Below are 267,595 nucleotides of genomic sequence, written 5' to 3' on the forward strand. Positions count from 1 at the left end.
GCCGGGGAAGGAAGGGTCATGGGTTGTAGGAGCCTAGCTCTTGGGAAGCTTTGGGTTAGTTACTTCCTTTTTTCTTTTTTTATTGAATTTATTGGGGTGACACTGGTTAACAAAATTATATAGGTTTCAGGTGCACAATTCCACAACACATCATCTGTACACTGTACTGTGTGTTCACCACACCAGGTCAAGTCTCCTTCCATCACCATTTATCCTCCCTACACCATCCTCCACTACCCAGCCCCCTAGTTCCTTCTTCCTGAAGCTCACCCCAGCCTGGAAAGTTACCTCTTTCCACCATGGGCCTCTAGCCCCTCCCCAGAGCCGTGCTTGGGAAGGCCCTTCGGTAAGCAGAACCCCTGAAGTCACCCCTGGATCTCTTTTAGGTCTGGAAGCTTAGGAAATTCTGATGAAAATAGATGTCCATTCTCTCAAGCATATACAATTGGTCCCCTTATATAATTTGCATACCCTTTAAAGGGGTTCATTGACCCCAGGTAAAGATTCCCTGAGCAAGTCCATTTCTGGAGGAGGACACCGAGGCCCAGAGGGGCCAGCCGCTCCCCAGAATCTCAGCATTGCATGAACACAAGCACCCGTCTTAGAGTCTTCCAGGCGTGGGAGGGTGTGACTCAGAGTGGGTTGCAGCAGAGGTATTGCGCACAGTGGCGGCTGCAGAGCCACGAGCTGGAAAAGGGGTGTAGGTCCCTCTTCCCAGTGCTCTCTCTGATGCTAAGAGAGGGACCGCCTAGGCCGGCTCCCTGCAAGCACGGAGGTGGGGGGGAGGGGGGGGGCGGGCGGCTGAGGCTGGGCGTGCACTGCCGTCTTCCTCGCACTCCTCAGTAGGTGTCCCACCCCGCCTGTCCCAGGCATTGGGAGAGATGGGCATGGGGAGGGGGGGTGCGGAGAAGAAGGTTGAAGGGACCAAAGGGAGTGTCTGGTGCTGGCAGAATGGGTGGGACTGGACAGAGAGGCTCACTCTGTGACTCCCTCCTCCCACCTCGGGTATCCATCTCTCTACCCTTTTAGGCCTCTCCTGTCTCTGGCTCCCAGCTTCCCCCTCCTTTTGCATCTCTCCTCAGCCTAGGCAACCTCTGTCCCCACACAGTTAAACTCAGGCCGAGGTGGGAGGATGCAGGGCACATGTGGGTCAGACAACAGAGCCAAACGGTGGGTTGGCACCACCAGCAGTTTCCTGGGTGTGCTCTGCCCCAGGCCAACGGCGCTGCTGGTCCAGCCACCCACTGAGTGGGCACAGAGGAAGGCAGAGGCCATAGTGAGGGCACCAGCTGTTCCCGGCCGTCAGGCTGTGAGCATGCTGTCAGTGGTTCAGCCACCCGAAAAAGCTGTTGTGCTCAGCAGTGCGGCAAATGGGCTGGGGAGGAGGCCTGGGTCCAGGCCAGCTGCTGGCTGTGGCAGATGCGAGTGGGGTGTGCAGGAGGGTTGGCTGAAGGCTCCCATGGTCTCCAGTGGAGTGGGGTCTTGATCCCCGGAGCCCCTGGCCCAGCATCTGGGGTGTCTCTGTTTCCATCTTGCTGGTTTAAGGCACCCAGAGACCCAGGGCCCCAGTGGGAGAAGAGCTGACTGGCAAGAGATTCGATTTCTCAGGGGCTTGACTCTATGCTGCTGGGTAACCTTGGGCAAGTTACTAATCCATCTGGGCCTCAGTTTCCCCGGGGGAACAAAAGGGACCCGGTTCACCAGGATCATCCCCACGACCTTGGAGAAGCCACCTTATATCTCAGGGCCTCCCCTTCTCCGTCCTTCCTCATCGGGTCATTGACAAGATTAAATAAAATCAAGTTCCTGGCTTGGTTCCTGGAACACAGTCGGTGCCTATTATGTGAGTTGCTCTCTCTGTAAGCCTTTGGACTGGATGTGTGACCCCTTTTTCCCCTCCCACCATCAGGGGTCCTCGGAAGAGGGGGTCATCCTCCTCCTTCTCCCCACCAGCCCTGAGGCCCTTCCTTGGGTGAAGGGCCCAGAGAAAGCCCAGGGCCGGGTCCCACCTGGCCTACCTTGCGTTGGGGGCAGGGCGCCGGGGAGCGGACCCGGGGGCGTGCCCATGGGGAGGAGCAGGTGCCCCGCCCTGCAGCACCCCAGCAGGTCCCGGCACCCCCACAGCCCGCCTCCCGCTGCCTCCCCGCTCCCCTCCGCCTATAAATAGCCCGGGACGTGCTCCCCGTGACGCGGCCGCCCGCAGGGCAGGGGGGGTGCTGTTCTGCCGGCGCAGGTGGGCGGGGATCTCCGTGCCAGGCTCCCGATTGAGTCATCTCCGGGCCCCCCTGTCCGCGACGGTCCCCGCCGCCAACGTGCGTAGCTCGGACTCGGGAGGCGGCGGGGGCGAGGCTGGTCCCGGGTGGACACTGAGCCCCGCAGGCCCGGGCTCGCAGGGCACCGCCGGGCGGGCGGGAAGCGTCCAGGCGCGCGGAGGTGTGTGCCGCCCCCTGCGCGACCCGGGCGCGCGGGGAACCGGAAAGTGGCCGCAGCCCCGCCCGCTCCCCCTGCCGCACCCCCAAACCTTGCTTCCCCCTTTCCTGGGGTCCTTCCCACGATCTTCTCCGCGTCGGCTCTCCGCAGCCCCTTCTCTCAAACACCTGCCGATCCCGCTGAGGCTGCTCGAGCGGAAGGGGGGGAAGAGGCTCGGGGACCCCTCCCGTGTCAGCCTCAGCTCCCCTCCCTGAGATCAGCACCCTCGGCGGCCTCCTCCCAGCTCTCCCAGCGCCCACCCCACTCCCTGCCCCTTTCTCCCTCGTTCCCAAGCACATACACAGAGCAGACCGGCCGGGACAAGAAACGTTTAATTAGGGCCCGGGGCTTGGCGGTGCCCCAGCAGACCGTCATGCAGCCGGATGTACAGTGGGCAACGGGCCGCCCCTGGGGTGTTGCTGAGGGGCCTCAAGGCAGCAAACAGGGCAGTGTGGCTTGAGTCCCCCTCTGCGGGGGGCGGGGGAGACGTGGGGCAGGGGCCAGTGGGCAAGACCGCGTGTCCGTCCTACCGCATGGGAGGGCATGACTGTGCCCAGGGCGGGGGTGGCGTCAGCTGGCACGATCAAGGATCAAGGACACTAGAGGAGGCTCTGAGCTGGGGGGAGAGGGAAGCTGGCACCAGAGAAAAGCAACCTGCGAGGGAGTGTTCATCTCAGTGTGCCCACCCGCCCTGGGGGTGCCTTCTCCCTGCCTTTCCTGGTGGCCACACCACCACCCACCTTCCCAGCCGCTCCCGCCCTCTTCCTCCCAGGGCTCTGTGTCCAGGACAAGGGAGCAAATGCAGCCAGAAAAGGACCCTCACTGCCGAGCGCAGAGAGAGGGGTGAGGGAGGCCGTTTGGAAGGCAGCCCTGAGGCTGGGGCTCCTGGGGCCTCCTGTCAGGCGCCCCTGGCTGCTGGGTCCTGCTGCTGGGGGGCTTTTCGAGTCCTGACAATGCAAGGGGTGTTTTGTTCTCAGTCGGGTTTCTGTGTTCAGGCTGCTCTTGGCCGTCCTTTTCCCGTGAGCCAGGGTTAGGGTGCGGCTGCTCTGTGGTGACTGTTCTCCAGGGGACAGTCTCTGATGTGCCATACATCCTCCCCAGCCCTCAGCCCTCAGCCCTCCCCTCCTCTGTCCGCCCAGATTTCAAGTAATGGGAGAGGTTCCTGCAGGACTTTCCTGAGAATTGATGGAGTGACAGAGGCAGTGAGACCAGGAGATGGACTCAGGACCCTCCCGTGGCCCCGAATCCCCTCCCACCCCTTCTGTCAGCGACACAGAGCAGCACTTTGGGGCAGAGGCTGAGAGGCCGGGAAGGCACTCACTGCCACGGGGGCAGCGTGGCCGTGGCCAGGCCACACACAATTAGACCCAAGCAGAGGCTCCGCGGGAGAGGGCGTGTCATGCAAAGCTGGTGTGGGCACAGGGAGGCTCTCGGGGAAGAAGCAGCAGGGACGTTCCCCCAAGAATGCCCCTCAGGGCTGTGCTCAGCACGGCAACTGGACTGGGGGTGCCTGGGCACGGGGTGGTCCTACCTGGAAGCTTCCCCATCCCCCCCATTCTCTCCTCCACCCCCATGCCCAAGTCTCAGAGGAGCGCATCTCTCAGGACACCGTGGGACCCAAGAAATGAAACCTTCCTCAGTGCAGAAGCCTCCCAAGCCATGGTGAATGGCCGCCAGGAGAGAGGCAGAGGGGGGAAGAGTGTGGGCAGATGCCTGCTCCCCTCCCGGGACCAGAAGCGAGGGCCAGGCACAGGCAGGGGTGGCATCTGGGTTCTCTTGGCTCCTCTCAGATCTCGGTCAGGGCGTCGGCTGGCACCAGGCCCCGCTTCTTGCCGCTGCTGACGCGGATGAAGCCGTCAGCATCCTTGCTCCTGCCCACGCCCACACAGATCTGAGCCAGAGAGACACGGAGCTCAGGCCTGGCACTGCCTGCAGCCCTGGCCCCGAGTCCTGCTGATGGCTCCCAGGGGGCCCGCTCCCGGGAATGAGGGAACGGGCATCAGATGTGGCTGGAGACCTCAGCTAGGGTGATAGGAGCAGATCCCATAAGGGTCTGGGGTGCAGCAGCAAGACCAGGACATCAGCAGACACAGAGCAGCACTTGGCAGCTGACTTTGAGATCAGCTGGTCTAACGCAGCCCCTCTGCCATATTGCAGAGGGAACAGAACTTGTCTGAGGTTACACACCAAGCCAGAGGCAGAGCCACCATTCGACCCCAAGCCTCTGGACTCCTAATCCAGTGCTCCTCTTCTCCCCAAAGCTGTCTCTCCTGTAATTCAGGCCCCTGCCTGTGGCCACCAACCCCAAGTCCCAGCAGGAGAGGACTAGAGGGCCCTGCAGTCCCACCTCCTGTCACCGCTGCAGGGCCCGGGCACTCACCTGGTTCTCCTTGAGGCTCAGGTAACCCTGTTCCTTATTCCCGGAGAAGGGTTGGCAGCAGCGCCAAACATTCTCGCCCGGCCTCACCCGCTGCACAAAATTGGCCGGGAAGAAGCCAACCCGGTCGCCAATCTTGCCCTGGGGATGAGGCTGGCATGAGCACCAGGGCCACCCCCCACTGCTCTCTCTAGACCCAGTGACCACTGAGAGCCAATGCCAGAGTCTGGGTTCTCGGTATTCAAGCCCCCAGTCGGGTGGCTTCTGCATTGGGAAGGGCATTAGGTGGGCAGAGGGACAGAGCTGGGGCAGCTTGGGGGGGGGGGGGGTTGGTGTCAAAGCAAGAGCAAGGTCTGAGGGTTGGTCCCAGGCTTGGCTGGAGCCAGTGGCTGGAGGAGGAGTGGTCTTTGGGGCCTGGAGAGAAGGTGGGGCAGTGCCCGTTGAGGGCAGAGGTTGGTGAGATGCCTACCAGGGTCCCTCCGTCTCCCACCCTGCCCAGTCACCTTCCACCAGTCCTCGTTAGAGTCATCCACCAGCATGATCCGATCTCCAGGCCTGGGAGGAGAGAGCGGGGCAGCATATGGGGCAAGGTGGGCTTGCCCCCTCTGCACCCCCACAGTCCTGGACCCCAGATCCCCTGCATGCCCCCCTCAGCTGAAGGAGGATTCCTGATGCCCTCAACAGGGGGACGCTGTGTGACCGCAAGGACAGCAGACATTGGCCAGGACAGAGCTGGGGCGGGGGCAGGAGCCATGCCATCAGCACCCATTCCCTCTTGGACCCGGGGCTGCCCCGCTCCTCTCTGGGCTCAGCAGTCTCAAGTACGCCAGGAGAAGGTTCCTGAAGGCCCCTCACACTCGTGTCCCAAGGTCTGGGAGTGCAGAGCACTGAGGTTGGAGCCAGGCGGCCACCGGGGGGCTGGGCACATGGAGGACTTACTGTAGAGCCAGGTCGTTGTTCTCCTGGGGCAGAAACTTGTAGAGCGCAACATAGGAGTACATGGGGCCCACGTCCTTCCGCAGCGGGTGCTTGGGGGGCTGTGGGAGGGCTGTGGGTCAGTGATGGGAGGGCCACACCCTCTTCACTCCACCTACTGGCCTTGACCTTGCTACCTGGGGGCTGGGAGGTGGGACACAGGCTCCTGGGTCAAGGATAAGGAGAGGTCAGCCTCTCCCATCTGCTGTGCTCACACACCCCAGGGAGTGCTGGGCCAGGACGGAGAGGGGGATACTGTGCTGCCTTCTGCACCCTGAAACTGCCCACCCTTGGGGAAACAGGAGTGGGAGCAATAGGCATTGGGTGAGTGGTGGGAGGGTAATACCCCTGCCTCCTGTGACCACTCCCCCGAGCATGGCCCACCCCTGTAGACTGCAGACTGAGAATAAATGATGGAGCAGTGACCCTCCCACTCACCCTGTTCTCACCCACCTGTGGGTCAGTGACATTCCTTCCCCACCTGGCCTCCTGGGGCTGGTGCCAGCATCACCTCACCTGCTGTCCAGGGCTCTTCTCCTCTGGTCCTGACCCTTCACTCTCTGCCGGGGCTGTGAACACTGCAGATGCCAGGGGCGGGAGACAGGGTGTGAGGCAGCAGGAAGCCACCGCACTGTGACACTGTGACCCCTTCCTGCCCCTGGGCCTTAACCTCCACTCACCATTGTCGCCAGGGCCCTCCTCGGAGCTCCGGATGCTGCTTTCCCCATCCTCCGTCAGCTCTTCCCGCTCGCTCTGGGGACAGAGAGAGGGAAGGGTTCAGCCCCTGGACCCTCCTCCTCAGAGACCCCTACCCCCGAGGTTCCCCTCTGGTGCCCACCATACCAGGCTCCGTGTGGGGGACTCGGAGGTGCTGCTGAAGCTGGAGCGGTTCATCAGTGCCAAGGAGGTGCCATAGCGGAGGGTCTCATAGACGGGGTCCACCTTCCCGCTGGCGCCTACCAAGGATCCACCTTCAAGGCCAGGCACCCAGCTGCTGGCCTCGCTCACCCCTGAAGCCCTGGACCGCAGCCCTGGCTGAACTCCGGTCTCCCCTCATCTGCCCTCCCCATTCTCCTTCCTCCTCCCATGGAGCCCATGCAGAAACCGTGGTGTCCTGGACCCCTCACTCTCCTCACTGCCCTTATCACTCCGTCATTTAGTCCTACCTCCCGAATGTTCTAGAATCTGCCCGCTTCCCTCCATCTCCACCGCTACCAGTCTGCTCCAAGCTCCCCAACTCTCTCTTGGCAACCATCACAACCTCCCCATTACTCTCTCTGCTTCCACTCCAGCCCCTCCAATCCACACAGCAGCCAGAATGCCCTTCTAAAAAACACAAAAAGTGTCCTTAGAATAAAGTCCAAAGAACAATCGTAAAATGGATCCCAAGGCCCTGGGCCCATGGCCCTGTCCCACCTTCTCACTCTCACTCCCTCAGTCCCAGCCATGCTGTCCTTTCTGTGACTGCCCCTTCCCGCCTCAGGCCACACCCTCTGCCCACACTGGCCTTCCCCAGATCCTCAGTGGACTAGCTCCCCACCCTTCACTTCTCCCAGTGCCTTTCCCAGTCTCCATGGTTGAGGACTGTGGCTGCTTTCTCCTCTCTTTATTTCCTATCCTTGTTTTAGGCATTCATCTGAATGATGACTCATTGATAATTGGTGTGATTATCTATTTCATGTCTATTACACACCAAGAACTTCATCTTCTTCAGAGCTATGTCCCTGTGGCTGGCACAATGCCTGGCACTCAGGAGGTGCTCAGTAAAGTTTTTGGTGACGGATGAGTGAATGAAGGAGCCCTGCATGCAGGACAGGAGCACCCACAGAAGGGAGCTGGTAGCCGTGCCAAGAACTGGCAGGGCCCGCGTGACACAGGTGCCCAGATGAGGAATGCATGGGTTGCTCAACACCCCACAACGGGATCAGGAGCAACAGGGGAATACTCACCAGTGGGTGGGGACTCCCTGCTTGTGGAACAGGCTGGTGGCGGCTCATGCACCAGGAGGGGGGAGCTGAAGTTGCGACGGAAGGAGGAGGACTGCGGCAAGAGGGGGCAGAGAGAGGGCCTGAGGATGTCACAGCCCAGGGAGTAATGGATCTTCCTCGCCTCACATGGAGAACCAGCCTTGGGGGGCACTCATTCCCCCACAGGCTGGTTCTGGGGGCTCTCCGCCGGCCATCGCCACTCACCGACTTGACTGGGCATTGCTGGTGGGAGATCTCCTCGGAGCACCAGAGGTGGACACTGGCTTTGCATGTCTTACACCGCAGGCCCTGCTTGGAGTTTCCTGGGAAGAATTTGGGTTCAGAAAAGGAGGTTGATCAAGAGAGGACTCACCCATGGGCGATGGAGCAAAGGAGGCAGGTGAGGGGTGGGGAGAGGGTAGGGGACCAGTCTCCAGGACTAGTATCTACCCCTCGTCCAGTCAGGGTGAGAACTTGCACTGAAGCCCGAGTTGTTAGTAAACACAGCAAGACCGGGCACCCCCCACCCCAACAGAGCTCATTTGTCTGCCCAGGGTGAGGGGCACAGTGAGCACTGGGAGCCATGAATAGCAGGACGTTCCATAGGCCAACTCCCCATGCCCACCCTGGCGCATCACCTTGCCTGCCTCAGGCACCTACCTACAATGAACTGGTGGCACAGCTCACAGGGGTTGGCTCGCTTGAAGACATGTTCCTGGAAGCTGTGCAGCCTCACTGGTTTGAGAGATGCCAGGGGACGTGGGATGGGGCAGGGGGAGGGTGCCGGGGTGGGCAGGCCCCTGTCTGTGGGTGCCCGTGGTGGGGAGGAAGGGGGCAGCGGGGTTGGCGGTGTCAGCAGCACCTCGGTGGGGCACTTGGGCTCAGAGCCTGAGCGAAGGAAGAAGTTCTCCACGCTCTTACTTCGGAGGATGGTCTTGAGGGAAAGCGAGCGCTTGAACCGCTGGAGCTGAGAGAGGAGGAGGGACTGTGAGTGGAAGCCCAAGAGGGTGCTGGCCTCCCCTCCCCCAGGATAGGTCTGTGGGTCAGCAGCAGCTGAAGGCTGAGGGCCAGAGGTGAGATGAAGGACTAAGAGGAAGGCTGCCAAGTTCCAGAAGGTGGCTCACAACCCCAGATGCCTACAGTAAACTCCGTGAGCAAAGCAGTTCGGCTGGGCAGGCAGACAGTGAGGAGTGGTGGGGACTGCGGCAAACTGAACAGCTAGGGAGCCACTGCTGGTGTCCTCTGGCCAATGGAGGCCATCCCAGGACTGTCAAGTTTTTCAATTTTCAAAAGAAATCTAGACTTTCATGGGAAATTGAATAGAAACACATTGAAAAGGTTTCATTTTTTTGTTCCTTTGCAAAAATGGTAGTATACTATTTTTCCTGTGCCTTGCTTTGTTCACTTAACAGTAAATCTTGGAAATCATTCCATACCAATACTTAAAGAGATCCATCATTCTTTTTTATGGCTACGCAGGGTTTCCTTGTATGGGCATACCGTTTACTCGAGTTAAAAAATACTTTGGGGGTCAAACAAAACACTCCAGGTCCCAGTTGTCCACCTGTGTTCTTGAACAGGGTGGGAGTGGGGGAGTGGTCACCCTCAACCCTCATCCTCAGGGCTGTTTTCCCCTCAAAACGCCTCTCCAGTCTGTCCCCTACAATCGCCTCATCACTTGCACCGCCCTGCCCTAATTCAGGCCACAGCACCCCCAGTCTGATTAAGGCCACAATCCTTTGCCTCTACCTGCTAAAAACCATATATATATGTGTGTGTTTTTTGATTTGAGAGAGAGGAAGGGAGGAGAGAGAGATAGAAACATCAATGATGAGAGAGAATCATTGATCGGCTGCCTCCTGCACGCTCCCTAATGGGGATTGAGCCCACAACCTGGGCATGTGCCCTGATCAGGAATCAACTATGACCTCCTGGTTCATAGGTTGATTCTCAACCACTGAGCCACACCAGCCGGGCTGCCTCCATCTGCTTTCCACACAGGGAGGTGATCCCTGACCTTGCTAAAAACTTTTCATGGCCCTAGCCAGTTTGGCTCAGTGGATAGAGCCTCTGCCTGCAGGCTGAAGGGTTCCAGGTTTGATTCCGGCCAAGGGCACATGCCAGGATTGCGGGCTGGATCCCCAGTAGGGGACGTGCAGGAGGCAGCCAATCAATGATTCTCATCACTGATGTTTCTATCTCTCTCTCACTCCCCCTTCCTCTCTGAAATCAATAATAATATATTTAACACAACCCCCCCCCCCAAACTTTTCATGGCTCCTCAGGACCCAGCAAAAGCCCTTGCTCCAGACATGAAACTCTGCAACTTGGGCAAACCTGCTTTTCCAACCCACGCCTTACACCTACCACCCGGGCACGAGGGCTTGGACTTATCCTTGCTTTATGCCTCTGAGCTATGGACTTATTTGTCCCCTTCTCTGCCTCATCCAATTAATACCCTCTTTATCCTTCAGGATTTCCAGCGACTCTTCCTCTTCCGGGAAGCTGTCCCTTCTGCAGGAATTCCATTTAGTGGAGCCACTCCCTCCTCTGGGGCCCGTCGCGCCCAATGCTGACTTCCGTTATAGCTCCAATCAGGTCTATGTTGTTATTCACTTCTCATCCTCCCGACGGACTGTGAGCCAGCCAAGGGCAGGGGCAGACGCCTCCCACCTCACAGGGCCTGCACGCATAGTAGCTGCTCGGTCAATGTTGGCTGATAAATGAGCAAGTGGCTGGAATCCTAAGTGGAGCCATTTGGAGTGCAGAGTGGATCCTGCAGGGAGGCCAGGGCTATTTCCACTGCTCACCCTAACGTACCATTCTTGAGTCTGCCCAGAGCGAGACCTGGAATCTTCTCTACCCAGATTCTCGCCCCACTCCCCTCCAGTTGAGAGCCCCCTTACCCCGGCCTACTCCTTTCCACCAGTGATAGAAAACGGGGGCCAGAAGCCTGGCCTCAGACAGGAAGACTTGGCCAGGGTTCCCAGCTGGCACACCGGGCAGCCTGTGTGCCATGGCAGCCAGCCTGGCAGTGGTGCCAAGAGGATGGAAGTGGTGGCCCCTCCAGCCCTGGGGAGGTCATCGGGCAGCAAGACGGATGAGGGGAGCAGAGAGGGAGATGTCTGGGCACACGGTAGGCCTGGTGTGCCACTGCCAGCTGTGAAGCCAGAACCCTGGGGTGTCTGGCACACCGAGCTGCTCAGCTCCTTCCAAATGCAGCTTCCTGGACAGCACTGTGGGCTTCTTTGTGTGCCTGTGAGAATTGGGGCCCCAGGCCCCGGATGCCTGCACGCTGAGGCAGAGGTGCAGGGCCAGAGGGACAATGAATTAGAACACGAATGTGATCTATGGGCCAAATGTGGCTCTGGGGGCTTTCACAGGCCCAGGGAGGCAAGGGAACCCACCACTGCCCAGAGGCGGTGGACATAGAACACACGAGGTCTCTGGAAGTCTATGCTGGAGGGGGGCGGGGCGGGGGGCGCAGAACTAAACCTGCTGTCTAAAGGCAAGTCACTTCCCTTCCTCTCTCCGAGCCTCAGTTTCCCCACATCCAAGAGGAAAGAGGTAGGACTACATGCTCTCTAAGCAATGCAAGGCTCTGAGTCCAAAAACATAAACTTATAGCTATAAGGGGCTGTCACTGTCAGTGAGCTGGAAGTGAGTTAGCACTTTTTATGCAGCATCTCATTAATCCTGGCGCTACCCTCTGAGGTGGTGACAATGACCCCACTTTCAGATGAGGAACCGAGTCTCATAGGGGTAAGTCACTGACCCATGAGTCCTCAGCTGGGAAGTAGCAGAGCCAGGACTCGAACCAGTGTCTTTAGCTGTTGAGCCCAAGTGAGCAGGAGCCTCCTGGCCCTCTGTGCCCTGCCTTGGCCCTCACCTCTGCCCCTCAGTTGCTCCATGGGCTTGTCTGCAGGCCGGTAATACCATTGGGTTAGCAGGGACTTGAAAGACTGGCTATGTAGAGCAGTCCCACCCGATCCCCCGCACGTCCCCTCAGAGTGGTTGTCTGGCTGTGTGGGTCACTCTGTGACAGGAAGCACATCTCTCTTGGGACAGTCACTCCATCTTTGGGCAGCTGCAACCACTGGAAAGTGCTTCCCTATATAGAGCCGAACCCTGCCTCCTGCCATTTTTGCCAATGGGCCCCTGTTCCTCCCTCCCTTGGCTCCAGAAAGAGCTACTCCCTCTAACACATCCTCCCCAGCCCTCAGCTGGGCACAGTCATGCCCTCCCATGGGGTAGGACGGACACGTGGTCTTACCCACTGGCCCCTGCCCCACATCTCCCCCCGCCCCCCGCAGAGGGGGACACATATCAGTCCTTCAAATATTTTAGGACATCAATCATATCCCCCCTCCCAAGGCCATCATTTTCATAGCAACCTCACAGGATTACCGTAATCCTCCCTATTCTCCTTTCCAGAGGCCCCCTGGCCTCAGGGCCACGAGCCACCTCTGTAGGGTTCCAGAGGCCTCGGGAACAAAAGGTTCCCCAGCACCAGGGCAACCCCAACTCTGTCTGAAACTCACTGGCTCCGTGTGGGCCCCACATAGCACCTGGGGTAGCTGGCAGATGTCAAGGGCTGTGGTTGGAGGGCAGGAAGCATCTCCCCTGGCAAATGGCTTGATGCCTGCTCGCTCCAGAGACATCGGCTTGGCTGCACGATGTCATTTTGGCCCAGCCTGGCCGAGGATTCCCATTCCTGGGACTCCTTGTTCCCAGAGATGATCTTTCCCCATCTCCCCATCAGCTATCTTTTCGGTGCCCGCACTGTTCCAGGACCCATTCCCTGGCAGGGGGAGAACTTGCCATGTACCCTGGTGAGCTGGGCCCTCTCTTGGATCCTATTCCTCCCAATGCACCTGGAGCTTGGCTGGCTTGGAGCCTGAACCACCAGCCCTATTCTTCTGAATTCCTCCTCACTTCCCCATACCCTAGACGAGGGGTGGGAATGTCAGGTCCACAGGCCGTATAAGGCCTGAAAAATCACTTGGTCTGGCCCTGCCAAGGCCTTAGGGGTGAGTTAATTAAATGTTTAACCAAATAGAGCAGGCTAATTTGATAATTTCGTATGGCCCAAGAATGATGTTATGAATATCCAAATGGCCCTTGGTAGAAAAAAGGTTCCCCACCCCTGCCCTTGACGGTCCCTTCTTTTCTCAATTCCCCGTGGTACCTCATCACTTCCTGCCAGCTCCTGAAAGGGCACCAAGCAGCTGGCGGTGGGTATTGGTGGACTTAGCACAAGCTGACTCAGATGGCAGAGCTGGCATGGCAGGGTCTTCCCAAAGATGGCACCAAAGGGGGTGACTGCGGGCCCTATGTGGTAGTATGGGATGGGGACCCAGAAAAGGGGATGCTGACACTAGGAAGGTGGCTGAGTAGCTTGGATACAGGGGTGAGACCCAACCTTAGGGTGGGCAGAAGGATGGATTTGGCAAGAAATGCCCAGAGGGCCCAAACACTGATAGATAAGCCTAGAATGTTGGCTTACTGCCTGGTGGGTACCAGCCCCCTCTGTTGTACCTGCCTCGAACCGAGCTGGGTGGACAGCAGCCAACCCTCTTCCTTTCCTCTCCCCCACTGCTACAGTCTAGAGATAGAAGTTTCTTTGAGACAGGTTGGGGGAGGAGAATGGAAGGAGGCTGGCAAGGGTCCTGAATTATTCTCTCTCTGCCCACCTGTGCCCTGCTGACCCCCAGCCCAGCCTGTTACTATTGAGTTATTACTGAGCCCTTCACAAGGGGTGGCATAGGGGAAGGGAGCAAAGGCACAGCGCGGCCAGGCCAAATGTGCACCCTACCTCCGTCCCTGCTCCTGGACTATCCAAGGCTCAGCCCCAGAGGTGCCTGGCATTGGAGGGTCCTTGGGCGGGGAGGAGGGCAGTGCAAACCTGCCAGGCACAGCCTCCCCCGGCCCACACAGCTGAGCTCGCAGCCTGCTGATTGCTGAGGCAGCACTGCCCAGGGTCCTGCCTGCCTTCACTCCTGCCTGCTTGTGGGAGCTCTTAAGGAAGGGGCAGAGCTGCCAGGCCTTGGTGTGGGAAGCAGACCCCCTGCTCCCTGGGGGGCCAGGAGGGGGATGGTGGATGTCTGTCCAGGGTGACTAGAGGCAACGGAGAAGGTCAGGGGCCTTGGACCTCAGGATGGGGCTCAGCTCCCGGGACGCTCTGCTGGAAAGAAGCTGTCACAAATATTCCACGCACTAGCCTCCTGCCCCAACACCTCTTTCCTTTCGCAATAGACACTTGACTTTCTGAGGGGGAGTTAACTCTGTGGTCTGAGAGCACAGGGTCTCATTCTCACAAGGGGCCAGGAGACGGTCAAATGTATATCTGATAAAACAACAACAACAAAAAGAATTTAAAAATGTCTATCTGAAGGCTTGGACATGAAGACCCACGGGGTTCCTCTGGTTTAGGGATGGGGAGCTTGCTGGGGTGCCTCAGCCAGACTCCACCCTGGCTTTACTCACCTCCCCCTGGTCACTCCCTTGATGACCTTGACCTTGAATTAACCTTATATCCTGGGGGCGGGGGTCAAGACGGAATGAGGAGGAAGATGGGCATGGGAGAGAACTACAGATGGACTGGAGGTACCAGGGGGAGCCAAAGACCCCTTCTACTTCTGGTCCTCACTGCCTTCCTCCTCTGGGTGACAGGAGCAGGGAGGAAACAGAATACCCAGCGGAAGGGAGAGAGGAGGAGGTCTTGGCCGCTCAGGTTGCTTCCCGCAGAACTTCTTGCGGGTCAGTTGTGAGCACCTAACAGTGGTTCTCAATCTTCTGGCCCTTTAAATACAGTTCCTCATGTTGTGTGACCCCAACCATAAAATTATTGTCGTTGCTACTTCATAACTGTAATGTTGCTACTGTTATGAATCGTAATGTAAATATCTGATATGCAGGATGGTCTTAGGCGACCCCTGTGAACGGGTCGTTCAACCGCCAAAGGGGTCGCGACCCACAGGTTGAGAACCACTGATCCTAGAACTTTGGGAAGGGAGCAGACAGATTATGGGGGGTGGGGGAGGCGAGGCTTAAATGTGAGCGACGCCCTCACCCGCTTCAGCGCCAGGAGCCTGGGCTCCGCCTGACTTCACTGGGGAATAATTTATTCACTGTGACTCCCACAGGAGTAACGATCATACATAATTAGGGTTAATTATGACATTCATTAATTACGATGACTTCTCTTTTTTGCTTGTTACGCGCCCTTTCCCACCCCCGCCCCCTCGTCTAGATCGCGGGGTCGGGGGAGAGCAGCCTGCCTTTCTGGTGGAGCCGCAGCCACAGCCCCGGGTCCCCGCCCGCCGGGCCGCGCTGCCGCAGCCCCCAGCGTGGACTCGGCCGCTGCGCACCCCTGGGCCGCGGCCTCGCGTCCCCAGACTAACCCGGTTGGGAGGGGGGACGCAGGACTGCGGCGGGTCGGAGACACTCAGAGATAAACACGCAGAGATGCCCGAAGAACGCGGGAGAGACGCGCCCCGAGATACCGAGACAGAGACAGGCAGGTGGCAGAGACACAGGCAGAGAGACACAGGCAGAGAGGGGGGCAGGCGGAGCTGCACCCCCAGACCCGGCGGACTCCACGGGGATGCGCCTCGCACGCAGCACACCGGCGCGCACACCGCTACACACGGCAGCACACTCCCCCCGCCGGCGCCGCGCCGCTTCCCTCCAACAGCCAAGGTGCCAGCTCCCCGGGGGGTCGCGGGTGCGTCTGCTCTTCACGCGCGCCAGGGCGTGTCGTGCGTGTGGGCTGGGGGCTCCTGGGGGCCCGCCGTCGCGAACCCACTCCCCCGCGCGGAGCCTGAAGAGTCACACCTGCCCCGACATTGCGACCCCAGGGCAGCTGAGCCCGTAGTGGCGGAGCGGGGCGTCCGGCCCGGGAGCGCCTCGGACGGGGAGGGGTCCAGGCCTCGCGCCTCCCCAGTTACCTTGGTTTCGTGGAGGACGGACGCGGTCCCCGGGGCGGTGTGGGTGGCCGCGTCATCCGGTTCGCTCTCCTTCTCGCTCATTTCGGTCATGGTTGGGGGAGAGGGGCCGCGAGGATGCCGAGGCCCGACGGTCCGCCCGCTGCGGGGCAGGCTGCGGGGGGCGGGCGTCTCTCTGGGACCCTGGCGCCCTCCTGCGAAGACTGCCACCCAGTGAACCCCGGGAAAAACGCGCCCGGACGAAGCAACCCCTCACTCCCGTGCGCGGGCGGAGAAAGTTCCCGGGGTGGCCGGGGAGGGTGGTAACGACACCGAGCGAGGGGAGCGGGACGACCCCGGGAGTGAGGACCGAGGGTCCGCAGAGGATGCTGCTCGGAGTCCGGGGAGGAGGGAAGTGGGGACGCGGGGATGAGCCGAGGGAGGGAGCCGTGGAGCTGTCCGGGTCCGGCCACCCCCGCCGCCCTCTGCGCCCGCCCCCCATGCTGCCCCCCCGCCCCGCGGGCCCCAGCCCCGCACCCCGAGGCCCCCTCCGCCCAGTCCTCGCCTCCCAACTTTGATTTAGGAGGTCGCGTGGTCCCGCCCCCTTCCCTCCGCCGCTCCCCCGCGCCGCTATGCAAATCTGCTTCTCAGCGATTGGCTACCGCGGGCGAAGGGGGCGGGGCCTGGGAGGGCTCGACAAGATGGGGCGGGGCTTGGAAGGGAGCGACGTGGAGAGGGCCGTTTTACATTGAAAACCTGGAATGGGTGGCGTGACTAGGTTGAGGGATGGCTCCAGAGGTCATATTAGAGTCTGGATGAGGCTGGGGGCGGGGTGGGGTGGGGAATAGAGATAGGTTACATCTGCAGAAGGATGGCCGAGAGTGGAATCCAAATGAGGACTTCCTGGTAGAGGTGGGGGAAGAAGGGGGACCCTTCTGCCCCATTCAGTACCGGGGTGTCTCTCTGCCCTGGAGGGACGCTCTCCAAACACACGTACCCCCCTGGGCTGAGAGGTGGTGATTTCCTCAAGCAGAGAAGGGACAACTTAACACCAAGCAGGCCTGACAAACTGCTTTTTTGTGGATGAAAAGCTGGACATTGTGTCACTTTCCAGTCTTGTCTGGACTTCAGCAGAAAAGAGAGCTGTGGCCTCAGGCCCAGCACCTGAGGTCCTCTAACCTTCTCCAGGACACGCCCCCTCCTGTAGAACCTGCCACAGATGGAGTTAGACCAGGGGGTAGGGAACGGTGGAGGGGCAAGCGGGTTCTTGCCCACTTGTCTGAAGGTATCTCTTCTAATGCATGCGTGTGTGTGTGTGTGTGTGTGTGTGTACCTTCTATTTCCCCAAGTCCTCCTCCCTCACCTCCCGTCCTGACCAAAAGGTCTAGCTTCCTCTCTTGGCCTGTCCAAGGAAAAGGAGGTAAATTCGGAGTTGAGAGAGTCTTTCCTGGGCCGGGGTGGAGAGACTTCTGGGTCTAAGTCTCCTTCCTCATCTGCTGTGGGTGATAAGATGGGGAGGGGGGACCTCAAGGAGGGCCTGCCTTTATGCCAGCCCTGGAGGAGGGGCTGAACCCTGTGTCTGCCCATGCACATAGCCATCCATGCGATCTCCCTCCTCCCAAGGATGAGCTCACCATTGGAGGACCGCTCAGGTTACTGTGTCCAAGAATAGAGATTCACTTGCCAGTGACAGAAGTAGGACAAGGGCAGACGTGAGGGTTCGTGATTGTGGGGGCTTAGTCCCCTCCCCTTCAGATCCACCCACTGCAGCCATAGACGCTGAGAGCTAGCTTTCCTAAAAGGAGCTTCAATAGAACCTGGCCCCAGTCCTTAAACCAGTCTCCCCAAAGACCCACTCATGACCAGCCTTCTCCCAATCTCCTCAGAGGGCTGCCCTCCTCCCTCTTGTCCAGCTGAGGGCACCCCAAAATCCCCTCCCTGGCCAAATGAGATGTAGAAATGCTTGGAGCACCCTGGTATAGAGTTGTCAGCCCCCTCTCCCCCATCTATCCTGGACTAGAGCAAACAAGGCCTTCTGCATTTAGAGACCTCCTGGGGGAGGTACCCCTGTTTCTCCCACATAGCAGAAACTCGGGGTTCCTTAGAATCCAGTGCCTGTATAGTCACTAATTAACTGTGACCCTGGGTGAGTAACTAACCCTTTGAGCCTTGATTTCTTCATCAACAAAATGGACATAGTGCAGTGTTGGGAGAATGAATGAATGAGTTTGCCCAGGGAAGACAAGCAGGGAAAATTAATTTTCTTCCTTGCCTCCTTTCTTTTGGGATATTTGCTCCTTCCCAGTGCTTTTCCCGAGGCAGAGAGAAGAAACGGCTCCATTCCCTTCACTTTCCTGAGTCATCTGGAGCCTGTTATTTCATGGGGGAGTCAACCCAGAAAAGGATTCTGATGAGACAAAAGGAAGAATTCCCGGGGGAATCGGTGGTACCAGTGACCAAGGCAAGCCAGGAAAGTTGGTGGGTCCTGGGTCTATCTGGTCTCAGCGCCAGAAGCCTGAGGTGGGGCAAATATGGAGGAGGCCAGGGGGCTGGATGCCATGACCTCTGGATGTCCTTTCTGGATGTGTTTCAGAGAAGTCTTTCATACACTAAGTCTGAGTCATTGTCTCGGTGCCAACAACTCCTACTGCAGTGGCTCAGAGACAGGGCAGGAACCGCCGGACCAGCTTCTCCTGGAAGAGGAACATTGTCCCATCTCAGATGCAGAGGCTGAAATAACAAGGGTCAAGGTGCCACGAGAGGATAAATGGCAGTCACACTCTCAAAAGAACCCCCTATTTGACCGGAAGTCAAAATACAACTACTGGAGTGCCTCTTAGTAGGAGAACCGCCTGAATGCCGGTGGGCACGGGGCTCTCAGGAGCCCGGGGACTGAGGGATGGCCCGATGACTTAAACCTGCCCGGGGCACAGTGTCCAGCACGCTGAGAGAGTCTGGTACTCTTCCCAGTCTGCCCTATTTTTTCTGTTCTTCGATTTTGGGCAGAGAGCTGTTCTCTGGAGGGACTTTCATTTCCTTCTTTTTAGACGGGCAGAATTGGACTAGAATAGGTTGAAATGGGGAGTTGCATTAAAATGGGGCAATAGTACTTGTTATTAAGAATTCTTAACCTTGGGCTTGCAGGCAAGCTTTAGGAAGCTCGTGAACCCCTTGAAACTATGTAAAATTTGGAGGAGAAGCACTTTCTGGGAAGAGTCAGAGCTTTCATCTGCTCCTCAGAGAATCTACGATCCCCAAAGGATTAAGATTCTTTGGCTTGAATGACCCCCAGGATTCCTCATGTAAGAGTTTGAGATTCGCTGATGTGAGGGATTGCTACTCCTTCCACAGGACGGACTTATTTTCCCCTTAATCACCTACAGCTCAAGCCCTTCCCGCTGTGGCCTCTGCCCCCAGGGATTGCCCAGGGCAGCCCAAGCTGAACACCTGAGTGCCTGGCCTTTCCCTCCAGCTTTAGAATCAGCACACCTGGGTGGGGTAGTCTGTGCTGCGCCAGCACGGCCAAGGGTGACCCTGAGAGGGGGGCGGTGAAGGATTAGAAAAGACAGACAAGAGAATAAAGCTGGGTCTGGGTGGGACGCTGCCCTCTCTGATGGAGAGAGACAGCGCCACGGACTACAAGCTGTGTCTTTGTTTTATAGCCAGATTCCGCACAAGGCAAAGTAAGGGCGTGGCCAAGCTGTTTACAACATTCTCGTGTATTTCGATCCTACTCAACTACATGCACCTGAACTCTATCAAGCCCACATGACTCAGGCACGTGGGGCCACGTGTTCAGACCATAGGTTCAAGCTCACAACCATAGCTGTTGGCTATCATTGTGCTGGGAGGGCTCTGCCCTCCAAGCTGGGACTTGCACAGTGGTTCTCAACCTTGGCTGCACATTAGAATCACCTGGGAATCTTTATAAAATCCTGATTTCTGGGCCTCATCATTAGTAACAAAGAAATAGAATTTCCGGAGGATGAGGCCCAGAAATCAGGATTTTAAAAAGATTCCCAGGTGATTCTAATGTGCAGCCAAGGTTGAGAACCACTGGACTTGCACGTGGCCATGAGAGGACTGTGCTCTCTCATTAGGTCGAGGCTGACCCTGTCCAAACACTGTAGCCGCTCTCCACAGTAGTCCATCATGGTTGAGGTAAAGTCTGGGCTCTCATCTCCTAGCTGGGGAGAGGAAGAGGGACCGGTGGGGCTAGGGATGCAGAGAACACCATGAGTGGCCTGGCCTTGTCCAGTCTCCCCCACCTCCCCCTGCCGGCCAGCCCACCCTGGGGCCCAGAGGCAGATACCACTCTAATGAGCTAAGGCCCATGGCAGGCCTCAGTAATTACGACTTTATGGAAATATAGAAGGCTCTTACGCAAGTGCCTGACACACTTCCTGTCTGTGGCATCTGGGACAGCCAGGTCCCCAGGGGCTGGAGGAGGGCCCCTCCACCCCCTGCTGCCACCAACCCCTGGAGCTCAGGACACTGGCATAGAGCCACCCTCCCGCTGCTTGTGGCATTGTCCCTAATATGCCTGCCCTGGGTGAGCTGTTCCCGCTCTCTGTGCCCCAGGCTCCCTGGAGGGGAACAAATTGGGCTCCAGTATATGCAATCCCTTCCCTGGCCCCTGCCAAGCCCAGGAGACCTGCTCCTGTGGGAGGGGGACGGTGGGGTTGGGGATGTTTCCCTTTCCTCCATGAAGAAAATCTCTCTTTCCAGGAAGATGTCCCCTTCTATTCTGTTCTTTTTCCCTTGAGGCTGGGGACATAGGGCTGACCGCAGCCATGGTGGGGCGGGTCAGCGCCCCTGGCAGCCCCTCCCAGGCCCTGCGTCAGTTTGCCCCCTACCCACCTCCCATGGCTCTGACAGTGTCCCGAAGCCACTGCTTTCTTTCTCTAGTCCATCCCCCCCCCCCCCCCACAAGGCATCTGTTACCAAGGTAACAGCAATGTCATCACTTTGGGGTGAATGAGGGGGTGGAGCCCAGTGGACTGAGGGTGCTGTTAGGGGTTAGAATTTTGGAGAGATGAGCACTGAGGGGTCCCAAGCTATTAAAGGAGGAGCCTTTTGCTGGAAAGGGGCTTTGGGCACAGCCTGGGATCGAGGCTGTTGCTGAAAGCTGGTGGGAAAGAGGGAGGATGACGTTTGGAAGCAACTGGATGCAGGGTTAGAGGTGAGGGTGGTGATGACAAAGAGACGTTGAGGCAGGGAGGGTGGACCGGGCCTGTAACTCCTCGCTGGGGTCCATGGGGAGAGGTTTTCTGGCTGGGAAAGTCTAGAGCCCGCTGAAAGCTGCATGGGAGCGCCTGGGGCAGGGCTGAGCCCACACCGCCCCCTGCAGGCCGCACAGAAAGCAGCATTGGATGCACTGCAAGAAAGCTGTGCTTAGCGGGGCCTTTGAGGGTCTATCTACATTTGAGACTTCTAAGCCTTCTAATTGCCCGGAGCGGTAACGGACATTGGGGCGCCCGATCCCTGCATTAGAGGTCTTACTGTAGATCCTGACCCAAGGGCGCAATAATTCAGGGGGCCCCTCTGGCCGACTTGGGGGTGGCCAGCAGTTCTAGGCAGAGGGAACAGCCTGGAAAAACGCGCAGAGGTGTGGAAAAGAACAGCCCGTTCTGGAAGCTGCAGGCAAACAAGAGGGAGGGAGGGTGGTGAGAAGGGAAGGCAGAGAAAAGTGGACAAATGGCTTTGAATGTTGGGCCAGGAAGCTGACTTTTCCTGTGCAAAGTGGCTTCTCAAACTCACTCCCTGGAGCCCCACTGAGCAATTCATCAGGGCCGTGGAGGAAGGGGTTGAGGGGGGCGGGGAGAGCAGGCAAAGTGGTTCACTCAGAACTTGAGAGAATTTTTTAAAAAATATATTTTATTATTATTGTTTTAATATATTTTATTGATTTTCTTACAGAGAGGAAGGAAGAGGGATAGAGAGCTAGAAACATCGATCAGCTGCCTCTTGCACACCCCCTACTGGGGATGTGCCCGCAACCAAGGTACATGCCCTTGACCGGAATCAAACCTGGGACCCTTCAGTCCACAGGCCAACGCTTTATCCACTGAGCCAAACCCATTAGGGTAGAACTTAGAGCGCCGGCCTGCGGACTGAAGGGTCCCTTGGTTCCATTCTGCCCAGGGGCACATATGCAGGTTGCGGGCTCGATCCCCAGTAGGGGGCGGGCAGGAGGCAGCTGATCAATGATTCTCTCTCATCATTGATGTTTCTATCTCTATTTCCCTCTCCCTTCCTCTCTGAAATCAATAAAAAATATATATATATATATATATATATATATATATATATATATATATATATATAAAAGATTGGGGGCTTAGAGCCAGGCCTATGCATTGTCCAACCCCAGGGGGCACTGTTCAGTGGGGTGCCCTTTGGAGCTGTGCACCCAAAATGCTCAGAGGCATTTTGCTGGAGGAGGGACTGCCTCTTGGGGGAGGGGAATTTGTGTGCACAGACACACCGACCACACAGGGGTTACCATATGGGACTGTCAGCTTCCTCTGTGTGTGCGCTCCTGTGTGCCTGTGCCTGAGATGTCTAAAGAATCATGCTCTCATCCCTTCCTTTGTAAAATAATTTCGCCTGGAACTCAGGGCCCAGGCCTTTTGCCCTGGATGGACAGGATTCCAGAGCCTGATACATAGTAGGCACTTCATAGCATTTTGTTGAATGCATGAATGAATGAATGAATGAATGAGTGATCCTTCTCCTCTCAGCCCCTCTTTCTTTGAGGGAGGGGTAGACCTCACCCTTCAACTCTCCCACTCTCCAGGTTCGAATGTTGCCTCGGGATAGAAAGCAAAACCAAACAAGACATTTTGGTTAGAGGAGAAAAAGGACATTGAATTGTTATTTCTCAGCATTTTTTTTTTTTTTTTTTTACAGATAAAAAGTTACTTCCTTGGCTTAAGAAGCCCAAAAGGGTATTATTAGGATTGGTTTATGCCATGGCCTAGAAAATGATAGAACATTTTGGGTGGGGAAAAATCCATTTAAAAAAATTGCACCCAAAAAGCTGTCCCTGAAATTATCTGTGTGGGGAAGTTTCTGGGACAGTCACGTCTATACCCCCCAGGACTGTGACCCTGGGGACCTTGCTGGTGCCCCCGGTACCCCAAGGGGAGCTCTTGGGAATTCAACCCTGGACAAAGATGCAGCGCCACAGAATGACCATTAATCCTCACTGCCACACCGGGTGGGAGGGAGGCCTTGCTCCATTCAGAAGGTAAAGAGGGGAGTCTGGGTCATGCCCCTGCCTTGTGGGGGCCTCACCCCCGCACCCAGGGCCTGAGAATCCTCTGAGAGTGCGGTGTCTGCACCAGAAGTGTCCCAAGGCCTCTCTGGGCTTGAGGATGAGCTGTTCAAACTCTGTTCTGTGTTGGCCCAGGGGGCACAGCGAAAGAGTAGGGTGGGGTTGGGGGGCTGCAAGTAGCTAGGTTCCAGCCACTGCCTCAAGCCCAGCTGAGGAGAGAGAGAGAGAGAGAGAGAGAGAGAGAGGGAAAGAAGAAGGAGGAGGAGGAGGAGGAGGAGGAGGAGGAGGAGGAGGAGGAGGGAGAGAGGACAGAGGAGAGAGAGAGAGCCATGGAAAACTAGGAACAGGCCCAGCAACATCTGAGTGGGACAGAGTGCAGAGGGGTGGGAGGAAGGACTAGCAGCCAGTATGGGAGAGATGAACTCAGGGGCGAGAGGGGAGGGTGCAAGCAGGTGGAGGGTGGCGAGAGGGCAGGGAATCGGGTGCTGGAGTTGGAGTCCCACTCCCAGGACCTGCTCTGGGGATTGTCCTCAAAGGGGGCCCACACCAGCCTCCACCTTTTCTACCCCCATCTGCCTGCTTCCCTCCTCTGCCCCACACCCTGCTCCCCCCAGGCCAGGACCAAGGTGGCCAGGACCCCTCCACCCCCTCCCTTCCTGGGATCCTGCTCTGTCCAACCTTGGAGGGCTCCATGAGGGCCTCCTTGCCTGGACTCCACCTTTGGGCAATGGGTGGGCTCTCCAAGTCTTGGGGTTCTTATCAGGGGATCTTGGGTACTTGGGCTCCTTTGGCACCCCTGGCAGGCATGTTCCCATCCCTTCTCCCCTCTTCCATTTTGTCTGGGTTTATGGAAAAGAAAGCAGGTTCAGGACCAAGGGCCAGGCACCTGGAGGTGGAGGTGCCCTGAGTGGGGACCCTTTGGCTTTCCCTGTCCCCAGGCAGGCCCTGCAGAGTCACCAAGCCTGGATAGCTAAGGTCTCATGAGCTCAGGCGATGTGTTGAGAGGCCTGTCTCTCTGCTCTCTGCAAGGCCCTTGTCTGTTTACACCAAACAGTAGTTGGGGGTTGGGCACAGGGGCCTGGGGCTGTCTGTGTACAGTGACAACAGGGGCTGAGCATGGGGAAGGAAGCCCTCCCCAAGGCAGACTGTATTTGTCCATAAACAGTCCACCCCGTACCCCAGGGCAGAGGAGGGGCAAAGAAACCAACCCCACTGGAACTCCTTTCCTTCTACTGCCCTGGGAGGGGTCACCCCCAGACACACCGCTCCTCCCCACAGGCAGGCTCTCCCTGCCAGCACCACGCCCCCGAGTTGTTTCCACAGCAAGCTGGACTATGTTCTGTAAACTCCAGCCCCCTAGCCAGGCAGCCCAGCAGAAGCACAGGTGTCCTGCCATCACTGCACCTGTGTGTTGGGGTCGGGGAAGAGGAGGGTGGGAGGCCAGCAGGGAGCAAAGACCCTTTGTAGGTGCATGTGATGCAGCACGCCTGCTTGTCCTATCCCCTGGGAGGGGTCAGGTTCCTCCCATGGGGTCATGTGAGGGGTCCTAGCCTATGAGTCTCTGGGATTCTACACGGCTCATGGATCTGGGGCCAATCTTGAAGCCTAAGGGTGTCCCCTCCTTGTCCCTGGGCCTCTTGGGGACAGTGGGGGAGTGGATGTGCGTCCCTGTGACTTTGTTTTGCTGTACCACCATCTCCCCTTCAAGTTAATGATTGGTAGGGAGCCCTGGGGACACCATTCCCCCACCCCCTCCTCCCAGCTTAAGCTGCCTAATAGGTCCAGAGTTTCCTAGAGCCCTGGGTGCTCAGCCAATCAGAGGCCCCAGGCCTGACCCCACCCTTTAGTGGGTTTGCTTCTATAAAGAGAGGCTGAGGCCCCCGGTGGAGGCCCAGTGGGTCCAGCCCCACCCAGTGCTGACCTCTCTCTGTCACACACCTGGCCCGCTCCCTTTCCAAGATGCTGTTTTGGCACAACCAACTGGAGCACCTGTGGCCCGGTCCCGGGGAATTGTACCCCGGGCCGCCAAGCAGCTTGCTCAGGTAAGCACCAGAGCCCCTTCCCTCGGCCCCTAGGGAAGGCCCTGGTGCGAGCTGCGGTGGACAAGTAGGGCCTCTGTTTCAAGTAGAGGGGGATGGGCTTCCTGCTCTTGGGTCCCTTTGGGGGTGGGGATGTGGTCAAATGTACCTGGGTTTAGTGGGTCCCGGGACATCTCACAACACCCTGAGCACCACCTACACAGGACACTTTGGTGGGGCATTGACTTGGTATCAGGCAAGCCCTGAGGTTGCACATAAGCAATTGATGCCAGATGTTTGTCGATGCTTGGTAGTATCTGGGATTTGCATCTTAACGGAGGTCTCCCAGAGGCCAAAGGAGTTGAATGGGGGCCCCTTTGGCCCTGGCTGCTGCTGGGGTGCCTGCTACAGGAAACTGGAGGCTCCCAGGAGATAGGACCTGGCAGAGAGAGTCAATGCCCCATAGGGGGTGGGGTGGACAGGGCAGAAAGCTGGCAGGGCCTCCTCTCCCTGCAGGGAGTCCCTGCCCTTGCCCTACCTGAAGCAGGAGGAGCTGCCCAACATCCCCAGCATGGAGCCTCCCTGCCCCTCATTCCAGTACGTGCTCTGTGCTGCCACCTCACCAGCCGTGAAGCAGCAGGAGGAGGCCCTGACCTACCTGAACCAGGGTACGCTGGGCCTGGGAAGGAAAGGGGTCAGTGGGGGCAGCAAGCCCTGGAGGTTGTGCCAGGGTGGGCTGGGGAGGCAGGCACCACCTCTGCCCCTCGGAGTGGGGCTCACACGTCCCCCAATCTCTCCCAGGCCAGTCCTATGAGGTGCAGATGCTCTGCAACGCCAAGCTGGGTGACGCCACCCAGTGGCCACGGCTGCTGAAGGTAGGTGCATCCCCTCCCAGATCCGGCAAAGGCTGAGTCTGACTGTCCCACGGGGCAGGAAGCCAGTGCCATCCCTGTGATGTCACTGTTGGGTAGCACCCTCTCAGGTCCACCTTTTAAGGTGGCCTTCACGAGGTGGGCAGGAATGGTGCAGGCAAGAGGCACAGAGAGGTTAAGTATTTTTCCATGAAACAGAGCCAGTAAGTAGCAGAACCGGGATATAGAAATATTAGTATATTACAGCCCTAGCCGGTTTGGCTCAGTGGATAGAGCGTCGGCCTGGAGACCAAAGGGTTCCGGGTTTGATTCCAGTCAAGAGCACATACCTTGGTTGCAGGCTTCTCCCTGGCCCGGGGCCTTGGTCGGGGCTCATGCAGGAGGCAACCAATCGATGTGTTTCTCTCACATTGATATTTTTCTCTGTCTTTCCTTCTCTCTTACACTCTCTCTAAAAATCAATGGAAAAAATATCCTCAGGTGAGAATTAAGAAAGAAAAGAAAAAGGGGGGGGGGATATGTGTTATTCACACACATAATTACTTCTCTCAAAAAATTATCCCTTTAGCCCTGGCCGGGTGGCTCGTTTGATTGGAGCATTGTCCCATGCACCAAAAGGTTGCAGGTTCAACTCTGGTCAGGGCACATGCCTAGGTTTCAGGTTCCATCCCCATTCTGGGCATATACCAGAGGTAATGGACCAATGTTTCTCTCTCATCTCATCTCTCTCTCTCTCTCTCTCTCTCTCTCTCTCTAATAAAAAAAAGAAGGGAACATGTCCTTGGGTGAGGATTTTAAAAAATTATTCATTAAGCTCCCATTTATTCCCAGAAACTATTCTCTGAGCTAGAGATTCAGCAGTAAAGAGACAGATGTAATTCCTTTCCTCAGGGGGCTTGCATTCTACTGAGTGAGACAAACTTGTAATTACACAAATTATATGCAATTACAAGTCGATTTACAAATTGCAAAATGATAAGTGCTGCAAAGAAAAGACTGCTAGCACCCCCCTTTCTAGAGCGCGCCTGCCTTTCTCCTCCCCTCTTCTTCCCGCACAGGCCAGCTACCCTTGCCTTTCTCTCCTAAGCTCCAAGGGCCCCTCTTTTGCCTCCATAACTTGTTTCCTGAGCCCACACCGCCCAGCTGGTTTGCTTCTTTCTACCTCTGTGATCTTCTACGTAAACTTTTGCTTATCGTTAGAAAATATGTAGAAAAGAGCCCGGTAGAGTGATTAAGAGTGGGAAGGGATTAACTTCCTTATTTTACAGATGAGGAAACTGAGGCTCAGGGTCTCTAAATTACCTCCCCAGTTTCACAGAATGGCAGGTGGGCATCTGGACACAGATCTAGCGATTCTAAGTCCCATGTTTCCTGGGAGTGGGAAGCAAGGTGGGGAGAGGGTGGGAGGGTTGGCCTACCCCAGGTATGGGAACTGGTTCCCAAATGCCTACGCGCGCCACCTTCCTGTGACCACAGAGTGTGGTGCGTGTGGTGTTCCATGACCGGCGCCTGCAGTACACGGAGCAGCAGCAGCTGGATGGGTGGAGATGGAGCCGGCCTGGGGACCGCATCCTGGACATCGGTGAATGGGGAGGGACCCTTTAGGGCCACCATCTTTCTTGAAAGCCCTTACAGGTGGGGAGGGCTGAGCCTTGCTTCCTGCTTGCTACTCTGTGTCTGCAGATGTGCCATTGTCCGTGGGGGTGATAGAACCCCAGGTGCTGCCCTCACAGCTCAACACAGTGGAGTTTCACTGGGACCCAACCAAGAGGACCTCTCTCTTCCTGCAGGTGAGCCTGAAGCCAGGAAAGGAAGGTGAGTTTAGGTGGGGGTAAGGGGACAGTAAAAATCAATCACTTCCAGAAAACACCATGGGGGAAAAATATGGATAAAGGTTTATGGACTCTCACCATAGGGAAGGACTAGTTAAACATTAAAGCAATGGAAGAAACTACAAAACATAGGACTTAGCTTCTAAGAAAGTCATGGTCTGCAATACCTAGGCAAAATTAAAAGGAGACCCCAAATGGGAAAAATAGTTGCTAGTGTGTTATAGCCTTAATAATAAAAAGTTATCATCCTATATAATGAAAGGGTAATATGCAAATCGACCAAATGGCAGAATGACCGGTTGCTATGATGCGCACTGACCACCAGGGGGAGTGCCGCTCAGCCACAAGCCAGGCTGATGGCTGGCAAGCGCAGAGGCCATGGTGGGAGGCCGAACTGAGGAGCCCTCCCTTCCCCCTCAGTGCACGAATGTTGTGCACTGGGCTTCTAGTATATCAATAAGAAAAAATAGAAGAGAGACCAACAGAAAACAGGCAAAGGATATAAGTAGACAATTTATAAGGATACTAAATGTAGACAGGTCAACCTCATAACATGCTAATTAAAATGTCCTATATATCATGGGGAAGTAAAGTACAACATAGGGAAAGAACCTAATAAAGTTACACTTGAAGAATAGACGCTGCTGACAGGTGACAGGCAGGCCGCAGGTTTTAGGTGCAATCCCCCTGGAAGGTAGGTGGGGCTGGGAGTCACACTGCTTCCTCTTTGTTTCTTCTCCGCCTCAGGTTCACTGCATCAGCACTGAGTTCACTCCTCGGAAAAAGGGTGGAGAGAAAGGCGTCCCCTTCCGCCTCCAGATTGACACTTTCAAGCCCAGTGACAAGGGGCTTCCACCTGAACACCTACATTCAGCCGGCTGCCTCATCAAGGTGTTCAAGGTGCAGGCAGCACCGGGCCCCTTCCCCTCCCCCTCAGGGCTTGTCACCCTGCCTCGCTGGCTGTGTGGATTCTGGCCCTGCTTTGCTGTGGATCCTCAGCCTGCGGTGCCCGCTCTGGGTCTCTTTCCTTCTCTGTGCACAGAGGGATGGGGCTGGATGTCTTTGTTAGAGCCCCTTCTGTGAAGAGAAGTGTGCAGGTGAGGAGGGGGCCTCTGAGATTTCCATGTCTCCCTCCTGTAGCCCAAAGGAGCTGACCGGAAACTGAAAACCGACCGGGAGAAGGTTGAGAAACAGCCCCTGCACGAGAGAGACAAGTATCAGGCTGCCTGTGAGAGCACGGTCTTCGTGGAGGTGCGTGTTGCGGGGGCAGGTTTGGAGAAAAGGTCCTCATTTACACCTGGGAAACTGAGGACTCAAGGGCTGTGCCTGCTTCAGGATGATCACAGCCCCCCCGGGATTCCACCCGTTTTCTGCAAAGACCAACTTCAAGACTCCCTGGAGCGGCCACCTTCCAGGCCGCCGCTCCTGTGCTGCCATCGCTGCCACCTCACTGCTGCTCCCTCTGCCCAGAGCAGCTGCTTTCCTGCTGCTGCTTCTGCCAGCTCCACCGGAAGCCTGCCCAACTCCCCCAGGCAGCCCTGCAGGCTAGTTTGCTCTCTTGCTTAGTGTGGAAACTAGATCTGCTTGTCAGCTAATTTTGTAGATGCCAACATTTAAAAAAAAGTGTTTTTATTGATATTAGAGAGAGGAAGGAGAGGGAGAGATGTTTCCTGCACAGCCCTCCCAGGCACGTGCCCTGATCCCTGACCAGAATGGCCGAACTGGCGACCCCCTGGTGCATGGGTCGACACTCAACCACTGAGCCACACTGGCCGGGCTTTTGTCAACTCTTAATAGGCAGTTGGAGGGAGGTGAGGGACAGCTGCCACTGCTCTCCAGCTGTCCATGCCGACCTTACTGTTTGCCCACAGTGTTCACCGTGGCCAGAGCCCAGTGCAGAGCCCCACCTGCCTCTCAGCCCTCAGGCTCTGACCTCCCCCCACTCCTGCAAACTCCTGTCCCCAGAGCGGTGAGTGGGGATGCGCACCTCCCATCAGCCCTTTGGGGCGCGAGTGAAGAGCTCCTCAGCCAAGGCCTGGAGGAGGGGACTGAGAGGTGTGCTGAGGCAGGGAAGAGGCTCAGCCCGGCTTCTGGGGAACACCTGGGATGACACCAGGCAAGCTCTGCCTCCCAGGGTGGGAGACTGGCTGCACTGCACCCAAGAGGCCCTGACTCTCTGCTTCTCCACAGGCTCTGCTGCTCACCACCATTCATCTTGGACACTTTGGGGGGCAGCCCAGCTGAGGTGAGTCTTCCCTTTCCACACCCCCATCCCCGTCCACTCTCCCAAAGCCTCAGCAACCTCATCTCTCGCTCCAGAATAGGGCGGCCCTGCCCCCTGGTGGACAGATGTGGTATGGACCTAGATCACAAAACTTCCCTGCATGGACCCGCACTTCCCACCAGCAGAATGAGCCCCCCCCCCTCAGACTTGGGCCCCCCAAGGGCAGAGGTTGTTTCTCTTCCCCTTTGTTCTCAGTCCGTGGGCTCATGGTGTCCCCTGGACTGCCCTCTCCATGCCTCAGGATCTGAACCCTGGAGCCTCCATCCTGGAGACGCAGCAGTGGTTACATCGCCACCGGTTCTCCAGCTACTGCCGGACACTAGCCAATTTCACAGGTGAGGCTGGGACTCTCAGCAGGAAGCCTGCCTCTGTCCTGGCTTTTGTGTTCCCTTCAACTAACTTTTATTTTAGGACTAAGAGTTGCCAGGCACCATGCTTGCTAGGTTTTTTTTCTCTCATATTATCCTATATAATTTACACACTCGCCCTTGAGAACAGGGCTCAGAGAGGTTCAATACGTTGCAGAAGGACACACAGCCAGCAAGTGGCAGAGCCGGGGTGTGGCTCTAAGTCTACCCGGATATACTAGGGCTATTGGTAGACTCATGTTGGACTGTGTCCCTTGCCAGCCTTGATCCCAGGCGTCTTCCCCAATCTGGCTCTGTCTGCCTCTGCAGGCACCGATCTGCTGAAGCTTACCCGGCAGGACCTTATCCAGATCTGCGGGGCTGCCGACGGGATCCGCCTTTTCAATACTCTTAGAGCCAGGTGCTGGGCACTGCCAACAGGGTCCCCTGCCCTCTGTAGTGGCACCTACCAATTCAGCTAGCAGAATGTCCAAGTCAAGAGGCACCTTGAAGGCCACTTATTCCCCGCCCTCATTTTACAAAAGAAGAAACTGGCCCCAAAAGGACACTGATCTGCCTGAGGTTACAGACTGGCAGGGCTGGGCTAAAAAATTAGGCTCCCGTGACCTCTCCTGTGACCATCCCATCTGCATCACCGTTTTTGGGGACAGATTTTCCTATCTCCTCTCCCCCGGAATCTAGCGTTCATTACATGCTTAAGAAATGCGTGGCGATTTCTCTCCCTGGAGACCTGGGAGGGGCGGGGTCTCTCCCAGGGATGGGGGCTCCAAGCGGGAGCTGATGGTCCAGATAAGAAGGGCTGAGACTGTTTTCCTGGCCCAGGCCCATCCGTCACCGGCTGACTTTGTATGTGGCTCAGGAGGCCTCTAGACAAGAGAAGGAGGTTCCTAAGAACCCGGAACTAGGTGAGGTTCTGGCCTCTCTCCAGAAGAAACGCAGGTGTGGCCGCATGAACCCTCTTCTGGCCTGGGGAAAGGGTGGTGCCCCACCATTTCTGGGACCTGCATGCCCTCCTTGCATTCCCTGCCTTCCATGACCAGACTAGTCCTCTCCTTCCAGGATGTCTCCCTGGGTTTATTCCTCCATGCTCTCTCCCTAACCCCTTCTGATTTTGTCATTCTATTAGCATGTGGGATTAGAACATTATAATCTTGTTCTTGGGTTTCGGTCCTTCATATGTAGATGTCCCATCTCCTCTTTCAACTGGGGGCTCCCCTCAATCTGAGGCCTCCCCAAAGTTGAGGAATAGGAGGTGAAGACTAAGTGGGTTTATAAGCCTTTTTCTTTCTTTACTCTCTCCCCTCACACCCACCATGAGGCTGTTACCGTGCCCTCTCACCCTCCTGGTATCTGGGGCTCCCTCTAGACCCCTCTCCCCACTGACCCCCTGCTGCCCACACCCCAGGCTTTTATCAAGAGATTTCTCTGGATGAACTCAGCGCCATTGAACTGATGGGAAAACTGGCAGAGCTCTTGAACCTCCCAGCCAATCAGATCCTCCGCCTCTTCCACCAGGGCCCTGGGGGTATCCTCATTCTCCTCAGCGACCAGGTAAGGGGTGGTGGTTCCCTATAAGGCTCCACGAAGGCCTGGTCACTCCTTTCCCTCTCCCTACCTACCCTAGCTTATTCCGTTGGGCTATAAGAACGGAATTGTCTTAGTGACCCCTTCTCCCTTGCAGGTGGTTCAGAATCTTAAGGATGAATCGTACTTTGTGGCCGTGGTGAAAAAAGGTAGGAGTTTTAGAGGGAGACAACAGCTGTGTCAGAGACAGAGATCGTATAGCAAAAAGACAGCTTTTATTGCTCAGGAAAAACGTGACTGAATAAATGCATTCTCATAAGTGTATTACCATGGAAGGTAAGCCCCCCCCCCCCTTCCCCAAACCCCACAAACTGCAACAATCAAACGGAAGGGCAGGTGCTTGCTGACCAGTCAGCTGGTAGTCCTGGTTATCTGGATGCCTGCCCAGCCCCTCCTGTGATGCTCCAGTGCACAGGGAGGCTTCCTAAAAAGGTGGATTGGAGGTGAGGGGAAGAACACCTGGGTGTGGCAGATGCGCTGCAGGCCGCTCATTGTTGGGAGTGCATCCTAGTGGTGGCTGGGGGCCAGCCTCACCCCAGTGGTGCCCTTTTTACTGCTTTCAGTGCAGAATCCAGATGGCTACTACCTGGTGCTGACCTAAGCCCAGGGACGCCCTGCTGCAAGAGGAAAATGATGCCGGCCTGGTTCTCCAGAAAATCCTCGATGCTTCTCCAGGCTCCAGGTGAAGAGCCGAACCGTCCTGTATCCCTCCCCTGGGGAGGCAGCAAGCAGCCCAGGCTCACATTTCTTACTGCTCGGCAGCAAATTATTAGAACCTGGGACACAGCTTCCCAAGATGAGCTAAACTGGCCAACCCTTGTGAGGCAAGAAACCTGGCAATATGGATGAGCTTCTGCCCCAAGCAGTGCTGCTGAACAATGAGTCAATTTGTGTTTAAAGTTCTACTCACCCCTTCCTTTTTTGCAAATTGATTTTAAAAGGTATATATACTTAATGCTTGTTCTATTTTCTTGATGATATGGTCCTCTCGAGAATTGTCTTCTGCCTAAACTATAGACTAGGGCAAGGGATAGAGTCTGGGATAGGAATAAATAAATCTGGCTGGATTTTTTTTTTTAATTCCAATTAGTTAGGGCAACAACTATTCACTAAAGCCTCCAAAAGACCATTCAACTATCAAATCGCTGTGCTTATTCAAACTGCAGTTCTAGAGACTTGGGAAATTCTGTTACTCTTCTTAAACACTGAGGCCATGGGGTCTTATTTTTAAAATGCAGTTGAACTTATTAATCTTTTAATTTTTAGGTCTTCCCCTATATTAAGGTCATAAATATAAACAAACATTTTCAAAGTTTAAATTTTTGCATTTCACTTTTAGGTCAATCCACCGGAAACTGATTTTTGTGTGTATATTTTTCCATGCAGGAAACCGATTTTATATTAAGTGCTTTTTAAAACGTGATGTTATTCTGCTTATTTTTTTCTTTTTCAAAAAATACATTTTATTGACTTTTTACAGAGAGGAAGGAAGAGGGATAGAAAGTTAGAAACATCGATGAGAGAGAAACATCAATCAGCTGCCTCCTGTACACCCCCTACTGGGGATGTGCCCGCAACCAACGTAACATGCCCTTGACAGGAATCGAACCTGGGACCTTTCAGTCTGCAGGCTGATGCTCTAGCCACTGAGCCAAACCGGTTAGGGCTGCTTATTTTTTTTCATTCCCTTCCCTCAAAATTTTATCACCAAAAAAAATAAAAAATACTGAAGAGAGAAAACCTATATGCATGGATTGGAAAACAGGCCAAGGCACCCTCTGCTTAACCCCTTTTTAATCATTTACTGGTCATCTTTGGGGAGTTTTAAACCAGGTAGCCTCTGGCTAGCGAGGGCAGGAAGGAAGAAGGCTCTGAACACTGGCTGGAATGGGGATCCTGGCCGGTGGTTAGAGCTTCAGTTCAGACTGAAGGGTCACGCTATCAATTCCAGTCAAGGGCATGTACCTTGGTTCCAGGCTGGATCTCCAGCCCGTCAGGGTGTGTGGGCTAGGGAACCAATCAATGGGCCTCTCTCACATTGATGTTTCTCCCTCTCTGTCTCTCCCCCTCCCTTCTACTCCCTAAAAATCAATGGAAAAAATATCCTTGGGTATTAAAAAATATATAGCCGAAACCGGTTTGGCTCAGTGGATGGAGCATCGGCCTGCGGACTGAGGGGTCCCGGGTTCGATTCCGGTCAAGGGCGTGTGCCTGGGTTGCGGGCACGTCCCCAGTGGAGGGTGTGCAGGAGGCGGCTGATCGATGTTTCTCTCTCGTCGATGTTTCTAACTCTCTATCTCTCTCCCTTCCTCTCTGTGAAAAATCAATAAAATATATTAAAAAAAAAAAATATATATATATCCTTGGGGAAGGGGAAGTCTGTTTATCCTTGTAGACCTAAAAAGTATCTCCCTCAACATACAGGGCTGATCCAACATGGACAACTGCTTGTACCCCTGTAACCCCTGTGGCCTCACCCAAATTACCAACCCAGACCAGGCCTTTACCACGTGCAGACTGAGTGGATTTCAAGAGAGGTCTATGAATCCACAGGTTCCCTGAGGGCGTTTCATGGCAGGATAGACACCCTGAGATGTAAATTTTGATTGCAGATTTGGCTCCCCTGCTCATCTCCACCAAAAGGATAGGGGCCCCATTTCATTAACCTTTGTGTATCTCTCAACTGGAGCCTCCAGCACAGACCAGACACTGAAATATTTGCTGAAATGAAGGGAATAAAGCAGGTAACATGTGAGTGCTTACAATGTGCCATCATTACCTCTTTTAACCTTTACAGCTCTAAAGCAAGATGAGGCAGCAGGTCACTCAGTCATTTGGGTGGAGGTCAGGCAATGCCTTGGGAGCTTGTGTTTAACCATCTTCACTCCTTCCTAGGCGAGGTAAGGGCAATGGTCTGCACAGATAAGGAACTCAGGATGAATTGTTATATCAAATTAAGACAAGAATTTTAGAAATCCTTATTTATATTATGTCTTCTGTTTTTCTTAGACAAGTAGAGCTGTGCATTAAAGAAAGGCTACTAAAAATTTATTAACTAAAGGTTATTAGTTAAATTCTATTAAAAAATATAAGGGTGCCAAAAAGAAGCCCCTTCACTGAGCCTCGGGAGCCTGTGCAGCTCTAGGGTTCAAGAAAGTAGAGAATCACAGCTCCAAGTCAGGCTATTTCCGCAGCAAAATGAAAAGTCTTCACAGCTTATTTCCTTTAATTACATCATAAAACAAAATTAGAACATACAGGAAACAAGAACAGTTACATAACAATTTACTTTATGTATTTATATATAAAAAACATTTCTTTTTAGTCCAAAGATTTTGAAGCAGAAGGAATCCTCTACTGCCACCTTGGCTTTTATTTATTTTAAATAACCCTCCCTCCCCCGCAATCTCAAGCGCCAAAAGTAGTAGTGGAAACAGTCACTTGGACAGCGAATGGAACCTGGTGTCGGGTCACCATGTGGGGAGCTGTCGATGCCAGGGACTGGCTAAGCGCTGGGCAGGCCTAGTGGAGAAGCAGTAAGCAGCAGCTCCCACACACTGAAGCACTCCAGGGCAGGCCAGAGGCTGGGGGAGGCTTAGGCACGCCAGATAATGATGTTTGGTACCAGACCCTGCCAGTCAACCATCCTCTGCATTTTATCCCCTCAAGGGCTGGGAACAGGAGGGGGCCACCAGGTACAGGGGCGAAAAAGCCTGGCTTGAAGATAAAAATTTCTCCCACAGCACCATTTACCCATCCATCTCTGTCCCCAGGCAGAGTCTGACGGGCAGGGGTAGTCCTCACAGTTCTCTGAGCTGTGCACAGGCCGCATTTCTCAGGTCTGTGCTCTCAGGGTCACTGGAAGGTGGGCAAAGGTGAGGAGAGCAGTTGGGAAATGCCCAAGGCAGGTTACTTGGAAATGATTCCTGGGAGGAAAAAGGAAGCGGCCAGAGTGGGAGACATTTGAAAGTTGAGTCATAAAACAGGAATGGAGAAAGGCAAAATTAAGAAGTAACCCTCAGTGCTGGCAGCCACAGAGCCTCAGGGGCCAGCTCCAAGAGAGGCACCCCATCCCACAGAGGCTGTAGAGGTTAGTGTGTAACTTGGGGGTAGGGTGAGGAGGGGAGTAAGAGAAGAAATGTCAGGCTCACCTCTCCTGCACTTGTTAGAAATTAACAGTCATCAGAGAAACACAGATAAATTATTCTTAAGGGAAGAAGAAAACTGTTGTAAACCCAGGGAAATAGCAGCAAAGGTTTCACTTATTACAGATCTATCACAGCACTAGGAAAGAAAATCATTCAAGTCGTTAGGGGGGAAAAGGTAAAATAATCAAACCGCGCCGATTAGAGACTCCTTTTCAAGTTAGGATTTTCTAAGACTTTAGGTTCTCATTCACTAGTGCCATAAAAAAACAAAAACAGAATAATGACTTCTGGTGCTTGGGAAGAGTTAGGCTAAGATAAGAACCACATACACGTGTGTGAAACAGCAGTGTGGTACGGATCTGAATAAGAAACAGTAGTAAGAGACAATGACAAGCGAAATTCAGTGGGGCAAACTTCTTCTTCCACTTTAATATAAAGGTATGTGTCTGGACACCTCTTCCCTCCCACCTCTTCCTGGGTGGGGATTCGCATTGCCTACCTGCTCTTGCCCTGGCGAACACCGTGCCCAGAGCAGCTGGGAAGCCCTGGGTTTCTGTTAGTGGTGCCAATCCCCATTGGATGACTCTGGTTAGGTGTGTGTGGGAAGCAGAAGGAAAAAGGGCCTGGAGTTCATTAGATGGAGAGGAAAGTAAATCTACTCACATGTGAAGCAGGTGTTCCTACATATTCAGGACAGATGCTTGTACCTGAAGCAAAGTACCCCACATTCCAGAACTGATTTTCTCCTTTACTTTGAATCTCACCTACCACTTCCCCACCCCAATTCTTCAAAACAAGACACTGAAAAACAGAGAAAATACACAGGGTCAATTGATACAATTCTGGTCACTCATGCTTCTTTTTCCTAAAGGGCAGTGAACTACCATGGCTGAGCAAGCACTAATCCTCAGCACCTGGGAATCGAACCGTACCAGGGTCTTACTCAAAAAGCACATGCAGCAGGGATGGAAGAAGTGCACTATGGAATTTCTCTTAACATCCCCCATGTGAGCTTGTCCAACACATGTTTTTCCACTGAAAATTGAGTGTAACTCTCTTGGGCTCCAAAGATTCGCTCAGACTTAGCTGAGAGATTTTTATTAACTTTCCTAAGGACCAAAGGCTTCAGAAATGTACAACTGATGTGCCTAAGAATAAAAATGGACAAAATAGGGAGACTTGCCTGAGGAGGGAAGTGCAGAAGCCCTTTCTTGCAGAAAACTCACTTGCCTCAAACGGTAGTGTCTGGCAGGAAGAAGGTCCCAAGTGAAAAGGCAAGCTTAGAGAAGCATGTGTTTGCTAGAGAACCAAGATGGTAAGTCAGGGCACCTGGGTATAGCAAATACAGCCCAACTTTATTACCTGGTTAATTATACACGATTGACACGGTCTTTCACAGTCTTTTGTGTCTTTCAATCTTACAATTAAAATTTATGATGGAAATAAAGGTGAGGAGAGGCTGAGACTCCATATGTCCTCTCACCCTCCTACTGCTTTAGGGTTCTTTGGTCCCAGATCATAATCATTGTAAGGGGACGGACAGGCTCTGCTTAAAGACCAACCAAACATCCTAAACCTCTTCTAAAATAAAACTTGGCTAATTCACATTGCTTTGGTCTGAGGTGGTTGAAGATCCTAGAACTGGTGGGCAGCTAGAGAAGGCAATCGTTTTATAGAATGTTCCAGAAGCTCAAAGCATACCACGGAAAGAGTGTCAGCCAGGATGCACAATAGGGATAGAAATCTAACCTTAAAGTATGCACACAAGCAGGGAAAAGGCAGACTAGACCATTTTCCTCTCTCGTTGGTGGTGACTGTCATGAGCAGTCTGTGATTTTCAGCACAATAAATATTAATTGGCCAAGGGTCTGCAACCGTGATCCACAAGTGTTCCTCCTTTTCAAAACAACAGGGTCGCCTAAGGACATGCTGCCAATACAGGCAGGCAGGCAGGCAGGTAGCCACCCTCTTCTTTCCCATAACACGGTCGCATTTCCTAAAACTTCAAACCAAGATAGGCTCCACGGCATACTTTGTGTAGCCCCTATGGCATTAGTGGGCTATTAAACCAGTAACAATGCATTTTACAAGGCAATTAGAACATAAGCACTTGACTGCTGTAGCATTATAGCTACATTGAACTGTTCGGTTTGGAAAACCCAAAATAAAGCATCATAAAAACATTTACCAGGTTTCTCTCTAAAATGTGTGATCTAAGGAATATATGAAATTTCTGATTTATATGTCTGCTGAATCAGCTTAACTCATGAATGTGGAAATACACACACATACACACAAAAACATTTAAGAAATACTTTTACATCCACTAGAGAGCAGAACAGGAGAAAACTTTTTACATGAAGTACAATGTGCTTTCATATTCCAAATATTGGAAAAAAAAAATGAAGCCAGATCCCCTTTACCGCTCATATCCAAGTTTGATTTCTAATTCAGCAAGCAAATGTCAAAGACCACCCTCAAAGACCATCTGGTGAAAAATGGCCTGAGCCACTGACAGTCACGGATTCAAGGCTGCCCAGATGGTTTGCCTCGATCAGGATAAGGACCCAAAGTGGAAGCTAGACTGGAGACATTTCAGAATCAGTAGCATCATTGGGAGTGAGATGGAGGCTTTAAACAGACAGTGAGGATGGGTGTAGGAGAAAATGGGAGGCGTCAATTTAAAAAAAAAAAAAAAAAAAAGATGGGCCCTGGCTGGTGTGTTCAGTGGTTAGAGTGCTGCCCCATGCATGGAAGGGTCGAGGGTTTGATTCCCAGTATGTACCTGGGTTGCAGGTTTGATCTCCAGACCTGTTGGGGCATGTGTGGAAGGCAACCAATCTATGTGTGTCTCTCTCTCCCTACTCCCTTCCTTCCATTCTCTCTGAAAAGCAATGGAAAAAATATCCTTGGGTGACGATTAAAAAAAAAAAAAAAAAAAAGCTGATGGGGCCAATGAAGAGGATATAAAAGGTACTGATGTAGCAAATGATACTGAGAAATGTAAGGGGAGAAAAGGCTGCTTAGAAAAAAGATGATCTGGATGTTGAATAACTTTCGCCAGAGGACACTGCAATAGTTCCTCCTGGCTATCGGCAGGTTTACGGCAATACCTTTGAGGGTACCTTCTTCCTTCTCCCAAATCTCCTCTCTTCGAGCTGCACCTTTTCATTACAGAAGGCATATTGTGGAGGGGCTGTGCAGCCAGACAATAAGCTTTCCCTAGGGAAGAGTTACACCTGTGAAACCTTACTGACTTTTCAAAAGTGTTCCTGATATTGAAACAGGAAGCACTGTGTCCAGGTGACAGGACCCTGTCCACCTGACCAAAACTTACCATGTTCTGGGTTTTCAGTCCTGGTACATTTCATCAGCTGGCGTGGTTGCAGACTGGCATAAAAAAAATATTTCATTCCAAGCTTGATGGGCCTGAAGTTTTCTTGAGAAAGGAACAGCCTCCTGCCTGACCACATACTGCTGCACATCCAGGCTTTTACCCTCTCACTCCACTCTGTTCTCAGCCCAGACAGGCAGGGGTTGCCTGCGCAAGTCCACATGGACCTGCACGTGGGAACACTCTTTGAGGAAAGAAACAGCATTTCCAAGACACTCATGTACTGGTGAGTAGGATCTTTTAAACAAATATATATATATATTTTTTAAAGTAAAGAAGTACCCTTAATAGCCTCATCTATTGGGCAATTCAAATCCACACTCACTAATCAATCAGGGTTTTATGGCCAATTTGTTCAGGCATTATAAAAAAAATTATACATTAGAGCAGATGGGCCCTAAATAGTTCTTTTTAGTTTTGTTTGAATGAGTGATCTGGGGATCTGAATATTATGAACTACATCTGGAAGTGTGTGTGCGCACATGTATATATTTATAAGTGTGGGGTACAGCCAGGAGAGTGAGTCTCACTTTAAAAAGTATATTCCTTACACTGTAATTTGAAAAGGGGAAGGGGGAATTAAAAAATACAATTTTAGTTTTTAAAAGGGAATAATTAAATAGGATCTAAAATAAATGTAACATATTAAATACTGGTGGGTTGTACACATTTATGGGATCCTTTATGTGAAGGAATAAATCACACGTAATTCTTACAAAAGTCATCCTATTTTAAAAAATCACACATGGTTTTTTAACCTTGGGGTTTAGAAACCTACTTCTACTACTTTAGAAACTCATTTAACTCACTCTGCAGGATTTTGTGTGTGTGTGGGGGGAGGGGAAGCATCTTTGAGTCATGGGCACTGAATACCCTCCCAGCCCTCAGCTCTGATGACCAGGCTGGGCAGAGGCACTGAGACCCCTACTTCCTCTTCCTCTCAATGTTTTCTTTCTGCTGCCCCAGTCCCTTCACCTGGCTACTCTTGTGTTTCATTCATGGGAAGTCTGGAGAACAGGAGATACGGCTGACAGGTTCCAGTCCTTTGAGGCTCCGATATTAAATATGATACCATCAACACTCTCATACAGTTGACCAGCTTTTACAGGGTCCCTGACAGGCTGAAATAGGGGTGGGGGAGAGACACTGATTAGCTAGATGGCACAGTGCCTCTAGTAGCATTTCTGCTAAAATAAAACAACCCCAAAGACACAAATCAGAGATGTCACTGATCACACCTAGATTTCAGTGAACATACAACGTGCCTGAGTGTGGGTGGGGGGTGTCCAGGCTCAGTTTTGGGATTTGCCATCCCACTCTTTACTAATAATGCGTTTTGTTCACCTCATTAAATTAGCAGAGCCTGATGGAAGGAAAAATGTGCAGGGAGTATTGGGCATATCATGCATATTATCATGTATCACAAGATATAACAGAAACCAAAAAGCAAAGTTTACTATCATCAAAATAGTTTTAGCTTAATTTCTTCTCATAACTTTTCTTGCTTTTATAATTGTTTCCCTTCAGACTGGCAAAGATTCAGGCAGGGGCCCCTAATGGTAAAATTTAGAATTAAAAAAATATTTATTGATAATGTCTCTTTTAAAAATGTTTGGTAACCCCAACTAATCATCCAAAATGCAAACTGTAAACACAACAACAGCAAGAGAGTAACAATTGAGTGTGAGTAAGCAGACTATGAACAGGTGACAGACTGGGCAAGAATGCAGGAGGGAGCAACAAAGGACAACAGGTGCACAGTGTGCTACAGACAGTGACAATTTGAGTGAATAAGTAATCACATTTGGACCACAGTAATTTCAATGTGACCATTTAGGAAACCACTGGGCCAAATACTAAACAGGAGGCGGAATGGAGGAGCCTTCTTTGTGAGCATGCTCAGCATGTTGGCATGGGAACGAGGAAGCACAGAAGCTGTGTAGTCATCTCACAATGGATGGCTACCATTTATAGGATGCAAAGAAATTTTCTTTCTGGTCCCTGGATACAACGTATATTGTTTTTCTCTATGCTTTCCTTGACCCTGGAGGACTGCAGTTGCTGTTCCAATATCACCAAATAAACCCCTTAATAAAATAAAGAAACCGTAGTAGCAGTTAACACTGGGTTTGCTGGAACAACCCCTTCCCCCTACCTTGCCTATGATTTTCTTCTGGGAACGTCCAACAGGAATGGCTAAGTTTTATCAATCCACTTGATAAAGCCAGCACAATCTTCAGTCCCCCGTCACAGAGCTAGAGTGGATGGGTATGTATATGTACGTGTGGCTCTGGGAATCTGGACGCTGCCTCACGTTGTAACCCTTGCCCAGAAACACTGGGTCGCTTCCACTGGAGACTCCGTGGTAACTCTAGAAGTGTCATTAAATACTCAGTTCGCCACGGCTGCCACCTCCACTGTCATAGGATGATGCAGCATCTGCAGAAGCGCTGTCTGCTGCCCCCGACTGATGGGGGTGGAGTGACAGGTGCGAAGTAGGCGTGGACTTTAATATTGGGTAAATGGGTCTGAAACAAGACAGAAACATTACTGAGAGAGAGGGCTTAAACAGAAAGAGCAATGTTGCTTTTCAGAACAAACACTGAGTGGCCATGAAAGCAGGGCAGAGGTCGACCACCAGCAGCCAGATGTTGGAGAGGCCTGGGTTCTACTCTGTACCATCCCACGTTACTCTAAATGACTAAATCAGCTCACATAACTTTGGTCCCTGCTTCCATAATAATACAAGTGGGGAAAAACTTCATATTCATTTCTTAACCTGTTCCCAAAGGGATTCCTAGTTTGATTCTCATAGTTGAAATAAACTATATTTCCATAGTTGAAATAAGCTTAAGATTTTTTTCCCAAGTCACTGTGGACAGTCTTTCTTCTGATGACCTGTGGCTCTCCTCTTTGGTGTAGAAGAAATACGGCTGCAAGGACTCCCCACTGCAGCTATGCTCTCAGTCCTCTAGGGCTGAAGGGAGAGGAGGAGCTGAGGCCAAGAGAAAATCAAGATGTGGTTGGTGTTCCTTTATGTGCTCAGGTGCCATATGGTCAACATGGAGTTTTTAGAGGTTGGCTATAAGGGATAACAAGCACAGTGCCTTTCCTACAGCAGGTGTGAAGCAGAAGTTCCAATAAATGTCTTTTGAGCGGAATAATCTAATATATAGATCCGTTCAGCCTTTTATAACCTCCTTTGCTGGCAACCTGTCTTCTAGTCATTTGGCTATGCATGGGTCTCTCTACTACAGGGCAGGGGGGGCGGGGGGGGGGGGTGTGCGCAAACAAAAAAAGGGAAAAAATTACTTGATCCATTTGTTGTCTTAAAAAAAAAAATCCCACCTGGCCGGTGTGGTTCAGTGGTTGAACATGGACCCATAAACCAAAAAGGTCAATTTCTGGTCGGGGCACATGCCAGGTTGAGGGCTAGATCCCCAGTGGGGGAGTATAGGAGGCAGCCGATCAATGATATTTCTCTTTCTTCAATCTTTCCCTCTCTCTTCCCCTCTCTCTAAAAATCAATATGAGCATATTTTGAAATAAATAAATAAAAATCCCAGCAAGAGGGGTTGATATGAAAGAAAATATAAATTAAAAATTTAAATCCTATTTAATTAAATATTTTCTTTGTTATTCCTTTCTTTCCTTTAGAACCAAAATGTGGCATATGCGTCTGACTCCAGGCATGTTATTAAACTCTGGACATTACTGGAGAAACTGCTGAGAGGAGACCTACTTTTCTTCCCTCAGTGGGTATTTTCCTACTACATTTCCACCTGAAACTATCTTCCTGTACGTTTGCTTTCCATTTCTCCCATCTTTGCTAAATGTCTAAGTAAATTTAAAAATCAAAGGAATCTAAACCTAAAAAAAAGAAAAAGAAAGGGTGGTGAGAACACTAGAGCTGGAGGGTGACGCAGCCATCTTTACCCTGAGTCTCTTGATTCCAGCCCGTGAGATCTGCTGGCAGTCATAGAGTTCTATCCGCTCCAGGCTGTGACAGCTCTTCAAGTGCTCCAGGGATGCGTCTGTGATTAGTGGGCAGTTGTCCAGTTCAATCACTTCCAGCTGGTCATGAGCGCAGGCCCCATTCCCCAGGTGACGAATTCCATCGTCTGTGATCAGCTCACAGTGAGACAGACTCTGCAGCCAAAGAGAGCAAGGGAGGACACTGACATATCTTATGGCATTCTTCCAGCAAGAGGCCTGTGTACCATCAGAGAGACCTTTCTAGTTTGATGTTGATGCATAAGGAACCATCACTAGATCCATGTGGTAAATTAAGAAAGCAAATTAGAGTTGCTGGGGTTCTGCTTTTGACAATCAATGATAGACATTTCTCTTTCTGATCGTAAATATACTTTGTGAATTTATGTAATGACTATGAAATAGTTCATAAACAAAATAAAATGCTACCTATTTGCGCGCCCCCCCCCCCCCCCCCACACACACACAAATGAACACTTTTCTTCTTTACAGGGACAAGTGGGGCTCAAGCTTTTCCTGAACAAAAATTCCTAGAATTTGGACTACATATTGATTACCTGGTATACAGGGGGAAGCCAAGTTAATTAAATGAACTTGATTCTGATAGCTGTCAGATATAGTTATCTCTTTATATAAATCTCTTCACTGTATCAATTTTCCTTAAGTTCCTGGTTCCTACACGTGAAACTCAGAACCCTTGACCCAATTTGGATAGCAAGGTGCCACCAAATACACCAAAAATGAACCTAGATACAGAATGATTAAACATGCCCGGCTGGCGTGACTCAGTGGTTAAGTGTTGACCTATGAACCAGGAGGTCACAGTTTGATTCCCAATTGGGGCACATGCCTGGGTTGTGGGCTCAAATCCCCAGTGTGGGGTGTGCAGGAGATAGCTGATCAATGATTCTCTCTCATCAGTGATATTTCAATCTTTCTCTCCCTCTCCGTTCCTCTCTGAAATCAGTAACAAAAAAATATATTTTAAAAAAAGAATGGTTAACCAGAATGCTTTCTTTCCCATAGTGTTACAAGGAACAGTAACAGAGAATTCTCCCTAGTAAAAGCCTTGATTGCTTCTGTTTTGGTCTGAAGGTGAAGCAAACTGTATTTCTGGCCATCAACTCCCAGGACCTCTGGAAATTTTAACACCATTCAGGTTGGAGTTCAAGTGGGAGGGAGAACTCATACTTTCCACGTCAGTTTTCAATTTCCAAGTATTGATAAAGAAAACATCTAACATTTCTTAATTCCTCTCTTGGTCCTCTGTAAGTTGACAATTTGGAGAAATATGCTTTCCCAAAATGGTAGCCAGTAACCAAGAGGAAAGTAAGAGCTGGGCTTTGATTAAATGTAAATATAATAAATAGCCCTGGCTGGTGTGGCTCAGTTGGTTGAGCGTCATCCCATGCACGGAGAAGTGGCCAGTTCGATTCCTCGTCAGGGCACATGCTGTTTGCAGGTTCAGTCCCCAGACGGAGTGTGACAGGAAGCAACCAATCTACCTTTGTCTCTCCCCCCGCTTCCTCTCTCTCTAAAATCAGTATTTAAATCTGGTAAACATATAAAATTTTCAGAGTCACACTCACCAATACTTGAAGTCGAGGACAGTGTATAGAAAGTTGGATTAAGGTGCTATCTGTTATCTGAAAGAAACACATAAGCTTATTTTAGGTATAATTCCAAGAAAAAAAACTCATGGCCCGTACCTCACTCTTGACTATACTTGTAATCTAGACTGATATCCTGATATCAATTCTCAAATAACAAAATCTTGAGGTTGATATCCCAATGGATACCTGAATCATTCTTTGAGAAACTAGGCTTGAATATATCTAGTATTCTCTAGTCTTCATCTTTGAGCAGATTGGTTGAAAACTGTTTTGTTTTTTAAATGAATGAAAATCTGTCTCCTCATAACTTCTACCCACTATACTTTGTTCTACCTCCTTCAAACCATCACAGAAAACAACAAGGAAGATACTGCTCCATGAAAAAAGATTAATGTTATCTTTTGGGTGCCAGTTATCTTCCCAAAGGTGGCACAAAGGGGCTGCTGGAATCTGGGTTACCTACTAACATTAAGGAAGGAAAAACTCCTAAAAGGGAAAACAGTCTTTTATAATTATCTTAGGACAAAAAGTAAATCAGTGCTCCTTTTCAAATTCTTCCAAATCCGAGGTATTATATTATTCTGATATAGAATGTCAAGGGGATGGGGACCTGGAGCAGACAGGTGTGTGCACATCACTCAGGACTAACACTGGAAAGGACACTAAGCATGTGTAAGAGATAAGCGGGCAGAAACAAATTTCAGTTTAAGAAGTAATAGCTGCTAAGTAGTGTCGGATAACAGTAATTTAGAAAAAATTGGCCTCAATAGACCCAAGTATCTTCTTTATTTTGACCATTAATAAAATTCATTATTCTATCTTCTTTTTAGGAGTCTCCCATCAAAGTTTCTCCTCAATCAACTAATCTCAAAGCTCTTAAAATTGGTAAGAAAAGATATTGCTATTAAGGAAGTATCTGGTTACCTGCCTGAAGGACAGGGCTCCATACAGACTCAGGTCTATAGGGCTAAGGGGTCCAGTGTCCAGTTAAGCTAAAAAGGGCAGGGCTATTTATCAGTGTGATGGGGCTTTAATTATTTACTAATATCAAAACCCTGTAGGTCTAAGGAAATATCTTATGGCTTGAATGGGCTTTCTTCCTTTCCAATGGCAACCTTACTGATGACATACATTTTCCCCAGAACACAGATACCATGAGTCCTCTGCTAGGTGTGCCTGGAGAGTCAGCAGTGGAGAGCCAGCAGTGCTGCCAGGCACTGCGTTACACCAGGGGGAGGGAAGCCAATGTTCTCGTGTGCATGTTACATAAGTTTCTATTATATTGTACTTCTGAGTAAAAATCCACAATCTTACTTGAACACACTCTTCCAGGTCCATCTTTTCAAGCTCATGGCAATTCTATAAAACACAAAACCAAACATTACAATACAAATATTTAAAATATGGGGAAACTTTAAGGCCAGAAAACTAAGTGGTGTTCAATATCAATCTGCCTGAAAGCAAAGGTCCTTCCCCTTGTTCCATACATTGGTCAAAGACAGTTATAACTTTAAATACTATAATTATACAAGCTAGTAGCTGTGGCATGAGAACGCTCTGGAACATCAGCCACAGGGAAGTTCCCCCACAACCCACACACCCTTAGTTCTAATGCCATTCCACATCTCCATCCTTGCTCATTCTTCCGAAATAAAAATCCCAAACAAAACTTACATAGAACCTGGAGAAAATACTCACCCTGGCCAGAGTGGTAAAGCCTACATCCGTTAATTGAGAACACCTTGCCACTTCTAATATTCTGTTAAAAAAAACAAAGAGAAAGTAAAGTCCTTGGTCCCTGAAAACCACGTTTATTAAAACAGCAAGAATTTAAGAAAACAACCTCCTAGTCCCTAAGGATTACATAATATAATGACATTAATAGCTAAGCAAGTCTGTATAGAGATCTTGCTAATCATATTCATGAAGTCATCATAAAGTGGTCCTGTAAATACAACACTGCAGATTTATGCAATCAGAAGAATGTAAGAGAAGCTTGTAGTTAATGCCAAAATGCATTTAAAAGACTTCTCCACAGACAATAGAGTGCTGAAGGCTGGGGGGGGGGGGGGGGGGGGGGGAGGGCAGGCTGAAGGGGGTTAATGGGGGGAAAGAGGGGACATATATAATACTTTCAACAATAAAGCATTATTTAAAAAAAGAAGAAAAGCAACGAACAAGCAAAATAATAATAATGATAATAATAAAATAAAATAAATGAAAAGGCTTTTGATGGCATATTGCTTGCACCCAGAGGACAGCCTGCTTCTAGAAAACAAGGGAAATGGACATGGTACTCTGTTAATCTGTTGCTAAAGAAAATTATTCTCTTTTCCTATTTTACATGTAGGCCCACTCAGATTTAGATAGATTTTTAAAATGTTATAAAAGGACTGGTTAATTACAGGCCTATCCCAAACATGAAATTCCATACTTATGAAAAAATAACCTTATGTTTCCTGGCTCCTCCCACATGTTCCCAGGGAGGCCAGTGGAGAGGGGAGCTGAGCTGGCAGCCACTGACCTATTCAGGAATTGCTACACAACAACCTAAATACCAACCACAGGACTGAGAAGTCAAACATAGCTTTTCTGTGAAAAGTTTGGTGGCATCTGCACTATGGTACTATAGAATATTTATGTTTGCTTACAAATTACTTACAGAAGTATAAGAAATCATTATCAACTGACAATCTCTAGAGGGGGTGGAGGCAGGGTGGAGGGAATCAATGGGGGAAAAAGGGGGCAACATGTAATACTTTCAACAATAAAGATAAATTAGCTTGGCCAGTGTGGCTATGTGATTGAGTGTCGGCCTATAAAGCAGGAGGTCAAGGTTCGCTTCCAGGTCAGGGCATATGCCCAGTTGTGACTCGATCTCCAATAGGAGATGTATAGGAGGCAGCCGATCAATGATTCCCTCTCCCTTCCTTTCTGAAATCAATAAAAATATAAAAAAACAAAAATAAAAAAGATAAGAAAAGAGAAGTGAATGCTGTGTCTAATGGAACAACATGAACTGATTGAAGTATCACATCTGAGAGCCTTTCTGTTCTAACAATAAGATAAAACACGAAAGAGGAGGAAGCTGAACGCCCCTCTCTTTAAAACAAAAAGGGACCACGTAAGCCCCAGCTGATTTGGCTCAGTGGATAGAGCATCAGCCTGTGGACTGAAGGGTCCCAGGTTCAATTCCGGTCAAAGGCACATGCCCGGGTTGTGGGCTCGATCCCCAGTGAGGGGCGTGCAGGAGGCAGCTGATCAATGATTCTCATCATTGATGTTTCTATCTCTCTACCTCTCTCAAATCAATAACATTTTTTTTTAAAGGGAATCCTATATAATAAAACCCTAATATACAAATCGACCGAAATGGCGGAATGACAGGTCACTATGATGTGTACTGATCACCAGGGGGCAGACTCTCAATGCAGGAGCTGCCGCGGGGTGGTCAGTGCACTCCCATAGGGGGAGCACCACTCAGCCAGAAGCCGGGCTCAAGGCTGGCGAGTGCAGTGGCAGTGGCGGGAGCCTCTCCCACCTCCACGGCAGTCCTAAGGAGCAGCAAATGGAGTAGTAAGGAGCAGCAAGCAGGTGGGTGGTAAGGAGCAAGGGGTCACAAACTGCAAGAGGGATCCCGGGCCTAAGCTGGTAGTCGGACATCCCCTGAGGAGTCCTGGACTACGAGAGGGCACAGGCTGGGCTGAGGGACACCACCCCCGCCCCCGGCCCAGTACACGAATTTCATGCACCGGGCCTCTAGTGGGTAATATTTTTAGACAGGAGTTTGGCTACCTCCTTAGCTCCTGAATAGAATTCTACTCTAGGCTTCTGATATTACTTATTTTGACAAACAAGTCTATGATCTATTAAGGAATTTTGATACTGTAGCCAGATTTTCTTTCACTAATTACAGTCAGGCCCATGGCCAGATGATTACAAAAAAAGTTTAATAAATGATTATTCTATGTCAAACAAGTGGTTTCTGGAGCCAGACTGCCTGGGTTTGAATCCTTGCTCCTGCACTTACTCTAGCTGTGAGACCTTGAACAGGTTACTTGACCTCTCTGGGCTTCAGTTTTCTTCATCTATAATATGGAGATAATAACAGGGCTTATATGGTGTTTGATGATTAAGTAAATTAATATTTGTGAATCACTTACAACAATGGCTAATATGTCTAATATATAAATATAATATGTTTTATTTTTTTAAAATGGTATATGGAGATAAAAACAGTGTGTTGTGTGCTCTTACAGAATCAACATGGGTTTGATACCATGTGCATGTCAACACAGCATTCTTAATAAATATTTAGCCAAAGAGGTGGAGCCATGAAGAAATAAGGCTTGCTCCAAAATACCATTAATAAGCATAAAGGAGGTTCTCCTATAGGGCTGTTTTTTCTTTTTAAATACTTTCTGCTATGTACCTAGCATCATTATTACAACATAAATGACCACAGAACAGGCCTTCAAAAACTTTCTTCAGAAAGGAATTACAGATACCCCTTGCCTTGTGATGGAATTATGTCCGGACAAACCCCTCAAAAGTAGACAATATTGTTAAGTCAAAAGTCCATTTAATACCCCTAACCTCCCAAACATCATAATTTTAGCCAAGCCTACATTACATGTGCTCAGAACACTTACATTAGCCTCCAGTTGGGCAAAATCATCTAACACAAGCTTATTTTATAAAATGTTGACTATCTCATGTAATTTATTATGTGTATCACCTTCCACCATCATAAAGTCAAAGAATAAGTTGGCCCTGGTTGGTTTGGCTCAGTGGATAGAGCATCAGCCTGCGGACTGAAGGGTCCCAGGTTCGATTCCGGTCAAGGGCATGTACCTTGGTTGCGGGCACGTCCCCGGTGGGGGGTGTGCAGGAGGCAGCTGATCAATGTTTCTCTCTCACTGATGTTTCTAACTCTCTATACCTCTCCCTTCCTCTCTGTAAAAAATCAATAAAAATATATTAAAAAAAAAAAAAGAATCATAAGTTGAACCATTGTAAGCAGGGGACCATCTTACATATGAAAGCATTAGTAAGAGAAAATGCCTCTTTATTTCTTTTCTCAAGTAATAAAACAAAGTGATTTTTTTTTTCTAGTATGGCTAGCAAGAAGTAAAAAATGGAGACTATTATCCGCTGATTCAGGCCAATTACATGTAAATCCAATAAAGTATAAAGCAAGAGGGCATCTAAAAGGGTAGTGGCCTTGTAGTGTCTACCTTAAAAATTTCAAGGTTCCAAGTGAAGGAGTCCTCTGTTCTCTTCCCAATATTTTTAAGCTAAACAAGAAATGTTGCCCTGGCTGGGTAGCTCAATTGGTTAAGGTGTCATCCCGCTATGCCAAGGTTTCAGGTTTGATCCCCAGTCCGGGCACATACAAGAATGAACCAATGGCCCTGTCTGGGTGGCTCACTTGGTTGGAGCGTCGTCCCGTATACCAAAAGTTTGCAGGATGGATTCCTGGTCAGGATAGACACCTAGATTGCAGGTTTCATCCCCGGTTTTGTGTGTATAGGAGGTAACCAATCGAAGTTTCTCTCTCACATCAATGTTTCTCTCTATCTATCTTCCTCTCTAAAATCAATAAACATATCCTTGGATGAGGATAAAAAAATAAAAATGAAAATAAAGAATCAATCAATAAATGCATAAATAAGTGGAACACAAATCTGTGGTTTTTTTTCTCTCTCTAAAACCCAATGCATTTTAAAAAAGAAAAGAAATTTTACCTAAGCCGTGGGCAGTTCTGACCCAGAGCATTCAGGATGGCATCCGTGATGTTGGAGCAGCCGGAGGCACAGAGGGACTGTAACTTATGGCACCCTCTACATATAGTAATGAGACCTTCATCTGTGATTTGCTAAAAAAACAAGAGCAAAAAATCCCCATAGATATTAGTAACTTTGCAGAAAAGGAAAAATGTCACCTGTGAAAAGAAGTACCAAAAAGAAATAAAAGCAGATTTAATATTAATCAGGTAGCAGACCTAAAGGAAAAGGAACACAATTTGTTTTTTTCCTCCCAGTTTCTTTTGATTTAGTTTGCAAGAGAATCTGTGCTCATTTCGGGGACAAGAAGCTATAAAGGGATTCTTTTAATCTAATCAGTTGGGAACTGCATGGGGAGTGTCATGGTGTACATTCAATTAAATGGTTTTAAAACCTAGAAAATCAATAAAAATGGCAGTATTTTAATAGTTTAAACATACTAACAAGTTCAAAATTGATACTAAATTACTAAAAACTTATTTTAAAACACAAAACCACCCGTGGATGACAACTGCAGTCTCATATCAACCACAGATTCATTTATTTCTATATTTTTGTTTTCTAATAAAGAATATTCTAATTTATGGAAACAGTTGTGTCTAGCTCAAATATAATTTTGTAGGTTTCAAATTATTTTAAAATTAAAAAGAACAAAGATGTGTCTGGCTGGTGTTGCTCAGTGGTTGAGTGTTGACCTCTGACCCAGGAGGTTGTGGGTTGATTCCCGGTCAGGTACATGACAGGGTCGTGGGCTCAGTCCCTGGTAAGGGGAGTGTAGGAGGCAGCCAATGGATGACTCTCTCTCATCATTGATGTCTCTATCCCTCTCTGCCTCTCCCTTTCTCTCTCTGAAATCAACAAAAATATATTAAAAAGAAAAAAAAGAACAGAGATGTTACATGGAAGCATGGAACCGAGTCTGGAATCTCTGAGGGAATGTGGGGGAGGGTAGGTGGGTGGGAGGTAATCAACCAAGGACCTTGTATATGCATGGCCCATGGACACAGATAATGAGGCAATGAGGGCCTGGGGCAGGGGGCGGAGTCGGGCTGGAGAAAAGGGGACATATGTAATACTTAACAAAAAAAGAATTATTTAAAAAAAAATCATGCCCAGCCAGAGTGGTTCTTAGTTCATAGGTCCATGCTCAACCACTGAGCCATGCTGGCCAAGCCTTTTTAATATATTTTTTTAATTGAATTTATCGAGGTGACATTAGTTTATAAATCATTTTTAATGTTTTAAAATCTTTAAGAAATTACAGAGGAAGGAGAGGAGAAAAGTAAGTCATATTACCATTACTTTGAATTTTAGAAAGTAAAATTTACTAAAATTCTATGTTTTTAAATGAGTCAAGAAAAAGAGAATGGATCAAGAATGTACTTTTGTCACTTTAATTTGGGCAGGAACATGAAATCTCATGAATATTAAAGCATCACATGGAAGGAATGATGAAGGAGTCACTCATGTCCTAATATCTGGGGGAAGGGAAACAGTAAAATAAATACATGATAGAACTGGTTCTTTATGCTTCTCAACTGTGTTTTTTGCCTGCTGGAAGGGTAAAGGAAATGAAACTACAATGGTAAATGGTAGGTATGGTATATGTGTATGTACAAATGTATATGCAACATATATATACAAATATATACAGAATGTATGCGTGTATATGCATATAAAAATCTGAAGACGCTCAAGAACAGTTTTTTCCTATCATTTTAAGATGATGGTTTCATGTTTACCATAGTTATATAAGCTCTTTCTCTCAGGTCAGTTTCATGAATAAAATTAGGCAAATCTGGTAATGAGCAGCTATGGCAATCGAATTAAAAGGAAGGGGTGGTCAGAATGGAAAAGAATGTCGTTTCTTTAACTCAGTCCCCAGAAGCCTCCTAAGCAGAAGCACCATCCCTAAGGGCTGAAGGGCAAGTTGCTGAAATTGTACAAAATGTGGCAGTTTTAAACTAAAATATCATCTTTAAACTAAGCAGCCACTATGCTCTCAAGTTTTAGGTGATTAAACAAGAAGGGGAGAGTATAATAATCAAAAGGCCTAGTAAAAACAAGGAAAACCCTCATCAACTTTTTTTCATTGCTGAGAGAGGCTCTCATTCCAAAGCAACACACACATGTACTTTCCAAGGCAAGAGAGAAAAGCTAAAGGTTCATTGCCAATGTTCCAGGATACTGAAGTTTCAGCAAATTCTTCAAGTAAAATTGAGGATTTTGGGATAGAAACAAAAAAGTTGATAGTCTAAAGAAACATATGTGAACTGCAAATACTATTCGTGTATAATTTAAAGGGCACATTTTGCTTGCCATCTGTTTAGATCAGTGGTTCCCAATAGTTCTGACTTACTGATAGATCTTAATCAATGGGACTGCGATGAACTTATCAAAAATATTTTAAATACTGAAGCTTGTGAATGATTTAATTCTATATAGAGTAGTCTTATATAAAAAAGAAAGGGAGGAAGTTATAGGTTAGCCTATTTAGAATTTGGAATTCTGAATAAACTACCCATTTATCCATGTCAAAGCCCCTGGGAGAGCCCAGCCAATGTGGCTCAGTGGTGGAGCGTCGACCCATGAACCAAGAGGTTACTGGAACACTTTCCCAGTCAGGGCACATGCCCAGGCTGAAAGTTCGATCCCCAATAGGGGGCAACCAATAGATATTTCACATCGATATTTCTATGCCTCTCTCTCCCTCTCCCTCTAAAATCAATAAAAACATATTTTAAAAATATATTTTTAAAAAGGCCCTGGACTATCGTTAAGTAAAGAATCATCTGACTACTGTGTCCCCTGGGTTAAAGTGGAAAAACTACTCGCCTTGATGACTGAAACTATTATAGTAATAACACAGAAGTCAATTAGTAATACAGAAGAGCTGTAGGAAGGACTGCTTACCAAGCAGGTCTGCAAGTTCAAAGTCACCAGCTCAGGACAGTGTGCACCTATGTACTTGAGAGCTTCATCTTCTAGCTAGAAAGATTAAAAAGAGAGAAAAAATAATTCAAAGGATAAAAGTTTAAGAGAGTACACATTCATCAATATATTTTAAATATAGCCAACCAAGTTCCACTGTTCAAAGGAACAATGAACCATGGTCACATAAAGATGTAATTTATATGATCAGTACATTTTATTTTTTTATCAGTTACCATATCGAATTCTTATTATCATGAAATCAAGAAAAAAATAAACACTGCCTAATGTTTGTGGGTTTTTCTTCTGATAAATATGCTTTACAGCATTTTGCTGAGCATTTATGAACCTAAAAGAATTTTCACATTTCTACAATCCCTGTATTTTTGGGAGCAGGAGCTAAGAAAGGAATCCACAGTTTATCTGCTGCTGAAAGATGAGTGCTATGAGTACAGTGCTGAGAACAGATGGCAAGTAATTGATTGTAATGATGCATTCCAATCAATATTTTTTAGGATTCCGTAAATAACCAGAAGCACAAGCTGTTGTTTGAAGGTAGTCATACTTCCAAAGCTCTGTTTCAAACAATGGAACATCTCCCATCGTGGTGAAAAAAAATGAGGGCATTTTAAATGGAATTCAAGGAATGGTTTGAGTAATCATTAAAAAAATAAGGTAATGAGAGTCAGTCACTTCCAAACCCACTCTTGATTATTCCCATGCCAATGCCTTCCAGTAATGACAAAATATGTTGAATTTGTAATGTGACTGGCAGGAAATAAACATCAACACTATAACATGTAGGCTGCTGTATACTTGGTACGTTTAAGAAAAGCTTCTGGTGGTTTAAAAACTAGTGAAAATTTTCAAGATGGTCTTCCTTGCCTATTTAGTTCAAGGTCTCAGGCAGTAACAATACGCAAGTTTTCTTTTCAGATTAAACTGCATGAAATCCTTCCTGCCTATGGTGCTTGCTCAGTATGATTTTTGTCTCCCCAGTCTGCCTCCCCTCAAAACAAAAATTTATCTTTGGTCAGATGTTCCTTCTTCTTCTCTTCTCTCTCTCTCTCTTTTTTTACTCTAAGGAAAACGGTAATTTTTGGTAAATATGTCTTTGGTCAGTAACACAAAACAATTACATATTCTTTAAGTTTCTCTATCATTCACAAGCACTACATAGAGTATTACCTGTGTGCAGCCTTTTAAGAATAAGGCTTTGAGACCCCCACAGCCTCTCACTAGTGCTTGGATGCCATCCTTGGTTACTTGGTCACACCAGGAAATGTTCAATTGCTCCAACAGTGGACATCCCTCACTTGGTTAAAACAAAATGAAACAAACATATGACTAAATCCAATTCCAAAGGCACCAAAGTCTCATTTTATTGGCCCTTTAGTTGGGAAATGGATAAAGCCCCATGATCTTCCAAGAATATACATATTTACTTAACATAGATTTAGAACACCGGCAATCTCATAATCGCAAAAGTGGGTTTATCGATGTCTGTGGTGTTCGTATGGAACTCTATCACTAGGAGGGCTAGCTCAAATCCAGCTTAGCTAACAAACACCAAGCACAGTATTATTTCCAGATATATTAGATTTTAATGGAAGTTTATACTTTTCAAGTTATATTCTTTTTGTATTTATCACACATTTATAAGTTCCCTAGATAGGAAACAAAAATTAAGTGACTTGTTCAAGTTGAGCAAGTAGTTAATAAAGTTTAGAGTCAAACTCAGATTCTCCATCAAATAATTCTATTACTTATCATAGTACTAATGAGGACATTTAAACTTTTACTTTAAAAATTACAGTGGATCTATAAATATTCCTTATCTGGGAAGCATCTAGAGTACTATTTCTATAAGCTGAATTTAAAATATATTGTATTTGATCTCTGGCTTTACTAGCTTTATCTTTGAACTTTGATTTCCTATATGATCTATGGAAGAATCCAAGCTCTATGACATTCTTTGGAAAATATTGATTTAACTGTTTTACAAAATAAAGCCAGGGGATCTTGGTTCAAGCCCATTCTTCAACATTAATAGTGTGACTTCAAGCAAGTCACTTCAGGAAGCCTGCCTGAATCTCTTTTAACCAAGATTAGACACAGGCACGTCTATGTTCTCCCCTAACTGCTGACCGTACTTCTATCACAGCACTGTATTGCTTCTATTACCACACTGTAACATGATGACATGTTTAGTGTTTTTTTCTCCCACTAGACTCTGAGAAACTTAAGGGCAGCAACAATATCTTATTCAGTTACATGCCATGGTTGAATCACATTACCTGGTATTCAAAAAAGTTTTAGATTTTGTCTGTAAAGTAGACACTATCTATATCTACCTCACAAGGTTATCTACCGCACAAGGTTTTCAAATAAATGAGATCATTTATGTTAATATTTTGTAAACTCTAAATGTTATTATTTTATGCTATTATCCTACACAGCAAACAGCCTTAGATACATATGTGCTTAATATTCATAAGGAAGGTCTAGGAGCCACATTTTTAGATTACTTATACTCTACTTAACTAAATCTTTTAGATTAATTCTTATTATTCATAAATGTAACCAATATATGGACCATAAAAGGCTGATAAAAAATAAAGTTAGAAAGAGAACGGGCATCTCACCTTCCTTTTAAGATACATTTTCTGTATGTATTTTTTAAAAAATACAATACCATTAAAACAATGATAACTTATTAAGTGCTTACTATATGCTAAGCAATTTATATATATTAAGTTAAAACACATGAAACTGTCATTTTTATAAGACAAAAGCTGCTGGAATATTGACAACTTTATATGGTTTGGCTTAATGTTATCAAATAATGATAATACGGTTTAATCCTAGTAACAAACCTGAAATGACAAGGAAAAACTCACAAGGACTACATTTGTTCAAGGTACCTGATTAATGACCTAACTCCAGAGCACTGCTTTAATCACTAAGTGACATTCTGTGTCATTTTTGGGGAGAGGGGAGGAAGCCTCCATAAAAACAACTAATCATTCATGTATAAATAAGCCTTACTTACCTCTAGTCATTTCACCTGTCCTATAATTTGGGCAAGCGGTAAAAGATCTATTCTGAACTGTTGTACATATCCATAAAACACAGTTTCCTTCAATTTCAACTTTATGTCAGTTATTATTTTTTTAAATAAGTTTTTGTTCTGATTGTTGGACAATCTTATCTTAAGAAATTTACCTCAGAGCTTTTAGAGACATGTTTGTTATTGATGTACAGGAAGCCAAGTCAAGGTGCCTGAGTTTGGAACAGAACTTGCTAAGGCTAGTACATGTACTGAAAAATGGAAAAAGGAGAAAATAATAAATAAACAAATAATAACACATCCTTACTATATCATACACGATTTTCATTAAATACATGTACATACTTAAGAACTGTAAAATTTCCATACCCCCAATAAAAGCAGCTATCAATCCTGGAACCTTTCATGTTGAGGAAGAAAACCAGTGGCCTTTATAAAGGATAAAAAAGGCTGTGATGTGTATGAGAATTTGCATGAGGGGAAGATGGTGCTTTATTCACATTTGGAAATATTAATAGCTACTAAAAGCAAACTGCATATGTGCTGATAAATGCACTTTGCAAATTCAGAAACATCAGAAAGCTGCTACCTGCTAGCAAGAGGGGAGACATGAAGACTGAAAGCTCTGTCTCTGCTCTTTCACTGAAATCTCTGCTCAAGATAACCTCTTGCACGGCAGTAATATAATAATTGAATTTTTGCAAGAAATACAGAGGATGGACCAGTGCTGGGCTGAAACAAGTTATGTAACATTACTTCCTACTTTATGAATTTCTTAGAGGCTCTTTTTACAGTGGTGAAGGCCTCAGTTTAATTTTTTTAATTTATGAAAAATTTCAAATATACACAAGAATGAATATCAGAGAAAGCACATGTACCATCATTATGCTTCTACATTTATCAATATTCTATTTCACCCATTTCTCTCCTTTTTTGTTCCAGTATTTTAAAGCAAATCCCAGACATATTTCACCTGTAAATATTTCAGGACATATTTTTAATAGATAAGGGCTTTAATTCCTTAATAACTGATATCACTATATTTAATTTTCCCCAATTCTCTCATAAATGCTTTTGTCAAGTTGATTTGATCAAATTAGGATCCAAGTAAGAACCATACATTCTATTTGGCAGATATGTTTCTTAGGTTTTTGTGTGGACCTATACTTCCATTTCTTCTGGCTAGATGCCTAGGAGAATTGCTAGGTCCTATACTAAGTTTGACTTTTTAAGAAGTTGCTAAACTGCTTTCTAAAGCGGCTGTACCATTTTAGATTCTCACCAGCAACCTATGAAGGCCCCAGTTTCTCCACATCTTTGCCAAATACTTGGTATTGGTCCCCCCCCCTTTTTTATTATAGCCATTTTAGTGGGTATGGAATATAATCTTCTATTGGGCTTTTATTTTGTAATTCTGTAATGAATGGTCTGCATTGGTCAGAATCTCCAAAAGAATGTTAAATAGAAATGGCAAGAGTTAACATCCTGGCTTCTGACCTTAGGGCAGTGATGGCGAACCTATGACACACGTGTCAGAGGTGACAGGCGAACTCATTTTTTGGGTTGATTTTTCTTTGTTAGATGGCATTTAAATATATAAAGTAAATATCAAAAATATAAATCTTTGTTTTACTATGGTTGCAAATATAAAGAAATTTCTGTATGTGACACGGCACCAGAGTTAAGTTAGGGTTTTTCAAAATGCTGACACGCCGAGCTCAAAAGGTTCGCCATCACTGCCTTAGGGTGAAGCATTCAGTGTTTCACCATTAAGTATGATGGCTAGCAGTAAGTTTTTCATGGACACCTTTGACCAGATTGAGGGAATTCCCTTCTATTCCTAGTTTGTTGAGAATTTTTATCATGAATGGATGCTGGATTTTGTCATGTGCTTTCTTATCTAATGATGTACTAGTTATCTATTGTTGTATAAGAGATTGCCCCAAAGAAGCTTACAACAACAAACACTTATTATCTCACAGAGTTCGTGGGCCAGGAATACCTGCACAGGCAGTTTAGCAGGGTGCCTCTGACTCAGGGTCTCTCACAAGACTGTAATCAAGGGATTGGCCACAGTTGTAGTCATCTCAAAGATTAACTGAGTACAGATTCCCTTCCAAGCTCATTTAAGCAGCTTTTGGCAGACCTCGGAAGATCCAACTGGAGGTTCACTCATTTGGTTTTGGTAGGCTTTAGGTCCTCACTGGCTCTTGGCCAGAGACCTCACTTCTTAGCCACAAGGGCCTCTCCACAGAACTACTCAAAACAGGGCAACTTGCCCTGCTCCCCCCGCAAGTCAGAGCCCTGAGAAGTAGAGCAAGACAGAAGTCACAATCTTTTTGTAACCTAACCTCCAAAGTGACACCCAATCTCTTTTGCTGTTTTCTATTGTTAGAAATGAGACCTTAATTAGGTCCAGTGCATGCAGGGGACCTTCACAAGGGTGTGAATACTAGGGAGGTAGGAACTACTTGGGGGCCTTTTTAGAGGCTGCCTATCACACTGGATGATCATGTGGCTTTTGTTCTTTTTTTCTAGAGGACAGTATATCTCATCAGTTACCTACTGTTATATAGTCCAAAGTCAAGAATTGTTCTGACATTTTTAAATGTCAGAGAGAGTAAAGGAGAAAGAGAAACACGGATTGGTTGCCTCCCCATAAGTACCCTGACAGGGATTTAACCCAGACCTGGATATGTGCCCTGACCAGGAATTGAACTGCCACCTTTCAGTGTATGGGAGGACACTCCAATCAACTGAGCCACACTGGCCAGGGCAAGTCACCCTGGCTTTGAACTATGTCTGAGCATCTGTGCTTTGTCTCAGTTTATTTTGTTCATCTCTTAAGGTGTCCAAAGCTTCATTATTTTATATAAATTTGGCTTAAGAAAGGTTTCCTAGGGACACTTTCAGATAGCAAGGGAAATCTGTATACGTATTTAAAGCTATACACTTTTCCCTAAGCACTTCACTGCCTTTGGTGCATTTTACAAGTCTCAATGTTGTGTCTTCATTATCACACAGCAAAACATATTTTCTAGTTTCCTTTGTAATTTATTCCTTGATCCATAGATTATTCAGAAGGTGGTATTTAATTTTTACATTATTTAGATACTAGAGGCCCGATGCACGAAATTCGTGTAAGAGTAGGCCTTCCTTCCCCCAGCTGCTGGCACCGGCTTCCCTCGCAGCCCTGGCTTCATCCGGAAGGTCTTCCGGAAGGACATCCAGTCTAATTAGCATATTACACTTTTATTATTATAGACGTGTTGTTGATTTCTACTTAAATATTGTTGGTGCTATAGAACACATTCAATAGGATTTCAATTCTTCTAAATTTATTGAAATTTGTTTTATGGCCCATTACTTGGTGTGTATTATTGAGTATTCCAAGTGCACTTGAAAAGCTTATTCTGGTGCTTTTTGGTATGGCATTCTATAAATGTCAATTAGGACAAGTTCGGGGGGGGGGGGGCAATAAAATTTATATATAAAAAAAGGACAAGTTCACTGATAGTGTTGCTCAAGTGTTCTATAATTTTACTGGTTTTGATATACAAATTTAATCATTTACTGAAAGATGATGGCACCACTTAGTATCTTTTGCATCCACTCTTCTTCCTGAAGTTTACATCATCAGCTGATATTAATAACCACTTCAACGTTTCTGTGACTAGTGTTTGTAATAGTATATCTTTTCCCATCCTTTTAATCTCTATATTATCTTTAAGTTTTCCTTAAAAATTTTTAGCATATTTGTAACTGCTATTTTCAAACTCTTTATTGTTCAATTTTATAATCTGTCATTTCTGGGTCTGTTTCTATTGGCTGGTTTTTCTTTCTGGCTCTTCTTCTAGTATCATTTCCTGCTTCTTTGTGTGTTGTAATTTTTGACCGAATCTGAAAATTCTGTATGTGTGGGAGGGTTGTTTTCCCCAGGGAGACCACAGAAGGAATAGAAAGAACAGACCCAGCCTTTAACTTTTAGAAATGCATACTTATTGATTAAATAATATAATGTCTAAGATGTTTTTCAAAAGAAGATAAATGAGGGGGTAAGGTGACACAAGACTAGCCATTAAGTAATAAATTCTCAATTATCAATTTGAAGATGGCTGATGGGTTCAATTTTGTCTACTTTGGCATATGCTTAAAATGTGTTCTAAGAAGTCAAAAGTCAGAAGTAGTAATTTCTCTCTGGTTGTTATAGCTTCAATTTGGTATGGCTGGGTTCATGTGTTTTGTTTTTGATTGTTAGGGACTGCTTTGATTTTAGCTTAATTCATGTTTTAATTATGTAGAACATTTACATGGCTATTAAAGTATAAAACATGATACTTCAGAAGTCTCTTTCATTCCTGTCTCTTGGTGTTCTCTCTCCCACATAGGTAACCATTTTTACTAGTTTTTGATTATCTTTCCATTGCTTCTTCTAGAAAATAAGTATGAATATATATTTGTATTATATCCCCTGGCCCTACAAAAGGTATCTTATTATACAAATTCTTCTGGAGCTTGCTTTTTTAACAGTATGTTCTGTCAATCACTCCAGTGTACTATATAGAAAGATTCTCCTCATTCCTGGTTTTTTTGTTTGTTTGTTAATCCTCACCCAATGATATTTTTCCATTGATTTTTAGAGAGTGGAAGGGCGAGGGAGAGACAGAGAGAAACACTGATGTGAGAGAGACACATCTATTGGTTGCCTCCAGCATGCACCCAACCAGGGACAGGGAACCTGCAACCAAGGTACATGTATCCATTGAGCCAAACTGGCTAGGGTTCATTCCTTTTTTTTAACCAGACATCTACTAATAGACATTTGGATTGTTTTCTGTCATTTGCTATTAAGAATAATGCAGTAGTGCCCAGCTGGTGTGGCTCAGTGATTGAGCGTCGACCTCTGAACCAGGAGGTCACGGGTTCAATCCCTAGTAGGGAGTGTGTGAGAGGCAGCCAATCAATGTTTCTCTCTCACCGATGTTTCTATCTCTCGTTTCCTCTCTCTAAAAATAAAAACAATAAAAAAATAATGCAGTATTTGCTATTACAAACAGTAAAAATGAATAGCTTTATACATAAATCGTATTAGATTTTTGCCAGTGTATCTTTGGTATATAAATTCCTAGAAAAATGTGTAAATTATATGTCACTTTTTAGATACCAAGTGGTCAAACTCTTAATCTCTATTACATTAAGTATTCAAAGGAAAAAATAAACAGGTAATTTATCTAAAGTAAATGTTGGGCTACTGGTATAAAGTAATGGTTGGAGGAGGGGTTAGTAAATTGTCTCTCCTATTAAAGATTTCCAAATCAATCCATAGGAGTAATACCTGTTAATAACCATAGTCCTTGTCTTTCAAATACTTTCTATGTTAAAAGTGAACAATGTTGTGACCTCAAAGAAAGAAATAAAATAAATAATGTTCCCCTGTGCTTGGAGTGTCATCCACTTTCCTTCATTCAAGCAATTCTAAAAATATCTCTTTTATGAGGACTTTTTGAACAGGAAAATTCAGTGAATAATTCTGGCCCTTTGCTGTGAAAACATAATTTGCCAATGGTTTCATTTCACCTCACAATAGGCAACAACTTCCCTATCTAATATGTAAATGTTATTTGATACATGCTATTACCAATAGATATTCTTGAGCTATAAAAATGTTTACTTTTGATGTCTATTGTGTCTGTGATGATAAACTCTCAAGGATGAAGGATCAGAATTTATTTCTTTTATATTATGACCAATACAAACACAGTACATTCAAAGTCATTTAATCAATACTCTCAATATTGATTATCACAATGTTTAGTCCCAGGTGTAAGATTTTACATGTTTTTATAAAATTATCTGTTTACCATGTCTTCTAAATGACAGCCACTAGTATCTTCTTGAAATATAAGTTGTCCTAGTAATTTATATCATTATTATCCCTACTGCATATTCAATGATTACTGTTTTTAAGTTTCACTTAAAAGATCAAGATAGGATTTGCACCAGATTCCAAAATAAATGCCTTATTTCATTGCTACTTTAATGTTACTTTCTCCTTTTAAAATATCTTTCTTTTATAATACCAAAATGAAATTTGCTAAATGTACTTAGTAGCATGCATTTAAAGCCTCTATAGGCAAGACACAAAGGGCTATGATTTACCCTTCTAAAACACAAAATACTTACGCGTCTGTAGTCTTTGTACACCCATTTAAATTTAGTACTTCAATGTTCCTACAGTTTTGTGCAAACGTCCTTCACAGGAAAAAAAACAAAAGGTTTGAAATGAAACAGGCACAATTCTGGTATTCAAAAAGTAATAAAGGAGCCGTAACCGGTTTGGCTCAGGGGATAGAGCGTCGGCCTGCGGACTGAAGGGTACCAGGTTCGATTCCGGTCAAGGGCATGTACCTTGGTTGTGGGCACATCCCCAGTAGGGGGTGTGCAGGAAGTAGCTGATCGATGTTTCTCTCTCATCGATATTTCTAACTCTCTATCCCTCTCCCTTCCTCTCTGTAAAAAAAATCAATAAAATATATTTAAAAAAAATAAAAAGTAATAAAAGATACATATTGTAGGGAGCGGCTATAGGGTTAAGCCTTGGACTGACCTATTGGCAAAGCCACAAACAAGTCCCAGCTTAGAGGGCACAGCCCTCTTAGAATAATTAGGCTTAACCTTATGAGCTCCCTAGATCTTACCTGGATAGCTAATGGGCTGAGGGAGATGCAGCAAGTGCTGCCAAAACAAGTGAAACTCACAAGAACATTTTAACTATGGTGACCACTACCCTGTTTACCTCTGGCTATAAAATAAAGGCTCAGCTTGCTGTCTGGGTCTCTCTCTATGGCCTCAGCCAGGCATAGGAAGATCTAGACCAGTGGTTCTCAACCTTCCTAATGCCAAGACCCTTTAATGCAGTTCCTCATGTTGTAGTGACTCCCAACCATAAAATTATTTTCGTTGCTACTTCATAACTGTAATTTTGCTACTGTTATGAATTGTAATGTAAATATCTGATATGCAGGATGTATTTTCATAGTTACAAATTGAACATAATTAAAGCATAGTGATTAATCACAAAAACAATATGTAATTATATATGTTTTCTGATGGTCTTGGGCGACCCCTGTGAAAGGGTCGTTTGACCCCCAAAGGGGTCATGACCCACAGTTTGAGAACCGCTGACCTAGACTCAGCTTATTCTCTGTCTTTTCTACATCCTTCGCCGCGCCCCCCTCAGACTCGCCGAACCCTTGGCTGTGCTGACACGGCACAATATGTGTGTGTGTGTGTATATATATATATATATTATTGGTAATATTGAATATTGGTACAAAAGTAGTTCACAATCACAAATAAATTAATTTTCAACCATAAACACTTTTTTTGCGGGTGCAGAGGGTTAAACCTCACCTGAGGATATTTTTCTACTGATTTCTTAGAAAGAGTGGAAGGGAGGGGGAAACAGAGAGAGAAACATTGATATGAAAGAGACACACTGGTTGTCTCCTACAAGCACCCCAACTAGGGCCATCCGGGAATCAAGCCTAAACCAAGGTATGTGCCCTTGACCAGAATCGAACCCCATGACCCTTCGGTCCAAGGGCTGACATTCTATCCACTGAGCCAAACCAGCTTGGGCTCAACCACAAACTTTTAACATTGATCTTTTTGTCAACCAAGGTTAAAATTACCTTAACTTTGAGAAAACAAACAAAAAAACCCAAAATTTACTCAAGGCTTCAAAAGAACTATTTATGATATGGGGAATTTGGCTTTTTTGGAGGGGGCACTAGTTCTTGTTTTATTCTCAAAACCCTATATCCCACTACTGGATATCTTTGTGCTATAAGCAATGTATGTGTTTCTGAGTTCAGAATAGCTTAAAGAAAGCAGTAACTTTCTTTATAAAAAGCTTAAAACCATTTTAACCTTTTCTAGATGAGATGGTGCTTTCTTTACTTCAGTTATGGAAGACCAGTTAATCAATAGTTATGTTCTTACCTTAATGCATTGTCTCCTACTCCAAGACACCCACGAAGACTTAACTTTCGTAAAAAGCCCCCACATCTTTTTGAAATATTCTCCACTACTCGGCCCTGTAAAATATAGACAGGTAAACAAAAGATAAGTCATCACATTGATTTGGAAAAGAATACATACTCATTTAAAATAATTTATAAACATAAAGAAGAGGCTTCTATTCATTTTAAAGACTGAGTTATTAATGCAATAGGAAAATTTCAACTTCCTGTGAAAAAGCTTCCCTGATTATCGCATCTACTTGAAACGTGCCTAAACAAACTCCATATAGCTATTTACTTTACACAATTTGTAAGATACTCTCTATTTGAGGAACGGTACTCTATAGTTCCCTTATGCCTATATTAAGGTATATGTCTATGTAAGGTCTTATGTGTATACTAGAGGCCCGGTTCAAAAAATTCACATATGGGTAGGGTCCCTAGGCCTGGTCAGCGATAAGGGCCAATTGGGGCCTTCTGGCTGCCAGCCAGGGCCTTCCTTTGTTCCGCACCGCCCTCTGGTGGTCAGTGCATGTCATAGTGAGTGATAGAATTCCCGGTTTCCCAGTCGAGCTCCCGCGGGGACACTTTGCATATTAGCCTTTTATATATATACTAGAGGCCAGGTGCACAAAAATTTGTGCACTGGGGGGGGGGGGGGGGTCCCCTCAGCCTGGCCTGTGCCCTCTCGCAGTCTGGGACTCCTTGGGGGATGACCACCTGCTGGCTTAGGCCCGCTCCCTGGGGGGATTGGGCCTAAGCTGGCAATCAGACATCCCTCTGGCAGCCCAGGACCCCTCGGGGGATGTCCACTTGCCAGCGGGGAGGAGGCCTAAGCTGCAGTCGGACATCCTTAGCGCTGCTGAGGAGGCGGGAGAGGCTCCCACCACCACCGCTGTACTGGCAGCCGTCAGCCTGGCTGTGGCTGAGCAGAGCTCTCCCTGTGGGAGCTCACTGACCACCAGGGGGCAGCTCCGGCATTGAGCATCTGTCCCCTGGTGGTCAGTGTGTGTCATAGTGACCAGTCATTCCCAGTCGTTCTGCTGTTGGGTCAATTTGCATATTACCCTTTTATTATATAGGAGTGCCTGGCCAGCCTGGGTGAGGGGCTGATGGCTGTTTGCAGGCTGGCCACAACCCCCAGCCACCCAAGCTCCCAGTGGAGGCTGGCTGGAAGCAGGTATCTGAGATTTATTTGTCTTCTATAATTGAAACTTTGTTGCATGAGCGGAGGCCTCAGCCGGCTCAGGGCTGGCAGGAAGCTTGGCTTCCTCCATAGCCCGAGCAACCAAGCCCTCCCGCTTGCTCCAGCTCCATGGCTGCCGGCCGCCATCTTGGTTGGGTTAATTTGCATATAGTCGATCTGATTGGCTGGTGGGTGTGGCTTAGGACGTAGCAAAGGTACGGTCAATTAGCATCCTTGTCTTTTATTAGTGTAAATAAATAAATAAATAAATAAGCAAGCAAGCTAGTGGCCCGGTGCACGAATTGTGCACGGGGGTGGGGGAGGGGTCCCTCAGGCCAGCCTCCACCCTCTCGCAATCCCAATCCGGGACCACTGGCTCCTAACCACTTGCCTCCCTGCCTGCCTGCCTGCCTGATCGCCCCCAACTGCCTCTGCCTCTGCCCCCACCACTGTGGCTTTGTCAGGAAGGACGTCTGGAAGTTCGTTCAGCTGCCCGGTCTAATTAGCTTTTATTATTATAGATTAAGGTAGACTGCCCAAATGCCCTTCTAATTAAACTGCAGCCTCTGAAAGATATTAACTCTATTATTTCTGTATTCTTTCTAAAGTGCTTCCTACAGTATTATAATTACAGCAGAGACTCAATGAACACCTAACAAAAGCTTGCTGAATGATTGTGTGGGCCATGTTGCTTTAAACAGTCACTTCCATTAGATTAAATAATGGTGAAAAACATAAAAATACAGTTTAATGTCAATGGATAGTATTTTAAAGGCACTTTTAAAGATAAGGGAAAGTTCATGTGAGGCTTTTTAAAAAAATCTTTACATGGATCTTCAAGATAATTAAGTTCCAGTGAAATTTATTTAATTCTTATAATACAATGAGGACTCTAATTTCAGTTTAAGCGATTATGCTTCTCCATTTTAGAAATAATAAACAATACTAAGAGATAAAATATGGGAGAAAAGGGGGTGGAAAATCTCTCTCCAACAAAATAATTCAATAAATGACTTTGACTTTAACTATCTATAATCTTTCCAAGAACCAAAACGCCCATCTCAAGAAGAATTTATGCAAATATCATAACTCAACAAGTTAACTGATTCTTCAATAAATATAAAAAGACTTCCTTAAAATGAGTAAATACAGGCTATTTTCACCACAAAACTTTTTAAAAATTGCTTTTTCCTATTAATACAAATAGTATTATTTCAATTAAATAATTCTGTTCATTCTCAAAGACTCAAAGAATAAGTTCTTGGGAACATTACAGGCTCCCATGAAGTTCATATGCACCAAAATTAATACTTTGTCTCTCCAGGGAAAGAAGATTTATATGGTTGCACTAATCTGTTCCATGCTGTAATTACATCTTAACAAGAGAAATGGGGCCACACACCACATAATTATACCTCAATATCCCTCTGGAAATCGAACAGGTCAATTCGCTGCCAGTTACTGCCATCCAGAGCCAGAACATTCCAGGCCTATTTAGAAGAAAAAGAGACAGAATGAGCAGGAGCTGGAACAAAGGAGAAAACCCAGCAATATTCGTGTTCACAATTCATTCTACTAATGACTGAAACTGACGGAAACATTTCTCAGTCCCCCACCATTAACTCCCAATAAGCCTGCCTTCTTATTCATACTTTATTCTCCAATGAGATTATCTCATAAATGAGTGGGTAGAGCTACATTAGATTTTAGGGGCTTGGGGAAAGAACAGGCTGTAATATGTATCATAGCCAGAAATTGTTTTCTAACTGGAAGATTCTAGTTTCTCATCCCAAAGAGATAGTTCAGCTGATGAAAAGTAAGCCCATTATTCTATCTCTCAACAAGGATCAAGATGAGGGTGAAACCAAAGAAAGAGGATAGTACAATGAATACTGCTATGTTCAATACCTATTTGCTATCCATAGCATCACTTGGTCAAACTTGAAACTGTGATATGGTAACCTGGGACTTTGAAAAGACAGCACAATTTCTCTGTATACCTGACAGAGCCTTAATGCTTTCCTTGAGACCAATTTGCTCACTCAGGCGTGTTTTTCAATTGGTCACTTTTCCCTCTAACTAAATTCAGTGAACACTGCAAAACAGTGAAAGTTTAAGACAGTGGTTCTCAACCTTCTGGCCCTTTAAATACAGTTCCTCATGTTGTGACCCAACCATAAAATTATTTTCATTGCTACTTCATAACTGTAATGTTGCTACTATTATGAATCGTAATGTAAATATCTAATATGCAGGATGGTCTTAGGCGACCCCTGTGAAAGGGTCGTTCGACCGCCAAAGGGGTCACGACCCACAGGTTGAGAACCGCTGGTTTAAGACTTCTCATACATTTCTTCAGTAAGCTAAAGGGAGGTAAGAAAGTTTCTAAACTTTTCAACTTTTCAGGATCTGGTGGAAAATGATTCAGAGTTAATTTGCTGTATTTTAATAAGAAAGTCTTTAAAAGTTTTCCCTATTGAATTTAAAGTGTAAACAAAAGTCTTAATATTGTTGAGCTATAAACTTAGAATATCATCTCTTACTATAACATTCAAGACATAGATTTATATTGAAATTTTTAAAAACTGTGGATACACTTGACCACAGAATAACTGTCACACAATCAGTAAGAAATAAGTCAGGGATATGAAAGTAAACAAAGTTATTATTCTAGAAATCTTTAAGGTTTTCTCGGGAGTTCAATGTTACTTTTCTTTTTGTAACTTCATATTTTTCCAATGGTTTCTTAAATGGCTAGCTATGGGACATAACAGATAAAACTTTTAAAGTTCATATGTTTACTAGATTCTTGGGCTAAATATACTGATTTGGTTTGATATTTCCCATTTCCTTACACTACACTTTCTCTAGCAATAGGAAACATGCCAAACTGAGACTGAAATTCGGAATGACAGGTTTCCTTCTAGAGTCTTGTTTTTTTTTATCAAATTAAATACTTCAAGTACAGAGAATAAGGTAACTACTGATGTACTAACTATCCAGATTTACTGAAAATGGGCATTGTGCTTTACTTCTTTTAAATTAAAACATATTAAGAGGGAAGAAAAACCTGTAAGTGAAAACAATTAAAATCCACTCAAGTCAACATTGCTAAGATTAGATGCAGTAAGTAAACAGGTTTAGACACTGGTCTGAGTATTTTGTTTCTCAATGATGACCTCAGATTCATATGGAGACAAAAAGCCATGTCACTCAAGTCCCAGGGACAAACATATCATAAATCACCAAAACACTACTGATTGTTTCAAAAATAGCTGATGCACAGATTTAGTGTATGGCTTTTAGGATGCAGAAATTACATGAAAGATAACAAGACAAAGTGAATTTTCTACGGCAAGTTTTGTGTTTTGTTTGAGAGTGGTGTTGGCAATTTGAAGAAAAGCCTAGGTCTACCCACAAAGATAAACACAATACTGGATGGTATGACATAAACGTATTACATATCCAGGACCTGGGATTGTACCACTGTCCAGTTTATAAAAAGATGATAATTCTAAGTACACATTCCTTTTATTAGGTTAATTATTATAAATCTGTATTACAATAGAGACTAGGAATGGTTCATAAAGCAGTTTTTCCACAAAAGGGTTTCTATTCTTTATATTAGTGGCAGCCAACAAGATTATGATGTTTCACTGTTTTGTCATGGCAAGTCACTTGGCAAAAATGGGTAATTAAGTATAATGTAAAAACTGACTTTGAGGATGGAATCTGGTTTGCTCTACAATTTAAAAAATCTAGCTATTATCTTTGAGAGAAAAACAAGGGGAGGTGACATGCAAATCAGAACTCAAGAGCCTTCCATGTGTATGTGTGTATAAAATTAACTAGGAAAACATAACGAAACACTGTTTTATTACAATTCTCAGTAGAGACCAATCTTTTAATTTGTATGTTTAATACTTTTTCCTGGAAAATGTTTCCTGTTTGTATTCTACAAATAGTTAAGACGGTACATGTAGTAGAACTGTAGAATTACATAGATTTGGGTATGCCATGGGTGAAACAACATCCTTTGAAACCCAACATTCAACTAACATTTAAAGTAAATAGTTTCCCTACTACAGAAGCTGATTATTATCAGTGTCAGGAAGGGGTACCCCTCTAATTATGTCAAGCATTCTTACCCTGGAGACCTGAGCACAGCGACACAAGGTAACAACATCCAGAAAAGAAAATATCCTAAAAAGAGATAGAGACCACTTTATTATAAGATAAAGTATAGCAATTTACAAAAATAATACTGCCCATCCAATTTAATAATGGACCGTATGTGCAAAGCTTATAAATTCTCTAAAATAAAGAATATTACAAATAACATTTAGGGTTAGGGGAAAAAATCCTGAACTACAATACTATATACTATACCAAAAAGAAACCTGTGCCTCAAATCTTATAGTACATTTGAATCAAAGACCTTTTGTCACCCAGTTGGCAGTGGTTGAACATTGATCTATGAACCGGGAGGTCACGGTTTGATTCCTGCTCAGGGCACATGCCCTGGTTGCGGGTTTGATCCCCATGGGGGGTGTGCAGGCCATTGATCAATGATTCTCTCTCATCATTGATATTTCTATTTCCCTCTCCCTCTCCCTTCCTCTCTGAAATCAATACAAATATATTTTTAAAAAACACCTTTTGTCTCTGTTCACAAATGGGGAAACAATAATCTCTTATCTTTCCCTCACTCCCCTCTTCTACCAACTCACACACACATAGTATATACTACTACATGATAATTATGTCCCAACACTTCCAACAGTTGAAAAAATAATGAAAAGTATTGTAGATTCTTTAAAGTAATAATAATCCTCATTCTGAAACTGCTTTCATAGCTAACTTGTTTCATAGCTAAAAGGGCATGTGTGGGCTCAAGCAGCCTTATCCTTCATGTCACTTTTACAGTTATCAATATCATCGTCAGAGGAAATCTCTGAGGAAAAGTCACTTTACAGTAGCTCTTGGAAAATACACAAGACTCTTTGTCTTATAAACACTGACATTCATTTATCAAGAGGCACTCCTAAATAAATGCATATGGCTTTGCTCTGAAAGGGAGTACAGTCAATTCTGCTAACTGATTTCACATTATGCAAACAGTGGATTCCAGCTTGCTACCACATTAATAATAAACTTTGTTTTAAAAGGGAAGGAAGAGAATCAGTAAGTTAAAGTTAAGAGGAAACAAGAACACTTGCTTAATTCACTGGTAACTTGGCTGTGGCCTTGCATTTACAAGGAAATAGTAGGGTCCTAAGAACACAATTGTTCTCCGTGTAAGTTAATATATGCTGGAATCAATGATGTATGATGTAACTTAAAATCTAACCAAACCAAATGCTGTATAATATTTATTAAACTGTATTTTTTAAAATCCTCACCCAAAGATATTTTTTTTCATTGATTTTTAGAGAAAGTGGAAGGGAGAGAGGGAGGGAGAGAGAGACACATTGATTGATTGCCTCCCACATGCACCCAACTAGGTCTGGGTGCCCCTTGACCAGGATTCAAATCTGAGACCCTTCAGTGTGAGGGGCTGACACTATAACCGCTGAGTGACACCAGCCAGGGCTTAAACTGTATTTTAACAGAACCCCTATATAGTCTCAATATCTCTCCCCACAAGATATTTATCAATAACAAAGAAAAATAATTTCACAGTGGAGAAACAGAAAAACACTATCTTAACTAAGTGATCAAAGTTAATATCACCAGTAATAAGCATATTAACATATGTGCCTCCTATTATGATAAATGAAGAAGGGCACAACACCATTTTTGTAATATACCTGTCAAAGTGCATAACCTAATCATAAGAAAACACCAGACAAAGCCAAATTGAGGGAGTCTATAAAGTAACAGTTCAAAAGTATCAAGATTATGAAAACTAAGCAGACACGACAACTGAATGGAATGTCTAATCCTGGAATGGATCCTGGGCAAGAATAAAAGATATTATTGGGACAACTGAGGAATTTGAATAGGTCTGTAGATTAGTTAAGAGTACTATATTAATGTTAATTTCCTAATTTTGATAACTATTGTTTAATTATATAAAATTTCAGTTCTTAGGGAAGGGTATTCTCAAAACTATTTTTGTAGCTTTTTGTAAGTATGCTACTATTTCAAAATGAAGAGTTCAAATAAGAATAGCTAAAAGATACCAAAAAAGCCTAATAAAAAGTAAGCTTTCCTTCTATTCCTATCTTCCAGTTATCCAGTTTTCCTTCCCAGGCCATCTGTTGTTTCTGGTCATGCTCTGTATTCTTTAAACAAAACTTAAACTTTATGAAATATCACATTCAATAAATTACAAATACCCTAATTGAATTTATTAACATTTATATTGATCAATTATCTGCTTGATGTAATGTCAAAGATATCAAAAAAGCCTCTTTTCTATTTGTCTTAATGCTTTAAACAAAATCGATGTTTTATATGCTTAAATGCATTCATAAGTAGTATGGTTTTATGGTATCTAGTCATTTCCTTCCTTCTCAGGATATCAATTTCACTGTCTCCAATTTAGGAATGGACTTGTTCCCATCAGGAAGTACAGATCGACTATTTGGAACTCAAGCTCATTTCCTCACAGAAATCATTGGTAGGTAGGTTTCCTGTTTAGGTTAGAAAGCAGTCAATTTAAACTATAATGCCAGATCATGAGGGGTCTTATAGGCCATAGTAAGAAATTTGGGTTTCATGGCAAAAACAGAAAAACATAAGCCATATATGGTATGGCCAGTTAACAAGGAATCAAGTAATTTCCCTAAATCTTAGTGAGTCTTAAGGTAAACTACAATAATACAATGTAACACTGAGCATTCAAATAAGTGTCATTATAAAAAAAACCTAAAGAATGCCTTAGTATACTCAGCTTACAACAGCAGTTAAGAACATAACCTACCTAAAAATATATAGCTAAAATTTTGCTGAAATTTGAGGGATACTCAAGACATTACTTAATATATTCAGGATTTTATATTCTCCAATGGCCCTGGGCAGTCAAGGGTGTATTGCTATTAACTTAAGCTTTAGTCAACCAGCATGTACATAAGCAACGCTTCCAGGGAAAAACTCATTCCAAGTTCAATTCTGTTATTTTTTCTTAGTATCTCCAATGTTTAAGGTACTACATAAATATTTATAGGATACTAGAGGTCCAGGGTCCCTTGGCCTGGCCTGTGGGGATTGGGCCGAAACCGGCTCTCTGATATCCCTTGAGGGGTCCCGGATTGCGAGAGGGCAGTTCTCGGGTGACACACCCCGGAATCGGGCTCCCTCCTCTCTGGTTTCAGGTGTGTCAGCTGAGAACCACTGCTGCCAAGTCACCATAGCTCGGCAGCTCCTGCGCTGAGTGTCTGCCCCCTGGTGGTCAGTGTGCTTCATAGCTACTGGTTGGAGCGTCTGTCTCCTGGTGGTCATTGCACGTCATAGCTACCAGTCAGATGGTCGGATGGTTGCTTAGGCTTTTATATATATAGACTAGAGGCCCGGTGCACGAAATTCGTGCACTGGGGGATGGGGTTCCCTCAGCCAAGCCTGCCCCTCAGTCTGGGAGCCCTCAGTGGATGTCCTACTGATGGCCACAGTCTGGCAGCAGAGGCTCGGTGCAACCGTCCCCATGTGTGTGTGTGTGTCTGCTGGGGGCACATAGGCTCCGAGCAGTTGCCAGGTGTGTGTGTCCACTGGTGGTCTGCTCCCAACCACATTGGAAGCTCAGAGTGGGCGCTGTGTGTGTGTGTGTGTGTGTGTGTGTGTGTGTGCGCGCGCGTGTCTGCTGGAGGCCTACCACCAGCCACACCCTGAAGGCTTCAAGCAGGCGCCCCTCTCTGTTGATCACTCAGGCTCCTGGCCTCCACTGCATGTTGTACTCTCCCCTGAGCTGTCGCCAGGGTGGGGCGCCCTTCCCTACTGTGGGATCCCCAGGGCTACCTAGGGAAAGGCACACAGGGGGGCTGGCTGCAGGCCGCCCTTTCCTGCTCCATGATCGCTGCTGCATCCCACGGGCAGGTGCACACAGGGGCTGGCTGCAGACCGCCCTATCCTGCTCGTGATCACGGCTGTGATCCCAAGGGCAGGTGTACACAGGGGCTGGCTGCAGGCCGCCCTTTCTTGCTAGTGATCGCAGCTGTGATCCCAAGGGCAGGTGCATACAGGGGCTGGCTGCAGGCCGCCCTTTCTTGCTCTTGATCGCGGCTGCGATCCCACGGGCAGGTGCACACAGGGGCTGGCTGCAGGCCACCCTTTCTTGCTCGTGATCGCGGCTGCGATCCCACGGGCAGGTGCACACAGGGGCTGGCTGCAGACCGCCCTTTCCTGCTAGTGATCGCGGCTGTGATCCCAAGGGCAGGTGTACACAGGGGCTGGCTGCAGACCGCCCTTTCCTGCTAGTGATCGCGGCTGTGATCCCAAGGGCAGGTGCACACAGGGGCTGCCTGCAGACCGCCCTTTCTTGCTCTTGATCTCGGCTGTGATCCCACAGGCAGGTGCACACAGGGGCTGGCTGCAGGCCGCCCTTTCCTGCTCCGTGATCGCGGCTGCGATCCCACCGGCAGGTGCACACAGGGGAATGCGGGTCCAGGGCAATCCGCCAGGCCCGGTCTGCCAGCGGGTTGGGGGCTTGAGTGAGGGCGATCGCCCCCTTCCCCCACCCTCTCCCCGCTCTCACGGGTTGGGGGCGTGACTGCGGGCGGACGCGGCAGCCGCCCCGCCAGCCTGGGTCTGCCCTCGGGAATTTGGGTCCCGGGCAACCCGCCAGCCCCAGTCTGCCAGCGGGAGCGGGTTGGGGGCGATCAGGCAGGTTGGGGCATGAGTGCCCCAGCCTTGGTCTGCTGACAGCAGCGGGTCTGGGGGGCGTGACTGTGGGCGGAAGCCGAAGCCGCCAGGCCAGCCCCGGTCTGCTGGTGGGAGAGCCCGTTGGGGTCTTGGCCAGTAGGGGACAGCTGCGGTCACGCCCGCCAGCCCTGGGTTGGGTTGCCCGCCATCCAGGTCACAGATAGCAGGCCTGGATGGCGGAGGGGCAGGCACGATGGCGCTGCCCCATCCTGCCGGCAATATGCAAATTAGCCGCCATCTTGGTTGGCGGTTAACTGCCATCTTTGCTGACAGCTAATTTGCATATTGCCGGTGATTAGCCAATGGGAAGGGTAGCGGTCGTACGCCAATTACCATGTTTCTCTTTTATTAGTGTAGATAGTCCCTGTTTACAGAGATCTTACAATATAGTGGAGGACTTAAGACATATAAATCCTGAAGCAGGGACAGGCTGGTTATGGGCTGGCTAGACTTTGTAGCAAGCTAAGAACAAGAAGTGATACCTCTCAGCATAAATAACAACTTCTTACAATTGCAAGTGAGAATACACCTTTCTTTCTCAGTCATGGTATTTCACATAAGTGAACAAAGAATGGTGTGATTAAGTGCCCAAATGATGGATACTGAAAATAACTTCCCTAATGCCTGTTTCTTCCTAGGTGATTCCTAAGTCAGGTATGTAAATCAGGAGCTGTGTGTTTTATGTTATGGGTGACCCCAAATGTACTTTCTAAACATTAAAAGAAAGGTAAAATTATAAGTGCAATATAGGAAAAGAAAGAGTCTCAAATAGCTTTTGCCTTTCTATCAGTAAAATAAAGGGTTGTAACTCTTCTATACAGCACCTCAGTACATGTAATATTTTGTTGCAAACGTAAGTATAGGGAAGGGATGGATTAAAATGACTCTTCAAAAAAAATCAGTACTATACTAAAATAAAATATGCTATCTCTTACATTATCTAAAAGAATAGGGCAAAGGGAAAATGAGTAAACAAAATCATATATAGGTTCAAATTGGGTAGGAGAAAGTTTTCTAGATTAAACATTCAAAAATATTTATATCTAGAAAAGACAAGATTATTTAACAAAAAATCAATAAATTTATAAATTCAGATAATCCAGATATTACTAATATAGGAAAAGCATAAATTTTTAAATAGACAAATATGATACACACACACACAAACATAAAATTAGCATTCAGACTTACCGTAATAGGAGTTCTTTGGGAAGCTTTTTATTGATTACAGCTTCATCACTATTTGAGAACATCTGCAAAAATAAAATACCGTGTCAAGTGTTATACTTAACATTTTATTATGCTCAACAGTTTAGAGGTAATCCTCTTAGGAGAGAGGTGAATAAGTATAGTGGGTATTATAAGCTATAGTCATATTTTCAGAGATTCTTTAGGCTGAAAAACATCTTTGAGATACTTAATTTGTTCCCTGTCTTTAGCAATCTTAAACTAATAGCAGTCAGTTTCATGTATTAATGTACTGAATCTTCACATTACCCCTAATCTTCATTTTACATATAAGAAAACTGAATCACAAAAGGTTTACTGCTTAAAACCACATCACTACAGAACGACTATTTAAAAATGCCATTAAGGCCCTAACTGGTGTGGCTCGGTGGATAGAGCGTAAGCCTACGGACTGAAGAGTCCCGGGTTTGATTCTGGTCAAGGGCACATACCCGGGTTGCGGGCTCGATCCCCAGTGGGGGCAAGCAGGAGGCAGCCGATCAATGATGTCTCTCTCATCATTGATGTCTGTCTCTCTCTCACCCCTCTCCCTTCCTCTCTGAAATCAATAAAAATGTATTTTTTTTTAAAAAAGCCAATTAGGAGCATTTGAGATCTTGCTCTCTGGTATATGTCACCAGTTTGACTAAAATAAACTCTTAAAAAAATTAAAATGCCATTAAGGTGCCCAGCCAGGGTGGCTCAGTGGTTGAGCGGCACCCTATGAACCAGGAGATCACTGTTTGATTCCTGGTCAGATCATATACCCGGGTTGTGGGCTCGATTCCCAGGGTGGGTGCGCAGGAGGCAGCTGATTGATGATTCTCTCTCATCATTGATGTTTTTCTCTCCCCCGCACCCTTCTCTGAAAACAATTTTAAAAAATTTAAAAACAAAGAAGTAGTAATTGAAAATTTGAAGGGGTAGAGAAGTAGTGAATGTACTTTCCCCTCAATCTCCGACATCCAAACAGTATCCACAATTGAGCACATAGCCTGATACATGTTAGGAACTCATTAAATCTAATGAATGAACTGTTAAGTGGATGGTGGGGTTAGGTTATGAAGGAAATTTGAAACAATCATTTTGAGAAGAGACACCTAAAGAAATTAAACTCTGGACTACGAAGAGGATAAGCTAAGAATATACTGAAATTATAGTTCAAGTAAAATATGATGCAGGTCTCTGTAAGGTTCCAGGGACAGTGGAAATGAAAAAAAAAAAAAAAGAGGAGAAAAGAAGAATTTTAATTTTGTCGGATATAAGTATGGCTACACCTGCTTTTCTGTGGATGCTATTTGCTTGGAGAACCCTTTTGAACCTATTTTTATGGTTGCAGCTTAGATGTGTGTCCTAAAGGCAGCATATGGTTAGATTTTGTTTTTTGATCCAATCTGTTACTTTGTGCCTTTTTATTGGTGAATTCAGTCCATTAATATTTAGGGTAATTACTGATGTATGAGGATTTCCTATAGCCATTTTATCTTTTGTTTTCTGGTAGCTCTGTGCCTACATTGGTTCTTTTTCCTTTGTGTTTCCGATTGTTGCTTTATTTGGCAGTATTCCATACTTTTTCATCTGTTTCCTCTTTTTTTAAGTTATGTGTCTCAGTTTTTTTTTGTGTGTGTTTACCATTAAGTTTATGAAAAAGTAAGTGTCATATATACAGCAGTCCTTTTTCTTTTGAATGCATTTGGGCTCCATTCTCCTTTGCAAATTCAGTCCTTTATCCATCCCCTCTTATGTTTCTGTTGTCACAAATTATCCCTGTTTATGCTGTAAGTTTGTTGATGATCTTCCTTGTAGTTTTATGACAGTTTGTTCTTTGTTTCAGGTACAATAACCCCCTTGAGTATTTCCTGCAATGGAAGGCTTCTGGTGATAAATTCCCTCATCTTCGGTATGTCTGGCAAAGTCTTCATTTCTTCTTCATATCTAAAGGATAACTTTGCTGGATATATTATTCAAGGCCAGTAATTTCTCTTTCAGTAGTTTGAATATTTGGTTCTACTCTCTTCTAACTTGCAGTTTCTGCTGAGGAGTCCAATAACTAACAGATTTTCCTTTATAGACTTTTCTTCTTTTCCCTGGCTAAGGACTTAGTAACAAGTTGGTTTAACTACTAAGCTTCAGTGCAGCAAACACTACCTATCCTATCTAATAATAGACAAACATGGTAATTAACCGTAACTTCGCTACCTTTCCCATTGGCTAATCAGGGTGATATGCAAATTAACTGCCAACCAAGATGGCGGCCAGCAGCCACGCAGCTGAAGCGAACATGAGGCTTGCTTGCTCCAGGGATGGAGGAAGCCAAGGTGCCCCACCGCCGTAGCCCAGCTCTGAGCTCCAGATGCAACAACGTTGCAATTATAGAAGCTAAACAAACCCAGAAACCTGCTTTCAGCTGCCAGCGGACTCAGAGCTTAGAGCGCCAGTGATGGCAACAGAGTTTCAATTATAGAAGCTAAACAAACCCAGATACCTGCTTTCAGCCAGCCACAGCCTCAGAGCTGGAGCCGGCTCTCAGCTCCAGTGACAGCTATAGAAGGTAAATAAATCCCAGAATAAAAAAAAAGAAAAAAAAAGAGGCTGGGAGCTTCAGTCGCCCACCAGCCTGAAAACGGCCCTCAGCCCCTCACCAAGACTGGCCAGGCACTCCAGTGGGGACCCCACCCTGATCCGGATCACCCTTCAGGGCAAACCATCCGGCCCCACCCGTGCACCAGGCCTCTATCCTATATACTAAAAGGGTAATATGCAAACTGACCCTAACAGCAGAACGACTGGTCACTATGACACACACTGACCACAAGGGGGCAGACACTCAATGCAGGAGCTGCCCTCTGGTGGTCAGTTGCTCTCACAGCGGGGAGCTCTGCTCAGCCACAAGCCAGGCTGATGGCTGCCAGTACAGTGGTGGTGGTGGGAGCCTCTCCTGCCTCCTCAGCAGCGCTAAGGATGTCCAACTGCAGCTTAGGTCTGCTCCCTGCTGGCAAGTGGGCATCCCCCAAGGGCTGCCGGGCTGCCAGAGGGATGTCTGATTGCCAGCTTAGGCCCAATCCCCCGGGGAGCAGGCCTAAGCCAGCAAGTGGTCACCCCCGAGGGGTCCCAGACTGCGAGAGGGCACAGGCCGGGCTGAGAGACCCCTTACCCCCGAGTGCACAATTTTTTGTGCACTGGGCCTCTAGTATATATATAAAAGCCCAAGCAACCATCCAACTGTTTGACCGGTAGCAATGACACGCAATGACCACCAGGGGGCAGATGCTCAGACTGGTAGCTATGACACACACTGACCACCGGGGGGCAGAAGCTCAACACAGGAGCTGCAGAGCTACAGTGACTTGGCAGCTGTGGTTCTCGGGTGACGCACCCGGAACCAGAGAGGAGGGAGCCTGATTCCAGGGTGTGTCACCCGAGAACTGCCCTCCTCCAATCTAGGACCCCTTGGGGGGATGTTAGAGAGCCAGTTTCGGCCCGATCCCCACAGGCCAGGCCGAGGGACCCCACTGGTGCAAGAATCCGTGCACCGGGCCTCTGGTCTTATAATAAAAGTAATGTTATTGCCCTGGCTGTGTGGATCCACTGGTTGGAGCATTGTCCAGTATACCAAAAGGTTTCAGGTTTCATCCCTGGTTGGGGTGGGTACGGGAGGCAATCAATCGATGTTTCTCTCTCTCTCTCTCTCTCTCTTCCCCCCACTTCCTCGCTCTCTAAAAATCGATAAAAATATATCCACCAATGAGGATTAAAAATAAAAGTAATGCTATTGCCTGACAATTACATGTTTTAGAAAATTATCTGATATTAAAGAATAATCTGCTTTCCTATAGAAGAGAGTTCGGAATCTCCCAGGGAAGGCAGGGGAGGGTGGGTGGGCAGAAAGTAATCAACCAAGGACCTTGTATGCATATATGCATGGCCCATGGACACAGACAATGGAGCAGAGAGGGCCTGGGGCAGGCAAGAGGGGGTTAATGGGGGGGAAAAAAGGGGACACGTAATACTTTCAACAATAATTGTTTAAAAAAAAAAAGAATTATCTGCTTCCCAACAATATCTACCCATCAGTGGAAGGTATTTTTTTTTTAAAATCATCTCTCTCCTCTTCTACAACTCTAATTATAAAAAGGAACAAAATTCACATATAGCTGCTGATTGCTTTCCTTGCTTCAGTCTATACCAGTGGTCGGCAAACCACGGCTCGCGAGCCACATGCGGCTCTTTCACAAAATACCACATGCGGGTGCACACATACAGTGCGATTGAAACTTCGTGGCCCATGCGCAGAAGTCGGTTTTTGGCCTGGGCGAAACAAGTATACAAGACGAGTGTGGATGGGAGAGTTGGAAGGGGTCGACCTCAGCAAACGTACCTCAATCAGATTGAGGACGTTTTTAGCAAAGGCCAGCTTAGGAGTACCCTAATTAAGTTAATAAGAATGTACCTACCTATATAATTTAAGTTTAAAAAATTTGGCTCTCAAAAGAAATTTCAATCATTGTACTGTTGATATTTGGCTCTGTTGACTAATGAGTTTGCCAACCACTGGTCTATACAAACTGAATGCTGCTGTCTCTGTGGGAACATGAAGTCATGTGAAGGGAAAAAGGAATACACAGTACCCTGAGAGGATCTGGAAACACCAGGTGTATAGGTCATCTGTCCAGATTTATATTTCCCTTATCATCCTACTGCACATATGGACCCTACTCCAATTTTGCAAAAAAGGCTAAGATCAGTGGTTCACAACTGTGGTCACCTGACCAGCAGCATCAGTATCAAAAGGGGGCCCTGTTAGAAAAGCAAATTCTTGGGCTGTACTCCAGACCTATAGAATCAGCATCTGGGGTTGGGGAGGAGGTGAAGGGAAAGAGGGGCAATTTGTATTTAACAAGCCCTCAAGGTGATACTGATGCTTCCTTAAAGTCTGAGAAACAATTGACCAGATAAAGTGGATTGAGGATCTCAGAACCCAAGAAAGTACAGTTCTCACAGATAATCAGAATTATTTTACTATTTAAGTGACACAGCAATGGAGTTTAGAAAATAATTCTAGAGGCAGATATACAATAATTTTAGATGTTTTCTAGGAAAATCAACTGGCTTCTGCTAGTTGATGGTATTGTTATAAAATAAATGTTTCACAGAAGCAATCGAATACATGTTTTAGATATTTTAATATTTCAGCTGAATCCAAACTCTAGGTTTCTCATGCAAAATACAAAGGATGTCAAAACTATAATGAATTACAACAAATTTGACCAAAACTATAATGAATTATAACAAATTTGTGAAGGGTTTAAGCTATAACTGTTGTAGAGGAAATGACTGTTCAAACATTTGACCTTCTTAGGTAATCTGGTTTTATATTAACATGGGGCTATACCATTATGTATTTTTATAATCTATCCACAAACAATTACAAGGATATAGTCAGAGAGGAAAACATGAGAGCAACTAAACTGTTCTCTTGCTATATGTTTCAAGATAAGACACCAAACTCTTAAAAAAGCAAAGAGACATGGCTACAGCCCTTCTTCTAGGATAGGACATTCTTAAATTTAAATTATCACTTAAATAAGTGACTTGGTTTGTCAAACATTAGCACTTATTGTTGCTTTACATAACACTGTAATTGTTTTCCTATAATTACAGAGCTGAAAAATAGAACTTTAAATTACAAATTATAATTACATCATCTAATAGAGTCCCTGAATGGTAAGAAGCATTTTTTGTTGATTTAACCTTTTGATCAGTTTTTTGAGATTTATTATTTTAATCAGTCTGAAATAAAAAATATGAAATGCGCCCTAACCGCTTTGGCTCAGTGGATAGAGCGTCGGCCTGTGGACTGAAAGGTCCCAGGTTCAATTCCAGTCAAGGGCATGTACCTTGCTTGTGGGCACATGCCCAGTAGGGGCTGTGCAGGAGGCAGCTGGTCGATGTTTCTAACTCTCTATCCCTCTCCCTTTCTCTCTGTAAAAAATCAATAAAATATATTTTTAAAAAAATATGAAATGTTTCACAAATTTGCATGTCATCCTTGTTCAGGGGCCATGCTAATTTGTATCGTTCCAATTTTAGTACATGTGCTGCCATAGGAGCACTCTGCTCAGTTTTTAAATCTTACTTTGGCACATTTTGGGGATTAGTTTACTAACATAATGAATTTAAGTACTTAATAGCACACAAACAAGACCCAGGAAACCAGTTCAAGAAGTTTTAAATCCAGGATCTGGGAGAGAAATAACAGGTTGAACAAAGGAAAAAAAAAAAAAATACTTGCTCAACAGTGACCCCTGCTGATAATTTAATTAAGAGTATAGTTACCAACTCCAAAAGATATTAAAAGATCTGATCTATTTTATTCAAGCTTTCTAAGAAATACAAAATTTAATGAGTATTTTGGCAGGGAATACTAATTATCCCCCAATATCCATTTTCCTCTTTTAGAGTAACAGAATTCCCAATTTTTGGCTAGCACAGGGCAGTGTGAAAAAAAGACTATTTCCTTTGCAGTTAGATAAGGCCATGTTACCAAGTTCTGGCCAACAGAATGTAAGAAAAAGTGATGTTTGCAATTTCTGGAGTGTCCTTAAAAAGAGAGGGTATGCCCTTCTTTACTCCTTCTTCAATTATACTGCTTGAAATGTGGTTAGGATGACTGACCTTGGTCTTCTATCATAACGTTGAAGGCCAAGTTGTAAAAATAAGCAGAAAACTAGAAAAAGCCTAACGATGATGACTGTAGAGACACCATGACCCTGGGCTTTATATGAAGTCAAAATAAACTATTATATTTAAGTCACTTTTAATTTGAATCTCTGATACACATGCAGCTAAATTTATGAATATACTTTTAGATTTTACAAAGATATATTTTGTTTTTGCAAGATGAAAGTTCTGAAGATCGGTTGCCCAACAGAGTGTGTTATACACTTAAAAATGATGAAGATGGCCCTAGCAGGGTTGGCACAGCAGTTGGAATGTCTGCCCGAGGACTGAAGGGTCGCAGGTTCGGTTGTGGGTTCCCCCGCCACCTGTGCGGGAAGCAACCAGTCAATATGAGAAAGACATATTGATGTTTCTCTCCCTTCTTCCCCGTTCCCTTTCACTCTCTCTCTATAAAACAAACAAACAAACAAAAACAATGAAAAAAATCCTCTGGTGAGGATTAACAAAAAATAGATGATGGCAAATTTTATGCTATATGTATTTTTTCACAATTAAAAAAATTTTAAGGTATTTTTTTCATTTTAACAATTCTGGAAGCATCTTAAAATGAAAATCTAAAGCTTTTTGTGGTTTATAAAATAATGGTACATTTAATAATTCACAGCAACTTTTAATTATATATAGTAAATTATAACCAATAGGAGAAAAACAGAAATAAAGTAGAACTTAAGGACCATTTGCTTCTCCTCAAACAGGCGCTGAGCTTTTGCTCACGTTATTTTCTCTGAAGTACCTGTAACCAAACTTGCCTAATCTGTCAACAGAAATAGAGTAATGTCCACTGGACATGCTCTCTATGCCATGAAGTCTTTCCCAATCTTCCTAACCGGATGTGCTTGGTTCCTTCTCCTATGAAACTCCAACTCACCCCAAAGCTCAGAATACCAGTTACCAACTAAATGTTACATTAAATTTAGTAAATAAGACGCAAATGACACCAGCACAGTAACAGATTGAATGTCTTTACACATACTTAAATTATATGAAGAGATGTAAGTTTGGAGACTCAGCTTTTGCCCCATTTATTTAAAAGGACATGAACTACATTAAATTTGTTTTATAAAAGTTATAATAATTGCTAAGTTTCACCATCATGGAATTTCATCTGCATATAGCACTTTTAAACAGCGTTGTTATGGTATAATTCACATACAACATTTATTGGCTTTAAACGTACACTTCAGTAATTTGTGTGCAACCATCATAATTCACTTTGATGAGTTTCCACCACCCCCAAAATATCCCTCATACCCCTCCTGCAATCAATCCCTGTGCTGATCTCTAACCTCAAGCAACCACTAATATGTTTTATGTCTCTGTAGATTTTCCTTTTCGGAACATTTAAAAAAATGGAAACAGAAAATGTTATCTTTCATCTGGCTTCCTTTATACTGCATAATGTTTTGTTTTTTATTGTTGACAGCATTACAGATGTCCTCCATCCTCGCTTTGCCCCTCTCCACCCAGCCCTACCCCACCCCAGGTCTTCCCACACTACTGTCTGTGTCCATGTGTAATGCATTTATGTTCTTTGGTTAATCTCTTCCCATTTCCTCCACCTCTCAGATCTGTCCGTCTGAACTTATTTCACTGAGCCCAGCCAGCGTGGTTCAGTGGTTGAGTGTCGATCTATGAACCAGGAGGTCACGGTTCGATTCCTGGTCAGGGCACAGGCCCAGGTTGTAAGCTCGATCCCCAGTGTGTAGCATGTAGGAGGCAGCAACAGCCAATCAATGATTCTCTCTCAATCCCTTTCTCTCTGAAATCAAGAAAAATATTTCAAATAAATAAATAAAAAATAAAAAGTTTGACTCATGATCTAAATTTCATGGATTTGAATAAAATTTAAGACATACAGCCCTAGCTAGTTTGGCTCAGTGAATAGAGCGTCAGCCTGCGGACTAAAGAGTCCCTGGTTAGATTCCAGTCAAGGGCACATGCCCAGGTTGCGGCTCGGTCCCCAATGGGGAGTGTGCAGGAGGCAGCGATCAATGATTCTCTCTCATCATTGATGTTTCTATCTCTCTCTCTCCCTCTCTCTTCCTCTCTGAAATCAGTAAAAATATATATTTTTAAAAAATTTAAGACATACACAGGTAACCCAATATAAGTCAAATCTTTCAGTGGGAGGAAAATTTTAGGGATAGATTAAGGATAAATTTTTATAAAGAAATCCAAAGTTGAAACTGCAGAAGATTTTTTTAAAAACTATTTTTATTTATACTTTTTCTAAGTAATTTTTACTGATTATGCCATTCCCTAGCTAAGCCAACACCAAATGTTTTTCTGATTGGCTGGTTTTCTTGCTAGGGTCTAAAAGGAAAAACGTTTTTGCATGGCTAAATAAACATTAAAAAAAAAAAAAAAGTCTATTGCCGAAACCGGTTTGGCTCAGTGGATAGAGCGAAGGCCTGCGGACTGAAAGGTCCCGGGTTCGATTCCGGTCAAGGGCATGTACCTGGGTTGCGGGCACATACCCAGTGGGAGATGTGCAGGAGGCAGCTAATCGATGTTTCTCTCTCATCGATGCTTCTAACTCTCTCTCTCTCCCTTCCTCTCTGTAAAAAATCAATGAAATATATTAAAAAAAAAAAGTCTGTAATTCCTCCACCCAACATCTTGTCCCTAACAGAAACATAACTGCTTTTTAAAAAGAAACTACTGCCAGTGTGTTATCAGCTTATGACTAAACTAGTGGCCCAGTGCACATTATGTGCACATTGAAAGGAAATTAATTAGAAGAAAGATTTGTGCAGTAATTACATTACTGCAAAATATTACATGTCAAAATAGTATATATAATATAGTGTTACAAAATTAAAATACAAAATATTTTAATATCGCTATTCGCCCTTTCTCTATAATAGAAGTGGTGCCAGTGAGAGCTTTATATGTATCAATGTTTATTTTTAAATTGCCAGTGCGCGTCATATGTACTGGCCTGCTAGTCGGTCAGTCAGACGGTCAGTCACTTAGCCTTTTATATATATAGAAGATTTATCGTAAGAAAGAAATCCCTAGATAAAAACCAAGGAAGGGGTACATTTAGAAAACAAACACAGTACTTACTAGGTCAAACTTTCTGCTTTGGACATCTTCTAACATCTACCTCAGTATTCCAAGCTTTCTTTTATCCTGACTTCTGTTTACTTAACCAAAATCTATATCCACTACCAATTCCTTGCTCTCAGTCTAAAATAAGTATACACTTTTATTCTATTCTCTGTCACCTACTAAATTTTAACTATACTCAGCAACATTCCAGTGCTCTGAGGACTCCATGAATTTGAAGAACCACTGGATATGACTGCTCATTCCTAGAAATTGTGAATGAATAAAGGGAGCTATGTAATAAATATGACAAGTGCAGTGACTGAAGTAACCTCACAGAGTGATCTGATCATAAATTCCAAACTGGGCAGGTCATGGTGGGTAGCCACACCCTAGGCTTATAATTTCTTTAGTAAAGATCTATCTTTGCTATAAGCAAGCCCTACCCATTGTTCTTGTGCATCTAGGTTATAACTGTGAAATGCCAGAGTAATCCTTTTTTCAGATCTCTCTGAGGTGTAACCACCCTCAAGGGAACACATGATCTTATTGCCTATGTACCACCCCTATTCACTATAAACCTTTTTATCTTGTACCGGCAATGTAAATGTATATCTCTCCATTTTACTCTTCACTCAATCATAGATTCCTTACTTCCCTCCTCTGATTCAAAATGTATTTTAAAAACCACAAAACTGCCCTAACCGGTTTGGCTCAGTGGATAGAGTGTTGGCCTGTGGACTGAAGGGTCCCAGGTTTGATTTAGGTCAAGGGCATGTACCTTGGTTGCGGGCACATCCCCAGTAGGAGGTGTGCAGGAGGCAGCTGATCGATGTTTCTCTCTCATCGATGTTTCTAACTCTCTGTCCTTCTCCCTTCCTCTCTGTAAAAAATCAATAAAATATATATTTTTTAAAAACCCCACAAAACTGCCATTCTCTGGAGCATTTTGAGATCTTGCTTATAGGCATGTCCTCAGTTTGGCTGAAATAAACTCTTTAATGTTCTATAGGTTTGGAATTTCTTTCGTTGACAAAATTTTCCATGTCCTACTGAAAACTTCTTTTTAAGTTTGAAGTGAAAGGAAAGAACTGAAAATTCAAAGTAGCAATATATGTCCTTCTCTCCTCCTCCACTTTCCCCAGTCCCACCTCATCTAAATACATACAAAAGAACTAAGAAGTAAATACTGCAAGTCACAGGGTATTTGATGCAGTAGCAGGTATTTAACTGAATTTCATATTCCAAAATGCCACAGGGATTGGTAAATAAGAGAAAGCAGGGTTTGATTTCCTCATGTACAAATTCTAATCAATGTGCCAGAAACTGAAAATTGGCAGAATTGGTGGAATTTTCCAAGACATATGTCAGATAGTAATTTTACAATTCACTCACAAACACACATTTTAAATCATCTTACTGCTATAGAAACATTTCCAAAGCAATAGGATTTTAATGTAGCCATGTTACTTATTTGTAGAAAAAGCATTCCCCTATTTTAGATAAGAAACAAATAAAGTACATAGTACCCTAGATATATTAACTGCATTCCAGAAATTATATTTTAGATTTAAAAGGAACCAAAAAACACAATGTATTAAACTGGAACAAGGATTTATTTTTTTTATATTTTTAGGACATAGATTTTTTAAAGTGGAAGGGAAGAAATACCTTAGTAAGAAAGTCATTTAGGAAAGTGATACCAAGTTAATGGACCAAAGAAATCTATTAGACTTAGGTCATGATATGAACAATACAATGGTGCAATTTAGAAGGAAGCCAGTTAAACGAAGGATACATTATATAGCTAGATATTTGGCTGGTATTAATTAACTGATAAATATCTGGAAAGAGGTTTCTATAATATGTCATATAACAACTGAATTCTTATGTATAAAAAATCAACCACAACAAAAGGACTTGGAAAACACCATATATTCCTATCTCTATATTCTACTGAATCTTCTAGAACAGAGATTTTCAACTGGTGTGCCACAAGAATTTTTAAAACATGCAATTCCTGACTATGTAGTCAAGGGCACTGACCTCTTTTCCCTTAAATTGTCAAATATAAAAACGACAACAGCCAACACAACAATAGCTGTCCCGTGTGAATGCCTTGTCTTGAACCATAAGTAGTGGTTAAAAATAAGTAGTACAGCCTGGCTGGCGTAGCTCAGTGGTTCAGCATCGACCTATGAACCAGAAAGTCACAGTTCCATTCCTGGTCAGGGCACAAGGCCCAGTCAGGGCCCATGTGCCCACAGGGCTCGATACCAGTGGGGGGCATGCAGGAGGCAGCCAATCAATGATTCTCTCTCACCAGTGATGTTTCTATCTCTCTTTCCCTCTCTCTCTCTGAAATCAATAAAAATATATTTAAAAAAGTAAGTAGTACTTAAAAATGATTAGAAAACACAGCCTAAGCACTGGTTGTGGTCACTCTCCTACAGAATAAAAATTAGAAATTGAAAAAGTACATTTCTAATATAACTGGACTATTTTAACACTAGGGAGCCAGAAATGAGTCTTTTCAAGATTTGGATCAAAACTGTACTTAGAGACGACATCAATGAAAATGGCAGAATATGCCCTAACCGGTTTGGCTCAGTGGACAGAGTGTTGGCCTGCGGACACAAGGGTCCCACGTTCAATTCCGGACAAGGGCATGTACCTTGGTTGTGGGCACATACCCAGTAGGGAGTGTGCAGGCAGCTGATCGATGTTTCTAACTCTCTATCCCCTCCCTTCCTCTCTGTAAAAAATCAATAAAATATATTTTTTAAAAAAGAAAATGGCAGAATAAGGAATTTTGAAATCCCACCTCTCCATAAAATTAACCAAAATAATGGTCAAAAAAATTTTTTTTTGAACTATGGAAATTGACCAAAGACTTGCAACAATCCAAGTAGTGCATATTCAAGGAAAAAAAAAAAAAGTTGAATCCCATTAACAACAGAGTTTGTGGCATTTTCATTTACCCCAACTCCCAGACCAGGAACAGCCCTGAAAATAACAGCTTGCATTGCTGGTAATTGAGGAACCAGAACAGATTTCTTTTTCAAAGTGATGTAATTATTTGTCTACACCTGTCTGGTTGCTTCCTGAAAGACCAACTCAAAAGGCTTGTCTTTATTTTGCCAAACTCAAAAGGGGCCCAATGCTAAAGAAACTACCCCACTTTGTCCAAAACAAATGTTTTAGTCACAGCTGCCTGAGGGACAGGTAACAGTTGGAGCAAACAATGAACCAACCATATGGGAGCTTGGGAGGAAAGGGCCAGAAAATGAGATGTCCATAAGGGCATTGAAAGCTCCCATATATTCCTGGGAATATAGAAGGCCACACACACACACCCAGGGATGTGCACATGTCCAGGAAAGACTTGAGAAGGCCCTAACCTATCACATCTGGTTGACTGAAGCTTTACAGAAGCAGGAAATGAAGGCTAAGTAAGGCATAACTGTAAACTGTCTGGCTAAGCATTTAAGGGATACCCTCAATGTACAAAAAGAACGCAATAAAGAGAATTTTTGGTTGCAAGTATTTAAGGAAATCTCTGTACAATCACTTAGCTGATTATTAAGCTAATGGAACAAAAGTTTCAGTGGCCGTACAAGAAAAAGAATACACATTTTACAGAACTAGTTCAAAAATACACTAAACAAACAACACTACAAAAAGCAGCATTGACAAACCCGGGAGAAAAATGAATAGAGTTGCCACATTTTAATATTCAAAATGTCCAGTCTAAAAAAAAAACACAACGTATGCAAAGAAGTAATTTGCAAATAATATATATAGGGATCTAGTTATCCACAATAAAGAACTCTTATAACTCAACAAATAACCAGTTTTAAAATGTGCGAAGAATTTGAATAGACATTTCTACAAAGCAGATACAAAGGGACAAAAAACACATAAGATGCTCAACATCATTAGTCATTAAGGAAATACAAACCAAAACCACAATGAGATACCCACCAGGATGCTATAATTTTAAAAAAGGAAAACAACAACTGTTGGCAAGGATATGGAGAAATTTAAACCACTGTACATAGCTGTGGAATGTAAAACTGTACAGCTGCTGTGGAAAACGATTTGACAGTTCTTCAAAATGTTAAACACAAAATTACCACATGACCCAGAAATTCCACTCCTAAGTACATACCCAAAAGTATTGAGCCCTCCTTGGCTGCTTAAAGATTGGCTGCCAACATGAACAACACAGTAACTATCCGAACCAGGAAGTTTATGACCAGAAGACTACTTTAGTGGAAACAAATGGTCATTGACATCCTTCACCCTGGGAAGGCAACAGTACCCAAGACAGAAATTCAGGAAAAACTAGCCAAAATGTGTAAGACCATACCAGATGTCATCTTTGTATTTGGGTTCAGAACAAATTTTGGTGGTGGCAGGACACCTGCCTTTGGCATGATTTCTGACACTCAAAGAAAAATGAACCCAAACAGACTTGCAAGATACGGCCTATAGGAGAAAACAATGCCCTCTAGTCCCCTCACTACAGCCATAACATGTAAAGTATAGAATTAAACTGAATTGTAGGTAGGGAGTATTATTGACTGAAAAGGTAATGTATGAGTTAATTACACATTTTCACCATTTGAATATGTTTGTAGTTAGTAGTGAAGATAGATCTTGGCCATTACACCTTATATTTCATGGATGGGATCAGTTTAAATGCAAATCTGACATTATTGAAATAAATCATTTAAATACTCCAGAAGATGATAATATTGTTTCTTGGTATTCTTTCTTTTCTTTTTTAAAATAAAAATATTTTTATTGATTACAGAGAGGGAGAGAGAGAAACATCAATGATGAGAATCATTGATCAGCTGCCTCCTGCACGTCCCCTACTGGGGATTGAAACCCCTCCCCGGCTACCAGAGCATGCTCTGACTGAGAATTGAACCATGATCTCCAAGTTTATAGGTTGACGCTAACCACTGAGCCCACTGGCTGTACAAATATTTATAAAACTTTTAAAATAAATATTAAAAAGTCTCACTCCCAGTCTTCATGAGGAAGAATTATAGCAAAAAAAGTAATCAGATTAGTTTTACTTGACATATGGATAATATGCTAACAGCTTTTGAACCAATGGTTACTTACAGCATAGGTATCTGAAAGGAAATTACTACTTGGTATGGTTTACACAGAATATCTGTTCATGGTTGTTTGAGAGAGTTACTTAAGTTGGTTAATAAGTATGGCTAATAAGCCAAAGTACCAGTTAAATTCCCATACTTTGCAGTCTCCACAAAATTAACTTAGCTCAATTCTATGGTCACAAACCAAGTATTACTCAATCCTAACAAAACATCTTATAAATGACTGCTATGGTTCAAAAGAAGAAGAATGGGTAAATTGTTCAAAACAACCTATTCTCAGCATACCCTAGAGGCAAGTATAACAGACTTCAAGTCAACTAGATTAAAGTTCTGGCTTTTATACTTAGATATTTAATGTTGGGAAAAATAACAGCCTTACAGGGCATCTGCTTTCTATAAAATAGCAGAAAAATATCCTGTGCCTAACATACAAGATTCTTTTTAAGTCCAAGTGAAACAATAAACGGGAATATGCCCTTTAATGTGTAAAACACTATATTCATTACTTGAGATAGTTCAATGTATCTGACCTAGGGGTTATATATATAAGGGTCATACACACACTCAAACCTACTTTTGCTCCACCTGGTATAATGAATTCCTGAAACTACTGCTGACTTACTTCCCTATTCCTCTTTTTCTAACCTTGTTTAATTTCTGCTTAAGTCTCTCAGGGATGTTGCTTTAGAGAGGAGGGGTTACTCTGATTAGCTCTATCATTGGTAGTACTGTTTCATTTCCCTAAAGATTTCTCAGTAGAACTAAAGAAATTACTAATAAAAACCTGCAGATTTTTTCCTTGGTCCTTCCCTGTAAATATGGAGAGAATGTCATAGAGAAGGATAATTCATACTCCTATGTTTAAAAATAAATCCTTACGCCTGAGAGTAAAGTGGTAATATATTTTTTTTGTTGATTTGAGAGACAAACATCGACTTGTTGCTCCACTTATTTACGCATTCATTGTTTGATTCTTTTTTAAATATATTTTATTGATTTTTCACAGAGAGGAAGGGAGAGGGATAGAGAGTTAGAAACATTGATGAGAGCTACATCAATCAGCTGCCTCCTGCACACCCCCTACTGGGAATGTGCCCACAACCAAGGTACACGCCCTTGACCAGAATCGAATCTGGGAATCTGGGACTCTTCAGTCCGTAGGCTGACGCTCTATCCACTGAGCAAAACCGGTTAGGGCCATTGTTTGATTCTTGTTTGTTCCCTGCTGGGGGATCAAAGCCACAACTTGGGGCATTGGGACCATGCTCTAATCAACTGAGCGACTCAGCCAGGGTTTAAAGTGCTAATATTTTTTGAAAGCAGGGTCAATGGATTTTGTTTTTCTTTAAAAGCATTAAAGTAAAAAGAAATTTAGCCCTGGCCTTGTAGCCCAGTTGGTTAGAGTGTCATCCTGATATGCCAAGGTTTCGGGTTCGACCTCAGGGCACGTACAAGAAGCAACCAATGAATACATAAATAAGTGGAACAACAAATCGTCGTCTCTTGCTCTCTCCCCTTCCTCTCTCTCTCTCTCTCTAAAAATCAAAAGAAATAATAAAATAAAAGCATTAAAGTATAATGTATCTCTTATAAGCAGTCTGAGGATAACAGAAAGTGTGAATGCTTTTCATCAAATTGGTTTTTATCACTCCCATATATCTATCTGCATTTACTAGAACCCACTAAATTATTTTTCTTATGTATCTTCCTTCCTAACTAGACTACAATCTCTCTGGGGCAGACAATTTTTTGGAACAGCTTTGTACTTCTAACACCTATCAATATCTAACACATAATTGGTGCTAAATAAATTTCTAACAGAACTGAATTCCTACCAATAGCATGCCTTGGTTTTCTATACCCAGATTTTTCTGAGCCCTGAGCAAGGTCAGATAAGCTTTGCTGAGCTCTGACACATATCTGTTTTGGGGAGGATGAGAGGCTGTATAGTGTGGTGTGATGGTTTCATTAGTGAAACAATGTACTAGATCACATAAAATGGACAAATTGTAAAATAACTATATTTTAGGTGCTGTACATTTGATTGATTAGGTGCAGACCTTGTTTCTAGGGCTAAACATCTAGGATAGAATAGAAACCTGAGAAAAGGGGTACTGATTTTATGATTTCAAATTCATGATATGTAAATTATTTCATGGAATTCGTTGTAAATATAAATTATCTTTGTATTCCCTATTCGTATTTCTTTAACAGAAATTTTTATCACTCTCTTAGGAAACTTCCATTCCCAGATCTCCCATTCAGTGGATGACAATGGTTTCAAGGGATTAATACTGTGCAAACACTTCACTAGTGAGTCTGACAGCCATTCAGGTTGATACTTATTAATCTCTACGACAGAATTCAGTTGTCATAGTGAAATTTAGTTTTATTTACTCCTCCTTAATAATGTCTGTTTAACTCAGGGGGAGTAGTCTTAAAAAGTAAGAGCTCTGGGTTTATTAAATCTGACATACATTATATTAAATTTAAATCTTTAACATGAATCCAGTTTGTGTTAAAATAGAGAAAGACAACTAGAGATCTCATTTTATTTAGAATTGTAAAGATAGAGAGATGTAAATGGTTTTTCCTGGGGCTCAGTGTGAGTTCACAGTCTGTGTGGAGATCTTGATTCCTAATTTAGAATAAACTTTTCTGTCTGGACCAGAGACTGATGAGTGCAAATAAAATTTATGTCATTTAAGGCCTACAATCCATCTTTTGAGGATTTTAATCTCAATATAATTATTCTTTCTTAAGGAATGTGTTGACCTCAGTAAAACTGCATTTGTTGTTGCTGCTGTGTAGATTTAGACTTGGGAAGTTTCTTTGGTATAAATCCAGTCAGCTTTGACAAAGAATACTGAATATTAAGTCCCTTATCTTCCCGAAGTTACCATTCATGATGATATAAAAAGTTCTAGTATTAAATAAATGTGTAATGGAGAATTCTAAGATATATCAGGTTTCTTTCCTACAAATGGGTTGCAGAAATAAGTTATGATGCAATTTTTTTCAACATAAGCTTCTTTACATGAAGAACATGTAAATTATTTTTAAAAAAGGACACGAATGCATGTGGGGAAAAGGTATTAGCAATGCAGTGTTCTTTTTCAAAAAATAAATGCATCGCTACTTGTGCATGTTCAGTCATGCCATAGCTTAATTTTCTACAAATCAAAAAATGGAGTTTCTGGGGTAAATGCTGACTGATCTAGTGTTTTAAATGTCAACTTACAACTGGGTGCCAGATTCTCATCTTAGGAGACATTTATCCATATCTGCCTAACAATGAATACAATAATGGTTACAGTATAAACTCCAGATTAAAACACTGCTAAATTATTACCATTCAACTAGGTTGATTAAAATTCACAGCAGTTCCTATTGAACAAACCCAATATATAAAACTAAATCAGATGAACAAAGAGATAATGTTACATTCTTTTCTTTATAAGAGAAATTTTCCTTTAAATAGTAAATTCCAAAGCATTGAAAATGATTTATAAAAAGTCTACTTAAAAACATTTCTACTCCACAAATATAGTAATAGTTATTATTTATTGAGCCCTACTGTACAGTAGATAATTTGCTAAATGCTACACGAACATTACAGAATTTAATTCTCACAATCCAGTGCAGTAGGTAGAACACCCATTTTGGATAGAAAATTTGAGACTTGGAGACATTAAATAGCTTGTCTAAGTCACAGAGATGGTAAGTGGCAAGCCAAGGTTCAAACTTTCAAACTGACTTCAAAGCTAATACTCTTAAATAGGGTATAATACTCTATAAATCCTAAGAATTTCAATTTAATAACAGCACACTATTAAGTACAGGATATCACACAACCATTATATATCCATTCCTCACTCCCTTGGCAAAGGAGTTCATTTGGACAGATATTGCACAGTTGTTTTTTAATTCTAGTGTCTCCCTCCATTTTTACCAGAATTCAAGGCAAAAATAAACAGGAGTCAAAAGCAGAATATAGGTTAAGATCACAAAGACTGTCTTTATGAGCAGTTTTATGTAAAGAAATATAAGAACACTGGCAATAAGTTGAGTATCTAATTGCTAACCTACAGCAAATTGGGAGACTCATTTACAGAGAATCATGGAATTACCATGCTCGAAGGAACTTCAGAGCTGAGACAGAGGTCCAGAGAGGTAACTTACCCAAGGTCACATAGATACCAGTACATAGATATGTGTGTTTATGAAAAATTAAAATATATATGGAAGTACTTATTTCATAGTTCAGAACTGAATTATTTCCCTTTGTAAAATCCTTAAGATATCGCCTTCACACTTTCATTCTTTCCTTACTCAAATTAATTTCAAAATTAGAACATTAAATATATAAATGATCTGGTTCAAAAATAAAATGACAAAGGATGACATATTCTAAAAGGGAACTCTAGAAAACCTTGCAGTTAACATTTATAAATTAACATTAAATTGTTAATTTGCAGGGAACTGCAAATCCCTTCTTTCCTTTTTCTTCTCCCCACTCACCTTCAAAAAGGAAAACAAAAAACCAAAACAGGTTTTGTTGGTAACTGCAATTCAGGATATAGTGAGTTGGTAATGACCTTCCCTGGACCTAAACTGTCAACCAAGAATGACACATGCATAAGAACAGGTATTCCTCTACATTAAAAAACCTGCTTTAATCTAGAAATTTTACTGTTTTCTTTTTTCCTGTCCCTCCTGCCACATAAATCCCCTTTCTCGGTAGACAGTAAAGCATACTTGAAGCACCCAGAATAGCTAAACCTGTGGCATCCTTCTTATTGTTGCAAATTATAAGAAAAACTAGTAACACTTTTCCATTCTTTTTACTTTTAATTATGAATTACCTACCTGCATCCTACAGTTGATCAGAAAGTCACAGTCGCCAACAAATACCATAATAGTATTTGATTATATAAAGTTATATAATTAAGCAAGCTAAAACACAAATACCTTTGCCTAGTTCAATACCACCACCTATTGTTAGCTGCTATTAAGTTAGCATTTTCAAATGAGTCCAAGTGCATTAAGACATAAATCTGTAAAACCACATTTGAATGTCTCCATTTTCCTGAGTCAATTTTGGGTGGGAGTCTGACCCAAGAATTCACTAAGTCTGGAAGGTCAAGTAGGAAAACTGTAAAGACAACTATGTGAAAGCAGCTAAATTTGGTCAGTTTAAGGGCATTCTTTCTTCTTCCTCCCTCCCTGGGATTTTCCTGGTGTAACGGAATATTTTATTTTGAACATCTAAAAATACCCTTCCAAAACCACAGTAGTAGTTACTAAAATTTTAATTCAGTTTCCAATCTGTCACCAGTTGGGAAACAGTAATCTAAGGGCTAGGCATGGAATCCTTAGCTGTAACAAAAGTACTTATTAATTTGTAAAAAAGGAAATGAGACCAAGACTTGAAAAGACAACTCTGGAAATGAAAATGGAATTTTTACAGCCCTGGCCTGGTGGCTCAGTTGATGGGAGCATCCTCCCATACACCAAAAGGCTGTGAGTTCGATTACAGATCAGGGCACATACCCAGGTTGCAGGTTCAAATCCCCATGGGATGTGAACAGGAGGCAAGCAATCAATGTTTCTCTCTCACACTGATGTTTTTCTCTCTAAAATCAATAAAAATAACCTCAGTTGAGGATTTAAAAATAGGTTTTGCTCTAGCTGATGTGTTCAGTAGTTACAGTGTCAGCCTGATCACCAAAGGGTTGAAGGTTCGATTCCCAGTTGAGGGTACATACCTGGGTTGCAGGTTAGATTCCCCCACCCCGGTCAGGTGTGTTCAGGAGGCAACCAATCTATGTGTTTCTCTCACATCAATGTTTCTCTCTCCCCACCTCCCTTCCACTCTCTAGAAATATCAATTGGGGGTGGGGGGGAGGAGAGGGAATTATCCTCTGGTATTAACAACAACAACAACAAAAAAGAATATGTTTTGTAAAGTTTTTGCCAAGCTAAAATATTTTAACAACTTAATGGAAAACATGCATAATGGTTTATCCCTATGAAGACTACAAAGATACAAACATGTTAATTTTTAAATAATGAACTACCACGTAAGTACATGATATAATGTTATTGTGCTTCAAAAAGTAAAAAAGGACCCATGATTATACAATAAAGAAACATCAATAACACTATTCAAAAAGGGCAGATTGTCTGAATGCGCCTATAGAGCATAGACTTCTAATTTGGATTTTCTGTATTAGATTGCTTTCAAACCAATCTCTAAAGTGTTAAAACAAAAAATAATAAAGTGTTCAAAACACTTAGTATTACTAGTACTCTTTCTCATTGTAATGCCTTTCAAATAGAGTGAAATGACTCTCGCCCACTAGAAAAATATATATAATTTTCCACATGCACCGAATTGGAAAATATGGTTATTTACTATGCAAAATGTCCTTTAAAAGATGAAACCTTAAGGGGGAAAAAGGTTATTATTGCAGGCTTAACAGTACTGTGCAACTCAGACTACAAAATTTTCTTTTTGACTGTTTACTGATAGCCATTTTTTTCAAATAAATCTTGCCCTAACTGGTTTGGCTCAGTGGATAGAGCGTCGGCCTGCAGACTAAAGGGTTTCAGGTTCGATTCCGGTCAAGGGCATGTACCTTGGTTGCGGGCACATACCCAGTAGGGGGTGTGCAGGAGGCAGCTGATTGATGTTTCTCTCTCATCAATGTTTCTAACTCTCTATCCTTCTACCTTTCTCTCTGTAAAAATCAGTAAAATATATTTTTTAAAAAAGTAAAAAAAATAAATCTTTATTACTGAAAGTATTACATATGTTCCTCCCCGCCCCCACTGCCTTCTTCCACCTCCCTCCCCCTCAAGCCTTCACCACCCACTGTCTGTGTCTTCCAGAGTTCATTGGTTGATCTCTCTCCCCTCCCCCAACGCTCCTGTCAGCCTACAAATTTTAAAACAAAATATCACGAGTGGCTGTTTGGTTCAGAAGAAATGGCCAAAGAAATATGGTCCTCTGCTTTTATTCAAAAATTCATGGGATTCTGAAACAAAGGAAACCTTTATAATTGATTCTAACTCCCTTGTTTTGCAGAGAGAAATGATCAAATCAGAAAAGTGAAAAGAAATGACCAGGCCCTGGCTGGGTAGTTTAGTTGGTAAGTGTTGTCAGTATATACCAAGGTTGCAGTGTGATTTCCAGTCAGGGCACATACAAGAATCAACCAATCAATGCATAAGTAACTGGAACAACAAACCGATCTCTTTCTCTCTCAAATCATGACAAAAATTACAGTTAGTTGGTGGCAAAAATCAAGACCTACTATCCAGTTCTCTCAACTCCCACTGTAGTATGTTCTTTCTGCCATACCACCTTTTATGTTTTTTCTTATTTTGGACAAACTGAATTAATAAAGTGAGGCAAGCTATAATATTATAGATTTATCACAGTAAGCAGTGAGGTATAATCCTATATAATAAAAGGCTAATATGCAAATTGTCCCCTCGACCAGCAGTTCAACTGAGAGTTTGATCAGGGGTGGGCCGGCCTGATGGCCCTGATCGGGGCGGCTGGCCAGACCCTAACCGTGCACGAATTCATGCACCGGGCCTCTACTTAAAAACAATAATGAATAACACTTCAAAATACCCAAATTAGAGCATATCACTTCCTAACTGTATGAGGTATAATGATAAGCAATAATGAACAATACTTCAAAATACCCAAATTAGATCTTATCACTTAACATCTCCAGATACTAAATAAACTATAAGATGACATATGTCAGGTAATATTATCACTATAACTTTTTAAATGTTAGATTTTTAAAATATATATATTTTTATTGATTTCAGAGAGGAAGGGAGAGGGAAAAGGAGAGAAGCATCAATGATGACTGGCTGCCTCCTGCCCGCCTCCTACTGGCGATTGAGCCCATAACCCGGGCATGTGCCCTTAACTGGAATCGAACCTGGGACCCTCCAGTCCACAAACCAATACTCTGCCCACTGAGCCAAACCAGCTAGGGCAAATGATAGACTTTTTAATAAACCCAAATAAGATAGAATTTTTCCTCTGTGTTCTCATAATGGAGCTACTAAGATAAGAGCATGACAAAGTAGAGAGGTTTAACAACAACAAAAAAGATTTAAATGTACACGCCTGTCACTAATCTCACTGAGTGTTAAGATAACATTGTTTACAGAACTTAAGATGAAGGGTAGTTTCATTCTCTTGATAGCAAAGACAAAATAAAATACAATAGATGAAGAACGTTAGAAAACTCTTCCCCACACATTTTATGGGCTTTTATGCTGTTAGGAGAAAACATGGAGCAGAATGATAAAGTGGAGTCAAAAAATGCAGATTGGAATCTTGGCTCTCCTACTTACTGGCTGTGCAACTTGAACACTTTTCAGGCCTCAGTTTTCCTCAACTGTAAAATGGAATTGTGAGAATCAGAAGTAACTGAGGTAAAACACCTAGCTCAGTGCCTGGATATGTAGGAAGATGAAATAACTATTATTAAATTTGAAATTATTAAATTTGCTGAAAAACAAAGTTTACTATAAGTAATAAAATAAGTATCTGAATGATGAATTTCAATTAAGAGATTAAAACAATTGGGCACACATTATGTTAATGTTTAAGATTTATTATTATATCGATTTAGTGCCAAAGGGATAGAGCAACGAACAACAATAATTTTCACATCTCTGTATCTTTTAACTTTTCTATCCAACAATCATCTACTTTGGCTATTGACTTATGGGATGCTACATATGTGGCTAACAGGTTGTGCTCTCTCTTGATTTTAACTTAAAATTTTTTCCTATACCTCTATCCCTGAGTGTGAGATTTAAAGTTTGTGGCCTTCTGGTACAACATCCTAAAGCATAATACATAGGATATCCCTATAAAAAGATGTTAATGAATCAACTATAAAAAGATAAGCTTTGGTTATCTTCTCTCTGCCAGGAAAAAAAAATGTGGCCAAGAAAAAGGCAAGAATTTTTCACTTTTTATAATAACCATAACTAATTTAAAATGTTATTTGCTATAAAATTTTCCAGCACTCACAAAAATTCTCAGGTGTCTGCTTACAATCATAAAATTATCAGTCCTTTAAAAAGCCTGCTTTATCTTATCTGCATCTTCTATCCATTGAAAGTGAATATTTAAAATGTTTTCAATGAATTAGCAATGTATATTACTTCATAAAGGATAAAATATTTTATTGTTTTACTATTTATAAATTAGGAGAGTAAAGAAATGATTTTAAGAAATACTGCCCTGACCTGTTTGGCTCAGTGGATGGAGCGTCGCCCTGCGGGCTGAAGGGTCCGGGGTTCGATTCCGGCCAAGGGCATGTACCTTGGTTGCAGGCACATCCCCAGTCGGGGGTGTGCAGGAGGCAGCTGATCGATGTTTCTCTCTCATCGATGTTTCTAACTCTCTATCCCTCTCCCTTCCTCTCTGTGAAAAATCAATAAAATATATTAAAAAAAAGAGAAATACCCAGATTAAAAAAGAAAGGATGAAACCCAGTAACATACACCAATTCCAGCCCTTTTCATTTGTATTCTGGCATGGAACACTTGGCGTAATAAAAGAGTAGCTTTTGGTTTACAAACACTTTAATCATGAACACTGTACAAGGAGGGCTTCTCCCCCCGCCGCGCCCCCCCCCCCCCCCCCCTTATTCTTGGCTCAGTGGATAGAGCATCAGCCTGTGGACTGAAGGGTCCCAAGTTCAATTTCGGTCAGGGGTGCAGGAGGCAGCCCATCAGTGATTCTCTCTCATCACTGATGTTTCTCTCTCTCTCTCCCTCTCTCTTCATCTCTGAAATCAATAAAAATATATTAGAAAAAAACGTTTAGAAAGCTGTAACTGCTAGTTACATATCAATCAAGGTAAATAGACATGCTTAATAAAGCAATAAATTTTCTTATTAATTTAGTACCATGACTACAAGTAAACTACGAATTAAAATATAAATTATAAAAAAATGCAATTTTAAAGCACATACTACGAAAGAACTCTTTCCAACAGTTACTCACACAACCTAAAAGTGAACAGCAAAATGAATGATACAGAGCTGGTTGCAATGGCAAAAGGGTATTCCCTACTCAAATCGTCAGTATTTGAGGGCTTTCAAGATTCCTGGTTCAGTAATTTTAATGACAGTCCCAACTTTTACAGCAGTACTGAATACGAAAACACCAAAAATTAGGTTTATTGGGTCTCTCTACATTAGGACGACATAAATTAAAAACCAAATCATAGCCACTATAGTGCTTTCTTCCTGTGATTAAGTTAAACATTAAAGCACTGAAGAGACCAATTCCTTAAAATTTTCTCCACTCCTCGCTTGCAACATGGTAGTCCTCAATTTATACCTCCCCCAAACACTTCCTACCTTGACATTTGTGGATAAATTTAAAAAAAAAAACAACACAAAAAACCATTTCCCCCATAACCGTAAAAAGAAATCAAGGAATAGACTAAACTTAAGACCTTCGGGGAGCAATTTCACCCTCTGCACCTAGTTGGCAAGGTTTCCGCCACGTATGTCTCACCGTCTTACAATTTCATCCTTCAAATGGAAATGAAGAAAAACACCCCGTGCGATGTACACTGAGCCGCGAGTGATCCCAGGTCAGCCTGACGCTCTGCCAGAAAAGGCCAGGTAACGCCTTCTCCTCCGGTTGTAGACGCCTCTCTCTCAGCCCCGGGATAGACCTCCTGGTCAATGCGACCGCAACTCATTTGCAAGACTTCGAGACTTGTAAATGACAAGTGACAAGACTTCCCTTCCCGAAGGAATCCCTTCCCTGCCTCCTCCCTACAGACGCCCTTCGGCCGTTTCCTTATTTCCTCGCCCATTTCTCCATCTCAGGGCCACACACCTCTCTCGTCAGAGAAGTTCTCAGAGACGGACAGCCCTGGAGGGGTTTCCTGACACCCCCCAGGCCTTCGCCCCCATCTCCACGCCTGTGCAGCGTTCACACACGTCGAAGAGTTAGTTCCCAGAAACAATGAGTGACCGAAGAGGAAGTTCCAGAACAATGCCCCGGCCGCACGCCGCACCAGAGCCCGCGTCGCCTCCCTCGCCCCCGCCGACCGCCCCCACGGCCCCGCTTCACCCCCGGTCTCCACCGCTCCGACAAACGGCCCCCCGGCCCACAATCGGGGACCCCCCCTCGCTCCGCGAACAAGGCGGCAGAAGGAAAAGCGAGCTCCGGTCGGTCGGAGCTGGGATGCTTTTTCTCCCGGGCGGAGGGAGGCCAGCCAAGGGTTGTGTAAAGAACTGAAAGCCGAGGGGGGCGGGGAATTAGGGCGCCAGAGCTAATCCCCCGCCCCGAGGCCCACGAGTGCAAGAGGCGGGAGGCGGCCAGCTCGGAGGACTCGGGGGGCCGGGCTGCACTAGGCGTTCGGGCCGCGGGGATGGGGAAGAGTCTGGTAGCGCCAGCGGCCGGCGGGTGACGGCGCCGGGCAAAGGGAGGAGGCTCCGTGTGGAGCGAATCTGGGGGGCCCGGGAGGAGGAATCGCCTTCCTCACGTCGCCCTAGCCCCCCCAAGCTCACACCTCAAACCTGCTCTTGGTCACTCCGTTCACGTCCCTCCTCATGAGGCCGGCGGGTGCGGCCGGGGCCCGGCGCTGCGGCGAGCGGAGTGCAAAGGCGAGGGGCCCCGGGCAGGCCCGGGAGTTCCGGGGCTGGAAGGAGGCGGCGGAGCGGCGGGCGGGGGCCGTCGGCGGGGAGAAAGGACCCTCGACTCCGGCTGGGCCTCCTCCACCTCCCGCGGCGCCGGCGGCGGCGGCGACTTCTCGTCGCTTAGCTCTTCGCTCTCCTCAGCCTCAACTTCAACCCAAAACAAAAACACTCTCCACCTGCCAGCAACGCCGCTCCTCATTGGGCAGCGCCGCCCGGGCCCCGGAGCAGCGTGGGGAGGGGGGAGGAGGAGCGCTCGGCGGCGCGGGACCACCCCTCCCCCACTCCCGGCGCAGCCCACAGCGGTCGGCCCGGGAGGCGCCGGGGCGCGGGGCGGCGCACGCCCGCTCTCGCCTCCCAGGCCGGCAGGCCCCCCGCGAGCGGGAGGGGCAGGGAAGTGTCTGTGTGTCGGTGTGTCGTTCTGTCTGGGAGGGGCTGTGAGGGGGTGCGTGTGCGCGCGTGCTCGCGGGTCCGGGAGAGCGAGGAAAGCAGGACAACTGCCCGCAGCACCGGAGCCCCCCGTTCGCCTCCCCTCCGCGGGCACGGAGCACGCCTGGACCCACCCAGCACTTGAGCTTTCTGTCTGGTTCCTCCCCCGCCCCCTACGTCTGGTCGCTTCTCCCCCAATAGCCTGTGTTGCCACACACGTCCTTCCCGGCCACCCAGCTCCCTTCCCCTATCACTCACTGTCGCCTTGAACCCAAAGTGCAGCAGGCGGTCCCTGCTCGGAGCCATTTTCCTCTTTCTGGTTGTCGCTAGATTGGGACAGTGCTGTTGTTGCTGCCGCCGCTGCCGTAGCTACCGCTGCCGCCGCCCCCGCCCCCGTGGATTGCATTACCGGGTGTTGCAGGGAAGCCTGGAGGGCCGCTGCGGGGCGTGGGTCGCCCTGGGCATGGATCAGAAGGGCAGGGGGATCATTGTGCTGCCCACTGCTCCGGGGATATGCAGCGAGGCCGCACCTCGCACCTTGGGGTCGGGGGGCTGGAGCGGGGAGATTATCCCTTTAGCTGGGGGAGGGGTGCACTTTGGTGGAAGTGGGGGCAGGCGAGGCGAAAGGGCCTCTGGATTCCCCCTCCTCTCCGCCACGACCGCCGCTGGCGCCCAATGGGCTCACTGCCTGCCCGTCCTCCAATCAGGGCTCTGGTTGGTGAGAACCTGATCCTGACGCCACTTTGGCGGGAGAACCAAGCGTGTCTGGCCTGTCTGGCCAAGTAGGCGGGGGCGCTTACAGAAAGGAAACTGACATATATCTGACTCCTCAGGTTGTGTCATCGCGTTATTAAGCTTTAGCAACTCCAGTCCTCAAGGTCTGGAAATTCATGATCGAAATTTACATGAGTTAAGAGTTTACCCTTAAAACAACGACAAACCACAGAATCATGTCCCAAAGATAAATTAGAAACTATCAAATTTCAGCAGGAGTTTGTCTTCATACCTCCTTTAATTCGCAGTTTTAGTGACCAACTTGTTATGAATCTCATTACAAGCTGACGAACAAATAGTGCTGGAGAGTTTGTAAAAAAATTGGTGTTTTAGCTGTAAGGCTTATTACCAAACTCTTCAAGCACTTTTATTTTCATTACCCTAGAATGGGCTTCCTAAGCAAGAAACCTCGGCTTCAGAAACTCATTCTTAGGCCCACAAACCCAGATCTAGCTGTTATGTTCGCTCCCCTCACAGGTACTTTTAATGTTATTGTTTCACTTCAGCCAAAAACAAAAGAAAAGAAAAATACAGCCTTTTAGTTATGGCTCACCTAAGAACAGTTTTCTCCTAGCAAAAACTGATTAATTTGGTAACTAAGGCCTGCAGAAAATAGTAAAACTGGCTCGAGCAGATATATCAAATGAAACTTTCACAGGTCTGTTTCCCTGTTTCAATTATCTTTTCCAATTAACCTATTTCAAGTTATACTTACTGGAGGAAGACTTTTACTTTTTGATAAAATTTTAATTGACCAAACTTTTAAAAAGATGAATACATTTGCCGGAAGCCGGTCCATCCTTGCTGCTTGACACAGTCGCTGCAGGAAAGAAACATCTGCACAGCATATGTTTCAAGGGACCTGGCATATATAGCATATTGTTCTTAATATGTTTGCTCTCCTTAGCTCTCCTTGTTTTAACCAAGGTCACCTCTCTGAGAAAGGTTGTTTCCCCAGGTGGGGATTTTCCCCTGAGGTTAGGGAGGGGATACAACCCCTTAACTAAGTGCCAGACGGGTAGTTAATCACTTTAACTACAAACAATCACGCTTAAACTACATAATCTTTACTCCCTGGAATGGAGATAAGAAAGCCCTAACCTTTGCAATAGAAATTGACAGGATTGAAATCGACTGGTATAAATACAGATGTAACAAGACATTAAACATCAGATCCTGATCAGATCCTAACAAGAACTTGGCTGGAGATCCCGACCAGAACTTTGGCTGGAGATTCTCCGTGTCATTCCTTCTTCGCTGACTCCGTCCACACCTTTGGGGACCCCTGGACCTGCTGGGGCTGGACCCCAGCATACATGAACATTATTAAAAGGTTAAAAACTTATTACACATAGGCATATTACTTTTTATCAAAGAAATTTATTTGCATGTAAATAATCAGGTTCTTTTGTAATGTTTTGGGGGGAAAATCCCAAATTTTTATCTTTCAAAAAAATGAAAAACCCCAAAGTATTTACAGAACAGCCATATACACAGAAAATCAAATCAAAGATTTTAGAAAAGACCCTCCCCAGCTGCTCCTGATGTACATTTTTAAAACTCAAAATTTAAAGCCCAGCTTTTACAGCTGAACCTGTTTCCCAACCTAGTTTCTGAGATGTTAAGCACTTCCTATCCCTCAAAAAACTAACTTAAGGGTAGAAATAAAGGAGGAAGAGGGTTGAAAAGAAGGGGGAGAGGGGGGAGGTAAGACAATGAGATTGCCCAGGGATTGTGGATAATGAGTTTCTTATACTGGCATCTGCTTTAAGTAACTTGACTGAATACTGTATGACTCACAGACTCCCTGAAAGATTTTGTTTCTGTTTTCTGAGAATTCATGATATTGCTGCACTAAATTTTTAGACGTAGGTCTTAAGAAAAATCTTTCCAAGAGCTACCAACCTCAAGCCTGGTTTTGGCAATTACATCCTGCTTCATCCATCCACCCCCGATACTTATTTTAAAACATACTGATTTTGAACCTGAAATCTTCATGTACATCAGAGCAGGTTTTAACCAAGAACCCCTAACATGAAGCTAAAGACAGAAGAGAAATCAAGTCAAAGAATACATTAAGACACCAGCAGCAGAAAACAGGTAGAAGTTGACTTCATGTCCTTGCCGTCTTTTGAAACAGGAGAATGAGTACACCTAGACAGGAGGGAGGTGTCCCAGGCTTGGATTATTCTGCCTCTTCTCCTCCACCCTGTGGAGAAATGCAGTGCTCCCTGGTTCTCAGGCAGGGTGAAGCAGTTTAGCCCCGGCTCCCTGTTAAGCAAGTTCAGATGCTGGGTCAGTGTGTGGGGTGTGCCCATCGACAATTCAGGGGCTTATCCTTCATCCAGATCCTAACTCGGGATCCTTTGATCTGGGATGAAGACAGAAAGAGAGAAAAAGCTTCCCAGTTTACTCATTTTGGTATTTGTTGGCTCTGCTTGGGGGAGCTGAGCCCCTGATACTATGCAGTACATTCCCCATAAGATCTTCCCCACCCAGAACAAAAATACCATATAACTTTTTTTTTTTCCTGCAGAAACCAATGGGACAGGATTCAAAACTAGGTGAGAAACTTGTGAGAAATCCAACCTGGTTGTATGTCTGAGAGGCTGCTACTGTATCAGCATCACAAGATAAAGCACTCTGGTATCACCTTGCCCATGTCCTCCTTAGTGTCACCCAAGACATTTGACTGATACGGTAACGGATAACTTTTCTTGCTCCACTTTGCAATGTTTCGTTTCCTACTTCTTATTACCTTGGGACACAAAAGTGGCAGAGTTGTTGAGAGCTGATGACCAGAAAAGGGAGAACACTAGAGGAAATCAGAGACAGTCAGGAAAGAAGCCAAAGCTGATTTTCCAACTCTATGCTAACTCCAACCTGCAGAAAGAGCTGAATATAGAAATCTTCTTCAATATCTGATGAAGTCACTCCATTTATCACACACATACATAAATAAATCACCTGGCTTTTCTTTTTTTAATCCAGAAGAGTTGTGCTGGGGACCATGCCCCGTCCTGCTGATACAGGTCCTGAATGGAATCATCAGGAATGGCACAGTGCAGGTGTCAAAAATCAAAGTAAGGCCGCAGAATTTTGAGAGGACCCTCCAAATACTGAGAACTTGTGTTGCACTCAAATGGTCTCCTGGATTTTTATATTTATGAGAAGGGCTTCTTATTGATGTCCCCCAGAATCCAGACTCAGACCTATTCCTCCAAAAAGGTCCAATTGTGTTGCTACACAGTAGCAAGGGTTTATCTTCATGCCCACCTAGCATTCCAGGCTCCCTTACTTCAAGTGAGCTTGAAATTGTTTTAAGTGAACTATGGCTGCACATTTTTTTTTACTGTTTTATCTAAGGGAGCATGAGTGATTCAAGTCTGGACTCCTCCTTGTCAGAAAGGAGCCCAGCTCTCAGGAATGGCATCTGTTCTCCTACAAACAAAATGCTGGGGTGTAGACTTTTGGCACATTGTGGAAATAGGAGAACTATTAATTCTGCAATGGTTTTCATGCCACTGGGTCAGGGAAGCTGTCCCACATTAAACCTTACTGCATCTGAAAACATGTTTATAACCCAAAAAGCCAGCCCAGCTTTTTTTGTAAAGGAGAGGCTATAAATCAATACATCCACACGGAGGTAACTCCTAATATTCCTATGATGCCTGAATCCCAAGAAAAACCTCCTAAAACAAAAAATACCATTTTGGTTTTTCTCAACTTCAGAGATGGGCTCTAATTTGCTTGGGCTTCATGCTACGGTACCAGCACAAGCTACAAGCTCCCCACAACCAAATAAGCCTTGTTCTTCTCTACCTCCTATCATTTTGAACCCTGAACCTCATAGAATTAGAAAGGAATACTGTATAAAAACAGATAAAGGGTTAAAATATTACAAATAAATAGCTAAAATTACCTTCCCTCCCCTAAAATACTCCTAAGAAACAGACACAAAACATTACTTAAGTGTCCAAAGTAACCATAGTCCTTCATTTGCCCATGTCTCTAATGGACAACTACCCAAAGGTGAACACCTTCATGCAAATGCATCAAGGGATGTATTGCTTTTTCACTTTCTGCCCAGCCCTTCACATACATGCACTAAAATTGGGTTTAAAACATGGCCTAAAAATGGAAAAAGGGAGAAAAAATATATATGAATATTTCCCACAAAACTGTTTTCCGCCCTCCCCTTTCCCTATGCCCCACCCACCCGCTCCCTTTTATAAGCAAGTATTTTAACTTTTTTTTTTCTGGCAAAGGAACAGTGATTTTTAATAATCAAACCCATGGTCTCTTTTAGTAGGGTCTGGCTATGCTTTTCTAAATTCACCCAGCTCAGTATCAAGGACATTTCATTTAACATTCTGCAACACCACCTGTCCGACTCACCCCGATGGTGGTTTGCCTATAAACTTATTAGTTTCGCTCTGGCCATGTTTTTTGTCTTAAAAAGTAAGGTTCCTAATTGCCAATCAGGGCCACATCCATAAGATCATCATCTTCCTCCCCAATCATAAAGTCAGGGCTGAGCCTTGAGGGCCTATCGGTAGATAAGATTGTGTTACTTGTCATCGACAAGGACTGGTCTGAAGAGATGGGTGATTTAGACCAACTCTCTGGCTTGATGCTATGAGATTTTTTCTTGTCTCGGTCTTTGTCCCGATCCCGGTCCCGGTCTTTGTCTTTTACTTTCTTCTTTTCTTTTTTGTGCTTCTTATGCTTCTCTGTGCTGTACTCTGGAAGTGGTCGGATACCATCATCTGAGCAGGGACTGTTCTGATAAGATTTCTCTGCTATGGAGGAACCTGACTCACTTTCACTATCCAGATTCTGAGGGGTATATGCTGGTGATTTACTATGGCTGGGAGAGCCACGCTCATGCTTTGGAGTGGAACCACTGATGAGTGGAGAGCCATAATTTTTGGAAGAGGCCATCTGAGGCCTGAGCCCTTCTCCACTACTTTCCCCAGGTTTCTGCAAAGTCACTTTGGCTTTAATGCTAGGGGAACCCCCATCATGCTTGCTGATGATAATTTTTGCCACACCTGTGCTCCCCACATTTTTTGACTCTGAAGTCTTCTTAGATGAATCCACTGAGCCCCCCGAGGTGGAAACCTTTGATTTATCTTTATCACTTTTCTCACGCTTGCCCTGAAACTCTCCTCCTGACATGTTATGTTTGGAGGACATAGGATGGCTAGAATTTGTGCTCACCCCCACCTGGCCATCCATTGGGTCTTCACCTCCAGGGCCACTGGTGACAACCCCATGCTTCAGTTTATCTATGACAGCTGTTAAGGACGGCTTCTTATTTCTGCTGGGAGATTTTCCTTTGGAACTCCCATGCTGGTTCTGAGAGGATGACATGGAAGAGCCACTTGAGGAAAAGGAAGAAGAAGATGCTGTACAAGAATTAGATGATGGGGGAGTTTTCAAAGAGCCTGAGGATCCTAACCCTGAAGAAGACTTCATGCCAGTGCTTGAACCAGTTCCAGACATATGAGAACCACTAGAACCTGAACTGATAGGGGACTTGGCTTTAGAGGATGGGGGAGTCCCAGGAATAGACTTCATTGGAGAGGCAAGCTTATCAGAGCCTCCCGGTGGCCTTGAATGAGAAGGGGATATGTTTGGTTTACTTAAAGAAGGATTCATAAGTGATGATGGCTTCCCTTGGAGTTTCATCTTGGTGCCACTAGAGCCACTGCTCAGCCCATGCTTGGTAATGGGAGAGGAGCCTGGCTTCCCACCAGACTGGGATGAATTTTTGGACTGGCTAGACCCAGAAGACCCTTGACTAGAATATATACTGCTACTTAACTTGGAACTTGAACCTTCTGATTTACTGCTTTTCATCTTGCCTGAGTTGGAAGCAGATGAGGAAGAGGAGGAAGAATGGCTATGGTGGCTTTTACTGCCTGAGGAAGACACAGAACCACTGCTGGTATACTGACTGTGAGAAGAGGGCTTGCCCACCATCACGGTTCCCTTCGGAATCTGAATAGTGATTTTGGGAATGGGTGGTGTGGCAACACCTGGGGGAGTCTGAGATCTTCCAGAACTGCCTGGAGATTTGGATCCACCTGTACTGGTAGGTGGGGTGAAAGGTCGGTTAGAACTGTGAGACGGAGACTTTCCCTCAGTGTCTGCCTTCTTCCGCTTTGGAGGCTTATCTTTGCTTTTGCCATCATTAGAAGGGGTCCGACTGCGCTTTCCTGGTTTGCTATCTAATCCTGGCCCTGTCAGACTATTGCTGGTGCCATTGCCTTCCTTTACTCTCTTTTGAGTCTTGTCTTTCCCTAAGTCTCCAGTGGTCAATAAAGGACTCTGGCTACCACTGTGATGCTCCATAAGATCTGCAGAACCCAAAGCCTTACCAGCCACTGCTATAATACTGAAATCAACTGTGTCAGCTTGGCTATTGCCTTTAAACTTAGTCTCCCCATTATCACCTCCGAGCATTGGTACCCCCAAAGTATTTAGTGCCTGAGATGTAAATCCTTTGAAATCATCATTATCTCCACTTTGGCTGCTTTCATCAAAGTATTCTTCCCCAAAACCACTTTGGCTCTGGCTATTCAACAAATCAGGATTGAAATCTACTCCATCAGGAAAAAAATGATTGGTAGGAGAGTCACTACTGGGGCTTCCAGCAGCATCTGCAATAAGGTCAGCTGGATCAGTGTATGGATTTTCATTATTATTGGCTTGAAAGACATCAGGGTCAAAGAGGGCACTCTGAGAATGCCCAGAGCTTGAAGAATCTCGAACAGGGGTGCCAATGGGTGGGCAATCGTCACTAGTGCTGGGAAGCTTAGAGGCTTCTTCTGCAATGTCTGAAAGGATATCAGTTACATCTGGGCCAATGCTGTCTGAACTGGATAGTCGGACCATCCTTTGAATACTGGGTTGGGGGTGAGGTACTGGTTGTGGGTAAGTTGTTGGGGGAGTACTACACTGGCTTGGAGCTGGAGTGATGTGTGGTGTATCCAGCGTGTCAGCTGTCATATTGACATCAAAGATAGGGTTCTGAGAGTCAACATCCATTGAAAATAGCTCCCTCTGAAAGTCATCTTCAGTCTGGTGCTTGGGTTTTTCAGGTAGTAATCTTGATGACTTCTTCTTCTTTGTCTTGTTGCTTCCCGAGCACATTTCCATCCGGGGTGAGCCGGAAGAGGAGTTCTGCCTTTCTAAAGGGCTGCATCCATAAAGGGTTGAAAAATCCTGGGCAGGATTATCTTTAAGAAGGTTCATGAGCATCGGGTGATTCTTGGTGTTGCCGGCCATCGAAGAGACAGGTGGCGGCGTGTGATGAGGAGGGGTCGGACTCGAGCCAATGGTAGACCCCCCGTTCCCTGTGATTTGCAACAAACTGGTAAGAATTGGGTTCTGAGACACCTTGCTGAAGTCCTCCCCATGGCCCACCGACTCATGCCGATCTTTGATGCTCATGCTCATATTAAACAAGGTGGTAATGGGACCCCCCGGAAAGGTGTTGGTTGGTGTAGTGGTACCACTCATTGGGTTGTTGCCTGTGGTCATGCCATACCCTGGGCTGCTAGCCGGGGGCAGGTTCTTTTTCACCATGTCTTCAACTGTCTCTGCAATGAGGGACAGTGCTGGGGTGTCGGCCTGAATGGTTTCAGCCTTCCTCCGAATAGCCCTCATCGTCACAGGGATGGACATACATCTGTAAGATAAGACGGAAAAAGACAAAATTAACAATGCACTAGCTGCTGAAAGAAACCAAGTTTTCATTACAGAAAAGGGGCTTTAATTTTTCCTGAGATTTGGATATGTCCTCAGAGGTTTGCAGTAATGCAATTTTCAGGTAAGGAAATAACCTCAAAGGCAGGAACAGTTCTGTGAAATGCCAGAGCTTTGGGTAAAGAGAATCTGGGCCAGTAGGCAATCGTCAATCTCTTTTGAAGCATCACCAAAAACAAACGAACCATAAACAAGAATTCAAGAATTAGATATTATAATGAACTAAAATAAAACTGTTAATAATTAACTCAGTAACAAAATGCCTTCCTTCTAGAGCTTGACATGTGATTAATGGGATACATGATTTATCTTAATCAACCACTAGAAAAATCTCTTGACCCATCTAAGTTCTAAACCAGTGATGGCGAACCTATAACAGGCGTGTCAGAGGTGACACGCGAACTCATTTTTTTGGTTGATTTTTCTTTGTTAAATGGCATTTAAATATATAAAATAAATATCAAAAATATAAGTCTTTGTTTTACTATGGTTGCAAATATCAAAAAATTTCTATATGTGGCACGGCACCAGAGTTAAGTTAAGGTTTTTCAAAATGCTGACACGCCGAGCTCAAAAGATTCGCCATCACTGTTCTAAACCTTAATGGCTTAGATCACCCAAAACAATACTGTAAGAAGTGCTACTACTGGTATGAAATCTTGTTTATTTTAAAGCAAAGCACTTTCTATCTTTTAAACATATTTATAAACCTATGTTTGAAAACATTTGCTCTAGAACATGTCAGCAACCATTCTTAAAGGTCCAACTAATAACAATTTAGGCTTTTGAAGATCATATGGTTTCTGTCTAACTACCCTGCCATCTTAGCTGCAAAACCACCATAGACAATATGTAAATAAACAGACATGGCTCTGTTCCAATAAAATTTATTTACAAAATGGTAATTACACAATGTTTCTGGAAAGCTAACTGGCTTAAGTATCTTCCCACTCACTGTCACTGACATGTTACAAAGAGGATAAGTAAAAAAAGACCTACATCTTATTTCAGCTCTCTTCCTCCTACAAGAACCCTATTGCCAGGCTGAAGTTACCTACCTTACACCCTATTACTCTCATGATATTTTAAATGATATTTTAAAAACCAAAGCTCATATTGCTTTAGAATTGAAAGCAGAGAAGAGTGAATTCAAAGCAGTGACTAAATGTTTTCCTTCTAAACTTCCAATTCACTCTAATACTGAAAAACACACACACATCACTATACACCTCTTACTGGGACTCTAATGGAAAAGGGCCAGTGCTACCTTTGAACAACTTTGGCAATGAAGTCATCTGTGCAGATGAGTGCATCTGACAGCCCCTTGTAGAGTTTACAGCTCACATGTGTTGAGTCCTGCACATCCATTACCACTGAAAGACAAAATATATAAGAAGTATTTGAGTTAGATTCAGCTTCTGAGTTTTCAAAAAGAGATGAAGAAACCAAACTGCTGCTCTGAGAGAGATGGTAGCCACCCATACAACTCACCACACACCAGGGAGTCATTCACAGGGTGTTGAAAAGATACACTGAAGCGGGACTCTGAGAGGGGACACACTTCAAATTGAAGGAGCCCAGGAGAATCTAAAAGGCAAAGAAAACATCATAAAATAGTAATTATAAGACTTGAGACAAGTAAATAATCCCTAAGTGTAAAGAATGAAATTTTTTCTTTCCTTGGAAACTAAATCCCACACCTACTATACCATTCACAGGTAATAAAAGGAATCTGCCAGTTTATGTTATAAATACTCTGAAACAAAGAACTAAATTTCAATTTTCTAAAATGAAGGCATTCGCCCTAGCTGGTTTGGCTCAGTGTATAGAGTGTCAGCCTGTGGACTGAAGGGTCCCAGGTTCGATTCCAGTCAAGGGCACATGCCTGGGTTGCGGGCTCGATCCCCATTAGGGGGCTTGCAGGAGGCAGCCAATCAATGATTCTCTCTCATCACTGATGTTTCTATCTCTCTCCCCCTCTCTGAAATCAATAAAAATGTATTTTAAAAAAATAAAATAAAATGAAGGCATTTAATCCCTAAATTGTTAAAGACCTTGAAAGATATAAACACCCTGCCTTAAAAGTGAATTCTGAATATAAATGTGGCCAAGAGGAGTTTCTCATTCTGTTTGATAAGCAGACATCCAGAACCACTGCCATAAACCCTGCTTTCTATCAGTGTCTGCAGCTGTTAGCTGTGCAACCCATAATCTGGTGAGCAAGGACATCGGGTTACAATCTAAAATGTATAGTTATACCAAATACACACATATCTGTCATCATATGTTCTTAAGCTAAACATGCTGGCAGCCCAGAATCAAGGATCACATACTTGCTTGGCAGAAAGCAACTCTGTATGACTAACTTCATAACTACCATACAAAAACTCATTTTTAGGTGCCCTGAAGCTCTTTGAAGAATTCTCCTACGATTCAAATACATGAAATAGAAGGTCCATAGGCATACTTGCATATGCTCTCTAAAATTTCTCATTTCTAAAGCAGTTCTTATTCCCATAAAAAGTATCTCCTGATTTACCTTCCGTTTCTTCTTGCCTAGCATTTGCACTGATACATCTCTTTCACTAAAGTGTTTTACAACTAAGGTAAAAAGTAACTGTGGTTAACTAGACCAGCCAAAATTCATATCAAAGCTTCTAAACGCTGTTTGAAAAATACCAGCATTCCAGAATCCTGGGAGAAAAAGGCACAGGTTTCATTCTTTTGTAAACTATATGATTAAGTTCTCCAAAGAATGGAGGGAGGAAATATACTCGGGACTAAACGCTCTTAACAACCTAAAATTTAGATATCAAGAAGTCCTTTCACCTACAGCATCTTAAGTTCTACTTTATATTCAACTGCAGGGTTCAGGCCCTTAGTTAACCAATTATATCACTGTATGTAGAGAAAGACTAAGTCCATTGCAAACACTCCCCCCACCCCCACCCCAAAAAATAACCCACAGTGGTTTCCATATGCTAATTCATAGATTGGTTCCATCAAATTATTTGTGGAGCTTCAACTAGATTCCCAACACCTCCCACTGAGGTTCTAATTCAGTTCTTCAGTTCATGTGGATATAGAAACCAAATAACTGTCTTTTTTAAAGTTCCATAGATAATATGATGGGCTACCAAATTAAAAACCACTGGAGTTATCAGTTTCCATTTATTAGTAAGGAAATCAAAAGGAAAGACAGTACCTTCTTTCAGAATAGTTCTTTTGACACAGCTTCCAATTAGGGTATTATAGGCCACTTGGTGTCTGATTAGATTTAGGATGAGAGGAACCCGGCCAGGGTGCTGAAAGGTGATTTTGCTAACAAGGGTTCCCTGTAGACTTCTGCCATCTGGGAGAGGAGCATCCTTGTTAAGGAAATAGCAGTGCTGCTGACCTGGAAGAGCCTAGGCAAAAAGAACAAAGGAAATGAATGCTACTTACTCACACGTTATTCTCCAACCACAACTATCCTAAAAACAACCTACACCTCAAAACTCAGTGAGTAATAGAACTCCATTGAATTCTTTGGTCAGCTAATGTTATAAATGCTAATTACCCACTTGGCTGAACAGACCCTTTTTTTGTAAATGTTCTGCTAGTGGTTTCCTAGCCTAGCTAACATGAAAATTACCTCAGAAATCTGTATAAAATCTGTACTTTTAATAAAATATTCTATATAATATTATAATGCAGCCAGAATTTGGGAACTACTACTTTAGTCTAAACATTCCAACAAATTCAAGTGAAAATGAGGTTTTTGAAACTTCCCTTATTCACTCCAGCATTTTCCTTTTTTAAAAAAAAATATTTTCATTGATTTTTAGAGAGAGAGGAAAGAGACAGGGAGCAAGGGAGAGAGAGGGAGAAAGGGAGGAAGGAGGGGGGGAGAGGGAGAGGGAGAGGGAGAGAGGAAGAGGGAGAGGGAGAGAGAGAGAGAGAGAGACAGACAGATGACACACACAGACAGACATCAACTGGCTGCCTCCTACCAGGGCTTAAGCTTGCAACCCCGGCATGTGCCTTGACCGGGAATAGAACCGGCAACCTTTCAGAGCACGGGACAATGCCCAACCAACTGAGCCACACCAGCCAGGGCATTCAAGCACTTTCTTCTCAGTATGTATCTGAATAAAGGACCTTTCCAGATTATAAGCTTATGGCACTTGAAAAATTAAAGAATAAGAATATTTAACACCTACTCATATGCTTGTAAAAGTCCAAATACCATTAAGGAACTTTCATCTGAAACTTTAACAATGAAATGTATGTTGTTTCCTGACTTAGAAGCTTATGCTCTTTCTTCAGTATGTTCCAGAGATTTCTGTAATTTCCTGCCTGACTGAGGAAATAGGATATGATCCAGCAGTCCAATAGAATGTTACTTAACCTCAGTAATCCTATAAAGGAAGATTCTCATTTTGGGTCCAAATATAACCTACAACAGCCCACAGAGTCTTACTTACAGCATAAAATCGCATGTTGTGTTTCAAAGGTATGGGGTCAGGGTCCTTTGACAGCTCAAACTGAGTGATCAGTTCATAGAGGGGTATATAAGTTGGTGGAGTTTCAAACAATGGAATTCCTGGGGGAAGGGGGGAAAGGACCAATATAATGATCACAATAAGATCAAAACGTTGACAGCTCAGTTTTCCTTTCATGACTTCTACTTCATTTGTCCATTTATTCAAAAAGTACTTCAGTACCAAGTACCATAACATCTATACCCATCAATACTTTTTTGAGGCCTACAAGACCAAAAGAGGTCTAAGATAATCTGAATTTGAAGCTTGCTTTTTCATACTTATAACAAGATTAGCTACTGATACTTATAACTCACCTGTGCAATTCTGAAGTTTCTGAACAAATGCTCTAGATACTGGGATTGGCTGGGGAAATTTCAAGAAGAAACACGCAGGAAGATCAACACTATTGGCACTGGTAATTGAGGAAAAAGATGGGGTCCTTCAAATAAAAGAAGAGGTAGGGTTGGGTTTCTATTTGATATGAAAATGAAAAATCTAAACATACATTCTTAGACATGTCTGCTTCATATAAACACATACTCACAAAGCCTATCAAAACTTTCTTCCCCCAATTCTGAAACATCCTATTTATTAACCCTCAAGTATTTAATCAAACATGTATCCTGAGGCATGTTCTCTAGTTATTGCTCCAACGTAACTCCAAACCAATGTAAGTCCCATGAGAGAAAAAGGAGCAATCATTTAAAAAGAGGAATCAGCACAATTCTCTTCTTTCTCTCTCAGGACAGAGAATGTGTTCCATGAGCAAACTTCAGAGGAACATTAAGATAAACATTAAAAAAAGAATTTAAATGGATAAAACAAAAAGCCAATCTCTGGAAAGTCAAGTGAGGGAAGAGCCAAGTGAAACTGGCTTAAAACTGGGCTTGACGGTAAAAAATGGACTTTGCTACCCTAGGATTAATTATATTTAACTTACCATTTGTTATCAACTGGATGTGACCCCATAATTAACGGTGCAATTGGGAGTTTATACATGGCAGATGTTCCTTCAATTGTCACTGATGCATTCATGCCCAAAGATCGAGGAACTGGGAAGAGAAAATAAAAATGATATTTTCCAAAGTAACACAAATTATAAGGACCCTAACATTAAGAAAACAAAAAAGCAGGCTAACTTCTGCATGGTTTGTCAGACCTGTTTTGTTTCACAGATACTGTAATACCTATATAACTTAGAAATGCTAGAAGTTACCTTTCTAACCAACCAGTGTTTCTGTCAGTAAATAAAACAAAATACCGGAAATAATGCAGTCCAAGGAAAAAAAATTTTTAAGGCTCATTACTGATATTTGCTTATTTTCTCCAACTTCAGAATGTATTTAAATAGAATTATGTTTATAGGGTAATCAATGATTGAAGTTATAAGGGGACCAAATGAGGTATTAGGCCATTTCTCATTTTGTTTTAGTGTATTAAAGTGCAAATAGAAAATAACATCCATTATAATAATTCCTTAGTAAGATGGTCAATTTCTTCACCATTAAAGTAATGATTAAAGGGGATTATTTCAAGTCAGGGTGGTTTATATATTTTAATTCATTCATTTACTTATTCACATATATATGTGTACGTATTTATATATGGAGATATGTATGCATGCGTGTGTGTGTGTGTGTGTGTGGGTGTGTGTGTGTGTGACTGTATCAGTAGCAAACTTTAACAGGGATGGCAAACTTATTACAAGTAGCAAACCAGGAAGTACAAGCAAACCCAGGCATTCAAACTTAAAAAAAAATTTTTTTTTAAACACTGATAAAAACCTTCAGTTGCTCTAAAGTCTTACCATTATTCTCATGCAAAATGATGGGAGATGTAGTCTTATCATCCAGCAGGTCAGAAGGAGAGGCATAGTACTTCAAATTCATTAAATGACCTATGAAAAAGAAAACTTATCACTACATCTTTACCAGGTAAATTACAAATAAAGAAAAACATTCCCATTTCTATAAACCTATATACAGGAAATAATTTCACAGACATGAAGACTCATGCTCCAAAGCAGCTTATGAAATATGACAGAAGCGTAAGTATTGATTCTAGTGGCAACAATTTACTTCACAATTAAAAATATAAAATGTAGGGAAGACAGGTGTTAATACCTTAGAAATGACAATTTTCTCCCTCTGCTTACAAACCCAAGGGGACATTTAAAAATATATACATATTTTTATTAATTTCAGCGAGGAAGGGAGAGGAGAGAGAGAGAAACATTAATGACAAAAGAGAATCATCGATCAGCTGCCTCCTGCATGCCCCCCACTGGGGGATCGAGCCCATAACCTGGGCATGTGCCCTGACCGGGAAAAGAATCATGACCTCCCAGTTCATACCACTGAGCCATACCGGCCTGGTCTAAGGTGAAATTTTAAGTAATAACCCCTCAACAAAAATTAGACATTTTTCTAAATAAGCAAAATAGGATCACATACCCCCACTTCTTGGAGTGAGATAGCCAACACTTCCATGAAGAATCTTATCTAAGGGACCAGCGTTGGTTGCTTTCCTGCAAGACAAATGATCTATGTTTGCTTGTATTTAAAGCCTGAAGGTATCAGTACACATTGTGAAAATGACTTCAGCTCTTAAAAGACATATAATTAATGGCTCTGTCCTGTACTTGGGCACATAACAATTGTATTTCATCTTCAAAGTGAAAGGATTATTTCCAAGTATACAGCAATATATAGTGTGGCAAACAAAAATTACAACTAGACTATTATTTATTAGATGGGGAGCCAGGTTTGACAAGACTTCAGATAAAACCCAGGGAATACCAACCATCAACTTAGGGGTACTGACAGTCAGAAAACGGAATGCAATCAACATTTGGGAAGTGAAAAGAGATGGACAAGATGTATAATATAGGTAAAATACAGATGTATAGTAATATACATGTGTCATATAAATATGTACAGGTGGGGCAAGAGTAGGTTTACAGTTGTGAGAACAAAAACAGAGTTTATTCTTGTATTATTTATTAATACTTGTATTATTTTCCATATGAACAACTGTAAACCTTCTTTTGCCCAACTCCATATAATAGAACCCTGGCAATGCCCAATATAAAAAAACTTTAAGAATGGGGTACTCAGAAGGGTCATAGAATTGACACCTGAGTCAGTCTTACCAATACATGACTGCCATTTTAGATAGATCCTGTTCTAAGGATTGGAGAGCCAAGTACATTTTAGTCTTCAGTTTGCTAGAAAGTAGATGAAGAGAACAAGAGATAAATAATTAAAACACACACACACACACACACACACACACACACTCTCTCTCTCTCTCTCTCTCTCTCTCTCTCTAATACAGAAAGCCTAAAGGGCAAGTCTATATTGAAGGCAATTAAAATATCCATTTAAAAAAAAACAACACCACCAAAAAACCTTAAAAATGTTTTTCTTTTTTAAATCCATAGTGAGGCCCAGCCAGCATGGCTCAGAGGTTGAGCATCGATCTATGAACCAGCAGGTCACGGTTTGATTCCCAGTCGGGGCACATGCCCAGGTTACGTTACGGGCTTAGTCCCCAACATAGGGTGTGCAGGAGGCAGCCAATCAATGATTTTCTCTCATCATTGGTGTTTCTATCTCTCTCTCTCTCCCTTCATCTCTGGAATCAGTAAAAATATATTTTTAAAAATAAAAAAAAAATAAAAATCTATAGTGATATTCCTAGTGCCAAAAGTTCAACTCAATGTATATACCCCAAAATCCATGCATTTGTGCTCTTTTTTTAATGGTGCTTTCAGTAAAACAGCCAGCCTCTGCAAGTCCATCTATGTGTTCCTTAGGCATTCTATCTTTGCTCAATTGTTGAAGGATGGTGGTTTATCTTATAGTTTTTGTATTTGAGTATAATGCACATTCTAACATGATAGATGCAATGTATTAGTGTATAGCCATGGTTTTCTAGAGAAGTCAGTATTTTAGTAACTGTATTTAGATTTTAATTAAAATGTGTTTCTAAACACATTTTAATTAAAAGCAAAAAAAATAATCCAGTGATCTATCAAAGCTAATTTTTATCTCTATTTAAAAGAGCCAAGCAGGTTAACAGAATCCCAAGTAGGATAAAAGTAAAAATGACAAGCCAGTTCTACAACAACTAATTTCTTTTAGCCCGGAAATCAATATGTTGAAGACACCTCAATGATTATAGTCTCTTTTAGCATAATGCATTAATGCAGATATTGTTAATTTAAAATAATTTAAAAACATAGAGTTGGGGGGGGGGGGGCGGTAAGAGATCAACCAAAGAACTTGCATGCATGCATATAAGCATAACCAATGGACACAAGACACTGGGGGTAGGGGAAGCCAGGGGAAGGTCAAGGGGAGAAAAAAAAAGGAGACATATGCAATACTCTTTGTAATACTTTAAGCAATTAAAAAAACAAACAAAACAAAACAACAAAAAACATAGAGTTGGAAGGTGAGCTCTAGATTGTCAGTACTATTAGAAATCACAAATGAGATAGGGCAAAAGCCTTGGCAAACTTCTAAGCACAAAATAGTTTATAGATTTATATTGTTTTTTTCCAACAATAGCAAAAAATAAAAATACTCACTTGTCTCCTGGAAGGTTATAAAGATTAACAAGACCCTTAAGGTGCTTAGAAAATTCCTCAAAATTTTTTTCCCTATAAGGAGTTAAGGGAAGAGGAGAGAGGGAGGAGAATAAACGATATATTTACTACTCAATCTTAACAGCAAAGTGCCAAAAATCATGACTATATAAAACTAATTTTCATAATTTGCTCTATTCTTTCCCCCCCAGCCAGGTTTCTAGAATTAATCAAAAATAGCAAAAGAGCCCTAGCTGGTTTGGTTCAGTGGATAGAGCGTAGGCCTGTGGACTGAGGGGTCCTGGGTTCAATTCTGGTCAAGGGCATGTGTCCAGGTTGTGGGCTCAGTCCCCAGTAGGGGGCGGGCAGGAGGCAGCCGATCAATGATTCTCTCTCATCATTGATGTTTCTATCTCTCTCTCCCTCTCCCTTCCTCTCTGAAATGAATAAAAATATATTTTTAAAAACAATAGCAAATGAAAGATTTTCCTTTTTCTGCCCATTTTTTTCTGGATGTGTTAATAAGCAGTATAAAAGATAGTTAAGCCCAGCCTTAACCGATTTGGCTCAGTGGATAGAGTGTCAGCCTGCGGACTGAAGGGTCCCAGGTTCGATTCCAGTCTAGTGCATGTACCTTGGTTGTGGGCACATCCCCAGTAGGAGGTGTGCAGGAGGCAGCTGATCAATGTTTCTCTCTCATTGATGTTTCTAACTCTCTATCCCTCTCCCTTCCTCTCTGTAAAAAATAAATAAATAAATAAAGATAGTTAAGCCCGCCCGGTGTGGCTCAGTGGTTGAGCATTGACCCAGGAACCAAGAAGTCACCAGTTCGATTCCCAGTCAGGGCATATGCCTGGGTTGCAGGCTCAATCTCTGGTGGGGGGCATGCGGAGGCAGCCAATTCATTGGTGTTTCTATCTCCCTATCCCTCTCCATTCTTCCCTCTCTAAAAATCAATAAAAACATTTTTTTAAAAAATATAGTAAAAAAGAACTGATAATTTATATTCTAATTTGCTCTTAAGTAATAAGCCATTTATTTATTTATTTATTTCCTCACCTAAGGACATTTTTCCCATTGATTTTGAAGTGGAAAGGAGGGAGGAAAGGAGGGAAGGAGGGAGGGAGGGAGACAGACAGAAAGAGAAACATCATGTGAGACACATCAATTGGTTGCCACCCTCATGCATGCAGACTGGGGCCTGGGATCAAACCTCCAACCCGTGTACGTGTCCTTGATGGGGAATCAAACCAGTGACCCTTCAGTGCACAGGCCGACACTCTAACCACTGACCCATACCAGCCAGAGCAAATGAGATATTTTAAATCACTTCCTTTCCCTTTTTAAAAAAAAATATATTTTATTGATTTCAGAGAGGAAGGGAGAGGGAGAGAGAGATAGAAACATCAATGATGAGAGATAATCAGTGATTGGCTACCTCCTGCATGCTATCTACTAGGGATCAAGCCTGCAATCCGGGCATGTGCCTTTGACCAGAATCGAACCCAGGACCTTTCAGTCAGCAGGCCAACACTCTATCCACTGAGCCAAACTGGCTAGGGCATACCTGGAGATATTTTTGATTGTTGCAACTCAAGAGCTACTACTGGCAACTAGTGGAGAGACACCAAGGATGCTGTTAAACATCCTACAATGCACAGGGCAGCCCCCTAGAGCAAACTATTTTCCAATCCAAATTATTAATACTGCCAAAGCTGAAAAACCCTGGACTAGATTGAGTAGGATAAGAAATCAAGTTAAGTCAGTTCTGAAAGTGAACAAGTATAGGCTCTGAAAAATCTTGACCCAAGAAAATAAATTTGTTCCCCAGGAAGGTAACTTTTGACTGGCCTCAAAACCTAGCTATAAAGAACAGCATTGTCTGCCAATATCAGGGACTATGTCATTTGCTTACCTGAGCTGCTGTACAAGCTCTGGACAGCTCTGAAATTAAAGAAATTATGTTAAAATATTAAACTACTTTAAGATCTCTGAAGACACCAAGAATTTTTCTCTTATTAGCACACATGCCATTAAAACTTCTATAGAAGTTCCTTATTATTAAGATATCAAAAAACATCTTCCTACTTGGTAAACCATGGGATTGGGAAGGGAAATTAAAGATCAAAATATATGAAATAGTTTATAAAAGAATCAACTTTCAGTAGCTTGTTTAAAACATCAGGACCTCTCTTTAATGCCACCCTTGAAATCCATATCCAATTGTCTGGTTACACACATTTTAGACTCATCCTTTTATAGGATTTTTCAGAGACATCAGCTATATACAAGATTATCTGTCCATCTAGATTATGTTAAGTTCTTTGAGGATAGAAACTTTATTAATTATCTCTGAAACCCCAGCACCTATTGTTCAATTGCGGCTCATGTTTGTGTATATGAAATGGAAAGGGTTCCTCTGGTGCAGGGGTCCTCAAACTACGGCCTGCGGGCCACATGCGGCCCGCCAAAAACATTTATCCGGCTCGCTGGGTGTTTTTGCCGCCGCTGCCTGTTGCTGAATTTCTTCATAGTTTTTTTTAAAACTATAGTCCGGCCCTCCAACAGTCTGAGGGACAGTGAACTGGCCCCCTGTTTAAAAAGTTTGAGGACCCCTGCTCTGGTGTTTCCACTTGTTAAAGCTTGTCGATGATGTAGAGATGGACCCATGTTACTCTAAATCCCATTCTAAAGCTACTGATGTTGTAGCCTATCACATCACCTCTACAGTGGCTCATGAAAACACTAAACCCAAGCTATTTCAAACCCCAACAATTCATTTTAAAAGTAATGTCCCTAAGTAAACCCCACAGATTCCAGTGAAATATCGACAACACATACCATAGGATTCTCCCCATGGTGAGCCACTTTTACATCACAAAGCTGTCCTGCAGGATCTAACTGCACTTCCACATAGAACATATCTGACGTGATGTAACATTCAGTGCCACTGGCACTGAGATGAGAGCCCAGTCTAGCAGGAACAAATCAAAACAGAAATTAATAGAAGACACATAAATAAAGCCACCCAAAGTCAACACTAAGTTAAACATTTCTGCCTACAGATAGTCTGTCTACTTACCCATTTTGTCTTGCTATAGACTCCAAACGATCAGTCATTGCGGGTAAAGATGTTACTATGAAAGGGTGAAAAAAGGAAATCACAAAGGATGCTCCAAATAACTTAAATTGTATTCTTCAAAGACCATCCTTTCAAAGTGGTAAACACATTCAATAGTTCGAACGCTTACAATCTGCACAAAGGTCATTGGTAAGGGTTAGCTATGGCCTATGCAGTAATAAAGGTAAAAAAAAAATCTATTTGAGCCCTGGCCGGTATAGCCCAGTGGGCTGGAGCATCATCCAGTACACCAAAAGGTGGCAGGTTCAATTCCAGGTCAGGGCACATACCCAGATTGAGGGTTAGATCCCTGGTCAGGCGCATACGGGAGACAACCTATGGATGTTTATCAATGTTTCTCTCTCTCCCTTCTTCTCTTTAAAGTCAATTTTTAAAAATATATTTGAAAAAACTAATGGATCTTTCTCTTCTCCCTTTTTCATTACTCATTTGGGACAGTTACCTTTAATTTAAAGAAGATACAGTTATCTGCTAATGTTTGAATAAGGAAGATTAACATCAAAACCAACATAAAAACAGGCATTCTTCCTCTCAGGTGTGCATTTCCTAAACTCTTAGGGTCCCCACAATACTTGCCATCAGGGGAGCAATGGACAGCTAACCCCTGAACCTGTCTCCAAGCCCCTTTTCTCTGACTTTCCAGTGAGCCAAGTAGCCCCACCTAGGCTCATTTCGTTCCTATGACATTTCTGGAGAACAAAAGCAGCCCCACCTACACTCTCTCCTATTGCTTCTTCTATCCTAAGCCCTTCCTTGTTTCACTGTCCCCAGCTTTAATAAACCCACTCTTTAAAATAAAATATAAAATAAATAATAATAAAATAAAACGATATAAAAATACTCAAGTGTTTATAGCAGCAATATATACAATAGCCAAAAGGTGGAAATAACCCATGTGTTCATCGATGGCTGAATAGATAAACAAAATGTGGTATACACATACATTAAAATATTATTCAGCTTTCATAAAAAGGGAATTCTGATAAATGCTACAAAATGGATGAACCGTGAAGACATTATGCTAAGTGAAATAAACCAGTCACAAAAGGACAAATACTTTATGATTCTACTATTATGAGAAGTCAAATTCTTACAGACAGAAATTAGAATGGTAGTTGCCAGGAGCTGGGGAGAGGAAGAAATGAGAAGTTATTGTTTATTGGGTACACAGTTTCAATTTGGGAAGATGATAAAGTTCTGGAGATGGATGGTGATGATGGATACACAACAATGTGAATGTACCTAATGCCAATGAACTGTACGTTTAAAAGTGGTTAAAATTATAAGTTTTATGTTATGAATATTTTACCACGATGAAAAAATAAACCAATATTCAGCTGAGTAAGTTTCATTTGTGGTGCATCAGAGGAAAATCTTTTTTTACTTTCATTTCTCCCAAAAAAACATGAGGTAATTATAAGCATGAATAATCAAGCTCACAATTTAAATTTTATATTTGCTTTCCTGAAAACATTGTCTATAAACACAGCAAAAATCTTTTAGCGTTAAAATGTCCATTTTCTTATTGAAAATTAATTAGAAGAAAACATGTAAAGGTGAAAAAAACAACTTTCCCCTGCTATCTATAGTTATGCTTCATCAATTATCTTTTGAGTCTCTACCAGCCTCTAAAATAGGATCAAAATAAATGTTTCAAAACATCAGGTAAGAGCGCATCTCAATTCCATAATAAAAGCAAAACCAAAACCTAGCATAGAAAGTTGACCTATTTCAATTTATATTTCTAGTGTAATTGTAAAATAGTCTTTCTTAAACAGGTAGTTTTAAGAAATCAGCATATTTCAAAGATGATTACAAACCTTTGAGAGCTTTTTGCAATGTCTCCAAACAGCTGACCAAATGTTGGTGCCCTCCAGAACTCATCACAACCCTCTTCTCCTGTATTAAGTGGGAAAACATTTGAGGTAAAAATTAACCGAGCTAACAGTGTTTTAGATAAGCATATATATTATCCTAGTAGTAATACTTCGGGATACTCTATAGACTGTATCTACTTGAGCCCTGGCTCAAAAATATCCTATATATTTGAATATGTAGAATATATTCTATATTCTCTCTATACTCTAGATCAGTGGTCGCCAACCTTTCGGACCTCACGGGCCACCAGTGGTCCGCAGACTACTGGTTGGTGACCACTGCTCTAGATAGACTATAGACTTTTAAAAAATATATTCTTAACCGATGCTCTGTCCATCCAGCCAAAGGAAGAAAGTTCATATAGTACATGGATACATCCATATCCATATACAGAAGAAAGGAAAAGGTATTCCCAGATCTAAAATAAGTTAACCATGCCCTGGCTGGGTGGCTCAGTTGGTTGGAGTGTTGTCTCATACACCAAAAGATTGCAGGTTCAATTCCTGGTCAGGGCACATATCTAGGTTGCGGGTTCAGTCCTTGGTTGGGGCACATATGAGAGGCAACTGATCAATGTTTCTCTTTCTCTCTGAAAAATCAATAAAAAGCATATCCTCAGGTGAGGATAAAAAAAAAAATAAAGTAAGATAACCTTCAAGGGGGAAATTAGGAAGAATCAAAATGTAATAAATGAGATCAGCCTCCTGTACAAGTAACTACATCCTAAAATTTACTCAGTTAGCCCTGGCTGGTTTGGCTCACTGGATAGAGCGTCGGCCTGGGGACTGAAGGGTCCCAGGTTCGATTCCGGTCAAGGGCATGTACCTTGGTTGCAGGCACATCCCCAGTAGGGGGTGTGCAGGAGGCAGCTGATTGATGCTTCTCTCTCATCGATGTTTCTAACTCTCTATCCCTCTCCCTTCCTCTCTGTAAAAAAATCAATAAAATATATTTTTTAAAAAAATTTACTCAGTTAAATGGGGTGGCTCATAAGATTTGGCAATTCCCAAATTATTCTAAGAAATACAACCACACAGTAGTCAAAGTATCAGATTGCGTAGTCCAGAAAAGGTATTCCCAAAGAGCAAAACAAAACAAACAAACAAAAAAACTGGCATAGATTTTCTAACCCCATCCAGGGAAGAAGCTTTTCTCTGCACATTAGAATCCCCAGAAATGTGAACAGTTTTATGATATAAGGATAGCTTTTCAGGCTTTTCCATGCCCCAATTCTTCTCTTTAATCTAATTCCAATCTCACAAAACAAACATCTGATTAATTAATAATCTGTCTTCCCTTGCACCTTGAATATGCAAGGAGGCGCTCTAGACAATGAATATAGTGTTTTGGTAACTGGAAAGATAGACCCTCTGTTGTAAATAAATAAATTGGCATTCTGATTTACAGGTTAATCTTTTGAGATTTTGTTAGTATGTCAGTTGTAAACAATTCAAAATCTTGATATACCAGTAAAATTATGTTTCTGAATCTGCAAAAGTGAAAAGTAGACAACAGAAGTTATGGTAACCAAACCAAGAATCTGGTACCCCTATAAAAGGGGTGACCACCGGTTGGTGATCACCAGTGGCCACCTGAAATTCCTCTATCTCATAATGTCTCTCTAATGCAGCGGTTCTCAACCTGTGGGTCTCGACCCCTTTGGGGGTCAAACGACCCTTTCACAGAGGTCACCTAAGACCATCAGAAAACACATATATAATTACATATTGTTTTTGTGATTAATCACTATGCTTTAATTATGTTTAATTTGTAACAATGAAAATACATCCTGCATATCAGATATTTACATTACAATTCATAACAGTAGCAAAATTACAGTTATGAAGTAGCAACAAAAATAATTTTATGGTTGGGGGTCACCACAACATGAGGAACTGTATTAAAGGGTCGTGGCACTAGGAAGGTTGAGAACCACTGCTCTAATGACAATATCATTTACATAGCACACATTTCAAACTAGAATATGGCTGCCTTGTACTCCCAGTAAAAATAAAAAATGACAATCTCTGAGTCCTAAGACTGTAAAAATTGCCATTCTTTTATTTAAACATTTTAAAAAATATTTTTATTGATTTTTAGAGAGAGAGGAAGGGAAGGGAAGGAAAGAGAAACAACAATGTGAGAGAGTAACATTGATTGGCTGTCTTCTGCACGCCCTATACCAGGTATCAGTCCACAACCCAGGCATGTGCCCTGACCAGGAAATCGAACAGGCAATCTTTTGGTGCACGAGATGAGGCCAAACACTGGCCAGGGCAATTTAAATACCTTTTATGTACACAACCCTGAGCCAGAAGATGCACATATATTTGTAGAATTTAGTTAAAAAGTAATTTAGCAACCCGACACTTTAATATCCATTATCTGATCTGATCCTTACAACAGAATTATAGCAGGTCCTCAAGTAACTTCATCTCATTATAACATTGAGAAAACAAAAATCGATTCCTGGCTGAGACCACTGTGTGAAATTTGCACATTCTACCCATGTCTGTGTGAGTTTTCTCTGGGTTTCCACCTATGTCCCAAAGGCACATTAGATTAACTGCCACGTCTAAATTGTTCCCATCTGAGAGTGTGAGTGTGTAAGTGTGTGTAAGTGTGTGTGAGTGTGTGTGTGTGTGTGTGTGTGTGTGCGCGCGCACTCTGCAATGGAAGGCCATGCTGTCCAGGGTGGGTTCCCACCTTGAGCCCTGAGCTGCTAGGATAGGCTCTGGCCACCCAAGACTCTGAATTTATTCCAGCAAATTAGAAATATTATCTCACTTATTTTCATTACTGTTTCTTAAATGGATGTATAGCTCACATTTATTTCGATGTTTAATATTTTTTTAAATGTATTTTTATTGATTTTAAAGAGGAAGGGAGAGGGAGAGATAGAAACATCAATGATGAGAGAGAATCATCGATTGGCTGCCTCCTGCGGAGGATCGACCCCACAACCCAGGCATGTGCCCTTAACCAGAATGGAACCTGAGGCCCTTCAGTTGGGGCCCTTCAGTCCGCAAGCTGACGCTCTATCCTCTGAGCATAGAGAGCTCTATCCTCTGAGCATAGAGAGAGCGAAACTAGCTAGGGCTCGACGTTTAACCCTTTGAGTGCCAACCAATATCCTAGGAACTATGCTAAAATTGCCAAGGCATTTTTGCTGATTTTCCTTAGGTGCCATCTGTCAATAAAGAGTGAACTACTAGCATCTAATAGTGACACTGCAGGAGGAGCGCGATAGCGAAAGACACCTTTGGCGAAAGACAGGAGGAGCGCAATTGCGCTCCCCGGCACTCTAGGGGTTAATATTAAAAGTGTTCTGGGTCTTTATTCAGAAGTTCAGTGATATTTTGTGACTAGAACTATGCCACAGGAACTTAACTCTTATGTATGCCAACTAGCCTATGATAATATTGGTTTCACTATACATCATTTTGCTTCAAGTTGCAGTTTCCAAGAACCAATAAATGTTAACTAAGGACTTAATATATGTGGAAAAGCAAACTGGTTTGTGTGCCTCTATTTTCCAAATGAGAAAACAAACTCAGATATCTATATATATAAAAGCCTAAGCGACCGTCCTATCGGTAGCTATGACACACAATACCACCAGGGGGCAGACACTCTGACCGGTAGCTATGACACGCACTGATCACCAGGGGGCAGATGCTCAATGTGGGAGCTGCCGAGCTGCAGTGACTTGACAGCTGCGGTTCTCGGGTAACACACCCGAACCAGAGAGGGGTGAGCCCGATTCCAGGGTGCGTCACCCAAGAACCGCCCTCTCGCAATCCAGGACCCCTTGGGGGTGTCGGAGAGCTGGTTTCAGCCCGATCCCCACAGGCCAAGCCAAGGGACCCCACCAGTGCACGAATCCGTGCATGGGGCCTCTAGTATTAAATAATTTGTCCAAGGTCATATAAGTAATAATCACTTGTGTCAAGCCTAAAACACAGGTCTTTTGATAACAAATTCAGTAATTTTGCTGAAGAGATCTATGAATTATCACAAAGTAAATACATCCATATAACTATTGCCCAGGTAAACGCATAGAAGTAAAGTTTTCCTACATCACTTGATTACCACAGAATCATAAGGATGAACTTTTAACATCCAGCCCCCATCCTCCCCAACTCCCTGCCTTCCATTTAACTAACATACTACTGAATGCTGAATGACTAAGGAAGGAGTAGTACTACTGCAGAAAAAGAGGTTGACGGAGTGAAACTAATTAAGAACAAATTGCAAAAAAAAAAAAAAAAATGAATGAATTGCAAACTCAATTCCTAGCATAGAAACAATGAAAGTACTATCACATTAGTATCAAGGAGTTTAACAGGAAGTGAAGAATAAATGTCTCTATCCCAGTCTATCACGTGTGTCTCTTATTGGTGTGTTTCCTAGCATCTTTGCCTAAAGTACCTCAGTGTACTATAACTCATGATTAATACCATTTTATAAATATGTCTCCTTAGGTAGACTCTTTAAAAAAAACAAAAAACTTATTTTTTTATTGACTTCAGAGAGGAAGGAAGGGAGAGAGAGAGAGAGATAGAAACATCAATGATAAGAGACAATCATAGATTGGCTGCCTCCTGAACACCCCACACTGGGGATCGGGCCCACAATCCAGGCATGTACCCTGACCTGGAATCGTACTGTGATCTGGTTCATAGGTCAGCGCTTAACCAGACCCACAAAGGCCAGGCTTAGGTAGATTCTTAAAACACCTGAGTACATGGTGGCTATCAACTTTAGGATAAATAAAACAAAATACACACTATATTAGTTAGTTTGAAAAATTTGACACAGGGAACATAGCTTATTAAATAATTATCAAAGCACACACCACAATCCTCACCATGACTTGACGCACAAGCTTAATGGTTTCACTCCAAGGCCTATTTTGGTTAAATTTTGCATGGAGCCGTTCCAAGAGAGAACTCATCTTACTCAGCTTTTCCGACTCTACAATATAAATCAGAAGATATTGTTAAAAACTCTTCTTTCAAGACCTTATAGTTTTTCTTGCAAACAACCCTCCCATATGACATCCTGGTAAGAACTCAGTTAAAATATTTTTCAATATCATTTACTTCAAAACATACAAAGAATTTATTTTTAGTGACAAGAAGACACATAAATTATGGGCCTAACCTAATGAACACCACAGAACAGGACTGCTTTCTATTCAAACTTTTAATGAAAACCAAAAAAGAACCATCTCTAACCATGTTTCAAGATCAGAACTACAATTTAGTGACAAAATTATTTCATGATATGTATAATATCCCTTGATGAGATATTTAGAGCACACATTTGAGTATGGCCTTACTATGGTTAGTTGATTTTCAATGTGAAAAATATAAACTTTGTTCATCTTTTTACACAATTTTAAGAGATCAATTTATAAGTATTATCAAGAAAACAGGCTTTATTTGTCATTCAGATTTCTCCTATTTGAATTCAAACTAAAACTAGAGCGAGAGGGAAGATGTCAATAGCTTAAGAATTAGTTTTTAGCAGAGTTGTAAAAGAAAGGTAGAAAAGACTGGCTCCTGAAATCAGTGGGTGAGCAAATCTCCTTGCCCTTAAACTCGCCTTTCGAGAATTCTTGTACTGCTTAGTATGAGCAAGGGTCTATGCTAGAGACGACTGGCAATGCAAAAACACAATATGCCTGAGATAACATCTGTGAAAGGGTGTGGTTAAGTAAATACGGAAATAACCATCACACAAAAGCAAAATGAGATACACTCTTAAAAACAGATACACAGCTGATCTCTTGTGGGGAGCAGGCCCAAGCCTTTCCCTTCCCTTTCTTATCCCTCCCCACCCCCCAGGCCCATTGCTTTTGCCTTTCCCTCTCCTAAGCTCCAAGGGTCCTTCTTTTGCTTCTGTAACTTGTTTCCTGAGCCTAGCAGCCCAGCTGGCTCACTTCTACTACTACTTCTGTAACGTTCTAAATAAAATTTCTCTTATTAAAAGAAAAAAAACACACACAAAGATGCATTACTAATTGAAATTCAAAGGAGAAAAAGTTTATTAGTTGTGGAATGTTACAGAAAAGATGTCATTGAAAAATGAATAGGCCCTAGCTGGTTTTGCTCAGTGGATAGAGCGTCAGCCTGCGGACTAAAGGGTCCTGGGTTCGATTCCGGTCAAGGGCACATACCCGGGTTGCAGGCTCGATTCCCAGTAAGGGGTGTGCAGGAGGCAGCTGATCAATGATTCTCTCTCATCATTGATGTTTCTATCTCTCCCTCTCCTTTCCTCTCTGAAATCAATAAAAATATTTTTTTTTTAAAAATGAGTAGAATGTTAGCAATCAGAGTTGAGGCAGTGACATCTTCTAAATCAAGATTCAAGCTCCTCCCTCTAATGCCCTCTTCTTCTGGAAAACTGGTTTGGGGGCTATTTCATCCAGTTTACAGTTCTGGACACATTTCTAGGAATTGCCACTTTCGGAATGACTCATTCGTTCAAGCACTATTTTATGTGCTGGGGGCTATGGCAGTGAGCAAACTAGACAAAATTCCTGCCTCTGCACCCAAGGTGTAAACCTTTCTTTGTCCTCTCCATCAAAAAACACCCCCCCTTCTTTCCCTTGAGAAGCCTGATAAATATCATTATATGAAAGCTCAAATCAAACATTTTTTTGAGCAACTATTTATGTCCCAGGAACTCTACAATGAGAAAGGCAAGGTCCCTGATCTACAAAGCTCAATATAAAGTGGAGAAGGCAAGTACAAAATCATACAGTGGGCAGTATTAGTAATAGAAAACTATGTCCATAATACGAAGGAAGCACTTAAAACTGGAGTAACTTGAGAGAATCAAAGTAAGGTTCCACAGAAAAGCTGTTTTTCAGTTCTGAATCAGTCCAGTCATTGAAAGGATGAAAATCAACGCATATGCCAGAGGACGAGTTCTGAACACGGTGACGTTCTAGGGAACTGCAGGCTTTTCATATCAGAAGGACCTCCTGGCTTCACTCACGCCCAAACATCCCCTGGTACTCCGACACACAGCTCTATTACTATTCTCAGGCCATTATTCACACTTTTGAGAGTCACTCGCCTGGTCTTCCACAACCTGAGGATTACAATGCCCTGAGACCCAACTGGTTGCCCCGAGCTAAGCAGGAAACCTTCACAGAAGTTGGGAGTCCCCATCACCACAAAGTCGGAGCTCTCCACCATCAGGGAAGGCACGGTCAGAATCCGAGACTCACACACATCCCGCCTCACGGACTCCGCGCCCACGAGAGAGTGGCCTCCGCGAAGGCATCGGACCCCCAGCTCCTTTCACAGATTGGCTCCCCCCAGATGTGTCGCGCCCCCCTGCTTCCCCCTTCCATCACTCACCCTCGGTTTCCCCCTGAGCCTTCATCCTGACAGTGGGGAAGGCCTGAGTCCTACACAACTGGATCAGCTCTTCCCCACCACTATCGGGGGGATCAAGTGGGCTGGGGCTCCCAGGACGCGGTGCACCAGCAGTCCCCACTCTTCCCGAGAAGGCTCAGTCTGAAGTCCCCGGCGGCAGGAAGAGAAGGGTGCTCCCGGCCGCCGCCATCTTCCCCAACGGAACTTCCCAAAGATCGCGAGATTAGCCGTGATCCTGCGAGAGAGAGGAAGAGGGAGGGACGCCGAACCATCGCGAAAAAGGATTAACGGTGTGCTTCTCGCGAGATTTTTCCAACTGAGCCTTCCCTTAGCTGTCGGTTGTTTAGACTTTCTGCAGCTAGGTATGGTGTTTGGCAGGTGGTAGGTAGCCCACCCAGCTGCTGACACATCTCATAGATACCATGCATATTGTTGGGATAAATTGATAGGGTTGCCAGATAAAATACGGAACACAGTTAAATTTGAACTTCAAGAAGTAAACAAATATTTTTTTTGGTATAAAAGTATGTTCCAAATCGTATATAATATAAGCCTAGCAACCTTAAAGTTGATGGAGTACAGAGAGCATTTATCCAAGTGAGAATTCTTCTTTTATATATATATTGATTTCAGAGAGGAAGGGAGAGAGAGAAAGAAAAAGATAGAAACATCGATGATGACAAAGAATCATCGATTAGCTGCCTCCTGCACAACCCCCACTGGGGATAGAGCCCGAAACCTGGGCATGTGCTCTTGACCAGAATCAAACCCGGGACCCTTCAGTCCACAGTCTGACGCTCTATCCACTGAGCCACACCAGCTAGGCCCAAGTGAGAATTCTTGTTTTGTTGGTTTTTGGTTGTTGTTGTTTTGAGAGTGCATTTATTAAAGTTGGGGACAGTGAATCATGGAAGGGCTTAGGATAGAAGAAGCAACTGGAGAGAGCCTAGATGGGGCTGCTTTGGCTCACTGGGAAGTCAAAGAAAAGCAGGCCTTGGAGACAGGGTCAGGGGGGTTAGCCCAGAAGAGCTGCCACTGCCCATTACTCCTTTGGCTGCAAGTCTCCTGGGGACCCTGAGATGGGGAGAAAAGGGATGGGTGTGCTTCTGGGAGGGAGAGTGCTGAGAGTTCATATTTTAAATGCTAATTCCTTTTCTGTTGTCAAAGTGTTCTTCATTCAACAAGCATCTATGGAGTCCTAGTACTTGTGTATGTTAATATAATATAAACATGAAAACACAGCCTCAGCCTTTGATGGGCTTATCTGATTTAGAGTTCTGACAGTGGGGAAGGCCTGAGTCCTACACAACTGGATCAGCTCTTCCCCACCACTATTGGGGGGATCAAGTGGGCTGGGGCTCCCAGGACGCGGGGCACCAGCAATTAGTCACAATAATCATAGGTACTCAAAATTTTTTGTTAATTTATTATGCCAAAAGTATCAATGTTAGATACACAGCTTCTTCATGGAACCTCCCTGTACATATAAACAATAATGCCTGTACTAAATATAGGTAGAAAATTTAAACCTTACAAAGCTTGAAAATAGAGTAAACTTTAGCAAATTTTGGTCACAGAATAGAATGTTACAATTTCTCATCTAAAAATAAAAATGAAATGACATTGTTAGAAATTTGTACTCAAAAAGATAGGAGAGACATGTCATTAAACAAGAAAAACATAGGAAGAATCATCCTATATGGCAAGAAGGGGACAATGGGCAAATTTTAAATGACTAAGCTTTGAGGGTGACTTCAGAGGACTCTTTAAACCTAAAATCTAAACTAACAAATTGGTTTGTGGTGGATAGGAAATTATTATAAATTTAGTTAAATCTTTCTTTTTTTTTTCTTTAATCCTCACCAGAAGATATTTTTCCATTGATTTTTAAAGAGAGTGGAAGGGAGAGGAGAGACAGAGAGAGAGAAACATCAATGTGAGAAAGACACATCCATTGGTTGCCTCCTGCACATACCCCAACTAGGGCCAGGGATTGTGCCTGCAACCCAGGTGCGTGCCCTTGAACAGAATTGAACCAGGACCTTTCAGTCTGCAGGTCAATGCTCTATCTACTGAGCCAAACCGGCTAGGGCAAATATTTCTTTTGTGTACAGATTTATTGAGATATAATTGATAAAGAGCAGCTTTCTCAGTTGCTTTGGGGATTTACAGGGAAAATATAGTAATCACCTGACTGCATCTCGGGGTTCATAGAATTGCCCTGGCTCCCTGCCCTGGGAAGAGATGCAAATAAACTAAATCATGCAGTCTTAGGAATTTCTGAGTTTAAAGTTGTGAGTGTTTTTAAATATTTTTTTTGTTTTTTTTGAGAGAGAGAGAGAGGATGGGAGAGGGAGAAAGAGAAACATTGATGTGAGAGTTGAATATCCATCAGCTGCCTCCTGCCTGCCCCTACTGGGGATCAAGCCACAAGTACGTTTGTGCCCTGACCAGAAATCAAACCCACAACTTTTTGCTGCATAGGACAATGCTCAAGCAACTGAGCTATACTGGCTCCAGTGAGTTTAAGTTTTTCTGTACAGTGAAGCAACCTTTATTTTACAAAATCACTGTTCATACCAGTTGTTAGGCCAAACCATGCAGTTTACAGAAGATTTTGCATTTTATTTTTTAAAATATATTTTTATTGATTCCAGAGAGGAAGGTGAGAAGGAGAGAGATAGAAACATCAATGATGAGAGAGAATCATTGATCGGCTGTCTCCTGCATGCCCCCTGCTGGGGATGGAGTCCACAACCAGGGCATGTGACTTTGACCAGAATCGAACCCGGGACCCTTCAGTCTGCAGGCTGATGCTCTATCCACTGAGCTAAATAATTTGATATTTTCTAGAATAGATTTTTTCCAGCTTTATTGAGATATAATTTATATTAGAGTTGAATTTTATCTACCAAACCCCAAAAGTGTAGTGCAATAGAAAGAGTGCTGGCTTAGGATTAAAGAAGGTCAGGGTTCAATCCTGTGGGGGCACGTGCCAGGGATGCAGGTATGATTCCCGGAGTGGGGGGGGGGGGGGATGCCAGAGGCAGCCAATCAATGATTCCCTCTCATCATTGATGTTTCTATCTCTCTCTTCATCTCCCTTCCTCTCTAAAATCAATAAAAATATATTTTTTAAAATCTCAGATAAATTTGCTGGCGGGGGGGGGGGGGGGAGAATGAATAAGCTTGGAAAAGTCATAACTTTCCTGTGCCTTAGTTTCCTATCGTACACAACCCTATTTCAGAGGTTTGTTGTGAAAATGGAATGAATGAGTTAATGTGTGCAAAGGAGTTTCAAAAAGTAAATAACGAGAGGCAGTGTAATATACTATTTTTTCTTTTTTCTTTTTTTTTAAAAATATATTTTATTGATTTTTTTACAGAGAGGAAGGGAGAGAGATAGAGTTAGAAACATCGATGAGAGAGAAACATCGATCAGCTGCCTCCTGCACATCTCCCACTGGGGATGTGCCCACAACCCAGGTACATGCCCTTGACCGGAATTGAACCCGGGACCCCTGAGTCCGCAGGCCGACGCTCTATCCACTGAGCCAAACCGGTTTTGGCTATACTATTTTTTCTTGTGCACAATTATTATGCTTTTCTCATTTGTAATTATAATCTGTGTGAAGATAAAAGGCTAAATAACTCCAGAAGAGCCATAGATGATCCCAAGAGGTGATGAGCTTTCAGGTTGTTAGGTTTTCAGTAGACTGGAAAGAAGGCCATACAATGAAAGAGTTTATGCTTTAGTGTCAGACATGAATGTGAATCTCATCCTTAGCATTTTCTAGACTAGCTTTGTTACCCTGAGTAAGTTATTTAAACTTTTCTGAGTCTGAGTTTCCTTATCTGTAAAATAGGGATAAGGATATCGTGTTTTGCAGGGTAGTATGAGAATTAGAGATAACGTATGTATTATATACGCTGTATAAGTTATATGCTTAGGAACTTGGGTTGAAATGCCCCCACCTTTGCCCTGTTGCCAATATTTTCTTTTTTTAAAATATATTTTTATTGATTTCAGAGAGGAAGAGAGAGGAGGGAAGGAAACATCAATGATGAGAGAGAATCATTTTTTGGCTGCCTTCTGCACACTCCCTACTGGGGATTAAGCCTGCAACCCGGGTATGTGCCCTTGACCAAAATCGAACCCTGGACCCTTCACTCCACAGGCTGATGCTCTATTCACTGAGCCTAACTGGCTAGGGCACTGTTCCTAATATTTTTATCCTCTTCTCAAACTCAAGAAGTTTGCTACTTGAAGTGCTCTATTCAAGAACGAGAGATGGTTGTCCCAAGGTAGTTTGATTTACTTGCAGCAAATAAAGGAGATAGGGGATTCATATCCCAAGTTTTTGCCTCCGCGGAAGGAGGCTTAACCATTGCATATATTCACTATTTTGTCAATTACACTGTTGATTTCTTCTTTGCCTGGCTGATTGAGTTCCTGTCAAGCTCACCCTGTTTATAGCTGGTTTGCAAACTACTGTGCTACATTTTCTTTAATTTTATTTTCTGGGCTACATTTTAAAAAATGTTTTTATTTTAACATAATTAATTCAGTCTTTTCTTTTTTTGTTAATCTTTGCGAGAGGATATTTTATCCATTGATTTTTAGAGAGAGTGAAAGAGAGAGGGAGAGACAGAGAAACATCCATGTGAGAGAGACACCTGGATTGATTGCCTCCTGCATGAGCCGCGAAGGAGCCTGGAACCAAGGTACATACCCTTGACAAGAATCGAACCCAGGACCCTTTGGTCCTCAGACCGAGGCTCTATCCACTGAGCCAAACTGGCTAGGGCTCTGGGCTACGTTTTAACAGCAAAAATAGCATTGCCCTAGCCAGTTTGGCTCAGTGGATTGAGCATCAGCCTGCAGACTGAAGGGTCCTCCGTTTGATTCCAATCAAGGGCACAAGCCAGGATTGTGGGCTCCATCCCCAGTGGCGGGGGGTGCCGGAGGCAGCCGATCACTGATTCTCTCTCATCATTGATGTTTCTCTCTCTCTCCCTTCCTCTCTGAAATAAAAACAAAATAACAACAAAGAATAGCATTTAGTAAAAACCACCCAGACCTTGAGGCCCGTGTCCTATCTAATGCGCTGTAGTTGAAAATATTAGGTGCGCGGGTGCCTGAGGTACCTGAGAGTTTTTGTTCAAACAATTATCAATAAAGTTTTGAATAAAAAAAATTCTCCTACCTCCGTTTGCATAAAGCTTAGATCAAATGGGGAAACGAAGAGCTTATCGCGAGAATATGGAAGATCGCGTTTTGTGCTTGGGGCCTGTTCTCGCGTTGTTTGATCAAGCAGTAGAAAGAAGTAAAGGGATAGCACGAAATACCGCGAGCTTAGTATTCTCGCGATATTTCCTGGGCTTGCCCCCCTCCCCCTCCTCCGAGTGCCGTTTCGGTTTAACCTAGTGTGGGATTGAGTCTGTGAGGGAGCGATTGAGTGTGTGAGGTACCGAGGTGAGGCGGAGGCAAGAAAAGGAACTCCCTCAGGAGCGAGGGACAAAGGGTGTGTGAGGCACCTAGGCCGCGGGACCTGAGCGACAGGAAGCCACCCCGAGTCGGGCTACCCGGTAGGCGAAAGGCCCGTGCGGTCCTCATTGGGCTCCCGAGCCGGAGTCGGCCCCGCAGCCCTGGGCCGTCGGCTTCCTACTTCCTCGACCTCGCCGGCCACCGTGCCTGAGGATTGGCGCCGCGTAGGGGAGGAGGGCGAACAGACTTGAGCGGCTGCTCGTTGTCTCGCAACCCCACTGCTGAGGAACTCTCGTTTCTTCCCTGGCTCTTTCACCCCTACCTCATGTAGGAGTGTGCCGAGGAGTCGGGAGGGAGGAGGGGCCTGCGCCACGGTCCCTTCCCTCCCCACCCCCTACTAGCGGTGCTGTGGTAGGCGTGGGGTTGGGATTGGGGGGAGGGTGGGGGTCACTTTTTGGAGTGCTGGGGAACTTTTCCCCCTGTTGAAGCCAGGGGAAAGGGGATGCCCAATCCAGAGAGACATGGGGGCAAGAAGGACGGGAGCGGAGGAGCTTCTGGAACTTTGCAGCCGTCATCGGGAGGTGGCAGCTCCAACAGCAGAGAGCGTCACCGCTTGGCGGCGAAGCACAAGCGGCACAAGTCCAAGCACTCCAAAGACATGGGTTTGGTGACCCCCGAAGCAGCACCTTTGGGGACAGTTATCAAACCTTTGGTGGAGTATGATGACATCAGCTCTGATTCAGATACCTTCTCTGACGACATGGCCTTCAAATTAGATAGGAGGGAGAATGATGAACGTCGTGGAACTGATCGGAGTGACCGCTTGCACAGACATCGTCACCACCAGCACAGACGTTCCCGGGACTTACTAAAAAGTAAACAGACAGAAAAAGAAAAAAAACAGGAAGTTTCCAGTAAGTCGGGATCAATGAAGGACCGGATATCAGGAAGTTCAAAGCGTTCAAATGAGGAGAATGATGACTATGGGAAGGCACAGATCTCAAAAAGCAGCAGCAACAAGGAATCCAGGTCATCCAAACTCCACAAGGAGAAGACTCGGAAAGAACGTGAATTGAAGTCTGGGCACAAAGACCGGAGTAAAAGTCATCGGAAAAGGGAAACACCCAAAAGTTACAAGACAGTGGACAGCCCCAAACGGAGATCCAGGAGTCCCCACAGGAAATGGTCTGACAGCCCCAAGCAAGATGATAGCCCCTCAGGAGCTTCTTATGGCCAAGATTATGACCTTAGTCCCCCAAGATCTCACACCTCCAGCAATTATGACTCCTACAAGAAGAGTCCTGGAAGCACCTCAAGAAGGCAGTCTATTAGTCCACCTTACAAGGAGCCTTCGGCCTACCAGTCCAGCACCCGGTCACCCAGTCCCTACAGTAGACGACAGAGATCTGTGAGTCCCTATAGCCGGAGACGTTCCTCAAGCTATGAAAGGAGTGGCTCCTACAGTGGGAGATCACCCAGTCCCTATGGTCGAAGGCGATCCAGCAGCCCTTTCACCAGCAAACGGTCTCTGAGTCGGAGTCCGCTCCCCAGGTGAGCTATTTGTCTAACAGTCCTTTCTTTCTTAGGGTGGGTTATGAGAAACTGGCAATTAGTAATGTTATGTTGATGTTCCCATTATTCATTGACTAGAACACTTTACTATTGGCTAGTCATTCAAGTGAGTGAATCTGGTCTCCTCTTAACCCAGAATTTGAAAAGTGGAGAGTTACATGCCTAAGACTGCTAAAGGTAGGTACGTCCAGTGGCAAGGTCTTCTTCAGCTGTAAGCTCCTGTGTAAGAAAAATTATGCATGGAGTTGATACTGGTTTCCAAAACTTATCTAGTTTTTTCTGTTCCTTTGTTTCAAATTTTTAAAAAATCACATTGGTATTAGTGCTTGAGACCTCATTGAACCTGATTAGAGATGTAAGAAATTACAGATTTTCATTTGAATTATCTTGAAGCTATTTGCCTAGCCCTAGTGAATTACCCATTTGGGTACTAGGCTTTGGGCTTTAGAGTTTGGCCTCAGTGGGAGACTCCTGCCTCCAGCCTCTGGCCTCCCCCACTCCCAGTCCAGCCCCTCTCCTGTTCCCATGGTGATGTAAGACAACAAATTAGAGCAAGTTGCTTTTCAACTGCAACCCCTGCAGAGCTGCCACTGCCCTCTGGAGAAGGCCGATACCCCCTAGGCCCTAGGCCTAGGGACTAGGTCATCTACCATTTGTTCTGCCCACTGTCTTCAAACTTGTTAAATTTACTTATTTCCTAGTAGACAATGTTTTGGTAACTTACAAAAGGCTCCTGTCTTTTCACAGATATTTCTAGTGGAAATTCAGCTGATTCGTGCTTTTTCCTTTTGATGGTAGAGCCTATTTTCCAGAAATTGATTCCAATGATAATTTGATTTTCTTTATAGCACCTCCATTGACCTATTAAGATTTGCTGTATTCTGTGACCACTGGCAATTTTAAAAATGTTTCTGAAAAAATGGTCATAGTGCTTTACTGTGTTATTTCTGCAAGAAAGACGTTAGTTTGAAATTTAATTGTTAGAGTGTTCTTGTTCGTAGATGATGAAATTGTACCTCTCTCTTTGTGGACTCACCTTTGTCCACAAAAGCAGAACATGGGCTTTGGAGTTATACCTGAGTGGAGTCCTAATCTTGCTATGTGTCCTTTGGCAAATAATGTCTCCATGCCCAAGTTTTTTCATGTGTAAAATGGGAATAATAACTACCAACTTCTAGAGCTGTTGTGAGGATTAAATTAGTAAATATGAAGTGCATAGTACAGTGCCTGGAACCTGAAGCCAGTCAGTAAATTCTATGAGTAAGGAAAATGTTGTTGAATACTTCTAGAGAAATTACTCTAACTTGAAAAAACCCATGCATATCTTTTATATGTCAATGTGAGTAATTTTTGTCAACTTACATTTATAATTATTCATAAAATCGTTTGAATTGATCAAGCCTGCCAAGTTCCTAGTTGTCAGGGTCCGAAGTTCCTTAGTTTTTCACTACATTTCATAATAATTTTTCAAAAACAGAAAGATTAAAGAATTGTAGTAAGGACCCATACATGTACCACCTACATTCTACAATTAATATTTGCTATATATTTTATATCTGTCCATCGATTCACCTTTTGTTTTGATTTAAAGTAAATTGCTGACATCAGTATACTTCACTATAAACTATTTAGCCTGTGTATCATTAGCTAGAGGTCATCAGCTAATGAGGAGTAAAATTTATATACAGGGAAGTGGATATCTTAAGTGTACCATTTGAAAGTTAATTTTTTAAGGAACACTAAGAAATGAAATATTTTCAAAGTTTTTCTTTTGTTTAAGTGAAAGAGTTTATTAGTGAAGCAGTACACAGAAAGTGGCTATTCCACAGACAGTAGCCAAATACTTGTTTTCTTGAGGGAGTAGTTTAATAAAGCTGTTCTGAGAATTTTTATTGTGGGGTTTGGGAATACAGAAGTGCATTAGGGCTAAAACACTAAAATGAGTTTCAGTAAGAACTGTGGCTTTGCAGTGATTCCTTTTGGATTCATATCTTGTTTTCTTCTCAGTTAATTGGAATAGTGCAGAAATGGTTAAAATAAATCAAGAAAGAATTGGAGACACATTATGATAGTATAGGAAATAAATATAAGTACCTCATTATAACCTTAGAGTCAAATGCACATTTTTAGTTGGTTTGTAGAGAGCATCATATGTTTGAATTGTGCATTATATATTTTTCCTCATTTGTTGGAATTCTAAACAGTAAGTATAAAACTTTCTTAGAGTCAGAGTAATGGAACATACAGATCCTTCTATGGTATTCTCTGTGTTTTTTCCTTGGGAGAGAGTAAAAATTAAATAAGCAGCGTTGTTTTAAAAGACAAAATGCATTGGCAGAAATGCAAGGTCTTTGTATTTACCAAATTAGTAGTGATGAATAGTAGCAATTTTATTTCAGATGGGTGGAACCTAACTTAATTCAGGGGAAAAGTATATTTAGTTTTGAAGACAAATTTTTTTTTATTACCTGACTTTACCTATTCGCTGTCTCCCCCCTTTAAAAATATTTTTATTGATTTCTGAGAGGAAGGGAGAGGGAGAGACAGAAACATCAATGATGAGAGAGAATCATTGATTGGCTGCCTCCCACTAGGGATTCAGCCCACAACCTGGGCATGTGACCTGACTGGAAATCCGTCCGTGACCTCCTGTTTCATAGGTTGAAGCTCCACCACTGAACCATGCTGGCAGGGCCTGTCTCTCCCCTTTTTTTTTTCCTTGAAGACTGGGTCTGGATCTCAAATACAACATGTATATCAGAAAAAAAACCTTAAGTATATGGCCATCCAAATGTCCCATTAACAATAGGCTTCTATTCAGAAATTCAAGGGCTTTTAAAGCAAAGTTCCTTAGAAAGATTCAGTCATGCTGAAAGATTATAGAAACAATGCTTTGTATAGCGTGGTCTCTGACATTACTTAGTGTTTGGGATTTTAGAAGTTTTTCCTGGGATAGAGGTGTTAATTTTATACCAGCTATAATTCAAACTGAGAAAACCTCTTGTTTCAGCCAGTTTTTTACAAGTGAAGTACTGTATTAATTTTCCACTTAACTACTCTTAGTAGTTTACATACATACATACATACATATATATGTTGTTGTTTTGGGTACTTTGATTCTAATAATGACTTTATATTTTAAGTTTTGGGGGCAAATTTCCAAAGAGCAGTATAGGTATAAGAAAATCATGGCTAACACCATGTGAGTTGTTTTCACTACACATATATACTATTTGTTTTGGAATGTTTTGATTCATGTTAGTCTTACCAGTGATCAAAGATAAAAGGAGATACTGAAGATCTGGAATGCGAACAATTTGTTTTAGACTGCTGAGCAAATTATGTTTTGTCTAATTACATTTTAGTGCTAATTTCCCCCATACACACTCACACACCTTGAAGCCTAAGCACATTAGGATTTTTCAAAAAGCAAAAGGGCCCTCACTGGTTTGGCTCAGTGGATAGAGCATTGGCCTGTGGACCCTGGGTTTGATTCCGGTCAGGGGCATGTGCCTGGGTTGCAGGCTCGATCCCCAGTGGGGGGCATGTAGGAGGCAGCCGATTGGTGATTCTCATCATTGATGTTTCTATCTCTCTCTCCCTCTGCCATCCTCTCTGAAATCAATAAAAATATATTAAAAAAAAAAAAAAAAAAGAGTGCAGCCAGCATGGCTCAGTGGTTAAGCATTCAACCTATGAACCAGGAGGTCACAGTTGGATTCCCTGTCAGGTCACATGCCCGGGTTGTGGGTTGGATCAGGAGGCAGCCGATCAATGATTCTCTCTCATCCTTGATGTTCTATCTCTCTCTCCCTCTCTCTTCCTCTCTGAAATCAATAAAATGATTTTTTTTTAAAGCGGAAAGAATGAGGGTTGGGTTTCAATTTAGAATAATCTGCCTCATAGATTCTAAAATTTTACTTCCCGATCCTTTCTTTTTTTAAAAAAAATATATTTTATTGATTTTTTACAGAGAGGAAGGGAGAGGGATAGAGAGTTAGAAACATCGATGAGAGAGAAACATTGATCAGCTGCCTTCCGCACACCCCCAACTAGGGATTTGCCTGCAACCAAGGTACATGCCCTTGACCGGAATCGAACCTGGGACCTTTCAGTCCGCAGGCCGACGCTCTATCCACTGAGCCAAACCAGTTAGGGCCCGATCCTTTCTTAATAATGAAAATAAAATGAACGTGCAATAATACCTCGCTTTACAAGTTCCTAAAAAGTTGATTAGAAATCATTTTATATTTGAAAGTACCAGAAGCCATTATGGTTTTGAGAACTTTTAATAAATTATTTTGGTAAGGCAGTTCTTGCATCTTGGGGGTTTGTTTAGGCACAACTTAATTATAAATTGAGGATACAAGGAACAAAAATTTTTTCCTGGGATCTGTCAATTAAGTAGTTCTGTAGTTAAAAACTTAGATTTTGGGCCTGGCTGATGTGGCTCAATGGTTGAGCATCATGACCCAATAGGTCACCAGTTCTATTCCTGGTCAGGGCACATACCTGGGATGCAGGCTCGATCCCCAGCATGGGGCATGCCAAGAGGCAGCCAAGCAGTGTTGATGATTCTCTCTCCTCTATGTTTTTATCTCTCTCCCCCTCTCTCTTCCTCTCTAAAATCAATAAAAACATGTAAAAAAGTTTATATTTTGGTGAAGCATGCTTGTTACTTTTAATTTCTTGATTGCTATACCCCCCCCCCCCCTTTGGTATAAAGTATGACTTTTTAAATCATGTTTTCACTTTATCAGAAATTTAAACCAAAATTCTAAAAGTAAACATTGTGAATATTGGTATTTCCTAACATGGGGAAAAAATATCGATCTTCCTTTGGTTAAATAATTTTTAGTGTTATATGATAGAAATGTATTGTCATACAGGATTTAGTTCCTATTTCTTAAACTTTTTTTAGAATAGTTTTAGATTTACAGAAAAATTGTGAAGATAGTGCAGAGTTCTTATATGTCCTGAAACCCAGTTTCCCCATTTACATCATATATTAGTATGATACATTTGTTACAATTAAACCAATTAATGAACCAATGTTGATTTATTATTGTTTGACAACTATTTTTAAGATTGCTAACTTAAAGTGTTTTTTTTTAAGTTATAGTTCTCCATAGTTTAACTGATCTATTTTCCTTTATTTTGCTATAGCCTATCCATTGAACTGTCTTTTTCTTTTTCCATTAGGAAGTCTATGAAGTCTAGAAGTAGAAGTCCTGCATATTCAAGACATTCATCTTCGCATAGTAAAAAGAAGAGATCCGGGTCACGTAGTCGACATTCCAGTATCTCACCTGTCCGACTTCCATTGAACTCCAGCTTGGGAGCTGAACTCAGTAGGAAAAAGAAGGAAAGAGCAGCTGCTGCAGCTGCAGCAAAAATGGATGGAAAGGAATCCAAGGGTTCACCTATTATTTTGACTAGAAAAGAGAACAGTTCAGTAGAAGCTAAGGATTCAGGTTTGGAGTCTAAAAAGTTACCCAGAGTTTTAAAATTGGAAAAATCTGCCCCAGATACTGAACTAGTGAATGTAACACATCTAAACATAGAAGCCAAAAATTCTTTAGATACAGGGAAAGTAAAGGTGGATGAGAACTCTGAAAAGCATCCTGTTCTTAAAGATTTGAAAGTACAGGGATCAAGAGACACTAAACCCATGGCATTGAAGGAGGAGATTGTTACTCCAAAAGATACAGAGACAACAGAAAAGGAGACCCTTCCACCTCTCCCCACAGTTACTTCTCCTCCACCTCCTTTACCGACTACTACCCCTCCACCTCAAACCCCCCCTTTGCCACCTTTGCCTCCACTACCAGCTATTCCACAGCAACCACCTCTGCCTCCTCCCCAGCCAGCATTTAGTCAGGTTCCTGTTTCTAGTCCTTCAACTTTGCCCCCTTCTACCCACTTAAGGACGTCTACTCTGTCCTCTCAGGCAAATTCTCAGCCCTCTGTACAGGTTTCTATGAAGACTCAAGTGTCTGTAACAGCTGCTATTCCACACCTAAAAACGTCAACATTGCCTCCTCTGCCACTTCCACCCTTATTACTTGGAGAAGATGACATGGATAGGTAAGTCCTATAGTTAACTGAGAAAACTTAACCTCTTGATCTAAGTGTAATACATTTTTCTCAAGCTTTGTTAAAACTGCTCTAATGCATGGCTATTTAGAATGTTTTTATGAATAGGAAATGCCTTTGATGTTCAGTTTTCAGTGGAAAAGTCCTTATTTATGATATTACTTAGGAAGAATTACAATTTGAGGCCCAGTAACCCTTTTTCTCATAAGTCTATTTATTGATAAGGCTACTTTGGATTCAAATTTTAAAAAATCAATAGCATTTTCTTTTCAAATCTTTGTGTTGAAAATTTTAGTAGCTTAGAAAAATTTTTTAAATGATACAATTAACACCCTTATACTCTTCACCTAGATCAGTGGTTCTCAACCTTCTGGCTCTTTAAATACAGTTCCTCATGTTGTGACCCCAACCATAAAATTATTTTCATTGCTACTTCATAACTGTAATTTTGCTACTGTTATAAATCGTAATGTAAATATCTGATATGCAGGATGGTCTTAGGCGACCCCTGTGAAAGGGTCGTTCGACCGCCAAAGGGGTCGTGACCCACAGGTTGAGAACCACTGACCTCGATCCACCAGTGGTTAACTTTTGGCCACATTTGCTTTTAACTGCAGATATTTGATACTTCTGAGTACTTTAATATGTCTCTAATAATAACAACATAGTATAAATAATAATCTATATATGTAAAAGCCTAAGCGACCATTATGACTGAATGACTGGAACAACCGGTCGACCAGTTGCTATGACGTGCACTGACCACCAGGGGACAGACGCTCAATGCAGGAATTGCCCCCTGGAGGTCAGTGCACTCCCACAGCCAACCCCCCACTCCCCGCAGGCCGGCCCCCCCACAGTGGCCCCATGAGGGGGAGGGCGCCAACCTCTCATGGTCCCTCCCTCCAGCTGGCTGACCCCCCATAGGCCTCGATCACCAGCCAGGCCTAGAGACCCCACCAGTGCACGAATTCATGCACCGAGCCTCTAGTAGTAGTAATAATAGTGAATATCCTCAGTGGTCCCTAAAATGTCTTATGGCTTTTATTTTGTTTTGTTTTGTTTTTCCTTCCTGGTCCAGGAGAAAAATAAGCCAGGTTTATTTATTTCAAAAGGTTCTGCTTTAAAAAAAACACAAAAAACAGCTATTCTATAAGAAGCAGAAGAACAATATGTAGAATCTTTACTATTTAGAGTACAATTCACAACGGGATGATGAGAAAAACTAATTTTAGTAAGTTCTCTGAGTATTGAGAATTGATTAAATGATTATGAAGCCTGAGTCTAATTTTATAGAAGACATTAGGAAATATTTTTAATTTCTTGACAGAACTAGCTAGGCAATTGCCACCAAACACAATTTAGCAGTGACATATACCATGACAGTATTTATGTTACTGTTTAAAAAAAAAAAAAAAAAAAATTTTATTGATTTTTTTTACAGAGAGGAAGGGAAGGGGATAGAGAGTTAGAAACATCGATGAGAGAGAAACATCAATTCAGCTGCCTCCTGCACACTCCCTACTGGGGATGTGCCTGCAACCAAGGTATATGCCCCTGACCAGAATCAAACCTGGGACCCTTCAGACCGCTGGCTGACGCTCTATCCACTGAGCCAAACCAGTTATGGCTAGAACCACATTTAAATATTAGTTTTATGTAGTGGTTAGAGCACTATCAGTGTGGCTAAGAATCTTTATTTTGAAATTTTATTTAGCTAGCCAAATAATTATTGAATCAACCTACCATGGGTCATGTGGAGTGCAGGTTTTCAGGTGGAATAATGTTGATAGATGGCACATAGGGGTTTCTATATTTCAGATTAGAGATGAAGGGTAAAGTGAGACCATACAGTGCTTATGTAAGTATGTGTGGCTATCTTTAAGAATGTGTATGAGAGAGGATGAAGTGAGCAAACTATTTTTGTTATAGATCAATTCTGATTCTGAAAGTGTAATGATACTTTATTTCTTAGTTCAATGTATTATTTTAAAATGTATGGTTATTACCAGTTGTTTTTCACTTTTAAGCAAATTATTAGAGGGATAAAAATGGAAATGAAGATTTCTTTCAATATCAATTTGTTCATATGTATATATACTCTCTATCCATGTGCCATTTATATCTATTTTTCACATGAAAAATAATTTTTATTTAAGAAAACTTTTCAGGAAGAAATCTAAAAGTTGCATATGGACCTCACTTATATTCTTATCTTCTCATGTGAAATTGCAGCAGCTTAAATGTTAAGAATATAATATACAGCTTTTTATTGCCTGCAGTGCTTTAAACAAGGAACACAGAATGCAATCAGTAAATATTGATTATGTGAATGAATAAGTAAAACTGCTGAAGGAGTCAGAGTCTGTGTGAAATGACACTGGGCATGTAGTTAAATCATTTGGCACATGGATGACATAAAGCTTGTATTAGAGGATTTGTCTTCTTTTAGTTAAAATACTTTTGGAAAAAGAATGAAACTTTTCTTTCAAGCATATAGATTGCACAGGAGTGTATTAACCCAGGTATCAAATGCAGGAATTTAATTAATGGTATTGCAAAAGCCTTTCTGATTCATGGTTTATATTTCTTGGTTTCAATAAACAAAGGCTGCCTTGCCGGAGTGGCTCAGGTGGTTGAGTGTTGTCCTGTGCACCCAAAGGTTGCCAGTTTGATATCCTATCAGGGCATGTGCCTGGGTTGCGGGTTTGATTCCCAGTCTGGTTGGAGGTTGGGTCAGGGCACATAGGGAAGGCAACCAATTGATGTTTCTCTCTCACATCGATTTCTCTCTCTTCTTCTCTTCTCCCCTTCCTCTCTCTTAAGAATGTACTCAGGTGAGGATATAAAAAAACACAAACAAAACAAAGACTGCCAAACACCCACTTCAATATAGTATGTTCTTCATGAACATAGTTCATGAGGATCTCTTGCTTTGAAAGAGATCATCTGTATGAAACTTTCAGTTAACCATATAGGGTTTATAAATCTTTTTCTTTCTTTTTTTTTTTTTTTGGTAGCCTGGTTTATTTGGAGTTTATTAGACTTCTGTAGAACACTATTCTTTTTTAAAAATATATTTTTATTGATTACAGAGAGGAAGGCAGAGGGAGAGAGATAGAAACATCAACGATGAGAGAGAATCATTGATCGGCTGCCTCCTGCATGCCCCACACTAGGGATTGAGTCCACAATCTGGGCATGTGCCCAGACCGGGAAACGAACCATGATCTCCTGGTTCATGGGTCAACGCTCAACCATTGAGCTACACTGGCCGGCCTACACTATTCTTAATGGCTGTTTATTTAAAGTATTGAGCTCTTAGAGAAAAAGAAGGGATCTATATGAGCATTCACATTTGATTTAGGATTTTGCTAATAGTATGCTTAGTTTTAATTTTTTAAAAATATATTTTGTTATTATTTCAGAGAGGAAGGGAGAGAGAGAGAGATAGAAACATCAATGATAATAGAATCATTGATTGACTGCTTCCTGCATGCTTCACACTGGGGATTAAGCTCATAATCTAGGCATGTGCCCTGACTGGGAATTGAACCATGACTAGGTCAACGCTCAACCACTGAGCCACACTGGCTGGGCTCTTTCCAATTTTTAATGTATCACACAAGAATTGTTTGTGTGTGTGTGTGTGTGTGTGTGAGAGAGAGAAAGAGAGAGAGAGAGAGAGAGAGACACTGATTTGTTCCACCTATTGATTCATTCAGTGGTTGATTCCTGACCAGGGTTCGAACCTGCAACCTTGGCGTTTCAGGACAATGCTCTAATCAACTGAGCTACCCAACCAGAGCTCAACTCGAATTTTTTTTTTAAATATATACTTTATTGATTTTTTACAGAGAGGAAGGGAGAGGGACAGAGAGTTAGAAACATGAATGAGAGAGAAACATCGATCAGCTGCCTCCTGCACACTCCCTACTGGGGATGTGCCCGCAACCAAGGTACATGCCCTTGACCGGAATCGAACCTGGGATCCTTGAGTCCACAGGCTGACACTCTATCCACTGAGCCAAACCAGTCAGCACTCAACTCGAATTTTTAATTGAAGTTTGTAAGAATAAATCGCTTTGTAAATAATCTGCTTTTAAGTGGAAGAGGATAAATTATCATATTTAAAGTTTATGCTATTGAATTTTTAACATTATGAAGAAATTTTCTTTTTAAATAGTTCAAAAGGAATTATACTTTCTTTTTTAACAATAAAGACTTCTTATTAGAGGTGTTTACATTATACAGATTAAATCTCATTATAAATTTCAAGAGGCTCTTGGGGAGTGGGGGCAGCTGGGGAAAGGTCAGAGGGGGAAAAAGGAGACTTACTTAATACTTTAAACAATAAAGAATTTTAAAAAAGAGAGACTCTTAAACTTCAGGCAGTCCTGGATCTTGACAACTTTTATACATGAGCTCTGGCCAGTGTCCTCAGTGGTTAAAGCATTGGCCTGTGCATTGAGGTGTTGTGGGTTTGACTCCTGGTCAAGGGCAGGTACCTCGGTTGCAGGTTTGATCCCCCAGCCCTGGTTGGGGTGCATGCAGGAGGCAACCAATCAATATGTCTCTTTCACATTGATGTTTTCTCTCTTTCTTTCTCCTTCCACTCTCTCTCTAAAAACAGAAAAGTGATGGAAAAAATAATCCTCTGGTGAGGTTTAAAAAAATTTATTATACAATCTACTCACCATATGTGAGTTGTGTATAGGTATAAATGGGGAACCAGGAAGTACTGATATTAAGGTAGTTCAGTATTTCATGGTACTGGATTTTTAAGTAATGACTTAAGAGTCGGTGTCTGCTTCCCTATGTTAGAACATCTCGACATCTGTATGTCCTCAGAACTATATAGAGCTATATTTTACCGAGTGCCCTACACTAAAGGCTAAAGACCATAATGTTGTTAAGCATTGCAATTTTATGGGCCATTATTCCAAGGTTTTTTGGAACATTGGAATTTGTGGGGTTTTGGGGGTTTTTTTTGGAATTTGTTGAAGTAGCATTTGATCCATATTCAACATGTATGTCCCAAATTAGTAGGATGTACACATCCTGTCAAACACTCATTCTCTCTTGAAAAAAACATGCTACTAATGTGATTTTTTTCCAGAAGCAATGTACATTTTCACAGCAGCAAATTATATTTGAATCCATAAAGTAAACTTTGGATGAAAACAAAACCTAACTATAAAACATAGACTGAACTTACATGAAATAATGATGATAGAATTCAGATACTTTGATTCTGGTGAAACAGAACCAAGAACTAATGCATTTCTGAATCATGAGGAGTTGAAATTTACAAAGAACAGTTTGCTAACCACTATGCTGTACACCTGAAACTAATACAAAATAATATTGAATGTAAACTGTAATTGAAAAATAAAAATTTAAAAATAGTTTCTCAGGAATACAAAACAATATCTGACATTAGTTGAGAAGTGAGGAATTTTCTTTCCCTGAATATCTTGAAAATTGGGGAAATTTTAAGAATGTATATTGTATCCTGACTTGAGAGTTTCCTGGTAATATGCTTTGTTCCCAGGGTAGAAGAATCGTGCAAATTGTAATGTCATAAGTTATCTCTATCAGTAATTTAACAGAAAGCTCAGATGATCATTTTGCAAACTAATCTAGATTCTATTCTGTCTGATTGACAAGAGCTTAAAATGATGAAAATTTGTAGGAGGAAGTAGCTTTTGAGATTGTTTCACACACAAAGGGCAGCAGTATGCTTCAAAAAGGTACAATGCAAGGGTAGAGCTAGTCTTTATGAAACATATTCATGAAAGAATATGTTTCATCTTCTAAGATCTACTTTTAACACTTCCATTTCCTGTAGTTATCAACTGCTTGTACCTGGCCTTTAGAAATTAGTATGTTAAACTAAACCAGCTTATAGGAGTAACTATCTATAGGGCTTGTTTACCAAAGAAAAGTATTGCTTAGAATAGCAAAATTATAAGCCTGTCTAGGCATGTTGTAAAGCTGTTCAAAAGTAATTCAGATCAAGTTTTGAATAGAAATGTAATGCTCAAGTTACAATCTGCTTTAAAAAGAAAAAGGAGAATATGGTTTTTTATAACCACTTGTCAAAAAAAGTGGAGGAGGCTCCTACTGTGGTTACGATTCTCAGATCCTTTTCAATCTTCTAATACTGTGATGGAATAGAAAGGCTTACTATCTAACATGGTTTTATTTGTAGGAATGAATTAATATACTGCACTGTCTTTTCTGAGGACATGCACGGCACAAAATCCTTCACCTACTTAAATTAAATTAAATTGATACAGTTAAAATTTGGATCTCAAAACTGAGATTTCCAATCTATTTCAGAAAAGCCATCCTTTTCCCCCTACTGACTATAACTTGTTGATTATCATGAGAGATCTGCTTCACCTGCTTTTAATGATTCTGTAATAGTTGTTTGGACTTCTTCTCCTTAGATTTTTTTTTTTTTTTAATATATTTTATTGATTTTTTACAGAGAGGAAGGGAGAGAGATAGAGAGTTAGAAACATCGATGGTAGAGAAACATCGATCAGCTGCCTCCTGCACATCTCCCACTGGGGATGTGTCCGCAACCCAGGTACATGCCCTTGACCGGAATCGAACCTGGGACCTTTCAGTCCGTAGGCCGACGCTCTATCCACTGAGCCAAACCGGTTTCGGCTTCTCCTTAGATTTTTAGTTTGAGATTTATTTATCCATCTTGGCAGATTAGATATGGTTGCCCTTTGCTTCCAAACCAATAGAATAAGTCAGTATACTTTTCACTAGTTTTGATTTCCAGCTTAGCTTTATTTCTTTTTCCGAGTTCTAAAATACTATTCCCTTTGTCCAAGTTCTCTCCACATCTTTAACGATACGGTAATGTTACATTGTTGAGCTTTCATTTGTTGTTTAAATCTTTGCTGGTTAAAATATAGAGTAGGTTAGCCGAAACTGGTTTGGCTCAGTGGATAGAGCGTCAGCCTGCGGACTGAGAGGTCCCTGGTTCGATTCCAGTCAAGGGCATGTACCTGGGTTGCGGGCACATCCCTGGTGGGGGATGTGCAGGAGGCGGCTGATCGATGTTTCTCTCTCATCGATGTTTCTAACTCTCTCTATCTCTCTCCCTTCCTCTCTGTGAAAAATCAATAAAATATATTAAAAAAAAATATATAGAGAGTAGGTTTGATGATGCCATGAGTTGTAGTGAATTTTGCAAATTTAAGATGATTACTTTCTGCATTTTATTTCATCTCAGTAAAAATCCAAATAGAATCTGGCCCATGTGGCTCAGTGTTTGAGTGTTGCCCCATGCACCAAGAGATTGCTGGTTCGATTCCCAATCAGGGCATATGCCTGGGTTACAGGCTTGATTCCGGTGGGGGCATGCAGGAAGCAGCTGATTGATGTTTCCCTCTCATCAATGTTTCTATTCCGCTCTCCCTCTCCCTTCTACTTTCTATAAAAATCAATTTAAAAATCTTAAAAAAAAACACCTAAATAGAATCTTTGGAAGGATATTAAAGGAAGAGTTTGTTAAAGGACCTACAAATAATATTCGAAAATTTTTATTATTTCTTTATTTTTTTAAATATATTTTTGTTGATTTTTAGATAGAAACATTGGTTGGTTGCCTCCCACACTCACCACAACCTGGGCATGTGTCCTGACCAGGAATTGAACCAGTGACCTTTCTTTTTTTAAAATTTATTTTAAAATATACTTTTATTTTTTTTAATATATGTATATATTTTTATTTCAGAGAGGAAGGGAGAGGGAGAGAGAGAATCATTGATCGGCTGCCTCCTACATGTCCCCTACTGGGGATTGACCCCGAAACCCTGGCATGTGCCCTTGACCGGAATCAAACCTGGGACTCTTCAGTCCACAAGCCCACTCTCTATCCACTGAGCCAAACCAGCTAAGGGCCCAGGGACCTTTTTGTTGCACAGGAAGATACTCAACCAACTGAGCCACACCGGCCAGGGCTATTATTTCTTTAATATATTATAGATTTCTTTTTACAAAATCCAAGTCTTTTTAACTTTAATAAACTCCTTTTCCTGATTTTGTATTATGGATTTTTTCCTTTAAAAGTAAAATCTTTGTAATCTTTTAATAGCCAGACATTATAATCTTGATAGTTTTATTTGCATATTCTTTAAGTAATTGTGATCTTTTCTTCTCTTCTTTATTGTTTAGTCCAAAAGAAACTCTGCCTTCAAAACCTGTAAAGAAAGAGAAGGAACAAAGGCCACGTCACTTACTCACGGACCTCCCTCTCCCTCCAGAACTCCCTGGTGGGGATCCATCTCCACCTGACTCTCCAGAACCAAAGGCAATCACACCACCTCAGCAACCATATAAAAAGAGACCAAAGTGAGTTTTTGTAGGGACCTACCTTAAGTACAGCTTTTATTACAGTGAAGAACTTTGGAGCTTAAATCTCACACTTTCTTCTACAACCCACACTAGTAGGATCATAAAAGATTGAGCCTAATGTATATCTATTATTTTATTTTAATGGATAAAAACCTACTACTTAGGAGACCCATTCATCTACATTCACAGATACGTAGCTGTTATTATTTTTTTTAGAAAAGCAATAATTTCCCCAATCCAAATATATCACGAACATTGATCCCATTGTATCTTTTGAGTTCATAATATTTAGAGCACTGAAGGGAAAAAAAAAGCCCTTATACTCAGGGTGTGTAAGCCATGTACATATTAATGAAATTAATAGATGTGGGATTTTTTTTCTTTAATCACATAAATTGCCACACCATAAATGTAGTAGAATCTGGGTTTGATCTTCTGATTGTTAGCATTCCTCTCTTAAAAAAAAGTTACTTTTCTTGAGTACTTATTATTGCCAAAGTTTCCATTTTTATTGTAACCCTATGATGTAGGGATTCTTTTCCCATTCTATAGGTGAGTAAGCAAATACTCAATAGAGGTCAGAAACTAAGCAGCAAATCTACTTTATCTTGTGTCTTCCTGAAGTAGAAAAAAATCTGTGTTTTAGCCATCGTGAGAGACAGTTTAAACTATTTATTTCATATTATTTAATTCCTGCCTTTTTAATAAAGAAATTCATAGAAGACTCAGGAGTTAGAGAAATCATAAAAGAATTTTTTATTTTTTAGTAGATTTAATTTTAAAAAACAACTTTTTGTTTTGCCATTTTTAGAATTTGTTGTCCTCGTTATGGAGAAAGAAGACAGACAGAAAGTGATTGGGGGAAACGCTGTGTGGACAAGTTTGACATTATTGGGATTATTGGAGAGGGAACCTATGGCCAAGTATATAAAGCCAAGGACAAAGACACAGGTAAATATTGCCACGAAATTTAGATGTCAGGTTAAAAAGTTAGCAATACTGATGTCTTAAGTGGACTTATCAAAAGTAAGTTTTGGGTTTTAATTTGGTCTCTAAAAGTTACTACATAGACTAAAATTTTCCAAAAGAATAGTATAATTATTACAGTTTAAAAACTCTCCTCTTTTTCATTGTCTTTTGTAAATGTTTTATAATAAGCTTGCTTGGAATTTAAGAGAGGGTAAAAATAAAATGTGTAAATTGCTCTTTGTTTGATAAGGGGCTTAGTCCTTGAAGATAAAATAATGTAGTTGAATTATTGGTGTATTTTAATAACCAAAATGTTTAAGCCTAACTGATCATGGGATTTATAAAAATTCAAGTCTTAAAGAAATCAAAGATAAGAAAGGGAACTTAGGGACTTGTTTTTTAAGATATAAAAGCATTAAAATAGGCATTAAGTCAGTCTTTCAGAGCAAGGGCATATATTGACTAGATGGTAGCCAAAAAAATGCTAGTTGATACTATAATAATTTGAATTTATTGTGACAGGAGAGCTAGTGGCCCTGAAGAAGGTGAGACTAGACAATGAGAAAGAAGGCTTCCCAATCACAGCCATTCGTGAGATCAAAATCCTTCGGCAGCTAATCCACCGAAGTGTTGTTAACATGAAGGAAATTGTCACAGATAAACAAGATGCACTGGATTTCAAGAAGGACAAAGGTACAAGCAAAGAACTATGTACAGGGTAGATTAGTACATCTTATTTTTCTTTCTTAGCATATTGCCTGTTTGCATTGTTTATAGTTTTTACTAAACTCCAACTTTTTACTTGAACCTATACCAGAATTAAGATGTCAGTTAGCATATTGCTTTTGTGTTGAATAATGCTTATTTTATAAAAGGTCCATTTTTCAGTGTACTCGTATACTTTTAGAAATTGTTAATTATTAAAATTAGTGTTTGCTGTACCATTTGAAGTCTTTTTTTTTTTAACAAATTATAATAGCAATTATGGAAATTAAAACCCAGATTTATCAGTTACTTTCAGTTCTTAAAATTTTTAATTATTTTAATTATAGTTTACAAGCAATATTATATATATATTTTTAAAAAAATATATTTTATTGAATTTTTACAGAGAAGAAGGGAGAGGGATAGAGGGTTAGAAACATCGATGAGAGAGATTGATCAGCTGCCTCCTGCACACCCCCCACTGGGGATGTGCCCACAACCAAGGTACATGCCCTTGACCGGAATCGAACCTGGGACCCTTGAGTCCGCAGGCCGACGCTCTATCCACTGAGCCAAACCTGTCCGGCAAGCAAGCAATATTATATTGCTTTCAGATGTACAACATAGTGATTAGACATTCATATCCTTTATGAAGTGATCACCACAAGTTTAGTAACTGTCTGTCACCATGCAGTTATTACATTACTCGTAGCCCTGAGCACCAATCAATGCACCAGTAGCTTGCTGCCGCCCTCCTATAGCTCTCTGCCCACTACCCCCTCGCATAGCTTGCTGCCGCCTGCTTGTAGTCACTGCCCCACCCTCCTGCTGATCTGTGATCCAGTCGTTAAGCTGTCCATTACGCGGTCCGTTGTTATGTAACGACCATTTGCATATTACATCTTTATTATATAGGATAGGATTAATGGCTATATCCCCTATGCTGTACATTATATCCTGGTGACTAATTTTATAATTAGCAACTTATACTTAGTTCCTTTCATCTCTTTTGCTTATATCCTAATGCCTCACCTATCTGGCAGCCATCAGTTTGTCCTCTGTATCTATGAGTTTGTTTCTTCCTCTCATTTTTACATCATCCCTTCTGGTTATTGTTTATGTGCATCCATATTTTTACAGTTTTTCACTGATACAGTTTAGAATTCAGTGCAGGTATTTCTAAATCTTCACGTTTGTTTTCCTGGATTTTTAATTTTTGTCTATTTGGGCAATAAAATTGTTTTTTTTTTTTTTTTGTTCCCGTACTTATGTTTGAAGTAGTCTATATATGACATCTAATATACTTTTATTGAAATAAGTCTGAAGGTTTAGAGATGGGCAGCTGTGAAGAGATGGCATGTGTGAATATAATCTAGAATAGCCGTGGGCAAACTACGGCCCGCGGGCCAGATCCGGCCCGTTTGAAATGAATAAAACTAAAAAAAAAAAAAAAAATCGTACCCTTTTATGTAATGATGTTTACTTTGAATTTATATTAGTTCACACAAACATTCCATCCATGCTTTTGTTCTGGCCCTCCGGTCCAGTTTAAGAACCCATTGTGGCCCTCGAGTCAAAAAGTTTGCCCGCCCCTGATCTAGAATGTTACAAGAGAATATGATTGGGAGGAAAAGAATGTATAAACTTTGCCCTAGCTGGTTTGGCTCAGTGGATAGAGTGTTGGCCTGTGGACCAAAGGGTGCCAGGTTCAATTCCTGTCAAGGGCACATACCTTGGTTGCAGGCTCCTCCCTGGACCGGGCACTGATCAGGGCTTGTGCAGGAGGCCACCAATCGATGTGTTTCTCTCACATTGATGTTTCTCTCTGTCTTTCCCTCTCTCATCTACTCTCCCTAAAAATCAGTGGAAAAATATCTCCGAAAAATATTCCTGGTTGAAGATTAACCAAAAATAATATACAAACTTATAGTTGTAAAATAAGTCAGGGGCCCGGCCCGACCAGTATTGCTCAGTGGTTGAGCATTGACCTATGAATCAGGAGGTCATGGTTCAATTCTGGGTCAGGGCACATGCCAGGGTTGTGGGCTCGATCCCCAGTAGGGGAGTGTGCAGGAAGCAGCCGATTGGTTATTCTCTTTCACCGTTGATGTTTCTCTCTCTCCCTCTCCCTTCCTCTCTGAAATCAATAAAAATATATTTTAAAAAAATAAGTCAGTGGGATGTAATGTGCAATATAGGGACTATAGTTAATAATATTGTATTAACTATGTGTACTGACCAGTGATTATTAGACATACTATGATGATCCCTTCATAAAGTATATAACAGTTGAATCTCACTATGTTGTGTACCTAAAGCTAATATAATATTGTATGTCAACTATAATTAAAAATAAATTTTACAAAAACAGAATTGAAGTATATAAATTTAGAATGTAATGGGTTAATCTGGACTTATTTACATAGTCTTAAAGATATTAGCACTAGGGAAGTAGCACCTCTGTAGTTTGGTAGTACTTTTAAAGCAATTAAAAGGGAATTCCGCTTATGTAGTAGTATTTAGATAAATTTATGAAAGTTAGATCTGATGCTGGGTTTATTTTGGGGAATAATACTCTGAATATTCCATGTTAGAGAGAGAGGGAGGGAGAGGTACAGAGAGATAGAAACATCGATGAGAGAGAAACATCATTGATTGGCTGTCCCCTGCATGCCCCCCACTGGGGATTGAGCCTGCAACTTGGGCATGTGCCTTGACCAGGAATTAAACTGGTATGGATAGACGCTCAACCACCAAACCACACAGGCCGGGCTAAATTAATTATTTTTTAAATAATAAAATAATGGATGGATGTGATGCATGCCCATTGTGGAAAAATTGAAAATATCTATATATATAAAAGGCTAATATGCGAAGTGTTCCTCTGCTGGTCTGATCAGTCGCTGTGACACACACTGACCATCGGGGCAGATGCTCAATGCAGGAGCTGCCGAGCTGCAGTGACTTGGCAGCAGCGGTTCTCAGGTGACACACCCGAAACCAGAGAGGAGGGAACCCGATTCCTTGTGGGGCTGTGTGATTCCACCTTTGGCCGTGGGTTATGTTGTTGCTAGGGCACTATTGGCCCCGAATCTGGTTTACTACACACTTGCATTTGTGTTCCACACCCTGTATGACAACAACTTTGCAGAATGCCCTCTTGCACTCTGGGACCCCTTAAGGGATGTCGGAGAGCCAGTTTTGACCCAGTCCCTGCAGGCCAGGCAGAGGGACTCCGCTCACTCTGCAGATGCCCTTCAAGCCACGGCGCCACCCCAGATGTGGCCGGCTGGGAAGGTACTGCGGGAAGTTGGCTCCAGGGCATGTCCAGCCCGTCTCGCGCAGTCCCGCCCCACTGGCCATTTTCTAATTAATTTCCTTTCAACGTGCACGAATTCGTGCACCAGGACACTAGTAGAAGAATAAGAAAAAGAAAATGGCAATCACTTTTCTCTCACTCCAATCCAGTATACCATAGAACCACTATAGTATTAGCATTTTGACATATTTCTTTCTAGTATGCTATATTATATATATATATTTATCTTAACATTACTGGGATCAAATATAGTTAGTGTTTTATAGCTTGTCATAAGCAATTTCTCATATCATTACCATGTTTTAATGACTGTGCATAAAGGTAGATGAATCCAAATTTACTTCATCAGTCACTGTTGAGCAATTAATTGCCAGTTTAAAAATATATATTATAACAGTGCATTGAACATCTTTGTACATAAATCTTTACATTTAGATTTATTTCTTAATATAGTTTCTGAGACGTAGAATTATTTGGTCAAAGGGATTTTCATATTTATTGTTAGATTGCTTTTAAGAAAGAGAGTAATAATTTATGTCCCACCAGTGAGTGTCCATTCCATTTTATCTTCCCTAACATTGAGTACATATTTTTAAAAAATGGTCATCTTGATAGGTGAAGTATATTGTTTTGAATTGCATTTCTTATATTTCATCTGAGTTTTTTTCCATGTTTATTAGTTTTACATATTTTCTCTTTTTTGAGTTGTCCTTTGTCTCCTTATCTTTTACAGTTTTGTGCTTTTCTTATTAATTTGTATGAGGTGGTAGCTAAATCTCTCTAAGATATTCCTTTAATGTAATGGTTCTTAACTTTTTGGGGTCATGACCTCTTTAAACATGGATCCATTTTTCAAAAAAATATGTTTAATATGTTGCATACATATATCTTTAAAATGTTGCATACTGTTTCAGAGAGTTCGAAGAGTCCTTCAAGCCTACCCCCTAGATTCTGAATCCTTGCCTTTATGTTACCAGGAGACAGATGTTTAGACCGGATAAATCATTGTCTAACTAGGTCTAGTATTTCTTATGTTTTGATATTTGTCTCTATTATGAACCCTGTTGAAAGTGGCATTATGGTATGGATTTCAAATCTTTTACAGTTCTCTAAAAGTACTTTTTTTATCTGCTTCTAAATTTAGGGAGTTTAAATAGATGATTCATCTTTCTTTCATTACTAAATACTATGAAATGTACTAACAATTTATACTAAATAGACTGTGCTCCCCCCCCCCCCCCCCAGCATATTATGTGAGTCCTATTAATGAATATAAAGATTTCTACAAAAGTAGTCATAGGCAGTATGTAACAAAATGGGCATGGTTGTGTGTTACAAATAAAACTGTATTTACAACAGACAAGCAGACTGGATTTGGCCCAAGGTCTATCATTAGCCAATTGACTTAGATCATAAAAGACTAGTAATAATGCAACATGATTGGGGCAGTTGTCCTCCTCAAGACATAGTAGTCTAAAGAGTTCTGGACTAGGAGTTAGAAGATTAATTCAAATAGTTTTGTTACTTGTTATTAGAAAGGGAAAGTTAGTCAACTACTCTGAATTTCAGTTTCTTCGTCTATAAAATTAAGCAGTTGTTCCAGAGGGCCTTATGGTCAACTCCAAAATTATGTTAAAATTTGAAGCATTGTAATTTAATAATCCTTTTTCTATTGTTTTTAATTTTTCTTTTATCCTATGTAGGTGCCTTTTATCTTGTATTTGAGTATATGGACCATGACTTAATGGGACTGCTAGAATCTGGTTTGGTGCACTTTTCTGAGGATCATATCAAGTCATTCATGAAACAACTAATGGAAGGATTGGATTACTGTCACAAAAAGAATTTCCTGCATCGGGATATTAAATGTTCTAACATTTTGCTGAACAACAGGTAATATAGTAAAACTAAATGAGGTTAAGCATTATTTCCCTTCTGAGCCCCTTAGTTTCAATTAGTTGGTGTTAGCAGTGGTTCCCAAACTTATTTGGCCTACCGCCCCCTTTCCCGAAAAAATATTACTCAGCCCCTGGAAATTAATTTTTTTTAAATTTTAATAGCAGTTACTCATCGCCCCCAAATGCACTTGTGGCCATCACCGCCCCCCTGGATCGCTGCAGCGCCCACCGGGGGCAGTAGCGCCCACTTTGGGAATCACTGGGTTATAGGAAGAGCCAGTCATACAGTTTTTTGCGTTTACATACACATCTGGTGTTTGTACCTTAGGAACAACTTATAATAGGGGTATCCTGATCTGCAGTCTCCAGACTCAATGTTGATAAGGAATTAACAGAGGTAGGATTGTAACTTGCAAACATTTAAGGGAATCAAATCATATCCTACAGGACTATTCAGGGAGTTTTGCCATAGTTAGTAAATAATATTCAAACATACATTGAGTTCTTTCTTTTTTTAATTAAAAAAAATATTTTTTAATTGATTTTAGAGAGGAAGGGAAGGGAGGAGGAGATGGAAATCAGTTAAGAGAGAGAATCATTGATTGGCTGCCTCCTGCATGCCCCCTACTGGAGATCGAGCCAGCAATCTGGGCATGTGCCCTGACTGGGAATCTAACCATTACTTCCTGGTTCATAGGTTGATGCTCAACGACTGAGCCACTCTGGCTGGTCTCTTCAGAAGTTTTTATCATCTACTTTCTTCCTCTCTGACTGTTTGCCTAAATTCCATTGGTAATATCAGATGTATTATGCACAGTTGTCATTGGTGATAGTCCTATCTATTGAGGAATAAAAAGCAAGCCGAAACCCGTTTGGCTCAGTGGATAGAGCGTCGGCCTGCGGACTGAAAGGTCCCAGGTTCGATTCCGGTCAAGGGCATGTACCTGGGTTGCGGGCACATCCCCAGTGGGAGATGTGCAGGAGGCAGCTGGTCGATGTTTCTCTCTCATCGATGTTTCTAACTCTCTATCTCTCTCTCCCTTCCTCTCTGTAAAAAATCAATAAAGTATATTTAAAAAAAAAAAAAAAAAGCAAGTTTGACACTATTAAAATCAGGCCAGTATTTGTTTCTTTTTTTTTTTAATATATTTTATTGATTTTTTTACAGAGAGGAAGGGAGAGAGATAGATAGTTAGAAACATCGATGGGAGAGAAACATCGACCAGCTGCCTCCTGCACATCTCCCACGGGGGATGTGCCCGCAACCCAGGCACATGCCCTTGGCTGGAATCGAACCCGGGACCTTTCAGTCCGCAGGTCGACGCTCTATCTACTGAGCCAAACCGGTTTTGGCCAGTATTTGTTTCTTTAGGAAATTGGGCTGTTTACAGCCACCTTTGTCTGATTCACTCATTGTTTTTTTGTTTGTTTTTTAAAAATATTTTATTAGTCGAAACCGGTTTGGCTCAGTGGATAGAGCGTCGGCCTGCGGACTGAAAGGTCCCAGGTTCGATTCCGGTCGAGGGCATGTACCTGGGTTGCGGGCACATCCCCAGTGGGAGATGTGCAGGAGGCAGCTGGTCGATGTTTCTCTCTCATCGATGTTTCTAACTCTCTATCTCTCTCCCTTCCTCTCTGTAAAAAATCAATAAAATATATTTAAAAATATATATTTTATTAATTTCAGAGAGGAATGGAGAGGGAGAGAAAGATGGAAACATCAATGATGAGAGAGAATCATTGATCTGCTGCCTCCTGCACGTGCCATACTGGGGTTCAAGCCCACAGTCTGGGCATGTGCCCTGACTGGGAATTGGACCTGTGACCTTCATGTTCATAGGTCTATGCTCAACCACTGAGCCACACCGGTCGGGCAGATTCACTCATTGTTTTCAACATTTCTGTTTAAAAATTGGACAAACATAAATAGCAATATGAAATGATTCTGACATATTTTTTGGTCTTTGTGGAGTGGAGTGACCAACCATGCAGGGTTACCCAGGACTGTCCTGGTTTCAGTGCTGAAAGTCCTACATAGGGTGGTTGGTTGGTCACTGGAGAGCTCCGAGTTTAGTAGGGGAGCTAAACAAATAAATTGCTCAATTCAATAAACTTTTTATTAAGCCATTTTATTCCTTGAATTTGGGAGCGCCTGGGGAGATGCAGTATAGAGGAATGAATAGGAATTTATCAGGAAGACTGACAACAGAGGGTCGAGTTTCTAGACAAAATAAATTGCATTGACAAAAGCACATAAATGTGAAAATAACATAGCATGTCTGGAAAATAAAAAAATCAGTATTGCTAGGGTAAAGCTGGACAGTTGCAAGAACCAATTTAAGGATCTAGTATAAGTCGCTAAGGAGGTTAAACTTCATAAGTAACAGCCACTGAAGGATGTTGGTTCAGTTAATTCTTTGATTTTAAATGATAAAACTAATGCATTATTTTAAGTTAAAAAATATATAAACTGCATATATTTGTACTTAAATATCTTTTTGAGACAAAACATGGTGTTAAGAGATTATTTCTTTCTGTTGCTATCTCTATGACCCAGAATTCTCATTAAAGCTGGGCGTAGTTAATTTACATCTATAGTCATAATGTTTCAAGAACTTTATGGTTATCGGCTTGCAGCTTTCTGGACTATAGTATTATCATAGTTTCTTCTGTTCCTTTTGCTCCTCCATGGGGGATGTTTCAGGCAAGGGAATAACTACAGTCCTGCTCGGTGTCTTTTCTGGTTGGTGGGTCAGGCCCCTCCCTGTTCCTGATTTCCCACAATCAGGAAATTCAGGAAGCTAGGTGGGATGTAGGAGTCTCATAGTCTAGCTATAATGTAGCTTTTGCTCTTCCCATTTAATTCTGTCTACACAGAGACTTCTGGGTGATATTACCTGGAGAGAATGGTAAGGAGACCTCAGCTGGAGAAGAAAGAGAAAGCAGTTGATAAGAGAGGGACGAGAGCAGGGCTAGTAAGTCATGTGGGAGTTCCAAACTAGCAGTATACATGGATTCAGGAGTTATCAAGCATAGAAAAAATGTCAGAAGATAGAACCCAAAGGAATGGGCAGAGAAAGAGGAAGAAAATAAAGTATATCACGAATGCAAAATAGGCAAGTTTAAGAAGTGAGTGGCCATAGATGCCCAATGATGTAGACAGATTATAAGACTTACAAGAATGTGAAAATTAAAAGGTCAGTGGTGACTGTGGGGTAAGTGGATGGGTAAGACAATTAATAGGAAGGTGATGGTAGATGTGTCTTTAATTTTATATTTAAGGATACAGAGGTTTGAGTATATTTAAATGCTAATGAAATAGAAAATCAATAAAAGTTGAAGATTCAGGAAAGATTCAGAACAATTTAAAGGAGGGAGGGTCTAGAGGAGTTGGGATCAAAGCCACAGGTGGTAGTAGCCACAAATGTAGGTGTTGATTAGCCTTGAACAGGAGAAGAGATTGCCAAACTTGTTCTGTAGTTAAAGGAAGGGGAAGAAGGTTGTAGGTGCAAAAAGTTTATAGGTAACATGATGGCTTCTGTTTTCAATGAAGGTCATTTACTGAGAGTAGTGGGAAGGGGTAGATTAGGTGCTGGTGATATTTAGGTCTGGCCTATTTTTCCATAACTATGTCTATTGCCATTTTAACTTTTAGTCTACTATGTGCCTTGAGTCGTGGACCATCTCAGGCTCTCAGAGTAAGATGCCAAGAAATCTGAGGAACCCTTTTTGTCTCATTATAAAACTCAAGTCAGCTATTCCTTTCCATTTTGCTTTTTTCAGAATTTGGTTATAATTGACCTTTAAAATGTAATGATGTTTGGAGCAAGTATGTAAGATGCCCATAATCTTTACTAGAAATGATTAGAGTTGATTTAATGTAAAATTTTGTTGTTACAGGCATACTTTAGAGATTTTGCTAGTTTGGTACCAGATCACCACAATAAAGCAAATATCACAGTAAAGTGAATCATACAAATTTTTTAGTTTCCCAGTGCATATAAAAGTTATGTTTACACTATAGTCTGTTGAGAGTGCAACAGCATTATGTCAAAAAAATGTACATAACTGAATTTTAAAAATACTTTGTTGCTAAAAATGCTAACCATCAGTTGAGCCTTTAGTGAGTCCTAATTTTTTTGCTGATGGAAAGTCTAAGCCCACAGTACTTGCATATAACTGTGGGCTTGCTAGAAATTCTAATTTTGGAGCTATGACCTACTGAATCAGCTTCTCTGGCAGTAGGGCCCAGGATACTTTTAATAAGCTTTCCAAGTGATTTTTATTTCATACTACAGTTTGAAAACCCCTCTAAGGTCATAGTTGTATATCATTACTAGAGGCCCAGTGCACAAAATTCATGCACAGGTAGGGTCCCTAGGCCTGGCTGGCGATCAGGACTGATTGGGGCCTTCTGACTGCTGACTGGGGCCTTCCTTCGTTCCCTGCTGTACCCTCGTGGTCAGTGCACGTCATAGAGAGTGATCGAACTCCCAGTCTCTCGGTCGAACTCCTGAGGGGACACTTTGTATATTAGCCTTTTATATATATAGATTTTATAGGAAGTGATGGTAATATGTTGGTAGAAGGCCTCATTCATCATAAAAATTGTTAGCTCAGATCAAAGCTATTGTCCCTTTTGAAAAAAATCTGTGATAGCCACAGTGTTGTTTACTTTTTATTATGAAAAAGTCAAATTACAAGAAAAAGTTGAGACTAATATAATTAATTACATATACAATTAACATTTTATTATAGTTGCTTTTATTTTTCTGCTTGAGTTATTTATTTTGTTTTAAAATATATTTTTATTGATTTTAACACTTGGAGTGCGGGAAACGAGTTAAGTCGGCCGTGAATTGCGCATACTCTGCGGGAGCCGTCTTTAACTCGGTTCATATAGATTTGCGGTGGAGTGCGGGAAACGTGTAAACTCGGGCCAATTGTAACTGCGTATTACCAAATATTTGTTTGTAATCCACCCTTTTGGTGGATGGAACAAAACCAAAAGACAGAGCCATCTTATATTTTGGCGGGAAATTCACCCGCACTCCAAGTGTTAAAGATGAAGGGAGAGGGAGAGAGAGAGAGAAACATAAATGATGAGAGAGAATATTGGTTTGCTGCCTCCTGCACATGCCCCACACTGGGGGTCGAGCCCCAAAACCCAGGCATGCACCCTGACCGGGAATTGAACCCTGACCTCCTGGTTCATAGGTCGATGCTCAACCACTGAGCCATGCAGGCTGGGCTCTGTTTGAGTTATTTTAAAGCAAATTACAGACATCATTACATTTGACCCTAAATACAAAATTAATTATTACCTACTAGAGGCCCATTGCACAGATTCGTGCACGGGTGGGGTCCCTTGACCTGGCCGGCTATCGGGGCCAATCAGGGACGACCAGCGGGCGGGGTCGGGGGGAACCATGGGAGGTTGGGGGTGGGAGTGCACTGACCACAAGGGGGCAGCTTCTGTGTTGAGCATCTGCCCCCTGATGTTCAGTGCGCATCATAGCTACCAGCCGTTCATTCAGTTGTGTCATCATCTGGTCATAACGGTCACTTAGGCTTTTATATATATAGATTATCTTCTAACACTCAATCCATATATTTTTTCAGTTATGTCAAAAATATCTTTTGTATACTTAGTTTGGATTTTGAGTTGGATTTAATTGTTAGGCCTCTTAAATCTCTCTTAATCTAGAGCAGCCATTTCTCCCCCCTGTAATAAGTATTTAATCATGAGGGTCTAGCCACTGTTTGCCAAGACATGAAGGAAATATTTAGTTGAGTCAAATCCAAAAATTAGTAGTTTTCCCCCCAAAAAAGCCCCAAGGCTTAGTAACCCTAAGGTTACTGGAGTAATCAAAAGAGACTTAACCTGGGAAAGCAGGTTAAAAACAGAGATTAAAATCAATTTTTGTAAATCCTCTAACTCCTAAATTAACAGTTGACTTTTTAGGTATAATTTGGAGATTATTGCTGTTAGTTATGAAAATAATTTATTTTGTTTTACAGTGGGCAAATCAAGCTAGCAGATTTTGGACTTGCTCGGCTCTATAACTCTGAAGAGAGGTGAGACATTTAACAAAATTACATGTGGGAAATAATGCTTTTTATTCTTGGATATTCTAGTATCCTGCAAGTTGCAATAACTGTCAGAGTTCCCTAATTTTCTAAATGTATTACTACCTAGGTTATAGAAAGTAAATTCTGCCTTAAGTTCTTGGATCAGCCTTAAACTAAAATAAATCAACCCAACTTCTACTTTTGAACTGTTAGGTTGCTGTGGAGTTGTTTTGATAGTCCCAACTTCAATTGGCAGCTATTTCTATTTGCATTTAATTGTACAAGTATTTTATATCAGAAGCTATTGTAAATTTATGTCATGATTGTTTTTTACATTTCAGTCGCCCTTATACAAACAAAGTCATTACTCTGTGGTACCGACCTCCAGAACTTCTGCTGGGAGAGGAGCGTTACACACCAGCCATAGATGTTTGGAGCTGTGGGTAAGGCTCCCTTTACTTTTTCTTTTCTGTGTAACTCACGTATTGTTGAACTTGTATCTTGTTCTCTCTCTACATTGATTTGTGTAGCTTTTTTTTTTTTTAGTTTAAAAGGATGGGGATAAACTTTTAGCCAAATTTCAGAGAAATCTGTTGTTGAATATTTCTTAATATCAGAGATGCTTTTTATTTATTTTTATTTATTTTATTTTTTTGTACTGCCCTCACTAGTCGTTCATTGGACAGTAGCGCAACCCCAAGAAAAAGATGGTTGGCTCAGAGATACTTTTTAAACATTTCATTAATTGTCTTTTTGTTTCTTTTAACTTAGTTTGAATTGGGATCCATATACAATCAAATCAGATTCATAGATTGTAATTGATTATCTCAAGTCTTTTAATTATAGATTCTCCCTCTATCTATCTTGAGTCCCCTTATCTCCTGGACAATTTCCTTAGAAGAAACTGGGTCATTTATTCTATACAGTTTCCCACAGTCTGGATTTTACTGATTGCATTCTTGTGTTGTTGTTTGTTTGTTTTTCACATGGTTCTCTATTTCTCTCATTTTCTGTATATTGTAGTGAATTTAGGTTTGATTCCCAATCACCCACTGACCTTAAAACTACTTTACAGGTGGTTTTGAGTACTTCTGACAGATTATCAAAATGGTACATCAGAGTTGCGGTGGGGGGAGAGGGGGCAGTGAGAGCCTCTGCCCAGAGGACAGGCAATAACTATGTACATTATCTGTAATAATTTGAAAACAACAAAATAATCCACTACAGATTAGTCTGCCCTTTTTTAAAAAATATTTCTTTTTATTGATTTCAGAGAGGAAGGGAGAGGGAGAGAGAGATAGAAATGTCAATGATGAGAGAGGATCATTGATTGGCTGCCTCCTGCACACCCCCTACTGGGGATTGAGCCTGCAACCTGGGCATGTGCCCTTGACTGGAATTGAACCTGGGACCCTTCAGTCTGTAGGCCTATATGCTCTATCCACTTAGCCAAACCAGCTAGGGCTAGTCTGCTTTTTATTATCACCTTATATAGGCAATTCTGGTAAAATATTTATTCCTACTAGGGTAGATTTACACACATATATACACCACTTTACATAACATATAATTTTCTCTTTTTGAAATGTTATCAGCTGTTAATGATCCACATCCATTAATTCATTTGTGGTTGTTTTGTGATGGTGATATTCTAATTATATCATTCCTTTCTGGAATAAATATAACATATCTATTTGGCTAACCTTAGGTACAAATGATATGGAAAAGGTAGGGATAAAGGTTTAATTCTTTTATTTACCATTTTCAAGATAAAGAGGTGGTTTTCTAGCATTCTCTAAAGATAACCAAAGAGAGGGCTTGAGGGGCTTGTTTTTTAGTTTCATTATGAACTCATGGGATTAAACATACTTGATATATGTTAATCCATTATGGTTATCATCCTTATTCCTGTTCAAACTGTCCAGTATTTAGGGAGTTTATTCAGGTAAATTCTTGAGTCTTTTTGATACATTCATAGTAGTCTTTGATAGCCTTCCTTGTTTTCTGGTCCCAGGCTCAGCCTATTTATTCCCTGCCCCAGACCTCGTATCAGCCATTTCTCTAAGTAGTCTTAGTTCCTTTTCATTGAAAATAATATTTACAATTTGTTTGTGAGAGGAATAGACGTTTTACATGGCCCATGTTCATTAATTGTTTCTTATGCTGTATGACTTATGCATACATACCACTGTCCTTGACCTGAATGCTTTAGGATTCTGACATACATACTTACAGTGGACCATAACACTTTTCCCCATTTTTTCTTTTTATTTCATTCTTTAAAAGGAGCATTACAGGGGTTTTATTTCAAAATTCAAAAGGGTGAGGGAGAAAGAGAATATAATTTCTGTGGTAGCTTACCCAGATCAAATGAAGTTTAGTTAAATATACTGTTTCAAGCTGGGTGTGTCTGTGTTCTGGACTACTTGCTTTAACAGTATTAGCATTTAACTTGTCACAACTAGCCCTAGCTGGTTTGGCTCAGTGGATAGAGCATCGGCCTGCAGACTGAAGGGTCCCAGGTTCGATTCCAGTCAAGGGCTTGTACTTTGGTTGCGGGCACATCCCCAGTAGGGGGTGTGTAGGAGGCAGCTGATCGATGTTTCTCTCTCATTCATGTTTCTAACTCTTTATCCCTCTCCCTTCCGCTCTGTAAAAAAAATCAATAAAATATATTTAAAAGTAAATTAAAAAATTGTCACAACTAGACTCTAAAGGTAACGCCCCATTCCATTAAGATGCATGTTGGGCGGGAGTTCATAGCTCTTTTGGTACTATTATTTCAGTCTCTGCAACCTGCCACCTTAGTGTAGTAGCAAAGTGTTGGATACATAGTGATGTTTTCCCCACCAAAGAACTGGAAGCTGAAATTTAAAAAGCCACAGAAACAAAATTTGAAATTAAAATTATAGAAAATTAGACTTTCTTTAAAGCCCAGTGACTCATTGAACTGAGATTTTATTTGACTTTTGATGTGAGCTTACTACTTTGGTGATCCATGGTAGTCTTCTCTGAAGATACTTTTGTAGAATGCTCTTTTCAGAGACTCACTAGAGCAGTTCAGTTTGAAATTCTGGGGAGAAACTAGAAAGACTAGTACAACAAATTATACCTAGAGTCTGAAAACACAGCTGGGTTTGTTTGTTTTTTCCTTCAGCCTTTTATTTTATCAGTTGTGACAGCACTGTATTTGGAATTTGATTTGGCAATTAATGTTAGAAACAATTAAATTTTATTTTACTTTTTTATCTCTTGATAAGGTTCGTAAGAATTTGTCATTTGAGGTTAACAAATACAAATAGAAAGGTACTAATAACTTTAAGAGCTAGGTTTGTTTTGCTTTCTCAAATTTAATCAAGGCAGATAAAAGTGAAACTATGTAAACATTGATTTTGTGAGTATTTTTGAATAAATTCGCATTTCAACGCACATACCAGAGAAGAGATTCTTTTTTAAAATATGTTTTTATTGATTCAGAGAGAGGAAGGGAGAGGGAGAGGGAAATATTGATCAGCTGCCTCCTACATGCATCCTACTGGGAATTGAGCCCGCAACCTGGGCATGTGCCCTGACTAGGAATTGAAACTGCGACCTTTTGATGCATGGGATGATGCTCAACCAACTGACCCACCTGGCCAGGGCTCCCACTTTTAAAAAACTGAAGTATTTCACACATACAAAAAAATATAAAGTATTGCTCTGACCAGTTTGGCTCAGTGGATAGAGCGTTGGCCTGCGGACTGAAGGGTTCCAGGTTCGATTTCGGTCAAGGGCATGTACCTTGGTTGCGGGCACATCCCCAGTAGGGGGTGTGTAGGAGGCAGCTGGTCGATGTTTCTCTCTCATGAATGTTTCTAACTCTCTATCCCTCTCCCTTCTTCTCTGTAAAATCAATAAAATATATTAAAAAAAAATAAAGTATTTATATAATTTTTTCCATTTGTTTTTAAGTTTATTTTGAAATAATTTCAAATGTTACTAGAACGGGACAAAGAACTTTACTATAGCCTTTATTTAGATTTGTTAAAATTTTTTCACCTTTTAATTGAGGTGTATAATAAAATGTACATATTTAGATTAGACATATTATATACCAGTGAAACCATCAAAAGTTTATATCACCTCCAAAAGTTTCCATGTAATCTCTCTCCTGTCCTCACCATCCCATTCCTAGGCAATCACTGTTCTGCTTTCTATCACTATTGATTGATTTCCATTTCTAGAATTTTATACAAATGGAATCATACAGTGTATGCTCTTTTTTCCTCTTGCATCTTTTACTCAGCATAATTATATTGAGATTCATTCATATTAGAGTCACTAATTTTTAACATCTTGCCACATTTGCATGTATGATATATATACATACATATAATATATACATAGAATAAAATGTGTTTATAAGTATACTGCATTTTTTTCCCAGAACTATTTGAAAATAGTTGTATATATCATGCTCCTTTTCCTCTTAATATTTAATGTACATTTCCTAAGAACAAAGATATTCTCTTAAACTAGAGGCCCAGTGCATGAAAATTCGTGCACTGGGGGGGGGGGGGATCTCTCATCCTGGCCTGCGCCCTCCTGCACTCCGGGACCCCTTGGGGGGTGTCCACCTGCTGGTTTAGGCCCACTTCCCCAGGGGATCAGGGCCTATTTGGCAGTCAGACATCCCTCTGGCAGCCCAGGAGCCCTCTGGGGATGTCCATCTAACGGCTTAGGCCCGCTGCCCACCATTAGTTGGACATCCTTAGCGCAGCCGCAGAGACAGGAGAGGCTCCCGCCACCACCGCTGCGCTGGCCAGCCATGAGCTGACTGCTGGCTGAGAGGCACTCCCCTTGTGAAAGCGCACTGACCACCATGGGGCAGCTCCTGCATTGAGCATCTGCCCCCTGGTGGTCAGTGCGTATCATAGCTACTGGTTGTTCCTGGTCGTTCTGCCATTAGGGTCAATTTGCATCTTACCCTTTTATTATATAGCAGTGGTTCTCAACCTTCTTAATGTCAAGACCCTTTAATACAGTTCTTCATGTTGTGGTGACCCCAACCATAAAATTATTTTTGTTGCTACTTCATAACTGTAATTTTGCTACTGTTACGAATCGTAATGTAAATATCTGATATGCAGGATGTATTTTCATTGTTACAAATTGAACATAATTAAAGCATAGTGATTAATCACAAAAACAATATGTAATTATATATGTGTTTTCCGATGGTCTTAGGTGACCCCTATGAAAGGATCATTTGACCCCCAAAGGGGTCGCGACCCACAGATTGAGAACCACTGTTATATAGGATAATCACAGTACAATTATTAAATTCAGAGAATTTAACATTGTTAGATACACTATATTTAATAGAGTGCTTTAGCTTACATTTCATATCCTCATTTTGTCAACAATGTTCTGGAAACAATACCTTACCTGATAAGAGGATCCAATCCAGTATCATGTATTACATTTAGTTGCCATTATTTAATCTGGAACAATTCTTTAATATTTCTTTGTCCTTCATGACATTTACATTTTTTAAGAATACAAGACTAGTTACTCAATAGGTTCAGGTTATGAATTTTTGGCTGGAATACTCCATACGTGTTCTTTTCAAGTATCACATTTGTTTGCTTCTTATTAGTGATGTTAATTTTGGTCATTTGGTTAAGGTGTTGTCTGCCTCCCACCACAAAATAGTTACTAGTTTTCATGTTGTAATAAATAATAATTTTTATTATGTTTAATTTTTCTAGTTATTAGTAACAAATAATTATTATTATATATTAAATATAACATATTTATGTATAATATATCTACATATGACATATTTATTATATAAATAATAAATAAGTAATTTGTGGAGAGATATTTGGAGACTGTAAATATGTCAATCTAGTTTTGAAAGGCTTTTTCAAAATGATAAAGGTATTTAAGCATATTGTATCTAAGAGTCTTATTGAAACTGATTTTGGCTTATGACAATAACCTTTTTTTTTTTTTTAAAAACAAATAGTGCTAAGAGGACTATAGTATAGGGCCGAGGTCACCAACCTTTCGGACCTCACAGACCACCAGTGGTCCATGGACCACCGGTTGGCGACCGCTGGTATGGGGCACATTCCATAGAACAGATTAATGAACAATGCTAATATGTATTCTCTTTATAGGAACTGCTGAGCATCCTTGTAAAATTGAAGTGTGGGGTTTTTAGTCTTTACTTATTTTCTTAATTTACAATGGAAATGTTATAAAGGGGCTCTTTTTTTTTTTTTTTTTTTTTAAGAAAAGGACTCTTGACTCCCTTTCTCTGCTAATATATAGGCTGTTCTTTATAGGTGGCAAGGGTTTTTTTTACCTGCTGGTAAATTTAAATCCTTTATACTGTCTAGTTTTAGTGCAAGAAATATTTTCTTTTATGCAACTCAGACACTGCAGTTTAGGGCTAATTTACAACCTGGTATATATACCATAAAAGTTTATTGAAACACACTATAAATAGCTTCCAGGGATTTCTCTTCTGACCTCTCAGTTTTACTCTTTCTAGATGCATCCTTGGGGAACTGTTCACAAAGAAGCCTATTTTTCAAGCTAATCTGGAGCTGGCGCAGCTAGAACTGATCAGGTACAGCTGTGCATGTGCTCTGAGTGTTCAGGTGTGATAAATGATCACATCCTCTAATTTCTAACACTTTTCAGTTATTTTACTAAATGATTTTATGCTTCTTATGTCCAAGTAAGTTTCTCTTCACTCAATCAGGTTTACCATATATTTTGTCATGTGCTCTATATGTGAAGAAGTTGTATTCCACCTACTCTTTAGGTCTTACTTTGCATGTTTTTTATTCTTCATGTAAAAGCATGCCATTTTCAGGATAGTTATTTCATTCTTACGTTAATTAAGATCAAATTTATTTAGCACACATTTTATTGAATCTGTTTTGTAATAATTTCCTTTCTCTGTTAAACTTTAGGATTCAGAGATAAATAAGATAGGTCCCTGCCTTCAAAAAGCTCAGAGTTTAATAAATGATAAAACATGTAAACAGATAATTATGAAATAGAACCTGTAATAGAGGGTTTCAGGAAGACCTGGGATTGGGATAGAATTTGGATTGTTTTATTCAATAAAATTAAAGGAAAGAACATAGCAGGCTAATGTAAACTTTTTAAAAGGTGGTATATAACTTATTATTTGTTATGAAGTAAACTCAATTTTCCATTAAAATTTTCAGTCTTGGGCCCTGACCAGTTTGGCTCAGTGGATAGAGCGTCAGCCTGTGGACTGAAGGGTCCCAGTTTCGATTCTGGTCAAGGGCATGTACCTTGGTTGCGGGCACATCCCCAGTAGAAGGTGTGCAGGAGGCAGCTGATCAATGTTTCTCTCTCATCGATGTTTCTAACTCTCTATCCCTCTTCCTTTCTCTCTGTAAAAAATCAATGAAATATATTTAAAAAAAATTTTTTTCAGTCTTGGGCTCTCTCTCTTCTGCCAGTTTTTCTTATAGGGACATTTTAGGAACAGCTCAGCCCTTTGTAATTGACGCTAACTGAACTGAACAGAATTGGTACTGAAAACCTCTGTGGAGGATTAAAGCATGTTTACGAAACCAAATATGTTGTGGATTATTTTAGATAGTTGTGCCAGTATTTTCTCTTCATTATCTTGTAACCAATTCTTTCTGTCCTATTCCTTTTGTCCTTAAAGCAGTGAGGCCAGGTTTTTCTTTCTGCATGCCCTCTAATTTAATAAGCTCTTGGGAGATAATCGTTTCTGCTTCTAGAATCTCCAGAATTCATGATGCTGACGCACTTACTTCCTTGTTCTTGCTTTCTGCTTTGTTTTCAGTCGACTCTGTGGTAGCCCTTGTCCAGCTGTGTGGCCTGATGTTATCAAGCTGCCTTACTTCAATACCATGAAACCGAAGAAGCAATATAGAAGGCGTCTACGAGAAGAATTCTCTTTGTGAGTTTGGCAAAAATGTGCATCTGTTTTCTATGTTTGATTGGTGTTTGGTTTGGACTTGGTTTTTTCCTGGCCTAGGGAGTTAGTGTTGTCCCAATTTATTATGGCAACACATCGTAGGAAAGCATTTTATTTTTAACAAAGTTCTGTTACAGCCTTTTGGTAATTTTCTCTTTTGAAGGCTTTTCAGCAGTTCTCAACCTGTGGGTCGAGACCCTTTTGGAGGTCGAACAACCCTTTCACAGGGGTCGCCTAAGACCATCGGAAAACACATATATAATTACATATTGTTTTTGTGATTAATCACTATGCTTTCATTATGTTCAATTTGTAACAATGAAATTGGGGGTCACCACAACATGAGGAACTGTATTAAAGGGTCGCGGCATTAGGGAGGTTGAGAACCACTGCTTTAGATGATAGAAAACCATTTTATTTTGAACATTATATATATATTTTCAGTCTTTTTGATCTTACCAAGACAAAAAGAGAATAATTGCTGGTTTCATGTTTTCTACCTGTTATAGCACTTAAATCCTGTGTGGAGCCCTAACCGGTTTGGCTCAGTGGATAAAGCGTCGACCTGCGGACTGAAGGGTCCCAGGTTCGATTCCGGTCAAGGGCACATGCCTGGGTTGTGGGCTTGATCCCCATTGTAGGGCGTGTAGAAGGCAGCTAATCAATGATTCTCTCTCATCATTGATGTTTCTGTCTCTCCCTCTCCCTCTCCCTCTCTCTCCTTCTCCCTTCCTCTCTGAAACCAATAAAAATATGTAAAAAAAAAAAAAAAATCCTGTGTGGAAGAAAACCTGCTTGCTTGTCTAGCCACCTTCCAACTCCCTTTCCACAGTTTTATGTGAAACTGGAAATTCAGAGCCTTTGACACAAGGTTACAGGTTCAAGAATTATGTGGTCGTTGTGAACTTGTCCTTTCTCTCTTCCTTCCCACAGCATTCCTTCAGCAGCACTTGATTTACTGGACCACATGCTGACACTAGATCCTAGCAAACGTTGCACAGCTGAGCAGACACTACAGAGTGACTTCCTTAAAGATGTTGACCCCAGCAAAATGGATCCTCCAGAGTAAGTGCTGATGGATCCTCCATGTAGTGACCCTAAACCTCCTCCCCAAGCCTAAGAGATGAGAAACTCAAAGTAATAGACGTTTAAGAGGAACTGCAAATGGTCCTATGCCAAATGGAGCGGTATCCTCAAATAGGGCTATGACTGATAAGAGCTTTTATTGCTCTATGTTGTGTGTTTTTTAAAAAAACAAGGCATAGATTTAGATATGATATTTGTTCTAATTTGACTCAAGCTATCTTGTGTTCCTGGATCCCAGCATATTTTCATATAGAGCCTCTTTGAACATATTTCTTCTAGTTTTTGCTATAAACTATTCCAACTGCTTGAATCCCCTATGTCTATGGTGACCATGTATATTCCACACTTACAAGGACAGTGCTAATTTTAAATACTTTGCATCACTGTCAGGTCAGATGTCCTAAGTTTAGAAAATGCGGTCTTTGAAGGTGTCTTTCTTTCATTAGACTTTTATGAATTTCCTTATTCTCCAAGATCCTCAGAGTTCTACAGTCACATCTCACATTCTGGCAAATAAGCCTCTTCACATTTATCACTGACAGCATTTTTGGACATTTATTCTTTACAGAAAGACTACCTTAAAGAAATGAATGGGATGTTAGTACATGAGTAGGTACTAACTACAAATCTGATTGTTCCAAAGAAATTTACTGCACTAAAATTTTGATACATAAATATCGATTGAAATACATAAAGTATTTTACTGAAATTTGGGGACTTTTGCAATAGAGAGATTTTTGGTTATGGTAATCCTTATTGTAGTAAGATTTGACTTACTAGGACTGTTTGCATTATCAAGGGAAAGTCTGAAAATATATTAAAATATTTTAATAAACCCTATAAATGAAAATATCCAGTAATGGAAATTCAGTAGGCAGAAAGAAGAATGAACCAATTTTTTTTTTTATCTTCACAGACAAAGTAACTCCTAAATTGATTTTACACAGAGGGGATTTCATCATGATATGCTTATGTTATTCCAAAATTTAAATCACCACTTTTCCTGGACTCTTTGTAGCTATTAATAAGCCAGTCACTCTGTGCTATTTATTCCCAACTGAAACTTGACCAATAAAGTTTTCTTTTATTCTTGTTATATCAAGCAAGAACTATAAGACTTAACTACTTGTCAGGAATATGAGCATTTTTATAGCAGGTGTGTCTCTGATATTAGCAAAATCCTCATTTCTCACTGTAGAAGTCTTTTAGGCTTTTGGACTTCTACTTCCTCAGACTAGTATATGTCATGATTCCTTTTACACGATTACTATTAATTTACTAACTTCTCTGGTTATTTTTATGGTTTCCTTATTCTTTCCATTTCCCACTGCTCTTTGCCTTTCCATTTTAATCCCTCTTTCTTCGGTTTACTCACTGCCACATTCCCACACACAATTCCCCTTTGCTTTGTCTTTTTTCAGCCTCCCCCACTGGCAGGATTGTCATGAATTATGGAGTAAGAAACGGCGACGGCAGCGACAAAGTGGTGTTGTGGTAGAAGAGCCACCTCCATCCAAAGCCTCTCGAAAAGAAACTACCTCAGGGACAGGTGCTGAGCCTGTGAAGAACAACAGCCCAGCACCACCACAGCCTGCTCCTGTCAAGGTGGAGCCTGTGGCTGGGGATGCAATAGGTCAGTGCTGGGATAGAGACTTTGTGCTTCTTTCAAGCACATTTTGGCAGGTTTTAAAGGTTAAATGCAAGGATGTGTGTGTGTTTTAATTTTTAGTCAGTGAAGCATTAATAAAGAGGTTGGTGGTCTGATTATAGGGAAAAGGAGATAAACCAAGTTTTGTACCCGTGGTCTAGAACTACAATAGATGTATTTTCTATTCCTGAAGTAAGGAATACTATATCTCAGTTAGATGTATGGTATAAATCAGTGAATTAGGTGAGCCAAATTTAATTTAAGGTTAGTTCACCATGGATCTCTAAAACATAATTTGAAGCCCTGTATATTTTGGTTTGATAATACCTTAGAAACCAATGATGTTAAATCACAATTGCTAAATGTAGTTAGTTCTGTAGACTGTTATCTGATTTAAATATATATAAAATTGTATAATAATGAACTATTATAACAAAGTAGTTCTTCTGCGGGAACAATAATTTTTCTGAACTATAGATATTTTTTCCTTGGCTCTCTTTCCCTTCCCTGTCCACCTACAACAGTAATTTCCAATGCTGACTACACATTAGAATCATCCAGGAAGCTTTAAAAATAAACACCCCTGAATAATTGCCAGATTTCTACGGATAAATAAAGGTTAAATGAAATAACTTTTAAAAATATATATATATTTTATTGATTTTTTACAGAGAGGAAGGGAGAGGGATAGAGAGTTAGAAACATCGATGAGAGAAACATCGATCAGCTGCCTCCTGCACACCCCCCACTGGGGATGTGCCCGCAACCAAGGTACATGCCCTTGACCGGAATCGAACCTTGGACCCTTCAGTCTGCAGGCCGATGCTCTATCCACTGAGCCAAACCGGTTAGGGCTAAATGAAATAACTTTTACTTACAATACAGAGATAAGTAAATAACTAATTCATGAGTTAGTCCATGAATTTTTATTTATTTTTAGAACTTTAAAAAAAATGCTTTTATTGATTTTTAGAGAGAGAGGAGGGGAGAGATAGAAACATTGATCGGCTGCCTCCTGCACGCCTTCTACTGGGGATTGAGTCTGCAACCCGGGCATGTGCCCTTATTGGGAATCAAACTAGTGACCTCTTGGTGCATGGGACGCTCAACCAACTGATCCACACCAGCCGGGCGAGTCCATGCATTTTTTAAGCAATAATATAAAGAATAACAAAATGTGGCCCTGGCTGGGTAGCTCAGTTGGAGTATCATCCCAAGGTTGTGGGTTCCATTCCTAGATGGAGCACATGCAACCAATGAGTGCATAGATAGGTAGAGTAGCAGATCCATGTTTCTCTCTCCCTCTCTCCCCTCCTCCTCTTCCTCCTATTCCCTCTCTCTAAAGTCAGTAAATTAAAATAAAAGAATAGCAAATTGTGTCATGACGATTTGAGGCATGAAAAATGAGACATTTTTAATGAAATTTCATTCACTGGATATTATAAGTTGCTATTGCCAGTTGAAGAATGCAGAGGTCTTTGCCCTGCCTCATCCTCTTATATTGTCTTCACTCTCTTTCCACAGGCCTTGGTGACATTACACAACAATTGAATCAAAGTGAATTGGCAGTATTATTAAATCTGCTGCAGAGCCAAACTGACCTGAGCATCCCTCAAATGGTACAGCTGCTTAACATCCACTCCAACCCTGAGATACAGCAGCAGCTGGAGGCCCTGAACCAATCTATCAGTGCCCTAACAGAAGCCACTTCCCAGCAGCAGGACTCAGAGCCCATGGCCCCAGAGGAATCTGTGAAGGAGGCACCCCCAGCTTCAGTGGTCCAGCCTTCAGCAGAACAGAAGACCCCTGAAGCTTCAAGCACACCAGCTGACATGCAGAATATGTTGGCAGTTATCTTGAGTCAGCTGATGAAAACCCAGGAGCCAGCAGGCAACCTGGAGGAAAACAACAGTGACAAGAACAGTGGGCTACAGGGGCCCCGAAGAACTCCCACAATGCCACAGGAGGAGGCAGCAGGTAAACAGACCGGTCATGAATCTCATTGAGCTCAGGTGCTGTTGATCCTCTTAAAAATCTCTTTAACATTTTCTTTTTCACATCAATGGCATCGGTTTCAGTTTTTCTGTAACCTAGTCTACAGGAGAACATACCAACAAGTGATGTATTTCTTGTCTGGCTTCTTTTATTTAAGTCTCAAAGCTTTTCAAAGCACCTTTTCATATACTGATTGTTTTTCCATTTCTTAGGAGGTAGGTAAGTAAAGCCCCTGTGTTCTAACCCACAGAAACCACAACCATAGCTAGTGATGTATTTGAACTACTGTGTATATGGTGGCCAACTAACTCTTGAAAATCTGCCTTCCAAACAAACCATCAGATTGTGCAAATAGGCAGTGATACTCTAGTGTAGTGGATGCTGGATACCAGAGTCTTGCTTGGAAGATTTATTCAAGAAAACCCTAATAAAACGTCATTGTTATCTCATGAAGAATAATTTGGGAATATTTCTAAATAGATAACACCATACATTTATTTTTTGGGATATTTCTAAATAGATAACACCATACATTTATTTTTCAAAAAATTAATAGCATATAAAAGTGATTCCTTTAAAATATGTGTTTCTGAAAGAGACAATTGAATGGATTTTAGCTTAGGAAATGAGCATTATATAAAGGGAAAAAAAACTTACAAAAGGAAATACGTTTGTTATACCTTGATCTCACATGACCACAGCATGCACTTTATTAGAAGGAAAAGAAGTTCTGATCAATTCTGATTCAGTCTGTTTCCAAAATATTTATCTAAAAGTGTTTTCAACTCCTTGGAAATTTTTGCTGTCCATGAAGAGCCCATGAATTGGGGAATGAGAAGAGGTACAAGGGTTGAAGAGATTCACTAACTTTCAACTTCTGGGTCCTGCATTCACATTTCATATGGGATGGTGCAGAAAGTATATGCCTTATTTCCACTGGTATAGAGTCAAATATAGAAGCTACTTTTCATATGCAAAGCTTTTTAAAACTGGAAGATAACATAAATAAGATTAGCCCTTATATTTTACAGATAGGGAAACTGCAATCCAGCAAATTTAAATTAGCCTGCTTATTTAAAAAAAAGAAAAGAAAAAAAAAGCCTGTTGATGGTCCCACTGCTGGAACCATATTATTGGCAGAGCCAGAATTTAGAACTTGTGTACCCTTTTAATGTGTTTCTTAATTCACTTTGCTATTCTGTCATCTGATTTCAGTTGACTCCAGGACATGGAATAACAGAGAAAGCTAATCTAGAATTAAAGGAGGCCTCTTTGTATCATCTCTCATACCCCCGCAAAAAAAGAAAAAAAAAGAAAAAGAAAAAGTAGCTATAATCAAAATACCTGAAAGAAATGGTTCAAATTAAATAGCATAATGATTGAAAGAAATTCACTCAATAATTGAGCCAACAAGCTATCAGCTAAATGATGAAATTGAACCAAAATTAAGGCCTAGCCTATGGTAAAAAATTGTTAGATTTACTTTTCAGAGGAGAATAAAAATGCCACTCCTAATTATTAGTCACCCTGGATTAACCAGCTGGTGTCTCCTGTGTCTCTCCTGTTGTTCCTCCCCTGCTGCCTCTTGCGGCCATTTTACTGTTCATTAGTTCTTCCACCAGAGGGCAGACTAAATAAGCTGCAGAAGGTGAAAATCTATCACTTTGGCTACTGTTTAGCGTCTCTATACTTGTTGGGAAAGGGTTATGGTTGAAAACTGATGAGTCAAATAAAGTTTTAAAGTTATTTGTACCTTTCATTAACACCTCCTTCCATTAGTACAGACTGTTAAAGATTGGCAATATTGTTAACACTAAATTTTACAACAATATGATATTTTAAATGTGATCTTTATTTTTAATTCCTTTAAGAAGTTTTATTAGTCCTGGCTGGGTGGCTTAGTTGGTTGGAGTGTCATCCTGTACACCAAAAAGTCGTGGGTTCGATTCCTGGTCAGGGCACGCGCCTAGGTTACAGGTTCATATGGGAGGCAACCAATCGATATTTCTCTTCTCTCTCTCTCTCTCTCTCTCTCTCTCTCTCTCTCTCTCTCTCTCTCTAGTCAATGAAAGCGTGTCCTCAGGTGAGGATTAAAAACAAAATTTTATTAACCTTACTTTAATAGTTTTTTACAATCAATCTGCTTTTGCTACTTTGAAATAGTTTTCATCCTCATACATGTAAAAAATTTGAGCTCAAAATATGACTTTATATTATTGAAACAACGAGGCTAATTACATAAAAGACAAACTTCAAATGTGAATAGTAGTATATCTGGAAAAGTTTAAGTTTAGTTTTGCTCACTTTTGCAGTTGGGTATCTTTAAAGTCATTTTCTCTCAGCATTAAAAATAAACACATACACACACACACACAAAAACCCACCACCAACAACCTGGTGTCTGTTTCATGTATTGTCCAAAAAATACTTTAAAAACTAATCAGTACTGTGATGTTTTTATGTAGTGAGATATGTAGCATTGGCCGCAAAAATCTCTGAAGTCTATAGATGTTTGTATGTAGTTCATTTAGCTCTCCTTTTTTAGGATGTCTACTTTTCAGGTTGTGAATTTTCCATAGCTAATTTTTTGTCCTTAAATTCATTTTTCCTACCACCTAGTCAACCAGCCAGTGTGTCAACAAGTTACTTGAGCAGGTACTGTATATAGGGTGACCAGCTTGTCTCTGTGCAATCCTGATTTTAAAAGTGAAAGTTGGCAATTTGGGAACCCTCTCAGTCCTCGGTAAATTGGGACTGTTGGTCGCCCTTATTTGTATGTTACATAGAGCATCTGACCTCATCCTTCCACTACATAACTTCACAATTTTGTAGTGTTTTCATCTGCATGCTCATATTTACTTTTTTATCTTTGCAAAATATAATTGTGGTAAATATGCTACCAAAATAATCTAATTATAACTAAAAACTACTTTTTTCTTATCTGAGGAATGACTTTATATTACTAGCTCAGATAATAAGAATTGACTATACGTATATTTCAAAATATAGGGAACGGAAAATCAACCATTTGGAAGATATCCCAAAACATTACGCTTTTTTTCAGCAGTGTAACTTCCAACTCTCTAAATGTACTGTTTTGACTGTACTTGGTTTTTTTATGTTCTCAAACTCATGCCATTTTAGATCTCTACCCTGCTGTCTTGGCAGGAATTCATTTTCAGACAGTGATTGGCATGCTTGGGCAAATTTAGCCAGCAATGGGGGAAAAAGTCTGAGGAGTTTTGAAAGACAAAGATCTTTGGAAAGACAGAGTATAATATTAGTTTAATACATTTCTAAATACTCAGTTCTTGTCACTGTCTCCAAGATAAACAGATGTTTATCAATAGCCCATTCTGCATGACATTGTTATAGTAATTTTTCTTATAGCATGGAAAAAATGCAGGAGGTTGGGAAACAAAAAAGAAAGTTATTATAGATTTCTTTAGTCTTTATAATTACTATAACATAGGAAGCTGAATGACAGTATGGTGGTTAATATTCCATTCTTCAAAATGTGGTTATGGGGAGAGGGACTGAAGTTTGGAGAATCAAGTGTATATTTATACATGATGATAATGAAAGGTTTTTTACTTTATTTCATCTCTCTTGTATGTTCCTTAAGTTCTATTTTAGGTGTTAACATTATTATTAAGCATTCTGTAAAATGTGTTAGCTAAGTCCATGCAAGGTCTCCATTGTACAGCAAATATTATGTCTTAGAAATGTGACCACAGCATGTATATTGTTCCCTCTCATCTTCCTTCTTTCTACTTTATTTTCATTAATGTTTTGATTCAACAGCAAAAAGGGGCAGGAAGGCTGCCAACAGCCTACATTATTAGAACAGTTCCTTAAAGAAGGAAATGGAGGAAATCTCAGACAAAAATCAGAAAAATATTTGAAACATATGATCTTTTTACAACAGCTGTTAGATCCAGAATGCAACTGTTTTGCTTTTAATCACTTGATTTTATTTATAAATTGAAATTTCCTGATCCCAAGATTTTATTCTTTATATATATTTGGTTACTTGTATTGATATATGTTTATGTTGGGTAGTATTTGTGTGTGTGTGTGTGTGTGTATGTATGTATGTGTTTTATAATCACATGTGATTTTTAAGATGGTGTTAAAAGAAGTAACCCTTCCACAGCATGTCCTCCTCACATTCTTCCACCAGAGAAGAGGCCCCCTGAGCCCCCCGGACCTCCACCGCCGCCACCTCCACCCCCTCTGGTTGAAGGCGATCTTTCCAGCGTCCCCCAGGAGTTGAACCCAGCCGTGACAGCCGCCTTGCTGCAACTTTTATCCCAGCCTGAAGCAGAGCCTCCTGGCCACCTGCCACATGAGCACCAGGCCTTGAGACCAATGGAATACTCTACCCGACCCCATCCCAACAGGACTTACGGAAACACTGATGGGCCTGAAACAGGGTTCAGTGCCACTGACACTGATGAACGCAACTCTGGTCCAGCCTTGACAGAATCCTTGGCCCAGACCCTGGTGAAGAACAGGACCTTCTCAGGCTCTGTGAGCCACCTTGGGGAGTCCAGCAGTTACCAGGGTACAGGGTCAGTGCAGTTTCCAGGGGACCAGGACCTCCGTTTTGCCAGGGTCCCCTTAGCATTACACTCAGTGGTCGGGCAACCATTCCTGAAGGCCGAGGGAAGCAGCAACTCTGTGGCACACGCAGAGACCAAATTGCCAAACTTTGGGGAGCTGGGGCCAGGAACCAGTGGAGCCAGCAGCTCAGGAGCAGGCCTTAACTGGGGGGGCCCAGCTCAGTCTTCTGCTTATGGAAAACTCTATCGGGGGCCTACAAGAGTCCCGCCAAGAGGGGGAAGAGGGAGAGGAGTTCCTTACTAACCCAGAGACTTGTGTGTCCGAAAGAGTCCTTCCCTGTCCATCCTCCATCCAGTCCTCTGAACCTTTAATGAAATCATTTGCCAGAGCGAGGTAATCTTCTGCATTTGGCTATTTCAAAGCTAATTCATTGTATTCCTTGCTCACTTGCTACTAAGCACGAGACATAAAATGATGTTGGCAGCATTTCCCCCTGGATGGGTTGGTTATAGTCAGAACATTTACTTCAGCTCTACCTAGTAAATATAAGTAGAGAATTTGGAGAGGGTCATTAAATGGAAAAGTAAATGCTTTATTAGTTCATTGCCCGCACATCTTGAGCAGAAGAAAAAGAGAACAGTTTCAGTTTTTGAAATGGCCCAGGAAGAGGCTCTTTAGGTTTTTAAAGTTTGAGGATTATTTTTTTATGTTTTGTTCTTTTGAATTTAGTTTTTTGGATTTTTTTCTTTTGTTTTTTAAAGAAAGAATAGTGTTCACAAAATTTGAGCTGCTCTTAGGCTTTTGCTGTTCGGGGCAAAGAGTGACTGACTGATTTAAATAAATGTTTCCTTCCTCTCCACCACCTCACATTTTGCTTTCAAGTAAACTCTTTTTCCCCCATTGAGCATCTTTAACATTCCTTTTTTCCAAATAAATTACTCATCCTTAAGGTTTGCTCTGTTTTGGCAAAAGACATGACCCCTCTTCTTGTATAAGAAGCAGGTTGTAGAAAGTGGCATTCTTGGGCAAGTAGGTAGACTTTATCCCATCTTTTTCCTTTTTTACCCCATCTTCATAGAGGTTTTCTTTGTCTCTTTTTGAGGCATTTGTTTGGAAAAAAAATTAATCGTTGAGATGCCCAAGAACCTGGGATAATTCTTTACCTTTTTTGAAATAAAGGAAAGGAAATTCAAACTCCTTTTTTCTCTGTAACTCTTCAATTCTAAAATGTTATTCGTTTTTTTTAAAACCATGTTTTGATGGTGAAGTTGATTTATAAATGCAGACAGCCTAGGCCATTGCTGCTGAGTTGGGACTAGAGATGATGCCTTCAGACCTAGAGGACTAGAAAGAGCAGTTAGCATACTGTTTACACATATATTTTTATGTAAAAACAAAAACCCAAACCTTTGAAACAGAGCATTTTAATATTGTCAAAGAGAAAATAAGCATCCTGAAAATACATGGAAATGTAATTAGTTTAGGGTAGATATTTTTCTGAAGATATTTCAATACCTAAGACCTTTTAAAAAATACTTTTGAAAGAGCAGAACATAAGAAAGAACAGTATTGACATATACACATCTCTGCATGTATATCCTGCCAATTCTTTTAGAGATTTTCCTCTGGAGAGATAGGGTTTTGGTAAAAGGGATTAAATTATGATTTCATGGCAAGTATTTTTCCTTATTATAAAGAGGAAATGGAAAAGGGAAAGGCTTTCAGGGTGGGATAACGGGAGGCTTCTCATTCTGGCTTTTGTTTCTATGTGAGTACCAGCATATAATGTGTTTTAAGAACATACACATTTATATAAATTATCTGCACAGACTTAGACATTTGTGAAAAGTAGGTTAGCTCCTTTTTTTTACAAAGAAAAGGCAAATGTGCTTCAGCATCTTGAAGAATAGTTTTCAGAACTCAAGTGAAGTTTCATGTTTCAATGCCAACTTCTTATATTAAAAAATTAAAGACTACTTGTAAGAGAAAGATGCACTAATAAAAAACTTTAGAGAAATGAAAGAAGAACCCTCTTCAGATACTTACATGAAGATTATTTTTCCCTGTGACCGAAATAGGTAGATTCCTGGTGTGTGTATTTCTTTATTCTTTGGGTTTTGGTCTGGCCTTGCCCTCAGGGCCAAACATTGATGAAAAAGAACCTATTAGCCATTTTGGCTTTGATGGCTTTTTATACCAATATGTCCAATTAGATTTGCTAGGTTCACTGACATGGTATTGGTATGTTGCATTAAAGTTCATCTAAACTTTTTTTTTTCTTCAATATTTTGTATTGATGTTTAGAGAGGAAGGGAGAGGGAGAAAGAGAAACATCAATTGGCTGCCTCTTTCACGACCCCCAACTGGGGATCGAGTCCACAACCTGGGCATGTGCCCTGACTGGGAATCGAAGGGGCAACCTTTTGGTGCACAGGACAATGCCCAACCAACTGAGCCACACCGGCCATGGAATCTGAATCTTTTGTCTGTTGACTTCTTAGTCCTCAAACATGGACCTTTGTATTTTAGAATATTTGAATTTGAGGCATTGAGCCACACTTTCCCAGTTTTGATGAAAGAACTCAGAAGTACATATTCAGTGGAAAAAAAATTGGTTTCCCATCAAATATGAATAAAATTTTCTATACATTTTAATTATATTTTGATTATCAGCAGTCATCAATAATACTTCTTTCTTCCCCTTATCACCCCTTATTTTTAATTATGCCAAATATCCTAAATGATATGCTTATGTCTCCATCATTCCCTGCTACTAGGGAAGGGGGTGAGTGTATGTGTGTGTGTATGTGTATGATCCCATCTCAACCCCAGACTCCCATTTTGGGAGTCTAACCTTTAAAATGGAAAAAAAAAAAAAAAAAGTTTGGTAATTTTGACTATTTCTAAAAGCAGAGGAAAAAAGGAACTCACTTAAATATCCTGGAATCTGTGGAGGAAGAAAAGGTATTTGTTAATTTTTCAGCTGTGTTATCTATAAACAATGGAAGTAAAGGTTTGGCAGAATTTCAACTTGACTATTAGAAAACTATAAATTTAAATAATTATATTCAAAAGTGGTTTTAAGTATTGTACCATGGGAGGTATTAAGTCCATTAAATACATTATTTTGAACAATGAGAAATCTGATTCTGTTCATGAATGAGGCAAAACTGGTTTGACCGTAGTTATTTTTGTGGTTTTGAAAACAAATTTGCTTGATCCAGTTTCCTTAGTTTTTTCAACTTTCTATAGGAATGATAAGGATTTGAAAATGACATCAGATCTATATGTTTAAAAGCAAGGCAGTTAGCACAAATTTGTAAGTAGGACTTCTGTTAGCTTATGCCATAGACATCATCCAACCACTTGTGTGTGTGTGTGTGTGTGTGTGTGTATATATATGTATATACGTGTGTGTGTATATATATATATATACATATATATATAATATGCATATATAGTTACAGTACTAAAATGGTTACTAGCAGGTTTTGAGAGAGAGTGCTATATCAGAAAAGTGTCAGTTGCCACCTCATTCTCCCTGATTTAGGTTCCTGACACTGTATTCCTTTCTCTCTTGTTTTTGCCCCCCATCGGGTATACCTTGTCTGTGTACAGATATTTTGTAATATATTAATTTTTTTCTTTGAGTTTATAAAAATGGAAAGTGGAGATTGGAAAATTAAATATTTCCTGTTACTATATCACTTGCTCCATTGCATTTACTTCTTAATCTGTTAACTCTGAGCAAACCCAATTAGGTATGAAAGGCATTTTTCCCCCTCCACTTTATCTTAGGGGTTCTTTGTCGCAGAATCACTGCAGATTCATAAACTACCAAAATAAAAGTCCTCACGGTTTAAAGAGGTGTTTCAAAACACAAGACTAGGAACAAGAAAATTTTAAAAGTTGGGGAAAACTGTAAGATGTCATTTTTTAAAAAGTAGAAAACAGTTACACAAATAATGGCAGTCCTAGGCTATCAAAAACGTTGAGCTTCATGTACCCTGACTACTCCTGAAGGGAGAGGTAAGTGGGTTTGAGCTCAACTGTCATCCAGGGAAGTTGGTAAGAGGGTGTTTCGATTGAAGAATAGTCTCTTAAACCAGGATCACCACCACCACCTCTGACCAGTCCTATGTTACCATGAGTAAGGTCAGCATGGGAATTAGTCTTCTAGCACTGTTGAGATTTCTGGATACATTGCCAATCCAGAAAGTTATTTGTAAGGCTAAAATTCCTGTCGTCTCCAAAATCTTTACTGAGGAGATAATTGCTCTCCCTGAATTTATAAAATTCAGGAGATAATTGCTCTCCCTTCTCTTTCATGGTTTAGGACACAGAACTAATTTTTTTCTTGTAGTATGTGTTGCATTCCTGCTAGTTGTGGTACAAGTAGGCAGAGAGCAGATAAAACCCATCAAGAGACAGAAAGGAAGAGGGGAGATATAGGTATCAGGAAATTATGAATGGGGTTAGCAATTATACAAAATTACGGGGTACACCAGAAATTAGGAAGAAATTGAATTTTCAAAAACTGGTGGTAATGAGGGTTGTCAGCTTGCTTTTGAATCCCCAAAGTCTAAGTATGTTCCCTTACCTGTGTGCTGTCCCATGTTTATCCAGAAGGAGAATGGAGAGCTCAAGGTTGTTCCAATTCCTGGAATCCTGTGTTCCTGGTTACGCTCCAAAGAAAAAGAATTGTTTTTTCAGTCTTTATATGTTTCAAATTCATGACTAGGAGTGTGAACTTCAACTTAGAATATACTCTAATAGAGTATATTGTTTCCACTCATAGCAATGGCTAGCTTTTCAGTTTTGGGCCTAAAGGCTGAGAACCTACTTAGTAACTGGACTTTTTTTATTCCTATCACATCTAAGGCTGTTTCTAACTAGAAACCATACAGTTCAGTACCTAAATTTGTTCGGCACTATCTTTTCCCAGACAGGCATCCTTAATTGTATGGTAAGGTTAATGCCTTAAGGAAGTTAATATTTTTGGTGCTAAACTGGGATTTCCATTGTTATTTAAGATTGTCCCATAGGTTGACTGTTTGGGGATATTGAGTTACTTCTCTATTCACAACTTAGTCACCTGAAGTGTGTGGAGTGGAAGTAGAGAGTTCCTCAAGAAAATACTTAACCATTCCAAGGCAAAGATGGAACTGCTACGTCTCTGGTTGTCCTGAGGGGCAAGGTGAACATTCCTGGAACATTTGGATTAATTTTACTGTCCAGGTGTAGCATTTCTCACAGCCTTAGGAATACTTTCACGTTAGTTAACTCCAAGCCAGGGTTGAGACTTTAGGGGAAGTATGACACCTGAAGGAATTACTAGTGATACTCTACTACTCACCATATGCAGCTGTCTCTCCATCTCCAGTCCACCTACTTCTTCCGATTTACTATTTTTCTCTCTTTTCCCTACTCACTACCCAACTCACATGTGTCAGGCCTTACCAGAGGTATTGATTGCTTAACTTGTCAGAGTATTTAGAGTGATGGCCACTTCACAGTTTTGAAGGATAAGGAGAGGCAATTCAGAAGACAAATGTCTCTTCCAGATCCTCAACTTTTGGGGTGAAAAATGAGGGAGAACGCAAAATAACCATGCTTTTTAATTGTTAGCTGTGAAAGGAGCATTTAACTTATGTTGTGTGGGGTACAAAAGGTTTTTTATTTTTTACTAGTCTAGGAAAGAGGGAATCTCAACCTTCACTTGTCCTCTCCCATCATAGTCTGAGACTTGCTTTTACTGATGACATTTCTACGCTCAGTTGCAGATGGTGTCTGTGGGAAGTAAGGCTTGGTGAGAAGAGGGCCCTGCTATCCATGAGAAAGCAGATGAGGGCTGCCTTGATGCCCTGATGATAATCACTGTGGTGGCAAAACGCTTTGGCCACTGGATTGTCTCATTATATCTCTATTTAAAAAATTGGTAGTACAAGGTTGAGAGAAAGAGGCTGATGAAAAGTTAGTCTTGAATACTCTCTAGATGATTAGTTAGCGAAGTTTTCTGAATATACAGTCCTCAGCTATAGCATACTTCTCTGGAATAAGAGGGTATAGCCATGAAGTAAATTAACTTAGACATAGGTTCCCTAGGACCTAGAATAGATGGATTTTTGGATGTTTTGTTCTGTCATGGCTGTAAACTGGAGATAATGTTGATAGTACTAAAGGAATAAAGGCCATTTTATCCAAACCAAACCATCCCTGAGGAGGAAGCATAGAGAGACCTTAAAAAGGCTACCACATAACAGTCATAGCTAAGTGAAGAAGGAAGCCTGGGTCTTGGAGGAGGGTGTCTTCTTCCTTACTTTAAGGCAGCGGCCCCCAATCTTTTGGACCTCACAGACCACCAGTGGTCCACAGACCAGCGGTTGGCGACCACTGCTTTAAGGAGCCTATCAGATGGGCTGTCTCAAGAGGATCCTTCTCCCTCCTGTGTCTCAGAACTACAACACTGCGAAATGAGGGTGCCCTTGGTGAGGATCAGCTTGTAGGCAGACAACCACCCCCAGTTTAATGCAATTTTGAATGCTTTTGGCCCTGGGGAAAAGAGCCTGAATTCAAAGACAGAAAGCTTAGGAGCCTGATCCCTTTTTTAAATTCAGGAACTTCTAAGTTTGGCCTTGTACCAGTGTTTGCAATTTCTGTTTAGGGACCAAAGGTTTCATATAAGGAGAAACAATATGAGGAGATGGAGAGAAGGAGAGAACTAGACCAATCTCCTGGCTGAGCTGTAGAAAGAGACTTAGGGTATAATCGCTTATAAAGAAAAATAGGGATATAGGTGGGAGGAAAAATTATGGTTGGGCTAGTGAAAGTTTGGGGATAATGCCTTAAAGGTTCACAGTTTCAGAGAGGCCTCATTAAAGCATCACTGTGAGCAACAGTTTTACCTTTATGGGTGGAGGTTGGGCCTAGAACCCTTGGTCAGGGAGATGTTATGAAAACATTTTCATTAGGGAAGCTAGATTATATTAAGCAAATAACTTATATAGGGACATTTTGCTTAGCACTGCTATCTACATAGTTCAAGAGAGAAACTCAGGAATAAGGAAGAAATAATATGGATGCATCACATTAAAAAGTTGTTTGTATTTTTGGAGTTTTAAAACTGCAAGTGATTTTTGTTTGTTTGTAGTTTTAGGTCAACCTGGACACCAGTATTATTCCTCTCCCCTTCATTTTAGATCCAAGTGAAGGCAGTACATAGCTCAGCAAACTAACCAGAATGTTAGAGCTAAAGGACATTAGTTTGTTTAGTTCACTGCCATCTTTAGCCAGAGGGTGAAAAAACAGGCCCAGAAAGAAGAACCCTAAGGTGTTGGAAGGCCAACAGGAACTAACATTGTCAGGAAACTACTATGTGTCAGGTACTGTGCTAAGAGCTTCGCTTTTATTACCTTGATTCTTAAGCACCTGAAGCTAAGGAATGGAAAGATTAAATGGCAGATTAATCTTATTAACCGGAACATAGGTAGGAGATACACAGGAATGGCAGATCACTTCTTCCTATCTCACCCCACAAGGCTAAAACTAGAGGAAGTGAAGAATCAGGTTTGAGAGTGAGGTTAATTTAAGGAATTATTCACTGAATAGTTGAAAGAGACTCTTGAATAACTTCTCTATTCCTAGAGACCGTCCCAAAAATGTAATGGTCAGAAGTAGACTAGAGGCAAGACTAGAAGATTACTATTGGCTCTTGGATTTGCATTCTAAAAAATTAGGTCATGACCTGAAAATATAGGATTGATCTTAGAAACAGGAAACAAAATGGTGCTTCTCATCCTAAGTAAAGGGGACTTCAAAGAAAGTAGTGTTTGTGTTCTGTGAATCAAGGAGATAACCAAACTTTTCTGGTGGCTATGCTTTTTTGTTTGTTTTGCAATACACTTGGAAGTCATGAAACAATTTGTAATTCTGGAAAGACTCAGTGCCAAGTTCAGTATTGGTAGGTGAAGATGATAGCCTGAAAATTGACATTGAGGATAAGATTGTATTCCTTGTAGTTGTTTGATATATACCCCAAGAGTTATACCAGGGGGGGGCTGTTTCAGTGGGGAGCAATAATTCATTAGCTGAGTCATGTCTGGAATACAGGGCAACTTCTGGGGGGAAATTAGGGGAGGGCCCCATCTTTAGGAACTTTCGGGTCTAGGATAAGTCTCATAGCTGGGAAGTAGGGAATTGGTATTTATTAAGTCAGGTTATAAAATAAGTTAGTAACAGGGGAGCCAAAGTAAAGGAATAATCAGAAAATTTTTGAGTTAACCAGAGAAGATTCTTTGAAGGTAATGAAGATAGGGAACATGGAACAGAAGAGAGGAAGGTGATTAGAGAGGGGAAATTTATGGAAGAAGGTTTATATGTGTTTTGTGCAGAGGGCTGTGAATGGACGAGTCAGAGTGGCACAGGAAGGAATATTAGGGAATGAAGTCAGAGGAACAATCTTGTTGGCCGAATGAAGAATTTAAATTTGATGTGGTAAGCAGTAACAGCAGAGCATGGTAAGATGAATATGATGTTGAAGACTTTTGCAGCTGTACTGGGTGAAGGAAGCAGGAAAGCTTGCCTAGGATATCATTTTTCTGGTTCAGATGTGAAGCCCTGAGGGCATGCACTGGAGTAAGACTGGAATGAGAAGAAAGGAAGTGAGTCCATAGCAATGAGCAAGGCTTGATAATTTGGATGTGAGGGGAGGGATAAAAGCCTGAAGATGATGACCCCAGGACATATTTATGCTCTTGATGGTGATGAGAGCTTGGAAAGTGGTAGCTGCTTTGTTATTAAGAAGCAGGAAATGTTTACTAACCTCTTGATGGGAGTCTGGGAGGGGCACCCCCCACCCCTGGAAAATAGGTGTGCATGTGATGTGTGCCCAGAGGTTCATCCTCACTCTGCCCTTTTCAGATTGGAAATCAGGTAGAAGAGAGTTGCTGGGATGTGTCCTAGACTTGAAGAGTGCTATCCCACTCCGCATCTGGGAAAGAAAAATACAGTTGTTTTTTCCAGTTTCTTTCCCTTTCGTGCTTTGGAAATGGGATATGACTAGCCTGTGGCAGCACGTGCCTGTGGATGCACAGTTCTCTGGCTTGATTCTTGGAAGGCCTTTTTCTGTCCCTCCCTGGGGGTCATTTGTATCTCTGGTTCCTGCTCCCAGAGCCATAAAGTGGGAGCCCCCATTTATTAATTGGGTTGGGACTGGGGAGGGGGGCGGCGGGGGACTCTTTAGTGCGGCAGGCGGGGGTCTTCCCGAATGAGCCCATTAGCCAGCCCCAATGGCAGCTGAAATGGGGCTGCAGCCAAGTCCTCTTCGTTTCAAAAACCCTCCATCGCCTGCAGCAGATCAGAACAAGGCCTGCGGGAGCCCTTAGCTTCTGATTGCAGCTGTGAGGAAGGACAAAACAATTTATAGGAAGCCAAGTAGCTCCTGTCTCACTCTCTTCCTTTCTGACTTTGGGGAGGGGGAAGAGTGGGTTGTGGTGTTTCCTCCCACCATAGCTTCTTACAAGGCATATGTGGCCTAGAGTAGGAGAAGACAGGAGTGTGTGTGCGTTGATTGGACATTTATGTCGAAGCTCTGAATGTGTTTACACATGTCCACACGCGGTTGTATTGGATAAGCAGCCACTACTTATAGGGGCTCTCTAGGGCAAAGCCAAATGTGTGCTCAGACTCTTAAATAGTTTAGGGTGTGTGTTGTGAGGGGGCATGCTTATTATACTCTTCCCTGCCCATTACCTGCCTTGCCTCCTATCTGCTTTATCAAGATTCGTGGTTAGAGTTAGATCACCATCTTAATATATTTTCTTCGTAATAGAAGGAGTTTGGCTTAAAGGAAGGCCTCCCAACTCACTTGTTTGTCCCTTAGTTAAGCCAGCATGAGAAAGACAGGAATCTGCAGGAGAGCTTCTTACTACATTGGCCCAGAGCCGTGGTCGGCAAACCGTGGCTCAAGAGCCACACGCGGCTCTTTGGCCCCTTGACTGTGGCTCTTCCACAAAATACCACATGCGGGCGCACACGTACAGTGCGATTGAAACTTCGTGGCCCATGCGCAGAAGTCGGTATTTTGTGGAAGAGCCAGTATTTTGTGGAAGAGTCACAGTCAAGGGGCCAAAGAGCCTCATGTGGCTCGCGAGCCGCGGTTTGCCGAGCCGCAGTTTGCCGACCACTGGAGAGAGAAGGTGCTAAGGGCAGGAATGTCTCACTTCCTGATGGAAAGACACTAGTGTCTTCTCCCTTATAGAATTATAAATGGCCAGAGCTGGAAAGGGACCCTAGAGATCACCTCTCAGTTTACAGAGCAGGAAACAGTTCCTAGAGAGGGAAGTGCCTTGCCCACAGTTTCATAGTGAGGTAGTTAGTGGCATCCAGCCAAGACTGGAATCCAAGAGGCCAGAATGTTAACCAGAATTTTAGTCTGAGTATAGAGCCCCCAACTTGAAGATCACCAATTCCTGAGAGCCATGAGCTTCCTTAGGAAAGGAAGATAGGGCTGTGAGATTTTGAGAGGGGAGGGACAGATTGAGGGGAAAAGGTAAATAGGAAAAAAATTGGTAGAAAAACTGAGAAAAGGCTTTATATATGTTCACCTCAAAGACTAACTTTTCAATGACCTCCATATTATACAAGTGTAATTTTTATTTAGAGTCAAGGGTTCTGATTCATTGGAAAGCACGTGACAGTCGTGGCTAAGATCTAATGCTGTCGGAGTTACTCCAAAGTTCAAGGAGCACTTTGCCACCATCTCTGGGGGTGGGATAGTCAGAAGACCCTCAGAGGCAATGTGAGGAATTTACCCTACATCTCAGCTCAGGCTTCTTTGTATTATACAATGCAGCTGTATTAAAAAGTGAGCTCAGAAGGAAGGAAGGAGCAAAACACATCTCACCTGCTGGAAAACTAAGGAGAGTCACTGAGTGAGAAGGAGGGATTATAGAACTGCAAGTAAAATGGGATATTCTCTGAGATTAAAGGGAAATTGGGGGTGGGGAACTCTACTCCCCCCACCCCTCTACTTTTTGGGTAGTTTTGAGTTGTTGGTTTTCTCCTTTGATGGGGCAGAAGGAAGGTGGAGTGGTGCTCCACAGTGACCTAAGCCCTTAGCAGTGTACCCAATAGGCTGACCGGCACAGCAGGTTCTTTTTGTGTTTTTTTAAATATATTTTATTGATTTTTTACAGAGAGGAAGGGAGAGGGATAGAGAATTAGAAACATTGATCAGCTGCCTCTTGCACACCTCCTACTGGGGATGTGCCTGCAACCAAGGTACATGCCCTTGGCCGGAATCGAATCTGGGACCCTACAGTCTGCAGGCTGACGCTCTATCCACTGAGCCAAACCGGTTAGGGTGACACAGCAGGTTCTGAAGTAATCTTACTCTGGTGCTGAGACTCCCTTTCCCTCTTTGGACCTCCCCGTGATGTAGCTACAAGTAGCTTCCGATGCTTATGCATATGAGCCTGGGAGCCACTGATGATCAGAGAGGGGAATGCTGAAGAGTCCCTAAGCTGGAAGCAGAATCCTGGAGGGAGAAAGGCACCACTCAGCTGCTTAGAGATAGAGTTACAGATTCAGGTCAGAGGGGCAGCAGGTCTGCAAGATGAACATTGTCTGCTGATGACAAAGAAATAGATCCTAGTACAAAGCCTTTATGTTTTCTCTATCTCACCCTAACTGACAGCATAGGAGGAATATGGAGTTGGTCCCCATGCAAATTGACCTTTAGCTAGGGCAGTGATTTTCAACTGGTACACTGCAAGAATGTTTCAAACATGCAATGCCTGACTGTTTAATCAGGGACACTGACCTCTTTGCTCTTAGATTGTAAAATTAAAAAAAAAAAAATGACAACAGCCAACTCAACAATAGCCGTTTGGTGTGAATGAATCAAAATTATATCTTTTTTTGGGGGGGTCAGATTGGCAAAATATATATTTTTTGGTATGTGCAGAATTTTAGTAATTAGTTTATATGTGCCAGGAGATGAAAAGACATAAAAAATCGCTGACCTAGGGAATGTATGATGGACCTACGTGCTCAAATTCCATCATGTCTGCTGTCCTGCAAACATCTTTTCTGTCTCACAGGACCTTTTCTTTTTTGCCTCCGGGCCCTTCTTGAAGAAGCTGTTTTGGACAAAAAGAGCCTTGAGTTCAAGCTGATGATCTGATCTAAAACTAAATGGCCTCCTCCCGTCACCTTGCATTAACTTTGCTTTCACTTTGAACCTTCATTGCCCTTTATAATTCTGAGTTTCACGGCTTCTATTTCTATTGAATTCTTAACTTACCTCTTAAATATAGGAACCATGGTTTTTATTTTATCAGACTGGGCACTAGTTCCCTGGAGGCAGGACTCTTAGAACCGTTAAAACTCTGGGAGCATACTTACGGTTCATGAATCCTTCTGGGCTTCATGTTTAGGTTGGAGGGAATTAGGATAATGGTGACTGTCGCCATCACTGTTACCTACTAAGGCCATGCTCCTGGTTAAAAGACCAGAGACCCTCTTTGGTATCTAGTCCCTTGTCTCATGTCTAATATAACCTGTCATTTTCTTTTACAGGTGGCCGTAGCAGCAGGAGGGATGGCCCCTGAGGAATTTGGCGAAGTCCATCAGTCACCTGATATCCGGAGCCCTGGCAAATTCAGTGTCTTTCACAGACTCAAGCCAGGTAGGGATCCGGGATCTAAGGTCAATCAGAGGCCACAGGCCTGCTTTTGTAAGGGACACACACACACACACACACACACACACACACACACACACACACTTTCTTATTCCCAAAGATCTCAGGAGGTCTTTCCTTAGCTTTTTGTTTGACCCTATTATGGTATCCTACCTTCTGATTAACAATTTCTCCCTCCTGGCTAGAGTAGGTAACCCCCTTTATTAGCATCAGCAGTCATTTCATTCCCATTCTTTCCTCTTGGCCAGCTGTGCTAATGGATATTCCTCTATGGTGGGATGCTGATGTCGGTTACTCTCAGCCTCTCCTCTGTAACACCTGCTCCTCTCACCCACCACCTCATGTACACATAGCTCTGCCTTCTCTTTCCCGATAAGCTATGTTCTCTCCCTTTATTCTAAGTCAGGATAGGGCAGTGCTGTCCATTCTTACTGCATCTCATCAGCTTCTCCACCTCCTTCCAGGTTAGATGGGAGATCACCTATCCAAACACTGTGCTAGACACTAGAAGGAGAGGCCTACAGGCTGCTTCTCTCCATCCTCAAGGCCCAGAACTGGGCAGGTCACCAGCCTCCAGTACTCACCTCCACCTTCCTGCTGCCAGGTAGGTGTGCTCCTCTCCCTGCCCACCAACCCCAAACAGGGTCATGTATCTCTCTGGGAGTATGTCTCTCTATTGTTAAATATCTTCAACGAGAGGAAGCCCTTAGTGACTCAGTTCTCTCTGCCTTGGTGACTTCTTGCCCTAATCTTTAGTGAGAACTTCCTGTTAAGTCTCCATCCCCTTTCTGTAGTTCAGAACCATTTTTCCCATTTAGTGGGTATGGGAAGAAGTGACCAGTAAACATAGTATTTGACACTGGAAGGGAAAGGTCTACTGACAGGCAGCTTTTCTCTTGGGGTTAGAAGTCTGAAGCCCCAGATGTGTATTCTGCCCAGTGGCCTGGCATTCTTAGAGAGTATCTGGGTCTTTTGAGGAAAGGTGTTTTATCTGGTGTCCATTCCAGAGGGCAAGGATCTCAGACTCTGAAGAGTCTGTCCCTATTCATCCCCACCCCTCCCCAGGGAGTGGAGAATGGATTGCTGTAGGGCAGAACCCACCACTAGGTGATACTCTGTCTTGAGCTCAGGTGACAGCTCTTGTCTGGCGCCTGTAGAGAGTTGACAGGTGCCAGAGCCTCTCCTGCCATTGGAGGTAACGTCAGCTTACCCTTTTGACCTTAGGCCTCCTCTCTCAGCAGTGCCTCTTTCACACTTGCAATCCAGACAACACAGGCAGCTCTGGGTAAGGGGCTCCCTCCCCTTGAGTTGGAGTTAGGATGGGGTGGGTGGAGGAATAAGGCAGGTGTTAGAAAGCAGGAAATGCTCCCCGGAAGTGGTCAAGCAGTAAATATGCGTGGGATACCTTGATGGCACAGAGAGCACTAACATTTATAACACTGTCCACCTATCTGTCTTCCTGGCTGATGCCCCAAAGCTGTTTGGGCCACTTGGGCAGCTGCAGTCTTGGTGTCTGCCACACGAGGGTGCTGCTGACCAATTAAATCTCCTGCCCCTTAGCAGATAGGATTTGGGCAACTGGGGGTACCCTTTCCCCAAGATAGAGGTCAGAACGACCCCAAGAGGGCCTGAGAATAGAACCTAAGAAGCCAAAAAATTCTAAGTACCACTTGTTCTTCCTTAAAAATGGCCTGAGACCTTGAACACTTTGCCCTGGTGACCTGATTCTCAGTATGTTCCCAGCTGAACTTGGGAAGCCCCCCCTAGCTATAGGCACTGAACAACTTGCATAGGTGCTTCTCTCCCTCAGGGTGTAGCATCCTCCAGCTGTCCACTCCACTGTCTCCCTGCTTCTGAGACAGTCACTTTTTAGCCCAGAGCATGGGGCTACCTGTGCTTTTCAGAGAAAAAAAAAATCTTACAGTTGTTTTAAGAGAAGTAGCTTTGTTAGTGAGAGAGTGTTGGAGAGAGGACCTAGAAGACAGAGTGTGGGAAAGTTCAGCCTTCTGTGCCCCCAGCACAAACCTGCAGAGCTCAAGATGGTCTGATAGTTATTTGCAGCCTGAATGGGTGGAGGATACCCCAGGACACCCCAGGGCTCTGGGCCAAAAAAGGTGTCAGAAAGCAGGATGGGGAGGGAGGCTGCTTTGGCCCATGAGCCTCATACTGACCTCACACCATGTAATGGCTCTGCTAGGGAATTCAAGTGGCCATGGAGCCCTTATGGGGATGAGACACCACACAATTGCTCCTCAGTCTCCATGAGCCCTTCCAGGCTGAACAGGCTAAGGGAGATGACAGAGGTTCTGCTCCTCCCTCCTACCCCCTGCCCGAGGGCCCCTCCCCAGGAGGACAGCTTGATTAAACAGTCGGTGCTGCTGGAATTACTGCACAGCTGGCGCTCCCCCCAGCACCCCGAGCAGAGCAGCAGCGCAGATTAAAATCTCCAATTAGCGTTAAAGTGAAGTGAGGAGGTACTGAGGCTGCCAAGGAGGCCAGGCGGGGGCCCTGAGTCGGCAAACCACCCCCATTCCTGCCTGGGTTCTGAGTGCCACCCTTAGTCATCCCTTCTTTCCTAGCTCCTCTCCCAACAGCTCTTGGTGCCCGGTAGCTTGGCATTGCCTGGGGCCAGAGGACTTTACCAGGAGTGGAGAAGGGGGACATGCTGACAAAATGCTGGGGACATAGTAAGTGTGGAAGAGAATGAGAGTTATCAATGCTCATCAAGGGAGATACTCTACTCACAGCCTGCCAGGTAGCCAGGTCAAGGTGCCTTCACAATACTGCTGTTTCTTTTTGCCTAGAGAAAGGGCAAACAGAACAAGTCTTTTCAGACACTCTTACCTATAAGGTGCTGGGGATGTAGTGCCAACACCGTTGTTCATCCTTGTATATTTTATCCCATCTGACCCATTTGCTCCCACCCAAATTATGGCTCCTCCCTCCCTCCCTCCCTCCATTCTTTTCTCAGTTTTCCTGTGGGCAGGGGTAGGCACAGCCTGGCTTGGGAACATTGCCATGCCCTGCCACCTGGGTCCCAGCCGCCTCTTCTTTATTTTCTTTGCAATGTCAGGAAGAGCAGTGATATGCCAAGAATGGAGGCCTCAGACTCTCCCAACCCCTGAACACCACCCCCCACCACCACCACCTAAGGGCCCTCTACCATTTACACTTCTGCCCTTCACCCACGAAGCCCAGAAGGAGGGCAGCACAGCTAGCCATGCCCTTTTTTTTTTTAAAATATATTTTATTGATTTTTTACAGAGAGGAAGGGAGAGAGATAGAGAGTCAGAAACATCGATGAGAGAGAAACATCGATCAGCTGCCTCCTGCACATCTCCTACTGGGGATGTGCCCGCAACCCAGGTACATGCCCTTGACCGGAATCGAACCCGGGACCCTTCAGTCCACAGGCCGACGCTCTATCCACTGAGCCAAACCGGTTTCTGCAAGCCATGCCCTTTGACTTCCTCTGCCCCTTTAAGGGAAATGGAAGTGGGTACCCAGCTGACTGAACCTACTCACACCTCCAGAAATTAGACACCAGGGCACAGTGCCACCCTCCCAGGCTGGCACATGCTACCCTGGCAGAGGTTCAAATAGTAACCCCCCCACTGCCATACCCCCACCCCTATGTCTTCCTCTTCTCTCTCCCTCGTTCTTCCTCTCTCTCTTTCCTTTTTTTTTTTCTCAGCTCAAAGCACAGCTGAGCCTTAAGGGGGGCGGGGGGGCCAAGCTGGGGCAAGGGGGGTGGAGAGCTCCAATAGCACGTTTTCACCTGCCATTTAATTGGATGTATTTTTAATTAATGGGACCTCAGGGACCAACATGAGACAATCTGATCTCTGAATAGGGACAGGGGAGGGATCGGGTAAGGGAGGAGGATTGGGCCACTGGGTGCGGTTACCGGGAACCCAGGCCCATCAATCACTGGCCACTTTGCGTTCTGGCATGGAGAATAGTGAGGTGGAGGAAGAGGGGAGGCACTGAGGAGAGGTGCCAGGATTTACCCCCAACTGCCAGGAGCTTCAAAAAGGATGGAGCTGTACCGGTTGACTCAGGCCTGGGGCCCAAAATTGCAGCCAGAATATTAGGTAAGGCTGTTTTCTTGCTCCCAGGATTTTGTCCAGTTGGGCTTGTCCCAGTGAGTGTTACAATGTGAAGTGAAAGGAAGGTGGGGACAGAGCTTTGAAGAGAGAGGACAAGAGCTAGGGACATAGAACCAGAAACTGTGGTGAGAGAGAAGATAAGGGCAGGGTTCAGAGATATTTCTGTACGTTTAGACATGAAATAAGTGCCATGGAAATTACATGCAAAACAGCATGCAAATGAGGACTGTGCCTTTGGGGTATGAATCATAGAACCTTACTGTTGCAAGGAAGAGAACTTGGAGCTCATCTTGCTGAACTCTTCATTTTATAGTTGTGGAAACAGAGAGCCAGAGATGGGAAATAGTTGAATCCTGTCCTGGTGTTGTTTTGTGTTCCTGGATTTGGAGAGTTCCTGGGAGCACAGGGAAAGGTACATAGGTAGGGTGTCGGGGGGAAAGTCAAGGGAAGAGTGTCGGCAGGATATTACTCTCTACTGCTTGGAGTCTCTTGTCTCTGGCCCCTGAGTCTTGGAAGCAACTCAGGGGAGTAAGGCAGGTGCACTACTCGGGGACATTTCCCTTAAACAGCCTATTCCAAAGATTATTTTATGTATCCCCTTGCTTCCAGGCAGACAGATCCCACTCCACCCCCACTTCCATGGGATTTTACCATATTTTATAAGGTCCACAGAGAAGGAAATGCACCAGCTACCTCAGTTTCTTGACCTAGAAATAAATCCCTCAATGATGACTAAATATTGAGCTTTTTTTGAGATTTTTATCACAAGTTTCCCTGCTGCAATATAAGCTGCTAGAGAAAATTAAGCCCCCCCCCCCCCCCAAAAAAGTACTGAGGAGTGGTCTTATACCTGTTGTCCATGTCTAAGCTGAGAACAGAGATGGAAATGAAACTACCGGCTCTGAAGGCTGAGTCAGAAATGCCCCTGCCCTGTATTCATGTGGTGCCATGGCCCCAGAGCTCTCAGCCAGGCCCGTCTGGCTCTGTGTGGTGCTGGTCCACCCTGGAGAAAAGGGCACCTTTCCTGCTGTCCCTTCCCCACCTCCTGCTTCCTTCACCATCCAGACACTGGGGTTGAGAAGCGAGAGCAGGAAGGTGAAAGGGGACTTCCCTCAGGTTACCAAAGGTGGCTTTTCTCGGTGTCTTCTTCCTGCCTCAAAACATTTAACATTCTTTGTTCTGTGCTTCATGAGACTAAGTTGGGGTTAGGGCAAGAATGGGCAGAGAGCTTGGAAAGCAGTGTGGGTAGAAACTTGGTCACAACCCCCAACACCTTCCCCACTCCCAGAATTATCTTTTCCTCTATCTTAGTCCCCATTTTATATCCTCAAAGGCCCTGGGCAAGAGCAAGATATTCCTTTCTAAGTGTCCCCAGCCTCACCCTGCCCTATCCTTAGACCCTCAGGATCACCTTCTTGGCTGTTTGATTCTCTGCCTTCTCTATTGCCGCAAGTTAAGAAGGGCTCCCTCAAATCCCCCTAAACAGTCTGGAAAGAATCCTTACAGCTCCTCCACTGCTTCTGAGGGCCTGCACGGGGTAGGGGTAGAGTAAGAGAACTGTGCCAGGGAGTTGAAAAGGAAGATTTTCTTGGGGAGATCAGGAAGAAGCCTGAAAACGGGGAGAAGATAGGGAAAATTTGGGAACTAAGAGGCCTGTAGTCCCTCCTGTGAAGCTGACTGCTGAACGTAGGGCAGGCTGTTCATATTGAATATTTTTCAGGGGATTTATTAGGGTGGCTCCCGTTTACAGAGCCTCTGTTTCTCCTCTGAAACAGAGCAGTGAGGAAGAGCATGCAGTGAAGGAGAGAGAGGATGGCTTCTCAGAGGTGAAAGTCCCATGGTGTCCATCAGCAGATTCCCCTTTAGCTCCCAAAGCCATGGAGGAGGGGAAGGAAGGCATCTCACAGGTGACAGTGCTATGATGTCCATCAGCACCAGAAGAGACTGACTAGAGAGGGATCCAAGAGGAGCTACCTGCTTCTGAAACAACCTCCTTACCCCATTCTTTCCTGCACCCCCTCTCACATGCCCTCAAGACTGTATGGCCAAGTGGGCCAGATCTCCTGGCTGGCAGTCCTGCTCTCCGTCCAGGCAGCTGGCTCTCTGCTTCAGCACAGAGCACATGCTGAGGTCTCTTGCACTCCTTTGCTCACTCACCTCAACGTGTACGCGTGTTGCAGGTTCCTAGTGATAAAGGAGGGGGCTCTGGCCCTGCAGCAGGAAGATGGTGGGCTCTGGGACCCTTTGGGGGCCTATCTGCTTGGCTGGAATACAGGGAGGGAGAAGGCTGCTGGCGGCTCAGCTGAGCTCAAGGTTTTGGTGACTCATGGGAGGGAGGGGAGGCTCATGAAAACAGCAGGGGGAAAGAGGGGGACCCGGGCCTGTTAGAGCTCTCTTTTGCCCGTTTCTCCCCTACTGTGAGCTCTGTGGATAAATAAAGGTCTCTTATCTGGATTGTGGGGGCTCGGAGAGGCCCTAGCTCTGAAGGAAGAGAGGGAAATAGGAAAGAGAACAGGAGAAGCTGAGCATCCCAGTGAGAGGCTTCAGTGAGGCAAGGATAGGAGGGGCCAATTATTCTTGCTCTTTTGTAACCATTGGCTGCACAGAAGGTACTGGGCATCCGCATGTGCTGGGCAGCTCAGGGCTCCTGGGCATCATCCAGAAAGGGGGCTTCCCAGGCAGACAAAGCTGCTGCTTCCAGCCCTCACTTGCCTGCTCAGAGCTCTTGGTACCCAGCTGACACCGCATGACTTAAGAATTTATGTTTTTTAAAATCATTACTGTAAGACCACTTAGTCTCTGTACTCTCTTCCCTGGAAATAGGCACCATGATCCTCAAAGGTGCTGATTCTCTCTCTCTCTCTTACAGGCCAGCTTGGCAGTGTGCATCTTCGCCATCCTTTCTGAATCAGGGGAATTATAGGGTGATATATTTGAGATCACAACAGCAGGAAGGGGCCAGAAGATGGACCAAGAGAACCAGCCATGCCTTTGAGCACAGTGCCAGAGGCCTCCTTGTTTCAGCAAAGGTAAGCAAGGATCCAAATACATAATAATTATTATCCCCCCCTCTAAACTCAGAGAAGGATGGGCTAGAGGAGGGGACTTCTCTGACAGAGTCCAAGTACTCATCTGCCTATTTCTATTGCTTTCTTTGCTGGTGACCCTGCTCGCTAACTGGGGAGAGGGGCTCTCTGCTGGGATGCTCCTGAAGCTCCAGAGATGGATTTGATTGGAGAAAGGAAGAGACCAACTGCCCTTTATGTAGGAACATGGGACTAGCTCGGCTCCCCAGCTCTCCCTGACAGCATCAGGAGCTCAGGTCCCTACTGGAACACCCATAATAAAGCTCACCTGGCTCTGGTATAATAGTGGTGCTGTGAGGGGCTGCAGCCGGTGTGGTGAGATGTACTAGTAAGAAGGAGTGAGAGAGTGAGTGAGAGAAATATAAGAATCACTCCTCAGCCGAAACCGGTTTGGCTCGGTGGGTAGAGCATCGGCCTGAGGACTGAAGGGTCCCAGGTTCGATTCCGGTCAAGGGCATGTACCTGGGTTGTGGACACATCCCCAGTGGGAGATGTGCAGGAGGCAGCTGATTGATGTTTCTCTCTCATCGATGTTTCTGGCTCTCTATCCCTCTCCCTTCCTCTCTGTAAAAAATCAATAAAATATATTAAAAAAAAAAAAGAATCACTCCTCAATACCATATGCTTCTCCTCTTTCTCAAACCTCTCCTTAGCCCTCCTTATCACCCACCTCCCTTCATTCAGCTCCACTCCTGGCCATTTCATCCCCTCCAGTCTAAGGACTTGGTAAGTAGTTGCCTGTTCCCTATACTTTTCTCCCTCTTGCTCTCCTTCTCTCCTCCCAACATCCACTCAAGAATTATCCTATTTGAACTCTTTCCACCAGGATCTGAACCCAGAGTCCCCAGGCTCTGCTACTCCCCTGACTCTGAGACGGCCACTCTGAAACTGACCCATAAACACTCATCCTCCCCACAAGGATAGCCAGGCCAAGACTGGTGTGTCCACTGGTACCAAGGGCCCTGACCCAAAGCAGAGGGCAGCCCGTGGAGCCTGGCCCTAAATGCGTGTATGCCTGTGCATTGGGCACACTGGTTTATTAGTGTTATTTCAGCATTGTGATGCAGAGAGAGTAAGTGTAACAGCTGCTCCTTGCTTGCAGTGTTTATTGTTACCTAGAGACAACCTCCTGGCTTTTTCCCAGCTCCCCCTCCCCCCAAGCCCAGCCCCCTCCCTGCCAACCATCCTATTCTCCCCACACCGATGGGAAATTTATAGCTTGCCCATACCATGCCTTTAACCCTCTCCTATCCATAGGATAGGTGGTGAGGGAAACCAAAGTGAACAGTGGGTATGCTTGGCCCCAGAAGGATAGTATAGTGTATGGAGGAGGGAAGGATGGAGAGAGGGAGGGTAAGACTTCCCTTCCCCAGTCTGCATCCAAATTCAGGCTTCAGTTGCCTTCCTGGCTCTCATGTTGAGAGAAAGAGCTTTAGACCTAGCCTTGGGATCCCAACATCCTTCTCACATGATTATTCTCTTCTCTGGCATCTCTAAGGCCCCCAGTTGGACTGCCTAGCTCTGAGCAAGTTCAGCGAGGTAGTACTGAAATAGGAGGAATAAATACTGAGTGGCAGAACCCAGCCCCCTCCTTTCTATAGAGATGTCATGTCAAGATAGACAAGAGGCTCTGGCATGAGGAATGCTGGCCAGACCTCCACAGCTAGGTAGATGTCAAACGCAAAGCTGGCTGCTGAGCCTGGTGGGTAAAACTGCCCACCTTAACTTCACCTGTTCCTGGCACTAAGATCCTGAGGGACTCCCAGGTCATCCTCCAAGCTGGTCTCCTTGGTCTGGTTAGGCTATTTCTTTCTGCTTTTCTTCCTGGCCCATTTTATCTTGCTTATCTTTGGTTTGATACTTTGGGGCAGACCCAAGAGACCAAAGGGACTGAAGTGTGTTAGTCATGGCCTCAACAGAACTGGGGAAGGAGAAGCTCCTCTATCCCCTCCTGACCTAGGACCTTTCATGGAGGGGCACCATGTCAGGTATTCACCATCTCCACTGCAAACGAGAGGGAAAAGGATCAGATTTTAGCAGAAAGGTTTGAGGTTAGATACCTGGAAAAACTTATGGGATGTAAGACTTCAGAATGGGCCTACTTCTCTTCAGAGATTTTGCTTCTGCCTGGATGGATTTAAGTCTTTGTCTACTACCCAACGGGCATTGGAAGAACAGAGTTACTTTTCTGGGGCTCCTCCAGATGTGAGTCTCAGTGCAACCTTCACACAATATACCCCTTTTCAGTCCTCCTAAATGTAGTATGTATTGCCCTGGCTGGTTTGGCTCTGTGGATAGAGCGTTGGCCTGTGGACTGAGGGCTCCGGGTTCGATTCTGGTCAGGGTCACATGCCTGGGTTGTAGGCTCGATGCCCAGTTGGGGGCGTGCAGGAGGCAGCTGATCGGTGGTTCTCTCTCATCATTGATGTTTCCATCTCTCTCTCCTTCTCCCTCTCCCTTCCTCTCTGAAATCAATAAAAATATATTTCAAAAAATAAAATAAATGTAGTATGTGTTAAGCAGACAGCCTTGGGTTTCAGTGCTAGTGCTGCCATTTATCAGCTGTGCCACCTTGGTGAGTCACTTAACCTCTTTGAGCCCTACTTTCCTTGTCTGAAATGCAGATGCACAACCTCTTAAGGTTGTGGAGAGAATATAGTGAAATAATGTGTGTAAAGCACCTAGGACAGTGCCTGATACTCAGTAGCTGCTCATTCAACAAGGGTTGATGCAATAGTGTCTATTACTTTTATCGAGTTAGCAGGACTAACGTTGCTTCAAATACTCCATGATTATAGTCCAATATGTGTATATGCATATTCTGGGGAGAATGTCCATAGTTTTCTTCATGGTGTGGAACCAGGGTTGGCAGTCTTCTGGAAAGGAAAGTCCCAATCCCTTGATTCAGATTCCCCAATAAGTGAGTTCCCCCATTCCCATTCCTCTCAAGCCAGGAGCACCTTAGACAGTGTTCTGCCTGGAAGCACATCTTTGACTCGAGTAGACTGGGAGAGACAGCCATCAGGGTAGCTGGCAACACCTAGTGTTTGCCAGGCACCTTATAGTGTGAGTACATTTACCCACATGAGCTCTTTTGATACCCAGAACATTGCAGTAAAGTGAACTACCATTTATTGAGTGCCTACATTGTGCTGGGTGTATATTTTTAAACGATGTTTCAAGTCTATAGAATAGTTCATTACCTTGATATGCCATAATTTATAAGGCTCATCTCCTATTTTTAATACTTTAGATATTTTTACTGTTTTAAATAATACCACAACAAACATCCTAACACATAAAACTTCTTGCATTTTTTTTATAGTAAATTCCAAGAAATGGAATTATTGGGTCAACAGATACAAATATTCCCCCAAGGTTATGATCATTTTCTTGATGTACCCTAATGAGAATAATATTTTTTAATCTTTCTCTTTGGAATCCTGCAATGGAAACACAAAGGCAGCCTCCTCTTCCTGCTATACCCAGCAGAGACATTAATAATCTATCATAGCTTTTTTTTAAATTGAGGTAATTGTAGATTCACATGCAGTTGTAAGAAACAATACATTTTTAAGAGATCCCTTATACATTTTTCCTACTTTCACCCAATAGTAACACTTTGCAAGACTACAGTATATCACAACCAAAATATTGACATTGATACAATCCACCAATCTTTAGATTTTCCCAGTTTTACTTGTTTGTGTGTGTGCTATGCAATTTTATTACCTGTATAATTTTGAATATCTACCCTAACTGGTTTGGCTCAGTGGATAAAGCGTCGGCCTGCGGACTGAAAGGTCCCAGGTTCGATTCCGGTCAAGGGCATGTGCCTTGGTTGCGGGCACATCCCCAGTAGGAGGTGTTCAGGAGGCAGTTGATCGATGTTTCTCTCTCATCGATGTTTCTAACTCTCTATCCCTCTCCCTTCCTCTCTGTAAAAAATCAATAAAATATATTTTAAAAAATTTGAATATCTATCACTACAGTCACGATACTGAACAGTTTCAATACCACAAGTATTCCTCATGTTGCCCTTTTATAATCATGCCCACCTTACCCCTCCTCAATCCCTAGGAAACACTAATCTTATCCTCCACTTCTAAAATTGTGTCACTTCAAAAATGGAGTTATATACTATGCAATTTTTTAGGATTCACTTTTTTCACTCAGCATGATTCCATCTATGTTTTTATATGTATCAATAGCTTGGTTCCCTTTTTATTTCATGATGTGGATGTACCACAGTTTAACCATTCACCTGTTAAAGAATACTTTAGCCCAGCAGGAGTGGCTCAATTGGGGCATCAGCCTGTGCACCAAAAGGTTGCCAGTTCAATTCTTGGTCAAGACACACACCTGGGTGTCTGATTCGATTCTGATTGGGGTATGTAAGGAAGGCAACTGATCACTGTTTCTCTCTCACATCGATGTCTCTCTCTCTCTCTCTCTCTCTCTCTCTCCCTCCCCCTCCCTCCCTCCTTCCCTCTCTCCCTCTCTTGGTGTGCTGAGTGTTTTATCTTCACAATTATTAAGCTTCTTAATCTTTCAGGCATGGCACTTTTTTTTTTTTTTTTAATATATTTTATTGATTTTTTTACAGAGAGGAAGGGAGAGAGATAGAGAGTTAGAAACATTGACGAGAGAGAAACATCGATCAGCTGCCTCCTGCACATCTCCTACTGGGGATGTGCCCGCTACCAAGGTACATGCCCTTGACCGGAATCGAACCCGGGACCTTTCAGTCCGCAGGCCGACGCTCTATCCACTGAGCCAAACCGGTTTCGGCCAGGCATGGCACTATTATTTCCATTTCATAGACTAGGAAAAATGAGGCTCATAGTAAATGATTTTCCCACTATCACATTCTATTAAATGGCAAAGAAGATATCTTGGAACCCAAGATAATAGGGCTCTTTCGTTACATTAGTCTTTCTCAGACCTTGACTAAGGTTGCTGGGAAAAGGGTGTGTTGGAAGAGAGAAGTTGGAGGCACGAAGAACACTGGAGCATCTTGGGTCAAATCAGGTCATCACAGCTAACTTTAGTTCATAGGTTAGAAGAACAGTAGTGTCATTGAGCAGGGACAATGAGGCATGTGTCCTTGAAATTGTTTTCCCTTTGCCAGGGAAGAACAAGGCTGAAGTGGACGGAGCCCACAGGCCATCTGCCCACAGACCCAAGACCTGGAATGGGAAAGGGAGGATCCACCCTTTCGTTGACTATCAGAGAATGAGGAGGCAAGATACTCCTTGGAAATATGAAGTTGTATGTGTCTCTTGCCAGGTCTAAGGAAAATGAGGCCTATGACAACAAGTGAGCTCTCTATTCTGGAGGAGTAAGGGAGATGTAGCACCTTTTTATTTGGTTGCGGTGAGGGGAACTACAGTTCATTTCCACATGTACTACATCTTGGGCAGTCTCAGTGTCTGGAACAAGGTACAGGGGGCAAACAGAGTGGGAGCTAAAATGCCAGTCCAGTGTTTAGTCCTGACTTCACCACTGCTCTTCCCCTCCAACTAAGTCAGGAGTTGTAGAAATCATTTAGTCTGTCCCTGAGCCTCTGGTCACTGGTTGAAGCTGACAGGTAGAAACCTGAGTTGGCCCAGTCATGATGGATGGGAGAGATGCCAACTTGTAGGAGAGAAGGTTTGGCTTCTCTCTTAGGAGCTGTATCTGGCCAAAGGCTGCCTCCTCCCACTTCTTGCTGGAACTGGCTCTTTTGTAGTTGATGTTACTATTGCTCCCTTGGCCTAGTCCAGTGATTGTGGAACCATAATAATTTTCCCTATCTGCTTATGGCTCCAGAACCAGGCCGACTGCACATAGTACTCTTCTCCATCTCCCTTGGCCCATCAAAAATGGCACATGTTCTCACAGTGGCGCCCGCCATCCTTACCAATAATTCCAGCCATGGGAGGAAAACACGGAGGCCTTCAGGATTTATGGGGACTATACTGCATTGAAACAACCAGAGATATCCATTCTGCATCTGCCTGTTGGTTGGAAGTTCTTAGACACAAGGGAGACCACTCTTACCAGCTCTTATCCCCACTGAGGTTTCCTGACTGTCAGAGGTCCTGACGTGGCTGGGAGACAGCTCTCTTCCCTTGCAGCCAAGATGGCTCCTAACCAGGAAATCTCAGGACCCCTGCTTACTCTCTTTCTTTGGCTGCCTCTCTACTCCAGGTCCCCTTCTCTCCTGTCACCACTCCCTTCCCATTCCTCCTTTCTCCTCTCTCTCTCAGCAAGTTTTTTATGTGATTACAGGCACTGCATGGTAATTAGTGCTAAACTCATTTGCACAACTACAGTTAATTGGCTACAACAATTAATTAATGTGTTGGAAATTTGGCACTGGAAAAAAAAAGTTTGTCATCAAAATAAGGGCAAAAAATTGTAGAGTAAGGTACCCATAAAAATTGAGGGCAGGCTTCAAAAGCCCAGCTGGGCCTCAAACTTCAGGCTGGCCTCAGATGCCTTCCCACTCCCAACTTCAACACATTTTCCTTCTTCCTCTTTCATTTTTTTCTCTTCCTTTTCCTCCCTCTATTTCTCTTCTCTTCTCTCCCTCTCTTTACAACTTAAGCAAACTCATTTCCCTGATAAAATATAGCATGACTAATGGCTAGAGCATGTAAAAATCATTGGGAAAATGTCCTTGGAAGACGAATGCATTTTCAGCAGAATAATTAACTTAATTAACAAATTCACATGCATATTCATCAGGCTATTAATGTCTTCTCGGCTCAGCTTGATGAACATTGCGGTAATAACCATCTCATTTACATACTGCATTCTACTGCGATCCAAAACAGAGACAACATACAGGCGTATACACACACACACATACACTTGCACAAATACACACAACATGCTTGGGCCGCTTTGATTTCCAGGTTGGCTGTGAGTGTGTGTGTGTGTGTGTGTGTGTGTGTGTGGGAACCCCGACTGCTTGGTGGTATGATCTTTAGAGGGTCATGAGTGAGGTGGGGTAGTGATGTCCATATGTGGATTTAAGAAAACAAATTCATTCATATTCTCTCTCTCTCTCACTCTCTCTGCCTCTTTTTCCTTGTTTCCTTTCCCCTGTGTCATTTTCTTCTCTTGCGCCCCCCGCCCCCCAATCTCTCTAGGGAAAAACTTGGTATCTGTGCCAACTTTTTCTCCCCTCCCCTCCTCCCTCTCTCTCCTCCTTCCCTTCTTGCAACTGCTGCCAGCCGGCATCAGCACCGAATTGCCATCTCCTTGAGCTCTCTGTGGAGCAATCTCAGAGAGCAGTAAGGTGTGACGCGGGGCTCTGCCGGCTTCGCAGCACCGCCTGCGGAAAGAGCGCAGGATGGCGGAGGAAGATTAAGAGAAATCTCGAGCAGGGCTCCGCTGCCATTGGTGTGTGCAAATGCCGAGGAGGAAGGGAGAGGGAGAGCGAGGAGGGGGGTGTAGAAAGGGCGGGGTGGTGGTGGTGGTGGGGAGACCAGCAGCTGTCGGCCTAATTCTTCTAACACTCTGCTTGTGGTCATATTAGAAAAACAGATTATGCCCCTCGGTGCCACTCACTTATACTTGACATACGTTAATGTTCTATATCTCCATTCTCCGGTCTTGACAACAATGGACTTCAGGTCAAGGAGGATGGGGGTCTGGGTGGCCAAGGGTCACAAACGATTCTACCCCCTCATTCTCTCCTGACCTCCAACCCCAGTCTGTACTAGCCCTTTAGAAAGCAAGCCAGGACCAGAATTTGCATCCTATGCCACCATTTGGCCCTGCTTTTTGCAGCCCCTGGGAAGTTGAGAGGCCAGAGGACACCTGGAAGCCCTTTTCTCTGAAAAGTCACTGCCCCTTTAGTCTTAATAGGTAACATTAGGGCAAAGTAAGACCAGCCTGATGGCACCCCCTGCTCTAACCTTTCTATTGCCCTCCACCTCAAATCAGAAGTTGAAGGTCAGTGAAAGGGGTCCATGATAGTGCTCCATGAGAGGGCTACAAAGAAGTTATAAGCAAACAAGGCCAGGATTGTTTCTGGGTTGCTATGGAAACCAGGTTCCCTCCTCCTGACAGGAAGGGAGGGCTGCCTGAGGCCTTCCTCCTTCCACCAATCCTGAAGGCTGTAAAGGCGGAGTTTGCTAAGGCCTGGGGAATCTTGGAGGACAGACCAACCATTCCCAGCAGCCTGCCTGCCAGACCACAGCCCTTTGACTACCACCTTCCCTACCCTCTCACCCCAAAATTCAGTCAAAGGAGGCTTTTCCTCAGTGCCTTGTCCTCTATGGAGACCTGTTGCTTAGCAACCACTAGTGCCTTCTTCCTAATAACTTGCAGGGACTGAGAGATATAATATGTCTCTATATTCAGTTTCCCTTCCCTGTCTATTTATATTTAATAACCAAAGCCCTGTCTTGGGTTCCCTTGGCACCTGTTTTAGAGGGAGTAAGCTGCATCCTGAAGTTATACCTGAGGAAGAACTTCCAAACAGGGAAGAGTGGGAGAAAAGACAGGAGTAGATAGGGAAGCTGTGGAATCTTTTTTTTTTTTTTTAAGTGTAGGTTGGAGAGGGGGGGAAGTATTTAGAACTTGGGGTGTGGGGAGAGGATGTCCACCGGGATTCCAAAGGGTCTGTTCAGGACCTGGAGTGGACACTATCAGCTGCTTCCTAGTTGGCATTTTCCACTCCCCATACCCTGTCCTGCCCCTCCTTCCTAAACTTCCAGTCTAGAGCCCGCTCATATTTCTGTATGTGGGAGGCCTGTCCCTCTGGGAATGTCTAGTTTCCTAATGTTTGTATGTTGGTATCCAGGAAGGGGGCTGTGTCAGTGTATGTCCAACAAGGCCTGGGTATCTCTCAAAGTCTTCCAGTCAGTCAGGAAACTGGGTCTGAGCCCCCTCTTCTTATTCTCCTGTGATCCTGGTTATTCACTTACTCTCTCCTTTGTTGATTCATCGGCAGATCAATAATAATAATAGCCCTGGCCAGTATGCTCAGTCATTAGAATATTGGCCCGTGGACAGAGGGCCTTGGGTTCGATTCCTGGTCAAGGGCATGCACCTCAGTTGCAGGTTTGATCCCCAGTCAACATGACTCTCTCACATTGATGTTTCTCTCTCTCTCTCCCTCCCCCCTCCCTCCCTCCCTTTCACTCTCTCTAAAAATCAGTGGAGCCCAGCTGGTGTGGCTCATTTGGTTGAGCATTGTCCCAGGCACCAGGAGGTTGCTGGTTTGATTCCCAGTCAGGGCACATGCCTGGGTTGCCAGCTAGATCCCCAGTAGGGGGCGTGCAGCTGATTGATGTGATGTTTCTCATCAATGTTTTTATCTCTCTCCTTTTCCCTTTCTCTCTCTGAGATCAATAAAAATATATATATTTTTTAAATCAATGGAAAAAATATCCTCAGGTGAGGATTAACAACAACAATAATAATAATAAATTACAATAGTGGACTTTAGTGGGATAAGTTTAAAGTAATATGTAAGAGGAAACACTCTGAAAACTGTCAAATTTAACTAAAATATTATTTTAAGGTCTGAAAAGGTTTGACTGCTGGGAAGAGGAAGGCATCATGAATCCAGCCTAGCCCTAGGCTTAGGAATGCCATTAGTTTTTTGGCCAGCGGGGTATGATTCTTTGCCCTCTGGTTGGTAGGATGGGGAGCTATATATCAAAATCAAACACAAAGCTGTCTAGGGAGAGTAGCACACAGTGTCACCATCATCTTCCCCGCCTCCAGTCCCAAACTCTGATCACTAGTCTTCAGTAGCCCTGCCGATACCCCACCCTGAACCTTCCATCCTTCTGGGTCGGCACCTTCACTGCATTCATGCTAGCTCACAGACTGTACAGTTTCACCCTTCATTCCCCCCTTCTCAGCACTTCCTCCAACCCAGCCTTCTGTGGGAGACAGATGGGGTGTCTGGGATGGAAAAGGCTCTGGGCTCTATGCCGCCTTGGGTGGGCAGCCTGCCTCCCCATCTCCCCACTACTCCCCCTCTCCCTACCTAAGACACTCAGATTCACCCCGGGCAACTTTGGGAGCTCCTGAGGATTCCAACTCTCTTACTTCTCAGACTCAGCCCCAGAAGCAAACCAGAATGAAATCTTTCCAACCCTACACCCCAGCCTCTCTTTGTGGAAGACCAGTGCAAAGGAGGAATTAGGTTTGGGAATGGTAGGGCTCCATGCGAAGGGACTAATGTGGAGAGGAAGGGAAAGGCCCAGGGTCCCCCACTGAGGACTGATGGCTGGGGTTTGGGGCCTGAGTTGACAGAGAAGGCTGAACCTCAGCAGCTCCTTTGTTCCAGAAATCTGGGGTCCCTGAAAGGAGGCTTAGCTTGGGGAGGGGGAGAAAGAGAACTAACATTACAGAGCACCAACTGTGAGCCAGGCATGATGCCAGAGCCTTTCCATACCTGTAGTCACAACTAGCAGGTGAGGAGTCTGGACGAATAGGTGTCTCATGAGCTCTCAGCATCTCTCGGCAGAGTTGACCACCTCCTCCGCTGATTCTATGATGTCACTGCCAATTCTCCTACCACTCTGGCTGCTCTTTCTCTGTCTCCTTTGCAAGCTCATCCTTAACTCCTTAGACTCAGCCAAGTCCCCCAACTATATACTTTGATGGTACTACGTATCCTTTCAGAGCACTTAGCACAGTTATTTCACACTTATTTGTGTAGCCATTTGAATAATGATCCTATTTCCCCCACCAGATGAAAAGTTCCACGAGGACAATGACCACGTCTGTCTGTGTTCACCGGTGTGCTCCCATTGCCCAGCACAGTGCCTGGCATAAAGCAGCTGTTTGGTAAATATTTGTTGAATGAATGAATAAATGACAAAATGCTATCTCTCTGTCCTAAACTCAACTTCTTAGCCATTCCCTCACTCCAGAACTAACTCACCCCCAACGTGTGCACCAGGGAACAGGGTGCCTGGAAGGTCATCTCATTCTCCTGGTAAAAAGCCATCAGAACAGGACTAGTCCCAGTTCCAGGGTATGGTATGGGGCCTCTGCCCTCCTAATATCTGGCTCTGCCCGCCTGTTCTCCAGCTTCTCCAGGGATTGAGAGAATTCAAAATCCCAACAACTTCTCCCCATATTGGGGCCTGAAATCCCTCATGAGCTGGAAAGGAGGAGTTCTATTGGAGAAGGGTGTCCTTCTTTTCTACCTTAGCTGAGATTGCAGAGACCCCCTCTGCCACACCTCTGTTTGCTTCTGTCCTCTTTCCCTGGACTTCAGGGAAGGGGTTGGTTTGAACAAGTGGGAGGGATAGATAAATGGTAAAGCTGGACAAGTTGCTTGTTCATTGACAGCGCTGGTGACAAGCCTCCGCCAGGTGACTGGAGCAGAGGAACACAGGACCCAGCAGCTTCAAGTCCTTTGGGACTACACTCTCTAGACCAGCCGTGGGCAAACTACGGCCCGCGGGCCGGATCCGGCCCGTTTGAAATGAATAAAACTAAAAAAAAAAAAGACCATACCCTTTTATGTAATGATGTTTACTTTGAATTTATATTAGTTCACACAAACACTCCATCCATGCTTTTGTTCCGGCCCTCCGGTCCAGTTTAAGAACCCACTGTGGCCCTTGAGTCAAAAAGTTTGCCCACCCCTGCTCTAGACCCTCAGAAGCAGGGAGTGGATTTGTCTGGGAAGTGGCCAGCCTTCAGCCCAGATCTTCATCTGCACCTTTCTGCTGCCCTTGCCATCTGACCTCAAAATTAAAGTGAGGCCAGCCCCTTGCTCTCCCTGGCCACTCCCTATTTTAGCCAATGCCCAACCCAGAGCATCTCTTCCACCCAGCTGAGCACCAATATCTAGTTCTCACAGCTGCCTCTCATACAGTCCCCTTATCCTGACAGTGCCTCTCAGCACTCAGGTATTGGGGTCATAGATCTGGAATCCACTCCAGACAGTGTTGCTCTCTCTGACCCTACCTGTTCTCTGGGCCCCTAATGAAGTAGGTCAACTCAGGCTGTGGGCCAAGTCCTTGTGTCCTCATCAAAGACAACATCTGTCTCCTCAAAGATGATAATTCTGCGGAAGGAGATGAGACAGGCACAGGAGAGAAACCTCCATCCTGCCCAGGCCCTCACCCCAGATTCCACTGCAGGCACAGATTGAGGGTGAGGGCCAAGACAGCCACAGAGGCCTACACTCATACATGCCCCTGCACAGGCCTTCATGCCTCTGAGCCCCCAAATATGTGGGCCCCTCCTGGGCTCACCCAGCTACCTGTGCTGCTGCTGCTGCTGCTGCCAAGCCAGCCTTCTTTTATTCATGCGTTGTTTTATTGCTGGCAAATGCTGCTGCTTGCTGCTGTTAGAGGCGTTCCTGCCAAATCCATCCCAACATCTTGGCCTGGCATCAGGGCGGCATGCTAATGTGGAAATTTAAAGAGCCGCTCAGCTTTAAATCGGAATTTTAAATGAGCAGCAGTGCTCCTGAGGGACCCAGGCAAAATTGAACAGTATCTGATCCACCCTTCCTACTCCCACTCCCATAGAATCACCCTACTTTCTCCCCTCTGCTCCCCTTGACTTGGACATTAGATGAGGGAGTGGCATGGGGCACACTAGGGCAAGAAGGAGTTGGTACCAGATGGAGTCATCTGGGCCAGTAATGGGCTGAGATTCCCCGACTCAGGACCAAGGAGGGATCCACTGCCTGCTATCATGGGAAAATGGAGGCAGGGACTCTCCCCCCAAGGGAGTAGAGCTGGGGATGGTGAAACTGACATGCCTACCCCACTTCCCATTTTACCAGGAAACAAGAAGAGAAGGCCCAGAGCAGAGAAGAGGGAAGGTGGAATTCCAAGAAGACACTCATGTGCAACATGCAGTTGTGTGGACTGGGATATGTGCACACAGCTGTGCATGCAGGTCAGGATGTTTGCTGAGGCGCCCTGTAGCACATATGTACACAGCCCACACATCACCTATGTATGGAGAGAAATTATTCATATATGCAGGGCAGTCTTTCTTCCCATATCCAGGCCCCTGTCCTAACCAGAGCAAGCTGGTTTCTATAAGTTGCTAGCCTGAGCTGTGCTCCAGGTTTTCCCATAAATCCTAATGCACTAACATTCCCAGCTCCTGGCAGCTACCTTGAGTCAGCCATGGTGGTGACAGAGCCCCACAGCAACTCTGGGGCACTTAAACTCATTTTGTGCATTGTTGTGGCTACAGTATGGTGCCTTCTCAGATGGCCATCAGATGACAGGCTCCGACCTCTCATCTGGGAGAGGTAGCCTTGCTTTCAGAGGGAAGAATTGGCTAATGGGAGGTGAGAGAGGCAGAAGCTGTACCTGTCTGTTACCCCCTTTCCTCTTTACCTGTCTCCAGGAAACAGATGGCCCCTCATTATAAGAAAAACATATATTGTGCCCTGGCCGGTTGCTCAGTGGTTAGAGCGTCATCATGTGGACCGAGGGGTCAAAGGTTTGATTCCTTGTCAAGGGCACGTACCTCGGTTGCAGTTTTGATCCCTGGCCCTGTCGGGGCACATGCAGGAGGCAAGCAATCGATGTCTGTCTCTCTCTCTCTCTCTCTCTGCCTCCCTTCTTCCCTCTCCTCCCCTCCTTCTTCCCTTCCTCTCTCTCTAAAAATCAATGGAAGAAAATATCCTCTGGTAAGGATTAAAAAAAGAAGAAGAAAACATATATTGAGTGCCTACCCTCAAGGAGACAATGTGCTTAGTTTAGCACAGTGCCTCACAATTTTCTGGGCTGGGTCGATGACAGCCCTAAGAATCTGGATGTGCTGTCTCCATCGGACAGTCCACAATAACTTGCATGGCAACCTCAACCTCACCAATGTAAGCTGCCAAAGAATGCTCCCTGACCTTCCCCAGGATTCCTCCTCCCTCAAAGAAGGAGCCAGCTCCTTTATGGGTTGGTGTGGCTGCCAGCCAAGAGGCTTGGGGCAGGCCTGGGGCATGCAGCTGGCAGCTGCCCACCAGATCCCCAAGGAACACCTTCCTCCTCCACTCCATCGCCCCATTCAGATGGCCCTGGGCTGCAGGGAGTTAGAGCTCCCTGCTCCCCATTTCCAGAGTAAACCTCAAGCTAGAAAGCCCACCATCTTCCTTTCCACTGTAACCTGTTCCAAGATCCTCCACACAGGTACTTCTCCCAGGCAGGACCAAAAAGTTAATACACTAGGGTTGGGCTGGGACTAGGTAAGGGGCCTTGAGGAGTGAGACAGGGGCTAGAATTATGGGAGAAGTTCCTGAGGTCAAGAGATGGATGAGGAAGAACTCAATGGCAGTGAGATAAGATGGCAGGTGGTGGTGGAGACAAGAAGTAAAGGGGCTGAGTGAATCTGCCTCTCATCTAATTAGCAACATGTAAATAATATGCAAATAACCCCCTCTTTGTTTAGAGACCACAGGGTCTGTGCTTTTTGGAAGTGGCTACAGAGGGTCCACCAAGCAGTATCTCTGAGATCCTCAGACATGGGATACTCAGGCTCAACATAGACGCCATGGTGCAGCCATCGGGTTGTAGCTTATTCCCTGGATGGACTCAGTTTCTATAGGCCTCAGTTTCCCTATGTGTGAGATGGACTGGATGGACTCCAAGGCTTCTATCCAGTACTGACAGTCTGGGGTTCTCTGGTCAGGGGCCCAGCCAGGGGAATTAATGCCATTCTGGGGTGGAAACTACTTAGCTCTCTTGCCCCTGCTGTCCACCTCGGCAGTTCTGCCATGGTACCCCCCCACATCCCCATGCACCTGCCATTCCGAACATGTGAACATTTTCCTGAAGGCAGTGTGCTCCCCTACTCAATGCCTTTACCCCACTGTTTCCTCTGCTAGGAATATCCTTCCCACTTTAGTCCCTTACCTGGCTAACTCCTTCTCTAACTCCAACAGCCTTACCTACCTTATCCTTCCACCTTTTGGACATCCCTATGTATTGTTTCCTTGTATTATTTCCCACTAGACTGTGAATTCCTAAAGAGCAGGTACTAGGTTTTGTTCAAGATGGAATCTCCACCCTGGCCTGGTAGTTCCGTTGGTTAGAACATCATCCTGATACACCAAGGTTGAGGGTTAGATCCCCAGTCAGGGCACATACAAGAGTCAACCAATGAATGCATAAATAAGTGGAACAACAAATCTCCCTCCCTTTCCCTCTTTCTCTCTTTCTCTCCCCCCCCCTCCTTCCCTTGCTTCTTCCCTCTCTCTCAAATCAATAATAACAATAATAAAGAGACAAAATCTCCAATTTCCCAAGGCTGCTGTAATAAATTACCACAACCTTGGTTTCTTAAAACAACAAATCTCACATTTCTGGAGGAAGGTAGTTCAACGTCAATTTCACTTCATCAAAATCAAGAGGTTGTCAGGACTCTGTGTGCTCTCTGGAGGCTCAAAGGGAGAAACTGTTCTTTCAACTTCTAGGGGCTGCTGGCATTCCTTTGCTTGCAGTTGCATCACCCCAATTTCTACCTCTGTCTTCACTCCTCCTGCTACTCTTCTGTGTGTGTATAATGTTCCTCTGCATCTCTCTTACAAGGACATTTGTGGTGGCATTTAGAGCCCAGCCAGATGATCCAGGCAAAGCAATCTCTCATCCCAAGATTCTTAGCTTAATCACATCTGCAAAAACCCTTTTCTAAGATAAGGGAACATTCACAGGTTCTGGGGATTAGGATGTAGACATACCTTTGGGGCCATTATTAGACTACCAAAATAAGCAAAGGCACTTTTAAATTTGTTAAGCATCTACCACTTGATAAGCATCTACCATGTGCCAGACACCATACATATATTTTATATTTTTCTCACTGCATTTAAGTCTCCCAATAACCCTGAAAGGTAGATAATAATGCCTCCACTTTACAGATGAGGAAACTGAATGAGGCTCAGGGAGATGGAGTCACCTGTTCAAGCTCACATAGCTGGTAAGTGACAGAGCTAGGATTTGAAACCAGATGGGCTTGACTCCAAAGCCAGCATGATTTTTGCCTCACCAAAAGCCTTCAAGCCTACCCTGGGCTCTGGCTCAAATTTCTGACCTGAGTGTATGTGCAGAAACAGAAAGAGAAGTGGACAAGGGAAGGAAAGATGAGGCCCAGCCTTCCTACTGGTATCGACTCACTTTCTTTTGCCAAAGACCTCTTACCACCACCCCTAAACCTCCCCTACCACCTCTGACCCCTTGTTTAAGGAGCCTGGAATCTCCCCCAGTTTGCAGCTCCATGCCAACTACTGCTGCCCGGAGGGTGGCACAGTGCCTGGACTTCAGGCAAAAGATATATCACAGAACCAGAGGGATCTCTGGGGTCTCCTCTTTTACCCCTCTGTCCATATAGAGACCCACAGGACAGGGCAGACAGGGTCAGGGTAGTGGGCAGCAGAAGGGAAAATTAGCCATCTCTTCTTTTAGCTACCCTTTCTCCTCGCTTCTGACACTATTGTGTTGGGAAGTCCTCACTGAGGGCTGACCTTCCAGACATCATGTTGTAATGAAAGCTGGCCAGAATCAGATTGTCCAAGACTGTCCAAACCATAAAACGAGATTTTGGCTAAGTACCTTCACCTCTCTGGGTTTCTAATTCTTCATCTTTAAAATGGAATCGATAACGATGATAATTATAATACCCATCTCACAGGGCTGTTGGGATAATAACACAGTCCAGGAAAGAAGCGTCTAACTCACCTGGAGCAAGGGAGGTGCTGCGGGGATATTTTGTAACAGCCCCTCAGCACTCCAGCCGAAGCCCCTTTATCCTGGGTAACACAGGGCTTTGCTCACCTCAGCCGTCTGGTCTGCCTTGCGCGCTAGACTGTGAACTCCTCTTGGCAGGACCTTGTTCATTTTTTAATCACCGCTCCTTCTCCCCATTGTCTAACCCGCACTTGGCCACGTAGGATTGTAGGCTCGATCTACACTTGACAAATAAACAAGTGAGGGTATCAGTCGGACCCGCAAGTCCCAGGAGGCACAGAGCCTGACTCCCTCCCACCTCCCCTCCCCCGCTTTTGGGCACGACCCCTTTCCCCTGGGCTCCGGGAGCTAGCGGCGAGAAAAGGATGTTCTGCAGCTTTAAGATTTCTCTTGGGCGTCCCGGTTGCCAAGGCGCGGTTGTCAGGGGCCTGCGCCGAGCTGCGTCGGGCTTCCTCTTCGGCGCACCAGCTCCTCGCTTCCGCCACTGCAGCCCGCCGCCGCCGGCCCGCGCCGGCTCTGCTCTTCCGAACCGTCTGGCGGACTTGGCACCGGCCCCGACTCCTCAGTGCCCCCGCAGTGCGTGGCAGGCTGCGGCTTCATTATCCTGATTGATTCCTCCTGCTCCCGGACACCGTGGGGGCCCCGGCCAAGGAAGGGGGGAAGAGGCGGCATCTGCGGGCCCCTTTCTGGGCCCTCGCTCCCAGCCGCTCTTGTTCTTTGGGCTGCCGGCCCTCGGTGTTCTGCTGGTGTCCGGGCCGGGCTAGGACGCAGGGCCAGGCCGATCTTTGCTCCCACCATCCCACCCCACAAACCCGATGGGCAGGGAGAGCGCCAAGAAGGAGCGGAACTGTCTGGACTTGGTGTTGGGGACTAAGGTGCCAGCCCTGGGCCACAAATGCAGCGTGGGTTTCTGTCTCCGGGACTGCGCTCTGCAAATGCTTTGGGCCTTTCGCAGGAGGATATGGAAGGCTTGTGAAGAGAGCACAGTGATAGACTGAGAACTTCGAACTTCGGGAGAATAAGCCTTTGCCAAACGGGAAAGGTGACATCTTTGAGGAACATTGATCACGTGGGCCAAGGCCCTATGGCACATGTCTTATCACATGCCTCCCAGGTTGCCCTAAGTACAGTTATCAGGGGAAGCAGGGACAGGGTCTGCCAAAACAACAGGACACAGCAAGGAGCTGAGCTTGAAGGAAGGCCAGAGACCTCTGTAGTTAAAGAACCTGGTCCCAGATCTAGCAGGGGGTGGTCTGGCCACAAAATCGTGGTCCCCCAGGAAACCAAATACTGAGGTGAGGCCTCAGTGGAAAGAGCATTTGGGAACCTGGGATCATCTCCCTAGTTCTGCCACTTGATTTCTGACCTGGACAAGTCACTTTACTATTCTTAGCCTTGGTTTACTCATTTGTAAAATGGGGTTAAGACCTCTCTGACAGTTGTCAATGGCTAAATGGGATAATGATGGCAGGGCCCTACCTAAGTTATCTGGCAAAAAGGAGAAAGGGGGGTGAGAAGCAGGCTTCTATCTCTGCTGCTGTGTTAGGTACCCTCCTCTCTCCTTGAAGGAGGTAACTTTCCTCCATATGCCTAAATCCCTTTGAGTAGATGATGACATAGAACCTTCCAGCCACAGCTGCTTCCTTGTCAGGGGAGGGGCAAAATTGCTGCCCACCTCATTGGCATGGCATGGATTTAATTTCTCAGTTCACATCCGGCTCTCTGTGAGGCCTTCTTTTCTGTAAGTCCTGACAGTCTCCCTCTAGTACCTCTGTCCTGTCCTGTTCAAAGGTCGGATACACAAACTTGGCCCTTTTGGCTAACTCCAACCTTTAGCTCCTGTCAGTTCTGGGAAAGGGAGCTGGTGGAGAATTTGAGGCCAGTTTTTTCAGACCTGTGGCAATCTTGTCTGTGAACATGATCTGGGCCACTCAGGCAACTAAGTGTCTATTTCTAGGTCTGTTTCCTCATCTATGAGTTAATTAATTTATTTTTCCAGCTCGTATTCCTGGGTGACCGCACTGGGGCAGCACAGTGCACCCAGCAGGTGGGAGTGCAGAAGCCAGAGTGGGTGGGAAGAACTGCACTCTGAAACCGCAGATCCTCTGGGGGGGGAGGAGGGGGGATAGGTACACATGTCAGCCTCTTCAATACAAGGGTATTTGCTGCTGGAGGACCTTCCAGATTCTAGAACATTCCACAGTGTTATGCTGCTTTCCCCCTTTTTCTTGAACATAGCAGACTCTTGCCCTGGACTCTTCAGCCTGAGGCTAATTGCTTTCCTGGGGGAAAAGACAGATTATAAATTTTAGTCTGGAGCTTTTGTTCATTTCATTTTGTTAGAATTATTTATTTTTAATACAATTATGCATTATTTTTATATTCAATGTAAAAACACAGTAAAAAAAATTACCAGTTGAGGGAATGTCAGGGAGGAATTTTTTTCTCTGGTTGCCAAAGGGAGGTCAGCACATGTATCGAGGCACATCATGCCCTTGATTAATGTAACCCTGTGAGTGGCTTTCTCAGCCTACCTACTGGCCTGGCTGCCCACCCACCCCTGGTTGACCTGCTCCCTCGTCAGCACCTGTAGGCCTGGGCTCCACTTCCTATTTATACAAATCACATGGGACCCTCGCTGTGGCTGCTCTAGGCAGAAGAGGGAGCCACAGCCGCCTAGTGGCTGCCAGGGAAGCTGGCAGGAAGGGGCATCTCCACCAGACGTCTCCTGGGAAACAGTGAGCTCCCCGGAGAAGGGACATTTGGAAATAAAATTCCTGCCACTGTGTGTTTGTATGTGTGTTGGGGTGGGAGAGGGAGTTAAGAAACCTCCCCAGCCCCCTCTGCTCTTCTCTCTTCAGGGAAAACCTCTCAGCAGCTCTTCTTCCTCCCAAAACTCCAGCCTCCTCCCCAGAAACAGCATAGGCTCTGCTGGGACTGGGTAATATCCCTTCAGATTTATGCAGGTGGAGGAGAGCACTGGACTGAGAGCCAGAGGCCAGTGTTCCTGGCTGCCCTGCCTCGCTCTCTCTGCGTCCTGGGTTCCTGCTCTGTAAAATGAGGATACTGGCTGAGATTTCCCCGTTGCTCTTAGCACAGAGGGCTTCCTCCACAGGTCCAAGAATACAGTGGGGCCACTTGAGGTTATTTTTGGCACTTGGAGCAGATCCCTGGTAGGAGCTAATGACTCCTTGTGTGACCTTGACTGGTCACTAAAACAGCCTCAGCCCTCACCTGCACTCAGGTATTCGCAGGTGCTTATGGAGGGTGACATCTACACTTGGAGGGCCCAGAGACTGCCCAGCTTTCCATGAAAGCCCTCCCCATGCTGTCCTGTGCCAGAGGCTAGCTGCATCCACCTTCCTTCCACGGCGATCCCTTTCACCTGAAACTGGAGGGCCCTGGAACCTTCTCTTCCCATAGTACCCAAAGTCAACCTATGAGAGAAGCCATTGTGCCTCCTGGGGAATAGAAGTGGGGTCCCTGCCTCCTCCCCTCACACATCCACCTGGTTCCCTTTGCTCTCCCTTGCTGTTGAGGGACCAAGCCCCCACTGCCAGCCGTTTAACCCACCTTTCCCCTGTAAAATGCCACATGAGTGAAAGCAAGTGGCTCCCGCAGCTGCAGTGCCCCTCCTGACCTCACTTCCTAGATCCCCCCTTTCTCAAGAGACCCCACCTTCCAGGCAGAGTGAAGTTTGCTGAGAGAGCTTTCCATGTAGGAAACAACCCCACAATTTTTGGAGGAAATATAGGAGCTCCAGGAAGGAAGCGGGGGAGAGGGAGGGTCGCGCTGCAGAAACCCTGGAGGTCCAGCCCTTCAGGTGTCCTTTAGGAGGAGACATGGACTAGCCCGCATGGCCTGATCTGACCTTGTGGCTTCTCAGCCCTCGGTCTGTCCCTGGGAGACAGGCCAGTGAGTTGGAGGTGGGAGAGAAGGTGAAGCGGGGAGCAAGGGGAGGGTGAAGCTGCAGAAGTGGGGAGGGGAGTGACTGTCACCTTTATTGGGCACCTACTGTGTGCCAGGCAGACACGAGGCTCTGTCCCAGTTTTACCTGGATTGTCTCATCCAGTTCTCACCCCAGCCTTGTGCCAGTGTTATTATCTCTTCTGTTCTGACAGAGAAGGAAACTGAGACTCAGAGGTGTTATGTAACTTGCCCAAGGTCACACAGCTTGTCAGGAGTGAAGCCAGGATCCCAGCCCAGGTCTGTCTGCCTCCAGTGGGTTCTCTCTGCTGCCAGAAAGTCTTCCTCCTGGAAAAGCAGGTCTGGAGTTGGGGTTTTCAGTCAGAACTCATCAGGCTCCCCAGAGGCAAATCTATTGTCATCTGCCCTCCTCCTCCTCACCCATCTGCCAGGCAAGTCGCAGGTGAGCCCCCTGCCAAGGCCCCTGCCCCAGCCCCAGGTGCTAGCTCGGCTTGCCTGGCTCCCCGCCCCTCCCTGGTGCCCCCAAGGTGGCTCTGAGGTCACCCCACACCCCAATGCCTTTAATTCTGCATTTCCAGGTCACAGAAAGCATAGGAAAAAGCAGGAAGAGAGAGGAGGTCACTTGAAGGTTGGAAGCAGGGGCTCTGGTCTTCCACAAAAGATTGGGGGTCCTGGTTATCTCCTTCAGTTCAAATGAACCCTTTCCTAACTCCCACCCCTCATCCCCAGAGACAGCCAGAGCTTTGCTTAGTTAATGAAATACAAAAGAAGGAATCAGGGGGTGGGGGTGGCTCCAGAGCTCTGGAAAGCGAGGGAGAGAGGAAAAGTTGGGTCTCTTCCAAAGAGTTAATGTTCCACAGTATGATCGATTAGGTGTCAGATGTAATTTCAAACCAATACAAGATGAATGGCATAATTTTCCCTCTCTCATTTTAGACAGAATTAAGAATCCATTAGCTAACACAAATTTTTGGCAAGTTTAATAGGAGCTCAAATCTACATTCAGAGGAAACGCTCCCCAAAGCATGTTTTAAGCTTTTATTCCTCAGGCCCCTGGCCTCCAACGTCCTCCTGACCCTCACAAGCCCTCTGTTCTCTGTCCCCTACATGCAGCCCCCTCTCCCTTCCCTGGTCCCCCTACATGCTCCTCCTCAACCCAGCCCAAGATTAACTGGCCTGACCCCTCTCACAAAGGCTGGGCCTGCCCACCATTGTCTTCCAGTGGCAATGGGTGGGGGAAAGGGGCGGAGGGGCTGGCAGTGGGCCCAGGGAATGGGGGAGATTGCTGAATTGGCCCCAGGCTCCAGACAAACCCTAGGGAGAGGGGTGAATTGATTGGGGCTTTGGGGCTGTTTGAGTCTCAGCTACTCATCAGTATCACCCCCAGAGTAGTTCTTGTTCTTAGACAAAGCATTTCCTAATTCATAAGGGGGACTACACCCCCTCCTTTTACATTTACATATATTCACACAGCAAACCTGAGAGGAAGAACAGCTACCAATCCATTTTATAGATGAGGAAATTGAGGCTCAGGGTGGTTGCTTGGAGTCAGCTGGGTCCTTGGCTCTGCTACTTTCTTGCTTACCAGGGCCCTAAGCAGTGGTCGGCAAACTGCGGCTCGGAGCCACATGCGGCTCTTTGGCCCCTTGAGTGTGGCTCTTCCACAAAATACCGACTTCTGCACATGGGTCACGAAGTTTCAATCGCACTGCACATGCGCACCCGCACGTGGTATTTTGTGGAAGAGCCACACTCAAGTGGCCAAAGAGCCGCATGTGGCTTGCGAGCCGCAGTTTGCCAACCACGGGAATTTACCTACAGGTCTCAGTGTTTTATCTATAAAATGGGAAGAACATTAGTACAAGGTACAAATGAGAAAGCTCTTGAGAAAGGAGAATCTCCATGACTGTTCGTCCGGACAGAGGTGCCAAATGTCCACGCTGCACCAGCCTCTACCCTCCAAGCTCACAGCCTGTGGGAGAGACAAAGGTAAACTGAGCCCTGCCCTGGAAGGAAGAGAAGCTGGAACAATAGTCATGGCAGCTTCCCCTTCCTGGTCACCTACCCTGCACCAAGTGTGGGAACAGATTCCTTGCATATAGTAACTCATTTACTCCTCACACCTTTTTCAGACAGATACTATTATTTTCACCCCCACTTTCCACATCAGGAAACTGAGGCACAAACAGATGAAGTGCCTTGCCTGAGGTCACCCAGCTGAGTAGGGAGTGGCAGAGTTTAAATTCCAACCCAGGCAGCCTGGGCCTGTGGCTTTTAACCCGGGGCTGAGCAGAGGTAAAGGCTGGGATGGTGGAACACCAGGATGTGATTGACCCCGCTCTGGGGTCTGGGAAGGCTTCGCCACGGCCAGGCTTGAATGAGGAGTTTACCATTTCACTGGGCAAGGAAAGAAAGAGCATTCTAGGAAACCTTTAGAGCAGCGGTCGCCAACCGGTGGTCCACGGACCCCTGGTGGTCCGTGAGGTCCGAAAGGTTGGCGACCGCTGTTCTAGGCCATGAGGACAGCATGTGCAAAGGCATCAAAAGAAGTCTCAGGCCCTAGCCGGTTTGGCTCACTGGATAGAGCGTCGTACTGCAGACTCAAGGGTCCCAGGTTCGATTCCGGCCAAGGGCATGTACCTTGGTTGCGGGCACATCCACAGTAGGGAGTGTGTAGGAGGCAGCTGATCGATGTTTCTCTCTCATCGGTGTTTCTAACTCTCTATCCCTCTCCCTTCCTCTCTGTAAAAAATCAATAAAATATATTAAAAAAAAAAGAAGTCTCAGGCCCTGGCCTGTTTGACTCAATTGATTGGGTGTCATCCCATGCACCAGAAAGATTATGGGTTTGATTCCCAGTCAGGGCACATACCCAGGTTGTGGGCTCCAGCCCCAGTAGGGGGCGTGCAGGAAGTAGCTGATCCATCATCAATGTTTCTCTCTCTCCCTCTCCCTTCCTCTCTCTCTAAAATAAAAACATATTTTTAAAAAAATGTCTTAGCATAGGGGATAGTGAGTGATACACTGCTACAACCAAAACATGGGGTTCATGTGGCGGATGACAGAAAACAAGGTTGGATGGGCAGGCCAGGTGCTTCATTCGGACAATCCTGCTCTAAAAATTGTAAAGTCTAACTCCTACAGACAGCCTTGCTTGCCATGCTCATATTAATAGGTAGGGCTATTGCCTTCTTTCTTCATTACAATAACCACACAAAGAAGGTACTATTATCCTATTTTTCAGATGAGTAAACGGAGGCTCAGGAATATTAAGGAACTTGCCGGAAAGACTCAGCTAGAAAGTGACAGAGTTGAGCATCAAACCCATGTCTGACCCCAGAGCCCAAACTCTTTTTAAAAAATATATTTTTATTGATTTCAGGGAAGAAGGGAGAGGGAGAGAGAGAGAGAAACATCAGTGATGAGTGAGAATCTGATTGGCTGCATCCTGCATGCCCCACACTGGAGATGGAGCCTGAAACCTGGGCATGTGCCCTGACAGGGAATCAAACCATTCATAGGTCTACCACTGAGCCACTCTGGCCGGGCAGTGCCCAAACTCTTAATCACTATGCTTGCTGTGTCCTGGTACGAAGTGGGGGAATTTTGGAGGAATTTTCAGCAGGGGGTGGTGCGTTTGGATTGAGTTTTAGGAAAATAATTTTGACAGGGTGTAGAGGTCAGAGCAGAGCGAGGCTGGAGGCAGGGAAGCCAGTAAGGAAACCATTGCTCTGGTCCAGATGAAAGTTCCAACTGGAGAATAATAGGGGAAGGCCCCCTCTTATTCATGGGGATGAAAGAAAGGGCCTCCAGGAGCCTAAGCAATAATAGTCATAATAACTCCTGGCCAGTGTTTCTCAGTAGTTAAATGATTTGCTGGCACACCGAGGGGTCATGGGTTTGATTCCTGGTCTAGGACCTGCACCTGGGTTGCAGGTGTGTGTGGAAGGCAACCAACCAATGTGTCTCTCTCACATCAATGTTTCTCTCTCTCTTTCCCACCCTCCCACTCTCTCTCTAAAAGAAAAAAAAATTCAATGGAAAAAATATCCTCAGGTGAGGATTAGCAAAATAATAATGATAAATAATCGTCAAAATAATACAAACTACTTATATATATTCATTTCAGAGAGGTAGTAAGAGAGAGAGAGAAACATCAATAATGAGAGAGACTCATTGATCAGCTGCCTCACACACGCCCCATACTGGGGATCGAGCCCGCAACCCAGGCACGTGTCCTTGACTGAAATTGAACCCAGGACCCCTTAGCTCACAGGCTGATGCTCTATCCACTGAGCCAAACTGGCTAGGGCAATAGTACAAACTATTAAGTGCATACCCTGTGTCAGGAACTTCCCCTGATCCATCTCCAAATTATACAATGCTGTAGGGCAGATGTTGTTAGCCTCATTTTACAGATGAGAAAGCTGAGGTTCAGAAAGGTTGATCAACTTCTCTGGACTACACAGCTGTGATCCAGCAGAGCTGGGACTGTGCCTTTTCTCTCACCTCATAGCCAGAAGGCGGTTGGACCACACATCAGAGGTCAGCTCTTCCCTCTTGACATGGCTTAATATCGCCTGGCCTACATATTATGGAGCTGGTCCCCGTTTGGACCCCAGCACGGGGCCTTGAACTGAAGGAGGTGGAAAAGGGGGTGAGGAGGAAGAGAGAAGTTGGAGAGGGATGAGCTCTGGAGCTCTGAGCCAGCAGTCACTTTGACATGTTACTTAGACCATTCAAGAAGGTGTCCAGGACAAGGCATTCAGGAAGGTGAGTGAATTTAACTCTCTTGGCCCTTAAGTGGGGAAGAGGCCTCATACCTTTACTTTATTTCCTGACTTTTGGGAAGTCCTTCCTGCTAGCTAACTCCCATCCCTCCTAGTGGAGTCATGAACAACCCAGTTGCCAGTTTCAAGGAAGAGCCCCTGCCCTTGCATCCCACCAACAGGATATATCTCGGTCTCCTTCCTCAGGTGGTGAGGTATGTGTGTGGGGGGGGGGTGGCGGGGGGCGGATCCCACCTACTTGCCTTTAAGTCACTGCACACCCAGAAGTGCGGGGAAAGGGGGGCGGTTTCCAGACTATTCCACTGAAAGGAGGAAATGACCAGGCTCCTCAGCCCAGCCCCTCCTCAGCAGAGAGGAAGAGGAATAGCCCTGAGCAGGGAGGGGGAGGGAGGAGACCTAACTGGGCCACAGGGCTCCTGCCTTGAAGTCAAAGTCTTTGGCATCAGAGCTGAGGGTATGTAAAGGAACCCATATCCCTGCCTGAGCTAAACATTTCAGGGATAGGGAACTCCTGGGTCAACCCAGGGTCACCCTAAGGGAGAGAACTTGGGGAAAGGACTGGAGAGAATATTTAAGAGAAAATACCTTGGAGGGAATGAACTTGGGCTCTGGAAGCAAACAGACTCAAATTAGAATCTGAGCCCTCCCATTGCAAAGGTAGAAGTATCTGGGGCAGGTTTGTTCCTCTATTCCACGTATTTTCATTGATATCCTACTATGTGCCAGGCACTGGGATATTCAAAGATCCTTGCCTTCAAGGATCATTCTGGTTAGCTACTCTTCTTCACCTGTAAAATGGGGATAGTCATACCTACTCCCCAAGAGAACTATAAAGATTAATAATGTGTCTAAACCTGCACCCCCCCCCCAACAAAGTGGAAGCTACTAGCCACATTTAAATTAATTTAAATTTAAAATCCATTTCCTCAGTCACATTTAGCCACCTTTTAAATGTTTAATAACCTCACATTGGGTCCATCTACACAATGGAATACTAAACTGCTGTAAAAAAGAAGGAACTCTTACCATTTGCAACAGCATGGATGGGCCTGGAGAGCATCATGCTAAGTGAAATAAGCCAGTCGGAGAAAGATAAATATCACATGATCTCACTCATTTGTGGAATATAATGAACAACATAAACTGATGAACAAAAATAGATCCAGAGACACAGAAGCATCAAACAGACAGTCCAACCTCTGAAGGAAGGCAGGGGTGGGAGTTGGGGTAAGAGAGCAACCAAAGGACTTGTATGCATGCATATAAGTATAACCCATGGACACCAACTGTGTGTGTGAGGGGGGAGTGAGGGCATGTGCTGGGGGGTAGAAACGGCTGGGGAGAGGTCAATGGGGGAAAAAGGAGACATATGTAATACTTTAAACAATAAAGAAATAAAAAAATAACCTTACATTGGCTAGTGACTCCATATTGATGAGGACAGAACTAGAACATTTCTGGCATTGTAGAAAGTTCTGATAGTGCTGGTCTGAAGCAGCGGTCGCCAACCTTTCGGACCTCACGGACCACCAGTTGGTGACTGCTGATCGAAAGTACTCAACTCAGAGCCTGGCCCAAGTCGTACAGTAAGTGAACACCATCGTTCTTGGAAGACAGGTGGTGAGACTGATTATTCTTCCAGTAGCCTGCAAAGACCATCCATTTGATGTTCTCCAGGGCTGAGTGTGAAAACTAAGAGTGGGGAAGAGTCAGGGGCTGGTCAGGGCAAAGCAGAAGGAGAGGAGGAGGAGGGATAAGTGTACAGGTTAGGTAGTTGGTAATGAGGGTTGCCCAAGAGGTAGAGGTGAGTGAACCATGTGTCTAGGGCAGGAAAGAAAAGAAGACCAAGAGGGAAAAGAGAGAGAGAAATCCAGGCACCCATGAGGATGGATTCATTTTGAAGGCAGAGCAGGTAGCTTTGCTTTTGAATCAGTGTGGGGTGTAAAAGAGCATTGCCAAGGATGACCCCGAGTTTTGGGCTTAGGAAACCAGTAGAGTTGAGGGGCTGGAGTCCTGGAGCGGGAGAGGCACGGGCCTGAGGGCGCCTGTCACCACAGGCAGCACTGGGACTCCGAAAGGAGGCGCTGTTATTCCGTAGGTTCTAACACATTGGCCTTTTGATTTGAATTCTAACCCTCCCGTGTTGCAGACTTCTCACAGCGTAGGTCTCCTCAGCCTGTCTCTGGGGAGCTGCGAGGGAAGACTGATTGGGACAGACCTGACTCACTTAAGGTGCTGGGATGGCATTTGATCCTTCCCTTTCCTCTTCCTTCCTGACCTTCCACCTGAGGCGGTTCTGAGCCAGGAGCCCAGGAGAGGGGACTGTTGCGGAAGGAGTGCTGGGCTGGGGCTGGGCATTGCTCCCAGCATCTTAGTCCTGCAGAGGGGAGAGAAGACGGGGACGTGCTAAGCTCCCGAGCCTGACCTGTGGGCAGCCTGGGTTTGTGCCTCTATCTTCTCTGGGGGCAGGAGGACTGATGCCTCCACATTTGGGGTTGGCAGAGGATGATCTCTGAGCCAGTCCTCCCCAAACCAGTGGGAGATCCTAGGAAGTCTTTAATTACTGCCTCAGAGTGGATGCTAGGTTAATGCGATGATTCGAAAGGTATGTTTTTCAATTACATTTAACGGAAAGATTTATAGTCAAGTAAAATATAATTAGGAGGCTGCCAGCAGACAGGCCTCCTGAGAGGAAGAAAGAGAGATGAGACAGACCCCTAATGGGGCAGGTTGGAGCCCAGGCTACGGGACCAGCTTACCCCACCCCCCTTGGAAGATGTCAAAGCACTCATCAATTCAGCCATTCAAACACATGGAAGAAGTAGCTGCTCCATACTGGGCCCAGCCTTTTCTATGGGAACCGACAAATACTGCGTTCCCCACCCTCAGAGAGCTTACAGACCAGCAGGAGGGCGTCAGGGACCAGATCCAGCTGGTAAGGAGTTTGGGTTTTATTCTATGTGCTAAGGAAGCCAGTACAGAGTTTAAACCAGGTAGTGAAAGGCCTGGCTTACACGGGTTTTTGTTGTTGTTGTTGTTGTTTGGCTTATACGTGTAAGAGCTTACCTAGATGCTACAGGAGAATGAACCAGAGGAGGTTAGAGCAGAGACTCGGATGAGAGGTGATGTGACCTGGCATAGGGGGGAAGCACTGAGAAAGGAGAGAAGGGCCTGGACTTGGGGTACATACTGGAGAGAGAACCAGTGGTTCTTGGTGAGAGAGTCGAGTCGTTATGGAGAGAGGGAGAACTGAAGGCCGATGCCCAGGTTTTGGGCTTGAGCAGCTAACCTGGTGCTGCTATCTATTGAAAGGGGGGAGCCAAGGGAAGAAATAGGTGGGAAGACATGTGGAGAAGGTGTTCAGACTTGGGCCCTTTCCGGACTTGTGGACCAGGAGGCACCATCATGGGAGTCCACATCCTACACAAAGACCAAAAGGTTCAGCGCAAGGAGCCCAAGAGCCAGATGACTACCTGAGGCTGTTGGCCAAGTTGTATAGGTTTCTGGCCAAATGAACCAACCCCACCTTCAACCAAGTGGTGCTGAAGAGATTGCTCATGAGTGGCACCAACTGGCTGCCTCTGTCCCTTTCCTAGAAAATAAAGCTTCGTGGCCAGGAAGGCAAAACTGCTGTGATTGTAGGGACTGTAACAGATGATGTGCGTGTCCGAGAGCCACCCCCAGCCGCATCCTCAAGGCCAAGGTCCTCACCTTCGACCAGCTGGCCCTGGACGCCCCTAAGGGCTGTGGCACTGTCCTGCTTACTGGTCCTCAGAAGGGCTGAGAGGGGTACACGCATTTTGGCAAGGTCCCCGGAACCCCTCACAGCCGCACCAAACCCTATGGAAGTTCCAAGGGCTGGAACTTTGAGCACGCGAGAGGCCAAGGGGTGAGCCAAGGCTACAAAAACCAATCCCAGATCCTACCTTGTTATTAAAAATGTTAGGATGCTGAAATAAAAGGAGTTCAGACTTGGAATGGAGACCCTCTAGAGCAGTGGTTCTCAACCTGTGGGTCGCGACCCCTTTGGGGGTCGAACAACCCTTTCACAGGGGTCGCCTAAGACCATCGGGAAACACATATGTAATTACATATTGTTTTTGTGATGAATCACTATGCTTCACTTATATTCAATTTGTAACAATGAAAATACATCCTGCATATCAGATATTTACATTATGATTCATAACAGTAGCAAAATTACAATTATGAAGTAGCAACGAAAATAATTTTATGGTTGGGGGTCACCACAACATGAGGAACTGTATTAAAGGGTCGCAGCATTAGTAAGGTTGAGAACCGCTGCTCTAGGAGCTTCCCTGGCCCTGAAGGATGGCCATCTGGATGTCCCGCCACAAGAGGGTGCCCTCTCACCACCCCACTCTTGCTTCCCAGTTTGTCCTTGAGCTTTTTTACATGTCTGACTTCCATTCCTGCTGCTGCACTTAGGAGTGTGTGCCTCTTTAAATTGGAGAGAGAATTCTGTCTAAATCCTGAAATTCTACCACAGCATTCAGACTGTGCTCACATTCACCGAGCACCCACTATGGGTCAGACCCTGTGCTAGACACTTTGGCAATGTTATTTCATCAGATCCTGACCGTCGCTCTTTCCATGTTATTAATATAGTAATACTAATAGTGACCACTCTCTTCAGCCAGACCCTTTACATAAATTGTCACGTTTAAGTCTCACTGAGAAATAACCTGCCCACGGTCACAGAGCCAGTTGGCATTGAGAGGGGGATGAGAAATCTAGGATTTCTCCAGTAGGAGCCTCTCTGGGGGAAGAGGACTGCCTGGGTGTTGGAGGGAGGAGCCATGCGGATGCCTTTCCCCTCCCCCTCACCGGGTCCTTCCCAGATGAAGCACAGAGGCTGTGTCCTCTTCCCAGACTTCCCTGGGTGCAGAGGGCAGACTCCTGATGGCAGCCGCAGGGCCTGCATGTGCTGGGGCAACCTGCCCACTTGCTGGGGAGGGAACAGTTGTCATAGAAGCTCCCAGTCCCTCAGACTGGTTGCCTGGCATCACAGGAGGGAAGTGCCCACCCACAGAATGAGTGAGGGAATGAGTGAGGGTCCTGTTCTGTGACACAATGGGGTGATTCTTGCCTCCCCCATCCTCTGAGAACGCCTTAGGTGTTTGCGTGTATGTGTGTGCATTTGTGCAGGGACTGGTGTGCAAAGGGTGATTTGTACCCATGTGCAAGCCAGAAGAGGCCTGCCTCCGTGCATTTCCCTCAGGAGGTGACGGTTACTTGGTTGTCTGGGCCTCACAAAGGCAAGTGACTTGTACGTTTCTTCACGCATGTGCCTGTAAGAGGAGCTCTCGCGGGATGGAAAGGGCCTGGCCCCAGAGTTGAATTCTGAGCTCAGCTCCCCACCTCTCCTTGCCTGTCTCCAGCTCCCTGCATCCCCCCACCTCCTCCCATGCCGGGCAGAATGCCCTCAGCCTGTGCCGGCTGGCACACATGCCACATGGTGCCTGGTGCGTCTGGGCAAGGATGACGCCCCCAGGCCCGGCTGGGACACTAAGCCACCCGCTGCCTCCCCCACCTCCAGAACGGAGCGTCCCCATCCTGTCCCCTTTCTCAGCCAGGGACACAGGGAGCAGGCAGGGACACGGCACAGACAGATACAAACACACAGATGCAACCAGAGACGCTCACAGGCTGTGCCCCAGAGAGACACAGACATAGGCGTTCACGCAGGCTCTGGTACCTCACATACACTCTCACCCAAATATTACATACCCAAAGGAAGCCAGGGGCAGCCACCGCTTGCACAGAACCCAGCAGAAGTAGAGATGTTAGGCTCCTACCCAGCGGGTTAGGCAAACCCACCAGGTGTACCTGTTCGTGGTGCTGAAACCAGACTGTACTCCTTACAGAAGATTGAGACCTGGGATAGGTGGTGGATAAGAACGAAGGAATGGAGGAGAGAGAATAGAAGGGAGGGAGAAATTTATAGGCAAATGAGAGAGAGAGAGAGAGAGAGAGGATACCAAGATACCAAGGGGAACTAAGGAATGCCTGAACAAAGAGCAGGCTCAAGGATTTATCCATCTTTGCCCTTCAAGGCCAAAAATTGGAAGAGTTTGGCAAGCGTGCCATGGCAAGTGAGGGACCCTGGATGTGTGGTTCCCCTTGGCTTCCAGTCATCCCTTTCAGGTACCTCCTTGTCCTAGAGGGCCTTACAATAGTAGGGGAAGGAGACAGACACCAAGAAAACCCTGTCATGACCCTACAAATCGCTCCCCATCTGATTTCTTATCCCAATTTGTGTTGGACAAGTGTTCATCAATGTTGATCTGGATTTGTTCTGGGGATTGCAAGGATTTAGTGACTGCTTAACGCTTATCCACAAGATTGGATTATGGGTTCCTATCTCCCTCTCTTGAGATTAAACTTCCCTCAGGTGGGGTTGCCTAGTAGGAATGGCTCTCCCTCCATTAGCCCCTTAGTTGTGATATTTATGGAACATGAGTAATGCCTACATTCCTGACTTGGGGAGGGGGGGTAACAAGGACCAAAGGGCTTATCATCTAACTAGGCAAGAGGGGATACAGGGGAAGATGAGGGGGAACAAAAAGACAAAAGGAGAGGAGAAAGAATTGTGAAGATGGATGAAAGAAGGAAGGGAAGAGGAAATTTGGAGAAAGAGGAAGGAGGAGAGTGGAGATGCAGATGGCAGGAGCAAGAGAGGGCATGAGCGATCCAGACAGACTCCAGTGTCCAGGGAAAGGTCAGGGGAAATATGCCAGGTGGAGCAAATTGCTTCCCTTGATTTTTAGGGGCCCAGACGAGACTGGAAGACCAGCCTGGTCCTGCAGGCTGTTCAAAATCACCCTCTCCACCCAGAGCTTCGGGCAGAAAGACCCTATGGGCCAGCAGCTGCCCTAGCAAAGAAGGGAGTGGTCAGATGTAGTCAAGTCTATGTATGCACTTTCCTCATGGGTGGGATGGGAAGAGTGGGTGCCTTTGGGGTTCTTTCCACCTATTTGTATGTGGGCAGTGGCAGGAAGAGAAAGGCACATGTGTGGGTGTTCAATGGAGAGTAGATACTGGGTTGACTTGAGAGTGAGGAGCAGGCATAGGAAGAAGAAAGGCAGAAGGAGTGGAGTAAGTAAAAAAGAAAGAATACTGGCTCTCCTATCCTGGCTGGGTAGCCCAGTTGTTAGAGCATCATCCCGATATGCCAAGGTTGCAAGTTTCCCCGGTCAGGGCACAAACAAAAATCAACCTATGAGTGCATAAATAAGTGGAACAACAAATCAATGTTTCTCTCTCAATCAATAAATAAAAATTCAAAAAAATTCTGGGGCCTCCTAATTATTCTCGCTCTTTTTTTCTACCAAGAGGGAAGAAGCCAAGCCTAGGATACAAGCTGGATATATATATCCCAGTGTCCTGGTCTGTAGTGCAATGAAAGTTCCAATTTCATAGGGTGGTCGAGATGATTATTAACTTATGTAAAATGCTTAAGTCAGTTACCGATGTATAGTAAGTTCCAAAGATATGTTAGCTTCCAGGTTGTTGTATCTTGGTCTTGCACTGGAATTAGTTAGGAACTATTCCTTCATGTTTAACTAGACCTTCTTTTCTGTGCAGAGGGGAAGCCCATGCTAAGGAATGCAACAGGGTCTAGAACAAGGTCCCCACCAGGGGCTGTCAGGGGTGTTGTCCTGGATTCCTGAAAAAGCTGGACCTGGACCTACACCCGTGCCTCCCCGCCTGCCTGGAGCCTCACTCCTCCACCCTAGTCAGTGCGGTGTGGACATGTGGTCCATTCCTTCTAGACTGTTCTCTCAACCACAGTCCCTTCCCCCTTTCTACCTGTCCTGCTCCTTTCTTGTCCTCTTCCTTCTCAGGAATCTAGCTGGGAGGGAAGGAATTCCCTCACTTAGAGGTGGGACCGCCCCGCCCTGCACAGGCGTAAGGGATGGTCTCAGTCTGGAGGTCAAGGAAGCATGTGGGGGCTGGCACAGGAGGGTGAGGGGTGCAGGGCAGCCCCCGTGTCCTCCCATTCCCCCCAGCTCCTGTCTCATCACTGTCACCATTCAATCATAGCAGATGGGCTGCAGCTGTGAGCGCCAGCCCGGCACACAGGCTGGTCCGTGCCACTTGGGAGAGAAGGAAGAGAAAGGGAGGGAGGAGGGAAGGAGGAGGAATGAAGGGAGGAGGGAGAGAGGAAAGGGACAGAGAGGAGGAGGAGGAAAAGGAAGCCAGTGGAGAAAGAGAAAAATGGCTTGAAGAGAAAGGAGACTTGGTACCTTTTCTGCCTCTCACTTCCCAGCAGGAGAGCAGAGGCCAGGGCTGGGCTCACAAGCTGGGCAGTGCCAGGCGAGATGGGCATATGCCCCTGATTACTACCAGGACCGCAGGCCAAGCCTCCGCAGCCGCCACGGCCTCATAAATCAGGTTTTAAGTAGCAACCACATGGACATTTCCCAGCTGAGAGACCTGGCCTGCGCCGGCCCAGCTAGGGCAGCCCTGGTGGTGGAGGTGCCAACCAGGGCACAGGAAAGAGACATGGTCATCAAGGCTTGGTGGGAAGGAGGGTTGGGTCTTATTCTGGCCAAACCCGGGCGGGGGGGGGGGGGGGGCTCCTGCCAATAGGGGACAGGTTAGAAGGTGGCAAGTGGCTGCCAATGGGGTCAGGACCCCCTGTTGGGGCCCCTAGACCCTGTCCATTTCCATTTCCGGGGAAAGCTGCTTGCAGATGAGGGGGGTGAGTGCTGCTACTGACAGCCCCTGAGCCCCCCTCCCATTAAGGACAGAGGCTGTGGCCCTGAGGCAGGCTGAGTGCCCTGCGCTTGGGCCCCTGGATGTGCTGGGGGCTCCTGGTGGGCAGGAGGGAGTCTCCCCACACAGCACAGGCCCAGCACAGGCCCAACAGCCGGTAAAGCGGGGGAATGAGTAAGTGACTGAGTGCCAAGGGGCCAGGTCTGTGTTCTGTTCTCAGGACTGGCAGGGTTTGTGTCTGAGCGCGGGGGACCGTGGATCTGTGTGTGCACACGGAGGGGGCTGTCCGTGGTGCCCGGGAAGGTCTAGTCTGACAGACATCCCTCCACATCCTCCTTTTAGGGTCTCTGCTCCACACACCCCTCCCCTGAGCCCGGGTTCTCTCCTGAATTCCACACCCCATCCCGACCCCACGCGGGGCGCCCCCTCCTCCGGGCTCTGCCAGCCTCGGCGGCGGGGGGCGGGGGGCGGGAGTCCCGTCCCTGGAACTGCGGGCAGCAGCGGGGTGGGGGCGCCCAGCCTTCCTGCGCCCGGCATCTCCTCCCCGGGTGAACAGATGTCTCGGAATTTTAGATGTGCTCCCCGCCCCTCCTCGCCATAACCCCCTCCCCCCCAGCTGGCACTGGCGGTGGCACGGCGCCCTCCCCTCGCCAGCTCCGTAGCGGACCGGCTGATGGAGCGGGGAGCGCGTGGGCCGAGGCGGGGAGGCCCGCGCGGTGGGCCGTGTCCCGGAGGCTCCGGTGCCCAGCGAACCGGGTGGCGCTGCCCGGCCGCCGGCCTCCTCTCTCCTCCCCGGCCTTCTGCCGCCTCCCCGCACCTCTGCCTGGCGCCCGGGTCCGGATCTCGGGTCCCGGTCCCTCCCGGGCCCTGCCGCACCCCACAGCCCGGCCCGCCGCCCGCGTCTACGCAAACCCTCTGCGCCGACCCTCGCGCTTCGCCACGGAAACTCCTCCTGGCAACTTGGGCGGAATCTTCCCCCCAGAGACCCGTCCCCTGCATCCCGGGAGCCCCCGCCCCCACCCTGGCCGCCTGCCTTCGCTCTGCGAGTAGAAGCCCCGAGTTAATCCGGAAAACGAGGGGGGCAGGAGGGGAGAGATTAGGGAGGCCGCGGACACCGGGTCCCCCGGGCTGAGCGGCACCCACATTTCCTAATCGCTGCTAATTAATGAACAATCCCAGCCCGCGGACCCCCGGCCCGGGGAAGGGGGCTGGGCGGGAGGGGGCTTGGCAGGCCTGGCCGCGGGGGGTGCCAGGCGCCCTCCCCCGCCCCGCCCGCCCGCCCGCATTCCGAGGTAACAGGCATTTGCTACCCGGCGTGCCAGGAGCGATTGGCAGGTTCGAGTAGGCACAGTCATTCCCAACACAGATGTCCCTGCGCTCGCGCCTCTGATCTGAATTCTGTCAGCTCCGAGTCTGAGGGCGAGGAGCAGACAGCCACACAGACCGAGCTGCAGACAGACGGACACCGACAGGGCGACGGGCTGCAGGACACAACACACAAATATTTCTTCCCCGGAGGGGAAAAATGTAAAGAAAAATACGAAGGGCTGCCACTAATTGGGGAGACATGTCTGCACCCCAAGAGTGGCCCTTGCGCTTCCACCTCCCCCTGGTTCCCTGCCCAGACTTTTCCAGTCTCCCCCGCAGCCCTACAACATCACCCCTGAACTTCCCGTGCGAGTCCTGGCTGACCCAAGTCTGGGGGTCTGCAGCCCCAACTCCCTGCACAGTGCCGCCGAGGCGCGGGGTCCAGGCTCTAGAACCCCCCAATTCCAGAACCCTCCCACCTGAGCAAGTGGTGCCCCGCAGGGGCCCACCCTTGCAGCGCCCTCTCCGTTAGAGGGGAGAGTGGGTGCTGTCCGGTCCCCAGCACGGAGCGCCCACCTGCCGGGTCCTCACCAGCCGCCCCAGCCTGGCAACCCGCCAAAAACACAGCCACCCCCTTGGATTAGGAATGCGAAGAGGTCAGGCCGCCTGACCCCTGGCCCTTTCCGCTTCCTCCCAGCTGCAGCTCCCACCCTGAGCCTCCCCCCCTCCCACCCCGCCGCCCCCGCCCCCGCCCGCCTTCGAGCCTCTGCCCGCCCCAGGCTGCGGAGCGAGCTGGTTGGCCACTGGGCATCTGCGAGCCGGCTGGGCACGAAGAGCCGCTGGGTCCTCCCCGGGCAGCCCTGCTGGTGGGAGAGGCGAGGCGGGCAAAGGGCAGGCTCACTCGCTCACGGCGGAGGGAAGGGCACAGAGGGGTTTGGGTTGTGGATGGTTGGGCTGAGTTTTTAAATCTTTCTTTTTTTTAAAGAAAAGGCCCCCATCCTGTGTCATCATTTTTATGGGATCTGCAATTCTGGCAAAAATCTGTCTTTAATTTAGCTGTCCATATAAAAATCCTCACTGTATAATAATGAACAGATGCCATGGAATTTAAGCTGGAGCTTCGGCTCCTCCCCGCCTCCCCCCGCGCCTGGCACCGGGCACCGGGCACCGGCTGAGTGGCACAGACTGGCACCAAGGCACGGGCGAAGGGCGACCTGGGCTGGGCGCCAGGGCGCTGAGGTGGGGAAGGGTGTCCGGCCGGGCCGGGCCGGGGGGGCTGCTTGGCGGCAGCGCCCAGGGACAACTGTCTGAGAGATTTTCCTGATTTTCAACAAAATGATCAGCAGCGAAGGGTTTGGGTTCGGTTTTGCTTCGGGATTTTGTGGCTCTTCTCGGATTTTTTTTTTTAAGCACCGCCCTCCCCCAAATGTAAACCCAAATGTTTTCGATGTTTTAATTGAGTTGTTTTTAACCCTCCCCCTGCGCGGCGCCCAGGCCTCGGCTCCGGAGCCCAAGCAGCGCGAGTTCGCAGCACGCGGGATCCGTCCCTCCTCCCCGCGGCCCGCGGCCTCCGCGATCCGGGCGCTTCCCTCCGGGGCCCGGGACCGCTCCCGCGGGGCTGGTTGCCCGCTGCCCTCCAGGAGCGACGTCCCGGGTGGCATCTGACTGCGGAGCGAGAGGGATGAAGGCGAGAGAGAACACCCTGGCCCACACCTCTTCTCTCTGTTCCCCGGGGGAGAGAAAAACTATCCGAATCCGCGGGTCCTGGCGCCTGGCCGCCGGTCCGGAGGGCGGCCCCGCTGGGGATGGAGGGGCTGGTTCTGAGCCCCCACCCCCACCCCTCGCCTTTAATGCCACTCTGGCGAGAACAGATGTCCCAAGCCGGGCGGACTGCCCAGACCCCGCCCAGCTGTGCCCTTGGCGAAGACTTGGCTAAGGGGAGGGACTGGCATGCGGGTCCCCAAAAGGACGGGGCGCTCCCCGGTACTGGCGGGACCTGACCTCGCAGTCGCGGCCTCCTGGCCAGCGCGGCCTCAGGCGGGAGGCCGCCTCGTCCCGGACAGACGCGTCCCTAATTCCGTTCATTCCCCAAAGAGGAAAGAGACACCCACAGGGGTGGAGAGAGGCCGAGAGAAAGGTTCGACTAACCGGACACCGGGCGCATCCTTCCCCCCATGCCCCGTCTGAACCCGCAGCCCCAGGCTGTCCGGGGAGACCGCGCTGCGCTTCTGCTGGCGCTGGCAGAGGAGTTGGCAGCGCCAGGACCACACCGGGGCGCACATCTGGGCACTTCTCCGCCTAGTGCAATGCCCAGCTCCCGTGGCACAGCCGGCGACTGGTGACTAGGGGTTTCCTCACCCTCTCCCGCCAGCTCCCCAGTTTTCCCAGCCCGCACTGGGGGGCTGAGGCCCCAGCCCTTGGCATTTCTCCCCACCCCCACCTCCACCCCCAGAAACCCGGGGCTTATCTCGGTTTTCTCCTGCTGCTCCCAGGTGGACAGGGCTCCATCCATCCAGCGCTTCAGGATGGAGAAAGTTCACAGGAGCAGCAAGCCCCCTGGGGTGTCTGTGCCCTTTCTTACCACTTCTCACCCAGGAAAACGGTCCCGAATTTTTAAAGAAGCCGCTTCAGGATATGGAAGGGGAGCAGGGTTTTAAGATTTCTCACAGCCCAGGTGGTCCTTTACCCTCTGAGCCTGTGGCCAGTGCCTGGGTGACCCAGCCCTAAAGAAAGAAAAGCCACAGTGAGCTGGGAAGCCTGTTAGGACAGCCGAGGCCTCAATGCTCCTTCCCACACCGGAGGAAAAGCAGCTTCCTCCTTTGGCCACGGAGGAACAGGCCAGGTGAGGAGGCCTGGCTAACCCCTGTGGCACACAGAGAACCTGGGAGTGGACCTCGAGGCCAAGGCTGGTCAGGCCTGGCCTGCACGGTCTTTCTTCCCACTTTCCTTGAGAACTAAACACAGAATCTAGAACTAGCCTTCAGTTTCAATGTCCCCTCAAATCAACAGGCAACCTTTCAGATTCTGGGGGAAAGAAGAAAACAAAGGTCACCCAAGAGGGAACGAAATCTCCGACCTTGTGCCCACAGGCTTGTGGGCTTTCCCGGAAAAGGAAAAATAAGAGAGAGAGAAGTAAACGCAACCCAGTAGAGTACAGGGAGTGCCAGGGCTCCGTGCTGCTGACTCCAATCGGGCTCAGTTTACCTGGGTCATTGATTGGGCTGTCCTTCTGCATGATGAAACCAGAGGAGGGGTTCCATTGGGAGTCAGGGGCCTGCGGTGGCATTCACTGCTGGGAAGGAGTGAAGGGGACAGGGGAGAGGCAGTATGGCGCTTCCTCCCTTTCTTCTGGATGGACAAATGGCTTGGACTCAGAGACGTCTCTGTTTCCCTGTCATTTTCAAACACTGAGCTTTAGGTGGGGGCGGGGAAACCAAGGGACAGACGCCCTCCTGGCGGATCTGGGCTCCAGCCTTCGAGTTGGGCAGCCCAGGGGTGGGAGCTGTGCCAGTTGGTGTGCGCCTGGAGACCCCTGCTGCTCGGGCTGGGGCCAGGAGGGTGTCCTTGCTGCGACTTCTCCCCTAGTCCCCTCCCTTCCACCACTCCGGCCCCTTTTCACCATCCTCCCCTTCTGTTCCTGGAGCTTCTCCCTGTGTGTGCGCACAGGCAAGCAAGAGAAAAGGACCTGCGAGGGGGAGTTTGGGGCCTTGTGTCCGCACACATCTTCTTCTCGTGCTCATCTCGCCCTCTCGCCAGGGAAGCTGAGCGCTGGTGAGGAGGGCAAGGGGAGGGTAGAGTGCAGCCAGAGTGCAGGGAGTGTGGGGGAGGGTCAGGAATTGGAGGAAAGGCCCGGGCACTCCGGATCTCCACCCCAAAAGGGGTCCAGGGCCCCCACCCATCCGAGGTGACCACAGACCCAATGGCCCAAGAGTCATCAACATCTCTTGAAAAGGTGCTGGAATCAGGCTTTGGAAATGGAACTGAGCTGTGTGGAGTAGCCTGAAGATCGAAGCTTAGGAGTCTGTGGTCTGACCAGGGGGGCCACATGGAGGGACCGTTACTTCCAGCCCCAAGCCACCTGGGTGCTGGAGGGTTATGGGAAACCGGCTGAGCGGGAGAGGAGCTCATTAACCTTGCTCCCAGGGCAGGTGAGGACTCAGGGCTCGGGATGGATGCTGAGTTGCTTTTTTCGCCAGTTGCCCCTGCCAGGCCTTGCCCCAGCCATGAGCTGAGCAGATTTGGGTCTAGGATGTGCTCCTTGCTCCATATTCCACGCAAAATGTGGGGGAGAATGAAGGTGGGTCAACTCCTTTCTCCCAATAATAGGGGTGATTCAGAGGTCGATAAGAGTCCCTTTGACTACCAACAGGGGCAGATTCTGGAGATGATGGCCCAGAGAGGCGATCTTATGAGAATTCCAGAGAAGGCAGTGGATTTTTTAAAGTACCGTGAAATTCTCCGGAAAATGGGAAGAATTCCGGCAGATCGTTGGGAAGGGCCTCTGCCGGTTCGGTGCTCCCTGGGGTTCCCTCTGCGGAGGGAAGGCGCGAGGCTGCAGGACAGTCAGCACCGGCGATCGGACAGCTCCCTTTTTGGGCGCGGCTCCTTCAGCAACCGTCTGGAGGTGGAGGAAGGAGGGCCTGTCTCTACTGAGAGGGTTTGGGGGTGGTCACTTAGGGGAGACGCCCAGCTGAAGGTTAGTATAATACGATCCACCCGTTTGCATTTAGGGTTTTCTTCTCCAACTACCTTTCCTTTTCCCACTTGTGTCAGGGCGCTGTCATTTTGGAATCTGGGATCCAACCTTTAAAAGCCTTAGCACGCCGGACCTCAAGCCCCAAACCCACACACACTACAGCCCCACTGCAGTTCTAAAACAAGAAATGATGTGGGTTTTTTTTTTTAAAAAAAAGATAATTGAAGTAAGCAGCATTAGAAACAGCTGGGTGCCAGTACTCCTAAGTGTACTCAGGCTCTGGGATGAGGGTTTTTAGGACTGAGCCCCCTTTCCACATATTCCAGGGGTCCAGTGGGCACTGGTGTGTTTTGGGTGGAGAATCCTTTCAGGGACATCAATTCAGAGATGCCTCTGCCCCTGAGGCTCAGGGAAAGAGAACGTGAGGCTACCTTGTCTGGGATGGGGACGCGGTGGGCAGGACAGCCTCCACTGAGGTGCCCCTCCTCCGCCTCCCTAGGTTGAGGACTTGCCAGTGTGAGGAGCCTCATCAGGCAGGAAGGAGGCTGTGTAGCAGCGGGGTTCCGACTGCCCTGCCGGTGGAAACTCAGGGCTAGGTCGAGCTCCACTCTACTTGGTGGGTACCTAGGCTTAGGCATCCTCATGGAGTTCTGGAGTGTTCCATCAACCTCATCAGCACCCCTACAGATTTCAACATTCCTGAGGCTAAAGATGACCCATTCCCCGGAGTCCACGGAACACAAATTTAAGACCGAAAAGATTTCCTCCATTAATATTCCATCCTCATGACCTTATAATTTTTTAAAATTAAAAACAGCCATGTCTGGCTTAAATGGTTGTCTGTGTATCCCTGCACGCTTGTTTTTGTTGCAACAGTGGGCAGAGGGTTGTCAAATAACTGGCTGCTCCCAACTCGGTCACTTTTCAGTGACGAAAAGATATTTTGTTTCCAATGGAGGTGCGCGTGCATGTTTGGGAACGGAAGGAGTGTCAGGAGATCAGTGCGATGCTTTGTGCTGGGGGCGTGTGTGTCTGTGTAAGGTCTGGGAGGCACAGTGACTGTAGCCGTTTGGGTGCCCAGTGGATGGGTGTGAGGGATCTCGAGGGTGGGAATCCTACCCAGGATGGCCAGGGCCCCTGTCCCTGGCCTCTGCACAGTCACTTGACTGTCGCCATCACCCCGAGCCCCAGCTCAGTCCCTGGAATGAAACGAGGCCACCGTGAGAAACCGGTCCGGCTTTGCATCTCATTTACATAAATATTTATTAATCGTCATTAAACTGAACAGAAACACGCAATGCACTTCGGGTGTCCGACGGGAGTTTAATCTTCGCTACAAGAGGAAGGTAAAATTGCGTGTGAGTGTATGGGTGAATGAGTGGGTGTGTCGCCTGTGGGTTTGCATTTTGCACCGTGTGTTTGGATGCCTCATCTCCTGCCTCCGGTGGGGAGAGGGTCTTCTTTTGCCCCCTTTTTGGGGGAGACTCCAGAAGGAGCCCTCAGCCCTCTCCCTGACCACCTGCCAGCCTGAGCCGAGAGGACAACTTGGACAAAAACCCCTTCTCCAGCCACCGGAAATCGCTGGGCGCTGGCGCCCACCGGAGCACAGTCGGGCGGGGCGGGGCTGCCCCCAGATCCTGGCCTCCACTCTCACCACAGGAAGGGGTACAGGTGCCTGAGGAGAGGGACGCCGCGGAGCTCTCCTCCCCCTGCCCCCGGACGCCCGCGCCCAGCCCGTGTGTGCGTGAGGTGTGGTGTGCGTGTGTACGTCTCTCATGCAAACCCTCCCTCCCCAAACCGACCCCCCCAACAGTTTGCCATTCCATACAAATTTGGAAACAGGTTTTTAAAAAACAGCATGACGCACGACGGGGACGGGGCGGGGGGAGGGCAGTGGCACTGGGGCCCCAAATCTCCGAGTCACTGATTGTAAGAACCTGGGGAGGAGGAGCTGGCGGGCGCCGGCCCCACTTCACCAAAGTGCACAGATCCGCGCTGGGGCGGCGCAGCCCGCGGGCCGGGAGGGGCATCCCGGGGCCGGGCCGGGCCGCTAGGCTCAGTCAGAACCTCCTTGCATAGATATTTGTGTCTTTTTATTATTGGTAGTAGTATTTTTTGCCTTTTATTGCTTCTAAAAGTTCTTACTGCGTTTTCTCTCCGATCCGGACTTTGCGTTCGGCCTCCATCGCCTCTTAGCTTTTTTTTTTTTTTGTATGTTTGTTTGTTTGTTTGTTTGTTTAAAAAAAGGGAAAGGGGAAATGGATTCTAGTTACAAATTGTCTTGGCTTCTCTCTTTCCTCTCAGTCCACATTCCCTCCCGCCAAAATTAAAATCACAAAACGCTGAGACTAAGGGTTGGGGTGAGGGCGATCCGGGTCCAGGCCTGGGCAGCCTGGCTTCTGCCCGGCTCTTTCCTGCCTCGGCAGCTCTGTGTCTGTTTTAAAAGTAATAATAATAATGGGAGGGGGGACTACCCCACAGCTCAGCTGCCCCCTTACGAGCCCCTCGGGGTCTGCAGGGAAAAGGGAGACGGAAACCTAAGAGTAAGGGGGGGTCTCCAGGTGAGTGCCCTAAGGGGATCCTTGGAGAAGACTCCCTGGGTAAGAGGAGGAGGGAGCCCCTTGGGGAGAGAGAAGGCGAGTCCCCTGGGGAAAGCGAGGCCCCTGGAGGGCCCCCCACTGTGAAGAGGACCGTGCTGCCCAGAGAGCCGCGGGACCGGCGGCCCGCACCCCGCGCCCTGCGCCACGGGGGTGCCCCTGCGCTCAGGGGCTGGGGACAGGGGTGCGGGCAAAGGCAAAAGAAAAAGGAAGGGGCGGCCTCGAGGTCTCAGTTATGGAAAAACGCGTTGAGCTCCTCGTACATGGGGCCCCGGTCGTGGTGAAGGTGCATATCGTAAGACAAGAGATTCTCGGAGTGGACGCCCCCGCGCACCGCGGACGAGCCGAAGACCAGTCCGTGGCCCGCGGGCCGCGAACCGGGCAGCGCGGAGTAGTGCATAGAGTAGTGGTAGCTCTTCTCGTGGTCGGGCGACGAGTCCTGCTTGAGCGAGAAGTTGCCGTTGAGACAGAGCGGGGGGCTGAGCGGGCCCTCGTACTCGGAGCTGTTGTAGTCCGGGCTCGCCCCGCCGCCGCCCGCCGCCGCGTACAGCGTCTCGTAGGCGGCGCAGTAGCCGTGGGTCCGCAGGGCGTGCGCCGCGCCGCCGCCCAGGCCGCCCGCCGCCTGGCACTGCGCGCCGGCCAAGCGCGAGCAGGGGTACGGGTACGGGTGCATGGCGAACGGGCCCCCGGAGCCGTGGAAGCGGCCCGTGCCGTCCGCGCCCTGCTCCGTGAGGAAGTTGCGCGAGTTGAGCTGCAGGCAGCCGGCCACCAGGTTGGTGGTGGGCTGCGACAGGCCCTTGCACAGCGTCTGCACGTAGGACACCAGGTCGGGGCGCTTGCCCGAGCGCAGGATCTCCGAGAGCGCCCAGATGTAGTTCTTGGCGAGGCGCAGCGTCTCGATCTTGGACAGCTTCTGCGTCTTGGAGTAGCAGGGCACCACCTTCCGCAGGTTGTCCAGCGCCGCGTTCAGGTCGTGCATGCGGTTCCGCTCCCGCGCGTTCGCCTTCTGCCGCCGCAGCTTGGAGCGCTCCAGGCGCGCCTTGGTCATCTTGCGCTTCTTGGGCCCGCGCTTCTTGGGCCGCTCGCCCTCGGCCTCCTCCAGCCCTTCCTCCTCCTCCTCTTCCTCCTCCTCCTCGCCCCCCAGCTCGCCTTCCTCTTTGACCTCGGCCAGCGCGGCTTCCGGCACCTCTTCTGCTCGGAGAGGGACCGGCTTGGCGGCTCGCGCGGGCCCCGGAGCCCCCGGCCCCGGCGGCGGCGGGGGCGGCGGCGCGTCGCCCTTGTCGCTCCTCGGCTCGTCGTCGTCGCCGTCGCCCCAGCTGGCGAACTTGGGCACGTCCGAGAGGAGACTGGGTTCGCTGAACAGGCGGGTCAGCATGGTGCCTGAGGGCGCCCCGCGGGCGAAGGGGAGACAGAGCGCAAAGTGAGGGGCACGCCGGGGTCAGAGCGCCTTCCCCCAGGCCCCCTGCCCCCCAGGCCCGTGCGGGTTCCCTTCCGGGGCCCAGGACGCCCACCTCCTCCGCCCGCCCCGCCGGGATCCGGCCCAACCCCGGCCCGGCCGCCCGGCCGCCCGGCCCGACCCCGGCTCAGGCCCGGTTCCCCACGCTGGGCCCCGGCTGCGCCCCGCGCCTGAACCCGGGCCGCACTCCGCGCCTGGGTCTGTTCGGGGCCCGGACGGGGGCCGGGCAGGGGCTCTGGGGAAGGGATGTCTCGCCGGGGGAGGCGGCGCCCCGGCCCCGAAAGCCTCCTCGCTCCCGGCGGGGCGGAGGGCTGGCGGCCGCCGGTGGGGACAGCTGCCCGCTCCGGCCCCGGCGCCCCGGCCCCCGCGGCCCCCCGCCGCCGCGGCTCTCACCCCTCGGCTCCCTAATCCAATTTGCGACTTGGCCGCGCGCCGCCCCCAGCTGGGCCCCCACCCCCGCAGCCCCGGCTCCGAGGCGGGAGCGCCGGCTCCTCGGGCCGCGCGTCCCCAGCTCCGGGCCGGCTCCGGGCGGCGAGGACCGAGGGACCCGGCGTGGGGAGGAGACCGGGAAGCGAGCCCGCCGTCTCCCCTGCGGTCGGGGACCCCCTGCCCCCCGCCAGACGGCCTCCCTCCCACATCGCTGTCCTGATCTCGTTGTTTTTTCGGGATTGATGGAGGAAAATCCAAATTTGTTTCTCTCTCTCGCTCTCGCTCTCTCTCGCTCTCGCTCTCTCTCTCTAACGGGGAAGGTCGCAGGTTCCTCCGGGACGACCACGGGGTGGTCCCGTCCCAGCCCCCGCACGGCCGCTCGCTGATCCTGCTCCCACCCTCGCAGGCGGGCGCCTCCCTCCGAAGTCCCGCAGCTGCAGCCCTGGGGGCACGGGACCCCGGGGCGCCTCCGCGGCCCACCCCGTGAGGGGGCACCCCCAGGAAGGGGGATTTGGGGACCCTCTGATGGCTGGGGCCGCCCCCCCTCCGCCGGCGGGTCAGATCCAGCTCTTTCGGACAACTTACCTCGGAGAGGAGTCCGGGGGAGAGGGGAGGGGAGGGGGGGGGCAAGAGAGAGAGGGGGAGCTCGGGATCTTCTCGCCTATTTCATTGTTCCCCCATCTTCAGGGAGCGGGGGCAGCGGCTCCTCCAGGCGGCGGGCACCGGCGTCTTCAGAGCGCCATGCGAGCCGCGGAGCGAGTGTGGCATCTCTACCAGGCGGGGGTACCAGCCTCTATGCCAGGCCATATGGGCTTGGCACGTCACGGGCAGCAGCTATCACATGAGAGACGGTGATTGGCATGCGTCTGCATTGGGGGAGAGCCGGCTCCCCCGGGACCCGCCGCCATCTGTCACTCTCTACTCCAAAAAAAAAAAAAAAAAAAAAAATTAAATAAATAAAGGAAATAAATAAATATCTCTGCTGCCCTCCCCTCTCTGCCCAAAGCCAGCCGGGAAAGCAGGGATTGAGAGGGAGGGGGAGGAATTGCCCCCCCCCCCGGATATAGAGCCCCCACATGGGAACAATGGAGTGGCAAGACTGGACATTGGGGGGTTGTGGTCGCCCCAAATTCCATGCTCCTTCCGGAGTACTGCTCTGCCCATTTTTTCCCTTGCAGCCCCCAAAGGTGGGTCAGGGACCAGACCCCTGAGTCCCGAGAAGGGACTTCTGTGCTCGTGCTCGCCACCCCCAGGAGAACCCCCTTGGCTACAAAGGGACAGCTGAGGCCCCTCCCAGGGTGGCTGTGGGGGGCGTCCCCGGCCCAAGCCCCATAGGTAGATGTTGGCACCATGCCATCCCTCATCCCTGTCTGCCCCTCCCCCACCCACCCTCACGCACACACAACATATGTGGCTGAACGAAATTCAAACCAAGGGAAAGACAGAGAAAAGGGAAGACTTGCCTGGATGTCTGAGCCGCTGCATGGGCGTGTGTGTCTGTGGGGACATGTGTATATATTCGTGGAGTCAGCTGATGGAGAGGCTCCCTTGTGTGTCTGGGGGCATATTCTGTTGGGGTGGAGTAGCAAGGATTCCCTGGGATGAGCCTCTGCACCCACCATCTGGGGGTGGGGGAGAGGGTCTGGGTCTGGATTCCTAACCCAGAAACCCCTCCCTCCTCACCCGCCAACAGCCCCTCCCCCGGCTAGACAAGTGACCACCCCACCAGATCTTCCTCTCCTGGCCTTCTGACTCCCTCATTGGAGTGGGGGAGGGGGCTGGCCTGGAAATTTCCTAAAGTTCTTGGAGGAGACTCGGGCCTTCTCCTCCCCCTGCAAAAAGTAAAAAATGAAAACATACTGAAAGTGCAGAAGCCAAGTCCAGCAGTTCTGAGTGACCGAGGGCAGGCGGGTCAGACAGGTGGGTGTCATGATGAGAAAGGTAGGAAATTGCTGTTTTATCTTACAGCTCACCTTTCACCCAACCCTCTCACTGGCTCGCACTGGGCCAGACACAGATGCAAATGGCATGGGTTGAGGGAGGTAACTTCACACACACACACACACACACACACACACACACACACCTGTTCCTCACTCTGCGGTGCAGAAAATGGATACACACCCCTGTGTGTGAGCAGGCAACCAGAGCCAGGTGTAGAGAGACCCTTGCCCACGCTCTGGTTCAGGCCTTTGTGTGTTTCAGCCCCACATTTCCTGTCCCTCTCCCCACCCTCCAGATTACACACTCCCAGGCGATTTCAATTCTACATTAAGCAGCCATGTGCCAGGCACTGTGTGGTGCGAAGGTGGGACTTCACCCTCAATCTGGACAGATTTCGTTTCCTCCCTCTAGGAGCCCCCGGAGGGGCTCTTGGGCTGCTAGGACCTTGATCTGATGTTTGGTAGAATGAGTTTGGTTCTAAAAAGAGGCACATACCCTGGGGAAGGAGTCCTTGGAGAAGGAGGAGGCTCTCTAGGCACTTGGTGGGAACCATAGGAGCCTCAGAAAGAACAGGCCTGCTCAGCTGGCGGGGCTCAGTGGTTGAGCATCGACCTATGAACCAGGAGGTCACGATTCAGTTCAATTCCCCATCAGGGCACATGTCCGGGTTGTGGGCTTAATCCCCGGTGTGGGGCATACAGGAGGCAGCCGATCAATGATTCTCTCCCATCATTGATGTTTCTTTCTTTTTTAAAAAAATATATATATTTATTGATTTCAGAGAGAAAGGGAGAGGGAGAGAGAGATAGAAACATGCTCCTGCACACTCCCTACTGGGAATCAAGCCCACAACCTGGGCATGTGCCCTTGACCGGAATCGAACCTGGGACCCTTCAGTTCGCAGGCCAACACTCTATCCACTGAGCCAAACTGGCTAGGGCCCATTCTCTTCCTCTCCCTTCCTTTCTGAAATCAATAAAAAATAAATATTTTTAAAATCCCAATTGAATAATAACAATAAACAAGTCCCAACTCCTCCATCCAGAGGCCCATGGAGCGGGAGCTGACCTGCCTAGGAGCACACAGGTGGAGAGAAGCTGGGGCTCCTTCTACATCCCCACAATCTGCCTCCGTGGTCTCCCGCGTGAGAGCTGATGGAGAGCTTCCCTCCGTTCGTGGGTTGTGGGTCTGGAACTAGGATGGGCATCGGGAGGGGCAGAGGCTCAAGTATGCTGGCCAGGACCCTGTCCAAGTTTGGGAACAGCCTCAAGAGCTTTCCGGGCCCCTTTACTGAGGGTGGAGTCTCCAATCCTGACACGTGGCCCTTGGGGGTGGGGGGCACAGTTGTATGGCATTTCCGTTACCTGCACATGCTTTGGGCTCAGATTCCTGGCCAACCGCACTTTTCCCAGCTTTAAAGAAGGCTGAGTGCCTTGAGCAAGTTCCATAACATCTCATAGCCTAGATTTCCCCGTCTATAAAATGGGGCTAATGATGCCACACCTGCTAGAGCTTGGTTAGTATTAAATGGGATGATGCATGTAATGAGGTTAGCACAGGGCCAGCAACACCGTGAGCCTTCAGGAAATGCCCGCACTCATGTTTATTAGAGCACCTTGTAATCAGTAAATGCTTTACAATATTATTTTCTTGCACATGCCCCCCCCCCCCCACACACACACGTGGAATGCTTTGTAGGATGCTTTCTTCATAGGATGAGTTTAGAATGGCCATATAGGAATGGGTTTTTTTGAGTTAATGGGTGAATGAATGGATAAGCGAATGAATGCTTTCTTGGGGTAAAAAGATATCCAGTGCCCCCTCCTTTGGACACTGAGGTGGGGTCTCCCTCCCAGGCCCCTCCCAGCTCCAGGCAGGAGGCAGGGGGCAGGGGGCAGCGGGCAGGGGGCAGGGGCAGCGGGCAGGGGGCAGGGGGCAGTGGGCAGGGGGCAGGGGCAGGGGGCAGCGGGCAGGGGGCAGGGGCAGGGGGCAGTGGGCAGGGGGCAGTGGGCAGGGGGCAGGGGGCAGCGGGCAGGGGGCAGTGGGCAGGGGGCAGCGGGCAGGGGGCAGTGGGCAGGGAGCAGGGGGCAGCGGACAGGGGGCAGGGGGCAGCGGGCAGGGGGCAGCGGGCAGGGGGCAGCGGGCAGGGGACAGCGGGCAGGGTGCAGGGGGCAGGGGGCAGGGGACCTTCGCCCTGCCGGCTGCTTCCTGTCTTTTCTTCCTTCAGGAAAATGGAACAAGTGTTTCTCACTCCACACATTCCCACTCTTTTTTGGGAGAGACAATAAAAACCCGGGAAAGTGGGGCAGAGGGACGTGTGGGAGGCGCTCGGACGGGCGGGAAGGAGGCAACACACGCGCGCACGTGCGCCGCGGGCCGGACCTGCGCCCTCTGCGCCCGAGACGGGACGGGACGGGACGGGACGGGAGTGGAGGGGAGACGGGAGGACACCCAGCGACCGAGGCCATCTGTTCCTCCCCAGCTGGGGAGGGGAGTGGTGAGGGGCCTGGGCCTGTCCGGCCTCGGGGAGGGAAGGGGGGCTGCTGGCACCTGAGCCAGGCGGGGAGACCCCTCTGCCGCTGCCCCCGCACCCCCAGGAGGGCGCTGGGAGCCAGGGTCTGAGGTTCCCATGGAGACACAGCCCGTCCCCGGGGAGGCCACAGTCTGGGCACCTAAGATGGCGCCTGGGGGGGGCGGCGGCCATTTTGTGCAGCCGGGTCCTGGGGGCGGGGCAGGGGCTGGGAGGGTTAGGGGGCGGGGAGTGGGGGAGGACCTGGGGGTAGGGCAGGGGCCTGGGAGGGGGAGGGCTAGGGGCGGGGCTTGGAGGGCTGGGGCGGGGCTTGGGAGTTGTGGGCGGGGCTTGGTGGGTTGTGGGCGGGGCGGGGTTAAGGGGGTGTGGGGCAGTCTCAGGCTTGGCGGGGCTGGGGCAGGGGCAGGGGCAGGGGCCGGGTGCAGGGGGTGGGCATAGAGGGTTGGGTGTAGGGGGGGAAGGGATGAAGGGGTGCTGGTGGGAGGGTCCGGGAGGGGGTGGGTGCAGGGGGGTAAGGGTGGGGGGAGGGGCGGGGTGCTGGGGGGAGGGACCGGGAGGGGGTGGGTGCAGGGGGGTCAGGGTGGGGGGAGGGGCGGGGTGCTGGGGGAGGGACCAGAGGGGGTGGGTGCAGGGGGGTAAGGGTGGGGGGAGGAGGGGCGGGGTGCTGGGGGGAGGGACCAGGAGGGGGTGGGTGCAGGGGGTTAAGGGTGGGGGGAGGGGCGGGGTGCTGGGGGAGGGACCAGAGGGGGTGGGTGCAGGGGGGTAAGGGTGGGGGGAGGGGCGGGGTGCTGGGGGAGGGACCAGAGGGGGTGGGTGCAGGGGGGTAAGGGTGGGGGGAGGAGGGGCGGGGTGCTGGGGGGAGGGACCAGGAGGGGGTGGGTGCAGGGGGTTAAGGGTGGGGGGAGGGGCGGGGTGCTGGGGGGAGGGCCCGGGAGGGGGTGGGTGCAGGGGGGTCAGGGTGGGGGGAGGGGCGGGGTGCTGGGGGGAGGGCCCGGGAGGGGGTGGGTGCAGGGGGGTAAGGGTGGGGGAGGGGCGGGGTGCTGGGGGGAGGGCCCGGGAGGGGAGTGCAGGGGGGTAAGGGTGGGGGAGGGGCGGGGTGCTGGGGGAGGGCGGGGCGGGAGGGCGGCATTCCTCCGCAGTCCGGGGGAATCTCGCTCAGGGCACGGGCTGATGTTCGGTAAAGCGAGCTCATGACCCTCCGGCTCCACCAAAATAAACACCCGCCCGCCCACCTCTGCAGCGGCTCCTCCACCGGCGCCCAGAGGACACCTCGCCGCCGCCCCAGAGAGGATGGGCGGGCCGCGGGCCGGGAAGGAGCCTCGGTGCCCCCCCCCACCCCCCCAGCGCCCGACGCGGGGCGGGCGGTGAGACGCCAGGTGCCCTGGCCTGGCCGCGGCCGCCAGCCCGTCTCCCGGGCCTCCCGCGGTGGGCGGGCAGGTGATGCGGGCGGAGCGACTTGAGGGGCCGGGCGGGGATGGGAGCCCCTCGGAGCCCGTGCTCCCGGCAGTAGCTGTGCTGTGGGGGGAGGGGGAGCAGGCTGGCACCACCCAGACGGTGCCTGCTCCATCCGTTGGGGATGCTCGAAGCTTCTCCTGCAGGGTAGGAGCACCTGCCCGCCCCCCAGCCCCCCAACCCCGTGCCCCACCTCCAGTCCTCCAGGACCTTGGGGGAGGGGGACCTGCCGCTCCTCCCTGGCTCCGGGTGGGCACCTGCCCCGCTGCCCCCTCCCCCGCCCGCCGCAGTGTTCTGGGAGCGGCGGGCATGCCAGATGGCGTGGCTGAGAATGCGGCGACGTTGCCGGGAGGTGAGGGCTGGCACGGGCGATGTGCGGCTGCGTGCCTTGTGGTGCCACGAGGGAGGGGGAGGGGAGGACCAGCGAGGTGCCGTCCCCCTCCTCCCTGCGACCTCCCGTCCTGACCTCCAGCACCCGACCAGGACTCCCCTGCACTTCCTGGGCCCTTTCTCGGGTTCTCACTCTGGGCCTAGGCCCCGCCCAAAGGTGGGTGGGCTCATGCCCGTGGGGCCAGGTGTGGTGCGGAGATTCCTGGTCAAACTCCTGCTGCACCCTTGACCTTCTTCCCCCCAACCCAGGACAAAGGGAGCCGGAGGAGACCTCCTGGTGTTTCGGCAAAGCCAGCCCCCTCCGGATTATTCCCTTGCTCCCAAAGCAGAGTGACCTTTGCCTCATAACCTTTGACTTCTGGCTTCTGAGACTCATTTTTTCTGATAGAAGTTCCCTTCCTGATGGGTGCTGGTCCCTGAGTCTCCCTTTTGTCAAATGGTTCCTGGATGGACACCGCCTCCTGGGAGCCTTCCCTGACCGCCCCAGGCAGGGCAGCTCCAGCACTGCCACCCTGTGTAAAGAGGATCCATTCACCCATCTGCCTCCCTGACGTGACCAGGGTGGTGAACATCTCTCACTAGTCCAGTGTTGCACAGGCCGTATTGAGTTGGTGCTCAATAAATGCTTATTGTGTTCATGCCTGGCTGGTTTAGAGGGTTTGGGGTGCTCCTCTGGAGAAGCGCCTACAGCAGTACGGCCCAGAGCCCCCTGTTCCTCCTGTCTTTTGCATAAATTTCAGTTTGGGGAGGTGGACTTGGATGGGGGGTGGGTCACAGATTCCTCCCAAAGTGGCCCTCAGAGGAAGGGCTGGGGGCATGGAAGCTGAGCCCAGAGTGCTCAAGCTCTGGCTCTGAGGTCACATGAGGCACCATGGTGTCTCCCTCACCAGGTGGTTCCTGCCCAGCTGGGACCTGGGAGCGAGGCAGGGGTCGCCTCTGCTGAACCGTTTGGGCCCAGACCTCTCAGTAGACTTGGAGCCCCTCTCTTTTCTACCCCACCCCACCCCACTCCTACCCTGCATGGGGTAAAGAACTCCCTGAGGGGTAGGGAGGTGAGGTCCAGGTCCAAGGCTGAGTCCCACTCCAGCTGCTTTTCTTTGCTGATGCTGCTACCCTCCAATAGCTCAGAACCCCTCTGTCTTATGGGCCTGGCTCACCCTCCTCCTCGGGAAAGGCACCTTTAAAGGCTCCCCATAACCCCTAGGATCAAGTCATGCTCCTTAGGGCACCCCAGATCTGGCTGCTGTCCGACTCTCCCTGCACAGTTACCCCTGTCTCGAACTCTGCCCTCAGCTGCTCTACACTGCGTCCACTTCCACAGCCTCGCGCCTGTGAGCCTCTGCTCAGGTTGTCCCCTCTGCCTGAGCTGTGCCCTCCCCCCTTTTCCCACCTTTTAAGCTGAAGCATCACCTCCTCTAGGAAGTCTCTCTGGATTAGGTGCCCCTCCTTTGCACACCTCTGTAGAGGCAAAGGTCATGACATCTGACCCAACCTGACAGCCCATTCCTGGAAGGCAGGAGCTAGGCCCAGGCCTGGTGTGTAGAGTATCTTCAACAAGTGGCTGTGGGACCAAGGCCTCTCCTGCCCCGGTTTGAGGAGGTGCCACTTCTACCCTAGAAATGGAAGGCTGCAGCCAGGGCAGGACACAGGAAGCCCCTCCTCTGCCATCAGCCTCCCCCCCCAACCCCGCCGCCCCCAATCCCAGCACTGATGTGGGAGTCAGGCTTCCCTTCTGTAAAATGGGCCATTGTGTTCAAGGAGCCAACAGGTGTGAAGGTGCTGCCTCAGCCCACGGCCCTGTCCAGATATGGCTGATTTCGCCCAATGTTCCTGATTGACTTTATGCTTTAAAATGTGTGGCCGGAGTTCTGTTCACTGCCACCTCTTGGTTCTGCCTTTCTTGGCAGTTTTCCACGTGAGCAGTCAGGATGTGCTGCCCCTGTCCCCCGAGGGCCCACCCCAGAAGGCAGTCACACCAAGAGGGAGTTCTGGACTTAGCAGGGTCTTCATCTTGGTCTGATCACGTGATCCCACGCTCCCTCATCTGTAAAATGGGAACAGTGACACCTGCTCATCTCCCTCGGCACTGACAGGAGGACCAGAAGGACAGCCAGGCCCAGCCGGCGTGGCTCAGTGGTTGAGCATGAACCTATGAACCAGAAGATCACAGTTGGATTCCCAGTCAGGACACATGCCCGGTTGTGGCCTCCGTCCCCAGTGGGGGTCATGCAGGAAGTGACCAATCAGGATAGGAGGTCACAATTTAACCAGAGACCTCTTGGCTCAGCCCCCTGGGAGGTTGGAGCCCAGGACAGTGTGAATGAGACTCAGCCACCACTTCCCTGCTTCACCACCCTGAGGGGCCAAGGTGGGTATGGGGAGGAAAGGGGACAGTCTAGGGGCGGGGGCCTCGGGGACCAGTGCCCCGTTTTAGAGAAACCAGAGCACAGAGAGGGGCAACTGGCCTGTGGTCACACAATAACTGAGCTGGGACTAGAAATTCGGACCCAAGTCCTACTTTGGGGTCTTGCTGTCCCTGGGGCTGCAGAGCTCTCTGTACCAATGTAGTCTGTAATCCATGATGACAATGGTAAGCATCATCTGTGCCAGGCATCACCTTACTTCAGTCTCACCCCAACCTTGAAGGTGGGGTTGCTATTTCCTCCACCTAAAGACAAGGACATTGAAGCTCGGAGAGGGTGAGGTTAAGGTTAAGGCCAACCTCACACAGCTAGTAAATGGCAGAGCCTGCTTTGAACCAAGCTCTGACTCTGAGTCTATATGCTCTTATTCATTATTACAAACGGTGCTCCTTTCTCCAAAACCCCCATGATCTCTACACTGTGGGACCAGCGCACTCCGCAAAAGAGAGGGAGGAGTGTGCCCTGGGAAGGACTGGTGTATAAGGCCTGTCCTCTGTCTATACAAGTCCCCACGTCACAGGAGCCAGTACCCGTAGTCTCTGCGGTTCTATCGATCGTTGGGTGGGGGATCCCTGGATTCACAGGGAGGGGCAGTCACATTAAACATGGGGTTTCTCTGTTCTGCATCCCTCCTCCCTCAGCCTCTTCAGGTGTCCTCCTCTGCCTTGCAGGCTAGTGAGGTGCTTCCTCCACCAGGAAGTCCTCCCTGGTGTCTCCTAAGGAAATGCCACTTTCTCCTCTGGCCCTGGGCACCACGTTGAGCACCCAGGGCTGGATAGGCCAGGCCAGCTGGAACCCAGCTTCACCACTTGACCACTAGCCGCCCGCCACACGGCTCTGCTCTGTCTGTCGAATGGGCAGGAGAAGCCCTGGGACCTCACAGAACCTTCGCGAGGATTCCAAGCGAGCCGTTGTCCTAGGAGGAAGCACCTGGCACCAAGTGGGACCCTGCCTCTCGCTCCTTCTCCTCCTGGCTCCCTCCCTGTTTTCTCCTCCCCACCCCCGCCGCGCGCCTGGCACCGAGCCCAGCGCGCAGCCTGACTTCCTGCCCGCCGGGCTCCCTCCGCACGTGCCCCGCGCCCCGGGGCCGCGCCGCCTCCCGGCCGGCCGCCGCGCGCCCTCTCGCCCGGAGCCGGGCGTGAGCCCCAGGTCGCCTCTCGGAAACGGGCCCAGCGGACGGCTCAGAGGTGGGGTCGGGGGGCCGGCGGCGGCGGGAAGGGAGCGCTGCCCCTTTAAGGTGCCACCGCCGCGTGGCAGGGAAACAGCTTGTGCCAGCCCCGTTCCGCCGGCTCCGCTCGCAACGAGGAACACAATGCATAACAATCAGGCGCTCGCTTGGAGCCTTGCCACGCGCGGGCGGGCGGGCGGGGCGGGGGCGCCGGGGGTCGCGACCCCCGTCGGGCATCTCGGGGCGGCGGTCCGGCCCGACCGGGCGCTACCTGCGGGCGGCTCCGCGCCCGGGCCCGGCGCCCCCGCGCCCCGAGCCCCCGCCCCGCGCCTGCCCGCCTCCCCCGCCTCCCCGCCCTCGCGCTCCCTACAAAGTTCATTCCCACTAACTCTTTTCCAGGCCACTTCCCCCTCACATCTGACAATCCGGGGCCCCTCATTCTCCCAGTAATCACTCCACTGCACTAATTGCACATGCAAATATGCAAATGCGTATTAATTAATTACTATACTAATTAGTTCTGTGGTATTTGCGAGTAATAAATCATTGGATGGGAGCGAGGAAGCTGGAGACCTGGCCCATTTTCATTCTGCATAAAATTTTAATGGTCTCTCTGGCTGATCCGGGACGGCGGCGCGCAGAGAGGCTCTTAAAGGGCCAGTGGCGGCGGGAAGGGGCGGGGGCGGGGGCGCGGGGCGACGCCGGGGGTCGGCGCCCTGGGCGGGCCGGGGACGCGGCCCCAGACCTGGCAGAGGCGGGTCTCCAGCGAGGGGTCAGCTTTTCCCCCGCCCCTCCTGGGCCTAGTGTCCTCTGTACGGCTTCCGAGGAGAGAATCCAGTGGCGGGGGAGGCGGCTAAGCTCGGTTTCTTTAAGAAAGGAAAGAGGGCAAGGAGCTGCGAGAGGCCAAAGCCAAGGCCTTGGGGCAGGGGCGAGGGAGGGGGGAGGGGAACAGAAGGGAAGACGCCACCTGCAGGACGGCCGAGGGAACCGGGCGCTGGGCAGGCCCAGCTTCGCTCTCGCCCTGTGCGTCCGCAGGGGAAGGAAGTTCCTAGGTGTCCTGGGTGCCCCAGTCCTTTCTTGTCTCTGGGGGCGGTGGGGGGGGGGCGCTCCAAGGCTCGGGGTGCCTCCAGCTTTCCCTTTCCACATGATCAAACTGCCGCCCCGCCCCCATGGGCACCAGCTGGCACCCTGGCAGAGCAGTCCTAGGCTTGAGTGGGCCCCCGGGACCCCGCTTTATTTCCAGGAGGTAGTCAGGACCTGGGCAGAGGGAGGAGGCCGGCTGCTCTGCAAGGCCATTGACTCAAAGAGGCCGAGGGGTGTGCCTCCTGATGGCGCCCCAACCGGAACTGGGGGATGCCAGAGGTGGGAGCGCTGAGGAAGTGGAGGCTGCGGGCCTGCCCTGAGCCGAGATCCCCAATACCAGGGTCTCCAGTCCGGGTGTGCTCACCCCTGCCAACCTCTGCCACCCACGAGCCCCTGGGTGGAGCAGAGCCCGAAGAGCAGCAGGGCTTCAGGATTCGGGTAACACTCCCTTAGCTGGAGGACTATTCCAGAGCTCTAGGCTCTCACAGACACCCCACCCACTGCTGTAGGCTCTGTTGAGGCCCCCATCTTAGGGACGAAGGAACCGGAGCTCAGAAAGGTTAGAGCCAAGGTCACTCAGCTGGGAGCCGTGGAGTGGGCTTTGAACCCAGACAGTCCAGCTCTGGCATCTTTCCACCACACTTGGCCACCTGTCCTTCCACCACCATGTCCTCAGCACCTGCTGAGAGCCAGGCCTGATGCTAAGAGCTTCATGGTTCCTGGGCAGCGTCGCGTTCAACCCTCACAACACCCGCAGGCAGCTTCTGGGATTCTCCCCATTACAGAGCTGGGGACCCACGGCCCAAAGAGGCCGACCGACCGAATTGCTCTGGGCACACAAGGAGGATATGGCAAGGCCAGGCTCACATTGGCCTGTGACAGAAGAGCCCAGCAGGCTCTCTGATGCCTCCCCATCCCCATTGCCGGGGTGGGGGGGGGGGGGCGTGCAGGAAAGGGTCAGGGCAGCCCCTATTGACTAGAGAACAAGAGAAGAAATGGAAGGATTTCCATTAGACAGACTGTGGGAGGAACTTAATTCTTTTTTTAAAAAATGTGTTTATTGATTTTTGAGCAGGGGTGGGGGAGGGGGGAAAGGAGAGGGGGAGAGAGAGAGAAAAATTGAAAAGAGAGAAACATCATTGATTGGCTGCCTCCTACATGCCCTCCAACCCTGGGCATGTGCCTTGACTGAGAATCGAACCGGTGGCCTCTTGGGATGCTGCTCAACTGCTGAGCTATACCGACTGGGCAGGACTTACTTCTTAAGAGGTAGGGGCTCCAGGAGCTGGAGTGTGTGTAAGCTTTCCCTTCTTTCCCAAGAAGCAGGCTGGGGGAGGGCATGGCTACCAGAGTAGGGAGGGGTGGGGGTGAAGGGATTGGGGGAGGTGGTGGAAGAATGGTCCAGAATGAGAAAGCCCGTCAGAACCGTATAACTCAGGAATCCTAGTTGGTTTTCTTCTTAATTTTGTCCCCAGTACTACTACCTACCCCCCCGAAAATCTCCTGAACACCCCCACCCCAAGATTTGCTACTTGGGGGACCCAGGAGATCCAGCAGGAGGAAGTGAAGATAACGCTCTGTCACTTTGTAAGCACTTCCTATGTGCCAGGCACTGTATATGCATAAACTTGTTTAATTCTTGTAATTCTGTAATTATCCCTATTTTATAAATGGAGACAAACAAAGGAAAGAGAGGTTAAGTTACTTGCCCAAAGTCACACAGCTAGTAAGTGGGAGGCCGGGATTTGAACTCCTGACCTGGTGTGCTTTACCATTCTACTTCCCCCTTTCTAGGAGCTCCTTGTGGCTGCAGGGCCATGGCAAGATTGACCCCTTGCCCAGAGGAGTCAGGGGTCACAGCACCAGCAGGACTTTCCCCCTGAGTGCCTTTGGAATTTGCAGATGCAAAGAGAAGGAACATGCCTGTGGCCCTGGCAGGTGTTGCTCAGTGGGTTGGGCGGCATCCTGTGCACTGGAGTTGTCAGTTCAATTCCTGGTCAAGGCACATGCCTGGGTTTTGGGCTCAGGGGGCATAAAGGGGATAGCAGATCGATGTTTTTCTCTCTCTCCCTATCCCTTCTTCTCTAAAATAAAATAACTAAAAAGAAAAAAGAAAAAAAAAGAACATGCCTGTGCCCGCCAGGTGGATTTTCATGGTGCCTTCTATATGTGGGAGTTGGGCAAAGTGACTCTCCAGAGGCCCAAATCCCCCCTCCCATCATCCTGAGGATGGGTGTGTGGGCATCTCCCCAGCCCACCCTTGAGAGAACAGCAGAGTCCGGGGGTTGTTAGCATCTGTCAGGGGGACCACCCTGATATGGGAATTGAGATTCCAGCGCTCCCAAGGATGAGCCCAGAGCCCCCTTACCTCCCAGGGGCTCAGGGAAACTTCTCTGGGGAATCTGGGCACCCTCATCTCCCCAGAACTAAGGCAACCTTTGACACCCATCTTCTGGGCCTGGGAGTCTAGGTGTGTGTGTCGGGCGGAGGAGGGTTGTAGGGCATTGGTAGGGATGGCCTTTGGGCTGCAGCCCACTCGGTAAGAAAACCCATCCTCACCTCTCCACTCCATTGAAACCCAAAGAAGCTGGGTTCATCAGGGTTTCCCCCACGCCCACCCACCTTCCCGGAAAATGGGGGCCAGTTGGGGAGTTGGGGGAAGGAGGCAGGAGGGGAGGCCGGCGGCTCTGAGCTTCTCCAGGCAGCCCTCAGGGCCGGGTGCCTGGGCAGGAGGAGGGGGCAGAGCAGCTGCTGGCGATTTATTAAGCAGTCACGGAAAAATTGGTTTATAAATTAACAGCTGTTTTAACTTTAGGGCCTCTTCTTCAGGGAATGGAAGCAGCCGACTGGACCGGGATTGGAGTGTGTATGAGGCTGGTGGAGGGGGTGGGAGGCGGCGGGCTCCGGCAGCTGGCATTCTTCGGGGGCAGCCTCAGCTGGCACCTCGGGGGGCACCAGGCAGTGGCCAGAGCAGGGAGTCTCCAGGTGCCCCAGGGTAGAGGCTGCCCCCGCTGTGGGCTGCTGGCTTGTTCGTTCTTCTCAGCAACACCCCACCTGGGGGCGCCAGAAAGCAGAGAAACCGCTGTACTCGGATCTGCCACCAGAGGGCAGCCTAGGCACATTGATTTCTGCTTCCCACCCCACCCCACCAGCCCCCTTTCCGCCAACCCCAGATGGGTCCAAACTAGGCTGGGTGAGAGAGAAATCCCGTCCAACGCTGAGCAAGAGAGAAGGTCGGTGCAATACATGCAGGCGACCTTCCACTTGCCCATCCTGAATGTATTAAAGGCAGCAGTAGAGTGAGAGCTCTGGGGTCAGACTGTGTTTGAACCAGGCTCTGGGTCTAGGCAAAAGGTTCTGTAAAATGGAATGATACTGAGGTAATGTGTATATAAGGACCTAGCCCAGTGCCCAGTAGAGAGTAAATGCCTCCGTGTATGCACCCGCAGTCCATGTCTTTGACTTCCATATTCATCCATTCATTCATTTCTCAATTCATCCCCTCTACAGCATGTAGTGCCTACTGTATTCTGGGCACTATGGCAGGCAGATGATGATGCAAAGACAGATGGTGGGAAGGATATGTCTCAAAATAGTGTGCTAAGACTAATGATACACCCAGTGAGGGGAGAGGGGAGGTTGATTTGCATGGGGCAAAAGAGAATGCTTTTGGGTGATGAGAATGTTCTATATCTGTATTGTGAGAGTGGTTATATGCTGTAAAATTTTCAAAAACTCACAGAAATGTGTATTTAAAATTGGTACATTTTATTGTATATAAATTCTAACTCAATAAAGTTGTGTGTGTGTGTGTGTTTTTAAAGCACCCAATGGGGATTTATTGAATGAGCAAAAGGATGCATAATGGATGAATGAATGTGTGAATGCATGTCTCGGATGATTGCCCGCCTGTCCTGGAGCCACCATTGTCCCTGCTGAAAGTGTACCCTGTCCACTCCTCTCCAGAGGCAGGACTTGGAATGCTCCCCTCCTTCCAGACCGCCCCCCCCCCCCCCCCCGATTGCCCATCACCACCACAGGGGCAGGGAAAGATCCCCAGTGCGCCCAGCTAGTGCTTCCCAGCTTCTCTAAGTTTGCTTCCAGGGCTTCCTGGGGCATCCCTTCCAGCTGCCTCATGCCAACCCAGCCAGCTGGGTTCAACTCAGTGGTGCCAAGGTCATGGGTGTGATGCCTAACTACAGTCTCAAAGTGCCAGCAGGTCAGCCCAAACTCTAGCCGACTCTGCCACCTGCTGGCCATTTTCAGACTGTACCCCATAGAGCAGGAACTTTTCTTGATGACCTACCTACCTGGAGCCCTGCACTGGGCTGGGGCGTGTGTGTGTGTGTGTGTGTGTGTGTGTGTGTGTGTGTGTGTAAGAATATGTTCATGCAATTGATTCAGCTCTTATTCCTGGTGACCCTATGAATGAATGATGCCCACATGTCCTGTTCTGAACAGCCATGCTCAGCTCCTGTAGACTCATGCCTATGGCTTCTTTTACCGAGCCAACCCATCTCATATTTGGGCTTCCTCTTTTCCTGCTGACTTCTACTCACTTCTTATTGAATTGTCACTGCTACTTATGAGCTGGGCTTTGAAACACAAGGAAACTGAGGCCCAGAGAGGCTAAGAACTTTGTCTGAAGTCACACAGCCCCCCAGTTGATATTCAGCCCATGAGACTGTATCTTGCTTGGGGGAAGGAATAGAGCAGTGGTTCTCAACCTTCCTAATGCCGCGACCCTTTAATACAGTTCCTCATGTTGTGGTGACCCCCAATTTCATTGTTACAAACTGAACATAATGAAAGCATAGTGATTAATCACAAAAACAATATGTAATTATATATGTGTTTTCCGATGGTCTTAGGCGACCCCTGTGAAAGGGTCGTTCGACCCCCAAAGGGGTCGCGACTCACAGGTTGAGAACCGCTGGAAAAGAATATTCCTGAGTGTCCATTCTCCCCACCTCCGAGAAACAGGGCTAAGGCCTCACACCACCCTCCCTAATGCACCTTCCAGAGACAGTTAATGTGGTCCCTCTTGTATGCCGGGCACTGTGGCAAGCACCAGGCAATAATGTGAAGAGAAATTGTGCGCTCAAAATAGAGTGCTCAGGCCCTGGCCGGTGGGGCTCAGTTGTTTGGGCATCATCCTGTGCATCAAAAGGTTGCTGGTTCAATTCGCAATAGGTTCCGGAGAGGGGGTTGCGATTCCATGTTTCTCTCTTTCCCTCTCCCTTCCTCTCTCTCTAAACATCAATTAAAAAACCTTTTAAAAAATAGTGTGCTTAGACCTATTGTACATCAATAGACAGCCTGTGATAAGACTTTCTTTTTTGTCAGTCCAAGTAGAAAGATCCAAAGTTCAATTAGGGTTATGTCAAACAAGGTCTTAGATTTGTTCCTTGGGCCCAATCGCCTGTGCTTCTAACTCAAGAATAATACCCAAAGAGTGGCATATTCCTTTTACATCTCATTTGCATATGATTAATTCTAAGTCAAAGAGAATGGAGGTCACCCTGGCCCCTTGCTCCTCAGCCCCTCTGGGATGTGCCTGACACAGGCTGCCTTCCCCTCCCCCTGGGGCCCCCCTCCCCTCCCAGCCGCTCCCCACTCCCCTTGCCGCTCCCCATACCTCCCCCAGCTCCCAGAAGTCCTGTTCCCTTCCTCTGTCACCCACGCAGCCCCCACCACCTGACCACCCACCTGAAAAACTTTTCCCCAAGTTCTTGAGAAGTCGCGTAGGATCCAGGAGAGAAAAATCAAAGTAATAAAACCTCATTTAATTCCTAGCGGAGGGCAGAGCTGCGAGCTGCAATTATCTTAATGCTGAGCTATTTTTGTTCTCTCTCCATCTCCGTCTCCTGCCTCTCTCGATCGGTCGTGATGCTTTCTCTTCCTCCCTTTGTCTCTCCATCTCTCACATGTGCTTTCTGTCTCTTTTCACTTTTTTTTCTACCTCCCCCCTTTCTCTCTCTCTCTCTCTCTCTCACCTCCTGTCCCTGTCATCCTTCTCCTTCCTGTCTATCTGTCCCTTGTGCTTGTACCTCTGTCAGCTAGGCTTGCCCACCCCTCTTAACCCCGGGGTGTAGCAGCCAGAGCTGTGGGTGCCAGAAAGGCTGAGGGAAGAGGGTACAGACCTCCCCTCCATCCCCCAAACACTCTCTCTTCCAGGCCTGGCTGAGAGGGAAGTCTCCCTTCCCAGCTGCCCCAGGCTGGGTCAGGGGCCTTTCTCCTGACGCAGGACTCCCCAGAGCTCGGAGGGTATTGGCAGAACCTCCATAAACAAGTCCTCCCTGGTCAAATGAGCCGCAGCCACTGTGGTCCCCAAGGCCATCTCAGCTCTCCTGGGCTCCAAGGTGCAACTGGTGGTGACCCTCCTTGTCCCTGACCTCTCATCACCTGCCCAGCTGCCCTCTGACCCCTTTATCCCACCTCAGGCCCCTCCCACCCTCCAGCACTGGAAGTCACAGGCCCTCACCCTCCCTGGCCCAGCGGCCACTCGGATTACTGCCTGACCGGTCATGTTCCTCTGACTTTCAGAATCTCCTTATTTACCCTCGAAAGGCGCTGCCAAACTGGCCTTTGCCACTCCCCACCACACCCCATCTGGAAGGGGGGTCTGGGCCAAGCCAGGGGCTGCCAGAGATGCCCACACCCCTGGGCCAGCAGCCTGGCATCCGGCTGTTTCCCAACAAGCATATAAGTCAACAAACACAGCCGGACCTGAGCCAGGCCTGGGGCTGAGGGGTGTGGAGCTGAGTAGCTGGAGCTTTCGGCTCCCAAGAGCAACGCTCTGCCCTCCGGCCACCCTCTCCCTCGCCCCCAGAGTGAACACGGACTCTGGGGCACATCATGCCCCTGACCCCGTTTCCACAGGACGCCTCTGGCCCCCTGGCCCCCTGGCTCTGCCGAGGACCCAGCACACTCTGGGGCTGGAGTGGAAAAGTTGCTGGAGGTGAGGGAGGGCTCCTGACTG

General features: G+C 45.6%; 6 protein-coding genes and 2 pseudogenes across 17 annotated transcripts; 3 read left to right on the forward strand and 5 right to left on the reverse strand.

Annotated features, from left to right (window-relative positions):
• Positions 1-2,790: 2,790 nt before the first annotated feature.
• STAC2 (SH3 and cysteine rich domain 2) lies at positions 2,791-16,215 on the reverse strand. Its single transcript, XM_070392923.1, has 11 exons — positions 15,738-16,215; positions 8,449-8,755; positions 8,014-8,111; positions 7,771-7,861; positions 6,665-6,777; positions 6,502-6,574; positions 6,338-6,399; positions 5,786-5,883; positions 5,350-5,401; positions 4,850-4,987; positions 2,791-4,360 (listed from the first exon to the last, which is right to left on the reverse strand). Exons 1-11 carry the CDS (start codon positions 15,825-15,827, stop codon positions 4,256-4,258), a joined length of 1,227 nt encoding a protein of 408 aa, XP_070249024.1. The 5' UTR covers positions 15,828-16,215; the 3' UTR covers positions 2,791-4,255.
• An 8,686-nt stretch (positions 16,216-24,901) lies between these two features.
• Positions 24,902-34,882, forward strand: LOC138994666 (transcription factor CP2-like protein 1). Of its 3 annotated transcripts, XM_070394680.1 has the most exons (15): positions 24,902-25,034; positions 25,527-25,678; positions 25,812-25,885; positions 27,359-27,464; positions 27,566-27,672; positions 28,462-28,614; positions 28,855-28,965; positions 29,586-29,683; positions 29,905-29,959; positions 30,240-30,333; positions 30,676-30,766; positions 31,189-31,271; positions 31,772-31,917; positions 32,048-32,099; positions 32,514-32,905. In XM_070394680.1, the coding sequence occupies exons 1-15, from the start codon at positions 24,952-24,954 to the stop codon at positions 32,549-32,551; spliced, it is 1,443 nt and encodes a 480-aa protein (XP_070250781.1). In that variant the 5' UTR covers positions 24,902-24,951; the 3' UTR covers positions 32,552-32,905. The 3 variants fall into 3 exon arrangements, 2 of the variants coding, with proteins under 2 accessions (XP_070250781.1, XP_070250780.1); XR_011468457.1 differs by lacking the exon at positions 30,676-30,766 and adding an exon at positions 34,563-34,882 and having other exon boundaries at positions 29,905-30,333; positions 32,514-32,891; XM_070394679.1 differs by lacking the exon at positions 30,676-30,766 and having other exon boundaries at positions 29,905-30,333.
• A 276-nt stretch (positions 34,883-35,158) lies between these two features.
• Positions 35,159-103,671, reverse strand: FBXL20 (F-box and leucine rich repeat protein 20). 2 transcript variants are annotated; one of them, XM_070394682.1, is made up of 15 exons: positions 103,508-103,671; positions 76,146-76,207; positions 70,244-70,298; positions 67,511-67,585; positions 64,890-64,984; positions 63,069-63,137; positions 57,041-57,136; positions 55,004-55,130; positions 53,798-53,872; positions 50,846-50,976; positions 46,797-46,857; positions 46,413-46,457; positions 45,075-45,131; positions 43,429-43,641; positions 35,159-42,020 (listed from the first exon to the last, which is right to left on the reverse strand). In XM_070394682.1, the coding sequence occupies exons 1-15, from the start codon at positions 103,553-103,555 to the stop codon at positions 41,913-41,915; spliced, it is 1,317 nt and encodes a 438-aa protein (XP_070250783.1). In that variant the 5' UTR covers positions 103,556-103,671; the 3' UTR covers positions 35,159-41,912. The 2 variants fall into 2 exon arrangements, with proteins under 2 accessions (XP_070250783.1, XP_070250784.1); XM_070394683.1 differs by lacking the exon at positions 103,508-103,671 and adding an exon at positions 102,697-103,004.
• LOC138995190 (U6 spliceosomal RNA) lies at positions 82,194-82,294 on the reverse strand (annotated as a pseudogene).
• Positions 103,672-106,496: 2,825 nt separating the features above from the next.
• MED1 (mediator complex subunit 1) lies at positions 106,497-133,526 on the reverse strand. 2 transcript variants are annotated; one of them, XM_070395023.1, is made up of 17 exons: positions 133,313-133,526; positions 130,807-130,913; positions 125,879-125,957; positions 123,999-124,053; positions 123,758-123,890; positions 122,832-122,860; positions 120,920-120,991; positions 119,477-119,551; positions 118,779-118,852; positions 118,133-118,222; positions 117,266-117,377; positions 116,640-116,764; positions 116,266-116,384; positions 115,005-115,206; positions 113,291-113,386; positions 113,067-113,172; positions 106,497-111,722 (listed from the first exon to the last, which is right to left on the reverse strand). In XM_070395023.1, exons 1-17 carry the CDS (start codon positions 133,335-133,337, stop codon positions 108,494-108,496), a joined length of 4,728 nt encoding a protein of 1,575 aa, XP_070251124.1. In that variant the 5' UTR covers positions 133,338-133,526; the 3' UTR covers positions 106,497-108,493. The 2 variants fall into 2 exon arrangements, with proteins under 2 accessions (XP_070251124.1, XP_070251125.1); XM_070395024.1 differs by lacking the exon at positions 130,807-130,913.
• A 5,220-nt stretch (positions 133,527-138,746) lies between these two features.
• On the forward strand, positions 138,747-221,983 carry CDK12 (cyclin dependent kinase 12). 8 transcript variants are annotated; one of them, XM_070394328.1, is made up of 20 exons: positions 138,747-140,369; positions 145,593-146,477; positions 154,689-154,865; positions 155,680-155,819; positions 156,360-156,530; positions 161,565-161,754; positions 167,781-167,837; positions 168,173-168,274; positions 174,373-174,450; positions 175,675-175,791; positions 176,743-176,874; positions 178,317-178,528; positions 180,068-180,520; positions 184,665-185,497; positions 197,684-197,792; positions 198,272-198,411; positions 204,786-204,945; positions 215,711-215,805; positions 217,769-217,884; positions 220,853-221,977. In XM_070394328.1, the coding sequence occupies exons 1-14, from the start codon at positions 139,321-139,323 to the stop codon at positions 185,405-185,407; spliced, it is 4,506 nt and encodes a 1,501-aa protein (XP_070250429.1). In that variant the 5' UTR covers positions 138,747-139,320; the 3' UTR covers positions 185,408-185,497; positions 197,684-197,792; positions 198,272-198,411; positions 204,786-204,945; positions 215,711-215,805; positions 217,769-217,884; positions 220,853-221,977. The 8 variants fall into 8 exon arrangements, with proteins under 8 accessions (XP_070250429.1, XP_070250428.1, XP_070250434.1 ...); XM_070394327.1 differs by having other exon boundaries at positions 217,769-221,983; XM_070394333.1 differs by having other exon boundaries at positions 184,665-185,112; positions 217,769-221,983.
• Positions 221,984-233,383: 11,400 nt separating this feature from the next.
• Positions 233,384-234,372, forward strand: LOC138994659 (large ribosomal subunit protein eL18 pseudogene; annotated as a pseudogene).
• Positions 234,373-246,379: 12,007 nt separating this feature from the next.
• On the reverse strand, positions 246,380-250,588 carry NEUROD2 (neuronal differentiation 2). The gene is made up of 2 exons (XM_070394421.1): positions 250,209-250,588; positions 246,380-249,118 (listed from the first exon to the last, which is right to left on the reverse strand). The coding sequence occupies exon 2, from the start codon at positions 249,111-249,113 to the stop codon at positions 247,968-247,970; it is 1,146 nt and encodes a 381-aa protein (XP_070250522.1). The 5' UTR covers positions 249,114-249,118; positions 250,209-250,588; the 3' UTR covers positions 246,380-247,967.
• Between the last annotated feature and the right edge of the window lie 17,007 nt (positions 250,589-267,595).

This window comes from Myotis yumanensis, unplaced genomic scaffold (genome assembly GCF_028538775.1).
Source record: "Myotis yumanensis isolate MYYU_CA2020_CCGP unplaced genomic scaffold, mMyoYum1.0.hap1 SCAF_16, whole genome shotgun sequence".
NCBI classification, from domain to species: domain Eukaryota; kingdom Metazoa; phylum Chordata; class Mammalia; order Chiroptera; family Vespertilionidae; genus Myotis; species Myotis yumanensis.

Excerpts from the sequence above, each read along its gene's own strand:
- STAC2 (XM_070392923.1), bottom strand. The coding sequence starts at position 15,827 with ATGACCGAAATGAGCGAGAAGGAGAGCGAACCGGATGACGCGGCCACC. Across the intron at positions 6,778-7,770 it reads CAGGGAGTCCCCACCCACTG|GCGCCAGCGGGAAGGTGGAC; the intron begins GTGAGTATTCCC and ends GATCCTTGGTAG. Across the intron at positions 5,402-5,785 it reads AACAACGACCTGGCTCTACA|GCCTGGAGATCGGATCATGC; the intron begins GTAAGTCCTCCA and ends CTCTCCTCCCAG.
- LOC138994666 (XM_070394679.1), top strand. The coding sequence starts at position 24,952 with ATGCTGTTTTGGCACAACCAACTGGAGCACCTGTGGCCCGGTCCCGGG. Across the intron at positions 28,615-28,854 it reads GCCTCATCAAGGTGTTCAAG|CCCAAAGGAGCTGACCGGAA; the intron begins GTGCAGGCAGCA and ends TCCCTCCTGTAG. Across the intron at positions 32,100-32,513 it reads TGTGGCCGTGGTGAAAAAAG|TGCAGAATCCAGATGGCTAC; the intron begins GTAGGAGTTTTA and ends TACTGCTTTCAG.
- FBXL20 (XM_070394682.1), bottom strand. The coding sequence starts at position 103,555 with ATGGCTCCGAGCAGGGACCGCCTGCTGCACTTTGGGTTCAAGGCGACA. Across the intron at positions 63,138-64,889 it reads GTAGGAGACAATGCATTAAG|GACGTTTGCACAAAACTGTA; the intron begins GTAAGAACATAA and ends TTTCCTGTGAAG. Across the intron at positions 46,858-50,845 it reads CAGAACTGCCCACGGCTTAG|AATATTAGAAGTGGCAAGGT; the intron begins GTAAAATTTCTT and ends TTTTTTTAACAG.
- MED1 (XM_070395023.1), bottom strand. The coding sequence starts at position 133,337 with ATGAAGGCTCAGGGGGAAACCGAGG. Across the intron at positions 120,992-122,831 it reads GAGCTTGTACAGCAGCTCAG|GGAAAAAAATTTTGAGGAAT; the intron begins GTAAGCAAATGA and ends AACTCCTTATAG. Across the intron at positions 118,223-118,778 it reads TCTCACTCCAAGAAGTGGGG|GTCATTTAATGAATTTGAAG; the intron begins GTATGTGATCCT and ends TCTTTTTCATAG.
- CDK12 (XM_070394327.1), top strand. The coding sequence starts at position 139,321 with ATGCCCAATCCAGAGAGACATGGGGGCAAGAAGGACGGGAGCGGAGGA. Across the intron at positions 154,866-155,679 it reads CCATATAAAAAGAGACCAAA|AATTTGTTGTCCTCGTTATG; the intron begins GTGAGTTTTTGT and ends TGCCATTTTTAG. Across the intron at positions 155,820-156,359 it reads AGCCAAGGACAAAGACACAG|GAGAGCTAGTGGCCCTGAAG; the intron begins GTAAATATTGCC and ends TTATTGTGACAG.
- NEUROD2 (XM_070394421.1), bottom strand. The coding sequence starts at position 249,113 with ATGCTGACCCGCCTGTTCAGCGAACCCAGTCTCCTCTCGGACGTGCCC.